A 212,178-nucleotide genomic window follows, 5' to 3' on the forward strand; every position below is an offset into this window, starting at 1 on the left:
ACAACTTAACAGTTTGTTTTACAATCCAAACGACTTTTCTAAAGCTTTCCTTACTGCATCTTTCTCATTTATCTGCGTTATAATTTTATCAGTTTTAATCTCCTAATAACGATGCAAACCGTACGTCTATTTTAAAACAACATCTATTTTTCTACAACGGAGACTTGTAGTTTCATCTTTTCATGCTGCAGTAAACTTGGGTGTTGACGTTCAAAGGGGCATGCAGAAATATTTTACGCGCAGAGTTTCTCATTGGCTTCAGCATAGACTGATTTATGAACAAACTAAGCAGCACAGAGGCTCTCTGCTGTGCTCTGGAATTCAGATTATCCGGGGAAGCCAATATCCGAGGAGAGCTAAACGTCTCATTGTGAAATGCTCTGTTAAGAGGCGAATATCACCATGAAACGTCTGTCATTGGGATCCACAGCCTGACACTGAATAGCCTATCCCCCGTGCGTCCGGACTGCACCGTCATCAAAATGATTATTAGACAGATGTAAAACTGGTAGTAAATTTACGCAAAAAAAAAAAAAAAAAAAATCACCTTTTTAATCCTTTCAGAATTAAACAGTGTCATTGAATTATTGGATTGCTTTTCCCTTTGAAACCACCTGTAACGCTGAACCCTGCGGACACTGACATCTGATCCTTTTCCACAGAAAAACCTGTTTGAACGCTTTTGATTTATGAAATGATGACGGCTGTTTTCCCTTATCATTCTGCATTCATACAAATTAGATCATCACAATTATACACAATTTTTGCGCTTTGTCAGTGTTTTAACATTCGACCTTTACAACAGGTGACATGCACTAAATTGTTTATTAATAATGTTAAAGCCTCGTTTATTTTCAGTTGTTAATGTGATCAGTTTTTTTTATTATTTAAAATTACCTTTAGCAATATTCCTTTTATTAGCAGCTTCAGCTTTATATTTCGGCTCTGCAATTACTGAAAACGCAACCATCGGATTACCAGAAAATACCAGTAAATTAAGGCAATATAAAATTGCTATTTCGCTTTTTACTATTTAGATTATACCATTGAATCAGGACTGTATCAAGTTGCACTTATTGCTCAGTTCGGAAAAAAGTAAATAAAGAAGTAGTTATGAGATAAGCCTGCAATCAACAACTGTTTCTACCTTTTCACATTTGTTGCATGCTGAATCTTATTTTTTACCCCTTGCACAAACAGGATCATAAAGTACTTAACGAGAAATCTTATTTCCATATGCGCCTCTGTCAGGTGCCAAAAAGGAAAGGCGAGTCTCTTTTCCATTTCGCAAGCAAGTGTTTTTAGAACCAGTGAATTGCAACGAAGTCAGCAAAGTTTAGTGTCTGGAGTGTCTTTTCCAAAGCAGGTGTCCCGGCCCCTGCGCCCTAACTGGCCTGTGGCTGATTTGGCCTCAGCTCCCCTGGGTGCAGTCGGTGCGCACACAGGCTGGAAAAACAGGCCGGGACATTAAAGTAACTCATGTTTGGAAAAGGAAGACTCGGATGAGGTGTAGGGAAACGTGCTGGCTTAACACTGACTGCTCTTATCGCGGCCCATTCCAGGTGGATCAACCCAGGATTTATTACAAAACACTCTTTTCCCCCCTCTTTTGGGTCGAGTGCGACACATCTCGATGCCCAAGACTGATAATGCGCCCTGGCATTGCGCACCGATGCTTGAATTATTGACATATTAATAGAAAATAGCCCAAATGTAGAAGCAGGGAAGTGGTGATAACTGTAGTTCTCCAAGGTGCTGTAAAGGTGTATGTTTTTATTACTCTGTGGCCGCAATTAAGTGGTTCTAAGTATGCGCACGTGGCGATGGTATGTCGGAATGGAGAAGTGTCAGTGACCTATTTTTCCCAACATTAATTTGGATCAACGGCGGATCAACAGTCATATTATTATTGTTGTGTTGTTGTTGTTGTTGTTGTATTATTATTATATTATTATTATTATTATTATTATTATATATTATTATTATTTTATTTTGGTATAGGGTTATAAGGTCTGATTTTAGAAGCGGATTAAATGAAAAAAAGGCAGCAAAAGGAAGATTTGCACAATTTAAGTTTTGTGAATTATTACTGATAGAATCAGTTTTATTCGGGAGAAGATGCTCTTGAGCAGCAGTCGTTATACAATGGCCTTAATCAGATAATGACTTGAGCTCCTACAACGACTCCATTTCTTTTCACAGACAGACACAGTTTTAGAGAAATAAGTAGAGTGAGAGAGAAAGAGAGAGAGAGAGAGAGAGAGAGAGAGAGAGAGAGAGAAGAGAGCACACCAGAGAGAGAGAGAGAGAGAGAAGAGAAGAGAGAGAGAGAAAGAGAAAGAGAGGGAGAGAGCTATTTGTGAAAACACAAGCAGATAGAGATGGTTGCGCTAAAAGCTGTTTTGTTCCGGAGAGGTCTCCGGGTCCCTGAGTAAAAAGGTTTAGGAGATAGGAATGGAAAGAAGCGGAGATGAGGGTAAGAGAGGAGAGGAGGAAACAAGATTTGTCCGAATATAATAAGTGAGTAGGCGTGTGACTGTCGTAGCCTCTCAAGTCCTTATTGGGCCTCATGTCCAGGTTCTAATATATTCCAACTTTCACAGTGACAAAGATGAGGATGCTGGAGGAAAATATAGCTCTTCTGTGCAGGAAAAAAAAATACAAAAGGAGTCGATATGATACGAACCTGACATGAGAAACTTCTATTAGGTGTCAGTTTCAGTAAAATAACCGCCATTTACATAGAGCTTATTATTATGTCTTGGCTTATGGGGCTGTGATGGTTGGCGCAACGAGGCCCCCGGTGACCCACATCCCTCTTTTTAGGCTACGAGTAGTGTTGATTATGGAGGCGGGTACTGTGTTTATGGTGTTAGCGAGAGTGAGAGAGGGAATAAATGGAAAGAGAGGGAGAGAAGTTGGTTGTCCTCCGTGGCCTGTTTCACGCAGGCCACGCATTCAGCGAGACATGCTGCGCTCACTCAAATGCAAATATGCTTTATTTGCATGAATGAGTATTGGCCTATGATGCAGATGCCTATGACACACACACATGTAAAGACAACATGACCGTAATAAAATATACATCACAATAAACATAACCTAATAGTCTATACTGGGAGCTCAAGTTGAAATTGTTTGCAAGTGTACAAAAACAAACCTAACATTTTCATTTTCCACACACAAGGGCCTCTCAGGCTGTGATAAAATATTACAACACCTAGGCTATGTAGATTTTAACAGACAATGTTTTCCACATTTAAATTAAAAACCTGTTTGCTCCAACATTAAATAACCATCAAAGTCTGGCCTGGATAGAAATAATAGGCAATTAAAGGCATGTTGCTCAGTGATGCTGACGGGAATATGGCTGCGGTCAAACTCATTAAGATATATTTTGAACCTCATATTAGCTGCAGCCTGTGTAAAAAAAAAAAAAAAAAAAAAAATCCTGGCGTTTGTCTATTCGACATTTTTCAGAAAATGGAAACGCAGTAATGAAGGCTGGATTGTCTTATGAACACTGCAGAAACATGTAAAACCTTGAAATCACTGCCTGTGTCAGGAGTTAGGATAAAGTCACAAGAATGAAGGGCGTGCGTCCGTGCGTGCTCCACTCATGCGCACACACTGCTGAGCGCGCGCACCGACGCAAGCAGAGCGCCTTGGAGGTGCTTGGGCGGACAGACATGCTGGGAAATCGCCTGGAACTGTATTAAGGGCTGACGTCCTTAAAACAAACACATGGCACCATGAAATAAGGGCTTATGCGCTCAAAGTCAAAGAGCCCCCTCAGCTACTCTCCCTGTTTATCTCCCCCTCTGTCTGACACAACACACACACACACACACAGCACACACCACACACACACACACACACACACACACACACACACACACACACACACACACACACCACAGACCGTTCTTGGGGGTTACACACTCAGGCTCGCAGCTCCATTGGGAGGGGACCAACTTTGCTCCTATGAACTCTCACCTGTCAACATGGAGCAGAGGACTTTACTTGGTAAAACACGAAAGGACTTTATCTGTTTACTTCTGGCGGTGACTTAGCCTATTTTATTCACTGCAAGGCCGCGGTCACAGCCGGTTCTGCGTGTGCTTTTCAAGGCGAGAGGAACTTCCACACCGAAATCCGTTCAATGTGACAATTTTACGCAACAGGGTTATGCCGTACATGTTGAGGTCCACAATCCGGTTACGTGCAATCAACATTCAAGTTGACTTTGTAGGATCAAACTGACTTATGATCAGTGTTCAGATTTGTGGTTAATTTGACGGGGATGGTTAATTAACATTTACAAGTAATTTACGCACAGACTGTTGTGCGTAAAGTGACTTACATCCATAAAGAAAGTAGTATCAGATCTTTTAAATACGCAGTAACTGGTAATTTTCTTTTTTAGAGTTTCACAGCCATCAGCCTCCAGTGCAGCTATTGCCTGGAAAAAAAAAAAAAAAAAAAAAAAAAAAAAAAAAAAAAAAAAGCGGGCTGTGGGTAGATAAGCGGCGGTCTGTTTTCGCTTCTCTGATCAGCGGTAATTATATTTGTTGGCGTGGAGGTAAGTGGTGCTCCCCGGGGGGCTTATTGTACTCGACTCAATCCATGTCATAAAATAAAATTACAAGGAAAGGAGAAGATATCCTACAAAAACAGGCGAGTCATAAAATCAAAGAGTGGCTAAATTAAATCTAAAGGAAAAAAAAAAAGCCTCACGGAAAATACATTAATGGTATGATGGACGGGGGCAGAGGGCTTCAAATAAAACGCAGGTTAATGAGTTTTTAATAGCCCCTATGACTATATGGTTGGTTAACAGGCACACACACTCTGCCTCTCTCTCTCTCTCTCTCTCTCTCTCTCTCCGCACATAGACACACACATACACACACAAAAGCTTTCTCTAGGTGACTGATGCAATTAAGAGTAATTAGTGATCAGTTACCAATGCCTCAGCCTTTCTATACACTATAAAGAGGGCACGTCTATAGGGTATGAAGTGACACATACTGTGCTTAAGTAGCTTTAAAGTGCTTCTGTCACCACACATTAATCTCTGGTATACGTTTAGCTCAGTGTATATACCACAAGTCTTGTACCTGTTGGCACCCTCTTGTCCGGTGCATGTATCTACGTATCTTTGACCCTCACTGGTGGATGCTTGCCTTAGTACACAGCAGGCCGTCCACACTGCACTGGCCTTTCGCTGGTGACCTCTTTGGCCCTCTGTTGACCTTTCCCACTTGAGTAGCCTGGGCTGCCTTCAGGGAGGTTCAGGAGGAGGGTAACGTGGATATAATTGGCTCGTAAACACACACACAGGCAGAGACACACACAAGACATGGACAGAGGAGGGTTTTTTTCTGGTTAAGAGAACATTTAAGTTTCATCTCTTTCTTCTGAATAGGACTCAGTGTATCTCAGTTCATCCAAATGAGTCGTACTTGCCATATGTTTTGTTTCTGGGTTTGATTTCACTGCTATAAGGTCTATAGGATGTAAGCATCTAATGTATGTGTCTAGGTGGTAATAATCAGAGTAGCTGACCATCTATCCTCTGTTGGGCCATGCATGAACATGCTCCAACCACAGGTTAAAAACCAGCAGCCTATAAACGCACTCGTGCACTAGAGTCATGCACACAGCCGTACACACTCAAATACTTCCTGTGCATATAACAAGGCCTATGCAAACGCACACACATACATACACACAAACACACTCCGGCGTTTTCAAAGACTTCCCTGTGGACCAGAGGCGTCTGCCAGCGCTGCCTATAAATCACGTTGAAGACTGGTGCTGAGGGCAAGGCGCACCTTGTCCACGTCGCCCCCACTCCTGGGCTGAATAAACCATAACATCCTGCCTCTCGTGCTGCCCGACGCCCTCCGAGCACGACCCCTAGAGAAGACCCCCCTTCATGCCCTAATCTCCCTCTCCTCCTCCTCCCTTCCTCCATCTCATCTCTCATACAATCCTGCTTTTGTTCATCTCCTCCTCTGTCTAACTTTAGGATTTTTAGCTGCCACAGTCAATGTTTGGGCAGTTCCCTGTACATGTTTTTTTTGGACACATCCACAACCCTCTCCCCTTCTTCATTTAACTCCTTTTTTTTCCACTCAATAACTTCTGCTTGAAAGGTGAGGATGAGAGAGATATATATTTGGAGAAGGAGAAAGGGGAAAACAGCGAAACAGCAGGAAGCAGTGCGTTTAACAGGAGGATGCCGACACCCTCATCCTGTCGTGTGCCAGCATGGTTCAGGTGCTCAGGGCCAATCAGATCCCTCCGCTCTTCTTACCTCGGGGTGTGCCAAAATTGGCTGAGTAGGTGCACCTTCCTTCATGACCCCCTCTGGAGGAAGTATAAAGTTTCTGGAAAGAAAAAGAGAGGATTTCAGTGCCTGGTCGTAACAGCCAAGTGTGCAGCCTCGTAACAGAGCGTTAGTACCTCTCACACACAACAGAGACGTAAAAGCAAACAATGAATCAAGAATGTGTGAAGTGTTATCTGCTGATTATTTCCCTTGATTTTACTGCTGCTTAGGGAGAAAGTTAAGCAAACAGTCCAGCCTAGTGATTGATTCTTGGCATTCCACAAGAGGATTTTATTATAGACAAAACACAACAAAACCCACTTTGGTGTGTGTAACTTGGCATACATCCATATAGATGATTACTGCCTGTAAAATTAATTTCTGAGTCAAATGTTCAGATTTGCCAATAAATTTACTGATATGCAACAGTGTATTTTCATTTGTAATTTAAAAAAAAGAAAAAGAAAGAAAATGTTAGAATTTGTAGTTTTCGTGTTCAGCATCCACATGCAACACATCCCCACAAACAGGTATTTGCATGTGACTGTAGACACACACACTTGTCCAAATCTATCCCTAACCCCTTGTATGCCTGGGTACATCCACCAGAACACCAGAGGAGCCTTGAAAGGACAAGATTAGCGAGGCATGTGTCTATTTGTGGCATCATTGTCATAGAGATAAAAGATCTCACCGTTATGCTCACACATACAATCACACACACTTGCATGACCAACCATGCACTGCGTTCATTATCATAACATACAGTCAAGGGGAAATATTTACCGATCCACAGTGGTCAGAACCACGAGATTCAATGACAGCAAACTCAAATGTCCATCCATGCATGCATAGGCAGAAATACACAACATCCCACACACATACATATTGTGCAGGCATTAGCCAACAGACACACAGACGCATTGGCAGTTCTTAGAAGAGACAGTGGAGTAATCTCCTCTTTATACACCCATAAGCAGCTTCTTCACTCAGCTGCAAGTATTGAGTGTACAGTATGTGTGTGTGCGTGTGTGTGGATAAATGCCACACCACAGCTCCATGCCATAACCATGGCCTAACCTGACTATAAATGAGTCCTCAGTGGCACCTGTGCCGGTGTAGATCCAGAGTTAGAACAGAGGAGAGTCCCATAATAGGATGCTGTTCTTTTGTTCTGGTGGTATGAATAACAGCTCTAAGAATAATGCCCCCTACTCCATCCCCTACATGTTCTGAGAAGGGCTGTGTCTGTCTCCAGGTGCAGCCTTGTCCTTCAAAGAAATGGACACAGTTTTCAGTTGCTGCAAATGTATGGTTTGATGCCTCTGCAAAATCACCGAAACACATAATAACGTTATTTGCCTTTGAAGGATGATGAGGGGCTTTAGTTAAGTTTAGGGAGATGTTGTGATTTGGTATAAAAATGATTGAGAGTTCTCTTTACAGACAGTTTCTACATTAAACCAGGCCCTGATTTCCTTCTGTATTAATAAGTGCTGCCAGTGCCTAAACTTAAACATAAGTACTTGACATCTAGACAACATCATGCTCTAAATGTTGTGAGTGGTTCAAGCAATCTGTCTGATATGAAAATGATTCTAAAACTCTGGCATATGCATCTGTGGTTATCAAAAAAAGTACGTTGGTAAAATTCGATTTTGGAAAATGGGTTAATAAAAATCTCACCAAACACATTACATAATGTTCTCTTGAAAATAACCCTTTTTGGTCTAAGTCATATCCTGATTGGGCTGTCGGCAGCTCCACATGGTTGGTTAGTCACCATACTGCTGGCTCAGTCATGGCTCCACTTCCCTTGCACATGCACTACACCCACTGCTGTTTTCAGTGTCTTTAGCTAAGCCACAGGACAAGTGATGCCTCGGGCGATTCCTGATCCTCTTGGCCTTTTCCTTGCAGGAATCTCCTCTTCCTGTACGGAAGTTTATCGTGGTCAGCCTGCCTGTCACTGACGCCTCCCAGAGGAAAGTGACAGCAGCTTTATTCACCCGCTGACCCGTAAAGAGGACAGAGGAAGAAAAAAAAAAGGCCGAAAAGTATGTGTGTGTGCGTCTGTGTGTATGTGTGTGTAACCTGACTAAGGGCTTCTTTTCTTCTCAGTAAGGAATAACTATGAATCTTGTGCATTCAGCACAACCTCTGCATGTGTGTGCGACATGTGTATATGCATCCAGTGTCACATCCTTTATCTGGCCTGACCAACATAAATGCTCCTTTCCTCTCCTTTCAGTCTCTTTAATGTCCCAAACAGAAAAAAAAAACAGCAAATCCCTATATCAGCCAAGTGATGTCCTTTTATCTGCACTCTAAACAACAGATCAGTTCTTATTCTATTTTTTCCCTGTCAAAGTCAAGGCAATGCAGCCTTGAAGAGAGAGGACAAGACAGATAAAAAGGGAGATGATGTCCAGTCCATCTGCTCTGATGATCTCTCTCCAACTTTTCTCCATGTCTCTCTGGTCCCATCAGCCCCATAGGACTTAGGCATTGGCCTTGTCTTGACCCAGTTTAGGGCCTCCATTCTGGGCTCATCTATCTGTTCTCTCCCCCTCCATGTGGGGTTCAACAGAGAATCCTGAGATTATCGGATGGTCTCTTAAGAGAGAGAAAGATAGAGGTGAAGTGCTGTCCATTTAGCTGAAGATTATCCTTTAAAAGGAAGGGATGGCGTTGGAGATGGAGGAAGAGAAGGAGAAAAGGGATGTGCTTAAGAGATGGATAGAGGGGGTGGATGGAGGGAGAGATTGCAATAACAGTCCGAGAGATAGAAAGAGGGCAATGAATCATATGGAGATAAAGTGTGAGTGGGAGAGGGTTAACAAAAAGCGAGGAGAGAAATATGGCGTGGAGGGAAAAAAATGTTGAAATGTAAAAAAAAAAAAAGAGATGGAGATGAAGTGACGGAGCGAGGAGAGCGGAGAAAGGTCGACACAGAGGCAGAGATAGAGAGATAAGAGAGGAGGAAGCAGGAAGGATGGGGACAAGAGCTGGATTAAGCAGTAAAAACAGGGCCTACACCAAGTGTTCACTACCAAACTGAAGGTGGTTGTGTGTTTTATTTAGGAACGGGGTGTTTATACCAACTTGTATTCATCAAACCTGAAAAGCCTAAGTCCAGATTTAGATTCAAAGTTTAGACGACAGAATAAATAGAAATAAAATGCATGTGTTCCACAGTCTTTCTAACTTATGTCTAAAGTTTTTACAGTTTACTATTATATTAGTTATTATTTATTCTAAGCTGATTTTAAGCCCTGAAACATTGAAGAGGTTTCAGTACATGCAACATTTCCAGTTTTTGTATGGAAGGCTTTTATAGGCATTGTTTAAGATTGAAAGCTGTGGCATTCATTTTTAATATTACATTAAAAAAAAAAGTAATTTTTTTTTTTTTTTTTTTTTTCAAAATTTGCAGCAGATTTCTGAGATTTCACATGTCCTGGACTCAGTAACACTCTTTTTTTCTAATAATTTAATTGTTCAATATGTGCAACACTGTGCAAAAGTCCCAGTCCAACATTCTATTTGTTGGTTTAGTAAAGTTCTCATGTCCACATATGTGCATTTCTCATTTCTCTGTATTTATATCCAATCTGGACATATGTGAAGTATGAACAGTAGTAAAAACAAAAATTCCAGGGAAAAAAACCAGCTTCAAATAAACCAAAGTGGTAGTATTTATGTGACCACCCTTTGCACTTAACATGTCTTTAACCTTTTGTTCAGGACAATATGAGATTTATTACATTAATTTTCTGATGTTTTATACCAGGTTTTACTCAACACATTTCGGATGTTTGTAATTGTTTGTGCTGCTTCTTGTCATGGGGTCAGGGGTCACATTATGTCATCATTTTAACTTTTACAACCTATTTAGTTCAGGTTTTTGTGGGTATTTTAAGGCTGTGCACATATTTCCTGTATTTTTTTTTTTTTTAAAGACAATGAGAAATAAATATGTATGATTATTTCAACCATGCAAAAACAACAAATCTAAAACTTTTGCACAGTACTGCACTTCTCTCTGAATACAAAAACACATGTATAGTAAGTGATTTCTGCATGATATTCACCCTCAACAGATGCAAAGATACTGCGTCTTTTTCTTTATGTTGTGATACATTTAGAAAATAAAGCACCGGGTCAGTGTGAGAGCAAAACACAGTAAAACCACAACAAACTCAAACTCTACTCATTCATAAATTTACATTAGAGTGTGAATGAACTGGGACTGTGTTTGTTTCCAGGGGGGCACAACCGAGCGGGAGAGAGAAAAAGAGAGATCATTCCCCATCATTTGATTGGATCAGTGGTCTTGCCAGTGTCCAATTATTGTATTCCCCTGGTAAACAGAAGTGTTAGCATGTGAACACACACACACACACACACACACACACACACACACACACACCCGACCTCACCATTCACACACATATTCCAGAGGATACTGTCCAGAGAATCCCCTCAAAAAAATATTTACAGCTAAAAGCTTCTTGTCTTTCCGAGCTGCCATAAGGTCTAAAGAGAGCAGTCTTTATGGCGGAAGCGATATAGGTCCAAGGATGAAAGAGGGGGGGAGAAAAAGGGGTGAGTACGAGAGACAAGGGAGGAGGTGGGAGGGAGCCCCATGTTAATCTCCTCATTTTCATTTCTCTTACCATGTGGGATTAGAATGATTTTATTTAAAGTGTCAGCTTGAGCTCCCGGATTGAGAAATCTGGATTTCATAGGGATTATTATTACAGAGAAAATGCACACAAACCCACACACAAACACACACACAGATTTTTTTCTTCTCTGTCACTCACTAATGACCTGCTTGACCAACAAATGGTATTTATCCTCAAATTCAGTCTGGGGGAGATGAGCAGACATTATGATACACTGAGAACTACAGTGTGTGTGTGTGTGTGTGTGGTACGGATGGTGTGTATGCTGTATGTGTTTATGTGTGGTATATGTCTATGCCACGTCGAGTCATGTTAATTTGACCGTCTCAGCAAACGACAGCAATGCATTTTCTGGAGAACGGACATAAAGCTTGAATTACATGACGCCCACAGACACACACACAATCCTTAAGTGCTTTTTCTTAACTTCTTTTTCTTCTTTAACACAAACTGAATGTTATATTCTGTGTCTCTTGGTCAGGCCAAGTGAAATGAGGTGAACAGACTCTAACCAAAGCTTCATCCTTCTGTGTGTCAGATTTAACATCTAATCTACATTAGGATAAGGCTTTCACCACTCAGGGAAAAAAAGAAGAATAAAAACCACCATCACCTTTTCATCCTAGGGCCAAACCTTTTATTCCGCCTCTTCTCATTACATTAAAGGATGAGGGAGGCCGTACAGTGGCTGAGCGGTATTTAAAGACACCATTCCCTTCATCTGTTTAATTTCTCTTATTTAAGAGACTCCCTCCTCCCTTCGCTGCGCCCTCCCTCTGTTTAATTTCTCTTTAACTAAAGACTCTCTCCCTTCATCTGACTGATTGATCTTTGTTTCACTGCAAATGACATGGAAGAGTTTGTTACTGCAGGGTCCCTAATCCAACCTTTGTGATGGGAATGGTGTGTCTGAGTAGAGACACAATGACTTTGGCTTTACATCTGAAACATGATTCTGCATGGCACCAACCTGTTTCACTGTAGGAAGACAAATGCCCTTGTATTCATAATTTTCTGTTGTAGAGGAAATAAATTAAATCAGTTTAAAACAGCAATAATTTTCATAAATGTTTTTTGATGAAATGATAAAACTGAATATGCAAAACTTTCACCTTTTGAAACTCATTTGCCACAATAAAATGTTGTCATTGTACATTTCTGCAAACCATGGTTACATATACAGTCACGGAAAAAATTATTAGACCATCAAAAGTCATCAAAAACAATGGTTGTGCAATCAAGTACTAAATTCTGTTTGTATCATGTGACTAAAACAGACAGAAAAGAAAACATGGAATGCCTAAAAGCATTGTTTTTGGCAGTACAATGCCATAGATATTGATGTAAGAACTGAAGTGATTTTGGTTATTATCAAGAAAACCATGAAAGATGGATAGATATCAGCTCTGAAATTAAAGTCTTAGGAACTATTTCTGTTGTTATCATTATATTTGTTCAAACAAATGTACCTTTAGTTGTACCAGGCATTAAAATGAACAAGAAATTGAAGAAAACAAGGGTCGTCTAATAATTTCTTCCACTACTGTAGCTGCACATTGAAGGAGGTGGAGGATATCTAGGAAAATCCAGATCCAGATCATCCTCTTCATTTCATTTTGACAAATGATGGGAGATAATTATTTCTTTCTTTTTATTTTAACACTTTTTCAACACTATTTTGTTTTTAACACTGTTTTATTTTAACACCTCAGTGTAATGATCCATTCTTATTTCATTTTATTGAGCTGATTAAAAAAGGTGATGTTCCCCAGGGGATCAATAAAGATCAAATGTATCTGTATAAGATAAATGTAACATTAACATTTCTTAAACAAAATATATCCCGTAACATTTTTAAGGTGGCATGGTGGTGCAGTGGTTAGCACTGTTGGCTCTGTGTAAGAAGATCCTGGGTTTCTGTGTAAAGGTGCATGTCTTTGGTCCACCAACAAAGACATACACCATAACAGGTTAATTAGTCATCTAATGTAAGTCACCCATAGGTGTAAATGTGACAGTGAATGGTTGTACGTGTGTATATGTCAGCACATGAACTGGTGACACATTCAGGTTACATCCCATAGAAAATTAATGAATCAACATTTTTAGATACTTTTTTTTTTTTTAAAGCAACATTTCACTGTTTTTATTCATGTTTTTTTGATACAAAAGTAAATGTTAGTTTTTCCAAAAGAGCTTATCATGGTTCTGACAAGAGCATTATTGAACTACTTATGGTTTGGTTTAGCTGCAGACAGCATTTGGTTGTGGTTTGGGAATAATACCAGGGCTTAGTTTACCAAAGAAAAAGCCACATATGTAATAAAAGGACTCACAATGTATTTATGAATATTTACAATAAACCACAATGTTTTCCTTATCTTAATCGAAGCAGTTTAAAGAGAATGTAACGTCCACTGTCTTGAGTGAAAGTCCTGGATTTTATCATCCGTCTAAATTATCCCCTGCATATTAATGAAAGGCAAAAAGCAGTGGATCATTAAGTGACAAATAATATTGATATTATAGGTTATATTATACTATGGGGTTTTGCAGAAAGGTACATTAGCAACATTTTTTTTTGTGGTGATTGGGTTATGAGAAGAGGGTCTAGCACTTAAATGCATTTAGTATCTCACAAGGGAAATAAATGAAATAAGAGATAAAAAAAAAAAAAAAACTATGGTGAATTTCCATGATTTAGATTATGGAACTGTATTGATTCCACTATGAAAGAATGACTGTGTACAGTGTTATAGACCGTATTTAGAGTATATCCTGCTGTATAAACACACAAACATTTAAAGTGCAAGGTCTTGGGAAGTAGGTTAAGCAGGCCAGGATCACCTCTTACTGCTCTCTCCCAGCTTAGAAGTACTAAGAGAATTGGGTGGGAGGGATGGAGGATGGCTGGGCTGATGGAGGTGGAGAGGGGAGGGTGGGGGAGAAAGATAGAGAAATCTTCCAGAGGACATCTGTCACAGTGAGCAACTTGTGAGCTGCTTTTTTCCAGCCTGTCCTCTGACCCACAGATTCTCATGCATGACTGACTAAGAACTATGACAGTTTTAGAGAAGGCCAGGGTCCGTGTACGAGGCCAGGGAGACCCCAAATGTACCCCGATAAATAAAATCTGTATCATCTAAAGTGAGCGGGCAGATTAACACTGAGTCTGCTCTGTCTTCACACATTTATTGACCTTTATTTAACTAGTAAAAAAAGACTCGCTGGGATAAAAATTCTCTATTGCGAGAGTGTTCTAGCCAAGAAAGCAGCAGCTCCAAGTTATGGAAACTACAAACATCCATACATACACACACACTAAAAATGTACATAAAACACATAGTAAAAGTCAGTGCTAAAACCATACATAAAACATCACACCACCCATAATTTAAAAGGTACAAAAAGTATACAACAATGTTCCTTAAATGCATCTCAAAGCAGAAAACAATTCAATTAATTAAAAAAAACCATCCTTTTCCCACTCATTTAAAATGACTGAATCCATTCTAAGAGACCAGCTACTTCATTTTAGCTCCTTCTGTAGGTTGTTTAAGGAAGTTTTCTCTCCTAGTTCTGTTCTGACTTTTGGAACACAGAGGAAAACAGATCCTACAACTGGAAACTATAATTATTGAAGTCATTCCAACAGATGTAAGCCAGTAAATATGATGCAAGCAGACCAAAAAAACCCACATTTATAAATAAAGGAATGTTTCAGTCTGAGTATAAAAAGTGTCCAACTCTAGCCGGCATTTGCAAACTGTGCTGATGTTAGTGGGAATATTCAAGCGATAAGGATACTGTACCCTGACTGAGCCCTAAAACTGCAGGAAAACGTGCCAACTGTCAGCTCTCTCATGTCAAAAATCTTTGTACAAAAATGCCATATGAGTCCTGTTGCTCTTTTGTGACCATGTGTCCATATCTGAGGATGTCGTTAGAGCTGAATAGAATAGAAAGCTGCACATTTTCAAAAGCGTACACATTTCTCCTCCTCCCGCAGGTGTCTAAGCTGTACCCATAAACAATAACGCTTTGACACACACACATACTCACACACAAGCACAAAAGACTCATTGTGTATTCATGTGTGTCTGCTAACCCGTCCTTTTTAATCTGGGATTATGGTATTCCCATCCTGATAGCAACAGAGGAAACAATGCTTTACTTTATGGGAGGAAATGTGCAATAATGATGTTAACACCTCAATCTGCCTTATTTAACCATTACATATGGTCTCGCTCTCTCTCTCACTCTCACTCACTCTCTCTAATACATATATGTATAGTTTGTCATGGGTCCATATAGGATTTGTCTCCGTCTTCCTACTTACCAAATCCTGACAGACAAACACACATTTTAAGTCAAAAATCAATCACAACACACACTTTCCAAATGATATTCCAATATTTCAGTAACAAAATATACGTGTGTGTCTGTGTTATTGTGTGTATGCGGGGGTGTATGTGTGAGAGAGTGCCTTCAACCCTTATTGTGGTCATACACTACACTGTATAGCTGCTCCCATGGGGTGTAACCTGACACTGAAATTGTCCATTAACACACTATCAAATCTATTCTTCTCCATAGTGTCACACTTCCATGAGCCATTTGTGGCTTTAGTGCTTCGCCAATCCACCCTCTTACGGAGCAGAGTAATTGGACACTGTCTTTATGGAGAAAGAGTTTTGCAAATGCCAGGCCCTTAAATCTACACAATGACAGCAAATTGGGTGAGAATTTTAGTTCTTATCATGATATAGGGTGTTAAATGTTAGGAATTTTAAGATTTTGTGACATAAAAATATCATCAAGTCACAGAAGAATAATCACACTTTAAATTTAGAGAACAAGGCCAGTGGATCCTACCTAGCACTTCTGTGTTTGAGAGGTAACAGTGCTCTGGTCTGCAAATAAGACCTCCGATGATGGCTGTATTTTTATTGTGAGGCCCCAGGTGCTGCCAGCGTCACACATGGACACCCATGGCACCATTATCCTGGCACCAGTAAGCCAACCAGAGAAGGGCCAAGACATGGTGTGTGTCTCAGAGAGAGTGCAAATGTATATGTGATTATGCACACTGCATGACTAAAACAAGTGCTATAGTAGTTGTCCCTGTTTTGTGTGTGCATTTGTGACTCGTTCTGCCTGAGAGGAGGCCAGAGATGGTCTGGAATGCAGATGAGTATGATCTGTCTCCTCAGGCTTTCTGATAAAACCAGCATCCCAATGATAATCCAGCTCTTTATAATACAAATCTAATCTTTGCTCTGTACTCTTGCTTTCATATAGGGCTTATTTAGGTCAGGCAATGCATTTAATGCATTTTATAAATGTAAATGATCACTACAAAGGCAAATGGAATTTGTTTTACTCAAATTAAGAAAACACAGAGGTTCTTAAAGCCTTATACAATTACTTTTCATTGTTTGGTTCTGACCATTTACATGAGTGCGTTTTAATTTCAGGAACATTTAATTACGGTAATAGTGCAGTTGTTAGTGCATGTGTGTGTGTGTGTGTACATATGTATGCACACAGGCATGTCTGTGCATGTGTGTGTGCACCAGCTGTCTGATCAGTAATCAGTTAGCAGTGGGCTAATGCAGCCTCCTTAACCCAGGGGCCTCATAAGACCGCCTCTGGCCCAGCCCCTCTTTCTGCCAGGGACAAATCCATTACCCAAAACAAGGACATCAAATGTCAACAAACACACACAAACAAACACACATGCATTGTATATACTTGCTCCAAAGCATATTCAATTGATGTTATGAAAGTAGGATGTCTCTGTGAAATACTACAATTATCGCATGGGGAGAAAACACTGCAAATTATTGCTTCAGAAGATACACACTTTGTGACTTTAGTGAAAGTTGCCAGTGGACTGTTAGTGGTTCAGACAGTTTTCAGTTTTCTTTACTCATGTCCTTAATGCCTTCAAGCTTTATGCAAATTAATGATCACTCTTCAAATTATTCTTAATATAAAGTTAATTTTATGATGAAAATCTGGTAGAGAATGAAAGAAGTCTTCTAAGTATTTTTTCAATCAAGGGATGCAGCCTTTAACGAAAAAAGAAAACCTCTCCAAAGGGATCCTGGGCATTTTGTCAAGGGCTCTGTAACCAATCGCCATTCTACAAAGACTAACATAAATAGCACATAAACCGCAATGAAAACAGCCCCTCAGAAGTGGCACAAAGACTTCAGCTCATCCCCAAGGGGAATGATGGTAAGCAGCAGCGTTTACATATCAGTGGCCCTTGTCGCATGTACAGTGATCTGGCAGGTTGGGGAGCTTTGATGCTCCGTCACCCAGCAGGTCGGGTGTATCGATCCCCAGGGCGGTGCTGCTTTCTGGGCTGGCCTGCCTGGGTGACAGGGCCCCCTCCCGGAAACCTCCCTGGTGCCCGTACCCACCAGATGGCCTCAAAGAGGGACCAGAGACACGGGGCCAACATCCAGCTCTCAAACAGAGGAGCAGAGGAGCAAATGGCCTGTTAATATTTCATACAAACACTCTCACTCATCTCCAAGCGAGGAAACGGACAGGACTGAAAGCGCAGCATGACTGAGTGTGTGTGTGTGTGTGTGTGTGAAGAGGAAAATAAGTGGCTGTGTGTGTGTCTTTGAGAAATCAAAGACATTTTAATGAAATATGAAGGTTTTCCCACTCAGAGGTGCTTAATAGCTCAGTTCGTTCTGCATTGTAATCAGACTTGGTTACATACTTATTTGCCAGAGTTGAGAATATGGCCACACATGTAATAAAATACTCCATTTCAATAGGAATTACACAGCCTCCTCTGTACTAATTCAGGAACACACATGTACACACACACACACACCTCGCCAATTACTCCAACACCAGATCCTTCCTTAAGCTTCTGCTGTACCTTGTGAGCGTAACCTGCACACTAATAGCCCATAACCCCTGTACAGATCAGTAGAGGTTATGCTATTTGCTGCTTGGTAATTGCCCTCTTCATCAGTACTCTGTCTGCGCAGGCAGCAACGCGGCCAGCCCCGGGGTCCTCCTGATGTCATTAATGTGTGATTAGGGCCGGTGGGGAGCAGCAGTTAGGAGGTTAAAAAGCCTCTGACAGCCCTCATCATCAGCGAGGAAACCCTGAGACTGATGCAGGAGCCGCGCAGATGGGCGAGAGTGAACGGGTGCCAAAGCCCTAACATGTTATTCCTTCTCACCTCCAAAAATCAAGCCTCACTAATAAATGGCACTGACACGGGCATGGTCCTGTACAGCCACATGGATACAGGTACACACATACATCTGCAAACAAACACACTGCTTGGGTTTTAACATAAAAACTTTTTAAGATTTCTAAAGAGGTAATATCTTTTGTGTGATGACTAGTGCAGTGGCTGTTAGGAGAGACGAGCACAAAATATTCATTAGAGCTAATTACAGATAAACGCCATTTTTCCATTCCTTTAAACTTAATGACACTGATTAGGCTTGAAATGATGTGTTGGTCTTGGGAATCACATGCTGACAAGTTAAACTTGACACAAGCAATCTAAACTACAACCAAAAGTTTCAGCCTCATGCTCAATCATGTCAGGGCTTTAGGATTCCTTTAAGTTGTCATCTTTAATACATGAGACGATTTCCAGCCCCGACTGCGCAACAAAGTCATTAGACTGGGAGGAAAGATGAAATATAAATCACGCGTCCCTCTCTGCCCCCTCCCCAGTGAACAGGTGGCTGAGTTGAATGAGAGGGTGCACTAACTTGGCTGTCACCATGTTTTCCAACAGAACCGCTGCCTTCTAAAGCCAAACCACCGTGAATTATACATCTATGGCAGTAATTCTCTCAGAGGAGAGTGGGAGAGAAAGTGAGAAGGGGGGCTAAGAGAGTTAGAGAGATTAATGGCTGAAGCGGTTGTTTTTGACGCAGCGATCCTTGGCTCTGCTTCCCGCCCGCCGCTTATTGGCTTTTCAGAGCACATTTATTTATTTCGTTAACAAGAGAGAACAGCCACGTTGCTGTCACTTTTTTGGCTCGCTCTGTGCCACAGCAGACTTGTCATCTCCTACACCATGGCGTGCGCCTTTGAACCCTGCCATGGACTACAGAGTGAGAATATTAATAGTGCAACAAATAAGACTTTAAAAATAGCAGGGTTCTGTCAGAGGCCAAGTGTCACTGACACTTTTTGTCAAGCAAACTTACCTGTTGTAAAAAAAAAAAATGTTGCTGGGGGAAAAGTACGTGTTCTCACATGTTTTATGGCTTCAGGACTTCAGGTATTACAATCTAACTCTAATATTTGTAGTTCACCTGTTTGCTTTTTAACATTTTATTTTGGCATTTTTGTGCTTCTATTTGTCAGCGAAATATAAAAACAAACAGGAAATGGCTCAGCCAGAAAAGAATCGAACTGGGAACACAGTGTTGAGGGCAACTTTACCCATGTGTTACGTCCCCTAACCACTGAACTATCAATTTGCTCCTGTCTTGCAGCCTTTTATTACAGAGTTAGATTTTAATTCAATTTATAAGCTTTTTCAAGCCAACACCTGAACACGTACAGTATAAAAGTCAAGCAAAATTAAGACATTAGTTGCCAAATATATAACAATATCATATGTCCTTTTCTCCTTACCTTTATTTTTATGGGTTGTCAACAGGTGTCAGGAATCAGATGCAGGAGTTTCCTGTCAAGAAATAAGTAAATATAACAATATAATATATACAACACATTTACTCTAAACAAGCTAAAATAAAGAAATTGAGTGTTTGATGTAAGACAAGACTATGACTGAGTACAATCTGATATGAATAGTCAATCCATGAACTAATCTGTATTCAGCCTCCCAAGGGAGTCCACACAAAGGGCCATCACCGGCTTAGCCAATAAACTTATTCAAGTGAGTTTCAACACAGCGCGGTATGTTCCAACATAATCTGTCCGGGAGGTCGTGACCTCCAGATCCCCTGCCTGTGGAATAAAGAGGACCTCAGGCCGGGATGACAGGAGAAGTCTTCCAAGGAGTTCATGTTACCACATGTCATAATAACAAGAAGCTACTGTTCCCCCGCCAGGCTCCTTCCCCCTTTGTCTTGGAGGGGCTCTGGACAGGGGCAGACAGGACACGCTGGCAGAGCTGAAACTGAATATTATCATTGGGGGGAATCTTGTTTCATGTTACTGAGCAGCTACGCTAGCTTACTGCACTGAGCCACTTCACCTGACGGGAACAGTTTCTACTTCACACACACTCAGGGACAAGTTATATGTATAAACACAAGCCCATCTGAGACACAAAAATCTACACTTACTGGTTTGATTCCTTAGAGAAAGCATATTTGTAAGTTCCACACACCTTACACAGTTGCATCCTGTACATTCACACACAAGTGTTGACCGCTTTACTCCCCCCGCTCACCCTCCATGGCGATTGAGAGGTCAATATCTCACTTTACCGCCAGCTACACTTTCCTCTGTCACTCACAGCTCCCACTCCATTCAAACAGCAGGTTAGCCCAACAAAGGAGACCGCAGGGGAGCTGCCCGAGCCTTCTGCTAACACACACAACCCACCCTCAGATACACACAAACACACACATTACGCAGACTGTGTGAGCTGCGGCGCTGCTCGGAGCTTGACGGGCGCTTTGTGCTCATCCGTCAGCCGGCCCCTGGGTTCTGAAGATACCTTCAGTCACCAAGGCCGGCTCCCTGAAAGGAGGGATTCACACAGCTCTGAAATATTGATGCCAAGAGGGCACCTGGAGCACACCGACCTTTTGACCTCTCCTTTGGATTCTTAGGGAGGGAGAGGAGGTAAGACCAGAACTGCAGGGTGTGGCCCGTTGGAAAACCCAGAGGGGAACATTTAAGGAAATTTGTCTAATGATGTCAAAATGTAGAGAAACAAATTTTCAGGCAAATCAGAGCTCTGTGTAAACATCTAGTTGAATAAAAGTTCATGCACAAATATGTAAATTATCTCCATTTACTAGTAAAATCTAAAAAACATCCACTAGAGGAGAGATAGGACAGCGTTAGCCTTTGACTCTCGGACAGAGCAATGCAGTGATGAGAGAGAAAGATGGAGAGGGAGTGAGATGGGGAGAGAGGGAATGGATCGGAAGTTTGACATTCCTGTGGGCGATGTGTGTCTCGTCAGTGAACGCGCTTGGATTCCTTTAACGGGAGTCGATACCCCCTTCCGCTTCCCAAGCACTCACTGTGAGCTGAGCTGGGGTAATGCCATTGAACAGGGACAATGGGGCCTCTTAAAAGGCAGCTTTTAACTGGGCGTGTGCACATGGATATCAATACAGCCAATAGTTTTCCATGTAAGAAGATCAAACATAGAGACACTGGGTGAATTCTCAGTGAAGAAGCAGAAAGATAAATAAATGAAATGACTAGAGGGAGTTTATTTTAAAGACTGAAAAGTGTTTCTGTTTTGCTGTAGTACAACATACAGGCATTCACTTTCTCCCCACCCCTCCTCTTTTTTTCCTTTTTTCTCTCTGTACCCCCTTTCTTTTGCTCAGACACACATGCTTCAGCGTAAGCTCTTCAAGTTTAAAGCATTCATTTCAAAGGCGCTTGGGTGCCTGTATCACTGCGTTAGTCAAAAGGGCCAGCTCTTAGGAGATAGAAGGGACATCTGAGGCAGAGAGAGAAGTGGAGACAGAAGCAGCGAAAATGAAAGAGAAAGAACGAGGAGGGAGAGCAGGGCTAGAGAGACAGAGGGCGAGAGGGAGAAACAGAGAAGGAGAGAGTGGTAGAGACAAGGGAAGAAGAAAAGGAGGGGCGTGATTGCACGCTTTCAACTGCCTTTTGTGGGCCTCTCTGCAGATGTCACCAGCTGTTCCCCTGCACGGAGGGTTCCAGAGCGTGGAACATCGCCTCCGGCCCCGTCCTCGGCCACCTTTCAAGTGTCAATCAGACAGGAGGGGTTGGGGGGGCGGTGACTGAGGGGTGGAGGACCGGTTGAGGGAGGCAGGAGAGTGGGGGGGGTTTGGTGGAAGGGAGGCAAAGGGGGCCAACAGACTGGGCTTCGGTCACTGTCCTGAGAACAGTGCCAGAGATTCGCCATTGATTTAGCCCCCCCCTTCAACCCGCTCAATAACAGAGAGAGGATAGAGCCAGCCGTGTGCGGCGTGCAGACAAAAGAGACCCGTGGGCAAGGTTAGCTGGAGATCACACGGCTGCTAGGCTAGTGCTTCCACAGCACTACCGTTAGCCATGGTATTAGTGATTAGCTATAGCTGATGTCCCCAATTCAACCCCCCCCCCCATCAGGGCGCCTTGGTTCAACACACGCAGAGCCGTGAGGGTGACCTACCATTAAATGTGGCGGGATTGGGGGGCACACAGCAGTGAGTGCAAGAAAAGTTGTCATTGGAAGTGAAAAAGCAAACATAAAAGAGGCTGACATATGGCGTGATTGACACTGAGACAAACAGCGTCTAACGAGGAGGAGAAGGTGTGCTTAACACCATTTAACCTTGGAGCGTCTAGTTGGCCGACATAACTCCAAGACACTTTTATTGACGACATCAATATCTACTGTACGCGGCTGTGTGTATAACCTTCTGATCCAGTCAGGGATGATGGTGCTGAAACCTGCAGCACAGAGTCATTTAATCATCTGGACAGGGTCAGTCGTAGAAACCCGTAGACAGGAAGTCAAACAATTCGTCCACAGTTTATATTGGCAGCCAAGTCTGCGTTAAAAAATGGTTTCGCTGTCAAGTTGATGAGATATAATTCAAAGCCTGAAAAAACAGCCTGATTCCCTTGTTTTATTGACAGCCTAAAGTGAGAGCCACAGACTCTCAATGCATCTTATCAGGCAGTGTAAGTAGGTCCATTATACACACTATTGCCGCTGCCCTGCTGATAACCTCTGTGCTGAGGCTGTAAAACAAAGGCCTTTGAAGAAGAGAGGAACCGGTGGATTTCATGTGATTTATGTCTTCTAAAAACAAGATAGCTGAGTGGAGGTCCCACACCATGGCTGACCTCATTGTTTCCTGTCACCTCTTCATGTGTTTGATACTCGGCAGGGGATAGGTACACAAAAACATACAACAAGCACATGAAAGACTCCCTGTAATTTATAACCATTTTAGTTTGAGCCAAATACTGCTCTCTGAGATTATCTTGGTGGTAAACCATCCTCAAAAGTCAGTTCAAAAAGAGACTTAAGCTGTTCACAACATTAGGACCAGAGCGAAGCAAGAAATCCCAAGATCTGTTGCATTGTATGTGTTTCCCCGCTGTCGACTCTCTGTCTAGCCCAGATAACTGCAGTGGGACAGACTCTGAATTAGAGGAAACTGTTTATATATATAGAAGACAGTTTATATTTAGCAAGGTTTTGTGCTTTTAACGCAACTTCAATGACTTGTGCTAAACTTAAGAAATTGTATAATTGTGGGAAGGACACCTTACATTTCAGCCTTTACGAAGTCAAAGTGGAACATGATCCTCACTTTGGACATAAGGTCTTGATAAAATAATATTATAATAATGGATGTCACTCTAATTAGTTAATAAATGAGAAATAATAGTGAGCCCTTATTTACCTTCTCCACCAGCCAGCATTTAGTCCACTTAATATTTATTAACAAGTTAATATACTGTTGGACAAGAAGTTGAAATGAAGTATTTTTACCTCTTCTCACGAAATGATTGTGACAATGTGATTTATTCTTCAAAGATACAGTGCAACTGGGACTCAGTATGTAATCAGTGCACCAGAGAGATGATTACTGATGTGTATAAAGAGGAATGTGTCTGAAAATAAAATTATTTTAACTTTATGCGCAACAGTGTAAAATGTAACCACAATTACTGCATTAATATTTGTTATATCACTATATCACAAGGGTCAGCACATATCGTGTTTAATGCTTTACAAAAAGGGTCATTTGGCTGGTTATAAATGGTAGAACTCATTAGTGAAAGGTCTAAAATGCTGACTGACAAAAGAAAAAATGAAGCTAAAGAGTAGATAACATGTGCCTCAGTAACTGATTACTTCCTAATGAATAACCTAATCAATAATTTGTAGACTTTTTGTAAAGTAGTATCATCTATACTCTTTATAAATTGATCAAAAAGATATTTCCTGGCTAATGACCCCCTTTTATGTTGCCGTCACAAAACAAAAGGAGGCCAAATCACTCCTGTCTGTCAGACATGTAGCAAAACACAACTTCAGTCAAGGGGCCAGCACTTTTCCAAGGGGTAATATCCTTGGGCATTAATCACCCCAGTCATAAATCAAAAGAGCGTGACCACCCCTCCACTTCAGCATCTCTCCCTTATTTCCCATTCCCGCTCCCCGCTCCCCCCTCCCCTCCCCTGCTGTGCATATACTCTGCAGTCTCCACAGTTTGAAAAAGTTGAAAAATCATAAATCAAAAGAACGACCTCCGCTATCCTGCCACACGCCACTGCTCATTCCCCCCCATCCCATTCCATCCTCCTGTGGCCACACCATCACCCTCTCATCCTCCTCGACCTTCTACCCATCAGAGTTCATCAAACGCGTCAGAAATCAAGAGTGGCTTCCTCAATATTTCCTCATCATCCACCCCCACCATTACCCAGATTTGTAACATCAGGGACTAAACCTAAAACTCACCCCATCCCACCTCCAGTCTGCGGTCACGGGGTCACTGCAAGGTCTTGTGGTTGTCCAGCAGATTGTGTCTTTGTCTGTGGAACTCTGCTAACTTTAGGAGCCTGCTTACTCGTGGAGGTGGCCCCGTGGTCACCGAGTCCTGTGTTTTTCTGATCCCCTCCTGCAGAAGTGAAAAATAGCAGGAAACGTATATCTGTCATTGTCCATTCAGGAGATCACCTGTAAGGAAACGAAGCGGCCAGCAAGTGCTGACACAATCATCCCTGCGCCTAGCAACACATCCTGGTTCCGGCCCAGACGCGAGGGACCATACAGTACGTCTGAGCTACAACACTTCCTGCCCTACAAGGCAGAGGGAGGGGGTGGGATGAACAGGTTATCACACGCTGAAGGGGGAATTCTGAAGAGAAAAATAAAGACATTTGTGCTGAGGTTAGACGGAGGATTGAATAGGGTCAGACACTAAATCAGATCATATCTTGATGTTTGTAATGTTAAAACGAGACCAAAATAATAGTGTGAAGTGAAATATTAATTCTGACATTCTACTAAACCAGGGGTGTCAAAGTTATTTCGGTTCAGGGGCCCCATACAGACCAATATGATCTCCAATATTTAACCTGTAAATAATGACAACTCCAAACTTTTCTCTACAATTTAGAATGAAAAAAGTAAAATTACGTAATGAAAATGTTTACATCAACAAACTATCCTTTAAAAAAATGTGAATATCATGAACAACGAACAACCTGGAATTTCTTAAGACAAATAAGTTTTCAATTTTAACAATAATATGTCTCAGTGGATCTACGAATGCACAAAACATTTAATAACAGGCATAACAGGCACTTTCATATTGTTCATATTTGTTCAGGTTATTAACATTTTTTGTGAATGGATAGTTTGTAAATGTAAATTCTTCATGTAATTTTACTTTTTTATGCTAAAAGAGAAAAAAATTGGAGTTGTCATTAAATAGGTTATTATGGTAGTGAAATGTGAAGTGAAATATTAATTCTGATATTCTACTAAACCAGAGGTGTCCAACTTATTTCAGTTCAGGGTCCACATACAGACCAATATTTCTCCAATATTGATCCTGTAAATAATGACAACTCCAAACTTTTCTCTATGTTTTAGAGTGAAAAAAAGTAAAATTATGTAATGAAAATGTTTACATGAACAAACTATCCTTTAAAAAAATGTAAATAACATAAACAACCACAAACAACCTGGAATTTCTTAAGAAAAATAAGTGCAATTTTGACAATAATATGTCTCAGTGGATCTACGAATGCACAAAACATTTGTTAACAGGCATAACAGGCACTTTCATATTGTTCCTATTAGTTCAGGTTATTAACATTTTTTGCGAATGGATAGTCTGTAAATGTAAATATCTTCATGTAATTTTACTTTTTTACATTAAAAGAGAAAAAATTGGGGTTGTCATTAAAAAGGTTATTATGATAGTGAAGTGTGAAGTGAAATATTAATTCCGACATTCTACTAAACCAGGGGTGTCAAAGTTATTTCAGTTCAGGGGCCCCATACAGACCAATATGATCTCCAATATTTAACCTGTAAATAATGACAACTCCAAACTTTTCTCTATGTTTTAAAGTGAAAAAAGTAAAATTATGTAATGAAAATGTTTACATCAACAAACTATCCTTTAAAAAAATGTGAATAACATAAACAACCACAAACAACCTGGAATTTCTTAAGAAAAATAAGTGCAATTTTAATAATATGTCTCAGTGGATCTACAAATGCAGAAAACATTTAGTGACAGGCAACAGGTGCTTTTCTATTGTTCATATTGGTTCAGGTTATTAACATTTGTTATGAATGGATAGTTTGTAAATGTAAATGTCTTCATGTAATTTTACTTTTTTACATTAAAAGAGAAAAAATTGGAGTTGTCATTAAATAGGTTATTATGATAGTATTTTACTGGTCCAAGCCACTCGAAATTGAATTGGTCTGTATGTGTCCCCAGAACTAAAATGATTTTGGCACCCTTGATTGTTAATATCCTTAGAGTAATTGTTGCATTTCACAAATTCATCTCATGGGCCAGAATGGTCCCTTTGATGGGCCGGTTTTGAAACCCCTGTACTAAACAAACAGAAATGACTGTTCTTAACTTTAAGGTGTCAAGAATATGGAAGATTGCTTCATCAGAGACATTTCATTTTAATAGACTGTACATACTCTGATTTGCACCTTGAACCAGTCACACATGTTTTTGGATCGGCTCTTGGTTTGTCTTAACCCTGACTCAGCAAACGACCACCGTTTGATCTCCTCTGCTGTTGTGACGTCGTGTTCCTCCCATTACAAAGAGTACCAGGAAGCACCAGCCCCTGGAGAGACGAGAAAGAGACCCTGTTTATCCTGAGCAGAACTCATACAACTCGTGATTAGAACCCAGCCCTGCACCTGGCCCCAGTGACACTGCCAAGTACACACATTTTCAGTATCCTCCTCGACGACACACACACACCAGCTCCCTCCACTCATGTAAGACAGGCTAAAACATACAGCACACAATACATACCATCACTCATATATCATATTAAACTGAGAATGGATACTTACACTTTGGCATCAGCATCAAATATTATTATATTTAGTCACTTTTGATAATAAAACTGCAAGTAAAATTCCCTTCAACTCGATTCCCAATTTAACAGCATACTAGAGATCCATATAATCTTAAATATAATGTGTTGAATATATGTAATCTCAATGAAATATGTCACTTAATGATCCTTTACTTCTTTTTGTTTCCTCACTTGGCAGGTGTTGTTTAACCTATAAAGACCCAGTATTACTTTTGTGGCAGTTCCAAATTATTATAATTTTTTCTATATTTAACTTTTCTTAAGTGATTTACCATTTATTATGACATTGTCCTCTATATTTTGCATTTTTTCAATGGACATGAGGTATTTACCTATATTTAATTCACTGATCATGTAGATATTCATAAAAGCTGAGGTTATTATTTTAGAAACAGAGAAAAGTGAAGAAATAGTGAGTTTTTCAGCAAAGATATCAATAACTGAACATGAACCCAGTGTGTCCATCCACTGTCATTGATCCAACTCCATGGGTTTTACTGGTGAATCAATGTTGTAGAGGATGACGGTGCTTCCACAGTAACTACAGAGCCTCTGAATGTCCAAATGGGTCATATCTGATGACCATGATGAGAAACTGTATGTTATACCAATTATTTACATGCATTGATAGGATTAGTGGTTCAGAATGTATTAACCATTTTAGATCAGTAGATGGTTTTGGTCACCAGTGGCTGTTTGGGTCTTTATGGGTTAAGGAGGGTGGATATATAGAATCCAAACTGGCCATAACTTAAGTTTGTAGGTTAAAGCAGAAATGTTGATATGAAGCACATTTTTAGTTGATAAATGTTGAGATTATACTGTACATATATAGGAATTTGCAGAAATATTCAATAGTATTTCATTTTAGTGTCTGCATTGCTTCCTTTTTGATGTCTGAATTTGTTAGAGTTGGTTTTCCAATAAATCATCCACTAAATAATCCATTTTGCTCAAGTATGTGATTTGGTAAATGTAAGGTGGGATTTTAACTCGAGCTCTGTTTATCTTTTTTTTTTTTACGGTAATAATTCGTCACAATCAAGTGCAATACAATAAATGCCTTTGGGAGCAGGCACATGCTTTACTCGCATTTGTATGATTCATTGCTTTTTGGAGAGGGATCAAAAAGTAGTGTGATGCTGCCAGGAGGAAGCCAGAATGGCAGGCTTTTGTGCCCTGCCTTTGACTGTGGCCTTTTGGAAAGGGTATGCCTTTAGACATTTAGACGTCACACAGGAAAAAAAATGTTTTTACATAACTTATCTTTGCCCTCTGAGTGAATAAAGTCATACAAGTTTTCATACAATTTCTAAATAAACCTTCCAGCTTTGGAATATACAGACAAATCTTGCACAGTCACAGGGCAGTGAATGACCAGTGCTCTCTAAGAATTATGTACAGGCATTTTTTTTTTTTTTAAATCTACATGCACTTGCCAGAGAAGAGCTTAATTCAGAAATAGGTTAAAGGGGAACATTTTATTTGTATGTGCTCTCACCCAGGAAACATACATTACAGTCTTATTAAAAATACCCTCATCAGAAAGTACCAAAAATGTTGAATCAGAGCCATAGAATCCATTTTGGCAGCAGGGCTTTGCATTGTGTGGCTGGTGTAAAAAATAAAAGTGCTCTGACATCTCGTCTTTGTGCTCACGAGGAGTCACATTGCAAACTGGTGAAATCAAAGACTCACTGAAAACTTTCAACAGTCTTTTTAATTTCCCTTTGAGTTGAAAGAGCTGTGAGCCTGGTGTAGCTCCACATCTTTCATGAAGCTTTTTTATTTGCATCTCCTTTCTCAGTGCCACTCAAACTCAGCTACTTGTCTTCGTTTCTTGCTTTTTTTTTTTTTCTCGAGTCTTATTCTCCCCTTTGAATTTAGGCAAAACTTGTGATAGAGAATAGTTCTGTCAAGTCTCTCTTTTGGTCCTCGCCCTCACATACACAATTCCAAATACCTTTTCTTTCTCCCTCTCTGGCTCTGGAGGAGCTCTATTGTCTCTTCGACCAGCACCTGTCACCACAGTGTTAAAATGGAGAGGAGCTGTATGGAGTAGGACGCCCTCAGCAGGCCAATGCACATGTGTGTTTTCATGCACATGCACACATGCACACGTACATACTTACACATTACTCCTTGTTAAATTTGGGAGTGTACTGGAGGTGTTGTGGAGGTCACTGAAGTTGTGTGTGTGCGCAATGATGTGAGTGTGTGATTAATCCTATGAGCAAAGACTGTTTGAGCTGCTAAACAGCTGAGTGTCAAAGGGCTTTTATCAGGGCTAGTGGCGCCTGGACTGACACACAAACCCACACACACATTTGTCACACCACTCACACACGCATGCATCAACGTTAAATGCATCTACACACAAACACACACCATGTACGTAGGCATGTTAAAAGACAACACACACATTGTCATTTATGTAGAAACTGGTTAACACTTCAGCATGTGCATATTAATTTGGTTAAACACACATAAGGACACACACATACTCCCAGGTCTGCCCTCTCTGTCAGCTGGTAAAGCCAGCTGTTGCTACTTCTCACTTTCAGTCTACATGACAAGAGCATGTGATTAGGACACACTGCAGCAATGCATGTGTGTTCTGGTGCATCTGTCATCCTGAAGCCTTTTTATAGTTATATATCGCTCTTTAATTCTGTGAAGTGAGGAAAAAAGATCATAGATTCCATTAAATGTTACGCGTCCTGTCAAAATGTAACATTTACACCATCTTAAATTTTCCAGTACCTTAAGCACTCACAGTCCCATGTGCCTTTAACCCATGAAGACCCAGACATCCATCACCGACCAAAAGCATCTACTGATCTAAAATGTTTAATAACTTCTGAACCACTAATCCTTTTGAAGCATGTAAATAATGCCGTTTGTCATCTTTTCATGGTCATCTGATATGACCCATTTGGATGTTCAGAGGCTCCGTAGTTACCATGGAAACACCGTCATCTTCTACAACATTGATTCAGCAGTAAAACCCATGGAGTTGGATCAATGACAGTGGATGAAGATGCTTGGTTTATGTTCAGTTAATGATAGATTTGACTTTTTCTGCAGTTTGCTCTGTTTTTGATATAATAACCCTCAACTTTAATCTGAGCTTTTATGAACATATTCATAATCAGTAAATTAAATACGTGAAAATACCTTATTTATTCTGATAAAATACAAAAAAGGAGGATAATATTATGAATAAATGGTGATAAATCACTTAACAAAAGTTAGATATAGAAAAAATGTTATTTGGGAACTGACATAAAAGTAGTGCAGGGTCTTTATGGGTTAAATGTAACAAATGTATGTTAATTCGTAACCATTTCTAAGAACTGGTGGAGACTTTTTCTTCACTTTAGATTAAATTTCCATATATTTAGTAAGTATGGCATAACCAGGAAAGAACCACATGTTGCTGACGTCAGTAACTTCAACATCAGATGTACGCTGTGCTATAGCAGAATTTTCACAGCATTCTTCCTTTTGCTAGTGTACTCTATTACTATGAAAAAAAAATCATGTATATTAGCAAATTAGGTTTTTAAAATTCTAGAAAATTTTACTGATAAATTCTAGTATTTATTACATCAATGAGCCAATGGTTTTGCTGAATTAACCACATATGCATGAAGTATACCTTGGATAATGCATGGTGCGGAGCGTTTAGTAACAGTAACATGAGTCTGAAAATTTATTGGATAGGAAAACACGCTGAGCTAGATGCTACTTTTTTCTGACAGAATCTTCTGTATCTATTTTTGCTAAAAGTGACTTCATCAGTGGAGTCACATTTAGACAAAGAGATCTGTATTTTTTAATTTAATGTACAATTATTTTGGCCACAGTTTCTGGCTAAAGAGACAAATAAAGCAATTGAGCATTTCATTGCTTGTAGAATTAAAACAAGACTAACTGTGTGATATCTTTGAAAATTTGATACGTGACTGAATAACACTCAGATTATTTAGACAGTTTCCTGATTGCTGAATGTAAAAGGACAGTCAGCAACATTGTGTCTGCACAAACATGGAAATGAGCTCCTTAGTATGTTGTTGTATATTTCCCCTTAAACTCTTAAACAACACATACACACAGACAGGCTGTGTACGTCTGCTGATGTGTACATACATGTGTAGTAGATACACACAGAGACAAAGCTACAGACACTTGTGCAGCATGAACTCCTCCCCCAGTATAACCTACATCTTTATCTAAATAAAGGCATGTTTCAGATTATCATGCTAATGCAGAGACATTGTTTACCAGACCACTTTCCCCTAGCCTTCTAGGTCCTCCTCCTCCCTCCTTCTCTCCCTCCTGTCCGTCTCCTCCTACCCCCATCTCCGTGCGGACCTACTGATTGTGCATTTGCAGCCCCCAAGTCCTCAATACAGCCATTATCTCCTCTTATCTCTTTCTAAGTCCCTGTCGCCCCTGCCGAGAAAATGGCCTCGTATTGTTGCTCAGAAGGAGTTAAGACGCTCTTGGCCGCACTGAAATACTCCCAGCAGATGTTACTCCATTTTAGCTCTTTTTATTGCCTGAGCGTTCTTCCTTCGAGGGGTGGAGGGAGGGAGAAAGAGCAGGCATGGATGGAGGGGAGGAGGTTTTAAACATTAGAAGGCCAACAGCTGGTTGCGTCTCCCTCCCTGGGTGCATTAACCTCTTTGGCCCTCTTGCAGCAGTGCCAGTACAAGGAGCCTCTCAGCATCTGGAGCTTAAGTAGGGCGAAAATATCACTGTCGCCACGGCGAGGGGACAGCAAATCCTAGAAACAGCCTGGAAGATGAAGAGCAGGTCATGGCACCACAAATGTAGAAGACTCATCAGGTCTAGGACTGTCTTTTGCTGTGCAAGATTATATCCAAAGCCTTTACTAAATACATTTAACACACTGGTTCACATGCTAACCTACTGGCTGCTTAGTGTTTAATGAACTGAACTTGGTGATCATCATTTGTTAATGTATTAAAAACTTTATAAAATGGAGTAAAATCCTTAGCCCTATCAAGGACATAATCTGCAGCATTTGCAGTTTCACACATAAAGCTCCCCACAAAGTTTTCAGAAAAGAGCAAAAATAACAAGGCCGAAATAATTAGCTCTCTGACGATTAATACTCAACCATGTAAACCTGTCTGACTCATAAGTAACAGCTACCTCTTACTGGCACAAGTCTCTTGAGGCATCTTAGCCAAGATGAATTCTTCCAGCTCTTCCAAATGGCATAGTTTTCAGTAAGACTTCAACTCTCATCATACATATTCTTCAGGACCGAGATCTTGGATATGAAAGGGCATTGGATTTGGAAAAACTTGAACTTGTCTGTTTAGGATCATTATCACGTTGGATCAACTATTAGCAACTTACGTCAAACTGGAAGTAGATTTCTTCATATTATCCTTCAGTATCTACACATTCTTCTTTCTATGATGCCATGTATTTGAATAAAGTTCCCCTAAGCTGAAGCAGAAAACCAGCCCTACAGCAGAATGCTCTCACTACCATGTTTTTGTGTTTGTCTCTATTCATTATGGCTGAAAAGCTTAAATTCTGTCTCATCAGAACAAAGGCTAGACATGCAAAACTCATCTCCTGGCTTTAGGCTGTGACATGTCAGTAGTGGAGTTTTCTTTAGACGAGGAACTCCAAGTTGACATTCACAGTCTTCTTTAAACTCCAGTTCAGCTATGATATGTGACGTCTTATGATATTTAAGATGATCTTCTTGCACTTGTGACCAGTTTTATTTATTTATTTTTTACAGAATGTGTCTTTGCAGTAGACATCATGTAACTATATCTGCCATCTTTCTGATTTCCAGGGTTATTTCTTTGGCTTTTGGCACATTTAAAGTTATGTGAATACACAGTCGCGGAAAAAATTATTAGACCATCAGAAGTCATCAGAAACAATGGTTATGCAATCAAGTACTAACTGCTGTGTGTATTATGTGACTAAAACAGACAGAAAAGAAAACATGGAATGCTTAAAAGCACTGTTTTTGGCAGTACAGTGCCAGAGCTATTGATGTAAGAACTGAAGTGATTTTGGTTATTATCAAGAAAACATGGAAAATGGAAAGATATCAGCCCTGAAATAAACTCTTATGAGCTATTTTGGTTGTTATCATTATAATTGTCTAAACAAATGTACCTTTAGTTGCACCAGGCATTAAAATGAACAAGAAATTGAAGAAAACAAAGCGTGGTCTAATAATTTCCTCCGCGACTGTAGCACCGATTCTTCTAAATCTAGTCTGTTCCCTGTTCATTGGAGTCCATGTAGTAGAGCTCAGTGCTGATTGAATGAGGAATTCAGAGGGGATTCAGGTGTGGTTTGAAAGCTAAAAATGTCAAGATGCTAGGTTTCCTTGAAGAATTCCCATTGGCACTAATAGTCATGAGCGTCAGTTTTTAGCTCGCAACATATGGATTAGTTTGACACGTTTCGAGACAGTGCATTAGTCATGGTTTTGTTAGGATTAGGTATACAAATTGCATTGTAAGAGTACAGGATAAAGGGTTGAGGGAAGAGCTACAATAAGCAAGGACTGTACACATTTTTAAAGGTCAAATTCAAGCACTTTTAAGGGTCATTTTCAAGTTTTTCCAGCACAGCACCTCATCTACAGGAATACATATACTCACGATTATTATTATTTTTTACTTTTTATCAGTGTTGTACATTTTATTATGCTATAAACATCTAAAATTATGTTTCATAATAGCAAAAAGTTTAGAAATTAAAGGAGAACACAGAGCTTTATCCAAAAAAAGGGAAGCTACTTTGCGTTCTTCAGGCACGCTCAATCAAAATTTACCTGGAGTTGACCTGAGAGCACCTGGGAATTTTCTTTTTTGACATGAAATTTAATTTTTCAAAATGTATCACCTCTCTGTAAGTAGCTTTGGCTTGGCATCTAACCTGGCTGAGTTAATATTAAATATAAATAAATCACAGCGTTAGGATTGCAAGCACTTTCAAGCACTTAAAGTTAAATTCTAGCATGTTTCAGACCTTGACGATGCGAGCATTTTCAAGGATTTCAAGCACCCGTACGAACCCTGAATAAGAAAAACAGAAAGTGCCCATCTTTCTCCAATGACACCCAGCTACAGTTGTCTGTTTTTGTCATCTGAAGATCTGACTTTATCGGTAAGCATCGGTATATGACAACGTGACAGTGAGAATACACTCTTGTTTTTGTTCTGTAAAGTTTTAAGAACAATGGACGGAGTTTTAGAAAAATGTTCCATAATTTGGACCCTGACTGTACTTTTAAAACATACTGAAACACACAAAAAGACATTTATGAAACACTTGTAATATTGCAGTTGATGTTAAGTTGCTAACAGCTGACTACGACATTAGAGGGAGTAAACAGAGTAAAAGTGTAAAAAGATTTATGACCTCATAAAATTATTAATAGTCATCCACCCACGCTCAGTTGCCATTCAGCGGCCGTCACTTTGAACATCCAACGTGTACCTTTTCTTGAGCTAACACGGCCAATTGTCTGTCGCTCTCCATCCCCTAGGCAGCTGCTTCTCCTTAAGCCACTGCCATCTCTGTCATCATTACCACCATCATCATCCTCATTATAATGATCTGCCTGCTTAAACACAAGACAACAAAGGTACAGAGTCACACAATGGGCCTTCGTGGCTTTGAGGAACATATCAAGGCTTAGTGAAAGAAAAGACAGAGGGTTTGCTGTCTTTATTTGAATAGGCAGCCTTTGCCTCATGCAGGGCTTGGTCCTTTCTTCATCTTTACTCAGTATTGGATGTTGTGTACTCAAGGGAAAGGTGTGTGAGTGTGGGTGGGTGAGAGCATGACAATGGGGGCAGGTGCTCCAGAGTTTACCTACATACGGTTTGTTGGCTCAGGGAACAGAGAAATGCACGCACAAACACACGGCTCTTAAGGAGAAGCCCCCTCCCTCCAACACTTGTACATCATCAGTGTCATCATGATCTCCTGCCTTTGAAAAACAATATTAATGTGTATCACGTCACCTGTGTTTGACAGTGTCAACACCTATGGCTTTACCACTAGCGCAAGTAGATGACAAGTACACCCCCCCCCTTCCTGTGCTGAAAACATGGCAAATGCAGGAGTCTGTCCAGAAGTCTGGTTATTTAATGCATTTAAAGGGGCATTTTACTCTTAACTGCTTAAGTCCTGGACTGTTTGTTTCCAGATGGAATCATTTCAACGTAACACAAAACAGTGGATTGGCCGATAGCAGAAGCTTCATGCATTTTAAATCAAGTCATGATGAGGAAATGGCAAAGGTAAGGCAAAATTCCCTTACCTTTAACCTTTCTTTTTGCACTTCTTCAGGTTATTCGGTGAGTTTTAACGGTAGAGGAATAATACTTATACTGTCAGATCTGCTTAATGCAAATTTTGTCACATTGGTCTTTCGTTTTATGAAATTATTCATGACCTACGCTGGTTTCAGACTTTTAGCTTGATTTCAGTATTTGCCCGTTGAAGTGCTTGCAGTTTGAATTGCGTTCTGTTCTCTGATGATTGGTTCTATTGAGCTGTTAGCTGATGTTCTTCTGGTTACGTGGAATTATAGTATGTGTACATTACTACAAGCGTTGTGTAGCGTTACCATGGTAACACTGATGGAACTGCTTAAGAGCCTTCGAGTCAGTTTACTCGTAATGAGTTTTTATTTTCTCATGCGATAATAGTTGTAAGATATCTATCTTCTGTGATGCTTCTGGATGAAATAAAAATTACTTAAGGATGTCAAAGATCAAGGTTAGCTATTATTTGCAAATTTACCTATACGTGATAGAAATACCGAGCTAACCCAAACTTTAAAGGAAATGCAGAAAAAAAAGAGGACAAATATGCAACTAAATTACTTTTAGCAGTCAACATGTTTTAACTTTTTGGTAAAAAGGTGATATAATGCCCTGTGATGAACTGGCAACACATCCAGGGTATAGCTGGGATAGGCCCCAACATCCTCTGCAGCCCTCCCGAGGATTAAGCAGTTCAGAAAATGAATGAATGAATGAACTAGAAAGGCACTCGGAGAGCGCAGACCTCCACCAAGGCAGATTAGTCCCCCCTCCCCATCACCACCAAAATTTAATCATTTTTTCCTTGTGCCAGTATCAACATTTCCTGAAAATTTCATCAAAATCCTTCCATAACTTTTTGAGTTATCTTGCTAACAGTCAAACAAACAAACAAACAAACAAACCCAGATAAAAACATAACTTCCACCGTTCCTTGGCAAAGGGAATGAAAGAATGAATGAATGAATGAAGGTCATAGCAATGTGAAAGGCAGGTGGCCATGTCACTAGAAAAGAAAGTGATTTAGTGTGTAAAAGTCAACATGTTACCTCTGAACTGAAAGCATTTGTTAGAAAAGTGATCAAAAATGAAAGACTTGAGTAGAAATTAAATAAAATTATTGCTTTACTCATTAAATCCAGCAAATAGTAACCTGGTAATTTACATGATTAGATGACTAGCACTTTATAGAGATACGTAGAGAGTGGTTTTGTTGCACAACTTTACTCATACTGAGAATATTTACGACTCATTAAACCTAATTATCCTGAATGGTTGATCTGTCTGCCTTGTTTTTTAGCTGGACATGTTTACCTCTCTTTCTTGAAAGGCAAGGAGCATTGAGTCATTCCCTGGCAGCCAAAGGAGATGAGGGCTGAAATTGCAGGAGCAGACACTTTCAGGGCCAAGTCTCATACGGCAGCACAGCTAGAAATTAATTAAAACAGGGGATGAGAGTGAGAGAGAACAAGAGAGAGAAGGAGGGAGGGGTGAGACAGACAGACAGACAGACAGACCAGACAGACGGAAAAGGATCACAAGACATACGGAGCAAAACGGATGCTATGCAAAAATATTGTGTCTGTGCGTTGGCTTTGCATGTGAACACCAGTCGTCCTCTCTTAACTCCGCCGCAGATAGAGGAGGGGAACAGTACGATCCTGACACAAATCCTTGGTAAGGGTCCTTTTTCTGCCCTCCCTCCTTTGCCCTTTTCTCTTTGCCATCAGTAAATCCGGGTTTCACTACAACTTAAGCACTTAGCTGTAATCCCCATGAAGAGGCAATACCCCTGCACAAGTCACTTTTCGACCATTAAAGGCATACAATAGGGGCGTGTTAGGGACTCACTTAAATGGATTGAGCACAAAGCCTGTGCTTGATAAGTTTTTAGCCGGGAAGAATCCGCCGTTTACACCCCTCCTTTTGTGCATTCTCTTAGATGTACTTGTCTCAGCAGTCTAAGCCGATTTTATCCCTTTTTTGCGTTTGTTTAATTCCTGCAACACAGAAAAGCTTTAGATACAGTATGTCCTATTTCTTTCTTTCTCCCTCCCTTTCTCTCTCTCTCCCTCTCTTAAAAAAACAAATGTCACAGTGAAAGATATACAATGGAGAATAACTCTATCCACTTCCTACAAACTAAACACAGGGGATGATGGCCTCTTCTTGATATTTCCAAAGCTCTCCCTTCAAATTAAGCTACTGTTTCTAATCTTTTAACATGGCGCATCAGCTGGACTGAAGGGAAATGTTTTGTCTCCCTTGGACAAGGGCTATGGAGGAAGTGGACTCCAGATTCCTCAGAAAACACTAATACCCATCATCCTCTGGGGGCAAGGAAGAATGTGTCCAATACTGCTTATCAAAGCAAGAACACTGAAACACAAGCCGCCAAGAAAAGAGGCCGGGGACAAAACAGGCATTGTCAACAGTGCGTCACTTGTCTACTGGCAATAGACGAACATTTCAGAACGACAATTGACAGTTGTCGCATGTGAAATCAATTAAGGAGAGAGCCCATGGAAAACACAGATAGACCTTCACCCTGTGGGACTCTTACTGTATGACGGCCACAAACAAGTTCCAAATATTTGGAGATTGGGAATTGTATACATTCAAGGACATAGGAGTAGTTGTTGGGATGCACAGAGGTCATGACTTTACACAAGTTGTCCAGTGCATTCCCCAAAATCTGCACATCACACTATGTCTAGCTTAACAACACTGAAATTCTCCTTAAAAAATATACATGTTCATATTGTAGATGGATACCTCTTCTTGCTATTCTGATCTGTGAAGAAATCAAACACTGTACGCTTGCGTCTTATGTTTATATCTGCTGCTGATTTGGACTAAGACTGTTTTAAAAGGCCTCTAAAGAAAGTGCAGCTGACAGTTAAAGCCTGAGAGAATACAAAGGACGTAAAGAGAGCAAGAGAGAGGCGCCCGTAAGTCGCTGAGAGCCGATCTAATCCAGAGGTTGGAGTGTTTGCCACTGCCACCGTGTCTTAAAGCAGATCTCAGTAGGAGGTGGTGAGATGCTCCTCAGAGCTCAGGACTCTAATGGTTTGATTAAGCTCATCCAACCAGGCCTGCGCTGAGGAGACTAAACCTCCATTTAAGGACCAGACAAAGGCAGGACCACAGGGACGGATAAGAGTATTAAATATGGCTGCCAGGCTCACAAACACACAGCTGTAGATCATACACAAACAATGCACACACACTGATGATGATACACTGAGTATAGAATGTGCATCACACACGCAGAGGTGGACCTTCGTGTACAGTGTGTACAGAACTGTAATAAACTATGACCTTACATTGACCTAGAACCATTCAGAAGGTCAAATCTATAGTTTCAATCTTATTATTATCTATTACTACACTTATTACTAGCTTTTCAAGCTATAACGGGTAACATTTCTGGGTTAAAATATCTAAAAATGCCTATGTTAGATACATTTTGTTTACTTGCATTATATGAAAAGTTGCCGGAAACATTTGATATAAACATTAGATGTTTAATCTAATATAAAACAGATGCATTTGGAAATTATATGGTCGGCTAATATTTAGTGTGGTAATTTTATTAGAATGAAATGGCATAATGTACAGTCACTGAAAAAATTATTAGACCACCCTTGTTTTCTTCAATTTCTTGTTCATTTTAATACCTGGTACAACTAAAGGTACATTTGTTAAGACAAGTATAATGATAACAACAAAAATAGCTCATAAGAGTTTAATTCCAGAGCTGATATCTATCCATTTTCCATGTTTTCTTGATTATAACCAAAATCACTTCAGTCCTTACATCAATATCTATGGCATTGTACTGACAAAAACAGTGCTTTTAGGCATTCCATGTTTTCTTTTCTGTCTGTTTTAGTCACATGATACACACAGGAGTTAGTACTTGATTGCGTAACTATTGTTTTTGATGACTTCTGATGGTCTAATCATTTTTTCTGTGACTGTAAATGCATTGTTGCACATATTTTCAGAAACATGTCTGGTTTTATTCCTATTTATATATATCCATATTTTATGTTATATACCTATTGTGACACACATTGAGTCTGCCATGTACATGAAATGTGCTCTATAAATAAAGTTGAATTGATTTGAATATTTAGTAATATATCAGTAATGAGCTTTGAGATGCAATGATTATATACTCAGTTACAGTTACACTTCATCTATCAAGAATAAATCCCATTGTCACAATCATTTCATGAGAAGAGGCAAAATATTTTATTCCAACTTTATGAGCAACAGTTTACATATATATATATATATATATATATATATATATATATATATATATATATGTATATCTGTATTTAATGTGAATAAAATAATAATTACCTCATCTGTAAATATGACTTCCCATAATCCCATGCTGCTTCACATCATCTACAACTACAGCTTTTATCAATGTTTTGGCACCCCAGCAGCAGAAATCATATTATTCTTTTAACTTCACTCAGCACACACACACCTACAACATGGACATCAGTGGTTGTCCATGCTCAAAGTTGTTTGGTATTTGAGGGTATTTAAGGGTTAAATCCACCAGCTCTCTCCCTGACTTTGCTGGCTGGGCTGTAAAGCTACTAAGTAGCAGCTGTCCACCTGGCGGAGGAAGACCCTTCGACTAACACACACACCAACGGACTCACAAACACGCAAACATACACATACACATATATGCCCTCTTGAGGGGAAACTGCTTCAAACTCTTCCTCACACTCGTGCACACGCCTGTCTACGTGTTCATATACGTGCACGCTCATGTACACTTCCACACACAGTGTCGTGGAGGAGAGGCCCAGATGGTCAGGGAGGGGAGCAGTGCCCAGTGTCACTGACAGAGAAAGAGAGAAATTGAAAGAGAGGGAGAGAAAAGAGAGAAAGCGAGATAGGGAGAGAGTGAGATAGTTGGAAAGAGAGAGACGAGGGACCGGAGCCAGACCCAAGTGGAGGAGCTGAAACAGGAAGACAACATCACACCAGTTCAGCAAGCCAGCGCTGCAGACAGACAGAAAAAAGGGGCCATCGCTGTTAGCAAACACACACAATCTGTAATCACATGCCTCCACTGAACTGCAGCCTCTACAGCACTTCAAGGTCTTAATACTAATATACTGTACGCTTGAAAGGGATACTTCAGCACAGAGAAATGCTCATATGGAGTGGATGTTTTTGTAGGGATTAGGGATATTTTTGATCATATAACAGGATAATTGTTACCAACTGTGTTCAGTTATTAGCTGAGATAACTGCTGTCCATGTTACTTCTGTGCAAGGGTTTGCTCAATCACAACAACAACAAAAAAACAAGAAAAGCACTCAGACAGCGCAGACCTCCGCCAAGACAGATCTGGCTCCCCCACCCCCCCACCCCCAGATCAACACCAAAATTTAATCATTTCTTCCTTGTGCCAGTATTAACATTTCCTGAAAATTTCATGAAAATCCATCCCTAACTTTTTGAGTTATCCTGCTAACTAACTAACAAACAAACAAACACGCAAACATGCATGCACGCAAACACACAAAGCAAAGTGATCACAATACCTCCTGGCGGAAGTAATGAATATATATGCTAAAAGTATTGGAACACATTGAATTCAGGTGTTTCATTGCTACAAGATGGTAATGCCCAATGACATAATCAAATTTCACACTACAATAAATATTTTTATTTTGTTAGTCTATTTTGTTTACATTACCATCTACAATTTGAAAATGTTTGATTTAGTTTTTACTTAATTTTACTCAATGTTGAACATTTTTTAATTATTAGAACTGTTTTAAATGTTCCTCCTTCCTATTTCTGAAATATTTGTTGCATTTTGACCATAGTCATTTTAAATCACAAGTAATTGTTTTCTGCTCTGGTTTCTTCTACTCTCACTCAGGAGGACAAATCCGCCTTAAAACTGTAAAGAATGATTGATTGGACATTTATTGTGATATTTAGTGACACCAAATCAAGTCAGTGTTAATGGGAAGTCTTAAAAGCTGTATGTGTGATGTATCCCTATAGGATATGTAATTTGATGACACTGCTAATACAGAAATCATTACAGATGAAGTAAATGATGAATGTTTTGGTCACATTACATATAGATATATAGACATGTTATGTAATTTTATAGTACTGAAATAATCAGCCTGTGTTTGCATAATGAATTCATTTGACCATCTTAGTAATGGAACCTATTAACCTATTAGTGGAGCTTTTATTAAATAAACTGAAACTGTGAAAAGTCTAACTTGTTATCCTCACACAAAAGATGTCAAAGCTTCTGTTTGATGTGAGACCATATTAACAAAGAAAAAAATTTCCAGATGGATCACCAGAACACGTATTAGATTATTCTAAATAAAGCATATGAGAGTGGAATGAGTCCTGAAAAACATCTTGACTTCTCTTTACAGAGGAGTTCAATGTAAGTCTATAGAAGCCAAGCTGCATTAGCCTCATGTTGGAGCTGAGGTCCTTGACCTTGGTAGGCAACCAAATGTTTCCAAAACACTTCATATAAGTGCAATTCACGACAAATTATACAACAATAATCTAGTGGTTTTAGATGTTTGCATGTGTAAATGTTGCATATACCTTTAACTAACACTCATGGACACTGCACTTATTGATCCTTAACCCTTAAAGACCTAGAGCCGTTTTTGTTCTGACTTCTAAATGAATTTTTCCGTACATCTAAACTTTCCAAAGAGATTCATCACTATTTAATACTTTATCCTCTGCATTTTTGAGTGAAAATGTATGTAGATATTCATAAAAGCTAAGAATAAATTCAAAAGTTATATTAAAACAGAGAAAACTGACAAAAGAATGAGTTTTTCTACTAAATATATAAAAATTGATTGTAAAAACAAGCATCTACATCCACTGTCGTCTGTCAAACCATGTGGGTTTTACTGGTGAATCATTGCTGCAGAAGATGATGATAATGATGAGTCAGATCTGATGACACTTTTGTTTTTGATAGGTGCACTATTACTGCTACAAAAAGGACAGAGTTTACTTAAATGTGAAATGCTGCTGTAAAATGGACAATCTATCCTTTATAGGTATAGCAATTTTGTGTTTTGTGTAGGAATTCTGGGTAGGTTAAAGGATAGGGTAAGGGGGTGGGAGATTATAAATTAAACTTCATCCCGCTCCTTTTCAAATGTTGGACTTTCTTTTCTACAATCCTTTTATTGTTTGGTTTTAATGCAAAGTCGAAATAAAATAAAACAAAACAAAAAACAAAACACTGAGAAACTGAGAAACTACATTTTACCTGATTTTTTTTTGACATGTATTGATAAGATAAGTGGTTGAAAAGTTATTACCCATTTAGATCAGTAGATGCTTTTAGTCACTGGTGGTTGTTTAAGTCTTTGAGGATTAAACAGTCACAGATTCATAAAGGCAGTAAACATCTTACATAACCAAATAAACACACACAAAAAAAGACTGTTGAATTAAGTTGAACCTACATGATGCAAAAAATCTTCAACTGACAAGCAAAAATAGAAAAGAAGGGGGGAAACGAAACAAAGGCAGGCATCTGAGCAGTGAGTTGTTTCTGGGATGTGAAACCCTTCGTCCAGATGGCGATATTTTTTTTCCAGCTTTAATTCATTTATTTCATGTCACAGTTGTGCTTTGATCGCTCCTCTCTAATAATTAATGTGGTTTTGCTGTGCGCTTCTCTTGAAGTCATTGTTCCAGTCTCTGCTGTACCAACACGAGCTGGCTTTGACTTCTACACCTGATGGGAAAAGTACAGCGATCACACTCCTTCCCTCCCTCTGCCTTTTCTCTTTTTCTCTGAGCTTTGAATGGTCTCTTAGGGGTGTCGCTGCTACGTTCACACATTTTGTACGACAACACACACAAACAGGCACGAACACATCACATCGTCTGCCGTCTCTCTAGAGTGGATGGGATACAGTGGTTGGCATGTGTCACTTATCTATTATTGATCAGATCCAGCTGCCATCGTCTACTGCAGATCACTTAGACATACACCATTGTTCCTCGCTCTCTCGCTGTCTTTGTCCAGTCTGAAGCCTTGCCCAGGTTCACAACTTTTGAGGGACCCTAAAACAATCCATTAAATCATTAATTATCCTGATTACCATTTTTTACCCTTGTCTTCACACCGTCTTTACATTACCACAGGGAATACAGATAATCCATGTATCCATCTTTTTTGTCCCCATTTACTTATAATGGGTGAAATTTCACATGTCTGTAACAGCAAAACTATTGGTTGAATTCATACCAAATTGACTTTATAGATTGCCAGTGACCCAGAATGGATCTCATTACATTTTGGGAACAGCAGGTTAAAGTTCAAATTTTTTATGAATTTTTAAATTCTTCCATTTACTTACAATGAGAGAAATACGGGCAGGGGGCGGGGTTTGTTGTACCTGGCACCACTTGTTTAATATTATAATGTACATATATTACATACAGCCCCTTTAAAATACCAAAATAATAAATGTGTTGATTTTTGAGGGGCATTTAAATGTTTTATGCTGACTTACCCTACATTGGACTGCTAGCATTCTCAGTGTGTCTTTAAGGTTACAATAAAAAATCAAGTCCATCTACTTCCCTTTTCATACATCTTATGGGATTTAAGGGTTTATTTAAGGGGTCCATCCTTGGCCCATACCCCAACTTCCCAGCAAGTTTCATATTAATTGATGTTTTGAGTAATCACAGCTGCAAACAATTGCCTGTAACATACAACAACTCTATATTAAAGGTGCCTTAGTGGAATATGTTTAGAATCTAAGATAATACATAATCACCATGAGGGGAAAAACTAAACTTAATGCTTAATTCACAGTTTTTAATTTCTTCACAGTTTGGGCGCTCAATGGGTACAATAACAGAGAGATGCACTTGTTGGTCGTTAAAGGTTTAGTGAGTAAGAAAAGGCGGGAGATAGAGAGAGGGGGGGGGGATAGTTTGCCCTGCAACATATCCACTCAACCATGTCTGTTCTCAACCCCCCACCCACTTGCTCCTATCCGTGTCTCTTTCTTTTTTTTTTTTTTTCCTTTTTTCCAAATGCAAGTCACCGTGAAAAATGTGCTGGTCCAATATTTGCACAGAAGTGGTGCTGGGACAGGCAGATAACCTATCAGTATTTGAGTTTGGCTTCCCATGCTCCAAATAGCCATCCTCCGCCTGTTTAGCTTATTGATTGGCTTGGCAAGAAACTAGGTCCCCTCAGCAGTGACCAAGGTCATACAACACATGGACTCTGTGCCACCCATTCACCCCACCCTCTACCCCCATCACTACCACCACCTCAACCCCTTCAACACCCACCGCAATCTCTTCCTCCTCCTCATTTCTGCCTCACAAACATATTCACTCTATAAGACATACTTGTACAAAGGTCTGTTTAATAAGAATTAGCAAATAAGTCAAGCTCTCAAAAGATGGTCCAATTATGATGAAAGCCTTAGAAGCATTAGAAACACATTTATTAAGAATAGTTAAATTTGTGATTATGTCATTATTGGTACCATTCATTGTACTACCTGCAGTTAACTGTTCAGATCTACCAGAATAACTATGCATTTTTCATGTTACTAAAACTTTAACTGTCAAGATGCACATACTTAACTGCAACTAAATGAACGCTAAACTAAAGGGCTTAGTAAAATTTTAACAATAACACCATCAGTGCATTAGCTGTGCTCAAGAAATGTGTTTATAATACTATTAGAAACTATGTTTGTGCACTTGTTAACTGTAAAAGTTATTCACATCTTTGCGACCTATACATTCCATTCTAAAAAGCATTTATAATGTTTTTGTTTTTTGTTTTTTTTACTTTAGATCCGGTTGCGGTTTAAAGTGTAAACTGTTAGTAAGTGCATAAAAAGTATATGTTAATCTTAATAAAGTGGTAAAGGTTTAGCAGTGACATTAGTTGAACAGAGTAAATGTGTTTATAATGTTATTATTGCAAAAAATAAACTCAAAAAGCTTTAATAAGAGCCTTATATGTATTAATTAATGTGCATTATAGGAACCTGTATATAAAGCATCTTAAAGTTCATTCCTTGTGCAACAGTTGTGGTTTATTTTTAAAGTTTGCATAATTTAAGTATTATAAATATTCTATGTAAGTATTAAGCTGACTTTCTGCATTACACTGGTAAAAGTGACTTTAAGTAAGGTGCCCCACTACTGTATATGAGTATGTGTGTGTGTGTCTGTGTGCACATGTGTGTGAGCATGTGTGTGTAATGACTCAGGGTATGGACCAGAGGCAGCGTCCTCCACTCCTCTGTGGGAATCAATGGGATTGAATTCTGAAGGTTTTCTCAGGGGCATCAGCGCTGCCTGTCAATACTGCTCTATGTCACAAGTGCATTTTGTACACACACATGCACACACTTCCAGTTCACTGTCCCAAGCCAGGACCTCTCCCTTGCCCCTCCTCTCCTCAACATACCCTCAGTGCATCTCCCGCTCTTACAGTCCTCAATTAAACTTGCCCCAGTTTCCCCTTTTTTGCCCACATCCCTAATTTAATCTACACCACTTCATCTTCCCATAGGTTTCCTTTATTTTACGCTGCAACTCAGCTGTTTTGTCAGCTCCTTTTCTTTGCAATCTTCTCTACCTCCAAACATACCCTCCTGTAGGAATGCTTTGTCCAAACATCAGCACTATCCCTCCTTATCAGGTGCATTTTGTGCATGCCATTCGATTTAGTTCATTAACACAGTAGTCAGCTTTCATGGTTTGACATGCGCTTGATGAAACAAGTGTAATAAACAACTTCTTTAAAGAAATATGGGAAAAAAAGGTGGTAAACAATTATGGGTGATATCAAATAAATGTATTATGATAAAAGAAAGAGCAATAAATGGAAAGGGACAGAGGAGAGAAGGGCAGGAGGTGAAACAAAACAGATAATTTACTATCCTGATCCAAGGTTACATGAGTATTTCACTCTTTTTGCACACAACTATTATCATTTCCACTTAATGTCAGAGCTGGATGTAAGAACTATTAACTGACTGATCCCATCATATATCACCATTTGGACCTACACTGAAATATAAAGGTCAAAGTTCATATAGTGTAATGCACCAGTGAAACTGACTCAATGTGTTTTTATCTATGCATTTATTTAATAGCTGGCCACAATTATATTGTATGATATTAATGAAACTCCTATTCTATTCTATTCTATTCTGCTCTGGATTTGTAGTTCAGATAAAGACATTGAGGGGCAGAACTCGTTATAGCTTCTGACCCTCAATGTGTATTTATGAAGGTTTTATTTATTTAGTAGCTGATCTCAATTATATTATGTGATATTAATGAAACTCCTATTTTGTTCCACTCTATTCTATTCTATTCTGCTCTATTCAATTCTATTCTACACTGCTCTTGATTTGTAGTTCAGATAAAGTCAGACAGTGTAACCTGTGGCCGATGGATGATGAGCAGGACAAGCTGTGTGATTTACGAGCGCTGCTGTGATGTTCTGCCGTGTTCCACTGTGACAGATATTCCTGATATTCCCAGAGTCCTTGCTCGGAAACCCACCGGGCTCCGAGGGGAATGGGCTAATCCCCCCATTTCTAATTTGAAAGGGCCCTTGGATACCTGCTGGCTGCAGGCTAAATGTCACATGCTAAACCACACACAAACACACAGAGACAATTTATACACACATAATCACTTACTGTTGCTCTTAAATATGGCTCTGGGGAGTTTGAGTGTCATTCTCCGGGAGGAGCAAAGGCCCCTGGGCCACAGCTGTGTGTGTCTGAGTCCGATCTGGTATCCTGCCACACGGAGGGAGGCCTTAGAGCCTGAGGCATGCCCAGAAGCTACAGCCAGGCCTTGAAGGACATGAGATACAGACAGAGATGAGATGTTGCATCTTTTCTGCACTAACAGCTTCTAAAAACTACAAACAAAAGCTTCATTTTAGTTTTGCTCTTCTATAAATATCCAAGTAAGAGTCTTTCACCTTTCTTGCAGCATAAGTACCCACCTCCTCCATGTACACTATGTGTCCCCTGTCCCCTACACTCTCAACACATACACACACAAATACACACTTATAGTGTTAGCCCCCGTCGCTAAACAGCTGTCTGAGATGCGGCGGTGTGGTGCACCTACGCTTCATCACTGTCATCTCCCCATCACCTGTATTCCTTCTCCTCCTTCGCCTTATCCTCTCTATCCTTCCATCCATCAGCATTTTCAGACACAGGGCTCTGACAAGGGCACATCCGTCCCCTGGCCATACATCACCTTTATTGGGGGGCGGGGGGCGGAGGGGGCGCAGTGCTGTCCCAAACTCCTTCACAAGTTGGGACAGAGCCAAGTTTCTGTTTGTCCCTTTGCCATTTTCCTTTGTGTCTGAGGAGTGGGTTTCTTTGTTTAGTGATACTCGGATGGGTTTGGTGTTTACATGTTTACCACAATCCTGAGGTGTTCAAATGGCTGACCTTTGGAAAAAAAAAAACATTTATGCTTAATGTGTAAGTAGTGGAGATGACAGAGAAGAGTAGGATGTATTTTAGGAGTTGCTTTGTTAAGTTGTTGAGAAAAGGCATAAATCACAGGTAATGTTACAACAGCACTTTGGTCTAAAAGTTCTTTGAATTTAAAATGGTCTAATAGTGGTAGAAGACAAATCCTCAAATGTCTGTCTCATCTGTGTCTTCCTTTTCAACATGATGCACAGGTTTACCTTAGAGGACTTCTCCCACTGACCCTGCCTCGCTCTTCCTTCGCCGTTCTCCTCTAGCCCGTCCTCTCCGTCCCTGTCTCTCCCACCTGTTTCTTCACTTTTCACACCTGGACTCTATTCTTGGCTTTTTGTTTACTGCTTCTGTTTTCCAAAGTCCCGTCCTCCCTCTCTTCCGCTATTCCCCCCTCTCCCGCTGCACCATCTATCACTCACTCCCTCCTTCTCACCTCTCCCTCTCCCTGCTACCTTCTCTCTGTCTGTCCTTGCTCTGTTTCTCCTCTGGCTCACCTCTCATTAAGCCCCTGTGCCTATTGCCACCATGCCCAGTGTCCACCCACACGTCTCGCACCTCTCTTTCTCCCTTTTTGTCTCTTATCTACGTCCTTCTGCATTCCTACCATACTCACACTGTCCCTTCTTCCATACCAGTCATGCTTCATCTTACTCTTTCCGTTTTGTGTGATTGGTTTAAATCCTGATGTGATTTTGTTTTATTAAACTGTATTACTTCCTTGTCATTGAGACGTAGGGTTTTAAATGGGTCTCTGTTCACAAGTATTCTGATAATCCTCATTCTTCCTCAATTTTAAAGTTATCTGTTTTAAATAGCAGGCATGAATTAAGTAATAATAGCACAACACACAATTTAGATTAATAAAACTTTGTCTTTTGTTCAATTTTCACCCTTTGAATCAAATTATTCGTGGACCTGCTCCTAATTTTATTCTATTTTTCTGTATGAAAATAGTAAACAGTGGTATAAAAAGGATATCTGAATCTGAAATCTACAGTGTAACACCTTACTTTCAACAATCTACTCAACAAGCCCAGATTTAATTTAATATCTATTTTTTCTTAGATGTGTTTTAATATTATTCGATCCTTTACTTCTTGTTGAAATCAAAAATCTCTTTTCCATGAGTGACCTGCTCAAGACAGCAACACAAACATTGTTATGACCTAAATAAAGACCAGAACAAACAACTTCCATATACTATAAATGAATAGATGGAATATCTGGTTATGTACAATAGAAGAGAAGACAAAGGTAATAAAGGACATCTCTTGCTATTTAATATTCAAATATTTACACCTACTTGCCCTCTTGAATTTGCTGTTTCTGTGCTAATATGGATGTAGATTAACCCTGTCCACAGGTATATAAAGTACTTGTACAACCTACATACTCTCACAAGTAAAGAAATTCTGTCAGTGACCGTATAGACACAGGAAGGTACAAACAGGTAGGATGGAGACGAAAAATGCTGCAACTCAGACATAAAAATAATGCTGTTGCAAGAATGAACTCAAATTTCCTATAAAACAGTTTCTTGTCCAAATATTTTTGAGGTGTCCCACGACCTGATTTTAAGGAATATCTTTCAGCCAATCAGAAAGGAGTGTTCACCGTGGCTGTGAAGTAATCAGCCTTTATGCATACAATACCTCATACATCACTATCTCATGTACTCCCTCCCACGTATGTATGTGTTTAGATCACCCAGCAGCCTTACCTTGACCGTACGGCTCCTCCATTGATTAGTGCCTGTACTTCTTTGCTCAAAAACACAATGCATCACAAAGACCAAACTGTCCGTGAAGGGCTAAAATAATTGTTTATAATAGACCCTCCACTTGCAATGACAAGAGTGCTATGATGTGTTTTAGGGTGTAGACAAGAGCTCCCGCTTTGTGCTCAGGTAATTTTCTTTCCAGGCGTAAGTGGTCAAGGTCTGGCGTTTTTAAACGCATGTGAGGGATGTGGCGTGGGGGGAATGGCATTGTTTCAGGAGATGTGCCAGTGTCCATTTGGAGAGCAGCAACACTCGTCCCCCCACTTGAGGAACAATGGAATACACTTCAGAGATGCTGTGTATGAAGTATGTTTATGAGTGCGCTCGGACAATGGCGGACGATGTTACACAACACAAGAAATGGGTTTGGTTCTGAGAGAAATGAGGTGGACCCAGCAGACATCCTTGACATTCACAAATAATTAAAACCCGTTGACATGGTGAGGAAAAAAAAAGATTCACTGGCAATGTTTACAGTAGCACATGATTGTAGAAAAAGCTGTGGCCACTTTGAGTGTAGGAGAAAGTGGGCTGGAGTCATTTGGGGGTGGGGAGTTGTTGAGGCACAGTGATAGAGAACACATTGTGTTGGTGTTTTGTTTGACATAAAAGCTTGCTAACAGCTACTGTAAACCAGGAGCTCTGCCAAGGCTCACAGGTGTCATCTGAAATCTGGCTCCACGCCATGGAGAGAAGACCCAAAGGCCCCGAGGCTCGTCTGGAGGAGTCACCCTGCTGCAAGACGCACCAAAACACGAAAGGGAAGGGGAGAGATCAGAACAGGGAGGGTATAAGGAGGGAGCTACAGATTAAACAAAAACAGATGAGACGGGACAGGGGTTTGTATGATTAACATAGTAATGTAAAGCCTCCACTCAGACTTCACTGTATCTAATACTAAGAGAGGTGAAAAGAGTATGGGGAGGAATTTTTCACCCTAATTTGTTGGATGATATAATGACATGTTAATGATCCCAGCATCTGGCTGCTCCATCAAAGGTGTATATATTTATACTGAGAAGAAGGGTAAAAGAGGGTAAAAAATATACAGCATGCAGAACAAATGCCTTTGGTTAGGTCAGAGTGTCTTCTAATGACCTCATTTACTAACAACAAACCCTGCAACCAAGCAGGCAAACACACAGCACAGCAAGACCTCTCCTTTATCCCTGTGTGACAGTGAACAGAGGGAAAGAAGGATGGAGTGGAGGAGGCCAGGAGGGAATAAGAAAAGCGAGACAGAGAGGAAAGAAAGAAGAAGTAGTGGAGAAAGCGGTGCCCAAGAGAGAAAAAAACAAAGAGGAGAAAGGAGACATGGAGACTCCAAGGTAAGAGAGCCTAAAGGAGCAATGCAATCAAACAACACAAACACAGTCTCCATGTGACTGCTCAACCTTGCCAAAGAAAATAGGTTACCTCTGTTTCTCCGGGTGCCCAGGGGAGGCACACACTGGCAAGAGTTGTGCCCCTGTGTCATCCTGTAAACATTTAACCACAAAAACTGCCCCGCAACACTACTGACAACATTCTCCAACTGCACGGGACAATGTGTGACGTGGGTGCTAAAATGTGTTGCATGTGCACAGGGTGGCGTAGCATTTTAGGGAAATGCTCACTGTAAAAAAAAAAAAAAAAAAAAAAAAAAAAGGGGGTGGGGGGGCAGCAAGCTTTAGTGGGAATTCTGGTAACTGTGATTACAATTAGTTGCATTAATCTGTGATCCACATAAATGTAAAAAGGCAAATATTCTGATATTGATGATAACATGTTAAATTGAAGTTTTTTTTATAGGGTTAAGATTTAATAAACTGCAAGTCTGGACACAAGAAAACATCTGTTTTAAAGGCAAAAAAATCACAACGAAAAAATTATGATGTGAATGCTGCTGAGTGAAATTCACCTGAACTCAAATGAAAAAGAGGAAACAGATTGAATTATTTTCTTGACAGTGCATCCACCCATCCCTTCATCCCTCTCTTCTTCCATCCATCTGAGCAGAGCTAAAGCCCATCTTAATCTCCCTCTTCCACAATCACGGAACAAAGAGCAGAGTGCTGGCAGATCCTTGTTTTTCTAACTAATGTCGATTACATATTTGATAAACATGCATTTGCATTAGCATTAGCTGAGGTCAGGATTAGCAGTGTTCATCCTCAAACTGTTCTGTCTCTATGCTTCGCCTGTTTGTTGATCTTTTTTCTGGCGGTGCCTTTTTTTTTTTTTTTCCTGTTGTTTGTGGCCATCTCAAATCCTAAAGGACACGACTCCACACAAGCGACGGCACAAATATTTGAAAGGGTGATTAAAAATCGTTTGGGAAAACAGATTATTGACTGTTTCTTTTTTTTTTAATCAATCTGTAAACACAAACATGCTGCTCTAAGGAGTCAAAAGGGGTCAGAAACAGTTAACATATAAAATACAATCTGGATGTCACCTTAGTTTAGAAATCCCTCTGAAATAACATTCGTCATCAGTTTCTGGTTCATATCTCAGATTTGCTTGATCCTTTAGCTTCATGGACCCCCATCCCCTGATATGTAACATTTTTGGGATAAAATATTTCTTTCTATTGCTTTCTAAAGTACTCCAAACATGTGTTCCTTCAGTCTTTTTTTTTGTCTCTGTGCAGAAGCAATAAAACAGAAGAATTAGCTCCAGACAGCTGGGACTCAGGAAAAGTTTCAAGTGCCTCTGTTGACCGCACACAAAGACACTGATCTGCTTAGCAGGCTTAAAACTCTCTTTCCCTCTGTCTTTTCTCTGTTTCTTAAATAAGGCTCTTCCCAAAACCCTTGTCATACCACCCGTACATACCACACACACTCGAAGTTGCTTCAAACACCGTCGGCTGGATCTGTATCCCTGAATGAGGATCTTAAAGACCTCTTCCAAACACCTATTAAACAGCTTAGACGCATATAATTGTCAACCAGGCGCTTTTCTCTAAAATGGGTTTTTAAGAGACAATTGTTCCTCCTCGCCACCAAAGGTTGAGTAATCCCGAGGCTTAAGCAGCGGAGAAATTGTCTGTTTCATTCTGTTTTTCTCCAGCTAATAAGATCCTTCCCTTTATGAATACTCCTGCTTTAATTGTTTGACATTAATGCTAATCAGGCTTTTGTCTTTCTTTCTGACTTCTCCTAAATACTTACAGTTTCTTGCTTCCCATTTCCCAGTTTTTCTTAAACAAAGTAGGACTCTAACATTTGGTAACAGGGGTAATCAAAGGACATCGGTGAAGAATATGGAAAGAGCACACTGATGCCTTGGTGATGAAGAGGAACATTAGCATCTCGAGTTGAACCTAATTACATTTGCGGAAAACAATATCAGACAAGAATCAATCAAGGAGTCGTGTGGTCACTGCTAATCAGATTTCATTTGTGTCCTTATTGTTCGCTCATGGATCACAAATGCTATAACGAAGAGAGAGGAAAATAAAAGAAATTATCCAGTGACTTTCTCTGATGCTCCATATGTTTTAATTGGAGAGATGACTAAACAACAGCTCTGGAAGTCTTGCTATCAGGAAGATCATTTAAGGGCTGGAGAACAGGGGAAGAGAGGAGACGAGGAAAAAAGCCACTCACTCCTTAATTAAAATTTTTTGGTCTCCTTCCTCCCTGCCCAGACAATTACCCGGTTACAGACCTATTAACCTTATCAACGCAGGCAGAAAAACCTACAAGATTCTGACTAATAAAGCAGGACTGTGAGTCGAAGACATTTGGTTGATTAAACTAGATACAGCTATGATTTCTCCGTTTCAGTGTCTTGTTTCATGGATTCATTAGCTTCTGCAGAACACAAGAGTGAATTTTATCTTTTTATATTTTCCATAAATAAAAGCATTTTTCTGACTGCTTTGTTGTTTTGCTCTTCTGGCCGTTATGAGAATCAAAGCAATCATTTTGTTCTGGAGAACTCAACAATTATCTCTTGAGAGAGATTTTTTTTTTCTCCTTGCATTTCCATAAAGACAAGTGCACCTCAAACAGTGTTATTTCTGTCACAGAGAACTTAAACCAAATAAAATGATTTGAGAGATTAGAATTGTTCAATTAGCTTTCATTGAAGCCAAGTGATTGGTGGAAATGAAATCCCAGCTCTCCTACTGGATCTCCAGGTCTTGGGGTCGAGGATTTGTAGAGAATGTGATTGGTTGCTCGTACCTCAGAGAGTCGTCCAATTGCTGGTCCATGCGGACCCCTTTGACCCCTTCAGCCTCCTCATCCTCCTAACTCCATAGCTCCATTTAGCAAACAGAAGCTGCTAAAGGACTGCTAAGTTGTACTTCAGTAGTCCTCCAGTCCAATCACTCATTTACCTGAAGTGATTTTATCACTCTCCAGAGATAATCATGAAGAGCCAGACACAAAGTGCTGGGTTATTGAACTGACAACGAACAATTAACAAAGTTATAAACCTTGTTCATGTTCTGACTGTGTGCTGGAGCCATCTTAATAAGGTATTACTCGGGTGAGTTAGGGGCATAAAATGTGCTTTATTTAGATGCTATGATGTAAATAAATTTCGCTGAGTTAAAACTAGACATTAGTCTCTAAGTAATGGATGGTGGATATCCTCTCCAGATGGATTTCTCTCTGTCAAGTAGCTCTAAAAGGTTTTGGGATTTGTGGAGTGGGCATGGCCACTGGTTTTTGCATTTTGGGTCCTGCACTCACAGTGGCTGGTCTGAAGGGAGATTTTAAGAGGGGAATTATCTGGAATGGAGAGGGGGGAATGAAGGCGATTTGTGTGTATCTTTGTATATGAGTGTCTATGAGACAGAGGCAGAGCCCTGCTTCAGTGGTCCCGTTTGGTCGTCGCACAAAAAAAAAACCCACAGAGGGGCCCAAACGCATGGGTCGTTTTTGAGAAGGCTGTCTGCATCAGCTTTGCTCAGATCTCCCATAATCCTTCCCACTTGAACCTTAGTCCACCACAATCTGCATGCCAACAGATTAACACAATACGCAAAGATAATTCAGTCGGCCCAGGACTGACAGTGATCTCTCGCAAATCTATAAACAGCCAAGGGAAGATACCTCCCCAAAACCCAGATTAAGTCCACAGATCTGAAGCCTTAGACCCTCTTAGGGCATATATTAGCATTACCGCTGGATGTTTTATTTATATATTTATCTGATTTTAAAAACAGATAATGCCGCCTGGTCAGCTTGAGTGTCACAAAATCTGCCTTGGGTAGGATGGAGGGATGAGACCATATCCCAGATTGAGGGAGGAAGAGCAAGAGTGGGAGGTGGAGACAGAAAGAGGGTGAGCGCTCTGTAATCCATATTATACGCAGCAGAGAGGGAATTATTTAAGAATCTCTTTGTTGTACTCTTTTTGGCACTGTCATCTGGGGACAGGATGACAGCAGCCAGTCCTATTCTGTGACAGATTATATGATTTCAATTAAGAGGCTGAAGATTGAAGATTTAAGAATTATGATGATTTCCATTTAGAAATGATGTGAGAATGAGAGAGATTTAGATGGAAGAGAAAGAGACAGAGATAGGAGAATAGAAAACAGTTCAAAAACTTACTTTTTAAGTCACATGATCAAAGAACATTTCATATATTTTCATTATATTTTTTATAGGAATGAAAATGCTGTTTATATTTTGGCTAAATCAAGCAAATTTGTCCCCCAACCTTTCACAAGAATAGTATGTCAGCTCACAAGTTGGATTGGCCAGAAGCCTTATATTGGCTTTAGCTGACTTAATCTATTTCTAATCCAATTTTACACTGTAATAGTCAGAGGTGTGGACACTTTTTTTTTTAATTCAGAGGTGTTTCTCAATATGGCAGTCTTAATAGAATCCAATCAAATTATGATGCCAATAAATATTCCCAAATGTACCACGGAATTTTAATTACCTCCGCCAAGGACTTTATGTTTTTGCCGGCGTTGGTTTGTCTGTCTGTCTGTGTGCAAGATAACTCAAAAAGTTATGGACGAATTTGGATGAAAATTTCAGGAAATGTTGATACTGGCACAAGGAACAAATGATTACATTTTGGTGGTGATTGGGGCGGGGGGGCAGACGTCTGTGCTCTCCAAGTGCTTTTCTAGTGTTACTTATGTTTATTTGTGATATTTACACACTGAGAGAGGTCATAAGAAATGGTGTCGAAAAGTTGAAAAAACCTGTGTTGTAAGAATTTTAAAAGTACTTTTGTGTGCAAATATATTTTGTTGGCATTTTAGAATTTGTTATGAGACAAAAATTACAGTGGTATAATATATAAAGCTTGAAGGAATTATTTTTTCGGGCCTAGAAGGTTGGAGAAGTAGCTTGTTACTAAAGGGTCACCAGTTTGATTCCCTGGCAGAGAAGTTGTTGGCTGATGTGCCCTTGAGCAAGACACTTAAACCCCCCCCATCTGAGCCACAGGAACTTGACATGACAGCCCACTGTTCTTAGTCTGCAGTGTGTGATGTTCAGCTAATGAGTTAAATGCAGAGGTTCAATTTTGGTGTGTGTTACATGTTCACATGTATAATATACTGAAAAATAAAGATTCTTCTTAAAAAAAAAAAAAAAAAAAAAAAAAAAATATATATATATATATATATATATATATATATATATATATATATGATCCATCAACTCAACCCTCTACCCTCACTAATCCCTTTGAACTCAAGGAATTGTGCAACTACTGTTGACTAACACAAACCATGTATATCGGTTAAGACTAACGCTAGTGAATGAAGTACATTGGAGAAAAAAAACAAGGCAGCAAATAAATAGTTACAATGGTAATGCTAAAAGCAAAAGTAGTGAAATGCAATACTATAAACCAGCCCTGAGAGGCAATGCCAGACATGACAGACTCAAGTGGTTAATTGCTCTCATAAAAACAGGCAAAGTGTCATAAAATGTAAAGCACACAAGTAACAAAAATGCAATAATGTACAGATAAATAAACTTTTGTCTGTGAACCAATCCAGTTCTTCTATACCATTTAGCAGAACGGTTGCCAAGCAACACACGGATGCAGCGACACAAAGTGGAAAGCATGCTTAAAGATTTCATCATTTACCTGAATACTGCCATTAGCCTAATTGTGCAGTTGTTCAGTTGTGTTAGCACAGTTCATTATTAGTACAACACTGTGTTTTAATGCTGCACTTCCAGAAGTAAAGCTGTTACTCCAACATCTTGTCTCAGTGTAGTTTGAGTGATAGTAACACTACATGGATGAGTCACATTTCTGTCCCATCACTGATATGATGTCTCTGCATCTAGGAAGCAGACAGGTTTTGTTCAGTCCTACTCACAACAGGTCTGAAAAGAGCGAATAGACCACATAGTCAAACAGTCATGGTTTTTCAGCTCTTCAGTTAATCTCATTTCTTCTTTATCATCTTAATCCACCCTGCCCATCTCATCAATCCTCGGCTCGACCAGCATATGTAAATTCATGAGTCTTTAGTAATACCGATGCAATGCAGTCACATGTGAGTTTATCGAGTACTCCTTATAGAGTATTTCATACACAGCTCAGTCAATCAGAATCAAGAGCTGTAACTATCTGTTTTATTGTATTAAATTAAAACAGTTAAGGCGCAGTTGTGTGGACTCTTAATAAAAACAAAATGAACATTACATCTCTGTGCTGTGATCCCATATCTAGTCTCTACCAGGAAAGTCTGACATTCTACACAGTCATCCAGGCCTCCACACCCTTTTTTCTGCATTATAAGGAAGACTTCCTGTACTGGCATTGGATGTTGGCAGTAGATGTAAATCATGTGATGTGGATCCGTCTGATAAAACTGTAATTTGTGGGTAGTCTTGGCTGGAGTATCAACACAATGAAAATAAAAATTGCAACCATCTTTTCAAGAAAAGCCTCTGGTTCACATTCACTCACAGGAACACACAGGAACACACATTAGCTAAATGGCTAAATATCTGAACAGCCCCCAATTTACATCTCTACTCCCTCGACTCATAACTTTTTTGGTGGGGTGGGGTGGGGAAGACGAAGTTGCCAAACTCTTTCCCCATTGTGTTTTTCCCAGTGTGGTGCTGGGATAGTTTGGAGAGCTTGCTGTGTTCCCGCAGCGACAGACTGCGGCCCCTCTCTGCCGCGCTCAAGGGCCCTTGAGGCGGCCATTATCTGGACGCCCGCCTCGCCGAGGCATATGGGTAATTACTGAGCTAATAGAGTGATGGAGGGAGAGGCAGAGGCAGGAGCCTAGGCCAATTAGATGATGCATTAGTGCTCTGTCTTTTGTAAGCACCTAATGTGTGGGGAAAGGATGGGGTAGATAGAGAAAACGTGTCATTTCTGAAGGGTCAGGATCCTTGTGCAAATGCAAACAGTCTCTCTCCTTCTCTCACACACTTGCACACACACACTCACACACACACTTATGGGACTCACTTGTTCACAGTAGCTGCACACACATTCGCACAATCATCTACATACAAACACATGTAGACACCGACACCACATTTGCACAATTGCACTTAGAATGTGCAAAACCACACACACTCACATACACACACTGATTACTGTGCTTTGTTTTGCTCTTTTCTCTAAGTGTCTGAAGAGTGTGAAGTCGTAATTATTGCACACTCTGGCTCTACCTCATGCCTGCAAGCACACACAAACACATAAACACATACACACAGGGACACACAGACCAAATGCAGATGAGTCCAAATAAACGAGGAGACCCTGCCCAGTCTATTGAGGTCTGCTATGAGAATCCACTCCATCAATTACATTAAAGAGGCTGCCTAATGATGGCCACAGCTGTAATCACACTCAGCTGAAGCATTTTACACCCCGCTTCTTTGTTTTCACCTATTATCATCCATCCCACAAAGGAGAAAAATTCTATCTCAAGCATCAGCTCATTGTTTTCAGTTAAGAATGTGCTTTTTGTCATCATCCAGTTTGGTCAGATTGTGAATCAGTGTTTTGGCAGTTGCAGCTGGAGTCGCTGAAGTTGGCAGGCAGTACAATCAGCACAAAGTTGTCAGTTTGTTGCACAGCTTTCTTGTAGTTTTTCAGCTTTAGGTGTACAGTTACAAGAGATCAAGCCTTGCACTTAGAAAGAAGAGGAATATTACAATTTCAAGTTAACTGACATCTTACATAATTATTGCGAAAAAAAATTCCCTCACTGTCCCACTAGCAAGATTTACACAATTATTACAGTGAATTGAGATCTTGACCTTTCCACCTTTTGTAAACAGTGAGGATTGAGTCACTCATTACAAGTGCCAGTCCGCTAACATGTTCTCTTAAATCAAATGCAAATGGCTTTGTGTCATTAACTTAATTATTATTCCACTGTAAAATTAGCATCAAAACAGTCTCATGAAAGGGCAAACAAATCCAGGACTTTATTGCTGGACAAAAACATACGATTAACACTCCAAAATGACTCCATTGTTACACCTATAACAATAACTCCAAGGACCTTTGCTTTTCTTTCCATATTGCCTGACCGAGCAGGCCTGCCACTCTAATATCAATCCCACAATTACTGATATACAGGGTGTGTGTGTGTGTGTGTGTGTATGTTTTAGTGTGTTACCGAATATGCCACAAAGCATTGTTATTCATTCAATCAACAGATGAAACTGTAATAGCTATGTATTATTATTCCCTATTAGAAATAGCAGCTCTCATTATCAAACAAAAGACTCTATTACTGATATCATTATCAAAAGGGGAAACAAAGTGGGGAGGGAAGGGGGGTCTATAGCTTTCAGCGTGTAAATGACTTTGTTTCACAGCCCTTTAGTAGAATTTTTCTGTTGCCATCATTCATGTGTAGTTTTTTTTGCTCTTTTCTAAAATAAAAAGGTCAGTTTCACATCTTTGACCTTGCTGTTGCAGAGTGACGATGTATGAAGTTAGTGGACGATTATTGGTAATGGTGAAGCCATGACTCCTCTATCATGTGGTTTTTGTTTTATGGCGGCTGTGGAAACACCTTAATTGTGCCTAATTCAAGCCTATCTTTGATGAAGGGAGGGGAGGAGGGGGTGGATTCAACTACGCTTGCATTTTTGCGGGTGCATTGATCTTTTGTGCAGGTTGGAGTAGCTTTAGGGAGGTTCAAAGACATTCCCAAACTGAATCACCTTGAGGAGCTTGCTTCAGGCGGTCTTAACGCCACTGACTCGCAAATGAAAGCGACAAAGGGATGGAAGCTGGCATAAAAATATGTTTTCAACACCCTTGAAAGATACTGTGACTGTTTATCATGACCTGAGCCACCAAGGCATGTCTCATACAAATATTATCAAGCATGTGACATTTCATTGCGGATTAATAATGCACTGAGGTAAACTTTAAAAGGGAAAGCTGATCAGTTCTGACCAGGACAAATAATGGATGTGTGTGTACCTAAAGTAATCACCATACAATTAAAAAAAACTCTATTAATATGAAAGAATTTAAAATTTAAATGTCTTCAACTTATTAAAAAAGGTTTTTTCTGTAAAGGAAATTTTACTAGTAGAGGCCACGGATCTTATTTTCATAGGTTTGGCTCCTGTTAAAATGTCAAAGTGCTTACAGAAGTGCTATGCTCTGATCACAGATTTGAGAGATTACCTTCACAGTTTTGTAATAACCAATGTTGAGTGCTGAGTGTTGCCTAAAGAAGGTTTTTCAGGATTTTTCTTTAATTTCTTATCTTCATGTGATTCACTATATTTTAGCACATAGTGTGAATGTGTGCTAGAAAGATTTTGAGTACTTTACATAAGCCTAAAACGCTGTGTAAATACAGCTCAGCAAACAAGAAGGTGGGTTTACCCTCCTCTACATCCCTCTGGTTGTTAGTGATACAACTGAGTAACGGATTCTGGGACAGCCGAGCCGAAAACAAAACACATGCTAATGCGTGACCTGGCTCTCGAGTATCACCTCCTGTGATAGAGAACCATAGTTCTCAAGTACAGCCAACCTGGTCCTTAATCCATCAATGGGAGGCCCTTCTCCTCCAACATTCAGCCACATAACCATCCTTCCATCCTCCAGACAGAGAGCCCTCTCCTCTTCGTCTATGCCACCCCCCGTACACAGTGGCCCTGTGACCTGGGTAAGGCCAGTCCCCATCTCCTCTGGGCTGAAGGGCCCTTCAGACGTCTACTGAGAAAGAGCAGAGGGCTGGGAAAGAGAAGGAGAAGAGACGAGCAAAGAACATTGACAGAAAAGACCGCAGATAGGGGAGAAAATGTTTTAAAAAAAAGAAGCAACAGAGACATGTGAAAAGCATAAGACTGAAGGAGGAGGTAGAGGAGATGCATATTGCATTGGGTCCCTGAGGGTTATGGCTATAGTTCATACTTTATATTAATGTGTGAAGCCCTGGTATTCTCTGTCATGCTAATCTCACTGTGTTTCTTTGTTGTGTTGGCTGGTGTCTGCTAGTGTCACATACACTCATCTCTTCTCTCTTCCCTAGCTTTCTTCTCTTTATGTGCTTCCCTTTTGGAGTGGACGATCAGAGAGAGTAATAGGGGGTAAACAGTGCTGTTGTCTAAAAGGATCACATTTGAATAACTAATACATTGTTAACATTAGCATACATTAATTATTCAGCCCTGCAAAGGTGCTAACCATTTTCCAAATAAGCCTCAGTTGTTTTTTCGCTTGCTGTTTACAGAGGGAATGCTTCCAGGAATCAGAACACATGAAAGAAAAAAGAAAAAAGGAAACTGTTAAAAGCACCTCAGCTTGCTATCATCAGGTCTGTGGACCCTGTGGCTTGACAGTATTAAGTCCATCCTCACTTCACATTTTTTCTGCATCAATCAAAGAGGCAAATTTCAGAGGCGTGGACAATGCTGAATAGTCAGCAAGCTGTTTTTCAGTTTCCTCCTGATTACTTTATCAGTTTGAAATCTTGGATGAGAAGAGAAATTGCAAGTGCAAGCTGAGCCAGAATTTCCTGGAGGTAGCATATCTCTCAAGTCTCAGTTGGTGTGGATGGAGGAGAAGAGGGGGGGATCTCCTCTTGCGTGTTTATCCACAGTAATCAGGAGTCTGTGGAGCAGGAACGGAGGCTTGGCAGTGGGGGGACCCTGCCACATTAGAGAGGAATGAATAGCAATGTGCCAAGCCTGGCACACCAACACTTTAGACACAGCATCCTTTCTGATTTGGTCAAAACTTTAGGAGGGAGAGAGAGAGCGAGAGAGACGTTGAGACTGTTGATCTGGAGCAAACTGGAACAGTGTTTCAGTTTTGTTGTGTTGCTTTTTTTCCACTCTGCCCATGAACTTTTGCAGCAAAGCAATGGGGAGGAACAAAAGAAGCCGTTCTGGGTTGACAAAGAGGAGAATAGATGGTATGCGAACGACAAGCCGCCATCTGCTCTGGAGGACGACCAAAATCTTGACACACTTCAGCAATCCCACAATCCCCTGCTCCAGGAGCGTTCCAGGCGCCCCATTCATACTCTCCCCTCCGCTCCCAGAGTCTGTGTGATTTCCCCCTTTTCTCTCCTCCTCAATTAAGTCATTAATTCCTTTCTTCGCCCCCCTCTTAATGACCGCAGAGGCACAAACAAGCCCCGGTTGCTTCCTATTGAGGCCCTGTGATTGGGCATAATTGCTGCGAGGGCCTAAGTATGGGGAAGTGGGAACGAGGGAGGAGGGAAGCTTTGTTTTTTTGGCAGTAGCAAAGAGGAGACCACAGAAGAAGATGCACATTAGGTGGGACCCTTCCTCTCTTGACCTGCACCACATTAGTGTCAGTTAACATGCAGCCCATCCTCACTGGAGAGACGACGAAAATGAAAACCTGGACTTGGAGGGCAAGAAATTTGAATTTAGCTTCATATACAATACTGGAGACTGCATACATTTCCATGTTAAGCAGTGGGCCTTTTGTCCACCCTCTAATTATTATGACACATCATTCAAGTTTCAAGACTCCATGTGTTGAGTTCTGAAGAAGCAATGGCGCTTTCGTTGTTAGTAAAGCAAAATACTCTGAAGACTTTATTTGTACGTTGTTGTGAAGTATGTATGATAGTCATCGGATATACGAGTCACATTGGAACCTCATCTCCAGAAATTTTTTTATGTAAATGTATGGAATGCACAGATAAGTAAAGTACAGGATTTGCCAGGGAAATGTTGCAATTGTGCATTTTTGCAAATCACAGATGTTTGCAATCTCAAAATAATTTGTTATTGAAGGATTACTTACTTTTTTCCATCTATTTCAATGGGCTGATCATAGATGGGGCAGTGGCGGATACACAGAACCTCAGACCATAACAATCAACACTGGAGTTTGCATCCTGACTGGTAAATATTTAGGTGAAGACTACACTGGTCTGCAATTTAGAAATTATCTATTATTTAAGATGAATTAAAAAACAAGTGACAAAAGTGCTGGTCAGCTCATATTTTTAGTGTATATGATAAAGCGTTATCACTCATATATATTGGTTTATGTACATTTATACGATAGATTTATAAATCTTCCACTAGCAAGAACCTGAAAAGTGAATGTATTGTAATGTGCAGACACTGTTTTTGTCGTTTGAGTAAAACCTATTGTCTCATTAATTCTCAGAATTTCACATTTTGATGCAAGACTATATCTTGGAAACTATAGCCAACCAGCATTTGGACTGAATTTGTCTTTATTATTGACTCAAACTTGGTAGAGTTTCACCGTTTTTAATCTGGAGGTATTCTACTTCTAGACCAGTGATATCTGCTAAACAGGATATACTGTCTACAATAATCTGTGATCTGTCTCATTCTCTGAAATCTGTGTGCTACTGTTTGGAGAGTCCCCATAAGACAACATCTCTGAGCTGCAACTACACACTGAAAATGGCAAATCTTTTTACATGGCTTTTTCTTCTTTCCTTAGATATTTAGTCCTTTCAGCACCACCATGCACTTCCTAAATGAAAGATTTCATCAATAAAACTTCCTTCCTTACACTAGTTTGAGAAGGTACTCTCAGTGTGTTGTGCATTCAGTGCCACTGGAGATGGGTATGATATATTCGAAGATGTACAAACAACCCAGAGTTTTTTTCCTGATTCGACAATGGTAGTACAGATGCCAGTAGGGTTAGGGTTAAGGCTATAAAAGCACTCTGATTGGGGTTGGGACAAGAATTACTTTTTTCTGTATGTACCAAACCATAACCAGGTGTTATCAGTACCTAAACCTAACCATAAGAATGATTGAATATATTTTTTTTTGTCACAGACAGTTGAAAAGCACTGAGCATTGGTAAAAAAAAAAAAAAAACCTGCAATTTGGATATACACATATTAAAATGTTAATATAAGATGCGTAAGTGGTTCAGAAATGTTAATATTAAACATGTTTGTAGTTTTCAGAAACATATAATGGCAACATTTTACTCTGGCAACTGTATTTTGACATGCAGCATGTCTAGCTAGCCACATTTCTGTGATCTGGCTTCAGTTTTTTAAGCAGACAAGCGCTCCCTCACTCTGGTTTCTGGGCAGGCTCTTTGTCCAGTTAAAGAAAGATTCAGGATTAGTTGTGACTGGTGCTGGCTCACACCATAGAGCTAACATCGAATGGCTTCTGCTATGCAGTGTCCACCAAGAATGCCCTCCAAGGGAGAGGGAGTCCAACATTCCACCCTAAAATCAGCCGTCTTGTTTGGCTGATTGTGCATTATGTGACCATCTGCAAAAAATTGGGAGTGTGTGTGTGTTTTGTTGAAGCTTGGTAAGGGGGTGGGGCCAGAGTAGCTGAGGGATATGCAGGGAATTAGACAGTTTTTAATAACACATTTTGGGGATGAATGCATTTTTGAAATACTCACAGATTGCTCCATTTATAGATGCTGAGAAGTAGAAACAGAGAGAGGAAGAGAAACAGGAGAGGGGAACAGCTAGAGTAAATCTCCAGATTAGAGATTAGCCATAGTAGCAGATTTAAAGGGGTGTCTGGTTCTCTGCCAACATGCTCAGGCATCTATCTGGCTTCTGCTGGCCAGGCCTGCCATGGCCCTTCTAAGTAGATCACTCTACCCTTACTGGACGCCATGTTGCCACTGTTATCTCCTCTGGTCTCTCTTCCTTTCTGTCTCTCTCTCCCTGTTGTCGGTCTGCTCTGAGAACATGAAACAAAAGGTTCTGCCTGAATCAGTTCTAGACAGAGGATGGGCTCGGCACTGGGTGGTTTTGTCTACTCTTCCTGGATTCGACTCAGACATACAAGAGTTTTTGGTCTGACACCCTTTCACATGATATCCTCCCTCAACAGAAAACTCCAAAGCCTCCTCGCTAATGTCCAGATCAGAGAAGCAGTTAAAGCACTGCCACCATTGGCTCAGTTTTCTAGTTTCGGGAGGGGTAGAAGGGATGCAGAAAGGCGGGGTAAGGGGTATTTACTCCTTTTAAATGTGTAATGGTGAGAGTGGGTGTTTGCGTGCTGTGATGACTAATGTTCCCCTTGGCCTAATGATTATCTTTGATGTTTTTAGGCCCTTTAAGCAGTTCTTATTGGGTACTAATTCCTGTTTTTACATGGGTGTAAGTAATCTGCTGTAATCGGCGCATTCACCCAAACACACTCACATATGTATGCACAGAAAAGCAGTGGGTCAGATTTCTGTTACACACACTTGTGGTGTAAATCCCATTGAGGCTAAGCTGTTGGGTTGGGCACATGTGGTGGCTCTAAAGGTAAGAGGTTAAATATGATCTATGTGAACTTTTACCGCCTCAGTCATTTAACCCCTTTATATCTTTTTAATCGGTTTTGGAATATGTGTAAAATTTAGAGCGTCTATTTATTTTCCAAATCTCTTGAGCACAGAAACTCATTGTCAACAGCTGGACACAACTACGAATGCAATAATTTGAGGTTATCTTCTACACTCAAAGAAAAGCAGTGTTCTCAATATTTAGCACAGACTCTATTATATGTGCTTAAAAAAATCTTTTGTGTCCAAACTACCAAGAATAAGCACCGGAGTCCATAGAATAATGTGAAAAACTGTTTGACACAGTTTCGACAGGATCTTAGACAAAGACTGAGCTGCCATAACTTGCCCTGCATTATTCTTCTATAAGCTGCTTACAACCCAGTTGTGGTCTGATACAGAGATGAAATCTTGGAGAGGCGTGTCTCTGGACCCAGGAAGCGGTGGCCACTGATTGGAGAATAGAGCACTTGGATAGAGGATGTGCTCTGGGGGTATCACACACACCCCAAAAGACGGCGGGACACAATGAGAAATCACAGCTCTTTCACTTTCCGTCCATCTGCCCGCCATGGAGCGTGCTCAGTGTGTGCCACTTGGCTTAATTCTGTCCCATCAGCCACCACAAAAGCCCCCCGATCCAATCACAGGGATCAGACCTGGGCCAAGACCATGAGATGGGGAGCCAAGGAACAGACCAGAATCAACAGCCCATTCTCCCAAGATCACACACACACACATAGAAAACAAGAGGCCAAGAAGAGACAAAGAATATGGAGAATGGCATAAAAAGTCTGGATGGAAAAGTGAGAAATATTCCCACCTTTGGTTTTTAAGTTCAGCTAGTTCCAAACTCTGCCTCTAGAGATGAAAAAATAGATGACAAAAGTCAAATAAAAATTACTGAGAAAAAGTTACCATATGTTACAGATGGTGTGCCATTTTTTTGTATAAAAAAGGCCAGAGGATCAGGGTAGAAAGATGAGGGCAGGAAAATGCTTTTCTCAAATACCACACATTCCCTCTCCCTCCCTCTCTCTCTCTCTTTACTTAAAGCTCGCTCGCTCTTTCACTCGCTGACTGTTAATTGTGTGAGAGCGGGTCATCAGTAGCAGTGCATTAGAATAATGGAAATAGATGGCAGAGACCTACGGATGGCAACACAAGCCATCTTCCCTATTTGCATGGCTGTGTGCTCCAGGACAATTATGTCATTATCACAGACCTCTATGTGTGTGTTATGTGTGTGTGCTGGGTGACAGGTGGGCAAATGAAGCCGCTAAGTGCCAAGGAAATATGAACTTACTCTCTCTCACTGTTGCTTTTTAAAACCTCTTTAAATAACAGACTCTGTGTCCCATCAGCATCTTTTCCAATGTTTTAAACTGGAAACTTTTTCAGCTTCTGACAACTTTCAGAAACTTTTATTTGTAACATTTTTGCTACTTGAGATGCAACAATTCATCTATTTCACTCTGGCTGTTGATATATTTTATACATGATCTACTGAACATCGTTGACTTTTTCCATGCATAAATTTTGAATAAAGTATTTTGTTTACACATTTCAAGATTATTTTTCTTGTTCAAATGTGTGCTGGAATTGAAAAATTCTGTTCCAAATTACATAACAAATACTGAACATAAACTGTTAACATATTTCAAATATCCAGCAAATTCTCTATAAGTGGACGATTGAAACGGTTTTAGATTAGACTTTGCATTGCTGTGTCACACATCTATACTCAAACTACAGTTACATTAAATAAAAGTATCTTATCTGCATTGTTGCCTTTAAAGGTAGAATAAAATATTTGTGCGTATTCTCATGAAATGATTGTGACAATGTGATTTATTTTAGGTCTCAGTATGTAATCATTGCACCTGCTTAAAGGTGATAACTGATGTGTATAAATAGGAATAATGTGTCTGAAAATAAAATTACTGATGTGGATGCTACACTTCATTTTGAACACAAAAAAGAATCTATAAGGTAAACACAAAAAACCCCCCACAGATTTCAACAGAGAACTCTAGAATACAGAAAACAACAAGCCAAAACTGAACAAAAAATGCCAAATAAAATGTACAAGTATTTCAGTACAGCACATTACGTCTGAAATGGAGTAGGCAAAAAGCCGAGCTTATCTTGTCCCACCCCTATTTCATGTGATTTGTCTAATCAATTTTTTAATACTGCACGCAAAAGTATAGTCAATTTTCAGTTCCTACAAGTTAAATCACTCCAACTTTACAGGCAACAGCATACATACGATAAAGCATAACCCAACTTTTCCAAACCAATCCAACATTATTTATAAAGCACTTTAAAACAACCGCAGTGGACCAAATTGCTGTACAGAAGACAAAAAGCACAATAAAAAATTAATAAAAGCATGAAGAAACAATAAAATGAAATAAATAAAACATGTTAAAATATAAAAACTTTTAACGATTCTTTGTCATTTTACCTCAGAAAGTGGAATCCATACTATATATCATCCCGGTACAGGTCTTCTGCTTTTACAACAAACAATGAACTAGCCCTGAATGCATGGAAATTCCCATTTTTTTGCCTTAAACCCCCTCCACCCATCACCTTTTTAACCTTTCCAAACTATACTGGGAAGCAGACGTGGCTTTCCTCTGTGTTCAGACTATAGCGGAAAAGAGAATGGTTAAAATACACCAATAACAGAATCTTCCCTCCTTCCTCCTGCTCACCTTCCAGGAGAAACTAGACTTCATTAGAGCCCCAAGACTTAAGAAAACACAGTAAAGAGCACACATGGGCGACCTTCGACCCAGACAAGTGTCCTTTGCCTCCACCGTATGGAGCTGACACTTCCTGTACTCATCAAGGCGGGGAAGAGGAGGCCACCTGCTAACTATGACCCGTCACCTCTATCATTGCGGCGTGTTTGTGTACATGTGTGTCTGCTCTGTTCCTACTTCGATTTCAGCCCACTAAAGTAAGTAATAAGCTATTGAAATCACCACAAGCAGGATGCTTTTCACTCCCATACACCCAGAAACATACAAAGTACATGTTTTGATGGTGGCAGCCGGATCACGGTGGTATCTAAATTAAAAAAATTAGTATTGACATGACAAATCTGGGCAGTTATGAACATGGACAACAAGAGGCCATTAAATCCATCAACAGAGTCTTCAGGCTGTTTCGGTAGCGTCAGAGATGTTGGACAACATGCATTTATCTCACTAGCAGCAGGCATTGTGGAGAAAAGGTGCGAGGTCTTTTTTTTCTGTGAAACCTCTTAGCGTCCCATAATCAGGAGTGATAATGTGTCTCATTCTATGCTAATGTGTGTGTTTTACAGCAATCAGGCGACAGGTGATGATAGCACGCGCTGAGAGATGCTCTGCTGTGTGCATGTGCAGCGAGTGTGTGCGAGTGTGCAAGTGTGGACGCAAGGCACCATTAGTGACTTCCCAGGTCCTCTTCAGGAATACAATGGGCGGCGAAATTGCTTTAATGGAAAAAGGCTAATGTGAGACGCACACACACACACACACAAGTACACATGAACACAACGCCTTAGCAAATCACTCAAGCTGTTGAGAGGTAGAAAAAGGGAGGATATTATCACTTACACTTGAAAAAATAGAGATGGAGGAGAGAGAATACACAGCGAGGAGAGAGTTGGTGCAGCTTCTCTTCCACTTACTTCATGCTTCCACCCACTAGAGTCAGTAGTTTTCCAAAACAGAGGCATAGATTCTTAAGTTAAGATCCAGCGCATGAATGGGTCTTGCTTCCTTAACTATGCTGGTGTGATTTATAAAAAGAGACCATAAGAGAGAGGACAGCAGAGGAAATTGTGAAACCTGTGCTCTACCATTGCAAAAATGATGGTTCTTGTGTTCTTTAAGCCTTTTTCCTTCTTTTATGAATACGTAGAGGGAGATTGTTGTTGTTTTTAAAAGATTCTTGGTATCATACAAGTTAGGATTGTCAGAATCAGTTAAGAAGAGTACTTTTATACAGTCGCAAAAAAAATTATTAGACCATCAAAAGTCATCAAAAACAATGGTTATGCAATCAAGTATTAACTCCTGTGTGTATCATGTGACTAAAACAGATAGAAAAGAAAACATGGAATGCCTAAAAGCACTGTTTTTGTCAGTACAATGCCATAGATATTGATGTAAGAACTGAAGTGATTTTGGTTATTATCAAGAAAACCATGGAAAATGGATAGATATCAGCTCTGAAATTAAACTACTATGAGCTATTTTTGTTGTTATCATTATATTTGTCCAAAAAAATGTACCTTTAGTTGTACCAGGCATTAAAATGAACAAGAAATTAAAGAAAACAAGGGGTGGTCTAATAATTTTTTCCGCGACTGTATATACACAGTAAAAAACAGAATGTCAGTTTAGCTCTTACAGAGTTAAATTTAACTCTGTTTCAGATAACATTTGGTCCCACTCAAAATTAGAGTAAAATTGACTCTATTGCCAGTATCAATTCTCTGTGAAAACTGACAATGAAATGTGTAAAAATATTTAACATTGTGGTGAGGTCACACTGTTAAGAGTAATATGGTTACACTTTCAAGAAATTAAAGAAAACAAGGGGCGCATTAATAATTTTTTCCAAAACTGTAGAATAGGCAGAGCTTCCTAAATTTCACTAGACTCCTCCTGGTAGTAAATGACCACATCTTCCAAATTAGTTAGCGCACGACATCACCACGCCCAAAATACACATGGTGATATCACTAGGAATATTTTTACTCTTGACTTTATCTACCAGCAGCTGCTTTAGTCCTCATGTAAAGACTCATGTTGGCATTGAAGATCAGTCATGTGTGCTTTGGCAGCAGTCGCACCCAAACATACAGTAGTTTCCTTGGTTTTCATGGGGCAGCTCAAGAGGTAGAGAGGGTTGTCCAATTATTGAAGGTTGGCGGTTCAAATCCCGCTCTGTCCTCATCGTGCGCCGTTGTGTCCTTGAGCAAGACACCTCACTCACCTTGCTTCCAGTGTCACTCACACTGGTGTATGCATGCATATGAATGTTCGGTGGTGGTCGGAGGGGCCATTTGGTGTGAACTGGCAGCCACTACTGATATGAATATTAGGAGTTTTTTTGTTGATATAAGTGGTTAGTGCATACCAGACAAAATAACCAGAAAAAAAACGTAACCAGTTCTCCCGCCCTTTGACATCTAATTCATCATTATCTTACTAGTATGTGAAATAAGTGGCATGAAGAGGATGTAAAACTTTGATAGTTAAATGTAGGTTTTCATACAGTAACATAAAGCCTGAGATGATGATTGAGAAGCTGAGAGAAAACCACAGATTTGTCACAAAACTGGAACCTGGCTTTAGTGATATCTGACACTTCTCGCTCATATAACGCTGTTTCAAACTCCTCCAGTTGCTTCTCAGATTTTGTCACTTTTGGTCAAAGCCTTTGCTAACATTTGATTCTACAGATCTTTGTGGCATTTCATCCCTGTAGTATTTACTGTTGTAAATAGGTATGGTTTATATCTTTTATATTCTATTATAGTTTATCTTTTATACCACTTCATTTAACCTTATTCTATTTTTTTTTTTTTATGAATTTTTCAACTGCATAGCATTTAAATAGTAAAATGAGGTCTCTGTATGTCCTGTACTTCTAGTGAATTGGCAATAAAAGTCATTGAATCTGTTTCTGATTTAGTACAGTATTTATCTTTGCTTCTGTAATAATACAAGGAATGCCAGTATCCCCTCAATTGTCCAAACATCTGATTTTGGTTCTTCATTCATTCACTGATGGTTTCAGATTTTTCACTGAAAAATCAAAATCTTACCAAGGGTATTTTTCTTCATTTCTAGTCAAAATATCTCATCACACTTCAAATAAGACATAATTACCTAAAGAGTAACATGTCAGTGAGATATAAGAACTTATTTTTAGACAATAGATCTTGAAATCTTATTTCAAGAAATCTTACTGAGATAATTTTCACTTGTTCCACTGGCAGATTTTTTTGCTTAATTCAAGATTTTTTTTTTTTTTGGCTTAATTCAAGCAAAAAAAAAATTGCCGTTACACTTGGTAACATTTTGATTTTTGCAGTTTTGCGATTTACGCATAGGTTTTTATGCACAACTGAATTCACATAAAAACCTGAAAGGCACTTACTGGTGTAAAATCCACAAAACATATTCTACGTGTGTGCTGTGTGCATGTCCAGTGTAACACTGAAAGGGACCAAATGCCAAACGACTGAAGATATCAAAAGAATAAAAGGAAAAACGAGTAATAGTCGCATAAAATTCATAAAAATAATTTTTTAAATAATATACAATATGAGATACGAAGAAAAGGATCAAATCTTATTGTTTGAGAAGCTGGCCAAAGCAAATGATTTGATGAAGTAATATATTGTTCATCATTGTAAAACTTCTTGAAGGAGTTTGTTGATACGTCACACATTGATTTAGTCGCTGATGCCAAAAACAGACAATAGACATCAGATGAAAAAGATAGATGTGGGTTCATTAACCCAAATGCAGGCCAGTTTTGAAGTAAACATGCAGTACTGCTACAAAGAAAAATGTCTTGTGGTTAACAGCTGGCTTCTAGGATGTCATATAATGTGTCAAATCCCACTGAACGTACAAGACAAATGATCTGCATTTGCATAACTTCGATAAACAACTCACGCTTTCTTTTCTTTGAGAGACAGGTCAACACATCCGCGCACGCACACACACACACACACACACACACACACACACACACACACACATACACACACTGTTCTGCACTGCTCGGTAAGACAGGGCACGTCCCTCCTTTGCTTCTAAATGGTCTCATCTGTGCCCTGCTCAAGGCTGGCAAGGCCTGCAGCATCTGTTTGACTGCAGGCCATGCCATAAGGTGCCAGGACTCCAAGGATCCTCCACACTCCCTCAAGAACACGGCTCTATGCCCTGGTAACCCCACCCCTCACCCCCTTCACCCCTCACCCTCAGATGTTGCAAACCCCCACCTTAGCATCTACGATATTATGAAGTCCAGTTAAGTGAGTCTCCTCTACTTGTTTCTCCTTTCCCAATTTTTTTCTCACCTGTCACTCATCTGTCACATCAAACTCACTCTCCCACCTGCTCTGTCTTTTCTTAATATTATATCTGCCCCCGCCTCTCCCCTCTCACCTCCCCAAAGCCCCTCGATTCTCCCCTTGTCTTCCTCCCAGCGCCTCCCTGTCAAGATGTGTGAGATGTCATTTACCTCCCTAATCTGCCTCCCCTCTTCCCCCCATCCCTTCCCTCCCTCTGAACTCTTCCTTTGCTCTCTGTGTTACCCCTGAGGGTGAGTGGGATGTCGTCTGGCTGGGACTGTAACTTTGCCCCTGTGTATGTCTGTGTGTGTGTGTGTGTGTGTGTGTGTGTATGTCTGTGTATGTCTGTGTGCGTGTGTGCGTGTGTGTGGTACCAGAATGCATCCCTTCGCCAGGAAGACTTGCGCCTCAGAGGAACAGACAGATTAGTGGCTAGATTCTTGCTCCCAGCGCGACGTTCAAGTAGAATTTCCCAGGAACGTCTCCGTAACCAGCATCACATTCCCCTTCAGGTCGCCCACGGCAACCCCACAATCCTGCACACAAGAAGAGATGGAAGTGATCTGATGATACTCATTATTTGTCCTTTTCTTTCTTTTGATAGAGGTACAGTCAAATGCCTTAACCCCTGAGGTATACAGGGCATGGACGGGAAGTGTTTATGTTGCATCACATGTTTGTTTGTGGAACTAAGAGGAGCCCCTGCTGAGGCCTGTTCAACCCTCTAGAAAAAGAGAGGGAAGGAAGAGGGGAAAGGATAAAGGCCTAGGAGGAGAGACGGTAAGGGGGAAGGGGAGGAGGGGAGGGTGCTCTTATGACAGAGGGGGTCTGTGGCTAACAAGCGTTGTGGAGCCACAGAAGGTGTGTTTAGCCGAGCGTGAGGAAACAGTTGAGACAGCACAGGCCCACTGAGATGACTGTGGAGCTAATGCTATGTTAGTGAGCTGCTAACGGCATGCCTGGGCCTTGGCGCGCTGCCCTTCCACACAGATCACAGAGGCCCACAGCACAACGAAAGGAGACACCTCAGGTCTGGGGGGGAGGTATTACTAGTGACACGTCTTTTGGGCACCGGTTGGGACTTCTTTACCATCTGAGCCTCTCGGATCATGACTCACATGCAGGCGTACGGGTTATATAAAGAGACTCCTAAATCCAATGTGGCGTGGAAGGTGAGGTAGAACAATGCTCAGAGCGGGAAAAATAACTGGCACTTCCAGTTGAGGTATACGGAGGATGCTTTGTGCAGCAAGACACCTTGGGTAATTTGACTTGAAGGGAGCTGAGACACCTCACAGGGTTAGCAGGCATTTAGGCTCCACTTACTCTCTATTTTTTCCTAGAGAATGGTTGAATGATCATCACTGTTACACTGCAAAAAAAAAAAAAAATATATATATATAAAGTTTAAGATTCACTCCACATTTTCTGACAAGAAATTTGTTTTGTTGTTGCTACTGATTTGGAGCACCATATTGTCTACACCAGGGGTGGGTCAAAACCCGGCTGTCAAAGGGTCCAATTGGGCCCTTCAGTGCAAAAATGACACTGAAGATATTAACAGTCAAGGGTGCAGAACTCATTTTAGTTCAGGGGCCACATTCAGCTCAATGTGATCTCAAGTAAAATAATAGCGTAGTAACCTATAAATAATGGCAACTTCAAATTTCCCTGTTGGTTTAATGTGACAAAAGTAAAATTACATTATTGAAATATTTACATCAACAAATTATTGTTTCAGGAAAAAATAACCTGACCAAATATGAACAACCTGAAATGTCTTAAGAAAAATAAGTGCAATTTTAGAAATATAATAACTGTTACTAAATGTTTTGTGCATTTGTAGACCCACTGTGATCTGCATGTTGTGCTAATAATAATAATATAATCTTGATAAACTTGTACATATTTTCTTAACAAATTCAGGTTGTTCAGGTTATTCGTATTTTCATAATGTAACTTTACTGTTTCCACACTTCAACAAAGAGAAAAATTCTGATTATTATTTATAACTTATGTCTATTATTTTACTGGTCTGACCCACTTTAGACCACATTGGGCTGTATGTGGCCCCTGCACTAACATGAGTTTGACACCCCTGGTCTACACCAATAATGTCTCTGATGAACAAACGGAATACAATGACATAAAAACTTTTTTTTTGCAGTCTCTTAATACTTGATATTCACTCTAGTTTTATCTATGTAGTGCCAGATAACAAGAAAAAAAAATTCATGCCACTAAGGTCACATCCTTCTTATATTTTAGAGAAAATAAATCCCTGTTGAAGCAAGAAATTAGGAACAGAAGGTCTGACAATCCAATGCAGACTATAAGAACAGACTGTATACGGCTACATTTTTATACCAGATTGACCCTTGGACGGTTTCTTAATAATTTTCCTGATGACCTTTTTGCGACCCTGTTGTTTTATCTTGAGGCTGAAAAACAGAGCATCACAGCGCAGGCCATGAGGCTAATGAAGCCCTGCTGCAGGTGGAGGGGAGTGTGGTACACCAGCGCACAGTAGGTCAACGACCTGTTTCTACAATTAATCCATCCCTTAGGCCAGTTTGTGGTTAATTGGGGGGTTGTGGTTACCAATATTGAATTTTATTGAAATTGATTCTGCGATTGCATATGAAATTTCTTCCTGAGCACACTTATCTTGTCACTTCTAAAGAGGGCTTGTTTTTTTTATTTGCTGTTAGAGAATAAGGCGTGAGACAGCTTGAGTGCATGAAGGCAATGATGACTGCTGTATGACATGTATCAGTTTATTAAACAAAAGAGATTTGGAATTTTTATCAATAAGTTTTTTTTTTTGCTATTGACATGCAGGATATTCTACTTAATTTTTCACATAATATAACTTGTATTTTGAGTATGTTTTGGTTTTAATCATCAGAGAATTTTTACCTTGGTCTATATTTGAATATGAAATGTTTTATGTTACTTCTCTTTTGTACTGTGATGTGGGGATGAACTGGGGAGAGGGCAGGGATGGAGTGTCTGTAGTGTACATCTGCCTGTATGTAATTTTGTGTCACATGCCTATATTGTAAGCCTTATTGTTCTATATTGTACCTTTAATGTTTCAGGACCCTTTTAAAAAAAGAAAAAGTCCATCTCAAGGAGTCTTCCTTAATAAAACTGAAGTTGGTAACTGCAGCAGTTGTCATTCAGAGCATCTAAAAGAAAAAGTACTAATACAGGTATTTATCATTTTTACATTTAACTATTGCTGATGTATTTGTTTCAACATGCCATGCTTTTACGCTTAATAAATGTTTATGTTCAGGTGGGAATGTGAACATAACTGGTTTTGTTTGTTTATCACTATGCTCTTCTTTTGTATATTGATATTGTTGGTCATGATCCCCTCCCTGAGGATGACACTGGCTGCTGTTAGTACCTATGACACTACAAACCACCTTTATGAGATTAAAGTAAAAGGATGAAGAATATACACACTAAATACATTGGAAAAAATCTAAATCTTACCAAGTGTATTTCTCATTTCTACTCAAAATATCTCATCACACTTAAAATAAGACATAATCTCCTAAAGAGTAACTTTTCAGTGAGATATAAGAACTTAGACAATAGATCTTGAAAATCTTATTTCAAGAAATCTTACCGAGATAATCTTCACTTGTTCCATTGGCAGATTTACATATAATTCAAGATTTTTTTTTTTTTTTTCTTAATTGAAGCAAAAAAATCTGCCAGCGGAACAAGTAAAAATTATCTCGGTAAGATTTCTTGAAATAAGATTTTCAAGATCTGTTGTCTAAAACTAGGTCCTTATATCTCACTGAAAAGTTACTCTTTGGGTGATTATGTCTTATTTTAAATGTGATGAGATATTTTGACTAAAAATGAGAAAAATATACTTGGTAAGATTTAGATTTTTTCCAGTGTATTTAGTATGTACTTTCTTCATCCAATTACTTTAATCTCATAAAGGTGGTTTGTAGTGTAATAGGTACTAACAGCAGCCAGTATTGTCCTCAGGGAGGGGATCATGACCAACAATATCAATATACAAAAGAAGAGCATAGTGATAAACAAAAACAAAACCAGTTGTGCTCACATTCACACCTGAACATAAAGATTAGTATGTGTAAAAACATGGCATGTTGAAACAAATACATCAGCAATAGTTAAATGTAAAAATAATAAATACCTGTATTAGTACTTTTTCTTTTAGATGCTTTGAGTGACAGCTGTAACAGATTTCAATTTCAGTTTTATTAAGGAAAGCCCCTTGAGATGCACTTTTTCTTTTTTAAGGGAATGGAACAAGTGAAAATTATCTCGGTAAGATTTCTTGAAATAAGATTTTCAAGATCTATTGTCTAAAAATGAGTTCTTATATCTCACTGAAAAGTTTCTCTGTAGGTGATTCTGTCTTATTTTAAGTGTGATGAGATATTTTGACTGGAAATGAGAAAAATACACTTGGTAAGATTTAGATTTTGGCAGTGTATCAGCACCAACGACACCTACTGAGGATATAAAGTAAATGCCACAAGAGGTGTAATAACTATCGTTGCACCTTTATGTGTTATACAGTGCTATGTACCTGTATCCCACTACGTTTGAATGCTTTTGACCATGTAGTTGTGTGTGTCCGCGCAGTAATAAGGATGTGTGTGTTTGTGTGAATTAGGGGATAATAAAGAGGCATTGTGTCTCTTCATAATGACATCATGGCTCTGACAGAAGCTGGAGAAGATGCCCGGGGTCTCCGAGCGGAACTCTTCAGCTTGGCGCAAGTGTGCGTATGTGTGTCCGTCCCTGGGCTATAGGAGTCCTCCTGGGCTTTGTGAACGAAAGTCAAACCGTCAAAGACAAAAACAAAACCTGACCACCAGCAATATGAAGCAGAGGGCAGGCCATTTGGCTGCTGCCCGTTCACTAGTGCCTGTGTGTGAAAGCGAAGGGTGCGAGGGCTGAGTGGAGCTACATTTGAGGCAGAGAGGAAGAGAAAGAGAGAGGGAGGTGAGAAAAGACTAAACGGAGAGAAAGAGGAGGGGGGGGGGGGCAGGGAGGTCCAGGAAGTTGTAGAGGGGTTCAGGGGTCAATTCAGCCTGCAGGCTTGGGTGACGCTTTCAGGGCTCACAATCAGAGGGATGTATTGCATCATGGGAGTCCTTGGCATGTCCTCTTAATCTTGCCTCTGACCAGACGGTTCCTTCCCTTTGGCTTTGTACACACACAAAGAGACACACAGGAAAAACACATACCTTAGTCTTTTGTGTGTGAGAAGCCAAATGGAAGTCAGTTCAGAGAGTTTGACGCATGGACTTTATTAGTATTTACAAAAGGACCTTCATCATCGCTAACGATCAGTTCTCCGTTAACAGGGCCGGTTTCAGTCAAGAAAATTCCTCCTCTTTATTGTTAAATGTGTCTGCGGGGATGGCATGGACACTGAAGGCGCATCTCACATCTATGCTGAGTAAGATTGACAGTGTTCTTCCCCGATCTGAAGTGAACCTTTCGCCCTGAGTGTGTGTGTAATGAGAGATAGGTCTTATGACAACGACTAATCAGCCCAGACTCATGACTCGGAAACAGCGAGACTGACACGAGGGGATATACTCCTGCACCGCTAACAAGCCCTCTGACCTGTGTGCGTAAATGTGCACGTGTTATTTCAGTAATTGCAAAACAGAGGAAGGTGTACGCATTCAATATTCATTCAAGAGATAATTTAGAATATTCAGAAATACAAAAATTTATACAGTACTGTGAAAAAGTCAGGTTATAGCTTTGTTGTTTTTCCAGGGTTGTAATGTGTGTGTGTCTTTATTTCTAACAAGAAATATGTGTACAGTATTGAAACACACAAATACAGTCGTGGAAAAAATTATTAGACTATCAAAAATCATCAAAAGTATGGTTATGCAATCAATTACTAACTCCTGTGTGTATCATGTGACTAAAACAGACAGAAAAGAAAACATGGAATGCCTAAAAGCAGTCTTTGTCAGTACAATGCCATAGATATTGATGTAAAAACTGAAGTGATTTTGGTTATTATCAAGAAAACCATGGAAAATGGATGGATATCAGCTGTTAAATTAAACTCTTATGAGATATTTTTTGTTGTTATCATTATATTTGTCCAAACAAATGTACCTTTAGTTGTACCAGACATTAAAATGAACAAGAAATTCGAGAAAACAAGGGGTGGTCTAATTATTTTTTCCACAACTGTATACACACAAAATCAGAACTTGACAGCTGCTGTAGGTAAAGTCTGTATTAGTGTGATTTGAATTCAGTAAATATTCAACTCTTTGTAGTTGATGGTCTGGATGTTTCTTTAAATAATCTTGTGTTATATTCCACACTTCTGGAATGACCCTCATGGTCTTTTATCCTTTCCTCCATCCAGATGATCCCATAGTTTCTACTATATCCTTTTTTTAAATTTAAAATGCATTTTTGTTTTTAATACAGTTTCCATATTTGCTGTATTTTCCAGATGCACATATTTTATTGTGATTGTGTCATGCAAATTCAGAAAAATATATGATTACTACAGAGGCTATGTGTATGAGATCACATGGACAGATAAAAGGACAAAAGACTGTGGTAACCTTTGGGTCATTCTGAAGGTGTGTAATGTAATGGTAAATGTACTGAACTTATATAGAGCATTTTATATACTTTCATGGTGCCCAAAGCGCTTTACAAGGCCTCACATTCACATTCATACACTCATACACCAGCCGCCATGCAAGGTATTGCCAGGCGGGCAGTTTGGGGTTCAGTGTCTTGCCCAAGGACACTTCGACATGTGGACAGTCAGAGCCAGAATTCAAACCACTGACCCTTTGGTCATTGGGCTCTACCAACTGAGCCACAGCCGCCCAATGTAACACAAGATTATTTAAGAAAACAGTTGACCCAAGAGAGTTGAAGATTTACTGAATCCAAATCACACTAATAGACTTTACCTACAGCAGCTATCAAGTACTGATTTTGTGTGTATATTGGTGTGTTTCAATACCGCATACATGTTTCTTGTTAGAAATAAAGACACACATCCATTTAAACCCTGCAAAAACAACAGAGCTAAAGGCTGCCTTTTGCACAGTATTGGATGTGATACTCCACTAAAGTTATTTTCAGTAAATCTGACTCACAAATGTTAAAAACAAAGTAGTTCTCCCAAAAACCCTCCAAATGATTTTGTGTAAACTATTTACTTGAACATCAAGACTCTTTCAGAAGATTAAGTTGGCTACTGTTATTGATCTTACAAAGGGAGGAAGGCAGCTGTTCTTCCTCTGCTTTGTGTGATCATAGTAAAAGCTGCTCTTTGAATACATAATCCTCCATTTGTTTAGAGGTGCTTCTAACAGGTAGAGCCGCATCATTAAAAACTATGATAAAACTGCAAAAATCTTTTCTTTTTTAGCTTCAGACATAATGTAGTTATTTTCTTTTTTATCTGACAGACTCTAACAGTGATTCCAAGACTTTTTCAACATGAGACCAAAATTTACCAAAAAAAAAAACAAAAAAACAGAATTGTCTTTCATATTTTCATTTTGTCACATCATTTATGACATTTTTGGACTTCACTTGGTTCTCATCTTTTCATGTCAGTTGTATTTTTGAAATCATCATCTTACTATGTTTAATTACTACATTTGTCTTCTTACATCTTCATGACCGAGGCCTCTCTCTATATTTATTTCACATGCATTTAATAGGATCCATATTTACAAACTTCCACATTCTTATTTTATCTTAATCAGGAAAATTCTCATATACTTTTTTAAAATTTATTTTACTGACAGTTGGTGACCCAATAAAAACACTTATCTAACTCATTTTGGGCAATGCAGCACTAATAGATAAACGTGTATCAACCAAACCTTGACTGTTGACTTGATTCTTTTTGGGTCTGAGAAATAACAAGGTTTTTCAGTACTTCTGATATTTTTTTACACCAAACAATGAATCAACAATGAAGTAACTGTTAGAAGCAGCTCTAGATCCATTCATCCAGACAGATCTTGCAAGTGACATTATAATGAAGAGCACAATTGTGTTACATGTTCCAGTTGCATCTTGAATATAAATAAAAATAACTACATTAAAAGCCTGGAAGGTTGGTGATACTGTGATTGCACATCAGATGGGTGTATGTGTTAGAGCAGGTGCTACTGAGGATTTACCTTGCAGTATATGTGTGCGTGTGCCGGCTCACATTACGGTCAGGGTGACACTCAGCAGGAGTGACAGCAGCTTTCTAGGGGTATCATCAGTCCTGTTGGTAACAGAGGGACCGCAGCCTTAGAACAAACACCCCACACCTCCAGCTACTTGCACATAATTAGTGTTATCTAGCAGGAAAACATCGCTACACATACTCATCCAGGTTGGTTTATTGTTTTCCAGAATGCACCGACAGACTGATACAGATGTACATCACAGACAAGAGTGAGCGTTTTATACAAATCAGAAAAAAAACTCACCGAGATGTGTGTCAAGAAAAGTGTTAGTTTTCCTGGTAATTTACAGTATCTGTCAGTTCCTGTGTATTATATTGCAGTGCAGAAGAGTACAGAGTGCAACACCTATAGCAGAGTGCTCACTTGTGTATTAGTCAGACAAATGGTGTACAACGCATTTTATATATGCCTCAATAACTCTCCCATTGGATTGTTCAAGAGGCAACATTATGGTATGTAAGGTAACATAACATAATTCAGTTATTATAGGTAATATAAATTATCATTAAGATGTGTGCAGCAAGTAAGCAAATGTGTTGCTTAAAAATAAAACACAATACACAATGAAATAAAAGATGCGATTGAAAAGGCAGAGTGGCAGTGACGTGATTGACCGGTTGGACAAATTCAAGGCCTTGATGCCTACGTGGACCTTTCACTCAGCACAATAGCTTCTAAAATTCTATTTACAAAACATCCATTATGAACTGATAGATTTCTCATGGTATTAAATATATTACATAAATCATATTCTTACATGCACATAAAGCAATTTTCTCTGATATCCAAAAAACTACAGTCTGAAAAAGGGCTGGTTTTAAAGATCCTCATCCTTGGCTTTTTTTTTTTTTTTTTTTTTTTTTAAATCACACTGTCTGTGCAGGGAGACTTCTCACACTGTATTAATTTGGCCCTAGACATGATCTATAATAACTCTATACCTAATATACTCTAATTATTTCACAACAATACCCATCTACTGCCTCCCCATATTTGTTCATTCAGCTTGCATAGTGTCCATCTATGTCACTGTGTGTGGGCTGGTTGGCAGTTAAAGGGGGTCAGCAATAAAAAAACAAAACAAAAAAAAAGCTATTAGTAGTGGCATGTGTATTTCTCTTTCATTTCTTTGAATCTCAGTGGGCTGTGTTGGCAGAGTCAGAAGCCAACCCGTGAGGAATGATAGAAGAGTCGGTGTCCATTGCACGTGGAAGTCAGTAAAGGTGACTTATGTCTATGTCAGAGTAAATACTAAAAAATGCAGTGAAATTAGGGGACACAGCACTCATATGTGTCATTTTGGCTTATAACTACTCTATGAGGAGTGTAAAAGCAACAAAAATGTAGTGAATCATCACTTGATGTATCATTAACTGTGTAAATTATTGCACCACACATGTTAAGTGTTCCCTGCGTCAAACATAGATAGTAAACCCTAGAGGTAAACACGAGAACAATGTATAGGAAGTGTATACTGCTACTTGGCAAACTTCATTAAAAAAAAACCAAAAACCTTAAAACTTAACTAAACTAAATGGCTGTTCACCTATGGGAGCGCTTTCCAGAAATGCATAAATCTAAGAGGATTGAATCTGTATATTATTTAATATCTCCAGTCTGAATGGAGTTGATACAGAACAGCCAGTGTCCCAACATGCAACTCAGATTTTCCAGCATCTATTTGGTCCAGTCCACTGCGGCGAAGAAGGGGTGGGATTTGATATCATCCACGCCTCCAACTCCTGCTCCCAGTCTCTCTGTTGGGTTGTACTGAAGCAGCTAAACAAGAAGGACACACAAGACCCAAAACAGTTAAAACAGTTAACAGTAAGTTGGTGTAAGAACTGAGAGTTTACAAAACTGAGGTCACAGCATGAAAAACACATCCAAAAACATTTATAGTACTGCACACAAAGACTAATATACACTAACAGGTGCATAGATACATTAACATGGATAAAGATGATTATTTTACCCAAGTGAGCAGTATCTACAGTTTTTATACAGCCTACGATGTTCCACAATTAAATATGTTATTTCTGTACACAAATACTAGTGCTGACACATAAACCAGATTCATCACTGACAATTCAGATGTATGTGACATGAGCAAAAAACTGCTTGGCGAACAATGAAAGACCTTTATGTTATTTTATCAGATCAAAATATCACAGAGAAGACAAACTAAGACCTAGTGACAATTATGTCAGATTTTATTTTTTATATTTCAAAAGATGTTAGGAAGGAAACTGGAAAAAAAAAATCAAATCTTGCTCTTTCAGTTTATACATCTTACATTTTTACTCATTTGCGTATTCAGTGGGCATAGGATATTTATTATTTGGAGTCTGTGTTGGGAGTATATGCATTAATACAGAAAGAGATTGGGGGTAAGAGTATATAAGTTTTTACTTCTTCCTACTCCTTTTCGAGCATGTTTAATTTTTTTTTTTTTCTCTTTTGTTTACTTATCAACTTTTTATGTATCATTACTGATATTTTGTTGGTTGGTTTTATTTTGATTTCACTGTCTACATGTTCAAAATAAAGACTTCAAATCAAATCAAAGATAAACAACCATATGACAGTAATGAATAATCTTATGGCACATTTTCATCATTATCCTACTTCTATATAAAAGCTACTGAGGTCAGGAAAATCCCATAAACAGAAACCGAAGACATGCGTAACATCAGCCCACTGGACTCTCACCTGCTCCAGCAGAGACCTGGCCTCTTCTGAAACAAACTCTGGGATGTTGAGAGCCGTGTGGCGACCTATTCCGGCTGGATGGCACCGCAGCAGAGACTGAAGAGGGGGATGGAGGGATGGAAAGAAAAGAGGTAGATAACTATCAATCAAAAACAAAGAAAACCTGGTGGACCGCGAGCTGAGGGGACCGATACGCCGACTCCCACAGAGCCTTGGTCAATGTGAGAGCATCGGGACTGGACAAATAGGAGGACACCAGAACACCTGAAACAACAATGATCACACCAACTATAACAAAGGCGTTATTTCACCGCTGTTGGTGTTTCTTGGAGCTGCTGTGTGTTCAGTTACTGTCACAAAAAGCGTGACATGGAAAAATGTATTGTTTTTAGTCAGTTTGTTCTTCCTCTATACAGCGCACGTTAACTGGAAGGGCTTATTTGTTTTCTGCACGGGTCAAACTGCCAATTCAGTAAACAACGAATTATCGCACTCAAAAACACGGTAAAAAAGTGAGAGACAGAGGGCACAAGACCTGCAAAAGCTTTTCTGACCACCGAATGTGGCTCCATTGTTAAAATAATTGACAATAATGACCATAATCACTGTATGCTCCTGCAATACATCTTTACGTGCTGGGCTACAACAGAATGTGTGCAACAAGAGAAAAGGCGTAAACGGTGCTTGTGTTGGGGAACCCTGTGTGTGTTTTTTAGATCAGTTAAGTCAGTTGCCTCGCTCTCTCTGTCTCTCCCTCCCGATACGTGCTGCAGGAGTTCTGGCTGGGTTCCTAGCCGCAGTCAAGACTGCTCCAGGCAAGATCTTATCCTGCAAGGATCAAGAGACACTATGTGTGCCTCAGTGTGTGTATCCTTGCCAGGACCGTACCCAGACATAATCATCAAAGGAGACATCTGTGTGACGGAGTTTTTTTTCCAGGTAAGTGGGTGTGTATTGTGAAACAAAATAACACTAACCTAACACCCCAACTCATGTCTGGGCCACTGATGGGAACTACTGATTGCTGATATGAAAATATGCCCACTGGCAATCAGTTAAAATTTATTCAAATTTAATAGACAATGAAAAATAAAGGGACACTCTGCACCTGCACTGGGTGTGTGTGCGTGCTAATGTGAATGCAGCTGACCTTCAAGACAGCAGAAAGTTACAATTAGGATGAGTTTGTGTGTGTTTTTGCTCATTTATAGCAGCAGCATATGTAACTGTTGTCTTGCAAATAAAAGGCACTGAGATGATCCACCTCCTCCCTAAGCCTGTCTTGAAAGATGGTCCCTCAGACAGTCCTGATCCTGGACCAGCAGAGTTGAAGCGCCTTGAGAGCTGCCCTGGTCTGCACCTTCCACGCCGTTTCTGAGGTCGGCGTGCTCCAAGCTCAGCGCTGCTCCAGGAGCCAGGAAAAAGGCCCGTGAGAGCTGACCCCCTGGCCCAGCAGATGGAGCTCAGGCTGGGGGAGAAAGTCACACCGACACCCCTGGCACTCCCCGAGAACCAGAGTAAGAGACGGCAGCCAAGACGCACCTCACACACACACCAAAACAACAAACCCCACCTACTCAAACACATACAGACACGTGCGCAACAATATCACACACAACCTGGCACGACCATAAAGCGTGTGAGAGAGTTGAAAGCCAAGACACCTACAGACATCCCACAACACCTTAGCAACAAAAGATAACATTTTTTTGTACTTTTTGACTCACCATGCCTGTTAGGAGCTCAAACAGAATGGCGCCCAAACTCCACCAATCACATGCTGCCGTCTCCTCACCGATACCTCCCACCTCTAAATCACCAAAAAACACAGAAGATGCAGAAGTAATGAACAGACAAGTAGTTGATGTGCGGTAGAAATCAGCCCATAATATTCAATGGCTAATTTGACTTTAAAAATCAACATTTTTATTTGTACATCAATTATCTTGCTCAACTTTGACAACTTAACATTTTATTAATATATATGTTTTTGGCTTTTTGGCTTTTTTTTTTGGAAAAAAAAAAACACAGACATTGTCTCCTTACACACACACACAGACAGACAGACAAGTGTGTCTCATAAAAGGGTGATTTGCATAATAAAAAAGCTGTTAAATTGAGGAAACCGTCTGTGCTGCAACTTCACACCATCTGCATGACCTGACCTCAACACACACATCCAACGCACACACCAAGAAATGTAAAGCAGCAACATCTGAGATCAAATAGTGCAGCATTTCTATTCAGTTCTTTCAGCATCTTGACACAAGAGCTGTCAATAGGAAGTTTAGTTCCTCAATATGATTATAACATGTTTATATTCTGGTTTTAAGTGGTACGGACAACGCCTGATAACCCAACAAGGCATTTTCAAGGCACAGGATTCTTCTCAAGTTTTTCACCTGTTCATTCTTAATAAATTACACCCAGAACTGGTCCGTCAGCCAGCATGAATGAGGACTGCTGATCCTCCAAAGTATATGTTCACATAAACCAAGAGTGATATTCATTGCTAAAGTCAAAGTGTGTATGCTGGATCCACTGGGTACCAGATGGCCTCTTATGCCGCTCAGCTTCCCTCTGCTCTGCTCTCTCCGTGGGGGAGTGGGCGGTCACCCAGAGGGCCAGCACCCAGGGTCACAGCAGTGTGTGCCCAGAGACCAAGCTCCTCAGCTGGGGGAGCAGAAGAGACAAAGACCCCTCATCTCCTACAGGCTCCTGGGAACTCCAGGGGCCTGTGCAGCTCTCTTGCAGCCAAGGTTAGAGAGGGCTATGATATGACTTGCACGTTTCTGTATAAACATGTACAGAGACACACAAACACACACACACATACAACCAACTGAGCAACCAGTCTTCAGGGCTCCCCAGGAATACTGTTTTGACAGCCAAGGAGAGAAGATCGTCATTGAACGGACTAGTGATACCTGCGTAGTTATGAGCTGGAGGGAAGATACTGGACACACACATACACGCACACATCTCAGAGCAAGGTCGATGTCATCACAATGGATTAATGTCTAAGGAGCTGCAGGGAGAGTACAGTGGAGCTGGCTTCACTTACCGCTCTGTCAGAGTGAGGCAGGGAGAGGGGGAGACAGAAAGAAAGGGGATGGGAAGGGGGAATTAACCGCGTCCACAGGCCATGGGTCACTCAAAGCCCACTGTTACAGTGAGCTGCGTGAGTCCACAGTCCTACACATTTTAAAACATGACCCTTTAATTTGGCATTTTAGGAAAGGAAACAAAGCATACTGAAGAAGTGAGATACACCAGTGCAACAATACAGCTTGTTCACCTTGTGGCCTCTTCTTCTTCCTTTTCCCCTCAACAATGAAGTTCCCTCTGCTCTGTATCTTAATCACAACCCATCTCCACTCTCCTGGGCACCATAAGGAACTTTCTCTCTTCTCCTCTTAGACAAACTTCCCTAAAAACTTAACCAGTAGTCATTGTTGTAGGAGGAAGTAACGTATATGCAGGTAGGAAGTAAGAGGGGATCAGTGTATGATGTTCAAATAAGTATGTGTCTTGTAAGTCTGGCAGGCTTCGCTGAAACAGTCCAACGATTTAAGATATAAGAAAAAAATATAACTATTTATATATAAAGGTAACAAAAACTTGCAAGGGATTAAATGTTAAAAAAAAAAAGCAATACTCTCAGGCTACATATTTCTTACTTAAAAATAACGAGATGACAGCTCAGTGTCAAAAGAGGAACAAGAGTTTGTGTTCCTTTTGACTATGTGTGACTGAACAGGGAAAAGAAAAAAAAACATGTTAAAAACAAAACATGAGGATGATTGGGTTCTCAATAACTGACTTGCTACCTCAGAGAGGAAGAATATTGAATTTCCCCTTTCTTAGACTTTGAAGACAATTACTCTCGGCCTTGCTTCCCTCTTAACAAAACAATAGAGAATTTCCATACCGGCTGTTCAGCTCAAATTACATTTAGCTCTGTCAGTGCAGATTACAGTTATTTTCTTATTTGAAAACAAAACAGTAGCCATCTGATGTTTATCTGTAATGACAAAATTGTGAGAAAGTAAATAAGCATAATCACAGATAAAACAGATAAATAACATGCCAATGTATTTTCCAAGTCCCCTCCCGTGTTTTTTTGGGTGTGAACATGTGCGTTTTAAAAACATGTTTCCCTCCTTCTTACACATACACACACATACAGACTTACACGCACATACGGTCACAGCAGACCCCCTGCTAGCTTTCTGGCAAACACTCATAAATCTGTCATCAGGAATGAAGCCATCGCTAGAGCTGACCCTGTCTGGATAAACAGCAATACATAACAAGGGCAGGAGAGATGTTAGTGTGTGCGTATGTGCTCTCCAGCGCATACACCTATAGATAAATGTGTAAATCTGTGGTTACGGGGGCACGTATGTAAACAAGCACAACACTGGATATTAATGCTGCTATGATTTTTATGTATTTCAGCTCAAAAATGAAGATGCAGACAGATAAAGAGTGACATCAAAAAAGAGAAAAAGTTATTAGTGTTGGAAAGCTAATGGATGTAGAAGTGGTCTTTTTGGTCAACAAAAGTATAACACACCCCCTGCTGGTTGGTAATATGCATTACATTGAGAGATCCACATGGGATAAACCGTTGTTTAACTAACAGGACCTTTCACACCTGGACTGAGGTCAGTTCACCTCTAGGATGGCTTAGTGAGGAGATTTTATATTATGTATAAAGATACAAGAGCATCGCATGTGATAAAATTCTTCAATGACTTGAAGTTAAATTATTTACTGAGCTAAAGGCAAACACATAATGTGATTTTAATACTACCACTATAATAATTTATACTGTCTAGTGTGAGCTATTTCTGATTTTCTAACATTATGACAGGTTATTTCTGAATAAAACTAAAGCTTACCTTAATTTTCCTGCTAAATGATCATTAAATTGAGGAACATGTGAATCAATTACTCCTGAAGTTGAATAATCATTTACACAATTTGGTAAAAAATACCAACCATTAATTTTTTCTATTCAGTGTAATTTAAAGTGAACACATCTATTCATCTGATCTGATAAAATCATTAGTTTAAGTTCTTTCTTTTTTTCTTTCTTTTTTTTTAAAATTTCATCACCATCTCACAAAAATGTGTATGTCATTTAACGTTTACTGCAAAATCTACCAACTTAAAAAAGAAAAAGAAAAAAAAGAAAAGAATAGAAAAGAAAAAATCTCTCCCAGCTTTTAATAACAGGACATTGATTCCACGTACATTAACACACAGACTTAAGCAGCTGACGTTTTCTTTTTATTGCTTAGAATTTCAGCTGCATTATGCATTGAGCTCCTTGTGTTGCACTGTAGTGCAGTGTCTTTAGGTCATCTCCTGCTGGGCAGTGGAACATATGCCTCAACGTGCTTCTATTTCCATTAGTAGGCTTTTAAACACACTGTTGCTAAGGGAATAAAAATGCACACTTTGGATATTAGATAGAGCATTTGTAGCTTTCAGATTTATTACAACACTGGCGTACATGCTAGACACAAGGAGGATTTAAATCTGAATCGACCTTTCGGGCTTGATAGGAAGGATGAATACGAGAGAATAGCTTAATATAAGTGAGTGGGAGAGTGAATGGATATGAGGGTCATAGTGTACGTCTCCAAGTACACCCAGCTTTCTATACTGTATTTTTAAGTAAGATGAAATTAAACATATTATACATAATCTATCAAACAGTCCAAGTGTGAAGCCATATGCTTAAAGCAGGAACAAATTGGAAAAGTTTTCAACCCATAGATGTCAAACATACATGCATACTTGCAAATGCATAGACATGCAGAAGTGCTAAGTAGGGACATGGTGTTGTAGTCTAATAGCAGTTTGTTTTAGGCAGCTTTTAAACAGCATGCCAGGGCTGCCACAAGCCCGCTGGGGGCAACGCAAAGGGTTACCACATTACTGGCTCTCTGCTGCACAACAGCACACTCTACAGGACAACAAGAGTGCTGCCACAAGATCCAGGTAACACATTGAGTGACTACAAGATCTATAGTTTATCCGGATCTCTCTCTCTCCCCTGATGCAGATCGGTCCTGGCCACTCGTGCCTAGTTCAGTCAACCAATTGTTTAGCTACGGACACATCTATTTTTGATCTGGACATACGTTTGTTATATATTAAATATCACTTTTCATTTGGGTTGCAATTTTGTTTCATCCTCGTTTATTTACCATTTCTCAATCTTAATGTCACAGTCAGCAGAGTCTTTCCTTTTTGTTTTAAAACCTGCAAGACACCCTGGTTCATGACATTCAGACATTGAAACTGAAATATGATGCGATACGGGAACTCTGGGAGGGCAGACTTCTGCCAAGGCAAAAAGTTTGCTTGTCTTCTCATTTCACATTATTTTTAGACTATCAAAAATAGGTGTAATCGGATTAGTCAGTAATACACTTACTGTTACCATAGTCACAAAATTAAAAGTAAAAAACTATTTCAGCTGTTGCCCCTTTATATAGTTCTTTTCCAAAATATACAGGGTTCATCTTTGCCTCAGATAAAGTCAAACAAATTGTAGTGATCACATAACCTCATTATGTGATTATGCAACAGCATCTGTATGACTTGTTGTGTATGGATCAGATTTGAATCCATACATTTCATTTTGCTAAGAAAGTATGCACCTGATGAGAGCAGGGTCTACTGATTTTTGTTTTATGAAGAAGAGGCCAACTCAGAGTTTTGTACGCCTGCACAGAAATAACTTCACATGAACCGTACTAACTGACAAAGGAACAACATTATGGTTTTAATGAATAAGTACATAATGATGTGTACCCATGTCTCACCTGGTGCACAGTACATGTTGGCAATGGCCTCTTTGTCACAGGACTCCTCCACATCACTCCAGCTGCAGAAGTAGGTAAGCTGAATATGACCTAAAGAGAAAGGAAAATATTCAGCTCAGTCTAAGTGTAAAACCCTGATCTAATACTCTGCCTCTCATCAACCCCATAGTCAAGTGTCCCTCTGACTCTCTACTTTGCAAACTCTTCACTCACCTTCTGAGCACTCCCTTCCTCCGTTCCTTTCCGCCTCTCTACATCCCTTCGTGAGCTTTTCCAGCACACAGCCCCAGCGATTACTCCTGTTTAGCGGCTACCCGTTAACGCTATCATTAGAACTAATGGTGTCATTAGGTAGCCGTGGCCATTAGCCTGGGCTAGCCAGACTGATGCACCACACTACGCCGTTGATGGGCCCTTTAGAACAATAATTACCACCAGGGAGACGAAAACAGCCACTCAGCTAATTAGACGCTTGTTGATAACGAGGTGGAGAGAGATGATTGTAGGACCACAAAAGAAGAAGTTGAGGGGGATACTGTGACCTCCTGGTAAAACAACACTTTCCTTTCCAGAAGAGCTTTCATTTTAGTAAACAGATTAGATTATGGTTGACTGATAAAGACAGTTAAATGCTCCCTGCTCTAAGACAGGAAGTAAACATCCTACTTTCAAACCTACAGTAACCTTTTGTTTTCTACTGAAGAAAAATGTGGCATCAACATAGCACATACAAAGGGATTTGACTTGATACTTTATATGAACAAACCTCACAAAAGATTTTCACAAGTTCCCATAACATATCTTAAGTCTGAATAACTTGCAATGAATCTCTTAATGAACCGCCTAATAAGTGACAAGGTAGTTTTTTTTTCCAGTTACACCACAATTCATAAGGCTTTGAGCATCACCTAGGCTCAGTAACTTACTGATCTAATGGTTGTAGTTGGTCTTCAGTGGAGTTCTTCAGCAAATTTTTCTTGGATACTTTTTCCTTACTAGATGCTCTGACATTTCCAAAATTTTAAATCCATATCTGGTAATAACAGTGGTCCAACATGATGTGACATTGTATCTTTTCTATAAAATACCTTGAAGGAGGAACCCCAAACTCCACAACCACACAATACCCCCACTACAACCAAAGCAACTACGACCTCCAATAACCTGGGGGAAACCCTACATTTTCTAATGCTGTTTGTTTGCTCTTGAAATTATGCAAATGTACAGTATTTAAACAATTTTGAATGTTTTGTGGTGTATTTCTGTTTTTGGTGAGTTTGATGTGCGTTAAAAAAAAAATCTGATGAACTCATCTAACCTCATTGCTTAATTTAATATGACGTCTGTGTAAGGTTGCAAGAACAAGTGGAAGAATTTTGCATCGTGTCAGTCTTTAGTGCACTTCGCCAGCTAGAATTTAAATGAATCATAATTTTAAGGGGAATGCTAATTTTGCTGGGGTTTGCGGCAAATAACCATCAACTTGACATTGAATTGTAGGCCAGGGCACCTCTCTAGCACACATTGCTTCATTTACAATGGTATGTTGTGACACATTTCACCTCCATCAAAAAATTGACATGGATATGTTACTTAGTGGTACATGAGTACATTGTGATTTGCATGACATTTCTTTTAATTATCCAGCCCTAATAACAACACAAAACACTTTCACATGCCAAAAAACTCAACTTAGTATAATAAATAAGAACTTTATGGAAGACTGACCTTGGTGGTTGAGCAGTATGTTGTTGGGGTTTAGGTCTCGACAGATAATGCCCTCTTGGTGTAGACGATCCAGAGCAGTTACCATCTCTGTGGCCCAGCATCGTACAAAGTCTTCTGGAATACGAACTTGGGATGCTGCCAATGACAGCTCGTCCAGCTCTGTAAATAGCCGTGATACTTCTTTATCAAATTCACTGCCAACTGTATTACTAACAACTCTTGGTGAGTCACCATCAAGACCTAATAAACTTTCAATGGCCTCAGAAGCTTCGATATCATTCCTGTCTGGGATAGAGCCCAGGCTGCTACCACTGGGATTTGGAAAGTCTGTGTTTACTTTTGCACTGGGTTCCAGTTTCTCTCCAAGAGACTCACTGACTGAAATGCTAGTATCAAGGGGCAGGTCATCATTTTGGGAGGTGGAATTCACTACTATTTTGTCAGAGGCCTCTTGTCCAAATGCCAAGTTGTAGTTGTCCCACAGTGAGTTGAAAGGGGATGAAGATGTAACACTGGTGTCACAAGTGGCAGAAGCTGTACAATATGATGACAGGTCTGGCTCCTCCTCCTCCTCAGGTTGACTGTGAAGCTGCAAAACATCAGGCTGGATGAACTTTTGAGGAGAAGCTGTGACTTCAAGGCCCAGACAGACTCCAGAAGAGTCTAACTCCTCCTGTAAAGAGTCTGTAGTTCCACTCACTACTGGTAAATTGACCAAAAGGTCTGGTGGATGACCCTCATCCTCAACTGCTGCCTCTTTAAATGAAATGACTGGTACAGATTCATTAGATGCATTATCACTACAATCTAACCCCCAAAGCTCTGAGCAGCGTCCCTTGACCTCCTGAGCCAGCTCTGGAAGATCCACTGCAACATCAGAGCCCAGATCAGATGTAGAAAAGAGGGGGACCTGCTTATAGGAGGCACGTGGCTCTCCCAGGTCAAGACAGGTCACCTCACTTCCACTGTCTTTGCTGTCAATGCGAAAAAACTCCATAGGCGTATGCTTAGACTGATCCAAAGACAGGGGCACTGCAGGGGAGGCCAGAGGACTAAACACTTCTCCGTGGTCCTGTCCCTCACCAAAGTCTTGGGTGTGACCACTTTTGTCAGATGACTCAGTGAAAAAGCCAAGTTCCTGAGAGCTAATAGGGGAAGAGAGGCTGTCATTGCTAAGCAGCGAGCGACTACGTGAGGAGGTGGTGGTAGCATTTGGCACTTCCAATGACAGCATTTCCTGTTCACTCTTCTCCTCCTCTTCCTCTAATGCATCTGGTTCCACCTTGTCTTGTTCATACTCATTGCAAAGGGTCAAATAACTGTTGGTGCACTCTTCTTCAGACGTGGCTCCAGAATCTGACTGGGCTCCAATTCGCTCCATAAGCCTGGGAGGTAACACACTTGTACTAGGAGATGCACAGAGGTCCTCCCTTTCTTCTCTCTGCAGTCCAGTCAGAGGTCCAGAGCTAGAACTGGCTGCACCCAGCTGGGATACGACATGCTGAGGAGAGTGTACGGCTGCTGTGTGGCTCTTTTGGATGAAAGGAATGTCAAAGCTCTCATCTGGGCTGGACTTACGCAGGTACTTTGCAATGTGAGACCACAGTTTCCCACCTGAGGATGGATAAAACAGAATAACATTATTTGTGTTTTTTAGAGACTTTAGTTTCTGGGTCTTATTTCTAATCTCCCAGAATCTTTGTAGGATTAAACATTACTGTGTAACAAAACATAAGCATCCAAACTGCTGGAACTTGTGTAGACCTTCCTTTGCCACAGCAATAAGTTAATACAAGGATGTTTTTTGTGTGAACTGGGTAAAAGGAAAATGGAGTTAATTTTTTTTTTACTTTTATACTGTCCTATATAAGAGTTTCAGCGCAATGATTAAGACATGATTTAGATTTCAGACAGCCAATATGTTTGCACCAGATTTTGTTTACAAAGCGTGGAAGAGACTGCGGAATACTTTTACAACCATACTGTAACTGCAATTTTGTAAAATCCTTCAATATGAAACATAATGAGATGTTTGACCACTGCAACTGTACTTTTGGTGTCTTGCACATCCATGCGGTTTAGTTATGTGTGCATGACAAACATAAATTAGTCAATCAAAAGTACAGAAGAAATATAATTTAAAGTAATGTATGATGTTAAAAAGTGAAGGAAGAGGGGGGAACTGTTGTAACAAGAAAATACTATGTATATCACCATAGTTTTGCCATAGTCAGTTCTACTTGTCCATAAATGATAGCCAATTAAAGACTGATGCATTAAAAATGTTTCTTTAGATGCAATTTTAAACATATATTTTAAGTTCCTCACTTTATAATTTTTGGAAAAGGGATATTAGTTTTGACTTAGGAATGAGTAACCAAGGTAAATAAAGACAGCTACAATTGAAAACAATTTAGCTAAATGGGGTTGGGTGTGTGTGTTTTAGGAACTCAGTTTAGTGTTGACATTCTGACTTGCCTCTCTTACACGCTTGCATGCGCAGACATACAGATATACACAGCTGCAGTGTGAGCAATTGGAAGCCAGCATCTGTTGTGTGTGATGAGAATGGATAGGGAGTTCACAGTGATGATAATGATAGCAGGGCCACTCGATGGTTTAGAAAGTAAAACCATCCACATGTTTTGTCCAATGTCACTCAGGTCACTGCTTTCCTCCGTCTGCCTGTCTGCCCTTGTTCAACCCATCAGCTGCTTCCATGTTAAAAAGACCCCACACAGTGAAGCCAAAAGACACAATAAGATGCTTTTATGTATCACAGAAATGGAATGTAATCACAGAGGTGCTATTTTCTAGATTTCGATTAGCTTCATTAGATCATGTTGAACAGACCCATATGATATTCTGTGCTGCTGTAGTGTGGTGATCTGTCCAGTAATATTAGTGCATGGTGGCTATGGGGTATACCATATTGAATAGGTTACAGGGCATTAAAAAATATGGTTTCACTTTCATTCATTGTACGTTCTCATCTACACACAACATAGAGCGAGTGGGATGGAAGGAGGCCCAGGTGTTGGCATAGCTAATGAAGCATGGTGCCACCTGGTTTTCAAAATAACGACTTGTGACACCCACCCATCTCTATCAAACATCTGTCTGGAACAAGGGTAGAATCAGGGGTGGGAGGAGAGACAAAAAGGGATGCGCTGAAGGAGGGAACAAGACAGCTAGAGGTAAAAAAGACAAAAAAGAGGAAAAGGACTGTGTGAGCGCTACCTTCAGCATACTGCAGCAGAAGGAAGACTGTATCCTCAGAGACGACAAACTTCTTCAGCTGCACCATGTATGGCACGGAGTGAGGCATTATGGTCCTCTTAGACCTCCCACAGTCACTGCTCTTTCTTAATCCCTGCAGAGTAAGGTCAGACAAGAGAATGAATACAGTGAAATTAAGGGTTACAGACAAGTGAGGATTAGCCATAGTGATTATCAGATCTTATTCAGTGGTGGCCAAAATTAGTAAAACACTTGGCATATTGAAGAGATTTCATCTGTTTTTTGTTTTGGCTATTAAAATACCAATAAAACAAACAAATATCTACATCATTATGCTCTGTAAACCATAGATTAGAGCCATCATGAGGTCATTCAAGTCATTTTTCTTACAAAAAATAAAGCAAAGCCTATTTCACTGTTAATGGTACACAATCAGAAGAAGCCAAATTCAAGTGTGATTGTTGTTAAATTGATGGTGATGGTGAGTCTTAGGACACAGATTCATTAGAATGTACAAGGCCTATCCTGCTCATTATGTAAATATTATTATTATCCATTTTTTTCCCCGACCTTTATTTAACCAGGAAGTCCCTTGAGATGAAATCCCTTTTTCGAGGGAGACCTGACCAAGAGGCACATCAGTACAATAATTTCAAAGTATATACAGTATTTGTTGTGTTCAAAGCAACCATCTGTATGTTTGATGAACATTATGAAATGAAATCATGATTTGGAGACAAAAAAAGTCAATATTTTCAGATCTATCAGGTGTTCTAATAATTTTGACCACCCCTGTATTGGCATGTTTATGATGATTAGCATTATTCAATAAAAAAATAAAACAAAACACATACATCGTAAGTAATAGCCTATGAAGCCTAACATGAAAAAAGTATATTTATTTATTTATGTATTTATTCATGATGATAAATACTGTTCAAATTTCTTTTCTTGATTTCAAGCCATGTTTTGTATAGTTACTGGAAAAGCTGACAAGGATATTCAGTGCAGTTATTAGTCTTATTGAATACTATCAGCTGCTAACAGTAAATTCCTATTAAGTATAGAAAAAAAGTATATTTAGTAGCAAGCAGGAAGAAAAATTGACCCACAAAAAGAAGGGCATAAATGGTAGGAGGAAGACAAAGGTGAGAAGAATAAGGTATAAAAAAATGAGAAAGGTAATGTGGCAAAGGAGAAACCTCCCATTAACGAGGTGCCAGCTTTGCCCCATGGCAACCCAAAGTCACTGGATTCATCAAGCCACATACAGCGCGTGACTTTAAAAGAGCCACACAAATCTATCAGCGCTACACGTAAAGTTCACATTGGAGTGTGTGTAGGTAAGCGTGTATGTGTGTGCACGTATGTGTGTAGTCATCTGTGCCTGCGCTGTGCATTGGCATCTGGCACACGTCTCACACCTGAGAGCAGAGGAGCTGACAGGGAGAGGCCCATTAGAATCAATTACACCGGTCACACACAGGGGCTTCTGGCACACTTCACACTTACACTTACAGTCAGGACATGGAAGATGTTGTATGCGCACACTCACACACAAATTACACTTACTTTCAGGATGAACGTCTCTTGTGTTCGCTTGTCCATGACCAAAAGAACCTGTGATGGAAGAGTGCCATTAATTGCCAAGTATGAACATACACACTCGAAGATGATATAGTGGTTATGTCCTCCAGAGCAGTGTTTTTCAAAGACTGGGTCAGGGCCCATACAAGGGTCACTGCAAGATAAATGTGGGTCCCTAAATTATACTAGAAAAATTGGCAGTTAACACGATGGATCCTGCTGTGCTGCCCGGTAAAGTCGCAGCCACATACTGAAATGTAAAAAAAAAAAACAGCCCAACAATACACTGGTCAGCCTAAATTATAACCAGACTATAATTATTAATAATTAGCTAATAAATAGAAAATACTTGGCTTGTGCATTAATTATTGGGCCAATTTATGAAGCAAAGACACCTATCACTCTCTAGCTGTGACTATCATATGTTTATATCAACTGAAATGAACATTTTTAATACTGTAGGTAAATTCACTAGATGCTCAGGACATACAGAGAATTGAGATAACATTCCTTTCTCACCTTACTAATTAAATGACATGCAATTAAAAAAAGAGCTAAAAAGATAATAAGAATAGATAACTGGTATAAAAGACACAAGATAAAAATCAAGCCTATTTACAATAACAGCGGTAGTGCAATACAGTAATGGTTACGAGGTGAGGAGGTGAATAAAGGCACAAAACATCTGCAGATATCATAAATGTTCAGTAAATACACTGATCCCAAATCAAAAATGTGATTTGCATCAATACACCAAAGGGAAAAACAAACAGAAACCTGTGTTGCAGTGAGCAGTTTGTAACCCAGAAAGACGGTCATTCATATTTATTATGTTCCTGTATTTGACACACATTTTTATCATTTATGCTTACATTTTGTCACTGTAAAATTGTATTTATTGAAAGGTTAATTACAACAGAGTCAAGTAATAGCTCATAGCAGACACGGTAATTGTTGGCTGTGTCATCTTTAAATTGCCACAGTCATACAGCCCTGACAATCTTCCCTCTACTTCTTTTCTTTCTCAGTCTGTCTTTATCTTCTTAATGTGGTTATTTCCTCCCTCCTTCAGCCCACCTTTTCTGTCTGACATCTCCATTGCTCTCTCACCATCCCAGGGGACACTTGAGCATATGTGTGTGACCCGTTGTATGTCTGTGTGCGGTGCGTGTCGTGCGTATGTTTTGTGGGTGCGTTCTCTCTATGTGACCCCGGCTGGGACCAAACAGGTGCAGGCTAAATGGATATGAATGGAGCTGTGAGTAAACAGAGTGGCAGTGCTAGCCAGGGCGCTAATATAATTAAGACACAAACATCAGGGAAGGGGGGAGGTGGAGAGGGGGGGACTGGGGGGGCAGTAGGGTGAGGAGTTCTCTCCATCTGTCCCCTCTGTCCCCATTAAAAGTGAAAGGAGGAAGGAGGAGGAGGCCATTTTTGGACTGCTCTGTTTCAACTTGTTTTCTTTTTTTTAATGTTTGCTGTGTATCTGATTTGTTTCTGATTTAATGTGCACCTCTGTAGAGTAACACATGTTGGTGTTGCATCAACATTTTCCTTGGGGTTTATTTTGTGTGTGTGTATATAGGATGAGCATCATTGATTCAATGTTGTGTGCCACTCTCTGAGCTGCTTGCCAAGTCATTTCATGGCTGAGTGGTAAAGTTGCTTCGCCGGCAGCTGGTTGAGAGGACCAGCAACCTAAACTGACCTTGTGGTAGTCATAACTGGCGCTAAACACACACACACTCAGCCCTTATGATACCATCCCGTAAATCTATTGAGTTTTATTGCTTCAGATAAAAGAGATGGCCGAAGACGCAAAGGACACAAGGAGAAATCTGGAGATGGATGGGTAACATCCCTGTCTGATGAGGGACTATAACAATAATTATCTGTAACCTCAGGAGTAATTACACTGCAAACAAACTTTATTGATTTGTTTTTAGTCAAGAGTTATTCCAGTCCATTTCAACTACAATAGTAAGATGAGAATCTAATAATTTTTATTCTTCATTTCATTCCTCGTTTCCATTCAGTCATTACACTGTAACACAATAAGCAATGATGTCATTACAAAGCTGCAGGTTTTATTGTCAACAAGAGCTCATCACAGATACACGTGTATATCTGTATATATTTTTTTAATGTCAGCCAATATAGAAATAGTTAATGCATAAAAAGCGTATTGTCATAAGCCAAGTTACACATTTTGCTGTAGTTGTAGGTTCTTTTTAATTAAATTAGGTAGCATGGGGATGACTGTAGAAAGCACTGATGTCCGAGTCATTTTGGAAAATAAGTTTGCCTAAGTCGTGGGTCTGGAACCCACGGCTCCTGAGCCAGATGCGACTCTTAAGCTTCTCTTTCTCTAAAACATGAAAAACACTAGGAAATAGAAAATAAGTTGAGTTTGGCCCAGAAGGCCTTCTGGGCCAAACTCAATAGCACACATTTCTATTTGTTTGTAATTAGTCTGTTTTTTCTCCATTACACATCAAATCAGTTTTGTGTCTTGGAAATAGAACTTCCCAATTAAAATAATACAAATCTCAAACCTATTTTCTTTATTGCAGGTTTATATTTTCACAAAGGTACAGAGTATTATATTTTTGTTTTGGAAATGGAAAGTCCCAAATAATCATAAATATGTTACAGCAGAGTAGATACCTTTTGGTAAAACATGGAGGCGGTTAAATAGCTCCAGACCATTTCAGTTCTAAAGGTTGTCAAACCTGGCCTGTGAGTAAAACATCTGACCTCCGTCATATATAGATACCACATAGGGGATAACATAACAAAAATGTATCTTTATCAGCCAATAATTTGATATTAGAAACATATTGTTCCCTGATATCAGTGCTGGAATCACCAAAACAAGTCAAGTATCAGTTGATCAACCTATAATTTCACTGAGAAGCTGCTTGAAATAATGAACAATAACACTACAAAAATAATAATAATAAGAAGAATGTATATGCATGGAAGGAAACAAAAGTCAGATTCTCTGAGTTGAGTAAACTGACTAGTAATCTACTTTTAACTTGTGTACTGACCTTATCTATGATCCCCAACACTCTGTAAGCTCTGAGCTCCTCAGATGAATGACTCTCTCTACTGCTGGAAGGACAGCACTGTGCTGCCATAGCCTAAGGAAAAAAAAAACATTTCACAGCACGTAAATATTACTTTATTCCCATCATTAAGCAATACATTTATTTTTATTTAATTACAGTGAAGCCAGCTGAGATCAAATGTGAAAATGAAATGATGTCCAACACAGTTGCATAAATAACAAGGTGTGGTCAGCCAATTTGCTGCTGTTTGATTTCATGGTGCTCCACTTTTCTATCATTAGTCTCTGGGTGATGGCCTACTCACAAATTATATAGTTAATTATTAAATGCCCTTTAACACTTGGCTTCACCAACTATGAAGTACAAGATGACTCTGATGTGTGCACTGTACATCCAGGTGTTGTGGGCTATCTGATGGTTCTGTGTAAATGGAAATAAGACACTCCTCTCTTTTTATTACCTCGCCCCCCGAAGGGGAGGCAAGGGGTATTGTTTTTGGTTTGGTTTGTTTCTCTGTTTGTTTGTTTGTTAACACTTTGGCAGCAAAACTTTTGGTTGAATTCATACCAAATTGGGTTTATACATTGCCAGTGACCAAGAATAGATGTGATTACATTTTGGGAAAAGTAGGTCAAAGTTCAAATTTTTTATGAATTTTTAAACCCCCCCCCCCCCCAGTTTACTTACAATGGCCGAAATTTGTCTACACTGACATCAGCACACGCATAGACATGATGACATCAGCTGGATCGATGCCAAAATAAGTGATGCCTGCCACTACTTCTTTTACTGTAACTTAATGTCATGTTGTCCCCAATAATAAAGCCCGACAACTTCTGATATCCAGCTGCTTATTTAACTTTAAATACATAACTGCAAATAAAGTTCATACCCACAATCTAACAAAGACTCCTGTGGTTCGAAGAAATCTCACTCCCACTCACCACTGATTGTGTTGACCCTTGACCCATGTTGCTTCTCAGGTGCTGACTGGATATCTGTTCTGCGCGCATCAGATACTCAGCAGTCTTCTTCTTTACTGCTTCACGCCGTGTGGGACTGTGCTCACCTGAAGAGGGAGGATAATTAAACATCTATCCTTCATAAGGTGGGTCTTAGAAACTTTTCATCCTGCACTCTAAGAGCAAATAAACTTCAAACAAATGTAGTGTCTTTGAGTTTTAAACACTGCACACTGAGGTGAAATTTTAAGATCAACTTGTAGAGTTAGTATCCTGCACTGGAACACTTACTGGACCAGATGCTGGTATCTTCCAAATTCTCAATTCTCATCTGGACTTCACTGAGTGTCATAGACATTAAAATATAGTCCTAGCTACTAAACTGACCTTGAACTCCTTGCAGCAGTAGGTCCACTCCGCTTCGGTAGTAAGAAAAAGCTGCCTGGTAGTCCTTCTCTTTCTCCTTCTGTACAGCCAATGAGATGAGCTCACTGGCTTTGTCAAGGTAATCTGACGTCACGTCCTTAGGGTTTCCACTACTTGTTTTCTTCAAACTGCCTGAGAAGAGGGAAGTTCTGCCTGTCCAGCTGACCTCTGGGTTAGGGGCTGAGGATGCAGAAACCGGGGCAGGTGACGGGGTGCGGCGAGCATGCAGGGAAGGCAATCGAGGGCTGCAGCTACTGCTAATGTTGGAGGCTCCCCCCTGTGGTTGATTTGGGGAGGTACGGCCTGAGGCCATGCCATCATCCAACTCAGCCAGGGAATCTGTATCCACAGCGAGGGAGGTCAGGTCACTGTCACTGGACGGGCCTGTGGAGGTGGAGAAGAATTTGATGACATCCGTCTAACATAAAGATCTAAATATATGTGAGTGATTTTAACACGGAAACTCTACCTCCATACTCAGATGTGATCGTCAAATCATCTGCACCACTGATGTCTCTTTGAACTGAAAAATACAGACACATCTCAGCAAGTTACGTAAAATTAAGATGATTTATTTTACAAAAAGGTTATTGTGTGTGACCCTACCATCAGAGCTGCAGTCTGATAAACTGTCTGCTAAGAAGTCAGAAAAGGGTTCTGCGGGTCCAATTAGCTCTGAGCCGTCGTGGACTTCACCTCCCTGGGAAACAATTAAAAACTGTATTAACAAAGTGCATGTGATGATATTGCATTTGTTGTGTGCCCTTTTTTTGTGCTGGTACCTTGAAGAAATCTTGGATGTGCTGACTGCTGTAGAGGGCAGGGATATTAGCAGAGAACTGCAACAGATCCTCTGAGCATTGCCTCCTTTCCTCAATCACTGTGTCATCAAAACGACCTAAAATACATGCATACATTTACATACAGACAGCAAGGATGACTTTTATCAATAGTAGTATTTACTGAGTGAAATAACACAAAGAGTCATTAGAGGGGCAGGGTCATCACTACGTCTCTGGTTGTCCATAGATTTTATGTTGTTTTTGATTTAAGTCTGTCATTGTTAAACCGTTTCTTTCATTACTTAAGAGAAGATTAGCATTTTCAGAAAAAAATATCAAAGAACCACCAGAGAACAAGGTCTTCCAAACCAACAGTTACTGCAAGCATTTCATCTATTCACCTCAATCAGGGAGAGAGGTGTCAAAAATAAAGGTTAAGTAAAAACATTAAAGTGTAGTATAATGGATATTGGAGATGATGGAATTAAGTTTCTTACCAAACACTTTCGCTTTGGCAAAGGGAGGAAACAGCTCCGATTGGCTACATACATTCTTGTGCAGCTGCCATAGGTTTTGATGAAGTTTTCGGAAATCACTGTATCTCTTCCAAACAGTTATCTAAAGAAATTCATAGAAAGAAACAAGGTACACTTTAACAGAGAAGATAGATGAACTTTATAAATCTCCACATCTCCACACTAATGTTTTTGAAATTATGAGGCTTAGTCATATCTACTACATCAAAGACTAACTTTTTATCAGTTGAATACTTTATGTCTTGTTAAACTCTACAATTTAAAACTATAGGAACACAACTCCACAACATACCAACAGATCCAACTACTTTAATGTAATTCACTTGAACATTTTCTCACCGTTATCTGGCAGACACAAATATAAAGCATGCTACAATGGTCACAAACCTGTAACAAGCAGTTCCTCACTCGGTGGAATAAAGTGAAAATTAATCATAAAAGATTTGTCTGTGCAGAAGTCCTTTCTGAGCTGCAAGTGTGAAAGAATGGGGAGATCACCACCCCTACACTGTAACAGCATCCAGCATGGAGGTCTGTATTACTCTGACTCTCACACACATGCAGTAATTGATATCATGCTTTATGCATTAGCGCTGGGTCTGACCTAGACTGCATTCCTAAGTGTGAGTCAAATGTAAGACAACATGTATGTGTGCTTTTTTGTTTGTCATTAAATGGAAATTGTGCAATGCTTTTCAGTAGATTGACATTCAGCAAGTGACTTTGAACATGATAAAATGCATACATATTTAATATAATGAGTGTTTAATGCTGATATTCACAAGGCAACATTCAACTAGCCATAAAAAAATATTTTACATGCTAAAATCCAGTGTGTGAGAAGCTGGATGACAAGCCACATACATCATAATTTTAAATTTCAGATAAAATCTGTTAAAAATGTCTTAAATTCTAGTACATCTCATTCCAGGGAAGTCCTCACCCTAGAGTCAGCACTATTACAGCAAATTCTAAATGTATGATCCTGATTTTACAGAGTCTGTGCCAAATTGCTGGATTTCCTTGAGCATACAGGGAAAAGTCCTTACAAAATGCTCCATTAAGCTTCACACCCTTGTCTTTCAGAAAGACAACTCCCTGCCCATTCCTTCTCATTCCACATTCATCTGAGACTCTGCTATTATGGCTTACCTCTTGAACATCCTCTGGATTCTTCCTGGAGATTATCTGTGAGCAAAAAGGAGAAACAAACGCTGAAGGCTTTAAAACCTCGACAAGTAGTTCCTATATAAAAGTACATAACCAATCTGTCAGTGCTGGTTTTGCTCTCTCTCCTGGGTTGTCAGTTGCGAGTGACTACAGACACAGCTCCTTGGTTGACAATGACTGCATTATGAGGCAAGTAATGCGTGTTTTGAGTGTGAGATGGAGACATCGCCAACATTCATAACAAGAAGATAACTCAGCAAAGCTCGTTTTTGGAATCTGTCAAAATCAATGTGTTAACAAGTGGATGGAGGTCTAACAATCACAGGGAATGGTTTAATGTTCCCTTTCATTTCACCACCACGACAAGATATGCTGAAGATTAAACGACAAGGAGAAAATATCTTAGCCCACTTGAACTGAATTTGGTCTGACCCTCTGAGGTTAATCCATTCAGCACAGAGTTCCATTTACTCACAGGTAACTGTAATGGTACACCTGGGCTTTGACATTTCTCCGACATGTGGTACTTTCATTCATTGATTCTGATTAGCTACATAAAATAGCTCACTTTAAGAGATTTCTGACTAAGTAAACCAGCAGCAATGATTATCAATTTAAAGTTAAGGATACAAAGCTCCTCTTTCTGGGCTAGGTAGCAAGCTAGCTGTTTAGCAGTTTAATACGGACTGACACTACGTTTGGAATGAAATGATACGAATATTCTAGCTAATACAAGATATCAACTAGGCACACAACTTGGATTAAAATGCTCATTTTACATTTAATTACTGTGACCGTTAACCAGCTACATCCACATTCTTTATCACAGCTATTGCCATCAGCAACTCATTATTCAATCATAATATTACTTTTGTTTGCATCATATCAGGTTGGCTAGCTCAGGCAGACAGCTAGCTTAGCTCAAATACATAGCACTAGCCCATAGATAGCATTAGCCTAGCTGTCATTTGTTTCCATCCATTCTTCGCTTACCCTTGCGGTGACTTTGTATACAGTATAGCCTTTCTGGTGCTTTTTGGGGTCTGTGACAGTATAAAAACGAGCCAGTTCTCCTCTGTCCCGCTGCGATATCATTCTGATAGTGACAACATTGCCAAAGCTATCAGCCGGCTAGCCGTACACATACATTCATGACAACACAGACACAAGCGGGTACCAGGATGAGCGCTCCCCCTTGAGGTTAGGCTGTGAAACTGCATGATGACGCATCTGCTCTAATAACAGTGATGTTAAAAAGTCGTACACAAAAATCATTGGAATTCATCTATAACAGATAAAGCACGAACACTCTGGCAATTTATAAAGAATTCTTTAAAATGGACTGAACTTACTCTCAGATGTTTTTTTTTTTTTCTTAGATCTTTATATTTTAAGTTTTTATTATTATTATTTGTCTGTTCTTCTTGGTGTCTCTAAGTCTTTACATTATTTTAATTTATCTGTTTGGATGCTTTTCCCTTTTGACATCTTGATATTTTTTTCAAAAATTCTCTGCTTTGTATACCTATATATTTTCAATAAAGTTGAAGAGGGAAAAAAAAGTCACACACAAGCTGCTATTCCAGAGACTTCTTTATAGAATGTCTGTTCAGAGTGTAATTTACATAATGAAATAACTTACATAAAATTAATTAGTCATTCATTTATTCACAAGGACAGTGGAAATCACAGTTTTAGTTTGTATAATACACAGGGGTGTAAAATTCAGTTTAGTTCAGGGGCCACATACAGCCCAATATGATCTCAAGTGGACAGTAAAATAATAACATAATAACCCATAATAAATGTCAACTTCAAACTTTTCTCTGTGTTTTAAAGTGAAAAAAGTAAAATAATCTTATGAAAATTATGTGTGAATAACATGAATAACCATGAAAACCTGAAATTTCTTTTTTTTTTTTTTTAAAGAGCAATTTTAACAATCTTGTGCCTCAGCTTTAAATTTACACTTGCATATTACAATTTACAGATTACAGTAGATCTACAATGGTACAAAACATTTAGTAACGCACATAATATTCAAAAAAATTCCACTTAATTCTCTTAAAACATTACAGGATGTTCATATTTGTTCATGTTATTGACATTTTTTGTGAAAGGATGGTACTATGTACTTTTTTACATTAAAACAAAAGGAAAAATTTGGAGTTGTCATTATTTATAGATTATTATGATAGAATTTTACTGGTCTGACCCACTTGAGATCACATTGGTCTGTATTATGGCCCCTGACCTGAAATGACTTTGACAACTTTGATTGTTAATATCTTGGTATAAGTATGGCATTTCGCAAATTTATCCCACTGGAGGATTGGACAGTTTGGCAGGCTGGTTTTGGCCCTTGGGCTGTATGGTTGACACCCCTGCTCTAACAGCTAAGATTAAACCAAAAACTTTGGATATATATTTTACATTTTTACAGTCTACTTGCTTAACACTGTTTAAGTATTGGAAAATATCAGTATTATAAGACAGTTATTTAGAAGGTGATCTCAAATTTTTTGGTTTCGTTGTTTATAATGGTTATACATTGTAGATGTAATAAATAAAATAATTAATGATGCTAAATTAATGACTCTGTAGTTCACATGATCAGTGATTAACAAGTGTTGCAAAAAAAAAAAGGGAGATCTATAATGGTGAAGAGGAGCTAACAGGATACGATATAAGCTAAATGCCTTGCGCTTTAGATGAATAGATGAAGTCAACAAGAACCACTTTACATCCCAGTCCACAATAACAACAGTGTGGGTCCTGATCATTTTAGGATCCTGAAAGTACCCAGTCTGCTTGACCTGCTTGAGGCATTGTCATTCTGACATCTGATTGACATTTGATGGTTTTCATCATATCTTGCCATGTTTGGAAGGGTTTGGTGTTTGCTCTGAGTGTGAAAAGTAATGATCAGATCTATGTAAACGTCACAACTATTCATGGAAGATACTCAATCTGAAGAGCATCATTTTCTTCCTGACAACATTTACATTAAGCTCATTTGGATGTAGTCTTTAGGTTATATTTGTCTCTAAATGTGTAGTTCACTGTAAAAAAAAAAAAATCTGTAATTTAACAGAATTTTCACTGGTTATTTTACAGATTTTTCCCTGTATTTTTAGGATGCAGGAAAATATCAATGAAATTACAAAAATAGACTGTGATTTTACATGTCAAATGTAAAATAACATGAAAAAACTGTAACTGTGAATAACCATAAAATTTCCATTTTTTAAAAGAATTTTTTTCTTTTTAACAGAAAAATACAGTTAAAATACATTTGCAAATGTATCGTAATTTCACAAATATTTCTTTTTTATTTATGAGATTAAAAAAAAATAATAAAACAAGATAAAATTACTGACAATTAACTGTAAAAGAAGTATTTGTTCTGTAAGTTTAACAAGACTTGTTTGTTAATTGACAAATATCTTGTGTAATTACGGGAGGTTTCACAACAAAAATGTTGAATAAATGTATTTTTGTGAATGTATAACATGTATAAGCACTGATAAACTGTCAAAATACAGCTTTTATCAGTGGATTATACAACTTAGTCTCATTGGAAAGTATATGTCATTCAACCACAACACTTCACATATTCTTAAATTAGCAGTAGAATATTGTAAATATAAATGGTTGGTTATCTGTATTATGACAGTTTTTAAAAGTAAAGATAATGTTGTGGTATGTTTGCCGCATTGCATTGTGGGCATTGGGCATGTTGTTGATTCTGTGTTGTTTTTATGTGCAGGGGTTCAGCAGGGTTGTGCTGTTAGTGTAAATGTGGGGCTAATATGTGTATGGTAATGTTTATTGGCCTTTTTGTGTTTGTTTTTGTATTTTTGTTCAGGTGCATCATGACTGAAAGCCATAGGCTGAACAATGCCTTTCCTGTTCATCAATAATAATAAATGTCTATTCAATGTCAAATATTAAATTTAACAAATGAAAGGTACATTCCTTGTTATTCTAATTGCACTGAGGCTGACATCTTGTTGTACTATGACCTGTGTGACTTTATGTCAAAATTGTACTTCTGTTATAAGAAGTAACCTAAAACGCCACATGTTTGAATGTGAAATATTCTATAAACATAATGTTTACACTTCATATGATCTTAAATTAACAGTAAATTGTTGGACTTCAAATCCAGACAATTAGTTAATTAACAGTTAATTGACAGGTTTTGAAAGATAAATCAAATGTTTTTATGTATGGTATATCATTTTATTGCATCAAATATTAATTAATATATACAAGTTTTTAACATAAAATTATGTGATAAACACCAACTAATAACAGAACTTCTCTGCATCTTTGAGCCCTATTATTTATTTTATAACAATGTTTGTCCATATTTAAAGGTAATTTGATCATTTTAATACATGTAAATATTATTTATTAAACATTAAAAAGTAAAAAAAAAAAAGCAAAATCTCATGTAAAGTTAGGGCAAAAAACTTTATTTTAATTATGAAAATTACCGTATTTTTTATGGTTATTTGGTGGTTATTTTCCGTTATTTAGCAGTATTTTTTTGGCACCACAGCTCCCAGAATATTACTGTTTTTATATATATACATATATATATATATATATATATATATATATATATATATATATATATATATATATATATATATATATATATATATATATATATATATATATATATGTTTTTGCAGAGTTATTTCTCAAGGGATTTCTTCACTTCAAACAGATCTCAGATCAGATCATCTTTTATCTAATATATGCACGCATTAATCCTATGCTTATTGCAGACCACTTCCTGTCGTTTTAAAATGTCACAACGTTCATGCACTAAATCAGCTCTAATCTGAGTTCACACTGGTCCTGATGAGTAGATAAAGTCAACAAGCACCACTTAACATTATCACAGTCCACAATAACAATAGCGTTAGTCCTGCTCAGTTTAGGATCCTGAAAGCACAGTCTGCTTGACCTGCTTGATGCATTGTCATTCTGACATCTGATTGAGATTTGTTTGTTTTGAATTTAAAACCAAAAACAGCAAAGATAAACTAAGAAAGAGCAAAAAAAAAAAAAACAAAACAAAACATATTCATATATGAAGTGATAGGAAGTGCAAGTTATCTACCCCTCCCCCTTAACCCATCTTCTTCTACTGGCCACAAAGTCCCATGTCATCTCCACAAAATAACCCAAAAATATTTCACATATCAAAAATACATTATATACATTGTATAATAATACATTGTACAACAATATAATAACATTCTAAAATAATTATGTTTACATTTTGTAACATCTCTGTCTGTTCTGCTGTTTATCTCTTCCCTCTCTCTCTGCCACACCTCCTCATCAGCTAACTATTCTCACCTGTTGAGCTCAGCTGGGCTCATCAGGCAGGGTGTATATATTCACTCTTTTGCTCTTTGTCAGTAGTCAGATTGTTCTCTACCTTTGAGTGTGACTTTCCAGCGGTTATTCCTGCCTGGTTCTCGATCTTGATCATGACTGTTTCTGACTCTGAATCTTGAGCTGAAAAAATTCAAGTTTAAGAGAAGATTTACATTTTCAGTCTCTGCTTTGATCAGATTTTCAATTACATAGAGTTCACTTGCAAAGAATTGCTGGTTCTGGCCATGATCAAAGTTAAAGCAGTCAGTTATCAATCCTTAATGTGTATTTCTATTCCAGGTTAAGACCTATTCCTAAATAAAATTCTGTCTTGGAGGCCTGAATTTGACCTACAGCCTCATTGTTAACCATTATTGTGCATCTGCAAAATTCCAATAAATCAAATGTGACATTTAGTCCTACAGGTATCTATTGATTTAGTATTTATTTATTTATTTAGTAACAGGACGGTGTGTATTGGTATTAGTTGTAAAGAACAAGATGCATGCACCAGATTAAGCAGAGAAGCTAATTTTTATCTGTTGTCCTGGACCAACATAATTAAACATCATATAGATTACGACGTACTAATACACTGGAAGAAAACCATTAAACATGACAGATATAGGAAAGTTTGCTCAGGCTGAACGGTTACAGCCAAATACATAAAAAGGGGCTTACATTCTAAAAGTAACATTTCCCAGAATAAGAATAATACATAAAAGAAAGAAGAAGGAGAGAAGAAGAGAGAGGAGAAAAAAAAATCTTACAATGAACACAAAAAATAAAATGAGGAAACAACAATTTTAAAATTTTACGCTTTATTCAGACTTTGCTTTTTCACTTTTACTGCTATAAAGAGGTGAATCTGCCCTTTACTAACCATATGTTGTCTACTGGAGGAAGCTACAAGTTAAATTTTTTTGATGTGGAGAAAAAAAAAAAAAAAGCAAGGGTGGGACGTGACACATGTCCTGATAAAAGACGAGATGCAGTAAAGAAGAAGAGAAGAGCATCTGACTGGACATGGATCACACTTTCCTGGTCTTGGTCTTGGTGTCCCTGTGGAATCCAGGTGGGGTAATGATTGATAGAAACAAAGCTGAAAAGGATAACTATTGTTTGACATGTTTATTTTCATGAGACATGACTGTAAACTCAGATGAATTTGCTCCTGACATGGCAGCCCACTGCTCCTATTCTCCGCTGTGGGGTGTGTTCCTGTATGTCCGGTTAGTGATGGCTTAAAATGCAGAGTGTGTGTTGCCTGTCCACATGTACAATTTATACTGAAAAATAAAGATTCTTCTTCGTCTCTGGTTGATCATCACTTATTAGTAGGCAGACTCTGAGACATTGGTGTGGGTGAGTCTGCGACTTAAATGGTTTAGGAATTATCTCTAGGACAAAGCTTTGTGTATTTTTTGTGACTGTCTGAAATCTTATATTATGGAGACCGCTAAAGGAATTCCCCAAGGCTCCATTTTGGCACCTGTCCTGTTCAAATCAAATCAAATTTTATCTATTGCACCAAATCATAACAAAAGTTACTTCATGATACTTTGCATAAATAGAGCCGGTTGAGCCCAGACTCTCAAGCCAATTTACAGAAACCCAGCTTCAGATTTACCCCTGTCATTTGAAATTGGTCTTAAATGCCAAAGTTTATGACATTTACAAAAGCCCATTCTCAAAATGCAGAGGGCTTCACCATTCAGACCTCAGATGGAGAAAAAATCATAAAAGTATCATCTTATAAATATTTGGGCATCTGGATTGATGGTAAACTGTATTTTACAACCCATGTGGAGCATCTGTTAAAAAAAAAAAAAGCTTAACACTCTCCTTGGCATTTTTTAAAGACACATTTCTTGTTTGAAATTCAATTTGAGAAAAAAGTTGCTACAAACATCTTTGAGTGTGTTTAAATATGGGAACATCATTTACATGGATGCAGCTTCTTCAGCTCTGGACACAGTTTTTTACGTGTGTTGCATTTGATCACAAACTCTTCCTTCAAAATCCATCACTGTGAACTTTATACTCTACTCTCATGGCTGTGGCTTATATTTATATGCAAGGCCGTATTGCACAAACTACCCCCATGTCTGTGTCGCATCATGTCTGCACCTTGGCCATGGAACAATCTGAAAAATTCACTACAGCTTCAGCATCTTATTTCCCTCTGTGAATTTAAACTCTTTTGTTAATCTGTATTACAGAAGAGTGTAATTGCTGTTCTTAAATTGGATTTAAAGGATTATGTGAGGTCTTCAATGTATGTACATTTTTTTTTATGTTCCTCTCTTGTGTTGTACTGGTGTGCTTCTTGGCCAGGTATCATTCATCTCAAAGGACTTCCTGATAAAATAAAGATTAAATAACATGCATTCTTGCTTTTTCTAACTTTCAGATTAGTTACTTAGTCTTTCCATTAACTGCTGTTACACAATACACTGACATAACAAGATGATTTGTAATCATTGCGACAAAAAAAGTTCATAATAAATGTTGAGTTATTTCAGTACCTGCTGAAAAATTCAGGGTTTAATTTAACCTGTGACATTAAATTGAAGGATCATTAGTTTATTACTGGGTTGGGCGTCTTTTATCCAGCTAATTGATTAATTTCTAGTAATGATAAAATTAAATATGTTTGTGTTGGTTTATTGCTGCTCTGTTAAATAATGTCATGACAATTAGTTTTTTGTCAATGGAGTCCTTTTTTAGGAGCTAAATATAATCACAAACTCATCACATCAGAGCTTTTGGGCTCAATATCAACTGCTAGACAGATTTAGAAATCAGTCTTCAAATTAAGAGTGACGTTGACATCCTAAGTCTGGTCCACATATTTCTCAGGTCCAGATGCACAAAAAACCTGTTGGAGCCAAACCATAACCCTACCAGGTAGTAGGTTTAGGGTTTTGGTTTGAATATAAACATTTCCAGCCTTTGAGCTATTCACAGATAAATTGCTGCTTTTTTCAGTGTTGTAGCTCCTGTGTAGAACACCAGGCCTGCCAGTGTATACATACCACATTACCCCCCTCAACCTCACCCCAACATACATGGAGGAATGATGACCTGGAAAATGCTGCTTGCAGTTCCATGATTTAAATTTGACAACGGAATTTAAACTTTTGAGGTGTGAAATGTGCTCAAAACGTCATGAACTTTGGCACACACATCAGAAGTGGTAAAGGTATTCATATTTTATGGGTTTTAGCTCTTCTGAAAAGGCTCAACAGCGCCCCCTGGACAATTTAAATAAATTTAGTCCAATGTACCGGAACCCTAAACCCAACAGGACGTTTCATATATTTATGTATGTATGTATGTATGTATGTATGTATGTATGTATGTATTTATTTATTTATTTATTCTTCCCTGCTATTTTTTATTATACTTGAATGGAGCAACTGTAATACACACAAATTTCCCCCTGGGATAAAGCAACTTTTCTGATTCTGATTCTGATTAAAACTCCTTTACATCGTCTCCACACCCGTGATAAAACTTCGTGGGGGGTCTAATCGGCACTGCTTGCAGTTTTAATTTATTCATTCTTTAATCAGTATCACATGTGCTGTTTGGTTGTATAACGTTTGCTGATCCAACCACATGGCTGAGTTTCCTGTATGTTCAGAGCAGATTAAGGGTTTGGAAGGAACCACAGATAAACATACACTTTTCTTGTAACATCTTGCTCTTCAGAAAGAATTCATTTTCATGTTTTCATTTTATGCTTTCTCTCTGCAGGGCTCCAGGCTGCAGGTGTAACAGGTACAAAGTAAAAAAAAAAGTAATAAATAAAGCAATGCTCCATCACAGGGTTTACATAAATGTCAAATCTCATCATGTGCTAAAATGCTGTGATAAAAGTAATTCTGATATGAATAAATGCACCACGAGGCAGAGGATTCATTAGTGATGACACTCAGCTCATGTTACTAACATTTATCTGACTTTGAATTTTAAAGATCCTCAATTTAAGAAAATATTTTGAAACAGGATGATATTTTAGAGGCAGATTTGGTATTTGGGCATTACATAAAATAAGGGTTTTGGTTTACAATAGTTTACAATGATTGGTTTACATTTACAATCAGGTTCCATTGAGAAATATGAGTTAGGAGTAATAAGCATGTTAAGACTTACTAAGGATTTATTAATGGATTATTGATTAATTAACTGGTTGTTAAGGGTTTGTTAAATATAAATATAACTGTGTAGAAACTGGATGCATAAATATTTGAGGGTTATAAATGTGCAGATCTTCCATGTCCTGACTGATTTTAAGTAAATGTTGACATCAGTCACACAGTCCATTTATGACCTAAAATGTGAATTACTGTTCACACTGTACCATTATTAAATATTACCAAATGCTCTTTATGACCATTAATGAACATTTGTTGTTAGCAACCACTGCCCTCAAAAAAACATTTATTAAAGCCAGTTTTCTCCTGATGGAATGACTGAACTGTGAACTTTAATATTTGCATCAAATACAAGTAAGTACAAACACTACTAACAAGTTTAAATAGTATGTAAACTCTTGACAAAAAGCATTTGTTAAGAGTTAATTCACACATTAATAAACATTAAACAAGCAGTAGTTATTACTCTTACTTGCATCTTTATAGACTATTACATAATATCTAAATTAATACTTGACCAAAGTTCATCAATGATTATTAGACTCATTAATTAACTCTTTTAACTAATTGATATTTAGCTAAAGCATTTTACATCCTAACTTTAGTTAATGATGGACCTTACAGTTAAGTGCTGCTGAAAATCTAGATGGTGTGTTGGTGGTTCTGGACTGGACTCTTACTGTTCTGTCTCATTTCTGCAGGACCTGGTGAATTCAGACTGGTGGAAGGAACCGGACGTTGTGAGGGAAAACTGGAGATGAAAAAACAGAACGAAACATGGAAACCAGTGTGTGAGCAACACTCCAACCTGAAGTTCGCAAACAAAGTATGTAAAGAACTCGACTGCGGATCTGCTGTTTCAGCTGGACCAAAATGGGGTATAACAGCAAATGTGTGGAACATCAGTATAAGCTCTGATGGATCTCAATTTTCAGATGCTCAGTTATGCCCTGCAACTTTGGAGGTGAAGTGTTCAGGTAGGAGTATTGAAGGGGTCTAAGTGGTAATGATATTCTAAACTTTCACCAGTTAACTACCAAGCCATACATGTGCTATTAGGAAGATGATCCACCCCACTTGTGAATTTGAAATTACAAGTGCATTGTGTTCAAGTACTTCTGTTGTTGTTGCACAATGAAAAATGTCATCTGCTACTTGGATAAAACAGTTTTGGACATTTTAATTCATCTGCTACAACCTTTTTTTTAGTACTTCTAATCTTTTTTCAAATTTTGTATGCTATAACTGTACAAAAGTATCCGCTAACAGCAGCAGAACGTTAATAAAAGCACTATTCATCATATTCCCTCATTGCTCTCTGTCATGTTGAAAAGTTCAAAGGTTATTTCGGTTGGTTATTTCATTTCAGCAGCTTGTGTGTCAAAATTTTTTGATTATGTCACTTCTATTTAGTAAGTTTTTTTTGTTTTTTTTAAAAAAACCTGTTAGATGATGTAAAGAATGAAATAAATCAGGTATAGATGCATGAAGACGTCAGAGTATTGGGGAGAAATCCAAGTGTGTTAGTCAGATTTGTTGTAATCAGATTACTCCTGTTATCTGTTAAAGTGGCAGGGGGGTGTGGGTGTTATTTCAGGAAAATTTTCAGATTCAACTTTAGCCCAGATTTTCTAATGCTCCCATGTCTTGGGAATACAAAAATATGAAAAAAATTCAAATCAATCATTTTTCTGTCTGTCTCCGCAGACTCTGTCAGACTGGTTCATGGTTCCAATCTATGCTCAGGAAGACTAGAGGTCCAGTCTAACCAGTCTTGGTCCTCAGTGTGTGAAGAACATTTTGACCTTCATGATGCCCAAGTGGTCTGTAGGGAGCTGGGCTGTGGGGCTCCTTCAGTCCTCCAGGGGTTCCTCCTTGAAGAAGCTAAGGCTTCTCTGTGGAAGACGTTCCAGTGTGAAGGCAATGAGTTTGCTCTCCTGGACTGTGGAAATTCAGTGTCAGATACCTGCTCATCTGGAAAAACTGTGGAACTCATCTGTTCAGGTGAAGCTTTGGTCTTCATTGTCTTCTATCTGTTCAATCCCCTTGATTTAATTTATCTCTTACTTGCCTTTGTTCAGATCCTCATGATGTCAGATTGGTGAGTGGAGCCAGTCGCTGTGACGGTGAACTACAGGTGAAACACTCTGAAATCTGGATACACGTGGGCTCCCATTATGACAGCTGGACACTGAAGGCAGCTGATGTAATTTGTCGTCAGCTGGATTGTGGGTCTGCTACGTCTGTGAGAAGAACACCACGGCAGTCCTTCTGGTACATCAGCTGCTCCTGCATTGAGACTACATCCACACTGAGGGACTGTATAACACAAAATTCATACTCTTTCCCAACGAAAACTCGGGTCCTTGAGCTAGCTTGTGCAGGTAATACAAGAATCTGTGATGTGCTAATTTAATTGAACCTTTTTTAACTGACAAAAGACCAAAGAAGCAAGGTCAAGGGAATTAATTGATCATAGATTTTATTTTATTATTTTTGCACTGCAGAAAATGTCCCAACTTTTCTGGAAATTGGATTTATATTTATGTACAAATGTATGTGCTTATTAGTTTTTGGGGGGTCTTTAAATATCTCCCTGTGTTGTTGTGTCTCCACAGACTCTGTCAGACTGGTTCGTGGTTCCAGTCTATGTTCAGGCAGACTAGAGGTCCAATCTAACCAGTCTTGGTCCTCAGTGTGTGAAGAACATTTTGACCTTCATGATGCCCAAGTGGTCTGTAGGGAGCTGGGCTGTGGGGCTCCTTCAGTCCTCCAGGGGGCCCTCTATGAAGAAGCTAAGGCTTCTCTGTGGAAGACATTCCAGTGTGAAGGCAATGAGTTTGCCCTCCTGGACTGTGGAAGCTCAGTGTCAGACACCTGCTCATCTGGAAAAGCTGTGGAACTCATCTGTTCAGGTGAGGCTTTGATCTATATTGTCTTGTATCAGTTTCTGTCACCTTGATTTAATTTATCTCTCACTTGTGTTTGGTCAGACCCCCATGATGTCAGATTGGTAGGCAGAGCCAGTCGCTGTGACGGTGAAGTACAGGTGAAACACGTCGGAGAATGGAGACACGTAGAAACCCTTTTTGATTTCTGGACCGTGAAGGCATCAGATGTGATATGTCGTCAGCTGAACTGTGGCTCTGCTGTGTCTGTGAGCCTTGAATATCGCTCAGACTACGTACCTGTATGGGGCATTGAACCTGCCTGTGTTCACTCCACATCTGTACTGAGGGACTGTGTGACAAGATATGATCATTCCTCGCCTTTCACCCTGTCCATTACCTGTTCAGGTAACTCTACTGATGGTATCTATGGTAGTTGGCCAATGAAATATTAGTTTTTCCATGACTCCAGTAACTTTTTTTTCATTTTTGTTATCTGAGCTCAGATCAACCATAATTTTTCCACATGCACTTCTACTACAACATCCCAGCAGGTGGTATCCTTGGCCACCTTTGGTACTATGGTCATGCCTACTAGCAGGTTCAGTGAGTCTGAGCCCCTATGACAAAACCAGGTCATCACAACCCCAGACCAGATCAACATTGTTTCATCACTGATGAGGCTTTTAAAGAGTCTAACATCACCCTCATTAGATCTGCTGTTGGTTTTTAAGTTTCAAAGGTCTTAAACAAACATTCAAACCTTCAACCCATCAATCCATCATCTTATAGAAGTCTTCATATGTGATCAGGGCCTCATCAGCATAATGGTCATGAGGTATCAGCTGTTTGTTTGGAGCCCACAAATGGAATGGGGACTTACTAAGCCAACCTTTGATCATGGCCTTGACAGTTGGGGAACTGGCTTGTGACCAAAAGGTTGCTGGTTTGATTCTCCATGCTAGCAAAGTTGGCTGATGTGCCTTTGAGCAAAGCACTTAATCTCCCATTTGCTCCCCGGGCACCTGTCATGGCAGCCCACTGCTCCTACTCTGAAGTATTTGGTACATTCCTGAATGTTCAGGTCACTTTCGATTCGTGTTCCATGTCCGTGTGTATAATATACTGTCAAATAAAGATTCTTTTTCTGCTTCTCAAACTGTAGAAAACTGCGAGCATTCGAACTGCTTGAGTGGAAGCAGTCACAGAAACTTCTACGAAGCATGTCAACAATTTCACACTGTCACATGAGATATGAATTTCACCAAAACATAAACCACATGTGAACTGTTGTGTCACATGACTGTGTGACGTTTAGCTCTGGATGTGTCCTCAGTTTGATGCTGGACTCAGATGGGTTTAGACTAAACATCTCTTCATGTTGTTGTGTCTCCACAGACTCTGTCAGACTGGTCAACGGTTCCAGTTTGTGTTCCGGCAGATTAGAGGTCAAGACTAACCGGTTCTGGTCCTCAGTATGTGAAGAACATTTTGACCTTCATGATGCCCAAGTGGTCTGTAGGGAGCTGGGCTGTGGGGCTCCTTTAGTCCTCCAGGGGGCACTGTACGGACAAGGGAAGGTTCTATACTGGACGAGTGAGTTCCAGTGTGAGGGCAATGAGTCTGCTCTGATGGACTGTGGAAGGTCCAGTTCAGCTGAGAAGACCTGCTCACATGGAAAAGCCACTGGACTCACGTGCGCAGGTACAAAGGGGGCATGGTTTTGGTATGACTGTGTGTTTCATGGTCTAATTTTTTTCTATCTCTGCTCAGATCCAGTCCGGTTGGTGGGAGAGCCGAGTCACTGTGCTGGAACGTTGGAGGTCAAACACCAGGGAGAATGGAGACCAGTGATAGAACGGACTGATCAAGAGGACCTGAGGTTTGGATCAGTGTGTCAAAATCTGGACTGTGGTTCAGTTGTTTCAGTAAAGTTCAGAAATGATTTTGCAGCAAGACCTGTGTGGAGAGTCATATCTCCTTGTTTAACCCTGACATCTGGGCTGAAGGACTGTACTGGAGTGAATATTTTTCACAATTACACTTCAGGTGTGGATTTGGTCTGCTCAGGTAAAAGTGAACACAAACTGCATTCTGAACTCAATTCTCAGTGACCAGATGGTTCTGATCCTTACATTTAAAATTATATCTAAAGACTCCTGTCATTCCCGTCACCAGATGGTTATTTGTCTTGGTTAATTGTTTATCTGTAAAATGTTTAATATATTGACAGATACTTTCATAACATCCTTTGCAACAGACCTCAGATAAGCATCTTTATTTTGACTAGATGAGGCTGATTTCCTTCATTTAGGACATTCAAATGTTGACACATCAGACTCGAAAACCACTATTTGTCTCAAAATGACCGATTTCTCCATGTTTTCAGTGATCAGCATTAATCACATATGAAAATCACCTGGATCAAATCCATCTTTCTCTCTGAGGATGTTGCATTATATAAATGGTTGTTGTTTATCATGTATGGTAGTTGATCTAATCATGTCCCTGTATGTGAATAGATCTGCTGACTCGGCCAGTCATCTCCCTGTCTGACGGGGTCTCAGAGGTCTATCTGCACGGGTTTCGCTTGCTGATGGGCTCCGACTTCACCATCAAATGCTCTATTGAACCACAGTACCCAGGCGGCTTCTTCCAGCTGATCTCCACCACCTCAAAGCCACAAAATCAGACCCTTCCAGCTGTTAATCACTCAGCACACTTCTTGTTCTCTGCTGCAGGCTACACCCATCGAGGAAACTACATATGTATTTATCATGTCAACGTTTTCAACCACAACTTCTCCTCATCTGAGAGCCGAGCCCTCTATCTTACTGTTGGAGGTAACTATAGAATGACACAAAAACAACCAAAAAGTAAATGTTTTAAGGTGATTGGGTGATTGGGGTTTGTTAATGACCATAGTTCCAGTCTAATCAGGAACAATTCAACCCAAACATCATAATGTTAAAGAAAACCTAAATGATCTGATATCTGTACAAACTGAGAACCTCTTGTGAAAACTCAAATAAAATTTATAGACAAATAAAAAAAATGAGCTCAGTGTGAACATCATCAGGAGGAAAATCATGTTCTCGAAACTGAATATGTTCTCGAAACTGAACATCTTCTATCAGTAGATGTGATGTTTCCAGCACATTATTGCTCTGATCAGTACTTTTCCAAACATATACATAAGAACAAACAAAAAGGTTTTTATGGACTTCAGGACAATTTCTAATGAGCTTTAATGTGTTTCAGTCTCTAGCACTGAACTGGTTCTCAGGGCCCTGATCATCATCCTGTCTCTGCTTATATATGACATTGTCCTTTTCTACTACTATAAGGTACGTTCACATCTTTAAGCTTATTATATCCTCCACAAGAACAGAGAAATTTGTTCTCTCGTGCAGGGCTATGAGAAAAAAATGATAGCTTTTTTTTCTGATTTGGGAGTTCGCTCAGCTTGTTCTCGAAACATCATCCCAGCAGAACTTTTTTGTGTGGTGTCTGAGAACTATTGTGTGACTGGTCCAAAATTTAAAGCTAGCATGTTTGAAAGGTTAAAGGTTAATTCATCTCATTATCCCATAGGAAATTTTCAGTCTCTGCATTTTACCTATCTTAATACATACATAGTACATTCCATTAGCATTAGCAATTAACATTAGCACATGGCAGCACATTAGGAGCAGTGAGCAGCCAGATTTTCATCAGTACCATAGTTAGGGGCACCAACAGGAGAATTAACCTTTATATTAATCATTTTCTAATAGCAGGGGGAAACCAGAGCACTGCAGAAACCTGCAAGTCTCTAGTCCAACTGAGAAAAGTGGAAAGCAGACACCCCATGAGTTATGCAGTTTAATTGCTCATGAAGAATGAAATGTCCCGACCAAAACTAACTTTGTTCTTGTTCTTACTACCTCAAGAAAACAAAAACATTTGTTCTTGTGGAGAATAGTAACTTTTTTCAGTAGATTCAGTGGACTTAAGGCCCAGTCAGAGACACAAGAGTCTCAGCAGGACATGTTTGACAGATGGTGGTTGTTGGTTCATCCAGGTCTCCGTGAGGCGGATCAGACTGAAGGCTGAACGCAACAGGACCTCGAGGATAAGAACCTGGAGGAGCAACAGGACCGCAAGGATGAACACCTGAAAAGGGCTTAAAGTCCAAATTTCCAGCTGACCCAAACACAATGCCGACATCTGTATTTTATAAACACAGTTAAATTGATGAACTAATATTAAAATTGTCATGATATTATATATAGAAATTATAAACAAATTCAGTTCTGGCTTAATTTTTCCTAATGTTTTTTCAGAAAATACTTTAAATATTCCTACTTTATCCTGAAAATATCATATACTGTGTATATTTTTTTTTATGTATCCAATGTTTTTCATTATGCAATTATGTGTTTATGTGCTATACAATTACCAGATAATGATCTTTATTTTATTTTTTTAGCTTGAGGAGAAATAAGACAAAAAAGTGAGATGAATATGAATAAGAGTCACTTTTCTTGCTTACATGGTGAACGGCTCTACGGTTTGAAGAAATGTGATTGTCCAGAATGACCCATGTAACACTTAATTAATAGTGTCATGTATGTAATGCACCGATGAGCCATAGCATTGTGACTACTGACAAAAGTGGTGATAATATTGATTATTTCATTACGATGGTACCTTTCACTGGGTTGGATATATTAGGCAGCAAGTGAACATTAGGTTCAGGAGGCTGATGTGTTGGAAGCAAAATGAGTACTTCACCTGTCAGTGATCAGAATGGTATAGCTTTTTGGTGAATATTTGCTGCTTTAAAGCAACTCTTCAACTTTAAAGCAAAACTGCAACTCAATCAGTACTTCTGCATTTCATAGTAAAAGATGGCATGGGTTTCAGAAAAATGAAAAAAAAAAGAAATATGTTCCTGTATCAGAGCCGTTGGATGTTCATAATATTTTATTCTTCCTTATGATACATACCGATCTTTTTTATGTTAAAGTGTTTAAAAAAGGTGAAATCTCTGTGCTCTTGATTAAATAAAAGTTTGGACTGAGCTAAGGTCTGTCTCTAATGTCATTTAAAGAAATAATCAGGTTCACAGAGTCAATCATTGATGAATCACATTAACCCAAGTTGATCAAGATGAGGTTCAATTCACCTGTGATTTACCTTTAAGACCTTTAAAGATTTGACTTTTACTTGTTTAAAATGTCATTGGTTTTGAGAGAAAAGGACCTGAGAATTAATGAAAGTTTCTTCATTAAAAGACTTTATTGATCAGGGGAGAGGCAGCAGAACAGGAGACACAAACTTTCAAAACTTTATTTACTTAAAACTTTATAATTACATATCCTATTTACATTAAAACCTACGAGAATAATTAAAAAGGTCAAATTAAACTCTTCCTCCTGTCAGTCATCAATACTCTGATCCACAGCAGAAACAGCTGATTGGTCTCCGCTACTGTTTCCACTTTGACAGTTTGCGAAGAGCCGAGCTGCTGCTGAAGTCATAGGTCATTGGCCATTCTTTCATCTGAAAACATGAAGAAACACATCTCGTGATTAAAGAGGAGTGGTTTGAGCCATGACTGATCACTTGAAAGCAGTATTTACTTTTCTCTGCTTCCTGTTTCACCTCCCCGGTTGGTTCTTAAGAAGGAAACGTTGAGCGCTTTGCACCGTGTTCTGAAACAAAACACAATGAACAATAATGTCAGTGAACACAGAAAACCCAAAAAAGGACAAATGGAAACCTGAACCCCAGAGTCATTAGTGCTGTTTAGGCCAATGTTATGAACAGGATGTAAGAGAAGAAACAACACAATACAAAATATGAGACAAAAAGGATGTAAAAGACCTAAAAGATTAAATAAGAGTGAAAAGGATGCAACAAATGACAAAAAAAATGTAAAAGAGACAAAAAGATGCAACAAAATGAAAACAATGTAAAAGACTGTCTTTCACCTCCATCAACATGGCCACTGTCATTGGGCCCACCCCTCCTGGAACAGGTGTGATGTATCCTGCTCTCTGATTGGCTGAGGCATAGTGGACATCACCAACAACCCTTTTCCCACTCGGCTTTGTCTCATCTGACGAACAGAAAGAGGTAAGAGGGAGAAAGAGAAAGCCATAAGTGCTTTTCTCATCTTCAGTGGCCACAGACCTAGTTTATTTTTGAGAAATAGTCATTTAACCAAGATGAAAAAACACATAAACGACACTAGATTTAATTAAATCACTGGTAAAGGTAACCAGACACAAGGTTGTACAGTTAATGTAAACACAGATCCCATCAGATTATTTTATTTATCATTTATTATTTAGTCTCCATGTAAACAGTTATCAAAAACAGTGACAATCTTTGGAAGAGTTTTGGAAGAGTTATCTCAAACATTGACTTGTGGTTCAAAGACCAGATTCAAGATCAGAAAGTATTTTAACCTAAGCTGAGCTCCATCACTGAAGCTAAACCTGCCATGGTGTACTCTACACCCAAACCATCACAAACCAACCAAAAGATGTTGGTGTAATACCACAGTGCTGTCTTCAGATCAATATTTCTATGTAGAACAAAACTGCAACCTAATTCTAGTCATATCATGACTTTTTTTCCATCTAAATAATCAAATGTTATTCTCACAATATTATGACTTAATCCTAGAATTCTTTTTCCACTCGTTTTGTACTCTAACTTTGCTATTAATAAAAGTTCAAACAAAATATATCAATAGTCATTCAGTCCCAAATGGCAGCAGTGAAATGCAAGCACCATCAAGTGGTGATTCTCAAAAATACACCAAAAATTCTATACTCTATATTCTATTCTCTGACCAAATTATGGATGCATGTTCTTGAACTAATTCTAAAACTGCAATGCACTGTGGGGGATGTACAACCCTGAAGTTATACTTAAGTTATACTTAAGTTACACTTCCTCCCACTCCTTTTCGAATATGCAAATGAAGTCATACTTTGTTTTCATGTATATGTACAGGTTTTTGTTTTTGTTTGTTTGTTTGGTTCTCTTATAATCTGCTTCATTTGTAAAGACTAAGTGGGATTACTTGGTTTTGTTGCATATTTGAAATAAATAAAGTAAACCAAACTGAATTGACCATCACTGACGCTCCCTCAGCCTCTGAAGGCCATCTCATCAAGTTCACTTCAGTTTTCAAAGACCAGAACCAGAAGTAACAGTGAACTGAAGTAATTTACCCGGTACATGGTTGATCCCACAGTCAATGACCACCGCCCCCTCCTTCACCCACTCTCCTTTCACCATCTCAGCACGTCCAGCTCCGACCACCAGAATGTCAGCTCGACTCACCTGCACAGAGCAAATACTCAGTGAAACCATCACCATTTTATAACTTTTAAGTTATTTCTTGTTGTATCTTGTCATTATTGCCATTGTTTTCCTCTTCCCATCGTGAACTGGACTTTGTCTGATCAGATTGTTGCGAAATGTCGAAGTGAAAAGATAAAGACGCAGGAGTCTTGCAGTCTGAGGGAAAGTCACAGAGTCCCCTTTAATTCCAGCCTTTTAATACACATAATAAACAGAAGTCATGACCAAAAGGGGAGCTAATCTGTAGGTCATCTGGTTCATTTTCAGTCAAAATATGGGTGTTACCAGGATACCAGAGACTTATTAATGACCTGTTTCATTCTGTTTATTAGGTTCTGGCCGATCTGCTGGGTCGCTCTGACCTGGCAGAATTGAGCAACTGTCTTGTGTCCAACAGCATTGGGACATCAGGGAATATTGTGCAATTGATTGATAGTGTTATTTCCAACAGTATTGAAGACTAATTATAGAATAAATGCAGTGTTGCTCTGAGCTGCTCTAAAATGTTACAGCAACTTCATATATTTCTCTACTGATGAGCTTGACTCACAGTAAAGTCATGGGCACCAGTACTGATAAGATTCAGGGTCAGTTCTGCTCACAGAAGGAGATGTTGTGGCTACAGAAGCTGAGACCTTGCATTCCAATAGATACACGTCTAAAACAACAGTCATGACTCTTTGCGTAGCACATCCCAGTAACAAGACGTGGACAAACAGTTGGCAAGCCACGTCAATAGGTGAGACCCAATCAGAAGACAGAGTCAGATGACTTTGCGAAGTGCAACCCATTGCTTGGGGTGGAGTCACCCAAGAAGATAACTGTCAACCACACGTGGAATTTGGGGCTCTTAGACATGAGTTTCTGTGGGAGCTCTTGTCCGAAGAGACCAGCGCTGGCTTTTACATTTCACATGTGATCAGAGTAAATTCTTGAACTGAGACAAAGTGCTTCCTGAACTCCTCTTTGGAGCTTCCAATCAATGAACACAAAAAATCCTAACAGTATCCAACAGTGGCGGCTGCTCGTCTTTCAGAGAGGGGAAGCTCACTGTGGGCTTATATCAAAAAAAAAAAAAAAAAAGTCAAGTTATTTAAACATAAATTCTGCCCTCCATTCCTTTTTAAGAAAATGGTCAGTGACCTTATCATACCAAGTAAACAAGAAAATTGAAATTATGTTAAATTGAAAAAAGGAAGTACAATGAGTGTATTTTATTTACAGTGCAAGAAATGAACAAGTTATTTCGTTGCAGTTTCTCTCTCGATTTCACAAGCAGAATGCGAGACAGTATTAAACTGAACTCTGTCAAGTGAAGGAGTATATCTCAAAATAGCTATCAGTCAAATGGGATTCAGCCTTTCGACCGATCCTCCAATCAGCACAAGGAAGCCCAGCGTCCAGCCCAGCCGAGCTCCACCCACAGCTCCATTCACCCCCAGAGACCCTGAGCGTCCAGGGGCGGGACAACATCGTGGCATTTATCCGATTACCGTCCAATTTTCAGGTAATGAAAAAAACTGTTCACTCAGTCCCATTGAAGTGCATGGATGCCGAGTGTCTACGGGCAAATGCACTGACCATAGATCGTATGAGAAAACAGCGTAACAGGAATGTATGAGAAGTGAACAACATCGAGTCCGCTGATTTGTGATAAAGCTGATTCTGAATGGACTCATCTTTGAGATAAATGTGTTCTAACACATTTGTAGTCAATGAAATGTCAACACAACCATATCCATTTAATCATTTAATTTTTGTGATTTTAGGGGAAGCTGAGCTTCCCTTGCAGTCTTTGAGAAATTGCCTCTGGTATCCAAAGATATTAGATCACACACAACAAGGTCTAGTTCTGTAAGAGTACCACTCAGGTGCATTCTGTTACCTGCACAGGGAGGTCGGGGGTCTTAGAGTGGCAAGTGGTCACAGTGGCATGATTCCACAGCAGCAGGTCATGCATTGGAGCCCCAACAATCTTGCTGCGACCAATCACCACAGCGTGTTTCCCTGCCACAGACACACCTACTCAGAAACAGGAAATGAAAGAACTCAGGTGTTGTTCAGATGTGTGGAAGTGGACATTGGTGTATTTGATGTATTTGTTCCAGAGTGTGACCTGTCTGTCTGATGAGCTCCATGCAGCCGTTTGGTGTACAAGGGATGAAACAGTCGCCCAGATCCCCACGGGACAGTTTACCTGCATTTATACAACTCAGACTGAATAAAACACAAAGACACATTAGTGCCATCTTTCCCAATCTTTAAATTATCTGGAGTTCAAGCTGCTGTGTAATCTGCACTATTAAACACAACAGAAGAAGAAGAAGAGGATGCTCCATAAACACACTGAATGTGCACAACACAGGTCAAAGTAAAGGATGAAGTGCAGAATGAAGACTGGTTTACATGTTGAAGGACAAAGTCAGATCCAACGACTTGACTTACGAGATTCACTCTGTGCCACAGTCGTCAGGATGATTAAAAACTGTGCGAAGCAAAGAGAAAGTAGAGCAAAAATAGAAAAAGTAGAGTGAGTAGACAGAAAAAGAGCAAGTAGAAATAGAGTAAACAGAGGCAGAATAAACCAAAGTACAAACAGTGTAAAATACGGTACCTTACATACAATACTATATTAACAAAATCCAAAACTGATTAAAAATCATTCTTGGCATTAATAATTTGACCATATTTGATAGTATTTCAATCAAACTGTTAAAAGCACTACAGGAGGGAAGAACTTCCATAATAAAAGCCAGAGTCCAGAGTTGTACTAAAAATTAATAAATTGAAATGGCATTGAATTATAGCTTTCTTCATTTGATTAGTGGTGTTGACCTCACACAGTGTGGATACTGAAATAATGACAATACTACTTAAATATATATATAAACTAATTAATATATAACTAAATGAACATGATGATGCAGATCTGTGCACAAGGAAATGTACTCTATCCACACAAGTAATATATTTATGACTTAATGAGCCTTTTGGGGGGAAGGGGGGGGGGGGGGGGGGGGGTGTCATGGGTGATCCAGGCTTTGGCTTCCAGTGGTGGAGAATGCCAGCTTCAAAAGGTAAAAGTCCTGCCATGTATTGGCTCTACCTGTTCACTTAACACAGGTGATTCGACTAATTATCCTATCTACCTGGATGAGTAGTTGTGTTCACCAAAATGGGCTGGTTCAGTGAATGGCTGGAACAAATACATGGCAGGCTACATAATGCATGTTATTATGGACGGAGGCAGAAAATCCAGGTGTAGATTACTGCACAAAGTGAGATTTTTTTTTTTTCCTTGGTCAGAATATGTACAGTCATTCCACCTTGGATTTTCAAGGGTGACAATTAATACTGAACAAACAAGAACTCAAACTATGAATTATGAAAGAGCTGCAGCATCTTAAACCACAATGCCACAATGAACACTTGAAAGATAAACAGTACCACAGTGCTTCAGTTTCAGCTTCAGAGTTTGTCATGTCTTTTATGTATTGTGATTGTCTCTCTCAACTCACCATATATTTTTTATTAGTATTTTTTTTTTTTATCAATTACTAGAAATTTCAGGTGACCCCATTTGAATTTCAGGCGACCCCACGTGGGGTCCTGACCCCAAGGTTGAAAAACACTGAAGTAGAGTGATTGAAATGGAAACCGAGTAACTCAGTGTACTTCTACTGTGACAAAATCTTTAAAATCTTCCTATTAAACAACTTATTCCATGTCTTTCTCACTGAATATAAACATGCATCTTTGTTCTTTATGTTAATTTCATCATGTCTCCTTGTGTTCATGCCTTTGTTGGTGTCAGTGAACCTGTCCTCCTCACCCGTCCACATCTTTCTCAGGTGCTACAGCGTTGGTGATGAGTTCATTGTCAATGTGGTTCACAGAGTCCAGAGGCAGCTGGACAATCAGGCCGTGGACTGATGGATTCTCATTGACGGAGATGATACTCCGCAGCACCTGGAGGATGACAGGAAACAGGAAGTGCTGGTGGTTTGGGACAGGTAGACATGGTCAGGTGGTTTGTCAAGTGTGTCTCTGATCTGACCTCATCCTGCGTCGCAGTGTTCGGCAGCCTCACGTGTTTAGCATCGATTCCAATCTGCAGAAAGAAGACTTGATGTCACTGAAGCTGCTCTGGTTTATACAGAGATCACTGTCCATTCATTCATTCATTGTTTTCTCATGGAGGAAAAACACGTCACAGGTTTATTGTGCAAAAATACAGGATGGTTGTTGTTCAGTCAGTAGAACAAACCGATGAGAAGATGTTGAGAGACAATGCCCAGAAACATTAAACCACATTAAACCAGCCTTAAAATGACCTCTTGTGGTCACCTGAAAAAGTACAGTAAGAAAAGTCAAATGACATTAAATATGGACAAGCCTTAGAAGGAAGTGGTGGTGGTTGTATATGTAGGAAGCTAAATGTATTTTCTCATTCACAAATTAGTCTTTTCCCATTAGTCTGTCTTTTTGTGTTTGTATCTAAAATGAACCAAACCTCAACCATGTCACTGTCACAGCCAAACGTCAAGGATTTCTAACACTATCGACTAAGAATTTGCTTTTTTCCCAATGCTTTATCTTGGTCACATCCACAGTTAAAACCATTATACATTTGTAAATAGTAGACAAACCCTCTATGACATCACCCATTGTTTTGTGATGTTGTCTCAGCAGGAAATTAACTACAGAGACCAGAACGTAAAGAAACCAAAAGATTCTGTCCTTGAAGGTTATGAACAGAACCCAGATTTGGCTCTGGTTCTACAGGGATAGCAGCAGGTCTGGTACCTGGATCCAGCCCTACAGCTCGACTCATAGCTTGAGGTCTTCAGGACAGTACCTGCTGATGGTTCCACGGACCTGTTTTAGCACACGCGGTGACAGGTCTTTTAAAGCTGTGGCACCACGTCTATGGAATGACCTGCCTCTACACCTACGGTCCATGGACTCTGTAGAGAGCTTTAAGAAACACCTCAAAACCCTCCTGTTCAAAAAGGCTTTTTAGTCTCCCACCTGACCCAGGACCACCACAGACTGATTACACTCTATGTATTCATCATAACGTACTCCATGTGTCACCCCCCCCCCCAGTCTCTCTATATCTCTATCGCTCTCTCTTTTCTCCTCCTTTACTCTCTCTCTCTCTCTTTAACCCCAACTGGTCAAGGCAGACAGCCATCCTTCAGGAGTCTGGGTCTGCTCGAGGTTTCTGCCCGTTAAAGGGAAGTTTTTCCTCGCCACTGTCACCAATCACAAGTGTTTGCCCCTGAAGGATTCTGTTGGGTCTCTGTAAACTTAATTTGATTCTGATTTGAATTGATAAAGCACTTTGTGACTCTGTCTGTGAAAAGTGCTCTATAAATAAAATTTACTTTACTTTACTTTATTTACTGGATACCACAAGGGACAGTTTCTTCAAGTCCACAAATCTGTACTTGTATGGTTGGAAAATCTCCCAAGGATGCTTCCACATTCATGCATTGTAAAGAAGTGTTCCACAACTAGGACAAAAACCTCTTGCTCTCTTGAATCTGGGGTTCAACCACTGGCCAGACTCTCCTCTCCAGTACCTGACCTCAGGCCTACGGGCAGGTCAACAGGTGGGTCAGTGCAGTGATGTGGCTGTCGTATTGTGCTGTTTTGGTGTAAAGGGAGCTGAGGAAAAAGATGAAGCTCAATCTACAGTCCGCTTGGACCAGTGTTTTGTTGTCTGGGGCTGATGTTTCTGAAAACACAGGCTATGATTTGGGGTGTTAGAAAATATTGGTTCTGCAATATATTGCAATATTTCATTTCACGATACTGTATCGATATTAAAAAGTACTGTATCAGTATTTTTAGGTATTTATTTAAATGCAGATATGGCTGAGGTTCATTTTGTTTTTTGTTTTTCTTTATTGTTTGTATCTTATTTATGATTATTTAACATTGTTTTATTAAATAATGGTTATTTGAAGCATCCTAAAAGCCCTTTTTACTGTCTGAGAGGCAGATGTTAGTTCCTTTCCTTTGTTCCTTTGTTGGGATTGCACAAAAATAATGTTATGATGTTAGTTATGAAGTAATAGAATATGAACATTTGAACAGGATCTCAAACTGTAATGTCTGTAAAATATAATTTAAGTTTTAACACAGGAACATTTTGTGATATAGCATTACATCTCATTGTGATCAAATAAAAATGTGTTTAGTATTTGTGCATATTTAAATCAATTCTTCCAGGAAATAATCATTTTAAAGAAACAAACAAACAAAAACATTTCCTTTTTAACAGTATCATGGTATATATATGATATATCATATCGTGATCCTAGTATTGTGCTTTGTATCGTATCGCCAGATTCTTGCCAGTATACACCCCTAGCTGTGATTGGAAGGTAAATGGTCTGTACCAGTGCTTTTCCACACTTTTATGGTGCCCAAAGCGCTTTACAAAGCCTCACATTTACCCATTCATGCACACACTCATACACCAGTATGTGGCTGCCATCATGCTGCCAGGCCGTACTGGGAGCAATTTAAGGTTCAGTGTCTTGCCCAAGGACACTTCAACATGTGAACAGTCGGGAGGCAGGATTCGAACCGCCGCATTTGAACCGGAGCATTGGACAACCCACTTTACCAACTGAGCCACAGCCCAGGATGGATGGTGCTTCTCACCTCGGCTGCAGCCTTCAGTTTGTGGCTGATGTACAGGTTGGAGTCATCTCTGTCTCCCACCTGAAAAACAGCAGAAAAAAAACTGTAAAACAAACGTAAAACCCATCGTTGGAATCTCTGAGGGTCAGTAGAGTCACACAGTGAACCTTGGCCATGCAGGTCTACAACTGGTTCAGGTCTGGTCAGGTCTTATCAGAAGCAGCAGCTGCAGTAAACAGAGTGGATCACAGCTGGTCCAGGTCTGACCTGAAGCGGCTGAATCTTGCTCAGTGACAACTCATCATGTCTTCATCTGATGAAGTCTGACTGATCAAATCAAACTGTCTAAACCTGGTCCTGCCATCATAACTCACCTGTAAAACCACCAGACTGGGCCTGAACCCCAAAAACTGAGTCTTCATCTGCTCCACCTCCTTTGTCAGCCTCTGCCTCACCAGCCTGCACACAGACCAGGACCAGGTTTAAAACAAGTCCAGAACTCTGACTCAAAGGACTGGGAAGTGGACTTACTTGGATGTCTTGTTTCCAGAGATGACTGTTGCCATGGTGCGTCTGTCTCCTCGGTAACCAAATGCCCGGAGGCGGAGTGACAGGGAGGCCAATGAAAACATGACTGAGAATTAAAAAGGGAAAAGCTGATTGGACTAAAAGAAGAAAAAGAACAATACAGTGGCCCTGAAAGTCAAACCACAACAACAGATCACAAAGCACACATGAAAAAAAACACACACAAGAAAAATAAAATTATACAAACAACAACAACAACAACACACACATACACACACAAACAAGAAAAAGAAAATCACACAAACAACAAAAAAAAGCACACACACAAGAAAAAGAAAATCACATAAACACGAAAAAGGCAGACACAAGAAAAAGAAAAGCACGCACGCAAGAAAAAATGCACACCCAAAAAACCAGACAGGCACACAATTGTCAGCTGTCTTTTTACTGAGTGTTTTAGGATGTTTTGCCTTTTTGTCAACAGTTTTTCCTGTCACCTGCCTAGGGACTACAGATGGAAATTAGCACTACTGCATGTTTACAGCTGCAATTATTGTAGGTGTTCATTAATATGCAATGTCTCTAACATATATATATATATATATATATATATATATATATATATATATATATATATATTTTTTTTTTTTTTTTTTTTTTTTTTTTTTTTAATTTTTTAAAGCACGTACACAAGAAAAACACACACACAAGAAAAAGAAAAACATGCACACAAGAAAAGGTCGTACTGCAAAATGCAGGTACCTGTTGTCTGGATGTTGATTGGACAGAAGCACTGTCCCTCTCTCTGACTGGTGCGAAATAAACTTCCGGTTTTCCCACCTGTCAGAAAAACAATCCAATCAGCATCCAGATCCTGATCATGGCAGGTACCTACCTTTTCTGGTAGTACCTTTGTCTTGTTTGCGTGATTTTCTTTTTCTTGTGTGTGTGTGTGTGTGTGTGTTTTCTTATTTGTGTGGGTTTTTTTCATGTGTATGATTTTCTTTTTCTTGTGTGTGATTTTTTTTTTTTCTTGTTTGTGTGATTTTTTATTTTCTACTGTGTGTGTGGGTTTTTTTTTATTATCTTGTTTGCATAAGTTTTTTCTATTATGTTTTCGTGTGTGTGTGTGTGTGTGTGTGTGTGTGTGTGCCTTTCTTTTTCTTGTGTGCTTCGCGATTTCTCATGTGGTTTGCCCTTCAGGGCCACCGTAGTTTGCTATCAGAGCCAGTGTAGAGGAATTTTAAAAAACCTGCAAGATAAGAACAGGTCTCGGGTGTCAGACGTAAAAGAAGTGAAGGACTTATTTCTCAAAGGACGGTTTTTGGATTAGCTTTCATTTATCCAGGTAAGACGGTGTTTCACAGTCTCTGGGCTCTTATCTGAAAATATCTGCTCATAGAAAGAAACACAAAATACAGAAGATAATATTACAATAAATGGTGATAAACCACTTAAGGACAAGAGAAAAATTCATTTGGAACTGCCACAAATGTCACTCTGGGTCCTTATGGGTTAATATGACAGTGTCACAGGATAAATGCAGCAGCTTCTGAAGATTTTTGCACCTTATCAGTAGTGTTTTAGTTTGTAAAATTAGGTGTGAGGACTAGTCACTTAAGCTAAAGATTAAACTTAATTCATTCTTACTTGTTAGTCAATTGAATGCAAGTAAACATCATCAGACCAACAGATTAAATCCCATTAATCCTCAAAAGTTGAACAAACATCTACTGTTCCTCTACTCCGCATATGCTTTAAAAAGTCAATCTGTTAAAGTAGAATTTATCTGTTTTTCACAGGCTCTGTAGTGATAATTTTATAATTCATCAAACAGATCAGTCACATTTACTTTAATATTTACCCACTGGAACTGTTTAGACATATTTACATTATCATCAAATTAAATATTAACAATATACCTGAAAGCAACCAGAATTATATTAAAATGAAGAGCTGTTTTGCAAAGATTAGATATGAAAAAAAAAAAACAATGTAATTATGACTTTGTACATAAAAAGCAAACTTTAACTGGATCAGATGGATCTGGGGATGCTTACAGTAAATAGGATGAAATGGCAGTTACTCCAGTTATACATTCTAGTAATTAAACGTTAAATAGACATAATTAGACAGTGAGATCAACAACTTTTGAATTAAAAAGAAGGAAACGTCGACCATCATGAGCTGGTTTTACTCTGTTTCACTCAGAATTTTAAGTGGATGTCAGACAAACATTAAGTTGATCAAAATATAAAGGATGAAAAGACCTTTAACCCTGTTACAGTTTGCTCGATGACTCATCAAACATTGATTCACTGCAAAGGAGTAAGACAATGTCTGAAACTCTTCAGTCTGGCATGTCTCACTTTTCTGCAGCTGTTCTGAAGCTAAACATTCTGCAGCTTTAACCCAGAGCCACGTAAACAAACATCAATGTGGACATTTCCCACAATGCATCAGTGCACAGAGACATCTTGAACAGAAAACGCAGTGAACGGCAGCTTCTTACCTGAGAGACTGCGAACCACTGACACGCTGCAGGAAACAGAGTCAGACTGTGAATGAAACCAGCCTGATGTAGAGGAGGGGGGTCAAAGGTCAATGTGTGGCGAGCTGGGGGAGGCGAAAGACTGTCAGCCAATCACAATCCAGGCTGTAGAGGAGGAGTAAACAAATGGGGCTGTGTGAGAGGAGGAAAAGAAGGAAGAGAGGGAGGAGAACAGATGTATTTTTCTTCTGCTATGATTCCGGAAAAAGCTGGAAAAGGAAAAGAACATGTCCAGCTGTATTCTGGGAAAGGTAGGCTGCAGAGTGTGGGACTGAAGGATTGAAAAATGACAAGATTAAGATGACAAAGAAGGAAAATATGGTTATGTATTTCTTTGGTTGGATGGTTGGTTGGTTGGTTGATTTTGCATTTGTTTGTTTGTTTCTTTATTGTCTCAGTGTTTCATAGTATTATAAAATGAGCATTAAATAAGTAAATAAATACAGAAATGAATGAGTAAATCTTGAATCAGAAACTACAGGTACCTTTTTGTCATCTTATTGTCTTTCTTAGGTCTTGTTCATCTTATTTATGTTTGCAACATCAGATAACGTTTCCATCATTTCATGGTTTAAATGGTTAATAAAAGTTAATGACGTGCCCTGGGGACATGAGAACACTGAACACATACAGCAAATGCAAAACTCTCTGTATAATTTATGTTTTCTGCATTTTAGTGATGAAGAAGACCTGTAAACACCATTTAAGACATTTGCTATAAATATGTGGCTGATTATAGAGAAAATATGAATTAGTAAATGATGGAAAGAGTGATTTAAATATGATATATCTTTATTCTGCTTCTGAGTCTTTGTCTTCACCCACAGTACATGAACATCATCACCGTGTAGGCACACAGAACGTCACGACTATTAGATTAACACTAAAACACCACCCATGGCAACCGCTGTCTCCTCATCAGGATGTGAATCAAAATGAATCACCAGTAAAAACATAAAGGTTTATTGGTTGTGTTAATGATTAACTCTGCTGTTGTTCGTTCCAAAGGTCTGAACTGCTCTATTCTTTCCATATTTCAGTTTACAGATGAACATCAACGACTGAGACCGATCCTCATCAGCGCATCTGTTTCTTGACCAGTTATTTCACTTCATTTATCATCATCAGCGAGGTAGGAGATGTCACATGATCCGATAGAGATGGTTCTGTTTGTGAAGGAACAAGATGAACACGATGAGACAAAAACTGAGGCTCAGATCTGCAGGGAAAGGTTCAGTGTGTCAGATGTAGAATGGAATTGTAGAAATATCAATAATTCTGTTTCACCAGTTTGTCATCAGCTTAGAAGAACAGTGTTTGTGTTTTCATTCTTGAAACTGGTTGGTATCAATGTGTGTGCCATATGCTGATGCTAATTGCTGAAGCTAATGCTAGGTATTGTGTGTGTGTATTAGGATAGGTAAAATACAGAGATCAAATTTCCCAATGGGGATAATTTAGCGAGTTAACATTGTTAACCTGTAATGTTGTGAAAGTCAGCTTGCAAAAGTAAATCAGCAATCAGAAGCTACCAGTGCCTGTTTGTCATCTTGTTTTGTCTTTTACATCATTACCCTGCCCCTTGAAGGGGAGGCAAGGGGTATTATTTTTGGTTCGGTTTGTTAACACTTTAGCTGCAAAACTATTGGTTGTATTCATACCAAACTGGATTTCTATATTACCAGTGACCCAGAATAGAGGTGATTACATTTTGGGAAAATTAGGTCAAAGTTCTTCCACTTATTCCACGGAATAAGCAGAAGATACTGGTACTGACAACAATGACGAGGACAGTGTCAGCCTGCCCCAGGGCAGCTGTGGTTACCAATGTAGTTTACCACCACCAGAAGGGGAAAGTGAGAGCAAATGAATAATGGGTCAATAATTTAAGCACTTTGGGTGTCTAGAAAAGCACTATATAAATCCAATCCATTATCATTATTATAACAAGGTCAAAGATCTTTTTTTTTTTTTTTTTTTTTACAAATTTTTAAAATATTTTTTCTCCCATTTACTTGCAATGGATGAAATTTGTCTGTGCTGTGTATGTCTATGCTGACATCAACACACACATAGACATGATGACATCAGCGGGATTGATGCCAAAATAAGCTACAGTACATGCAAGGGGTGGAGTTTGTTGCACCTGGCACCACTTGTTTTTATTTTGTTTAATCTGTGATGTTGATCCATTACTTTCATCTTGTTGCACCTTTTAAAGATGATAAAGCAGATTAGATTCTACGTGGTGGTTGTTAAGTTTTAGTTGGTCCTGTTGGTCACAGTCGACCCACAACCATCCCGTGACATAATCAGTGCTTGGTTATCTCCTGGTGAAGAAGTGTTGCTGCTCTGGAAACAGTTTTCCTGGTTCTTTGGAAATTGAAACAGAAGGAAGTGATTTGAGATTAGGCCCTGACTCTGAACTGGCCCTGGAAACCCCTTGTGGACTAGGGGGCTATGCCTGTCATTTGGCTCAGGATCAGTTTTGGTTTCCCTTGGAGGACATGGAACAGCTAGATGGTAGAAGGAGCTCTCAGCTGGTCTCCTTTCATTGTGGTCCCAAGGACCCAGACCTAAATAATGACAGGATGGATAAAAAACATTGTCTGGTCTTGATGTCAAAAGTAGGATTTTGGCCTATTTTGTATCATTGCAGGCAGGACAGATGGCTACACCTAGAAGGATCCTGTCTGACACTTTGGAGAATTTGGGAGCTGAAGACTTCAGATTGTTCAAATGGCATCTGCAGCAGAGGGACTTCCAGGGAAACTTTATACCAATCTCAATATGTCAACTGGAGGGTGCAGATAAGACAGAAACTCTGGACCAGATGTTGAAAACTTACAGTATATACACTGTTAAAGTCGCAAGAATAGTTTTGGTGCAGATGAACCGCAATGATCATGCAGACAAATTGTCAAAAATCTCTTTTGAACCTCAAGGTAAGTCACTAACAAAGACAGAACATGCAACAAAGACAGAAGATACTTACTGTATATCTTATAGTCATCACATGACACTGGAGGACGGTGTTGGGACAATCACATGATGATTATAACAGAAGTTTAATTATGAATCTTGCCCAAGGAAGAAGATTATTAGTTATTTTAAGACTATTGTCATATTTTTTTTTTATTGTGATAACTTTATTTAAATTATTAGAATTCCTGAAGAATGTTGTTTGTAGTGGTATTTGCTTGAGGCAGTTGAAGACATAGTGAACATGACCGGTATCATGATCAGCATTACCTCTCACTCATCTTGAACCAGGAAAAGCCCTGAATCCACCTTTTTGCATTTAGCCACTCATTATATAAAAAGAGTATGCAGACCAGTAGTTCTTCACTTTACACAGGAAAAAAAGATGGTGCTGGTCTAATGGAATTACTTTCAGAAATGTAGTTATCAATCTGATTAAGTCATAAAAGAAAACTGATCTGTTAATTTCTTCTGTGTTCATTCAGATATTCTTACCCAGTGTCAGGAAGAGTTTAAATGTAAGATGCAACAGAAGTTTGTGTTTGAGGACACTGCTAACGAAGGAACCCAAAACCTTTATCTGAACCAGAACTACACAGAACTCTACATCACAGAAGGAGGGACTGCAGAGGTCAACAATGAACATGAGGTCAGACAAATTGAAACAACATCCAGGAAACCAGACAGACCAGAAAGAACTATCACATGTAAAGACATCTTTAAAGGACCACCTGACAGAGACAAACCAATCCGAACAGTTCTGACAAAGGGAGTGGCTGGCATTGGGAAAACAGTCTTAACACAGAAGTTCAGTCTGGACTGGGCTGAAGACAAAGCCAACCTGGACATACACTTTACATTTCCATTCACTTTCAGAGAGCTGAATGTGCTGAGAGAGAAGAAGTTCAGCTTGGTGGAACTGCTTCATCAATTCTTTACTGAAATTGAAGAAGCAGGAATCTGGATCTTTGAAGACTTCCAGGTTGTGTTCATCTTTGACGGTTTGGATGAGTGTCGACCTCCTCTGGACTTCAACAACACTCAGATCCTGACTGATGTTACAGAGTCCACCTCAGTGGATGTTCTGCTGATGAACCTCATCAGGGGGAAACTGCTTCCCTCTGCTCGCATCTGGATAACCACACGACCTGCAGCAGCCAATCAGATCCCTAGTGAGTGTGTTGACATGGTGACAGAAATCAGAGGGTTCACCGACCCACAGAAGCAGGAGTACTTCAGGAAAAGATTCAGAGATGAGGAGCAGGCCAACACAGTAATCTCTCACATCAAGACATCACGAAGCCTCTACATCATGTGTCACATCCCGGTCTTCTGCTGGATCACTGCAAAAGTTCTGGAGGACGTGTTGAAGACCACAGAGCGGGGAGAGCTGCCCAAGACCCTGACTGAGATGTACATCCACTTCCTGGTAGTTCAGACCAAAGTGAAGAACATCAAATATAATGGAAGATCCGAAATTGACTGGAGTCATGAGACTGTGGAGATGATTGAGTCTCTGGGAAAATTGGCTTTTGAGCAGCTGCAGAAAGGAAACCTCATTTTCTATGAATCAGATCTGAGAGAGTGTGGCATCGATATCAGATCAGCCTCAGTGTACTCAGGAGTGTTCACAGAGGTCTTTAAGGAAGAGAGCGGGCTTCATAACAACAAGGTGTTCTGCTTCGTCCATCTGAGTGTTCAGGAGTTTCTGGCAGCTCTCCATGTCCATCTGACCTTCTTCAAGACTGGAGTCAGTCTTCTGGCAGAAGAATCATGGTGGTCCTGGTTGTCTAAACTATTCAGAGGTAAACAAAATCAAACACAGTTCTACCAGACTGCTGTGAAAAAGACCTTACAGAGTCCAAATGGACACCTGGACTTGTTCCTGCGATTCCTCCTGGGTCTTTCACTTCAGACCAATCAGAGGCTCCTCCATGGTCTACTGATACAGACAGAAGGTGGCTCAGAGACCAATCAGAAAACAAGTGAGTACATAAAGAAGAAGATCAGTAAGAATCTGTCTGCAGAGAGAAGCATCAGTCTGTTCCACTGTCTGAATGAGCTTAACGACCATTCCCTGGTGGATCAGATTCAATGGTTTTTCTGGCTAAGCTCAGAAAGGATCCCTTGGGGTGATCGTCTGTCGCCTGCTGAGTGGTCAGCAGTGGTCTTCATCTTACTGTCATCAGATAAAGATCTGGAAGTGTTTGACCTGAGGAAATACTATCGGTCAGATAATACTCTTCTACGGCTGCTACCAGTAGTGAAAGCCTCCAACAAAGCTCTGTGAGTACGGAATTCATTGAAGATCCAATAATAATATACTGCTGTGTTATTCAAAAACAAACAAAAGTTTAATTTCTCTCTAGCCTGAGTGGATGTAACCTGTCAGAGGGATGCTGTAAAGGTCTGTCTTCAGTTATCGGCTCCCAGTCCTCTATTCTCCGAGATTTGGACCTGAGCCACAATGATGTGCGCGACTCAGGGCTGGCGTTACTTTCTCCTGGACTGAAGAGTCCGCATTGTGCACTGGAGGCTCTCAGGTCAGATTTCAGGTCTTGGTATGATCAGTATGATATTTATTATTATTCTTTGTCAAAACCTTACCATGAATCTTCATAAACACTCATGTTTTCAAATGTGAACGTGCCTTTAGGTTGACTTCCTGTAACCTGTCAGAGAGAGGTTGTGAAACTCTGTCCTCAGTCCTCAGTTCCCAGTCTTGCAGTCTGAGAGAACTGGACCTTATTAACAATAATCTGAAGGATTCAGGAGTGGAGCTTTTATCTGTTGGACTGAAGAACATAAACTGTACACTGGTGATGCTCAGGTCAGATTTCAGCTATTGGTATAATATGATTCTACATGGAATTTGTTTTCGTTAAAATATTAGCGCAAAATCTTATTTTCTAATGTGTATATTTCTTCAGGCTCACTGGCTGTAACCTGTCGGAGAGAAGTTGTGAAGCTCTGTCCTCAGTTCTTAGCTCCCAGTACTCCAGTCTGAGAATTCTCGACCTGAGTAACAACAACCTTCAGGATTCAGGAGTGAAAATATTTTCTACTGGACTGAAAAGTCTGAAGTGTACACTGGAGACTCTCAGGTTTCTTGAACATTCACTTGATTACAGATTCACTTGTTTACAGATTTCACTTGTTTACTTTAACTAGGGGTGGGTGATCTCATAATCTTAGATCATAATTAGTCTTAATTTGTCATATTATCAATAACAGTGCAATCAAAACATTCCTAGTCAGTCAAATTTCTATTTGAATGACCTGTCGACTCATGTCATTACAGACACATATACAGACTAGCTTTATGATCCTCAAGGGTAAATTCACTTGTTTTCTGAACTCAAGAAAAAGAAAGAAAGAAAGCGAAACAAACAAACAAACAAAAAAAAACAGAACAGGCAATCATCAGTTTATGCATCATTAGACTGAGGCGTTGTGGACTGATGGCAGTGGGCAAGAAGAAGGATCGTCATCCACTGGAGCTGCTTTACTGGCTCATCAGAGTGGAATAAAGGGGAGGATCTGGATTTTCCAAGATACTCTGCACTTTAATTAGCATATATCTCTCAGTCCCCAGTGTTTTCCACATTCTCACCAAAAACCAAACCAGCATTTTTCACCAGTTTGTCCAGTTATGTGTCCTTTTGACAGATGCTACCTCCCCAGCAGTCGGCAGCATAGAAGAGTGCACTGAGTATAACCAACTTGTACAACGTGTAGCATCTTAGGGCAGACAAAAACAGACCTGAGCTTCCATAAGAAAAATAGCCAACTGTGTCCTTTTTGATAAAATTGGCCTGGAGGATTTTTCCTAATTATTGCATTTTACTGAGAATTTTGCCGTATGGGTTTGTGGCATTGATTTCGCCAAGTAAGCAATAGAATAAAGAGGAGGATCTGGATTTTCCAAGATACTCTGCACTTTTCTCAGTGTATATCTCTCAGTCACCAGTGTTTTCCACATTCTCTTCAAAAACCAAACCTGCATTTTTCACCAGTTTGTCCAGTATTGTGTCCTTTTGACAGATGCTACCTCCCCAGCAGTCTGCAGCATAGAAGAGTGCACTGAGTACAACCAACTTGTACAACGTGTAGCATCTTAGGGCAGACAAAAACGGACCTGAGCTTCCTTTTCCTAATTATTGCATTTTACTGAGAATTTTGCCTTGTAGATATGTGGCATTGATTTCTCCAAGTAAGCAAACTTTAGCATTTTGTGTTGCACTAAACTTTGTGGTTTTAGTCTGCTTTAATTTACAGTTTCTGTAATGTGTTGTTTTGTTGCTGAACAAATAATAACATAAAATGACAACCTCAGACAGTAAAGAATTACTGAAAGTCTGTGATCTGCTGAACTCTGACATGCAGTGAGTATGATTTACACAGATGATTTAGTGTTGCATTGAATTTTAAATATTTTTGGCCACATCAACCAGCCCATCCTTGAACCTCCACAGCATTGAACCTAATGTTTTCTAATGTATACATTTCTTCAGGCTGGCTGTGTGTAATCTGTCAGAGAGAAGCTGCGAAGTCCTGTCGTCAGTCCTTGGCTCCCAATCCTCGAGTCTGAGAGATCTTGACCTGAGTAACAATGATCTTCAGAATTTGGGAGTGAAGATACTTTCTACTGGACTGGAGAGTCCAAACTGTACACTGGAGGCTCTCAGGTTATAATGTTGTAATATTTTTAAATGAACTTAATTTAGTAATACGTATTTAAAACACCTGCAGGGATTTTAATTACTAAATATTTGATTCCAAGCATTGTACCACCGTTTTGTGTTTCCAGATTGTCAGGATGTCTAATCACAGAGGATGGTTGTGCTTCTTTGGCCTCAGCATTGAGGTCCAATCCCACGAATTTAAGAGAACTGGACTTGAGCTACAACCATCCTGGAGAACCAGGGGTGAAGCTTTTGTCTGTTCATCTGGAGGATCCACAGTGGAGACTGGACACTCTCAGGTATGGACATACGAGTCTGTCTTTTTCACATGTCTCTTGTTGGATCTGTCATCTTAAAGGATAACCAAGAAAACATAAATCAGACATTTCAAAGTTTCAGCCCATTTTACGTACAGTTGTGGAAAAAATTATTGGACCATCAAAAGTCATCAAAAACAATGGTTATGCAATCAAGTACTAACTCCTGTGTATATCGTGAATAAAACGGACAGAATTAGAAAAGCACTCGGAGAGCGCAGACCTCCACCAAGGCAGATCAGTGCCCCCCCCGATCACCACCCAAATTTAATCATTTGTTCCTTGTGCCAGTATCAACATTTCCTGAAATTGTCATCCAAATCTGCCCATAACTTTTTGAGTTATCTTGCACCTGGACAGACAGACAAACCAACGCCGGCAAAAACATAACCTCCTTGGCGGAGGTAAAGAAAACATGGAATGCCTAAAAGCACTATTTTGTCAGTACAATACCATAGCTACTGGTGTAAGAACTTAACTGATTTTGGTTATTATCAAGAAAACCATGAAAGTGGATAGATATCAGTTCTTAAATTAAACTCTTATGAGCTATTTTTGTTATCATTATATTTGTCCTGACTAATGTGCCTTTAGTTGTACCAGGCATTAAAATGAACAAGAAATTGAAGAAAACAAGGGTGGTCTAATCATTTTTTCCGTGACTGTACATCTGCTCTCACAGATACGGTCTAATGCAGAGATGTTTGCCAGAAAGCTGTTTTCATCTATTTATTCTGAATTTATTCTGTCATTGGTATTGTAATGGTGACAAGTACGTAATAGAAGCTGTGAACATTTTTAGACTTGTCCATAGTACATCTCTATTAGTGGTGTCCATCGGTCTGTCTTCATGGTGTTTAAAGGCCTGTAAATACTCTGCAGAGAAACAGAGAAATTTCTGGCAAGAACCAGAACAAAGTTAATTCCAGTCAGGACATTTTATACATCACAAGAACTGCAAAACTCCTTGAAAATCCCACATGTTTTGTCATTGACCACACCCACTTCAAATTTCAGACCAATCACACAATAGTTGTCGGACACCACATTAGAAAAAAGTTCTGCGTGAATGATGTGCCAAGAACGAGCTGTGAGAAAAAAAATGCCGTCTTTCTTTTCTCACAGCAGAAGGTAAGTGACAGATGTGTAATCATAGATTATGATGGAAGTGTCTGATTAAATTTATGATGCTTATTTGAGTGGCAGCTACAGCAGTAATTGCAACAGCTACAGTAGGAAAGTCATTCTGTCAGGTCATGCTTTGGACATCCTAGTCACTTCTTCCAACAACATGTAAACAGCTGATCAGATGAAGAGCCTGAGAAATTATGGTATAATGACATATCCACGCCTGCCCTCCATTATGCAAGGTAATAAACAATAAGATGGATGAATTGCAAGCAAATTAATTATCCTATACAAGGAGGACACTCTGATCTGACCCACAGAACTGTAGCAATTTGTAGCTCTGAAATCTCTATGGATCAACTCAGGATCCCATTCAAACTGGACCAGAACACCATGATCATGCCTCATGTGTATTCATATTAAGAGAGCCTGAGGAAAAACACCAGCACTGTGAAGGATTCCTGCTGTACATCTGATTTAGAGCTGCTAGTGGTCGGTGAAAAATGACAGTTTGCATTTATTTATCACTTCCCTCAATGTACCTTCGTGCAATCACTTCCAATAATGTGCAATAACCCTGGATAATATGAATTGTGTGCAATAGGTTTGTGAAATAATCCTCAGCAGTTCTGTTCTTGCAATAAAAATGCAACATTTATTAAAAATAAATGCAATATTTTTATAGACTTGCTCACAGATTAACATACTGTTAATATTATTAATATTGTATACAATCCTATTCATATGTCTATTTTTATTTTATTCTACTTTTAGTTCTTTTCTATCTACTTTTTATAAAATTTTATATTCTATTGTCTTATTTTACTTTTTTGTAAATTTATATTCCCTATATTCTTATTTTTTTATGTATTGTTTTTTTTTTTTAATTTATGTTGTTGCACTGACCGCCACTTAAATTTTCCTCTGATGATAAGGACTTGATTGCATTTGCATTATATTGTTTTGCATTTGCTTATATTGTTTAAGTGGAAATCCTCATCTCCACCAGCCTTCTCAAAATGGGTCATGGAGGTGCTCTATTTTCTCATACTGGAAAAAATTTGATTGACTTAAGCTAACACATTTGAAAAGACGTGGACTCCTTTTCTGACCTATGTTAATAGTACAGTCTGTCTGTAATTTCATTCACCCCCAATGACAATAAAGGATATTGTATTCTATTCAATTCTATTCTATTCTATTCTATTCTATTCTGTTTTAGAGCTTGTTCAAATATTCATTCTGCATGTTTCTTCCTCCAGGGTGGACCACTGTGGACCACACAGGTTAAAACCTGGTCTGAAGAAGTGTAAGTGTGGTTCGTGTAGAATACATACTTTAGAATTGTAGTATTTATTCATTTAAACGTTACTGACAACAGAATGTGTCATTGTTCTGTTTTACAAATATGCTGTCAATTTAACTACGGAATAAACCTATTAGATATTTGATTAACTGCATGTGTTAATATTTTTCTTCAGATTATTGTGAACTCACACTGGATGAAAACACAATACCAACTTATGTTCAACTGCTTGACAATAAGAGGACAGCAATATTTGGGAAGTACCAGCCATATCCTGATCATCCATTGAGATATCACTATCATTGTCAGATGCTGTGTTCAACTAGTCTGACTGGTCGCTGTTACTGGGAGGTGGAGTGGAGTGATCGGGTTTCTATAGCTGTGACTTACAGAGACCCGAGACGTGGATGCAGTCCTCTCCAAAGGTTTGGAAGAAATGATAAGTCCTGGTGTCTGTCCTGCTTTGATGGTGGTTACTCTGTCTGGCATGATAGTACACAAAGACCCCTCCCTCAGTCCCCCTCCTCGTCTGGTCGCGTATCAGTGTATGTGGACTATTCCGCTGGATCTGTGTCTTTCTACAGAATCTCCTCTAATGATCTGATCCACCTCTACACCTTCAACACTACATTCACTGAGCCTGTGTATGCTGGGTTTTGGTTTCACCACTATCATTCCACAGTGTCTCTGTGTGATGTGGACCATGTCGGGTCTAGATAAGCTGGTGTCGGCACTCATATTCCTGGACTTTGAGTTCCGTTCCTGTTCAGTCCCTGAAGTCTTAGAACTGTCCCCAGTTTTTGTATTCAGTTCAAACATTTATATAAAGTAAATCACACATTAACAATCATTGGTAGTGAGTTTTAATGTGATGTCAATCAGAATCTCTGAATTCATACAGATATATATATATATATATATATATATATATATATATATATATATATTTTTTTTTTTTTATTTTTTTATTTTTTTTTTTTTTTCACTGAGCAAATCAAACACATCTCATTGAGCAGATTTTAGTGTGTCTTCTATCTCACTTTGATTTTTTCTTTTTTTTTTCAGTAAAATTCTGGATTACTCATAGATTCCCTGGCATTATTTTTGTCCTGTATATCAGTGAATTTAATGTGATAGTTAAATTATTCAGATTTACTAAATAAACAGATTTTTTTTCTTTTACCTCAGGGCTAATTGAACTCTTTTTTTTTTTTTTTTTTTTTTAAGTTGTACAATAATGCAAGCACTGAATATTTGATTAAATTCGACTTAGCTCAAAAGTTACACTTTCTGACATTAACAGAAATATTTGGACTGATTTCAACAGATTTTGTTTTTTCACAGTCTCTATATAAATCTGATTGATATTATCCATGAAATTATTTGAGATCCTGTGTTTGTTTTGCTTTCTCTGTAGAAAAGAAGTTGAATCATTGACTTGAATGTTTTATCTCTGTAAACACTAAATATTATTAATGATGTTGGAAACTGAGTCCGAGTTCTTTTTGAATGTTTAACAACCGAAAAACTGATAATTTAATAAATATGTTTTTTTGAAGACACACCACATTCATTGTCAGATTTCTTCAGTTTCTCCTGAACATGAACTTATTTTAATGTATATTTCTGATGTTTCTATTTGTTTGTAGATTGTGTTTTATTCATAACCTTGTCGATTAAAACAAACAAACAAACAAAAAACTTTCACTGAAGGAATGCGCACGTGCACGCACAGAGGCGGTGACCTCTGACCCCGCCCACAAGTGGTGAACGGGCGTGAGGACTGCGGTCATTTGGGATTTACGACAGTTGAACTTCCTGCCATCAGAGACGCGGATCAATATCAATAATCGATTAATAATCCGTCTTTGGGAGGAACCCCATTCTGTGGGCACGGTAAGAATAAGTTATGTTCTGAGAAACGAATCTGCCTGTTCCGCTGAGGTTTAAAGTTTACTTTTATCAGAAGTTGTATTTGTTTAATTCTACACCACCAAACCTACTTAAAAAATGGATGTTTTTAAGCTAAATTGTCAAGGAAAAATTCATCTCGCACCGTCAGTTAAGAATTCAAGCTAAACAGGAGTCTATGATCAAATAAACATTTTCGGCTCCGGTAAAATTTTTATATTCAACCTAGAAGTCTGTGTTTTCCTCTTATTGTCCGTTTTTAACACTACCAAAAGAAACATGCTTCAACAGGCAGATGGCAACGACGACTTAATGTGAGTTGACAGAAAAATATGTGAAATTAAAGCTGTGAACTGATTTTATGGGTTATTTCTGCGCCGAATTTACCAGAGTAATCCTTAGAAAATACAGCATATGCCAGTGGTGGTCAGCTATTCGGAGTATTTTGTATAAACTGTAGATTATTTTTAAATTTGGACAGTTTCGAGCTGAGTCTGGTATGTTTGGTAATGGGCATGGCTCCATCGTCAGGGCGTGTCATGGTGGGAAAAAACAGCGCCTGCGGATAAACAGAATGTCAGCCTGAAAAATCAGATTTTAATTTCAGCTGTTGAGCAACGACATGTTGTGAAACAATCACTGCGAGAAACACAAAAAGAAGAAACGGTATATGTCGTGGATTTATGAGGAAACACAGTTTTTACTTATATTGTACTTATACTTGTATTTTCAATGTATACCTGAGTTCATTTTATATGTAATGTGATGTTTTAACAGTGTGTTTTATGCCTTTTACTTGTACTGTTGTTTTCAATTTAAACCTAAGTACTTTTATATGTAGTGCAGTATCTTAAGAGTATTAGTACTTTTGGTCACACTCCAGTATTTTCAGTGTGTACCTGAGTACTTTTATATGTAGTATAGTATTTTTGCACTGTGTATTCATACTTTTATTTGTAGTGCAGTTTTTTTATTGTATATATATATGTAGACTACCGCAGTATTTTCAGTGCGTATTAATACTTTTACATATACCGTTTTCAGTGTGTCGTGGTACTTTTAGTTGCTGAATCTGATCATCTATACAGTTGAGGTTAAAGCTGCAGAATTGCTTCATCTCACTTCTGGTTTAAAGAAATGTTTCCACCTGAAATCTGTCATCACATCTGAGCTCACACACCTTACAGATACACATCAACCACCCACACCTCTACGTACCTGACAAACAGACCCCGCCCATCATCTCTGCAGCCCTGCCCATACCACTACACTGCCTTTATACAGTATGATCAACAGGTGGGAGTCCGACGCTCTTTTCAGTCCACACTGGAACAACTAGACATAACACTTCACCACCACATTCAGACGTTTACGCTTTTGGACTTTTTGTGATTTCTAACTGACCAAAATTAATTGAAAGACATATTTTAAGACAAACAACACACACAGTGACATGATGGTGATTATCTGCTGACAACAAGTAATTTAATTGTCATTTTCCTGCTGATCATAATTGCACACTCTGCACTGTCAGCTCTTCACTTCCTCTGAAAACAGAAAACTCACTTGAACCTGTGATGTTTAGCTGACTTTGAGTCACTAAAGGTCATGTATGATCAGGTCAAACAAACATAAATGCAACACAAAATCATCTGAAACTTTTAATAGTGATGTCAGCAGTTCTGACTTTTCAGCCAACCTTTATTTTGACAGAGTTAAATCTGGAGTTTTATTTTGAAAAGGTTGATGATTGGATATTAAACTGTGTATTTGCACCTTATTGTAGCCATGGCAGCTAAAACCATGTGGGGTAACTTGAAGGAGCATCTGACCAATAATCTTGCCCACGACCCGGATGCCAGTCTTGAGGCGAACCTGGAGAATGCTGACCCCGAGCTCTGCATCCGCCTCCTTCAGGTACGTCAGCACCAGCACCAGCGTCTTTGGGAAAACGACTCACTGGTCTTTACATCTGCGTCTGTCCATACAGGTTCCCACTGTCATGAACTACTCAGGGCTGCGGCGGCGTCTGGAAAACAGCGACCAGGTGTGGATGGTTCAGTTCCTGGAGCTGCGGGGTCTGGACCTGCTGATGGAGGCGTTGGAGCGCCTGTCAGGTCGCGGCTGCTCTCGGATCGCAGACGCTCTGCTGCAGCTCACTTGCGTCGGCGCCATCCGAGCTGTTCTGAACTCTTCTGCTGGACTGCATTTCATCCTGGACAACAAGGGCTATGTCAGGACGCTGACGCAGGGTCAGAGGTCACCTAGTCGCCTGTATGTCTGTCCACCTGTCTGCTTACTTGTCTCACCCGTCTGTCTGTGTGTCTTTAGCTCTGGACACGTCCAATGTTATGGTGAAGATGCAGGTGTTTGAGATTCTGGCAGCTGTTGCTTTGTTTGATCTTCAGGGACACCGTCTGGCTCTGGACGCCCTTGACCATTATAAGGTACCAATACCCTTTCCTTTGCCCACACACCTGATACTTTTAGTCCCACTTACACCCACCTGATACCTTTAGCCCTGCCCACACACGACAGTTTGTTTTATCTCCATCAGAGGGTTCGAGAGAATCCCAGAGGTTTTTGGTGATTTTCAGATGCCTGGGGTGCTGTTCGATTTCTAACTTGGCTGTAACATCTGGAAGTAGTTCAACACAATTGTATGTTTTTCACTATGAAATATACGATTTAGTGTATCATATATATATATATATATATATATATTGGAAGAATATCTAAAACTAAAAAACTAAAACCGAAAAACAAAAGTTGATCAGGTGATCTGAAGACCAGCTCCTTCCATCAGTTCTGACTAGATTGACTCTGTTGAGTTTTGATGCTTTGACATTGATTTTTACGTGACTTTGGCGTGGGAGGTCAAATGGTTTGGCTGCTGCACCTGAACCTTAATAAGAATCCAATCAGTGAGAGACCTGAGGATGAGCTGCAGTGATGAACAAATGAAGCAGAAGTAGCTCAGATATGAGCAGAAGTTCTGCAGAACCAGTAGGAGTTGATCCAACTCTGGATGTGAAACATTTCCATTAACTCATGTCGAACGGAAACCTTATCAAACCTGCACTGAGATCCTGCATCAGGTCTTTGTGTTGTTTATCAGTGTTTAAACTCCAGGTGCGACTGAAATCAAACACTGCGTTCTGTTTCTCAAAGCGACTTTGCCCAAACCTGCCTGTTCCTGAGGCATGATGGGAAACTGTCCAGAACGCCGTGTCAGCCATCCACTCACACAAAGACACGACTGTCTGAAAAAATGATCAACACGCTGCAGATGTAAATCAGCTGAGCAGAGGATGCTGGGTAACAACAACAGTGGAATTTAACCCTGTTGAACCAAATACTAATTGAACATCAGATCAGGAGCTTTGTCCTGAGTCAAAGTTTGTGTTTGGAAGAGTTTGTGTGTGAAAAAGAATTTAATCATAATCACCAAAAGTTAGAATAGAATAGAAGACTAAAATAGAATTGCCTTTATTGTCATTTGACAGTACAAAGTACATCAAACGAAACGGAGTTCGATGATTAGGGACATCGGGCCACGCACCTGCTAGAGCACTACCACAAAGCTGATTTGATCAGAGCTGTTCTTTTGATGAAAATATCCATCAGTTTTGACAAGGATTAATGTTCAAATCATTAATTTAAGTCTAAAGGCAGGTTTTTGGGCATGAAACATGATTTAGTGATTAATACGTTCCTTTTGTTTATTTTGATGTAATGTTACAAAAACAAAGAAAATCTGAGTTCTCATTCAACAAGATGAAAATGATGCAAATGTCGCTTATTTGTGTGTGTGTGTTTTTTTAACCTCTTCTTCGTGGTCAGTTACAATTATAAATGTTGCCTCCTGGAAACTTCCCCATATTCAAACCCTGCTTGAGGTTTAACAGAGATTAACCAGATTTGGTGGAAACATGAATCAGGTCCAGATGCACAAAAACCCTGAACCCAACAAGAAGTTCACCATTTGGGTTTGATTACCCCCCCCCCCAAGCTTTCAGTCGTGTTGTAAAAATATTGCTGTAATATTTATCCCCCTTTGACTTGGTCTTCATGCAGCTTTAATTTGATACATTTGACATATTTTCTTCAACAGTAAATAATTGTTTTGGTTTGTTTTTTTTTGTTTTTTTGTATTTTACATTACTGTCAAAATTTCACAGTTTGTACATTGTTTCAGTTACAGTTTGTTAATTATATTACACAAATATAGAACTGATTTGTTCATTATTCAAATCTATCAAAAAGAAGTGACAATAGTACAGTTAAAGAGTCAATAAAATGTTACCTCTGCTTATTCCTTGTGTTGAATTTTATCTCTTCAAATTCTGTATTTTACAGTTTTTTAACCATTAAAGTTTTGTATCACTGATCAACTTTAGAATAACTTAAAAGAATAAAGTTAAATTGAATAATTACATTGATTGCAACTGATGGTCTAGAAGAAAGAGCAGAGGGCCAATCAGAGTTGGAAGATTCAGCTGAGTGTTGGCTGATGGGATATGTAGTCATAAATAAATGTTATCGCTGGGGACCACAGAAGTTGAAGATGAAAAAAAACCCTTAAATACCTTCTCCCCATCTGAACCAGTGAGACTTCTGCTGAAATATAAACCTAATACTCAGAAACTGATGTCAATCAATTAAAAGTCTGTATGTTGTGTTTTGTCCAGAGTGTGAAGAAGCAGCAGTATCGCTTCAGTGTCATCATGAATGAGCTCCACAACACCGACAACGTTCCCTACATCATGACACTGATGAGCGTCATCAACGTCCTTGTGTTTGGACATGAAGACCTGAGGAAGAGGAGTCGTCTGCGGCAGGAGTTTATTGGTACCAAACCCTGATTAGCATCATGACTAAACTAAACCGAGAGGAGGTGTTTGTAGAAGCTCCAGAACTTTATGATGTCACCATGAAAATATATGAATTAAATGTGTAGTTTTTTTGTTTTGTTTTTTTCAGGACTACAGTTGCTGGACCTGCTGCCCAAACTGAGGTACCCGTGTCCAACCACACTCTGATCATCCATAATAACACTGTGTCATCTTGCTGTGACCTCACCATGTGTGTCTCCAGGGAAACGGAGGATGAAGACGTGAACATCCAGTGTGATGCCTTTGAGGACTCGCTGGCAGAGGACGAGGACGAGATGGAGAAACTATACGGAGGACTTGACATGAGCAACCATCAGCAGGTTTTCACCTCACTGTTCACCAAGGTAACACTTCCACCATAAAAACAACACCTTAACTCTTTAAGTGCCAGACAGTTAAGGGGCTAATAAGCCTTAAAAGTGCCACAGAATTTGGCCGTTTTTCAGTATTTCGCGTCGTTTTTATAATATTTGAAGAATCCTGCAGGAAACCGCTCGGTAACATCCGACCGATTGCTGATTAGATTCAAAATGCACCGGACGCAGTCGATTCATTATTGATCGTAATTTGCATAATTTATAATAATAATAATAATCTTTATTTATATAGCACTTTTCATACATTAAAAACTGTAACACAAAGTGCTTTACATATCAGTTTAAAAATCAGTACCGCCCCCCACCCACACCCACCCACTCACCCGCACACACACACACACACACACACACACACACATATATACATGCAAACCCACAAGCTCACACATACTTAAGAAGACTGACTTAGCACGGGTAGACCAGAACAAAAATGTACAAGTAAAAGTAAAACATCAATTTAGGAGGCGCTGTCTCAGGGAGCCATCCGCGCCAGGATGCAGCCGCCGACCCCGGCGACCAGGCACCAGCAACACAGCCCCGCATCCCAACTAGTGGGAGAGGGCCAACTGGGACCCCCACCCACCAGAAAGGAGCGGACCCCAGTGAGAGAAGGCGCCACAGCCCTCGGAGTCCACAGCCACCCCCCGGCATGGAGGGCTCCCTCTAATGAAACACCGGAGAATAAGAAACATTAAAAAGATATAAAAATATTATTCGGTCGCATGACCTCAAACTCCCGTCTGCTTGGTCTCAAAAGGGGGACACAGAAAGAACGTCATCGAAATGTGAGAAAGAAATGGGGGTGGATGGTTTGTTTGTACACAAATGTGGCGTGTTCTCCAATGCCGATCTGATCGGCCCATGGCACTTTACAGGTTGTTTTCGTAAAGCCGATTTAATCGGCCCATGGCACTGAAAGTGTTAAACACACCAGCACCGCCTCCATCTGCAAAAGCTCCACCACCTTAATGACATTGAACTTCCAATGTCTCCGTTTTCGTCCTCTTCCAGGTGAGCAGCTGTCCATCCTCAGTCCAGCTTCTTTCCATCCTACAGGCGTTGCTGTTGGTGGATCCAGACCATACGGAGGTCTGGTTGGCTCTGGAGCTGCTGGCGGACCGAGCCACTCTACTAGCTCAGGATAGTAAGTCCATCTGTACTTTTGCCTCCTCAAACATACCTGACAGGTGATCATGACTCCACTCTGATCCTTCTCTCTCCCTTTGTAGCTGGGTTAGATTCTGCTGATTGTCTGTTGGAGAGACTCCTCCCACAAAAGACATTCTCAGCCAATCACAAGATCCGAACTGTAGACAGGGCGGTCCAGACTCGGCTGACAGAGAGTTCTGCCATCCTATCAGAGGTGCTTCCCAAAGATGATGATACCAATGCCACTTCAGCTGCTCCTCCACCTTCCTCACCTTTACCTACTTCAGCTGCTCCACCCCCTCTCCCTCCTCCAGCCCCACCTTTACCTGCTTCATTGGCTCCTCCCCCTCCATTACCTGGTTCAGCAGCTCCACCCCCTCCTCCTCCTCCACCTATACCTGGTTCAGTGGCTCCTCCCCCTCCCCCTCCATTACTTGGTTTTGGAAGTCCTCCCCCTCCACCTCCTTTACCTGGTTCAACAGCTCCTCCCCCTCCACCTTCTTTACCTGGTTGTGGGGCTCCACCTCCTCCACCACCTCCGCCTGGTGACGTCATTGTAGCCCAGGTGGTTCAGGGTCTGGGCAGGTCATATTACAACCCTGCCCACTTAGTGAGCCTTGGCCCCTGCCCCACCCTCCGCATGAAAAAGTTGAACTGGCAGAAACTCCCGTCCAGACTCGTGACAGGTGAGTGTGAGGGTTTAATATGATCTTTACAAACCTGGACCAGAGGTCATAAACATAACACACATCAGCATTTGTGACTGGGCCAAGGGGATGTCTTTCATTCAAAGACAACTCGGAACATGACAGTGCATTATTAGATGGTAAAATCCAAACAATATTCAAAGTCTACACAGCCACTTTCTACGAAAACAAATTTTACTTAATTATTATCAAACTCTAGCTCCATGAGAACCTCTGTGATGTGCAGTTGCTCAGTTTCAGTTATTTTACCATATTTTTTTTTTTTTATCACCATGACCTGTAGGCCATGAGTCAAAGAGTAGTTTTTGAGACTCTAATTGTCATTTTTCTGTATGTGTTCTTTCAGAGATTCTACAAGACATACTTTTATAATGAAATACATTTAATATGTATTTGAATTTTTATGGTTTGTTGTATTTTTACATGTACTTTAGTTGTTTCATCATATAGTTTTGTAAGTTTAAGTCCAGAAGAGACACTGCATTCATGTTTTGGGTCTCAAGATAGCAACCTTTATCCTTTGTACAATTTGTCTGTCCGTCCTCAGCCCAGAACTCTCTGTGGACGTCGGCGTCCTCAGACTCAGTGGAACCGAATTACTGCAGCATTGAGCAGCTCTTCAGTCTTCCACCAACCGAAACCAAAACCAGAACCAAAGCTGTGGCACAGCCGAAAGAGGTACCCTCTCTCTGATTGGTTGTTATTTTTTTTATTTTATTTTTTTTCAATTAGTGCAGAGCTCTAATGACTTCTGTCTGCATCCACAGATCTCCTTCATCGATGCAAAGAAAAGCCTGAACCTCAACATCTTCCTGAAGCAGTTCAAATGGTGATATTTTCTACAGTCTTCAAGTCTGTACAGGGTTTATTGTAAACCCTCTTCCTCATAGATTGAAGAAGAGTAGATAATAGACATGTTTAACAGAACTGCGCTCAACATGACCGTAAAAGTCATATTATAGAGTTCAGAGCTTCATAAAATGTACAAAAATGTTTGTTTGTTTGTTTGTTTGTTTTTTTCAAAATATGAGCAGAACATCATCAAATGTCATGAAGGTCCACATGTTCCTTGATCTGTTTTAACCTGAACCTGGACCTGAAACTGGACAAATCTGTACCTGTCTCTATCTTTTCTCACCTGTCTGTTTGTCCTTCCTTTAGTTCCCATGAGGACTTTGTGTCTCTGATCCGGATGGGAGATAGATCGAAGTTTGATGTGGAGGTTCTGAAACAGCTCATCAAACTGTTGCCTGAGAAACATGAGGTCAGAGGTCGTGGTGACACAAACATCCGTCATATGTCACCTCCTACCCTGTCTGTTTTACCTGTATGTCTTATCTGTCCCTCAGGTGGAGAACCTGAAGGCCCACCAGTCAGACTGGGACAAGTTGTCTTCAGTGGACCGATTTTACCTGCTTCTGCTTGATGTCCCCTCGTAAGAAAAGGAGACTGACCCACAGCTGTTGTCTTCCCATGTGAGCAGAGTCATCTATGTGTCACGTTGTGTTTCAGTTACTCTCTGAGGATCCAGTCCATGCTGCTGATTGAGGAGAGCAGTTCAGTCCTGCAGAACCTGAAACCGAAGGCTGAGCTGTTGGACCGAGCCTGTTGCAGTCAGTAACGCCGATACACAACACAATAACACAACCACAGACACACACTGACCCATTTACACCTGGAGTTAAAGTGTGTATACATTTAATAATAATAATAATAATAATAATAATAATAATAATAATAATAATAATGGATTTGATTTATATAGCGCTTTTCTATGAATGCATACTCAAAGCGCACAGTGAGCCAGACAACTTCTGATCGTGAGCTGAACTAGATCCGATCTGTCAGGGCATGTTAATGCAGGTCTGAACTGGACCTTAGACCACATCCACTCACATTTACACTCCTCACTTCACTGCCCACACTTTGAGTTAGACTCCAGTCTTGTGTGTGACATCGGATTTCTTGCATTTCCAGGTGTAAGGGAGAGTACTCGACTGCCCAGATTCTGTAAAATAATCTTGGACGTCGGAAACTTTCTGAACTATGTAAGAAAAATGGAGAAGTAAACAGATGAAACACATCAGACCCTGATTATCATGACTTCTGTGGATTGTAAAATACCTGTTCTGTTTGTCAGGGGACTCACACTGGAAATGCAGAGGGTTTTAAACTCAGCACTCTGCTCAAACTGACTGAAACCAAAGCCAACAAGTCCAGAATCACCCTGCTGCACCACATACTGGAGGTCAGGCTGTACTGGTCTCCTGGTCCTCACACTGGTCCTCATAGGGATCTGAAAATTCCACTTACTGTTCTATTGAGCAGATTTTCCTTTAAGTCAACTTTCATTTGTTTTTTTGTGGTTTTCAGGAAGTGGAAACAAACCACCCAGATCTGCTGCTCCTGCCAGATGATTTTGAGATCTGTGACAAGGCTGCTGGGTAATGAGAGGAACATTTGAATATATGTCATGATGAGATACATGTTGTGTAGAACATGTAACCGTATCTGCAGGTTGAACGTAGAGGCGATTCAGAGTGAAGCGAATTCTCTGATGAAACAGCTGAAGGCATCTGAGACTAAGTTCTGCAGCGGACCTGAGGACCTGAGGGAGCAGTACCTAGCCCCCATTCAGGTACAGGGAAGGTGTTGGTGGCTACGAGGGTGGGGCTAGACGTTGACAAGTAACTGAGGTGTGCTGCTCTTCTGTGGTGTTCAGGAGAGTGTGGCAGCCTTTGAGCAGCTGCAGGGCCTGCTGATGATAGTGGAGGATCATCGGACTGAGCTGAGCACCTACCTGTGTGAGGACCCCAGCAGTTTCAGCCTGGATGAGCTCTTCAGCACCATCAGGACCTTCAGGAACCTGTTCATCAAAGCTGTCAAGGTCTGGAGAACATCTGTGCTAATGTCCTACGCACTTTATACGGGAGCAGGGGTGTCAAACTCATTTTAGTCCAGGAGCCACATACAGCTCAATTTGATCTCAAGTGGGCCGGACCAGTAAAATAATAACTACAAATTTCTCTGTTTGTTTCAGTTCGAAAAAGTAAAAATCCAATTTTGATAATATTATTCCTGTTACTAAAATGTTTTATGCATTTGTAGATCCACTGTGATCTGTAAGTTGTAATGCATATGTGTAAATGAGAAGCTGAGGTGTAATATTGTTAAAATTGCACTTTTACTTTTTTGAAAAGTAAGAGGGGAAAATTCAAGTTCATGGTTTATATTACTCACATTTTTTATAAAAGGATAGTTGTAAATGTAAACTTTAGAGAAAGAGAACAATTTGGAGTTATCATTATTTATAGGTTATTACGCTATTATTATACTTCAAAATTTGACTATTTTTACCTGTTTGATCCACTTGAGATCAAATTGGTCTGTGTGTAGCCCCTGAACTCAAATGATTTTGACATTCTTGACTGTTCATATCGTTAGTGTAATTTTTGCACCTCGCATATTCATTCAGTGGGCCAGGTTGGACCCTTTGGCAGCATGTTTGACACCCTTGGTGTAGAACTTTAACATATTCAAATGTGTTGTTTATAACCTAAACCATGATCTTCTTAAGTCCAACCCAGTAGTTTTGTATCTAAAGGACAGTTAAACATTTCCTGGATATCGTTCCTGCAAAGGATCCGTTGATCTGTTGGCATTTTTGGTCGGTCTCAGTTTTACCTGATATAAGGTTGCAATTAGTTTTTAGGGGCAAATGGTCAAATATATGACTGTTTCCACCAGGGTAAATATATACCCTTTAACACCAGATGTCCTCATATAACCAAGACCATATTACTAATGATGATGATGTTTATGATGTTGATGATGACAGTGGTGGTGATGTTGTCCTTCAGGAGAATGTGAGTCGTAGGGAGCAGGAGAAGAGGAGGAAGCGTCTGGAGGAAGAGAGGAAACAACACGAAGGAGACAAGATCAGTGAGTGATGTCTGATTATGTCAAACCACCTTAACATCACCTTGGACATCTTAAATCCATCCTAAAACACCACCACATGATTCAGACCTGATTCACATACAGTCTAAATGTAAAGTGAGCAGAATTATGTATAAGGTAGAGACCTTGAAAACACACACATTGTCAGAGTCTGACTGACCAGTCACTGTCCATCCTCAGCAAGGAAGGATGTTTCCCCCCAGGATGAGGGCTGCATCATCGACAATCTGTTGGCTGAGATCCGGAAGGGCTACAAACTGAAGAAGACCCGGCCCAGAGCTGATAGGGGCAGCCTGCCCCCTGCTGGGAGGACCCGGGACAGCACAGTCCAAGACAGTGTTCAAGGTGGACTCCAGTCCGGGACAGCATCTGAGCGTATGTGTTTGATTCACAGTGACTCATTACAAGTAAAGAGTCCAGATAAAACTTAAAATAGAGCTGGACCACATGACCCAGGAACCATGTTAAGTCTAACGCTACGTTCACACTGCAGGTCTTGATCCTAATTCAGATTTTTTGCTTAAATCTGATTTTCTTTTTTTTTTTTTCTTTTTTTTTTTTTTTTTATGTGGTTGTTCACATTATAATTTTAATGCGGCTGCCATCAAACTCATGTGAACAGTAGCTGAAGTAACCTGCATGAGCAAAAGAAGACGTTACATCACACACTGCACACTGTGTTTATTGAGTACAAAGTAAATATGGATCTTGCGTCCCACTGCCACCAGCACAGAATTGTGATGTCTGTTGTGTTTCAATGATGTAAAAGTCAGATAGAATGCGACAAAACCGTTCAGACTGAAGTCACATTGCAAAACATCAGATATAGATCTGATTCATGACTACATATGAACATATAGGTCTGATTGAAAAAAATCTGATTTGTGCTGTTCAGACTGTTATAAAAACAAGTCTTATATGGGTCACATATGGGCAAAAAAGTCAGATTTGGTCCACTTTTACCTGCAAAGTGAATGTGGTATAAATGTTTGACTCTGCTGCATGTCACTGATGGTCAGAGAAATCAGCCATAGTAGTTTCATTTATGGACCTTTTATGGTTCCATTGGTATACTTCACAAACTCAGAGCAGGAAAACCTCCATGATCTCCTGTGATCTCAGTGGACCCACTGAGAAGCTCCAGACCTGCAGTTGTGAACCATGGGTTGAAGTTGTAGCTGACTGAAATCTGGAGCAGTGACCTTTGACCTGCTGTCCTCAGATCCCCCTGTGAGGAGGTCCATGGCTGTGGACGTACCTGAACCTGGACCTGGACAGCCATCAAATGTTGCAGGGACAGACCACACACCAGAACGACCTGAGACTTCTAAGCCTGATGAAAACCAGGCCAGAATCCAGGACCCTGCCATGGACTCAGGTCTCCAATCTGACCCCAAAACCAGTCCAGAGTTAAGCACAGACCACAGTGAGTCAGAGTTTGAGGTGATTGACTCTGAACCCTCAGCATTCAGACAAAGTCCTAATCCCAGCCCAGAGAAGACTTCCAACCCTGGTTCAGCAGGTATGGTACTTAGATATGTTTTAAAGATAAAAACTTGAACATATGAATCAGTTTATGATGTGTCTGAAACCGACCGATCAGACTGTGTTTCTATGTCCAGGAGCCAGTGGCCTTTTTGGAACCAAACAAACCAAAATCAAGAAAACCTGCATCACACATTGAGGTAAGCCTTTGCTAACCTACCCATCAGCCTGTTTTTGGTCCCATTCAAACCGATCTACAATACCAGACCAGTCATACCCTGATACGGGGTATGTCTGATGCATTTTTTTTTTTTTTTGTGATGACGGGCTGAAACCGGAGATTCAGAATCTGTTCTACTTCAGGTGCAGCACCTGAACTCAATATGAATAAGCCTTAAACCCTTCCAATCCAGTTTCCTGATTTTTTTTTATCTCTTCTGTGTTTTTTGGTTTTTTTTTTTTGCAGGTGATGGCAGGAGGAGGTGGCGCTGTTACCATGGCAACAAACTGACTCTGAAACTCAGGCAATTAACACTGTGTTGACTGACTATCTTAAGTGAAACCGAAAAGGTCGGATTGTTTAGTCAAACTGAGGTTTTACCTGAGCACGAAACGATGACACAGAAACCCTCACCCTCTGTGCTCTGATTGGATCAAACCTGTCATGTGACACATCATCCTCAACACCAGCTGTTAGTTCACTCCGATCCTAAACCACAGCTGATTCTGTCATGTTCCACTTATATCCTGCTCTTTATCCTAATACCAACTACATTTCAGCAATTTGTGATCACCTCGTCTCCAACGGCAGTGGTGGCCTCCTGATCATGTGATGTATGTGTCAGATGTGTTAAAATGTACACAGGTTATTTCTGAAAGTTTTTAAAAACAGAGATTGTTTTCATTTTAAAACACAGTGATGAGTTTGGCATGCCCAGAACCAGCTCCACATCTCATGAGACCTCTTCCCATTCTGGCTCAGTTTCAGGTCTGGTTCAGTCAATTATGGTTCTAGACCAGGGGTCAAAGTTCTCTGGGTTGTTTAGATCATTGGGTGCCATTTTGGTAGAACATGTGCCTGTGAGAAAACACCACGTTAAAAGAATACACATCCCATGAACCAGACTCTGAACCCAAATGGTCCACATAAGAGTCAGCAACAGGCGGTTTGGGTATAAATAAATAAGGTCTGGTCTGAATCAGAGCAGCTTATTATCATTTGTTAAACACTTTTCTTAGACAAATTAATCATTAATCAACAGCTGCTAGTTTCAAAGTTGTATTGATTAGAAAATGACCAGGGCAACAAATGATAAGACTTTTTGTCCTAAAACCACCTGGTTCAGTACTCAAACCAGTGAAACCAGATGTTTGAGTCGACACTGAAACAAACATCTCCTCCTCTGAGTTCATTTAACGACCACTTCCTGTGTAAATAGTGGTTCATCAGCATCTAATTACACACTGTGTTAATGAATCCTTCACCCCATCCTCATCAGACCAATGCAGAGAAACAGATCAGTTCAGTTTAGTGGGAAAAAAAACCTATGCAAATGTTCAGAGGTAGAAATATAGTGTTGTATTGTGTGAGTGTTGTGTAAGTGATGCATTCATGCACCAGGATGTTTTTAATGATTTTAAAACAGCTGATGTTCTCTTCTGTCTTCATGCACTGATTTAATAGTTATTCATGTGTTGATTTGTGTTTTTTCGACTCTAAGAATCAAACTGTTGTATAATAAAGTTGTCATTATCTGTAAAAATAAATAAAAAATTTTCATGTCACGTCTATGGAGAGAAAATTTAATATTAATTCAAAAGCATTTAAAAGAATTGGATCAAATGTATTAAATGTGACCAAAATGATTTATTTGCATAAAATTAATTAATAATAGATTTTAACTTGCTTGTTATACCTTCATTCATTTTTAAATAAACTCTTAACATCTTAAAGAATTCTAGCTCATCTGGATAAGTTTTTTTGAAGACATTTACATCTGCTTAATAAGTGTTCATCTGTTTCCAGTTTATTAAGTTGTGTAAAATAAATTATGATTTGAATAATAATGGTTTATAAACTTTATGTTGTTTTTTTCAAGCAACAAAATCAAGAAAAAATCTTTCTTTTTTTTAGATTTTATTTGATAGATACAATAATATAATCATCAATAGATTAAAAAAAATATATAAAAAAAATATATGTATGTATGTGTGTATATATATATATATATACATACAAAAATCACATCAAATCTAATGTTACAGTAATAAGGGATCGGTTATTGATCACTTAATAATAAGTGAAACCGCGAACGATCTGATGACGTCATCCTAAACCAGGCCCACCACTCCTTCACCAGGATCACGTGACGCCACAGGATAAAATCAAATAATTTTGATAATAATATTAATAATAACAATAATAATCTGTTTTTGTTGCTGGTTTTTGACTCGCGTCAGACTCAGTTCGTTCTCGTGTTTTCTCGGTGTTGGTCCAGTTCGACCCGCTGCAGGTTCATCAGCTGATGATCCTTTAAATCCGTTAAATCCGTCACCAGGATCTTACCGGAAACTTGCTGGCCTTCACAATAAAAGCACCGGAGAAGTAGAACAGTTCCACGTTTTCACTCCATGAAAAGATAAAGAGCAGCTTCTCAGTCAAACTGAAGTCAAATCTAGAGACAGAAAATCTAAAGTAACATTTTTCCAGATTCAGTGACACAGTTAGTTGAGCTGCTTTACCTTTTCTTAACAAATACAAGAACCAAAATCAGATGATGGTGTTCAACTGACAGAGGCAGGATGTTCACGTCAGTTAAATCACTACAACATTTTAGAAACACCTTTGAAGCTTTTAGTCAAAATACAACATCCCTGGAAAATACAGGACTGCATGTTAAACCAGGGCTGAACTTAGAGACAAAGTTTCTGTGTTTATATACTATGATATTTACTTGAAATTTATGGATTATTATGGAGAGGAATACCAGGTAGTTAAAAAATTAAACATATGACTCACTGTGTATTTGTCATATCATCTGTAGTGAGTATTAAATTGTGTTTTAGCTTGTCTCAGTTGATTTTTTTTTAAATTAATATATTATAAAATTATGGGAATGCAAACCAGCAAAATGCAAAACAACATTTGGTCAGGCTTCCTTCTCAGTTAAATGTCCTTTGATCCAGAATACCTTACCCATTGGAATTAAGCTATATTAGTTGATGCATAAACGTTTTCAACAATGAATCTGTGAACTAAATCATATCTAGTATTAATCTAAATTATCATTAAACTCATGTTGTTCTTTATTTTATTTTATTTTTTTTACTTGAAGTGTTGTTTGACTGTTTCCAGACCTGTGTCATGTGTGTATTTTGTCAGTGTTTAGTCTCTGTTGATTTTAACGTTTTGATATACTATTTTTGTACTTATAGTGTTGTTTCTTTAAAGCCTACCCAGATTGCAAATATTTTGGCAGTATTATGGCTTACATTTGGCATTTTTGGCTTTCTTTTGGCATTATGAAAACCTTTAGGCTTAGCTGTGGTATGATTAAGGTTATCCATAATAGAAATGGAGGCAACAGCAATATATGGCTGAGTTATGGCATATGTCTGGTAAACCAAAAGAATGGGCAAAGAGCGGGATCAAGTATAGGGATGGTATGGCATGTTTATGGAAAGCCAGAAGACTGACTAAAGAGTGGCAACATCTTATTCCATATATGGATGTGTTTTGGTTGTGTTTTGGCATATTTCTGTGAAGCCAAAACACTGCGCAAAGAGCGGGAATTTCTACCCAGAAGAAAACTCCGCTTCATTCTAAAAGCATGATCAACACAAATTTTGGGTGAATTTTTCCTCCTTTTGGCCTCTCTTTGGGTCAGTTTTGGCTACTTTTTGGCTGGATTATGGGGGATTTGGGGTTTTTCTGGGACAATTATGACTATATTTTGGAAGTCTGCAATTAGTTTTGGGTGAATTTTGGCTTCCTTCTGGTTTGATTTTGGCTTGCCTATTTTGGGCCATTTAGGGCCCATACATCCATCCAGAACTTTGCCAAATGGCATGTCAGTTTTGGGCCAGATTTAAACCATAATGATTTTAGTATCTGGGTAACCAGAGACATGATTTACAAATTATCTACTATGACCACATGGTATATATAGGCTACACTGCATCAGTTACATATTTTAAAATGTAACTCTTAAAACTCTGAATGGGACTATTTCTTTCTTTCAGGTTGGAATCACTGGCTGGACTCTAGCTGCTTTTATTTTGAAGGGCTACTGGTGAACATCCGCCGTGTGCGCGGTGCCGCGGTGCGCGTTGACGCAGCGGGTGGCGGCTGGTGCGTCAGGAGGAGACGGAGATGCCATAACAGCAGCAGCGGCAGCGTCAGCCTCCCTGTCCGCTATCTACGGTTCTCCGCTCCGCAGGCCCCGGGACGGAGCTCATGCTTTGTCCGCCTCGTAGCGCGTCAGTCCGGGTTTCGATCGGCGGAGAGAAGCGGAGGAGCAGCAGCATCTGGAGGTAAGAGGTAAGAGGAGCTGGAGGAGGGAGGAGGCAGGGCGTGGAGGAGGGGAGGATGGATGGAGGAAGGATGGAGGGGCTGTCCGTCTATCTGTCTGTCTGTCTGTCCGCTCATCTATCTGTCTGTCCGCTCATCTGTCCGTCCGTCCGTCTGTCCGTCTCTGAGCCGCTGTCCTCCGGTACCGGCTCCTCCTCCGGCCTCTACCTGCAGATGAGGGTCTGGGGCCCGTGGGGATGAGACAGATCATCCACTCCGGTTTGTCAGCATCCCGTGTGTGTGTGTGTGTGTGTGTGTGTGTGTGTGTGTGTGTGTGTGTGTGTGTGTGTGTGTGTGTGTGTGTGTGTGTGTCTGTGTGTGTCTGTGTGTTATCCCGGGTGTGGCCCGGTCCAGGTGAGCTGTACGGATCCGGTTCAGTGATGCAGATGTTGATCCGTTCCAAGGACACTTCCTGTCTCATAATGATTCTTCACTGTGTCTGCTCATGTGATGTTACATGTTCTTCTCAGGTAAATGAAAAGACAAACCTGTTACATAGAACCGTTTATAGGATCCACATGGATAATTATCATTTATGTATTTAGGTTTAGGGGCTGATTTGAGTGAAAGTTGAAGAAACCAGATGTTTTTTCATGTATGATTTCAGATTAGTCTTTACTGGATTATATTTGGGCCATAAAAGGATCATTATTATTATCATGATTTGTTTTTATGTTGTGATTATTACATTTATCGTAATATACTCTTATCTTTTGTGTTTGAAGTTTATTTTGATCATGCTTTCAGTTAAACCAATGTTTTCATCTTTATGAATAAGAACCTCAAATTGGACTGAAGTTTTTTTTTAAAATGTATTTCCATCAAAATTATAAACAAATGAGTCGTAAATCATAAAATTCACAACTGTTATTATCTTGATGTGTCTTTTACAGGCAATTTCTAACCTTTAATAATCATCTGTACTCAGAATTAAAACTCAGTCTTTGAACTTAAAGAAATAACACTGACATTTCTCCTGATAAATATCGACATCGACTGATATAAATATGTTTGTTATACTGATATTTTCATCCTTATCATTCAGCTTGAGGTAAGAATGTGACCAGCACCAGTTCAACCACATCTGGATCCATTATCACATAGTTACCTGTCAGTTTGGAAATGATTGTTGTTATGTGAAGCACTGGTTAATTTCAATTTAGCAAAAATCAACCTTCTGCATTCGATACCATGACAGTACAGGGTTCTATGTTCTACTAGTTAAACATAAGGTTCATGTTACGATGAGGAACAAAGTGAGCATTTTGGAAATGTGTCAAACTTCTCACATTAAAGGTAGGAAAAGTGTGACAGAGTCTGAAGTGATGTGTAAAACTATTTATTTATATTACATCACATCACCTTTAAAACCTCTGGTCAACCTGTTGCCATAGTAACGGAAGTCGCCTCTTGATGGTGTGAGGTTCTTCTTGTCTCCTTCCACTGCTGTTGGTTCATCATCATTATGTGTAAACTGTTCCAGTTCGACGTTGTATTTCATGAGGAACATATTAGGAATCAGAGTCTGCATCCAGAATCCGGTTTTAGACACTGTGACGTTCATCCAGATTAAAAATGGAGTCTGGTCTCATTAGATTGAAGTGTCAGGTTTTCAGAATGATGCTTCTGGACTTTTCTACGTAGATACACGTTGAACTAGATCCCATTTCACCTGGGTTTGAAGCTAAATTAAACTTTAAACAATTTAAAATTAGAATTTGCTTTGGATTGTGGGTAAATTAAGGCTGCAGTGCTTGATGACTTTTTTTTAGCATCACTGAGAAAAAATTCCATAATTCCCAGTCAGGTTTTGGTCGAAAATCTACCCCGTGGCGTCTGGGTTTTGTCTAATCACAGGTGTTTTCAGAGAGGGAGGGGTGTTGAATATATGACTGACAGCTGTACTTGCCTATCCCTGATTATATTCTATCAGATGTGAGTCTACTGCTCTACTCTAAAACATGCTTTGAAAAGTGTCTTCTCTTTTTCATTAACAGTATGTAACAATGTCAGGTTCATTTATTTGGACTGAGAGGAGCAGGAATGAGTGGAACAAATTCTGACATCTTCCCCTTCATTTTGGCTCCTGCAGCTTTAAGACCTAAAATTCTGTCTTTCTCAGAAAAAAAGGGATAAAAACAGAACCTGTTGTTCATGAAACAAACTTTCTTCAGCTTCTGCACAAACAACGTGTGTTTCCATCAACACACTGAATGTGCATTTTTTACATGAGAAGATGTTTATGGAAATGACAGTTTTAAAACAAATAAATTGTGAACATAGTGAACAATTAAGTCATGTGACTGATCAGCTGTTTGTGTCATTTTGTAGATATTATGATAAAATGTGAAACATGTCTGGTCCAACAGGTCATGATAAGGAGACACATCAGTGAATAAACAGATCATACAACATTTTAGATAAAAACAGTGGCTGGCAGTTCTTCTTCTACTCTGTTTATTAAAGCCATGTGTATTATAGCCTAGAGCGCCAGCTGCATTTACACCAGTTTATTTGCTGTACAAATAAGTCGCCTTTCTAATCGTATATAGTAACAGCGTGTGTGATTATAATAGAATCACAGGAGGCTGAGGTTTAAAGATCCAGATTAAAACATGGAACAAAATAAACCCAAACACCACTGTTGATGCTTTGGATTAAGTGACACTGATCAGAGAGACGCGCTATGGAAAACAGCATTAAAGTCATGTTTTTGTATTTTCACATGTTTAAATTTGCTGAGTTGAAAAGATACACATTTCAAAGTGAATAGTCTGTACATTTCCTCAATTTGAAGTAGCAGTTTGACTTTTCCACCACTTTTGTACACATCCTTAGTCTTTCATTCCTTCTTATAGGGGCTGATGTGGTGATATTTACTCAGATCCATAAACCTGTTTAACAGTATGTGTTTCTGGGTTTTCATTTGGAGCCTCCATCTGCACCAGAGCGGATCTTTGTCTCTGCTGTAAACTGTTGTAAACTGCTGTAAAACCTCTGGGACTCATTCATGTCTGCCCCCTGTTCTGCTTTTACCTTCGATCATTTGTGTCTCAGGTGTTCACCTGTTGTTCACTTCCGTTTTTTTTCCTTTGTGTCCTGCATTTCCCAGGATGCTCTGGGGTTTCCCAGCAGGCCAGTGAAGATGAGTGTGACGTCCTGGTTCCTGGTTAGCAGCTCCGGCACTCGGCACCGTCTCCCCAAAGAGATGATCTTTGTGGGCCGAGAGGACTGTGAGCTGATGCTGCAGGTGAGACTGATTCACAGGTCACATGACCACCTGATCAATGACCATACAACCACATAATGGATTAGTTTTGATCAGACTGTTTTCACGTGTCCTTTGTGTTCAGGTATGTCAGTTCTCAGGCTGTTGTGGTTCATATTTCTCTGTTCAATTTACAAAGAAATATTTTAATAAAGTAAAATATTAAATATTAATTCAGGATCAAATTCACTAAGACTCTGATCAACCTCAAACCCTATTTGGTGTTAAATACTGTCTTTATTCACTAAAGATACACAGTCCAAAGTTAGACCTAGATTGATTCTTTGGCTGGTTAGTTGATCCACTGGTTAGTTGGTTGAGTCATTCTGTGATTGGTTGGTGGAATTATTGGTTGGTTGGTTGATTCATTGGTAGATTCGCTGTTCAGTCATCTCCTTTTTGGAAAGGTGTGAATACAGTTCTTATTCATTCACCTCCTCATTCCCAAAGCCCATACCACTCTCGATCAATCATCATCTCAGTTTTCTGCTGCTTATGACTGGAATTCTTTGCAACGATCCTTAAAAGTTACTTAATTCATTCCACTCTCGTCATTTAAAAGGTCAGTGGGAGATGCACTTCTGGACCGCTGCACCTGTTTGTAGCTTTTCTATTTGTTATATGTCATTGCAATTGGTTCTGCTGTCCATCCTGTCTGTTTGTTGTATATACAGTCGCGAAAAAAATTTATTAGACCACCGTTGTTTTCTTCAGTTTCTTGTTCATTTTGATGCCTGGTACAACTAAAAGTACATTTGTTTGGACAAATATAATGATAACAACAAAATAGCTCATGATAGTTTAATTTCAGAGCTGATATCTATCCATTTTCCATGGTTTTCTTGATAATAACCAAAATCACTTCAGTTCTTACATCAGTAGCTATGGCATTGTACTGCCAAAAACAGTGCTTTCAGGCATTCCATGTTTTCTTTTCTGTCTGTTTTAGTCACATGATACACACAGGAGTTTAGTGGTTGATTGCATAACCATTGTTTTTGATGACTTTTGATGGTCTAATAATTTTTTCTGCGACTGTGTACTGCTGAGATGTGTCATTCTGAATATGACCCAGGACCTCTGCACCCAAACTTCAGCCCTTCTTTTCTCTGCTCCTGTTCAGTGGATTGTGGCCTCTGCAGTTCAGGTTTCACAGTTCACATTCTACATTGCGTTGACTCTGGTCCTCAAGTCACCAATGACAAAGTCCTCAAATTATGGATTGTTGAAGTCAGAAGTCATTGCAACCTTTGCCTCTGTATCATGTTTTTACATTTACTCTTAGGAACAAATCTTCCTCCTTCTGCATTTGTATCAACTTGATGATGCTTATTCTGTATTCCAGAATCTGTTTTCCAGAATTAACGCTTCTTTGGTCTGTGTTGCGGTTACCTGAGATATAAAACCTACTCTTGTGTTTGTCATATTCAGTGACAGTCTTTGATGTTGATAGAACCTGGACTGTCATCAGGTCTGTCTTCAATTGGACACTATGATCATTGGTTCTGCTCTCCGTCGATCATCTCAGTCATGATTAAAATGAACTGATTCCATTTGTGTTCATAGATCTGCACGCACCTTCGGCCTTTTCCTGGACCCTGGCATTAATTTAATTTGCTCTGCTTAATAAGTCCGGGTCTACTTATCCACAAATATACACAAATATGAAAAGAAGTGAATGTGGTTTGTTGTTGTGTTGCTGCTTAGATTTAAAGTGTGAATGTTTGTCTTTGTTTCAGTCTCGCAGCGTCGACAAACAACATGCTGTCATCAATTACAACCCGACAACAGACGAACACCTGGTGAAAGATCTGGGCAGCCTGAACGGGGTCAGACCACAACACAACACAATAACCACACAAAGAAGCAACTACAAACCCACTCATATATGAACATCACAATGACACAACAGGAAATAACAGTACACATATCACTGCTATCATGCCTTTGAATGCATCACTGTTGTGTTAAATTGATATTTGTTTGTTTGTTTCCTGCAGACATTTGTAAACGACCTGAGGATTCCCGATCAGACCTACATAACCCTCAAACTGTCTGACATCATCCGCTTCGGATACGATATCCTTCATACTGAGCATGCTCACTGTATTTTATTGTGTTGTGCATCATTGAGTGTTATTATGTTTTATTGTTTCCCAGTTTTTTGTGTGTTTGTTCTTAACAGTCGTCTTCACATTCTCATGTTTACGTTCTGGAGAAAAGTCAGCACAAAGTCCCCGAGGAGGCTCTGAAGGTCTGTACATCTGATGTTTTCATATGAGCGCTTTAGTTCATTTCAGATCAAAGATTCAGAAATGTTTTAGATTCTTTATTCTCAGGTAAAGGTTTTGTGTGAACTAACCCATCAGAGTTTAGATGTAGTGTTTCATTGTGGTTTATTGTCAGCTGTTTACTGGTGAATTTGTCTCTCAGTTTATTGAAAATCAAGAAGCTCATTGTTCTTTCATTAACACTTGAAATGTAACCGTGGTAAATATGCATAAGATGCCACACATTAGCAACTGGAACAGCAATGTGGAGTCTTTGTCATGGAAAGAATCTTATCACATTGGTTTGATGTAGGGCTGCACGATATTGGAAAAAAACTGACATTGCGATTTTTTAAACCCTGCGATATACATTGCGATATGAAAAAATACTCAGGAGGATATAATAGCTGTGTGGTGCCAATGTAAATGGTCAGACAAATTAGTTGTGTTACCTCTTGTTGTGGCAACAGGTGGAAAGCACTGTCGATACAGAACACGTGTTTCAATATCATCCTTCTTGTAGCCGAGATAATTCCAGATAACTGATGTTGCTTTTCTTTTTGGCACCAAGTCTTCATTTTCGGTGATTTTGTCTTGTTCGTTGCTCATTTTTCAATGTTGTTACCAGCGACTCACTCCATGTGCAGGGGTGCGGTCTGCTTCAGCAAACTGATTAAGAACTACTGTGATTGGTGGATCGCTGTGTGTAGTGTGTGTCAGGTACCCAGGTTGAAATTAGGGGAGAACACATTGAGTTCATTTGCATCCTACATTGCAGGACCTTCGATGTGACTATTGTGCACACGTACATTGTGATGACGACGCTCAAACTATATATTGTCCAGCTCTAGTTTAAAGTGGAAGGTGTTCAGAACAAACAGTATTCTGTGAGTAGATGGAACATTGTCTCATGCTGAATCTTTGGTCTGAACTGTGCTGAAGACACTGTGATGTGTCATATGTTGTTGCCTGTGTTCGTTGCATGCACTGAACTGTGTGAGCGCCCCCTGTTGTTTCAGCATGAGAAATACACCAGTCAGCTGCAGATGAGTCTGAAGGCGACGGAGAGCAAACGAAATGAAGCTGAGGAAAGAAACCGAACGGAGAAAACGCAGAGCACAAAAACTCAAGGTACTGCAATATTACTGTCAACAATGCTTCAAATAGCAGGAAGTACACATTCTGAAGACACAAGGAACAGAATCATGTTGAATAATACTGTAAATCAAAACAAAAAACAGAATCACAGATTAAAAGGTCATTGTCAAGTTTTTTTATAAGCACTTTTACAACAACACAAAGTGGCCAAAGTGCTGTACAAAGATATAGGCAAAAATACAAAATATGATGAAACTAATAAAACTATATAGATATACATCATAAAATACACCAAAACTGATCAAACAGATACACAATAATAGGACAAGTAGTTTATAAAAACACAACCAGAAGATAAAATGAATAAAAGTCACACACACATCACAGTACTGGATAAACCTGTCTGATTACATGTAACATGTATGTACATACTATGTCTTTGTGTCTCAGAGGTCCCAGCGTGTCGTCCCACTCCTCTGTATGGTCAGCCATCCTGGTGGGGAGAGGAGGATTATGGGAATAAAGTCCAGACCAGTGATGAGTCTCATTCAGGTGAAGCCATTAAAGCAGTTTGTCGTCAGCACCTGATTTAAAGCCTTGTTTTGTTTTGCAGAATCTGAAAAGTATTTGAAGACAAACTTCATACATGTATACTCGTATGTGTGTAAATCGACATGTTGTTTTCTCTCAGATGTGCACAAAGATGGTCCGACCGTGGAAACAGACTTTCCCGGGTCTCTGTCGGATCAAAATTCTGTGTTCCCTTCATACCACCGTGAGCCAAGCTATTTTGAGATCCCCACCAAAGACTTCCACCAGCCCAAAACCACAGGGGCGGAGCTTCACGAGATCCCCACCAAGGACACAGACCCACCCCCTGGCCCAGCCCCAGCCTCCCCACTAACCCCCACTCCCCCTGTGGTCCAGAGCCACGCCTCCTTCACTATTGAGTTTGACGACTGCACACCTGGCAAGATCAAAATCAAAGATCATGTGACCAAGTTCTCCACACGACAGAGGAAGCAGCAGACTCCGCCCACCAAGGCCACACCCACTGCACCAGCTGAGTTATTGTCAGCAGAGAGCAAGGTGGCTGATTGGCTGGTACACAGTGATGTCAGTATGATGAGACGGCGTCCGACATGTGAAGATGTTTACAGCACAAAGAGTGACCTCGCCATGAACATCAAGACACTCAAAGGTCAGAGGTTACAGTCATTAAAGGGCCAGGCCGCTATTTTTTCATCAATTGTTAAAAACAGACCAGGAACAACATGTGTAATTTGCTTGAAATGTGTTGCAGTGTCACATTTATTTTCTCATTCCAGACTGTTTGAAAATAAGAGTTTATCCCGAAAAAGCCAAACCTGATCATTAAAAGCGTGCAATGTCATTCAGTTACATTTACACAAACACTGAACTGAACCAGTACCAGATTGTACCAGTGTCGACCCCTCACACAATCCTTAGTGGAATGTAGAGAGAGTGCAAAGACTTCAGTCAATTATGTGGCGCTAATGGACCTGTAATCTGGATTTAAACCTCAATAAACAGTAATTAATGATCAGAATCAACAGAAGTGGATCAGCTCTGTCTCCAGCACTGACACAGCTCTAATAAAGTGTGGACATAAGTCTGGATATAAGATACTAAAGCAGAAACACAATCAGTTTGTTGTGACCTTTCCTGGTTTACATGTTCCCTCCTCTCTATTTTTTGACGTTATTTTCAACAGCTTCAAATCTGAGTTGTTGCCATATTGGTGCAGCTTTAGTTTTCTTCATGTCTCTTCTGGTTGTCATGAACTTTGTCGTGTTCATCTTTCTTCTGTCCTGATAGGCGATCTTCATGATGTTGTCTCCTCTGCTCAGCAGTAAACTGACCATAACGCTATTTACAGCAAATACTATATTATGTTCAACACGTTGTCATATTGTTTATTACTGATGTAAAATCAATTACATTAGGCGCTATGACATCACCACAGGTTACTGTTGACAGATGTCTATGATCCTCATCAAACTCACTGGTTTAAGGAGGTCTAATGGTTTGTTCTGTTGTCAGGTCACCATCATGACGATGGGACCCAGAGTGACTCCGAGGACCCAGTTCTCAAGGGGAGGCGGAGCAAATCCCACCATTCTGTCCAGTCTGAGATGTCTGATGTGTCTCAGCAGACGGTCCAGTCAGGACACTGCCTACCACCCAGTACTGTACTGCAGTACTCTCCACCCAAAGCAGGTCACACCTCCCCCGTTGCCCCCGAGCAGCCCCTGTCCCAGAGCCCTCCTCAGCCTCAGTCTCCTCCTGCAGAGGCCCCGAAGCAGGGGCCCCCAGAGCACCTCACCCAGCAGGCCTTCATCATCGAGTTCTTTGATGACAACCCCCGAAAGAAGCGATCACAGTCCTTCACGCACAACCCTGCCCACGCAGACTCCTACTCCGCCCTCAAGGCCAAGCTGGAGCGAAGAAAAGGGGGTGAGCGGCCGGCATCAGTGCACGGCCACATCCCTCCCACCCAGCAGGTGACTGTTCCTCTAAAGGGCCAGGGCCATGCTGGCCCCCAAAGGTCCAGTTCTCTGAAGAGGGAGAAGACGGAGGGGGAGGCGGCCTCATCAGGCTCCTCCTCCCGATCCTCCTCAGGTAGGGCTAGCAGACAAATGACAGGATGATCATTATCACTATATAATCTTAACTCACCATAACTGTCATCACAATAGGGATTTTTCTTATGTTTTCACTCAGAAATGTTTTGATTTTGTGTCTTTTACAATGATTTTAAGTTGTGTCATTTTTCCACCTGGTGTTAGTCACACCTTGGTATTGGTTTGTTTTATGAATTATTTCAGTTCATTCATTCCGGATCAAAAATCAACATTAAAACTTAAAATAAAATAATGATTTCACTTATATTTTCACAAATATCTTGTAATGTGCAATTTTTTCCGTCAGGCATCATCATCCGACCGTTTGGCAGCGTTGGGAAGAAGTCAAAGCTGGCTCAGGAGTTTGCAGCTGAGTTCCTAAAGGACTCTGGTCCTCATGACTCCTCCCCAACCCGGGACAAGACATCACCCCCTCCCATGTCTGCACCACCGGTTATGGTGTCACCTCCTCATGTTAGAATCCCATCCCCTCAAGAACCCCCAGCCCCTTCCTCAGTGTCCTACCCCTCTTCCCCCTTACAACCTCCTGCCATCAAGTCCTCCACACCTGCATCATCGGGTCCCAGTGCCACCAGTCAGACCACAGACCCCATCCACACCTCTGCACCCCCAGTGTCCACCATGATGCCCCTGGGTGTCCGTGGAGGAGACCCCAGAGGCCCCCAGAGGACGGTGAGGAACGAGGAGGATGACAGCCTGAGCGATGCTGGGACCTACACCATCGAGACGGAAGCCCAGGACAAAGAGGTGGAGGAGGCTCGCAACATGATTGATCAGGTACGTCACACCTGCACACAGACACTGGGAGGTGCATGTCCACCTCTAAGGACCAAATACTGGAAAGCAACAACCTCTGCAATACAATGATATTCAACACAATGGACAATTATGCAGTACAGATAAACAGATAAAGCTCCACTTTTACTTGTTTAGCAGCTCAGTATCTCATTTTTGGTCTTTGTGTTAGATTTCTGAGACCATTCACAAATTTTTACTGAAGTCTAAAAACTCCTTGACAACAGAAAACACAAAACTAGGCTTGGACCTCAACTTAAACTATGTGGTCATAACAGATCCCTATCACATTTGTCACATTTCTACATAATAAAAGCAATAAAGGCATAAATTCTAATATTCTAAGTTTCAATCCGATGCATGTTTATCTTACTGAAGGTGTACAATCTGCAAGAAAAGTCTAATATTATTACACAATCTACTCACAGTTTATGACTAAAAGGTGTTCCCTTATTTGTTTAGATTCACTTAGTTCAGAATGATGGAACAATATTTTACACAGTTTTAGAAACATGAAGATAATTGTAATGCTATTCAGTCTGTTATAATTTGGACAAAGCAGACAGGAAGCAGTAAATAAACTCTCAAAACCAGAGTCTTCGGACAGTTACTTCCTTCAGCTGCTCTTCATACATTTATGATTATACAGTAGTTTCAGAAAGTGAGTAGAGTTGATTTGTGTTTCATGACCTCCCAGCATAAGACCAAGAAACGCACATCAGCTAGTTTGGATCTGATGGTAGAGTACATTTGATGAAGAATACATGGGTTCTTCATGGTTTGTGGTTTGTCTCTATGATACTGGAGAATCACATTCACTCATGGAATCATCGATCCACCATGTTGAAGGAGAAGATATGAAAGCCTGGTCAAAGAACTGTATTTCATCATCATCTTCCTGAAGGGGGACCTCTTCTGAACCTAATCCAGTATCACATGAAGGAAAGTCAAGTGTCCGATGGCAAGCAGCTCAGAAAAGCCACAAAAAAGAGCATTTCACGAATCGATCTATCTAAGCTCTTCTCACATTAGATTTCTCATATTACGGACTGACACTGGAGCAGAATCTATGCAACTGTGTCTTTGTTTTGTGTTAATAGTAGCTGAATTCGTAAAAAAAACAAAAACAAAAAAAACCAGAAAATGTCTAGTTTGGAAAGTAAAAGTTTGGAAGTACCCATATCATGGGTTCAAGTCCTCTGGTGAAAATTGTCTTGTGAATATATACATCCCAAAAAGCAATTAAGAATTTCCTAATTCCTGACCCCAAGTGTTTTTCAGTCCAGGACCAGAACCACTACCACTACACCGTTTAAATGTGACCCTAACCCATCTGATGGTGCATGAACCTCTTGTCCTTGTGGCTTCTGGTTCTTGTGGTCCGCCCCCCCCCTCCTCATGCATGCCCTGTGCTCTGACAGGTGTTTGGTGTCCTGGACTCTCCAGAGTACAGTGGTGTGAACACAGGAGTGTATAGGCCTGTAATCAATGAAGGACAGGATGAGCAGGATAACCTGCCTAGTGACGGTAGCGCTCTGGACCCGTTGCATGGCTTTATCCCAGCTGCTCTCAGCGGCCCCCCTTCTGGCCCCCCCTCAGGGCCCATACAGGTAAACTCCACCTGTGGAGCATGTACTGAACCTGCTGCATGAACAATGATTATTCCCTATTTCTCCTGCCTATTTTACTCATTCAAGTCCGTCACATACTTCATTGAATGGTTTTGTTCAAATTCCTATAGTTTAGAAATGTTGAGTTTCATTTTTATCAAGTCTTTCAGTTTCATTTTTTTAGTTTGAGTTTAGGTTCATTTAGTTTTACAAGTGCATACATAACAGTAGTTGAGTTTTTGTTTGATTTTGTGTTAGCTCTGCTTTTCAGTGAGCCCTACATGTTGTGAAGTTCCTCAGGGCTTCATCCTCAGACCTCAGATGCTTAACCTCTTAAACCAGCTCAGGCTATAATAAACATGTAGTAGTTGTAGTGTTGGAATGTTCATTAGTTTAGTTTTTATTTTTATTTCAACTTTCAGTTTGGTTTGAGTTAACCTTTCAAGTACATAAGTAGTTTTGTTTTCAGGTAAATTTACTAGTTGCAGATATTTCTTTAGTTTTAGCCATAGAGTTTTTTAGGTTTATGAGAAAATTCTTGACTTAAAGAAGCCAAAAAAAAGGTCTGATGAAAGAAAGCATGGATCAAATATTATCATGAATCATTAATACTAGAGGAAAAACCTAAACCAAGCTGATTTCACTGACATTCCATTTGGTTCAATTCTTTTTTATTCATTTATTCACATTCAGAGTTATTTATTTGCTGATAGTTTTAGTTTTAGACTAAATTGTGTTTTTTTTGTTCTAGGTTCCCTCTGCTCTGGAAGGACCTAAGTGGGTTTCCCGTTGGGCCAGTCTAGCAGACAGCTACGCTGAACCTGGTTCCACTCCACCTCAAGGGGAATGTTTAGAAGGTTCTTCAGTTTGTTCTGTTTGACACAAAACATATGAAATACCTATTTTGAAAAATACAACATAAGTGAACTCACAAAAACTTAGTTTAATAAAATGTCTTTGCAGATTTACGCTTCATGAGTCGGTCGATGGGAAGTTACAGCTACGATAACTCGGAGTCTGAGTCCAGCCACAGCTCCAGGACCAGAAGGCTTCTCCCTCAGGTGCCTCCTGAAAAGCTGGATGGCACCACTCCAAGTATCCTGATCCGTCATGAATCTTACCAAAGGCAAGAACCACTGGACAGAACCCCAGGTCCTCCCCAAACACAAGACTCAACCCAGCACCTGTCTGTCCAGGATGACGTAGACCCTGACAGCCTGAGCGATGCCAGCCGTTCAGATGATGCCCCAGTTCAGGAGAGATCTAAGAAGAGTCAGACCCGGGGTGGTGCAGTGTCTCCAGGAGGTGTTGTTTCTCACATTAAGAGTCAGGAGAAAGTGTCTCCCTCCACAAAATCCACCTCTTTCTACATTGGGTCAGACAGTCCAGGCAAATCTGACCAGGCCCGGAGCCCAGTGCAGTCTGACAGGACACGAGAGCCCCCAGCAAAAACCCCTCCGACCACAGTCCTGATCCGACACCTGAGCAGCCATGAGCCCAGGAGGATGGGAGTCAAACCAAACAGCTCGGCACCAAACCTTCAAACACAGGACAAGGACTCTGTGCCCAGTAAAGACAGCTGTGCATCATCGTTTGTCCGACAGGAGAGTTTCACCAAAGATCGACCTAGTGACACTGTCCAGATGAAGAAGCTTCCCCACATCTCCAGCCACCCTTCCATTCGAGACATGGAGCAAAGACGGGAGAGCATCCCAGACTCGCAGAGCTTCCTTCAGGAGACTCTCTCTTCTCTGGAAACCAAGCTGCCCTCTTCGGGCTCTGGTCGTAGCTCAAAGAAAGGGGGCTCCTCCAGCCACATGGATGACTCCCTGTCTGGAGAGTCAGATGTGGACACAGCAAGCACAGTGAGCCAGGTCAGCAGCAAAAATGCTCCAGTCAGCTCTGCTTCTAAAAAGCGTCCGACTATCAGCAGCCTCCAAAAGGAGAAATCCTCGTCCAGTCCATCCATCCAAGAGAAGGGACGCCAGCTGTCTGCCCGAGAACGCCTGTCTGAAAAACGGCGAAACCAGGCAGCCACAGATTCAACCAGCAAAGCAGAAGCAGCAAAGCGCTTCCAGATGCGCCGCAGTGCAGGAAACCGCGGCTCTCTGGATCTGTCTGAAGGCCAGCAGGGTTCTGGTCCACACTGGGCCGAAACTACATCCTCTGACCATGAAATCTCCCGTCCGTCCAGTCGGAGCAAGAAGATCATTGCCCCCCTTCAGAAAGAGGACAATGGAAAGACGCCCAAGACAGCGACTCAGCAGGTCCTGACCCGTTCAAACAGCCTATCAGCTCCACGACCCACACGGGCCTCCATGCTGCGCCGGGCTCGCTTGGGTGAGGCCTCAGACAATGAAGGTGCTGAGACCGACCGGGGTTCCCAGAACTCTGACCACATCACAGCTCCGTCCAAAGGCTCGGCCGAGGGGAAGAAGCTGTCCCGGCTGGACATCCTGGCCATGCCTCGGAAAAGGACGGGCTCATTCACAACCCCCAGTGACAACGAGACCTCCTCCACCACTCGGTCTGGTTTGTCCAACCGAAACTCAGAGTCTACCACCACTGCAAGGAAGACTTCGGTAGGAGATGCTCGACAGGCAGCCAGCAGAGGAGGAGCTCCACCGAAGCAGACCTTGACTCGAACCCGGTCCAGCGGAGCCAAATACCCCAGCACTGGTGAGTCCTGGTTTAAGACAGTTTTAATTTTCACTGATTATCATCAAACCAGTTTTAGATTTCTCCCCTGGGAACGTTTGACCTTTTTGTATCTTGTCTCTGGTGACTTCCTGCTGGAATCAGCAGCAGTTACCATAGAAACACAGCTTAACAGCGTCAGTCTGTCCAAACTCATAATGTGTGGAATTAAAACAACACTGAGGCAGAAATTATGACCTGGTTCTTTCACTGTATGAGACTGAATGAGTGCTCTTTTTCAGCTTTACTACAGAATGTAAATGGCAGGATTTTATATTGTCTCTTTTAGTCCTTCACAGTTGATTTCACATATTAGAAGTTGACATCATCAGTGGGTTTGGGCTAAAAATGTTTAAATCTGTTAATATCAATAATCATCACAATCAAAATAAAGCATTTTTGGTTCTGAAAGTAAAAGTTTGACAGAAGGTCTTGTTCTGTCTCTATTAATATGTTTATCTTTTGCATCTTATTGCATCTTTAAAACAAATAAATATCTATCTGGTATCTTCAAGTTTAAAGATCAGACATTTATCCTGATAATTTTCTGTTTCAGCTGATATAAAAATGTTGATCAACCCAGTCCTAATTTGGTGGATTAACAGCTGCCACAGTACATTTGAGAATGCATTTTTTTTTGTAAAGGAGCTGAGTTTCAGCTCCCAACCCAATGAAAACCTTGACCATATTTCCAGGTTCACGTCGGAGGCAGAAGGGTTCGGACTTCTCCTCCTCCTCTGAGGAAGAATTTGAGTCAGCCACCGGCACCCCTAAAGCCAAGCGCTCGTCCCATCCCTCCACCTCGTCCCAGACTCCCCGTGGACACAGGACGGCCCCCACCCGCTCCAAGTCTGTCTCACTGGAAACCGAGGAGGACGAGGACCAGAATGATGTGGACCCCTACCAGAACTGGTCCACGCACAGCGCCGAGATTGCTAAGTAAAAACATAAACACATCCGATACATGTAGTCTGTGTAGAGTCCGGATCATTGAGGATCTGTTTTGTCTGTTTTGTTCCATATTGATAATTTCGCATCATCAAAAATGTGTCCTGTTTAAATGTTCAGAGCCTTTTATCACTTTGTCATTTCTCAGTTTTTAGTGTTAAATGTCATGCTGTGCAACCATGTGGACATTGTGCTGTTTGCACAACACTTTAATTCTATTCACATATATGTATTTTCTTTTCACGTTCATTGACAGTATGTTTTTGAACTGTATTTTTATGTTTTTTCTCAGTTTAAAGTGGTTTACAGGAGCCATAAGTTTCAGAGGGTGACTGTGACCTTTTAAAACAGAACATTTTTACAAAAACCCAAAGTATAGTTTAGTTTACTAGATAAATGTTAAGTATTAGAAGGAAACTGATTCATTTTAAAGGGGTCATATTTTGCTAAACCCACTTTTATTAGTCTTTGGTACATTTATTTGTGTATTTGGACCCTAATAGTTTAAAAAGTTTGAATTTGAACCCTCCAGGTGCTGCAAAGCTATTTTTATATTCATTTTGGCAAAAATCGGGTAAATTTCTACAGTTCGTTTCAATTCCTGCTTAATTTGTTATGTCTATCACTAGTTACATCAAGACATTTTCACATATAAGGTCAAGACTTCCGACGAACATTTCTCCAAGTATGGCATAATTGTTTGTCAGCTCCAGCGGTTGTAGTAAAAACTGAAAATATGTCCAAACTTCGAGCCGATTACCTAAAATATTCAGTTGCTGGTTGTATTAATGAACACAATTGGCTGAACTGGACAGAAAGCATGATCAACAACCTGGAGGGGGTGGGGCGTGAAGTGACTCATTTGCATTTAAAGGGCCAGCGCTCAAAGCGACCTTTCTGGTGCCATTACTCAGAAATAGAGTTGAAAATGGACCTGTGGAGTTGAATTAATGAAGAATTCAGACCCAAGCATAGTACTTCCAGTTTATGTAGACCACAGGGAATTGTTTTAAAATGCATAATTCTGTTTAAAAAAAAGCAAAATATCTCTCCTCTAAGATAAGTCTCAGTCGCACAATATGACATTTATATGGCCAGGTCTCCTTCATATAAAACTACATTTACATTTGTTAGATAAAGTCATGTGAACACAACTTTCTAAATGTTTTAACAAATACTCCAGGTTTTTGTATTTGGAAATAGGTTTGTATGTCACTGAACTCACTGGTTTTCATATTTATAGGCATGTGAAGAAAATGAACCTTTTTGTTTATTCTTGAAAAACAGAATCCCAACCATAATTAAAAGTAAAGGGAGACATCATAGCAGCAGCTTTTTAACATGTGTTCTTTGTATGTCATAAGAACACACAGGTTCAAATTAAATCCACTCAGGTGATGTTTGTCACTGGTGAGTGGTACTGTGACTGCAATGCAATATTTACATGTAGATGTGACATGAGAAAATGGGACAAATTGAATGATTTACATTAAAATTATAGCTCTTTAAATATTTTTGTAAATATACATCAAAAGTCATCACTGCATGGTCACAGCGAATATTAAGCAAAAAGGACAATTTTCTTAAGTTTCTATCATGACTGACCAAATGTGAAGTCACCTGGGTCAATTAAGCCATGCAAGTGCTGGAAATGTCAAAAACAGTGAAAATGGTGGACTTCCTGTTTTTGTTTTGTTTTTTATATATCTGGACATGATGCATGTTTCTACCAAATCTTGTTTGTCTCACTCAAACTTAATGCAGAATCTTATGAAATGTTTGGGGATCCTAATAAATCACTTCAGAGAATCCTAACATTGAAATACTCAGCATTTCCAGAACAGTCCAACAAAAAGTCACCGTTTTATAACTCTACATCACAAAGGTTTTTAGATGAATCTGGCTAAGTCCAGGTTCAGATGTTCACATTCAGAGGTTTTCATCAAGGTTCAGGTCTAGGCATGTGGACTGGGCCCGATGCACCTTAACTGACTGTAACCAATAAACTGCTGTTGGCTGGTTGTGGTGTCAGGTGAAGCCAGACCTCCTTCCTGACCTCCTTCCTCTCCCTGCAGACTCAGTCAGGATCTGGCCAAAGACCTGGCCATCCTTGCAAAGGAGATCCACGACGTAGCCGGGGACGGAGACTCGCCGAGCTCCGGTATGGGCACCACCACATCGCCTGGATCACTTCCCAACACACCGGCCTCCACCATCTCCGCCCGGGAGGAGGTAGGATACAGCCAACATCTCCCATAATCCCTCACTGATTACAGTGTCTGACAATGAAAACAGACTATAGAAATACTATAGAAATGTTCATGAATTTAGGTTTTTTCGTTTGGTTTTTCAGTTCTCTCCAGTTGGAGTTAGTTTTACAAATACATATGCAGATTTAATTTTACATGGAGGAATTGACTAATTATTATGTGTGTATTAGGATAAAAGGTGGATTTTTGTAGAGATCATATTGATGACATGGTATAGCTGAATCTATTTCCTCATATAATTCGACATTGTCTTTATGACTCATTGGCAAATTGTAAAACATACATAAAAACAAAATGTATGTTTATCGAGTATGATGTTAGTATCTAATGATGAAAAAATGTAGTAAAACAACTTGAAAGCGGTACTCTCAGGGAGTTTTTAAAACTTTGTATCAGACATGTTGATTTTAGTATCTAATTATTATAAATATTGTAGCGAAAGAATAAGAAGGGAAAGACACATAGGAATTTTTCGTATTAAAATAAAGAAAAATATGATTAAAAAATAATAACTTTTGTGCTTTTACCGGCTTTTTGGCCATTTGAGCATAGGTTTCTGTGGTGCACCTGAATGCACCATAGTCTTTCAGGACTAAAAAACACAAACATACGACTTTTCACTGTCTCTGAAAGTCTCCTCTTTGCATCATTTTTGTCTTTTACGTTTTTGTCTTGTTCTGTCATGTTTGTCAGCATTTATAAGCTCATCCAAAGTACACATTTCTATGACTGAATTAAAAGAATACCACGTCCCACTTTGGGCCCTGATCCTCAATTTGAGAAATGCAGACCAGTTCTCAACATTAAGAACTGTCATAATTGGATATTATTTATAAAGTAAATAAAGAGAAAGTAAAAGGAAACGCAAAATAAACACAGAACTGCAACCACAACATGCTACGAACAGAGAAACTATCTTGTGAGTTTTATATCATTTAATTGAGTCTTCTGATTGAACGTCAAACAAATATAATATCAATTGGTGTTAAATCGATCATGAGCAAAGCCTTGATTGACAGAAGATAAAAAAGTTCAAATGCAAGGATGAATGACATCAGATGTAAGTTAAAAAACATTTTTCTATATATGTAGGTCCCATCTATGAAATGTGAAATAAAGTTTGTTTTATCTGTAAATCCATTTATTAGTAATTTTGCTTTTCAAGGTTTGATTCAGCTTTTGTGGTGCCAACACTGTTTTAATTTCCTTTAATGACACTGACCAGACAAAACGTAATTTCATAAACACTGACCATCTGGATTTCCCGTTTTACCTTTGTTAGCGCTGTTCATCATTTATATTGACTGTACCCACAATGCACTGGGAGACGTTTAGGTTGATGGACAGGTTCCTCCATCGTGCTTTGGATTCTCATGACTCATTTCTCTGTTCTGCTGCACAGACGCCATCTTTTCCATATTTACTGGGGGTTCGACCATCTCAGGTGTCCGACTCTGACTCATCACTCATCCTGCTCTGTGATTGGTTCTCCCCATCCTGCCCCTCCCATCACTGATCCTAACACTCCCCTCTGACTGGTGTTGGATTGTTATGAAGCACATTTGATCTCAGATTTTGGGTTTGAATTGTTCAACATGAAAGATTATTGACGACAAAACTACTAATTAGCACAGATTGAGCTGTGGTTAATCTGCAGAGTCATAAACCAGCAACTGTTTGGTCTAATATAAGTCCCTCCCTGACTTAAACCAGTCTAATCTAAACCTCTACCAGACTAGAATCAATCTAATGTGCACCCATGCCCAGCTAGAATCAGTGTAAGGTAGACTCCTACCTGATTGAAACCAGTTTAATATAAACCTTTACCACACTGAAATTATCCAAATCTAAACCCCATCGGGCTGAAATCAGGTTAATTTTCACACTGATTCCTGACTTCATTTTATATCTTTACTCTGATCTGATCACCAGAACATATGCTACAACCGATGGAAACATTTAATTATGGCAATTGTTTGATTTTGTGGTTTTTGAGTGTTTTTGTCGTTAATAATCCTCCATTGTCCTGCACCATGAATGAACTGGTTTTAGTGGACTTTGGGACAGTTCATGGAGCTGGATCTGGTGGTCCATAGGATCCTCCTGCACTCCCACGCCTCCCTGTTGTTGTTAACACGCTGAATCCCAGCAGTACTAAAATTCACTGCATACACTGTTGCCCTCCACCATCGCAGCTGCATGTTGACTCGGTGCATGCGTTCACGGAGCACCACCTTCACCGCTCGGCTGGTCTGATGACCGTCTACTCTCTTTCCAGCTGGTCCAGCATATCCCTGAGGCCAGTTTAAACTACCAGAAGGTTCCTCCAGGTTCTGCTACCTTCTCGGACCTGGACGCAAACATGAATGAGCCCGAGCCCGGTTCTAAGCAGCGCCGTCCGTGGAACCGCGAAGAGGTCACTGTCTAAACCCACTGAGGCTACGTTCACACTGCAGCTCAGTGTGTCCGGACCTGAATTTAACATTTAATGCAAAAAAAACCCCAAAAAAAAAACTTTTAATGCAACAGTTGTTTGAGTCAGTGAGAACATTTCTATTTATTAAATGTGTTTTAAGGCTGCATCTCATCACTGGTTTTATAGATTAAAAGGTTATCGTACAAAAATAGCAAGGAGAAAACCAAAACCATAGACTAAAGGCCAAATACTCATCTCATTTGCGCTCAAAATCTGTTCAGTTTAAAAGTCCTATTTGCAACAGATTTTATGCTAATGTTACAGAATATTGTACCTGTGTGTTGGAGCAAAACAAGCAAAAAGTCTATTGTGTGGATATTCTGATAACAGATTCATACATAAATCTCTTCACAATCATCCCTTTTGCTTCTCCAATATTTCAAGGCTATAATAATATCTACTGAAACACTCATCAAAGTGTACACATTTACAAAGGGTTTAGCAGCAGTGACGTCCTAAACACCAGATCATCAGGGTCTGAGGTCAGGTTTGCTGTTGGTCAGCCTCTGTTATACTCAGATCCCAGGTTTATGACATTGGGTGTTTCTAATTCTGCACTGTTAGGATTTTTTTGAATAGCTGAATGTCCAGGATCAGCCCTGACTCACCAGATCTCCCCCCAGTATGGGGTTTAAAATTTCACATAATATCATTAAACATTAATTTATTGTCATTCAAGCATCACAACTTGAAGATTTGAAGAAAAAGAGAGACATTGAACATGTGTCTGCAGTTGAATTGACATGAACATTTGCTCTGCTTTTTGTGGATTAGAGGATTTTTGCAACAAGATTTATTTCTCCAAACATATAAATATTCCCTCATTTAAATCCAGGTAAATAGCGCAGATGCACCATTATGCTATCTGCTTGGCAACACAGTTTGTGGTGAATTCTATCCTTTGCTTTGTCATACAGTATTTACACTGATTGATCGGCTAAGCGGTTGCACATTTCCTTAGTGGATTTGGCCCTTTGTCAAATAAATACTCACAAAATGGAAAATATTTAATATTAGGAATCAACCCTGTTAATACATGAAACTGGAAAGAACTTAAAAAAAGTGAGTTATGAATTCTGAAAATAATAAACATGCATTTAAAAGGATGTATGAATCCAGTATAATAACAAAACAGAATATTATCGTAATATGTGAATATCTAGTTATAATATAGAAGAATGCATAAAAATATGAGATTACTGTGTATTGCCAATTTGTAATTAATGAATTAATACAGGCTATCATGATAAGGAGATATTATCACGTTTATTAATGATTGTACTTGTAGTAAATACTTGAAGTGCAAATAAATATTATAGTTTATATTAAAAAAAGGTTGATAATGCAAATCTGATTCTGTGCGAGGTGACTAAAAAAGTGTATGTGAATGGTTTGTATGGATGTTTTGTGTTATTGTAAAAATATATATATAAAAAAAGTGTGTAAACAAAGCAAAGGAAGCAGAATTACTTTAATTATTAGTTTGTGAAAAAGGGGTGGGAGTTTGTAAGTTATGCTTCTTCCCACTTCTTTTTGAGCACTGAAAAAGTTTGTTTAACCATGTTGTATGGTTCTTATCTGATGATTGTATGTGCTCGAAATAAAATTAAACCAACTGAACCAGGTAGAACACTTTTTAAATGGCAGTTGATGAGGTAGTTTGTTTGATTTATTCTGTTCTAGTGGTGTAATTCCATTTGTTTGATATAATGCACAGTTCAGTCTCATTTAGAACATTATGTAACCACCGTTCCTACAGGAATACATTTACATCCGTTTTTTAACTGTATATTACTCAAATGTAATCGTTAACTTCATTAATCTTTAAGTGCTTCATAATATTTCTGAATTAGACACATCAAAGTGACTAAATATTCTTTCCTCGGGTTATCATGTTTATTTCAACTTTGTCACTCAAAATGTTGGACATTTTCAGTCATTAAATGAAAAATATAGGGTCCATGTTACATCAGTCCATTTCAGGAAAATCTAAGCAGGTTCTAGACTGAGGCTTAAACATCATTAGGTGATACAAACCAAAGCAGAGCATCCAGTGTGAACGTATCCTACACTAACAGCTGACAGAATCCCAGAGAAAGTAATGGAGACTGTGACTGCTGCAGTTAGTTTTGGTTTGCTGGGAGCTGCTTTTCTTTATGTTGAAGCTGTTGTCATGATGAAGCTCCTCCTCCTTTCAGCTCATCATATTTCTCCGTCTTGTAATAACCCCTTCCAGGTGATTCTGGACAACCTGATGCTGAATCCAGTGTCTCAGCTGTCTCAGGCCATCCGGGAGAACACAGAGCAGCTGGCTGAAAAGATGAAGTGAGGAGAGTTTTATTTTGATATTTAGATTATCCCAACCTCTAAAACCTGTCTCATGGTTTGGGGGTTGTGCAGGTTTTGGCATCATTTACTCCAGGGGTAGGCAACCTGTGGCTCCAGGGCCACATATGACTCTTGGGCCCTTTTCCAGTGGCTCAATTTAACTTTGTCAAAAGCCATGTGGAAATGAACAGCACTATTTTTTTGTGTGTATATATATATATATATATATATATATATATATATATAGGTCTTTTTTATTTTCAATTTTCAAATACACAAACATACAGCCTATCTACCTGCTCTCCCACCCACCCCAAGCACTGGACCTTCATTAAATGTATATTCTGCCAGACACAATAAACTTACATACAAAAATATATAAATACCCTTCAAACAAAATACGTGTACAGACACATACATGCACATATATATGTATGTATGTATATGTATATATATGTACACATGTACACACTTGCATATCTGTAAGTTCACTTTTTTGTACACATTTTGCCATAGAAGTAAAGCGATTCTGATGTTATGCAGTTGTAAAACTATAGACTCTACTCCAAATTAATAAAAAAAACAGTAATAGTAGCAAAAGTAGACTACTTTTTAATTTTATAACACTGAAGGTATTCATCTGTATTCTCCATTGCAAAGAAAGCCTTCACTTACCAGTTGATCTTTGCATCCAACAAAAAAATGACAAATATCACTGTTTTCTATAGTTTTGTCATTTCTTTGTAGTTCTGTAAATTCACTGAAACTTTGATTTATTCTCCACATTTTCTGTACAAACTGATCGTAAAGAGCTTCTTAAACAGTCACCAGTTTGAAGAAAGGTATAAGGGTACGTTTTGGCTCCAGACAGTTTGGTGTTTCTTTTTCTGGCTCTTTAGATTGCAAAGGTTGCCGACCCATTATTTACTGCGTAGGTCCAGTATTATACCTCATAAGGTGCTGATTCGGCTTTGTAGAGGTGTTTCAGTGTGTTCATTTTGATGTTGGAATACCTTTGTCTGTTCTCAGGGTTTTGTTCCAGAACAAGGCGGAGGTTTGGGAGGAGATCGAGGCAAAAATCAACGCTGAGAATGAAGTCCCCATCCTGAAAACCTCCAACAAGGTTCTGATGAAAAGTCTTAAATTATTCTGAGCTGCAGTCAGACCTTGTATCTGTGAACTTTAATGTGTTGTTTTTTTTGCTTCATATTGCAGGAAATTACCTCCATCCTTAAAGAGCTGAGGAGAGTCCAGAGGCAGCTCGAAGGTAAATGCAGGTTTCATTTGATATCATCAGGCAACAACTGGTGACACCCAGTAAAAAAATCAGAGATGTTGAAATCAGTATTATTCTTATAAACAGTATTTAAGTAATATTTAGTCTTTAGTCTTTGTTAAGCAGCAATTAATCAGATTGTAGTGACAGAAAGAACAGTATCATCAGCATAGAGATTGATATTTTGTATGAAAATTGGGATGACAGCTAAAATAGATCATAGATAATAGAATACAGGTGAATTGTGGTAAAAAAAAATCTATAAAATATTTTGTTTTAGTTCAGCACATGTGTTTTGAATGTGTTACTGATCATCTAAAAACACTAAAAGTAGAAGAATATTTGTTTTAACCCTGCTGTTTTTGTCTTTCCACATTTTATTTCTGGTCTTTAGACATTTCAGTTAATAACTCTAGTATACTCAATGTTTACATCCCCATTGATTCGACCTCTGCCATTATTACTGATCAATTCTGAATGTGGTCCACTGGGACTTGGTCTGGAAGAGTAATGTCCCCTTCTTGTTGCCATAGTTATAAACACCATTGTAGAGCCCGGTGGGAGTCTACAGACGGCCGCTGCAGGGATGTCGTCTCTCAGCCAGACTCGAGTTTCCTCCAAAGACAAAAAACCTGCCTCCAAATCCCGTGGAACCCCTTCAACCTCCAACGCCAATGAAAGCACCAAGAGACCACCTCGTGGACCCGACGGGGGCCACTACATGGCCTGAGCGGCTAACGTAGCACCTGTGGACCGAACCTGAGCATCCACGTCCACTGCAGCCTCACCGGCAGACCTGATGATGATGAAGTCCCGGAAAACAAAGAAACAGGCTCGGTTTGTTTCCACCAGGTCTGTAGTCAGTCTTTCAGGTCTGGACCAGTTCTGGATCAGTTTTTGGTTTGGTTCAGTCCTACTTTTCTTATTCTTTATCAGTTCTCTTACTGTTTTCCAATCAGTTTCTCTTTGTAGAATGTTTTTCATCGTGTTTCTTCTGCCTTTGGAAGTTTGGGCCTCATCCATCGTGACTCCATAGACTTCGATCTTAATAAAAGCCTGAACAGACGTTTAAGTGTTTGTGAAGAGATGATCAACATGTTTCCACCATTCACATTGATGTGAAATGGACTTGATGCTGCTTTATTCCGGTGCCTCAGAGGCCTGAACAAAAATTAAAACTATGTAAATTTGTTTCAGGTTTTTAAAATAGAATCTATTCCTGTCACATGATCAGAGAAACAACAACTAGTCAGTCATAATGTGTAGAGTTATATGAACAAGATAATGATAATGTAGCAGATGCAGTGTCATAGACACTCAGAAATAAAAACTCATTATAAAACATGACAAAAAAACCCCTCTGCATTGAATTTAATGACTTTAATGTTACATAACTGTTAATATATGATATACCACAAATTTTCCATCGTCACAGAAAAATGTACAAACATCTAAATATGTAAATAAGTGTAAAGTTCAACTGGTTCATATATGATGTTTCCTTCACTTCAGATTTTTGTTGAACAGTGAATGATTTTTGTTCATTTTCTTTCCGTTGAATAAGACTCAAGACTTAATTCAACAAAGAAAGAGATGCAACAAAATGAAATCGATGTATAAAAAAACTAGAAGAAAACAAACACAGCACAAAAACATAAAAACTGAGAACATGAACACAATAAACCCTAAGGACTAAAGATAAGTGTATAGTTTGACAATAAACCTCACCTTTGGCTGTAATCCAGACTAGTCCAGACCTGAACCTGAACAGATCCTCCAAACCAAACATTAAACCAAACCTCCCAGACCAGAGTTCAGGATCTGGTGGTGTTTGGTTTGCGTGATGGTTACTGGATGCTCATGTGGCTTTGGCCAACGTGGCATTTGTCTGCAGGAGGTCTGGATGCTCAGAAACGTCCAGACTGAAGCCGTCATCCAGTCATTTACCGTGAAGACCTGACATGTAGAACTGCTTCCACATCGCACAAGCTGAACTGAACGTAAGCTACAAACCCTTTGCTGATGATGTTGTATCGACAAACTGTGCTTTGATAATCTATTGTTGCATTTAAAGGGATGATAGATTGTGTTTTTTTTATTTCTGAGGAGAAGCTTCACTTGTAAATGTTAAAATATGTAACGTTTTACTTGACTGAATGTGTCAGAGATGTTAGACTTTTCTTTGTCGCTGTGAAACTGCTTCAGATCTGCTGTCGCTGAATGTCGCTGAATGTCAGAGAATCTTTTATTTGCTAACCACAGATCAGCTCCATGTTAAAGGAAATGTAAAGTCCTGATGGTCCTTAAACGCATCGCCTTTCTGAATTATAACGAATGACACTCGACGATCTGGCGTCTCTTGAAGAAGCCGGAGCTGTGAACAGAAGCTGTACCACGTTCGCTTTCAGACTGTTTCAGACTGTTGTGTTCATGTCTCAACTTTTCTCCTGCTGAATGATGACATGCAGAACATTCAGAGGAAACCAGAGGACGCTGCATTCATGAGTACTGTCAATAAAACACTACTGCTGTGTAACAACACTTTAAACAGATAAAAACAAAGCTGCAGAGTCTGATACAAGTAGTTCAATAGTAAGTCTTTATGACACTGTATTTAGTCCCTCTTCAAGTTGGAGAATTGGACTTAATGGAGGTAAAAGTTCATTTTTTCCAATCTCAGCCTTATTTGTTGTTAAGACCTCATTATTTTTGTTTCATTACTGATGTCATTTCTTGTTTTTTTTGGTTTTTTTTGTTTTTTTTTTGACTGTATCTACTTATCACATAGAGCCCAAATCCAAATGCCCTCTGTGTCTGTGAGGATAATTAAAACTCATGAAAGATCCAAAGTGGTAAAACTTGGATGTGGTAAAATGGATCAGCAGAGCCCTGTAGAAATGTGTAGACTTAGACGTACCAAATTTCGTCTACTTGTTTAACAGGTCTAGACGCTTTTTTGGAGCTAAACCCTAAACCCAACAGGAAGTACACCATTTTGGTTTGAATATGCAACATATGTCTTGTTTTTGCCATTTTCAACCAATGCACCATGAAAGCATGAAGTAATATTAAGGTTCGCTCACCTTCCAAAATGAGGCCAGGTCTGAAGATGTCTACAAGGTCACAATGAATGTTGTAGGTCTCCCCACCCCACCACCTCAACATTTGCAAAGATACAAGGGTCTTATCCAAATTGGACCAAATGTTCAACTATTCTAATACTCGTTTGGAGGATAGACAATAGGCTTCCAATTTTAACACTGAATATTCCACTTTCCACTCTGAGATTCTTGCTGTGTGGAATTGTGTCTATGTTTAATTCATTTCACCTTTGAAATGAATTCATTTTTGTTAAAGTAAAATACCTGCATGAGGCTTCACATTAATGTACCACATACAAAAGTAGATCTGCAGAAACTCGCTTTTATTTGCAAAGAGTAAATGCACGTAGAAGAAATGGAAACACCGAAATAAATTGTGATGTAGCAAACATTTAATTGCAGCTGACTGATCAGCTGTTTGCTGCATCTTCCCAGATTTTCCAAATTCCAAGACCATATTATTCCTCTGTCTTATGTGTGAAAAAAGGAAACACCATCTCTGCCTCTTCTACTGTTTATTAGGTCTATGTCTAATGTAGCCTACAGTGCCACCTATTGGACACAGTGCAGCCTAGATTATTGTGTCATTTTATAGAAATGCACATGATTGGTGTGTTCATTTTTGCAACTTTTCAAGTGTGCTTCATATTGTCTGGACATTTTCGGGAAATACAGTTACTTCATTAAAAACAGATCTGAGTTACATTTGAGCAAAAACAGCCTTATTCTCAGTGTTTCTCATCCACAGATGATATTAATATTGTGGAGTTTAGTTTTACTACTGAGTTTCTGAAAGAATATGGGTCTGTATTTTCAGCAGATTCAAATTATCCATTAAACATTCAGTTTAGAATTCTGTCACTTGTATCTAAAGCATCGCCCAATCCTCCCTCCACCATTGTTTGTCTGAAATATTACACATCAGTCAGAGCAGCTGTTTCTATATTAAATAATCAAGTTGCATAATAATCTGATTAATAGTTTTAAACCTTTAAATCTCCTGTAGAAACCTCTTCTATATAACACTGCTTTAATTTGTCATTTCAGTGTAAAACATCAAGTATTTATTTTATTATGGAGAGTAATGCCTGTCAGACAAAGAGCGGGGTTTAATTCACCTTACAGCCCTTATGTAAACTGGAACAGATTTACGTCCATGTAAGTCTGAATCATGTGACAGTTTGAGGCTCTTATTTTCAAAGGTGCATGTTTTCTGTGTGACTACAGGTGAATCAGAGGCGAAGTCACATCTGTCATTCAGACCTATTTCTTACTGGGTGTTTTTCTGCAGCTGTCAGAATGTACTGAGTTTCCTTTCATGCAGTGCATGTCAAAGCAGAGAAGCTGTAAAACATGTATGTTTCACCTTTTTAATACATCTGAACATGTGACCTCCTGCAACCAATCAACTGACAGGACTCTGCAGCTGTAAACCCTCCTCAGTTTATTCATTTACTGATATTTGATTTGCAGATATTTGGACTCATGTTCATTACAGGATTTCTTTGTGTCATTTGTAATAAACTGACTTCCATGCATCTGCTGCTGTTGTTGATTTACAGATTAAAGAAGGTCAGGGTCGAGTTTATTTATGTAGCACATTTACAACACAAAGGATCCAAAGTGCTGTACAAAGATATAGATAAAAATACAGGATGTGATAAAACTAGTAAAAATACATAGATATACAAGATAAACTAAAACTAATAAAACAGATATGCAATAATAGGATAAATAGTATCTAAACAAAAGTCACCTATTAAAAGCTATTGCCAGTAGGTGCGTCTTTAAAAGAGATTTAAAGTGATCAATGGACTGTGAACATGTGATATGTTGGGGCATAGTGTTCTAGAGCCTTGGAAATCAGACATGTAAAAATTCACATATAGTTTCTTCCTGTAGAAGTCCACATAGAAGTGCAAGAGTAGAAGCACTGATTCAAGACAATGTCCAGGCTCTGAAATGTCCTCTGAGAATAAAATTCTTCAGTCAGCCTTTGAAGACTTTTTTTTTAACCTGTTCTGTTCAGCAATTTGAAGGACATTTATACTGAACTGAACCTCAGGTAATATTAATTGAATGTGAAGACTATCAAACATCATATCAAACTGACTGAAAATAATGAAAAACATTAACTTCACTCTAATGTGTAAATCAGTTTTTGATGTGAGCACTGAACTGAATCATTATCACAGCTTTTCTCTGATCTGGTCTGGTTCATCTAGTTTCATCTGATTTATGTTCATGTTGTTACATCATCATCCTGTCACGTGTCTTCCATCATGTTTGTCATTAAACTATCGTTCATTGTCATCACATTTTTTCATTTGTCTACGCTGCCTTTTACGTGGTTTTTCATTTATGTCAAACAGATGTATTGCACCAGACAACCCAAACCCAAGCCCAGCATACAGAGGCTCAGTGAATGTGGTGTTGAAGGTGTGGAGGTGGATCAGATCATCAGAGGAGACTCTGTAGAAGGACAGAGATCCAGCAGGCCAGTCCACATACACTGCCACTTTATCACAGGAGGAGAAGGACTGTAGGAGGGGTGTTTCCATGTTATTGTGACAGACAGAGTAACCATAAACATCAGAGCACTTCAGCCTCCAGGACTGATTGTTGTATCCAAATCCGCAGTCTGCACTATTTTGTTTCCTGCCAATTCCTCTGTAAGTTACAGCTACAAAAACCCGTCCAACCCACTCCACCTCCCAGTAACACTGACCAGTCAGACCAGTGGAACACAGCAGCTGAAGTCTGTACTCAAATCTGTCTGGATGAGCAGGGTATGGCTGCTTCTTTGCCACACACTCCGCATTCCTTTTGTCATCAGACAGTATCAGGTTTCTATGTGCAGTGTTTGGATCCAGTGTGAGTTCACAATAATCTGATGAAGAGAAAACAGACGGTTTATTATCGGACCCTAACAGGATTATTCTGTTTTTTTTCCAGATTAACAACATGTCAGTGATGTAGAACAGTGACACATTCTGTTGGCAGTAAAGTCTGAGTCGATAAATACATCTATAAACTTGTTCTCGTGGATCAAATTAGTTCCACACTTACACTTCCTCAGACCAGGTTTTAACCTCTGTGGTCCACCATGGTCCAGCCTGGAGGAAGAAACAGTCAAAATGATTTTCTATCCAACATGAGTCCAAACAGCAGTTCAAAGATGGCATCAGCAGAAGAATCTGAAAAGTAACCAGCATCCTGACAGTTTGTTTAATATAAACATCAACAGAAACATACAATCTTCCACCATCTACTCTGGAAACGCACAATATTCAAACCAATTTAGTAATAATTTTACAAAGTTTATGAACCATTGTACCTTTGTAGATTCTACACAACAAAACAGTCTCTGTACCGACCAGGGGATGACTAACACTTGTCCACCTGATGCCACTGTCTGATGATAATTCTCTAATTTTATAAATGAAAACAGCTTTGCAATGAATGTGTCTGTATTAAAACATCTATCCATCTTTGTCCTCTTGTCCAATCCAGGTGTCAGGTTCCACAGCCCCACCTCCTTCAGGGGGACATCAATGTCCTCTCGTATAATCCCGGCCATGTCCTGGTCTGCCCCAGCACCTCCTGGTTGAATATCAAACACCTTGCCAGGGACTCATATAGGGGGCATCCTGAGATGAACCACCTAAACTGGCTCCTCTTGATACAGAGGAGCACTGGCTCTATTCTGAGCTCCTCCTACTGACCAAACTCTTCACTCCTGACTCCTCAACTCAATCCACAAAGCACTTATGAACCATTTGGAAAAAGTACTGTGAACCTCTCCACACCCACTGGAGGAAAACATTGCTCTACAAACAGGAAAAACCTCTCTCATTGTCCCTCCAGAATGTGAACAGCCATACTGTCCTCTTCAGGAACCTGCTATAGATCTTAAGGAAGGTTGAGGAGGTTCATCCCCATATAGTTGAAACAGTGCTGTGTGTGTCCTCCTCGGAGTCTCTAGACCCTGCTGTTTCTACAGAAGGTATGTTATTGGGAATGAGGAGATCCTAAAAAAAATTTTCATCTCCTGATATCCCTATTTGATGTGGCTGAAGCACCACTAATCCTTCTGGAGCGTTCTGATTGCCAGAACCTCCTGGAGGCCAGTGTTCCATTGCCTTTCTCATTTGCTTTATGCTTGCCTGGCTGATAGTCACCTCCACCTCCAGAATTGTGTCCATACCTGAGATTGTCCAGTCTCCACTGTGGATCCTCCAGTTGAACAGACAGAAGCTTCACTCCTTGTTTTCCTGGATGGTTATAACTTAGATCTAGTTCTCTCAGATGAGTGGGATTGGACTTCAGCGCTGAGGCTAGAGAAGTACAGCCTTCTTCTGTAATCAGACATCCTGACAGTCTGGAAACAAAACATGTATAGTGGCACAATGTTTTAGAAAAAAAAAATCACAAAAAATAACTGACACTGAAAAATGCTTTGAAAAAGTTACTACATGTCACCTGAGTATCTCCAGTGCACAGTTTGGACTCTTCAGTCCAGTGGAAAGCTTCTTCACTCCTAAATCCTTAAACTCATTCTCACTGAGGTCCAGCTCTCTGAGACTAGAGAACTGGGAGCTGAGGACTGAGGACAGAGCTTCACAGCTTCTCTCTGACAGATTACATCCACAAAGCCTGGAGACAAATAAAAGATTGTTGTGCCTTTGAAAAACAGGGCAGTGTTAAAATGATCTCCAATTAGCTCAACTCCTTCTACTCACAGAGCTTTATTGGAGGCTTTCACCACTGGCAGAAGAGTCAGAAGAGCCTTCTCTGAAGCACAGTATTTCTTCAGGTCAAACTCATCCACCAACCTTTATATTCAATGGGGTTGTTGCAAAAGTTCAAAGCAAAGTTTTAATACAAATGAATTTCGAGACGTTCTTTTATGGATCGTATCACAACCAAAAGATGAAGTCTGACCTGAGAGTCTCCAGTGTACAGTGTGGACTCTCCAGCCCTGCAAACAGACACTCCAGTCCTGAATCCTGCAGATCAGTATTACTCAGGTCCAAATGTCTCAGACTAGAAGATTGGCAGCTAAGAACTGAGGACAGAGCTTCATAACTTCTCTTTGGCAGGTCACATCCACTCAGGCTAAAGAGATGTAAATGTTAGTGTAAAAAACTATTGAGATCCTTGAAAATACTCAGGGATACATAGTTATGATACACAGTTTTTAGGATAAAATCAATGGACACAGAGCAAAGCTATAAATAAGACATATAATCTGATTTGCTTGGATCATTTAGAGTGATAAAAGGTGATAAGTGTTGTTATCATGCAAATTCATTAGTATGAGAATGTCCTGTGTGTCTACATTTCATGAAATTAAAAAAATACCATCGACCAAAGGTAGAAAATGACCAGCTCATTTAGACAAGATATTGCTAAAGAGGTTACCTAGCCCTCAGAGGTATGTGGTGAACAAGCTGGAAGCCTGGATGAAGAGTGAATGGGTAATCATCACCACAGAGGATAAAAGTTTAGACCTCACAGTGGAAAGTTGTGCAGGGGCTTAGGACTTCAGCTTTCAGAAATATCTACAAACTGTTTGTGGGATGTCACCATTGGACTCTGGAGACAATTGAGGACTTCAGCTTATCAACAATACAGAGAACTGATCATAAGAAATGTATTACATTACATAACTATGTAGATTTATATAGAATTTATTAATTTATATTCTAAAGACTGCAATGGCTGTAGTGTTTATTTCAGATTTATCCTCCTGACTTCTGAAGATGAACTCCTGTATTTATGGGACTTCCTTTTCAAACTTACATTTTTGCCAAGACAATCTTATGGACTCACTGGAATTGTCATTTGGGACTTATCACGGATAAAAGTGGCCTTCAGAGGATCCTCAGCTCTCCTGCTGAACATCTGCTTAAACAGTAGGTGCTTCTATTTGGGTAAGACCCTGTAGAAGTTGGTGTTGGAGCCTTTAAACTGAGAACCTGTCCAGTAGTCCTGCACAGGGTTTACCATTGTCTAACACTGCAAAACATTGTCCTTTCTATTGAATAAGATTGTTATGAAGTATTGTTTTAAACAAATTTCAAGAAATTCTTTCATGAATCATGCCAAAAGCTGAAATCTGACCTGAGAGTCACCAGTGTACAGTTTGTACTCTTTAATCCACTAAACAGAAGTTCCTGTCCTGAATCTGGAAGGCTGCTTTCACTCAGATCAAGTTCTCTCAGACTACAGGCCTGAGAGCTGAGAACTGAGGACAGAGCATCACAGCTTCTCTCTGAGAGGTTACAGCCACTCAACCTAAAGAAATGTATACATTAGAAAACAATAACCTTTATATTTACTGTGATTGTTGTGAGGATGAAGTGAATTTTGAGAAAATCCTTTATGACTCCTATGGCATCAAGAACTCATATCTGACCTGAGAGTCTCCAGTGTGCAATGTGGACTCTTCAGCCCAGTAGAAAGTATCCCCAGTCCTGAATTCTGCAGACTGTTGTTACTCACATCCAGTTTCCTCAGTCTAGAGGACTGGGAGGTGAGGACTGAGGACAGAGCTTCACAGCCTCTCTCTGACAGGTTACATCCACTCAGCCTAAAAAAAGGATACACGAGTAAATATTAGCTTCAGTAGTGTTGTGAAGGTTCAAGACAGTTTTTAAAAAAAGAAGCTCAAAAGCATCTTTTGTGAATAACGCCATGCCATCTTATATTTTACCTGAGAGTTTCTATTGCACAATTTGGACTCTTCAGTCCATCACAAAGAAGCTCCACTCCTGAATCCTTCAGGTCACTGTTACTCAGGTCCAATTTTCTCAGATGAGACGACTGGGAGCTGAGAACTGAGGACAGAGCTTCATAGCTTCTGTTTGAGAGGTTACAGCCATTGAACCTGAGGATAAATTACATGTTTATCTCTTTCAGAAATAGCAGTAAGAAGATCTTCAATTAACTCAACATCTTTCATACTTACAAAGCCTTGTTGGAGGCTTTCACCACTGGTAGCAGCCCCAGAAGTGCCGTCTCTGAAGCAGAGTATTTCTTCAGATCAAACACTTCCAGATCCTTATCTGATGACAGTAAGATGAAGACCACAGCTGACCACTGAGCAGGTGACAGTTCATCAGTGGAGAAAGTTCCTGAACTCAGGTACCATTGAATCTGATCCACCAAAGAATTATCATTGATTTCATTCAGACAGTGGAACAGATTGATGCTTCTCTCTGAAGACAGATTCTCACTGATTTTCTTCTTGATGTAATCAGCTGTTTCCTGATTGGTCTCTGAGCTACTTCCCATCTGTGTCGACAAACCTCGAAGGAGGCTCTGATTGGTCTGAAGTGAAAGACCCAGGAGGAATCGCAGGAACAAGTCCAGGTGTCCATTTGTACTCTGTAAGGTCTTGTCCACAGCAGTCTGGTAGAACTGTGTTTGATTTGGTTTACCTCTGAAGAGTTTAGACAACCAGGACCACCATGATTTTTCTGCCAGAAGACTGACTCCAGTCTTGAAGAAGGTCAGATGGACATGGAGAGCTGCCATAAACTCCTGAACGCTGAAATGAATGAAGCAGAACACCTTGTTGTTATAAAGCCCCCTCTCTTCCTTAAAGATCTCTGTGAACACTCCTGAGTACACTGAGGCTGATCTGATATCGATGCCACACTCTCTCAGATCTGATTCATAGAAAATGAGGTTTCCTTTCTGCAGCTGCTCAAAAGCCAGTTTTCCAAGAAACTCAATCATCTCCACAGTCTCATGACTCCAGTCAATTTCGGATCTTCCATTATATTTGATGTTCTTCACTTTGGTCTGAACCACCAGGAAGTGGATGTACATCTCAGTCAGGGTCTTGGGCAGCTCTCCCCGCTCTGTGGTCTTCAACACATCCTCCAGAACTTTTGCAGTGATCCAGCAGAAGACCGGGATGTGACACATGATGTAGAGGCTTCGTGATGTCTTGATGTGAGAGATGACTGTGTTGGCCTGCTCCTCATCTCTGAATCTTTTCCTGAAGTACTCCTGCTTCTGTGGGTCGGTGAACCCTCTGATTTCTGTCACCATGTCAACACACTCACTAGGGATCTGATTGGCTGCTGCAGGTCGTGTGGTTATCCAGATGCGAGCAGAGGGAAGCAGTTTCCCCCTGATAAGGTTCATCAGCAGAACATCCACTGAGGTGGACTCTGTAACATCAGTCAGGATCTGAGCGTTGTTGAAATCCAGAGGAGGTCGACACTCATCCAAACCATCAAAGATGAACACAACCTGGAAGTCTTCAAAGTCTGAGATTCCCATTTCTTCAATTTCATTAAAAAAGTGATGAAGCAGTTCCACCAAGCTGAACTTCTTCTCTCTCAGCACATTCAGCTCTCTGAAAGTGAATGGAAATGTAAAGTGTATGTCCAGGTTGGCTTTGTCTTCAGCCCAGTCCAGACTGAACTTCTGTGTTAAGACTGTTTTCCCAATGCCAGCCACTCCCTTTGTCAGAACTGTTCTGATTGGTTCGTCTCTGTCAGGTGATCCTTTAAAGACGTCTTTACATTTGATGGTTGTTTCTGGTCTGTCTGGTTTCCTGGATGCTGTTTCGATCTGTCTGACCTCATGTTCATCGTTGACCTCTGCAGCCCCTCCCTCGGTGATGTAGAGTTCTGTGTAGATCTGGTTCAGAAGGGTTGGGTTTCCTGCTTTAGTAATGCCCTCAAACACACACTGATACTTCTTTATCATTTCACGTTTGAGTTCACTCCGACACTGAGTAAGAATCTCTGCATGAAATCAGAACATAAGATATGAATAAACTAAACTAAACAGCTGATGTTGATTCTCTCTGAGTTTTCCATCATTTCTAGTGACTTACCTTCAGGCTCATAGGAGGTTTGTGATAATTCCTCCACAAGATCCTTCCTGTTTATCTTTACCAAAACCAGTGTGGTGACTTTAACAGTGTATATGCCATAGGTTTTCAACATCTGATCCAGTGTATTTGTTCTGTCTGCATCATTCAGTTGTTGTTTTGGGATAGATTTGAAGCCCCCCAGGAGGTCCTTGTGCTGCAGGAACCATTTGAACCTTATGAAGTCCTCAGGTTCTAAATCATCCAAAGTGTCCAACAGGATCTTTTTGGGTATCGGCTTCTGTTGTCTCTGCAAAGATCCAGAACATACCAAAATGTATCTTCAGTTTTAACAATAGTATTTTTCTATTCTTTAACAGTTGTGAAACTATACTCCACAATCTATTATTCTCATGAGTTCGAGAAACATCATTGTCTGAGCTCTTGGCCTACATACTCACCATAGATGTGGAGTCTGGTTGTGTTTGAGGCTGCTGTTGAGACTGACCACTGGGAACCTCTGAGATCTGCTCATGAACTCTGTGAAGAAAACGAACAGTGTAATCCTGTATTCTGTGTTAAAGCCTCCTAAAAATGAAGGTCATTGTGTTTCTGTCAGATGTGACATCCTACTGTTGTTGAGGTTCTTGAGGATCATTCTCACACCATTGATTCTTCATGGTCTCACATCTGGGTTCAGGAGAGTCTGACCTCTGCTGATGGATCCTGACAAAAGCAAACAGAAGGGGTTGGATTCAGTCGGTATTCCTTCACAGAGGCAGCTGGGGTTGGATTCACAGCAGTGTCCTGGGATTTTATATCAGAAACTGCACAGAGATTATGTATAACAGACTCCAGACCCTAAGAACAAATGCTCATCTCACCTTTGAGCTTCAGTCTGGCTCTCATCTTCCTCATCCGGAGAGCTTTTAGAGGGAGGGGATTCCTCCTCTGTGTCTTTAGACCGATCCATGGCAGAGTTCAACCTTCACACTAACACAACAACATGCTGAGATCTGCATTCACTTCTTGAATTCATTACAACCAATTTTATGTGACACACAGCGTCAGCTCACAATCCTCTCAGTGTCTAACACTACATTAATGACTGTGTCCTGGTTTAATTTAATATTTACTTCCTCTTCCTGTGTGTTAACAGACCAGTCCTAATTATGCTTTTACAGACCTTTTCTATTAACTGGTTCCAGTGTTTCCTTCTCATCTGTTCATGACTTTCCAGTGCTATTTTCTTGGTTTTTGACTCTTCTCTGCTTGTTTTTTGAAGTTATGTTTACTCTCTGTCTGGACTAGTTTGCTTGGTTTGGGCTGATCTCCAGTCTGTAACCTTCCAGAAAACTGTTTTTATCTTTTGCCTATTTCTGCTTTCCTAAATGTTACAGTACAAAGGTCAAAACAAGGGTGTCAAACATATGACCTGTGGGACAAAACCTGCCCACAGACCTCAGAGGTTCAAGTCTGGCCCATGGACTGAATTTGCAAAGTGCAAAAATTACACTGAAGACATTAACAGTCAAGGGTGTAAAAAACATTTAATTTCAAGGGCCACATCCAGACCAATATGATCCCAAGTGGATCAGACGAGTAAAACAATACCATAATAACTTAGAAATAATGACAACTACAAATTCCAAAATTTTAACAATATTCTGTCTGTTACTAAATGTTTTGTGCCTTTGTAGATCCACTTCAATCTGTAAGTTGTAATACACATGTATAAATGACAGATTGAGGCATAAAAGTGTTAAAATTTCCCTTATTTTTCTGAAAAATTTTCATGTTGTTTATGGTTGTCCAGGGAATTCACTTTTTTTGCTGAAGCATAGTTTGTAAATTTTCATCATTTTCATCACCTTTTTATTCTAAAACAAAGACAAAAATTTGGAGTTCTCTTTATTTATAGGTTATTATGCTATTATTTTACTGGTCTGGCCCACAGGCTTAAAACTTTATGTTCTGCTCTTTACCACAACAAACTGCAAGTTTCTGAATCTCAGCCTCCTTCAATGTTGGCTCCACCCACTCATCCACCACGCAGGAAAGTCAGCCCACTCCCCAACCTGAACCAAGGAGCTCCACAGAAACCCAAGTATGATCCTATCAAATTCACAGACAGAACAGGACAGAAGGAAAAACCTTCCTCCATTGGTCTTTTTTGTTTTGGGGGAGTTCCAAGGATTTTTGTCCAGTGGCATCCAGGCCACAGACCAACTCAAGGAGCAATTGTTTTGTGATAAAGAAGCTGCTGGATGGTCCATCATGTAATTCTATCCCACAACTGAGACACTGAAAGTGAATGGAAACACCAGCCCCATTCCCTGTCCTTCTTTTATCTGTAAGTACATATTCACAATTTATCTAAAGTTAATACTGATCTTCAGCTTTTAAAAATGTGGGTACTGTTGTTACAGTAAATTTCACGTTGTTTTACACCATTTTTTGTTGTTTTCAGAACCAGTTCTTACAGCAGCAGTGAGGCGTCAAGTCACACACTCAGTGTAGTTCCACTAAATGTCCACTAGATGGTGTTAAATGGAAACGTTGTGAGGTGCAGCTCAGCGATGGAGGATCTCAGTGGGTAGGTTCCATTTACACTGATATGTCATTGATACTTTGAATGTTCACATGTTTGTAAACACATTCCAGAAAAACTTTTTCCTGAAAGTGCCGTTTCCTGATTCAGATGGGTATATGTTTCTCTTTGTTTTAATGCAAAAAAGTAAAATTACATCATGAAAATGTTTAACTTTAGAAACTATCCTTTCACATAAAATGTGAATAATCTGAACAACCTGATATTACTTAAGAAATATGAGTGAATTTTAACAATATTTTACCCATTTACACGTGTACGATACAACTTACAGATCCTAGCAGATCTACAAAGGCAGAAAACATTTGGCTACAGGCCTCAGGAACTGACAAATAACTTATTTAACTTCATGATCAAAACAACTTCTCAAGACTCCCTTGACTGTTAATGTCTTCTGTGCTTTTTTTCCACTTCATAAATTCATCCCATGGGCTGGATTGGACCATTTGGTGGATTGGTTTTAACCCATGGGCTGTATATTTGGCACCCCTGTCCTACAGCATATCATACAGTATACAGCACAATATTTTATTCCATTGTGCATTCCATATAGAGGTGTGACACATGTTAAATTTATTATTTTCTCAAAAATTCTTCACTATTTCCAGAAATTTCTCTGAATGTGATGGATTTCTGAGTGTCTCTGCAGACTGAAAGGAATCCAGTCCTACCACAAAAACCTGTGCCACCAAGTCAGAGCAGTTCACATGCATGATTCTGTAAATATTTAGTCTACTACTACACATCACACTGGATGACAGCGTTTCTTGACATGTATCCACACTTCTTAGTCACAAGATGTTCTCAAACACATGACCATTTAGCTTCAGAAGATCAACCTCACTGATGTAAAAAAAACTACTGTGATTCAGAGTTAAAATGAGATTAAATAACATGTCCATTTTTATGATCAAACAAAACTGAGATTAATTTAAAACAAAACCAACAAATCACTGTCTTTGAAATCTTTTAACTATACAGTCTGTAAATGTCCATAAATCAGGTTTTAGTGTCAGTAAAGCTTTTCTCTGATCAGTCAAACAGTGAAATAACATCATGTCGTCAAAATGATCCGAGTCGTTGGGTATTTACAGATTTCTCACCTGTTGAATTCACTTCAGGTCGACTTCCAGACATTTCAGTCCTTCATGATTAGAGGTAGAAGCTGCTCATTTAGCTCCATCGGTCCTGTCTGAGATGACTCATTAGACAACAAACTACAGCCTCAGAAAACCACAGTCATAAACAAATCAGAGTGACGTCAGAACCAGTTGAACCAGTTACACAAACCCAGTCAGAGTCAAAGAAATGAACAGACAACAAACACAGACTGAAAAGAATATGCAAAAGCTTCCACCTTTAATCCAGAGTCAGATACTGTGAATTTCTCAGTTACAACCTGAAAATATGTACAAAATCCACCAGCTGAAGGTAAAATATACCTCATCATCACTTATCAAACCAGTCATCTGTTTATATCGATCAGGTAGACTGATAATTATACACCAGGTACATGAGTCTACAAGCTGGTCATATCAGCTGACTTTCCCATAATCCTTTGGGCTCTGACGACCTGTTTGATCTTCTCCAGAGTGGCCCTGCCCCTTCACCTGGAGGAGGCACTACATGTAATTAGCCCCACCCCTCCCACTGGTTCCTTTAGTCTCACAGAGCCTCTCAGTGATTGGCTGAGAAGTAACAACAGGCAGTTTTTTCAGGATTCAAAGTCCGCCCACTGTCAGCTGCTCTGGCTCCGCCTCCTCCACAGGTACACCTGGATGTGAAACAGAAAACATCAGACCTGATTTCAACCTAAAAGCATATATTGATCAACATTAGCTACTGTAAAACAACAACCAACGTTAGCATTAAACCACTTCCTACTAACTTTACTGTTTGATACAATAAAAAGATGCAAATTAATTTTCTTTTTTTTTTTCTTTTCCTAAAATTAATTTTGAAAATGGCGGCCACCTGTTGTGACATCATCAGGAGGCCATCGCAGCTCTCCACTCTCCACCTCAGCTCCATCCGTCGGCTCAACCACGATCAAAGGGACAGTCCTCCAAAGACGTTCCTGAGACAGAAAGTAGAGACACAGTCCACCAAAACTGCTAAGGAAAATAAAGGGACAGTCCACTAAAACTGATAACTAAATGGACAGTCCATCAAAACCAGTCAGTAAAGGGTCAGTCCACCAAAACCAGTACGCACCAAACAGACTCACCTGAAACACTACCACGTCATCAGCTGAAGCTCCACTCACTGCAGACTCATTCAGATTCATCACGTCTGTCATATCTCAGCTAATGAGAGCATTAAATCAGACAGGAAACTGAAAGACAAAAGTGTCATCATCTCATCATGTTAAAATGTTAATGTCATAATGTTATGATATTATAATGTGTATCTCAGAGGAGCAGACCACTACTGTACTTCTCACATGAGTCAGATAAAGGTCACTGTCCATCACTATGACTTTCTCTTCAGTCTTTGTTTTAGTTCTCAGTATATTCTAATTTATCTTAGTCATTTGGAATATGTAGTCTGTCTGTTTATCTTCTTCAGAACTGAAACAAGAACAAACATAATCAGATGGAAACAGATGAAAAGACCCACCTGACAGATATGAAGATGAGGATGAGGCAGTCCCAGTCTAGAGTTGACTGCCACAGACCAGACCAGATCCACCCGTTCGTTTGCATTTACACAAAATGAGGCCATGTGACTGTCTGATGGGAGCATCACATTTTCCAAAGAGAAACCAACCAGACTCCACCCATTCTGACATAACAGGCCCCGCCTCCCGCATACCTGAGCTGATCAGAGCCACCACCTCTGACCCCGTCACCCTCCATGTATTATTGATTAGAGCGGCATCAATTATTGACAAGTGATGAGTGATCGACTTACAGATGAGAGGAGAGGAGAGGAGATGGAGGATGGAAAGGAGGAGAGGAAAGGAGATGACATGATAAAAGTGAAGAACTGAGGGAGGTGGGACAGAAGGAGAGGAGATGAGGAAGTTGGGGAGGTATGGAGGAGAGGAGGAGGTGAGCGAGGAGGATATGGAGGAGGAGATGGTGGAGGAGGTGCGGAGAGGAAAGAAGATGAGGAGGTGATGCGAGAGGAGAGGAGAGGAGGTGTGATAAGAGGAGAAGGATAAAGGACAGAGAGAGAAGAGGTGAGGAAGTTGGGGAGGTATGGGGGTGAGCGAGAAGGATAAAGAGGAGGAGATAGTGGAGGAGGTGAGGAGAAGAAAGAAGGTGAGGAGGTGATGAAAATGAAGAGGTGAGGGGGAGAAGAGGAGATGGAGGATGGAAAGGAGGAGAGGAAAGAAGGAGGAGAGGTGATAAAGTGAAGAGCTGAGGGAGGTGAAAGGGAGGTGAAAGGGAGAAGAGGAGGTGAGGGAGGAGGAGGTGAGGAAAGTGAAGAGAGGAGGTGATGGAAATAGAGAGGAGAGGAGAAAGGGGAGGATAGAAGGAGAGGGAGGAAATGGAAGAAGAGAGGGAGGGGACTTGAATGAGGAGCAGATGGAGGAAGAAAGTGAGGAGGGGAGGGGGGGAAAGGAAAGGAAAGGAAAGGAAAGGAAAGGAAAGGAAAGGAAAGGAAAGGAAAGGAAAGGAAAGGAAAGGAAAGGAAAGGAAAGGAAAGGAAAGGAAAAAAATGTGATTAAAGTGAAGAGGTGAGGAGGAGGAAATGGTGGATGGAGGGGGGTGAAGGAGGATGACTAGACTGCAGTGTGATGTTAAAAGTGAAAGTGAAAGTGGTGCTGATGCTGATGCTGAGGGTCTGTCGTGGTCCTGTCCTCATCTCTCGTCTGGTCCCTATTTAAACCTCCTGTTAGTCCCTGTGAATCCAGGTTAGAGTAGATCCTGGTCCTGGTAGATCCTGGTCCTGGTGCATCCTGGTCTGAGTAGATCCTGATCCTGGTAGATTCTTATCCTGGTGTATCCTGATCCCAATAGACCCTGGTAGACCCTGGTAGATTCTGGTTCTGCTCCATAAGATGAAGTCTTTCCTGTCCAGTCAGAGGCGTCTAAGTCACTCAGGTAAGGATGATTTATTGTATTTTTTAATCTTTGCGACAAAAACAGTCAGTGTATTGACATTTGATCAAATAGATGTATGTATGATCTATGAAGTGTTTTGGTAAACAACACTATATTTTAATTATATTATCTTTGCTTAACTAGGGACAATTGATTTTACTATCACCGTAAAACAGAAGTATAGTAAAAGGATTAAAGATACAATTATGTTGATCATTTATAAGCAAGTATAAGAAATAATACATTATTTTTGTTGATTTTACTGTTTATTTTCAGCCAGATCCTGCAAACATTCTAGAATCATACGTCTGTTTCTACATCTTTCAGACCTGGGAGTGATGCTCTGTTAAAGGAGATGTACTGAAAAGGCAGAATATTTAGCGAAACACTGACATCTAGTGGGTGTTTTCAGCATGACAGTTCATACCCTGCTCTGACAAACAGCTGAGCAGGACATGAAAGGGTTAAATCAGCCTGTTTGAGTCTTTAACAATGTGTGACCCAGATGAAAGGTGATATCAGACCACAGTGTTTACGCAGATACATCCGCCCAGGTACAGACTCCGCCCTCTCTTCAGAGGATCAAATGGCCAGACGATGGAAGGTAGGACGGAGATGCTGTTTTATTCTTCATTTATCAATTTCGCAAAGTGTTTCACATTAATGATGTGGGCTTGATTGACTTGTATAGACTTTACTTAGATCTGGATCAGGTAATGGGTTTATAAACATCTGCTTCTAAAATGAGAAGAGCTGTCCAATGTTCTGCCTTTTCCTCTCCAAACTCAGTGACTGTTGCTCTAAAGAGCCTGTACATTATCTAGAATCACTCCTGTGTCTTTGGCTCCTGCAGAACTTTGAGGGTCATTCGTCCAATCAGAGTCCAACTCAACCTTATCAAACTCAGACTATGAGGAACATGTTGTAGATGAAACACTTCTTTGTCGTTTACAGGAGGTGCAGAGGCCGAAGAGGACAGAGCACAGACAAGGAAGATGAAGCTGCCAAAGTTGAAGTTCCCTGGAAAGAAAAAGAACCAACAGAACATCTCTCCAGGTCAGAAGCATTATCTGGACTCTACAGGAGGATTTATTCTTCTGAAAGATTTGTCCTCTTTCTCCTACATTGAACCCAAATATCTCTACTTTCTTCTTGTCACATTTTCCAAACTGCCTTTAGTTTTTATCTATCTGTGGTGAATTATCCATTTTTTAAAATTTTCTACCATTAAGCATCTGATTGCAACTTAAATGATGAAATAATAACACATAGAAAACATGATCCGTTGGAGAATCTGTTGGTGATGTAATGAAACAATGAATAAAATCACAGACACCAAGAGCTTTCACTTTTCCTACAATGGAGAAGTTGAATTAGTTCTTTTATCTTCACCTCCAGTTTCTCAGAACTCATCCCTCTAACATTCTGTTCTTATGGCTTCCTCCAGATGGGGGATTGATCGTTGAGGAGGTGCAGGAAGATCAGGAGCAGTTGGAGAGCATCAGCAGGAGGCTGATCATGAGGGAGGAGCAGCTGTTTGGTCAAGACTCCCATAGTGAGGAGGATGAGGACCAGCTCCACAAGGACCTGGAGGCCCTGTGGCTGCAGATCCAAATGGCCGTACACAACACCTTCACCTCCTCCACAGGGGATCTGGAGGTCCTGAGGAGCGCCGTGGCCTCCATCCAGCAGCAGGAGAAGCAGGACCAACGGTGGGCCGGCTGCCCAGAGGACCAGGTACCTGTTTGGCGTCCTCAGAAGTGTCTCCGTAATCACAACATACTGCTACAGAAGGTGGTCCAGTCCAGACTGAAGAAGGCTGTGGAGGAGCTTGCAGATGAAACCAATGGTCTGTCCTCAGCTCTGAAGAAGGAGGTGAGTCACTCTGATCAGGACTGGTGTTGATCCAAAGCCCCTCACACCTCAACCTGCATTTCCTGAATTATAGTAAATTCAAGATACAAGCATAAAAGATTAAAATAAATGTAAAAAGTCCAGCTATGTGTCAAACCTGTGCAGGTGTGTAGGATGGGAAGCGCCCTGAAGGAGACCTACTGACCGTGGAGAGGACAGTGAAGGACTGCTACCCCCCAGAGATGGACATCCTGAATGTTTACGCCGGTCTATACCAGCACAGCTTCTCCACTAGGCTGAAGGACCTCGCTGGCTCTGGGGTGGACGTTAAGGACTGCAGCTACTTGCTGTTCTGGACCAACCACTACTACCCAAAGTGAGTCTCTCGCACTCTAAAACCAGCTTCAGCTTCATTTTTAACTGTTCATCAAATTGTTTTTTTGGATTTGTATGATTTCTTTCACTCTGGGAAACATCTGTGCTGAGTCATGTGTTGTTTCTTCAGTGAGGTGCTCAAACATAAGGATCTGGATGGAAAGATAAAGACCTCCTGTCTGGGTCCTCTATTGCCCCAGGACGACCTGAACCGCCTAGAGGACCAGTGTCTGACCCACAGTGAGGTAAAAACTAGCTGGGACTGGTCTGAGGACACACTGTTCAATCAGTGTCTATATTCCTCAAAGTTCAGTTAGAAGAGCAGGATTTTATTTATCAAGTAGCAGGTTTGCAGCCAGTTATAAACTTCTACTAAATTTTCAGACTAAGGCGTAAAGGTGTATCTCTATTTCCTGAGTGGTTGTTCATGGGTTTATCTTAATCTGAAGTCAGTACAGATCAGTAGTAGGTCTATATTTTAACTGAACATGGAGTGAACAGATTGGATCATGGATCATCATCAGGCTCCTGTTTGATTCATCTTCATGGATGTAAATTTAGACCAGAGTGGAGATGTGGCTTCAAACAGCGCTGAAGAAAGAAGAAGAGATGTGGCTGAGTGGCGGAGAACCTGAGTTCATCGACACCTATTGCTTCAGTCCATTGGCGCTGGACGTCATCCAGGTGAGCCAGGGTCCAGGGAGACGTGCAGCTCAATCTGGACCGACTTGAATCTCAGTTCTGCTAAGATGACTGTCCTCTACACCATTTTCATTGTTTTGATGTTTCTTTCATCTACATTCTGTCTGTAAATTGTCTGTTTTGCGTCTGTAAAATGCATATACATTTTCCTGGTAGCTGTTTTTGTCAATGAATCTTTGGAAAATCTCTCCCTCTTTGCTCCAGATGATCAACAGTGTCCTCACTGACCTCAGTTGTGTCGTCTCAGACCAGGCCGAAACTGGACGCATCACTACTCACCTAGAGAGCTTCCTCAGCAGGTAGCCCCTCCCACCTGACGCAGAGCATGTGACCTGTGACCTCTGTGAGTGACAATGTGATATGTTTCAGCTATAGGAAAGCGGTGGAGGACTTTGTGAAGGGTGACCATGGTAATGTCAGCTCTGTGATCAAAGCCCAGCTGGTGTGTGAGGAGCAGCTCAGGTACGCCCGTCACCCATTCACCTGTTCCTGTCTGCTCCCTGACTGCTGATTGGTTCTCTGTGACTCCTCAGGGATTACATCACCAACCAAATAGGAAGTCTGTCAGAGCAGCAGAGACAGCGCTGTCTGGACACCCTGTCTGCGCTGAGGGATTGTGGGTACAGTTGTTTGACGTGTCCCTTTCACAGTCAAAAGAAGGTACTGACCCAGACCTGGGGATGGAACCATTCACCATTAACATCAGATACATCATCATTTACATGGTTCAGGGTCTCCAAGTCCAGATTCTGTCTTTGTTGATATTTGAAGATCGTTCATTATGTTCTTCAACCTAAATTTGTTTAATTTGTGTTAACACAAGCAGAACTAATGCTTTGGCCTTGGAGCACCCCAAACTTATTTTAGGGGCGTACAGCAAACAAACCCACTTCCATGATGATTTCTCATTTGACTAGACAAAAAATGTAGGTTTGGAGAATGGACAAGTATTTTACTGGAGCAAAAAGAAAAACCTGCAGTGTTTCTCACTTTGTTGTTCTGAGAATATTTGCTATGTAAAATGGGCTCACTGCAACCACTGAAACTATTAAAATATGCACCTTTTTTTTTTTTTTTTTTTTTACCAAAAATTAGTTTACTGTTCTAAATAAGAACTTTACGCAGCCTTATTTTTATAGTTATAACAAGATCATTTCTCATTTCATATTATTACTTGGGAAAAAATGTCTCTGGGAGCAATCCTGTTGAGTTTATTTACATCGTTCAAGCAAAAATTTAAGTTGTTTTAAGTTTGCACCACAAATAATTAAAAGAAAATGATGGTTATACTATTGATGTATCTTTCAATAAAAGTTTTACTCAAACTATTACAGTATAACTATTACTGTTACAGATTTGTTGGGGTTGATAGAGGGCCTGGACATTCTTCTTGCTCCAAACGGGGGCCAACAGAAAAACTTTGAGAACCACTGACTTAGTCAAATTATCAGGTTTTGTGAGATCTTCACCATCTAGAACCTTACAGTTAGTTTTGTCTCTTATGTCATTTTCATCTTCAAACCAAATTCCCTTCATGATCAGCCTGATAATCATTAAATGAACATATCTGTGACCTCTGACCTCTGTGTGTGTGCAGCAGTATTGCTCTCAGCTGTGGACCCCTGCCTGGTTGGACGGTTCACTTCCTGTCATTGACTGTCTGCTGGATTCAGTGAACCTGAGAGATTTGAAGAATCTGAAGCTCACCTGTAGACAGGTAACACCATCCACCTTTCCATCTATCTGTCTGTCTGTTTAATCTGTTTGTTTCACCTGTCTCTCTCTCTCTGTTCTGTCTTTAGTGGGTCCTTTCTGTCCTCTATCAGGACCTGGTTCATTACTACATGAAGAAGATCTTGAGGAGCAGGAGGAAGAGCAGAGAGCAGCAGGTGGAAGGGGCTCAGAGGATCAGGGATGACGCCCGTAAAATGGATGAGTTCTTTACAGACCAGGTCAGTCACAGACATGCTCATATGAAAACACTCACACTTTGGGTCTGCTTTGCATGCTCTTCATCAGTATTTCTTGTGTACTCTTTGACCACATTGGGTGGTGTGTTTGTGTAGTGGATTGCACTTCAACCTCACAGCTACTAGGTTATGGGTTTGATTTTTCAGTTTTTCCTGCCATCAAAACAGGTATATGTAAATTGAAGATCTGGAGTTTGCACCCAAGGGCCTTCAATGGCAGCTCACTGCTCCTTATGTGTTAATGCAATTTGGTAATGCTAGGATCCATGATTACTGGGATAAAATGCAGAGACAATTTCCCACTGGGGATTACAAAGTGAGTTAACCTTAACCTTGTGAGTTCTTTTAATCAGTGCTTTGTTGGTACTTCAGGGCTGTACGGACTCATCGTGGCTTACTCAGGTTCTTAACAGCGTTGCAGAGATTCTCCATCTGCAGGATCCTGGAAGTGTCCACCTGGAGATGATTAGTTTGTCCAGGAGCTTCCCTGATCTCAGGTAGATGATAAACCTCTTCAAACACAGGACATGTCCAGGTCTGAGCCCTGTACATTTTGTGTTTTCCACCATTTTAGTCTTGCTGCATCTTTTGCATTGTTGCATGATATGATGGCTTATGATATCTGAAAATATCTTCTGTCTTCATCACTGTGAGCTTTGACTGTCAGGTTCAGACATCTACATCACTTTTTGGGTTAAATATCATCTCTGAATGTGTGACCTGAAACCCATGGTTGCTATGGAGACAGCAGGCATGTCTCAGTGGAGCTCAGGTATCTTTTTACCTGTCCTTCTCTCTTGACTTAGTGAGGCTCACATGTCGGCCCTCCTCCTCCTGAAAACTGGCCTATCAGCAGCTGATGTTCGCTCCATTAAGGCAAGTGTGCAGGAGAACCGCCCCCTAGACTTCTCCACCAATCAGAGCCCTGCGTTCTTCTCCAAGGTGAAGGTGAAGTCAATGAAGTCAATGAGTAATAAGATTGTTCAGATCCTGAAGAGCTGAGGAGCTGCAACGTGTTGGCAGGAAAACACAGACACCCTGCACGGTGATTAGTCGACAAGTATTAGAAACAGTCACTAATGGCCTGCATGCGTTTGAGTTTAAAATGAGCAGTCGTATAAGTTGTATGTTCATGCAAATGGTAATGTGACGCTGCCTATGGGTTCATCTGATCAGCACAATGAAACTATCGGCCGATCAGACTATAATCAATACATTGTCCTGATGAAAATATGTCTCTGTCACATGATCAGGGTCAATAAAACGTGCATCAGTATGTTTTGATCTTTTTTTTTTTTTTACACAGGATTCATGATACAACAGTGTTGATAAATAAAACATTACAACCAGAGGGGACGATTTTCTGATAACAAAACAAAACAGTAAAGTCACACATTCTGCAAATTATGAAGTCATAAATGTACAAGACACCAACACTGCTCTGGAAGATTCAAGTCATTAATATACAAGATGAAATCTGGAATATTCTGTGAGATTCTGAAATCAAATCTGTAAGAAAAAACTTAAAGCCACAAATTAATTCATGCAAAATATCTTGTTTATTCTCTGAGATGACAGTCATAAACAATATTTTCTGAGGTTCTGAGCAAAAAAATACAAGAAAAAAGGTTAGTATTCTCTGATATCAAAAATTCAGAAACATTAGATGTGATCCCTAACTGGTGTGAACACAGTCCATGTTTCTACTGGAGTATGGTCCATTCAGAACCAAGACACCAGGACTCTGAAGACTCTTATGGGAGACACTCTCAGGACTGATGGGATGAAGTCATTAACTAGTGCC

At 39.7% G+C, this 212,178-nt stretch overlaps 8 protein-coding genes across 13 annotated transcripts; 5 read left to right on the plus strand and 3 right to left on the minus strand.

The window, feature by feature from the left end:
• Positions 1–81,220: 81,220 nt before the first annotated feature.
• On the minus strand, positions 81,221–105,323 carry rps6kc1 (ribosomal protein S6 kinase polypeptide 1). Its single transcript, XM_030129035.1, has 16 exons — positions 105,141–105,323; positions 104,130–104,165; positions 102,939–103,059; positions 102,442–102,557; positions 102,266–102,359; positions 102,129–102,182; positions 101,621–102,043; positions 101,216–101,340; positions 100,251–100,343; positions 97,183–97,230; positions 95,611–95,743; positions 92,371–93,984; positions 90,643–90,732; positions 85,525–85,607; positions 83,798–83,893; positions 81,221–82,864 (listed from the first exon to the last, which is right to left on the minus strand). The coding sequence occupies exons 1-16, from the start codon at positions 105,240–105,242 to the stop codon at positions 82,763–82,765; spliced, it is 3,330 nt and encodes a 1,109-aa protein (XP_029984895.1). The 5' UTR covers positions 105,243–105,323; the 3' UTR covers positions 81,221–82,762.
• A 5,370-nt stretch (positions 105,324–110,693) lies between these two features.
• LOC115414874 (scavenger receptor cysteine-rich type 1 protein M130-like) lies at positions 110,694–120,819 on the plus strand. Its single transcript, XM_030128237.1, has 10 exons — positions 110,694–110,760; positions 114,412–114,588; positions 115,418–115,714; positions 116,329–116,625; positions 116,704–117,006; positions 117,997–118,302; positions 118,372–118,668; positions 119,121–119,441; positions 119,860–119,945; positions 120,662–120,819. The coding sequence occupies exons 1-10, from the start codon at positions 110,694–110,696 to the stop codon at positions 120,755–120,757; spliced, it is 2,247 nt and encodes a 748-aa protein (XP_029984097.1). The 3' UTR covers positions 120,758–120,819.
• A 1,411-nt stretch (positions 120,820–122,230) lies between these two features.
• On the minus strand, positions 122,231–133,770 carry LOC115415571 (C-1-tetrahydrofolate synthase, cytoplasmic-like). The gene is made up of 12 exons (XM_030129196.1): positions 133,661–133,770; positions 131,895–131,988; positions 131,152–131,254; positions 130,995–131,079; positions 130,642–130,701; positions 128,021–128,074; positions 127,796–127,932; positions 126,080–126,180; positions 125,849–125,985; positions 123,831–123,942; positions 122,577–122,704; positions 122,231–122,297 (listed from the first exon to the last, which is right to left on the minus strand). The coding sequence occupies exons 3-12, from the start codon at positions 131,250–131,252 to the stop codon at positions 122,244–122,246; spliced, it is 969 nt and encodes a 322-aa protein (XP_029985056.1). The 5' UTR covers positions 131,253–131,254; positions 131,895–131,988; positions 133,661–133,770; the 3' UTR covers positions 122,231–122,243.
• LOC115415554 (NACHT, LRR and PYD domains-containing protein 12-like) lies at positions 133,770–145,018 on the plus strand. Its single transcript, XM_030129161.1, has 11 exons — positions 133,770–133,950; positions 134,740–134,831; positions 136,359–136,644; positions 137,167–138,967; positions 139,051–139,224; positions 139,338–139,511; positions 139,612–139,785; positions 141,196–141,369; positions 141,492–141,665; positions 144,074–144,120; positions 144,293–145,018. The coding sequence occupies exons 3-11, from the start codon at positions 136,368–136,370 to the stop codon at positions 144,835–144,837; spliced, it is 3,540 nt and encodes a 1,179-aa protein (XP_029985021.1). The 5' UTR covers positions 133,770–133,950; positions 134,740–134,831; positions 136,359–136,367; the 3' UTR covers positions 144,838–145,018.
• Positions 145,019–145,911: 893 nt separating this feature from the next.
• LOC115415556 (inverted formin-2-like) lies at positions 145,912–160,129 on the plus strand. The gene is made up of 24 exons (XM_030129163.1): positions 145,912–146,013; positions 147,815–147,945; positions 148,019–148,280; positions 148,360–148,475; positions 150,720–150,879; positions 151,012–151,045; positions 151,126–151,267; positions 152,312–152,444; positions 152,530–153,135; positions 153,704–153,834; positions 153,924–153,985; positions 154,318–154,420; positions 154,506–154,591; positions 154,669–154,769; positions 155,134–155,204; positions 155,297–155,404; positions 155,530–155,600; positions 155,674–155,794; positions 155,879–156,043; positions 157,017–157,098; positions 157,297–157,491; positions 158,339–158,638; positions 158,739–158,801; positions 159,068–160,129. Exons 2-23 carry the CDS (start codon positions 147,817–147,819, stop codon positions 158,798–158,800), a joined length of 3,240 nt encoding a protein of 1,079 aa, XP_029985023.1. The 5' UTR covers positions 145,912–146,013; positions 147,815–147,816; the 3' UTR covers position 158,801; positions 159,068–160,129.
• Positions 160,130–162,865: 2,736 nt separating this feature from the next.
• cep170bb (centrosomal protein 170Bb) lies at positions 162,866–191,512 on the plus strand. The gene is made up of 21 exons (XM_030129153.1): positions 162,866–163,141; positions 166,284–166,421; positions 168,179–168,268; positions 168,440–168,518; positions 168,635–168,693; positions 169,729–169,840; positions 170,258–170,359; positions 170,499–171,008; positions 171,872–172,450; positions 172,760–173,250; positions 174,690–174,878; positions 175,630–175,735; positions 175,842–177,557; positions 178,271–178,514; positions 180,599–180,755; positions 182,196–182,237; positions 183,072–183,209; positions 185,506–185,594; positions 186,627–186,720; positions 186,813–186,864; positions 187,407–191,512. Exons 2-21 carry the CDS (start codon positions 166,317–166,319, stop codon positions 187,601–187,603), a joined length of 5,151 nt encoding a protein of 1,716 aa, XP_029985013.1. The 5' UTR covers positions 162,866–163,141; positions 166,284–166,316; the 3' UTR covers positions 187,604–191,512.
• On the minus strand, positions 189,496–204,286 carry LOC115415553 (NACHT, LRR and PYD domains-containing protein 12-like). Of its 6 annotated transcripts, none has more exons than XM_030129157.1 (18): positions 204,041–204,286; positions 203,649–203,756; positions 203,396–203,498; positions 202,525–203,195; positions 199,695–199,796; positions 199,444–199,536; positions 199,272–199,350; positions 198,835–199,120; positions 196,948–198,742; positions 196,693–196,866; positions 196,396–196,569; positions 196,101–196,274; positions 194,919–195,092; positions 194,717–194,809; positions 194,457–194,630; positions 194,182–194,355; positions 193,044–193,090; positions 189,496–192,864 (listed from the first exon to the last, which is right to left on the minus strand). In XM_030129157.1, exons 5-18 carry the CDS (start codon positions 199,781–199,783, stop codon positions 192,272–192,274), a joined length of 4,119 nt encoding a protein of 1,372 aa, XP_029985017.1. In that variant the 5' UTR covers positions 199,784–199,796; positions 202,525–203,195; positions 203,396–203,498; positions 203,649–203,756; positions 204,041–204,286; the 3' UTR covers positions 189,496–192,271. The 6 variants fall into 6 exon arrangements, with proteins under 6 accessions (XP_029985017.1, XP_029985014.1, XP_029985016.1 ...); XM_030129154.1 differs by having other exon boundaries at positions 199,695–199,803; XM_030129156.1 differs by having other exon boundaries at positions 199,695–199,819.
• An 831-nt stretch (positions 204,287–205,117) lies between these two features.
• Positions 205,118–211,944, plus strand: tnfaip2a (tumor necrosis factor, alpha-induced protein 2a). Its single transcript, XM_030129178.1, is given in 14 exon segments — positions 205,118–205,473; positions 206,428–206,529; positions 206,921–207,348; positions 207,493–207,517; positions 207,520–207,703; positions 207,833–207,947; positions 208,264–208,386; positions 208,609–208,703; positions 208,774–208,866; positions 208,938–209,064; positions 210,002–210,121; positions 210,207–210,356; positions 210,747–210,871; positions 211,181–211,944. Coding segments are annotated over 14 exon segments (1,926 nt in total). The 5' UTR covers positions 205,118–205,430; the 3' UTR covers positions 211,377–211,944.
• The last annotated feature ends 234 nt before the right edge of the window (positions 211,945–212,178 follow it).

Source organism: Sphaeramia orbicularis, chromosome 24, assembly GCF_902148855.1.
Source record: "Sphaeramia orbicularis chromosome 24, fSphaOr1.1, whole genome shotgun sequence".
Taxonomy (NCBI): Eukaryota; Metazoa; Chordata; class Actinopteri; order Kurtiformes; family Apogonidae; genus Sphaeramia; species Sphaeramia orbicularis.

Excerpts from the sequence above, each read along its gene's own strand:
- cep170bb (XM_030129153.1), top strand. The coding sequence starts at position 166,317 with ATGAGTGTGACGTCCTGGTTCCTGGTTAGCAGCTCCGGCACTCGGCAC. Across the intron at positions 168,269-168,439 it reads ATCTGGGCAGCCTGAACGGG|ACATTTGTAAACGACCTGAG; the intron begins GTCAGACCACAA and ends TGTTTCCTGCAG. Across the intron at positions 168,694-169,728 it reads TCCCCGAGGAGGCTCTGAAG|CATGAGAAATACACCAGTCA; the intron begins GTCTGTACATCT and ends CTGTTGTTTCAG.
- LOC115415571 (XM_030129196.1), bottom strand. The coding sequence starts at position 131,252 with ATGTTTTCATTGGCCTCCCTGTCACTCCGCCTCCGGGCATTTGGTTAC. Across the intron at positions 128,075-130,641 it reads AACTGAAGGCTGCAGCCGAG|ATTGGAATCGATGCTAAACA; the intron begins GTGAGAAGCACC and ends TTCTTTCTGCAG. Across the intron at positions 123,943-125,848 it reads CCCCCGACCTCCCTGTGCAG|GTGAGTCGAGCTGACATTCT; the intron begins GTAACAGAATGC and ends TGCTCTGTGCAG.
- LOC115415553 (XM_030129157.1), bottom strand. The coding sequence starts at position 199,783 with ATGGATCGGTCTAAAGACACAGAGGAGGAATCCCCTCCCTCTAAAAGC. Across the intron at positions 199,121-199,271 it reads AACCAGACTCCACATCTATG|AGACAACAGAAGCCGATACC; the intron begins GTGAGTATGTAG and ends GGATCTTTGCAG. Across the intron at positions 194,631-194,716 it reads AAAGCCTCCAATAAAGCTCT|GCTTTGTGGATGTAATCTGT; the intron begins GTGAGTAGAAGG and ends ATTTGTCTCCAG.
- LOC115415554 (XM_030129161.1), top strand. The coding sequence starts at position 136,368 with ATGGCTACACCTAGAAGGATCCTGTCTGACACTTTGGAGAATTTGGGA. Across the intron at positions 138,968-139,050 it reads AAAGCCTCCAACAAAGCTCT|CCTGAGTGGATGTAACCTGT; the intron begins GTGAGTACGGAA and ends ATTTCTCTCTAG. Across the intron at positions 144,121-144,292 it reads AAAACCTGGTCTGAAGAAGT|ATTATTGTGAACTCACACTG; the intron begins GTAAGTGTGGTT and ends ATTTTTCTTCAG.
- LOC115414874 (XM_030128237.1), top strand. The coding sequence starts at position 110,694 with ATGACTGTAAACTCAGATGAATTTGCTCCTGACATGGCAGCCCACTGC. Across the intron at positions 117,007-117,996 it reads CCTGTCCATTACCTGTTCAG|ACTCTGTCAGACTGGTCAAC; the intron begins GTAACTCTACTG and ends GTGTCTCCACAG. Across the intron at positions 119,442-119,859 it reads CCTCTATCTTACTGTTGGAG|TCTCTAGCACTGAACTGGTT; the intron begins GTAACTATAGAA and ends AATGTGTTTCAG.
- rps6kc1 (XM_030129035.1), bottom strand. The coding sequence starts at position 105,242 with ATGATATCGCAGCGGGACAGAGGAGAACTGGCTCGTTTTTATACTGTC. Across the intron at positions 103,060-104,129 it reads ATCCAGAGGATGTTCAAGAG|ATAACTGTTTGGAAGAGATA; the intron begins GTAAGCCATAAT and ends GAATTTCTTTAG. Across the intron at positions 97,231-100,250 it reads TGTTGGGGATCATAGATAAG|GTTCTTTTGGTCATGGACAA; the intron begins GTCAGTACACAA and ends CTTCCATCACAG.
- LOC115415556 (XM_030129163.1), top strand. The coding sequence starts at position 147,817 with ATGGCAGCTAAAACCATGTGGGGTAACTTGAAGGAGCATCTGACCAAT. Across the intron at positions 154,421-154,505 it reads TGTTGCCTGAGAAACATGAG|GTGGAGAACCTGAAGGCCCA; the intron begins GTCAGAGGTCGT and ends TCTGTCCCTCAG. Across the intron at positions 155,601-155,673 it reads ATCTGTGACAAGGCTGCTGG|GTTGAACGTAGAGGCGATTC; the intron begins GTAATGAGAGGA and ends CCGTATCTGCAG.